At 34.6% G+C, this 283,280-nt stretch overlaps 28 protein-coding genes and 1 long non-coding RNA gene across 58 annotated transcripts; 15 read left to right on the plus strand and 14 right to left on the minus strand.

Annotated features, from left to right (window-relative positions):
• Positions 1 to 4,041: 4,041 nt before the first annotated feature.
• On the plus strand, positions 4,042 to 12,797 carry LOC121259703 (serine/threonine-protein kinase CTR1). Its single transcript, XM_041161418.1, has 15 exons — positions 4,042 to 5,355; positions 5,640 to 5,938; positions 6,100 to 6,244; positions 7,138 to 7,253; positions 7,698 to 7,906; positions 8,856 to 9,296; positions 9,408 to 9,448; positions 9,825 to 9,893; positions 10,832 to 10,932; positions 11,020 to 11,104; positions 11,188 to 11,286; positions 11,379 to 11,447; positions 11,841 to 11,972; positions 12,129 to 12,223; positions 12,669 to 12,797. Exons 1-15 carry the CDS (start codon positions 4,597 to 4,599, stop codon positions 12,769 to 12,771), a joined length of 2,763 nt encoding a protein of 920 aa, XP_041017352.1. The 5' UTR covers positions 4,042 to 4,596; the 3' UTR covers positions 12,772 to 12,797.
• An 812-nt stretch (positions 12,798 to 13,609) lies between these two features.
• Positions 13,610 to 18,670, minus strand: LOC121259704 (probable leucine-rich repeat receptor-like protein kinase At1g35710). Its single transcript, XM_041161419.1, has 2 exons — positions 15,932 to 18,670; positions 13,610 to 14,099 (listed from the first exon to the last, which is right to left on the minus strand). Exons 1-2 carry the CDS (start codon positions 17,664 to 17,666, stop codon positions 13,744 to 13,746), a joined length of 2,091 nt encoding a protein of 696 aa, XP_041017353.1. The 5' UTR covers positions 17,667 to 18,670; the 3' UTR covers positions 13,610 to 13,743.
• Positions 18,671 to 25,158: 6,488 nt separating this feature from the next.
• On the plus strand, positions 25,159 to 26,727 carry LOC121259705. The gene is made up of 3 exons (XR_005939622.1): positions 25,159 to 25,208; positions 26,085 to 26,177; positions 26,469 to 26,727. It is a non-coding gene; the product is annotated as an uncharacterized LOC121259705 (long non-coding RNA).
• A 311-nt stretch (positions 26,728 to 27,038) lies between these two features.
• Positions 27,039 to 29,643, plus strand: LOC121260273 (serine/threonine-protein kinase CTR1-like). Its single transcript, XM_041162098.1, has 6 exons — positions 27,039 to 27,098; positions 27,197 to 27,296; positions 27,486 to 27,596; positions 27,954 to 28,032; positions 29,024 to 29,119; positions 29,541 to 29,643. Exons 1-6 carry the CDS (start codon positions 27,039 to 27,041, stop codon positions 29,641 to 29,643), a joined length of 549 nt encoding a protein of 182 aa, XP_041018032.1.
• Positions 29,644 to 30,649: 1,006 nt separating this feature from the next.
• LOC121259702 (MDIS1-interacting receptor like kinase 2-like) lies at positions 30,650 to 34,030 on the minus strand. Its single transcript, XM_041161417.1, has 2 exons — positions 31,506 to 34,030; positions 30,650 to 31,169 (listed from the first exon to the last, which is right to left on the minus strand). Exons 1-2 carry the CDS (start codon positions 33,913 to 33,915, stop codon positions 30,805 to 30,807), a joined length of 2,775 nt encoding a protein of 924 aa, XP_041017351.1. The 5' UTR covers positions 33,916 to 34,030; the 3' UTR covers positions 30,650 to 30,804.
• Positions 34,031 to 36,575: 2,545 nt separating this feature from the next.
• LOC121260645 (MDIS1-interacting receptor like kinase 2-like) lies at positions 36,576 to 38,988 on the minus strand. The gene is made up of 2 exons (XM_041162590.1): positions 38,112 to 38,988; positions 36,576 to 37,030 (listed from the first exon to the last, which is right to left on the minus strand). Exons 1-2 carry the CDS (start codon positions 38,845 to 38,847, stop codon positions 36,654 to 36,656), a joined length of 1,113 nt encoding a protein of 370 aa, XP_041018524.1. The 5' UTR covers positions 38,848 to 38,988; the 3' UTR covers positions 36,576 to 36,653.
• Positions 38,989 to 46,500: 7,512 nt separating this feature from the next.
• LOC121260905 (protein SICKLE-like) lies at positions 46,501 to 50,026 on the plus strand. 2 transcript variants are annotated; one of them, XM_041162981.1, is made up of 3 exons: positions 46,501 to 46,703; positions 48,176 to 48,487; positions 49,197 to 50,026. In XM_041162981.1, the coding sequence occupies exons 2-3, from the start codon at positions 48,181 to 48,183 to the stop codon at positions 49,901 to 49,903; spliced, it is 1,014 nt and encodes a 337-aa protein (XP_041018915.1). In that variant the 5' UTR covers positions 46,501 to 46,703; positions 48,176 to 48,180; the 3' UTR covers positions 49,904 to 50,026. The 2 variants fall into 2 exon arrangements, with proteins under 2 accessions (XP_041018915.1, XP_041018916.1); XM_041162982.1 differs by having other exon boundaries at positions 49,200 to 50,026.
• An 809-nt stretch (positions 50,027 to 50,835) lies between these two features.
• LOC121261697 (VIN3-like protein 1) lies at positions 50,836 to 56,514 on the minus strand. Of its 3 annotated transcripts, none has more exons than XM_041164182.1 (4): positions 55,932 to 56,514; positions 53,037 to 53,639; positions 52,190 to 52,500; positions 50,836 to 51,866 (listed from the first exon to the last, which is right to left on the minus strand). In XM_041164182.1, exons 2-4 carry the CDS (start codon positions 53,516 to 53,518, stop codon positions 51,049 to 51,051), a joined length of 1,611 nt encoding a protein of 536 aa, XP_041020116.1. In that variant the 5' UTR covers positions 53,519 to 53,639; positions 55,932 to 56,514; the 3' UTR covers positions 50,836 to 51,048. The 3 variants fall into 3 exon arrangements, with proteins under 3 accessions (XP_041020116.1, XP_041020115.1, XP_041020114.1); XM_041164181.1 differs by having other exon boundaries at positions 50,836 to 51,863; positions 53,037 to 53,667; XM_041164180.1 differs by having other exon boundaries at positions 53,037 to 53,667.
• A 5,936-nt stretch (positions 56,515 to 62,450) lies between these two features.
• On the plus strand, positions 62,451 to 65,917 carry LOC121260878 (protein ECERIFERUM 2-like). Its single transcript, XM_041162940.1, has 2 exons — positions 62,451 to 62,952; positions 64,826 to 65,917. The coding sequence occupies exons 1-2, from the start codon at positions 62,518 to 62,520 to the stop codon at positions 65,699 to 65,701; spliced, it is 1,311 nt and encodes a 436-aa protein (XP_041018874.1). The 5' UTR covers positions 62,451 to 62,517; the 3' UTR covers positions 65,702 to 65,917.
• A 3,372-nt stretch (positions 65,918 to 69,289) lies between these two features.
• LOC121260362 (NADPH--cytochrome P450 reductase-like) lies at positions 69,290 to 76,779 on the plus strand. The gene is given in 19 exon segments (XM_041162203.1): positions 69,290 to 69,927; positions 70,743 to 70,802; positions 70,911 to 70,987; positions 71,091 to 71,148; positions 71,262 to 71,345; positions 71,422 to 71,458; positions 73,124 to 73,193; positions 73,331 to 73,525; positions 73,608 to 73,700; positions 74,371 to 74,596; positions 74,697 to 74,780; positions 74,882 to 75,033; positions 75,128 to 75,224; positions 75,366 to 75,515; positions 75,598 to 75,675; positions 75,768 to 75,890; positions 75,979 to 76,006; positions 76,009 to 76,091; positions 76,280 to 76,779. Coding segments are annotated over 19 exon segments (2,082 nt in total). The 5' UTR covers positions 69,290 to 69,621; the 3' UTR covers positions 76,361 to 76,779.
• Positions 76,780 to 78,552: 1,773 nt separating this feature from the next.
• LOC121260812 lies at positions 78,553 to 91,699 on the plus strand. 2 transcript variants are annotated; one of them, XM_041162843.1, is made up of 6 exons: positions 78,553 to 78,782; positions 78,988 to 79,180; positions 81,348 to 81,434; positions 88,387 to 88,773; positions 89,698 to 89,848; positions 90,580 to 91,699. In XM_041162843.1, the coding sequence occupies exons 1-6, from the start codon at positions 78,712 to 78,714 to the stop codon at positions 91,617 to 91,619; spliced, it is 1,929 nt and encodes a 642-aa protein (XP_041018777.1). In that variant the 5' UTR covers positions 78,553 to 78,711; the 3' UTR covers positions 91,620 to 91,699. The 2 variants fall into 2 exon arrangements, with proteins under 2 accessions (XP_041018777.1, XP_041018778.1); XM_041162844.1 differs by having other exon boundaries at positions 78,694 to 78,855.
• Positions 91,700 to 92,299: 600 nt separating this feature from the next.
• On the minus strand, positions 92,300 to 96,242 carry LOC121260274 (protein NETWORKED 2A-like). Its single transcript, XM_041162099.1, has 2 exons — positions 95,953 to 96,242; positions 92,300 to 95,538 (listed from the first exon to the last, which is right to left on the minus strand). The coding sequence occupies exons 1-2, from the start codon at positions 96,044 to 96,046 to the stop codon at positions 92,612 to 92,614; spliced, it is 3,021 nt and encodes a 1,006-aa protein (XP_041018033.1). The 5' UTR covers positions 96,047 to 96,242; the 3' UTR covers positions 92,300 to 92,611.
• Positions 96,243 to 102,409: 6,167 nt separating this feature from the next.
• LOC121261355 lies at positions 102,410 to 105,920 on the minus strand. 4 transcript variants are annotated; one of them, XM_041163683.1, is made up of 3 exons: positions 105,613 to 105,920; positions 104,228 to 104,804; positions 102,410 to 103,073 (listed from the first exon to the last, which is right to left on the minus strand). In XM_041163683.1, exons 2-3 carry the CDS (start codon positions 104,685 to 104,687, stop codon positions 103,024 to 103,026), a joined length of 510 nt encoding a protein of 169 aa, XP_041019617.1. In that variant the 5' UTR covers positions 104,688 to 104,804; positions 105,613 to 105,920; the 3' UTR covers positions 102,410 to 103,023. The 4 variants fall into 4 exon arrangements, with proteins under 4 accessions (XP_041019617.1, XP_041019618.1, XP_041019619.1 ...); XM_041163684.1 differs by lacking the exon at positions 105,613 to 105,920 and adding an exon at positions 105,335 to 105,588; XM_041163685.1 differs by lacking the exon at positions 105,613 to 105,920 and adding an exon at positions 105,014 to 105,327.
• Positions 105,921 to 109,759: 3,839 nt separating this feature from the next.
• On the plus strand, positions 109,760 to 116,934 carry LOC121261353 (argininosuccinate lyase, chloroplastic). The gene is made up of 6 exons (XM_041163682.1): positions 109,760 to 110,188; positions 111,347 to 111,727; positions 114,033 to 114,181; positions 114,610 to 114,901; positions 115,417 to 115,581; positions 116,407 to 116,934. Exons 1-6 carry the CDS (start codon positions 109,865 to 109,867, stop codon positions 116,653 to 116,655), a joined length of 1,560 nt encoding a protein of 519 aa, XP_041019616.1. The 5' UTR covers positions 109,760 to 109,864; the 3' UTR covers positions 116,656 to 116,934.
• Positions 116,935 to 117,378: 444 nt separating this feature from the next.
• LOC121261352 (kinesin-like protein KIN-4C) lies at positions 117,379 to 124,511 on the minus strand. 2 transcript variants are annotated; one of them, XM_041163680.1, is made up of 13 exons: positions 124,151 to 124,508; positions 123,509 to 123,622; positions 123,320 to 123,436; positions 123,156 to 123,236; positions 122,277 to 122,348; positions 122,057 to 122,150; positions 121,928 to 121,959; positions 120,435 to 120,508; positions 119,400 to 119,462; positions 119,136 to 119,280; positions 118,492 to 118,941; positions 117,615 to 118,279; positions 117,379 to 117,438 (listed from the first exon to the last, which is right to left on the minus strand). In XM_041163680.1, exons 1-12 carry the CDS (start codon positions 124,280 to 124,282, stop codon positions 117,959 to 117,961), a joined length of 1,695 nt encoding a protein of 564 aa, XP_041019614.1. In that variant the 5' UTR covers positions 124,283 to 124,508; the 3' UTR covers positions 117,379 to 117,438; positions 117,615 to 117,958. The 2 variants fall into 2 exon arrangements, with proteins under 2 accessions (XP_041019614.1, XP_041019615.1); XM_041163681.1 differs by lacking the exon at positions 117,379 to 117,438 and having other exon boundaries at positions 118,173 to 118,298; positions 124,151 to 124,511.
• Positions 124,512 to 125,476: 965 nt separating this feature from the next.
• On the minus strand, positions 125,477 to 135,852 carry LOC121261351 (kinesin-like protein KIN-4C). 7 transcript variants are annotated; one of them, XM_041163678.1, is made up of 28 exons: positions 135,677 to 135,851; positions 135,166 to 135,357; positions 134,792 to 134,938; positions 134,490 to 134,642; positions 134,151 to 134,404; positions 133,791 to 133,969; positions 133,479 to 133,603; positions 132,949 to 132,985; positions 132,719 to 132,810; positions 132,520 to 132,636; positions 132,328 to 132,441; positions 132,129 to 132,212; positions 131,825 to 132,032; positions 131,404 to 131,504; positions 130,900 to 130,998; positions 130,703 to 130,816; positions 130,503 to 130,619; positions 130,337 to 130,417; positions 129,481 to 129,552; positions 129,307 to 129,400; positions 129,171 to 129,202; positions 128,955 to 129,040; positions 128,066 to 128,137; positions 127,712 to 127,939; positions 127,453 to 127,597; positions 126,883 to 126,978; positions 126,715 to 126,759; positions 125,477 to 125,824 (listed from the first exon to the last, which is right to left on the minus strand). In XM_041163678.1, the coding sequence occupies exons 2-28, from the start codon at positions 135,298 to 135,300 to the stop codon at positions 125,753 to 125,755; spliced, it is 3,099 nt and encodes a 1,032-aa protein (XP_041019612.1). In that variant the 5' UTR covers positions 135,301 to 135,357; positions 135,677 to 135,851; the 3' UTR covers positions 125,477 to 125,752. The 7 variants fall into 7 exon arrangements, with proteins under 7 accessions (XP_041019612.1, XP_041019610.1, XP_041019606.1 ...); XM_041163676.1 differs by having other exon boundaries at positions 125,477 to 126,076; positions 126,178 to 126,759; positions 135,166 to 135,317; positions 135,677 to 135,848; XM_041163672.1 differs by having other exon boundaries at positions 125,477 to 126,076; positions 126,178 to 126,759; positions 135,677 to 135,848.
• Positions 135,853 to 141,304: 5,452 nt separating this feature from the next.
• LOC121260328 (4-coumarate--CoA ligase-like 5) lies at positions 141,305 to 145,078 on the minus strand. Of its 8 annotated transcripts, none has more exons than XR_005939686.1 (5): positions 143,765 to 145,078; positions 142,697 to 142,863; positions 142,244 to 142,311; positions 141,618 to 141,743; positions 141,305 to 141,481 (listed from the first exon to the last, which is right to left on the minus strand). XR_005939686.1 is itself a non-coding variant. In XM_041162154.1 (5 exons), exons 1-5 carry the CDS (start codon positions 144,993 to 144,995, stop codon positions 141,365 to 141,367), a joined length of 1,665 nt encoding a protein of 554 aa, XP_041018088.1. In that variant the 5' UTR covers positions 144,996 to 145,078; the 3' UTR covers positions 141,305 to 141,364. The 8 variants fall into 8 exon arrangements, 5 of the variants coding, with proteins under 5 accessions (XP_041018088.1, XP_041018087.1, XP_041018086.1 ...); XR_005939684.1 differs by having other exon boundaries at positions 142,679 to 142,863; XR_005939685.1 differs by having other exon boundaries at positions 141,618 to 141,720; positions 142,674 to 142,863.
• Positions 145,079 to 145,978: 900 nt separating this feature from the next.
• On the minus strand, positions 145,979 to 150,036 carry LOC121260329 (O-fucosyltransferase 31-like). Of its 2 annotated transcripts, none has more exons than XM_041162156.1 (10): positions 149,687 to 150,036; positions 149,349 to 149,411; positions 149,174 to 149,255; positions 148,955 to 149,025; positions 148,713 to 148,801; positions 148,379 to 148,582; positions 147,731 to 147,992; positions 146,930 to 147,157; positions 146,575 to 146,772; positions 145,979 to 146,245 (listed from the first exon to the last, which is right to left on the minus strand). In XM_041162156.1, the coding sequence occupies exons 1-10, from the start codon at positions 149,807 to 149,809 to the stop codon at positions 146,036 to 146,038; spliced, it is 1,530 nt and encodes a 509-aa protein (XP_041018090.1). In that variant the 5' UTR covers positions 149,810 to 150,036; the 3' UTR covers positions 145,979 to 146,035. The 2 variants fall into 2 exon arrangements, with proteins under 2 accessions (XP_041018090.1, XP_041018091.1); XM_041162157.1 differs by having other exon boundaries at positions 149,174 to 149,251; positions 149,345 to 149,411.
• A 615-nt stretch (positions 150,037 to 150,651) lies between these two features.
• LOC121259708 (probable ubiquitin-like-specific protease 2B) lies at positions 150,652 to 165,587 on the minus strand. Its single transcript, XM_041161426.1, has 16 exons — positions 165,253 to 165,587; positions 163,449 to 163,789; positions 163,267 to 163,357; positions 163,115 to 163,164; positions 162,566 to 162,763; positions 162,401 to 162,476; positions 156,426 to 156,534; positions 155,975 to 156,031; positions 155,241 to 155,372; positions 154,538 to 154,738; positions 154,394 to 154,449; positions 154,226 to 154,319; positions 153,550 to 153,640; positions 152,806 to 152,925; positions 151,969 to 152,391; positions 150,652 to 151,605 (listed from the first exon to the last, which is right to left on the minus strand). Exons 1-16 carry the CDS (start codon positions 165,404 to 165,406, stop codon positions 150,949 to 150,951), a joined length of 2,850 nt encoding a protein of 949 aa, XP_041017360.1. The 5' UTR covers positions 165,407 to 165,587; the 3' UTR covers positions 150,652 to 150,948.
• An 8,584-nt stretch (positions 165,588 to 174,171) lies between these two features.
• Positions 174,172 to 181,756, minus strand: LOC121260634 (MADS-box protein SVP-like). Of its 2 annotated transcripts, none has more exons than XM_041162574.1 (9): positions 181,559 to 181,756; positions 181,069 to 181,251; positions 176,529 to 176,607; positions 176,255 to 176,316; positions 176,083 to 176,182; positions 175,950 to 175,991; positions 174,999 to 175,040; positions 174,757 to 174,917; positions 174,172 to 174,557 (listed from the first exon to the last, which is right to left on the minus strand). In XM_041162574.1, the coding sequence occupies exons 2-9, from the start codon at positions 181,248 to 181,250 to the stop codon at positions 174,542 to 174,544; spliced, it is 684 nt and encodes a 227-aa protein (XP_041018508.1). In that variant the 5' UTR covers position 181,251; positions 181,559 to 181,756; the 3' UTR covers positions 174,172 to 174,541. The 2 variants fall into 2 exon arrangements, with proteins under 2 accessions (XP_041018508.1, XP_041018509.1); XM_041162575.1 differs by having other exon boundaries at positions 181,069 to 181,259; positions 181,559 to 181,735.
• Positions 181,757 to 191,366: 9,610 nt separating this feature from the next.
• Positions 191,367 to 216,358, plus strand: LOC121259105 (transcription factor bHLH106-like). 5 transcript variants are annotated; one of them, XM_041160599.1, is made up of 4 exons: positions 191,367 to 191,378; positions 213,317 to 213,321; positions 215,151 to 215,413; positions 215,575 to 216,358. In XM_041160599.1, the coding sequence occupies exons 3-4, from the start codon at positions 215,168 to 215,170 to the stop codon at positions 216,082 to 216,084; spliced, it is 756 nt and encodes a 251-aa protein (XP_041016533.1). In that variant the 5' UTR covers positions 191,367 to 191,378; positions 213,317 to 213,321; positions 215,151 to 215,167; the 3' UTR covers positions 216,085 to 216,358. The 5 variants fall into 5 exon arrangements, with proteins under 5 accessions (XP_041016533.1, XP_041016534.1, XP_041016530.1 ...); XM_041160600.1 differs by lacking the exons at positions 191,367 to 191,378; positions 213,317 to 213,321 and adding exons at positions 194,581 to 194,586; positions 204,221 to 204,226; XM_041160596.1 differs by lacking the exons at positions 191,367 to 191,378; positions 213,317 to 213,321 and adding exons at positions 213,822 to 213,911; positions 214,832 to 214,941 and having other exon boundaries at positions 215,146 to 215,413.
• Positions 198,167 to 199,576, plus strand: LOC121259106. The gene has a single exon (XM_041160601.1). The coding sequence runs from the start codon at positions 198,364 to 198,366 to the stop codon at positions 199,285 to 199,287; it is 924 nt and encodes a 307-aa protein (XP_041016535.1). The 5' UTR covers positions 198,167 to 198,363; the 3' UTR covers positions 199,288 to 199,576.
• Positions 216,359 to 218,517: 2,159 nt separating the features above from the next.
• On the plus strand, positions 218,518 to 225,567 carry LOC121259104 (AP-4 complex subunit mu). Of its 2 annotated transcripts, XM_041160593.1 has the most exons (13): positions 218,518 to 218,767; positions 219,268 to 219,362; positions 219,979 to 220,182; positions 220,714 to 220,830; positions 220,946 to 221,074; positions 222,262 to 222,388; positions 222,786 to 222,889; positions 222,979 to 223,083; positions 223,358 to 223,452; positions 224,269 to 224,356; positions 224,476 to 224,536; positions 224,679 to 224,752; positions 225,363 to 225,567. In XM_041160593.1, the coding sequence occupies exons 1-13, from the start codon at positions 218,710 to 218,712 to the stop codon at positions 225,459 to 225,461; spliced, it is 1,356 nt and encodes a 451-aa protein (XP_041016527.1). In that variant the 5' UTR covers positions 218,518 to 218,709; the 3' UTR covers positions 225,462 to 225,567. The 2 variants fall into 2 exon arrangements, with proteins under 2 accessions (XP_041016527.1, XP_041016528.1); XM_041160594.1 differs by lacking the exon at positions 224,476 to 224,536 and having other exon boundaries at positions 218,521 to 218,767.
• Positions 225,568 to 226,309: 742 nt separating this feature from the next.
• On the plus strand, positions 226,310 to 226,741 carry LOC121260275 (protein PELPK1-like). Its single transcript, XM_041162100.1, has one exon. The coding sequence runs from the start codon at positions 226,310 to 226,312 to the stop codon at positions 226,739 to 226,741; it is 432 nt and encodes a 143-aa protein (XP_041018034.1).
• A 9,396-nt stretch (positions 226,742 to 236,137) lies between these two features.
• LOC121260049 (AT-hook motif nuclear-localized protein 17-like) lies at positions 236,138 to 238,083 on the plus strand. The gene has a single exon (XM_041161902.1). It carries the CDS (start codon positions 236,839 to 236,841, stop codon positions 237,817 to 237,819), a length of 981 nt encoding a protein of 326 aa, XP_041017836.1. The 5' UTR covers positions 236,138 to 236,838; the 3' UTR covers positions 237,820 to 238,083.
• A 14,808-nt stretch (positions 238,084 to 252,891) lies between these two features.
• LOC121259199 (ubiquitin carboxyl-terminal hydrolase 17-like) lies at positions 252,892 to 261,589 on the minus strand. Its single transcript, XM_041160705.1, is given in 12 exon segments — positions 252,892 to 253,652; positions 253,765 to 253,826; positions 254,030 to 254,242; positions 254,323 to 254,407; positions 255,327 to 255,484; positions 255,670 to 255,790; positions 255,902 to 256,064; positions 256,182 to 256,267; positions 258,336 to 258,424; positions 258,507 to 259,282; positions 259,285 to 259,961; positions 260,819 to 261,589. Coding segments are annotated over 12 exon segments (3,372 nt in total). The 5' UTR covers positions 261,121 to 261,589; the 3' UTR covers positions 252,892 to 253,012.
• A 2,415-nt stretch (positions 261,590 to 264,004) lies between these two features.
• On the plus strand, positions 264,005 to 272,815 carry LOC121259198 (universal stress protein PHOS34). 2 transcript variants are annotated; one of them, XM_041160704.1, is made up of 5 exons: positions 264,005 to 264,408; positions 264,522 to 264,625; positions 264,996 to 265,114; positions 271,481 to 271,569; positions 272,490 to 272,815. In XM_041160704.1, the coding sequence occupies exons 1-4, from the start codon at positions 264,198 to 264,200 to the stop codon at positions 271,563 to 271,565; spliced, it is 519 nt and encodes a 172-aa protein (XP_041016638.1). In that variant the 5' UTR covers positions 264,005 to 264,197; the 3' UTR covers positions 271,566 to 271,569; positions 272,490 to 272,815. The 2 variants fall into 2 exon arrangements, with proteins under 2 accessions (XP_041016638.1, XP_041016637.1); XM_041160703.1 differs by lacking the exon at positions 272,490 to 272,815 and adding an exon at positions 272,194 to 272,433 and having other exon boundaries at positions 264,006 to 264,408.
• A 2,674-nt stretch (positions 272,816 to 275,489) lies between these two features.
• LOC121259911 (aspartyl protease AED3) lies at positions 275,490 to 277,215 on the plus strand. The gene has a single exon (XM_041161718.1). The coding sequence runs from the start codon at positions 275,719 to 275,721 to the stop codon at positions 277,030 to 277,032; it is 1,314 nt and encodes a 437-aa protein (XP_041017652.1). The 5' UTR covers positions 275,490 to 275,718; the 3' UTR covers positions 277,033 to 277,215.
• Positions 277,216 to 279,111: 1,896 nt separating this feature from the next.
• On the minus strand, positions 279,112 to 280,350 carry LOC121260277. Its single transcript, XM_041162101.1, has one exon. The coding sequence runs from the start codon at positions 280,348 to 280,350 to the stop codon at positions 279,112 to 279,114; it is 1,239 nt and encodes a 412-aa protein (XP_041018035.1).
• Positions 280,351 to 283,280: the final 2,930 nt, after the last annotated feature.

Here is a 283,280-nt window from a genome sequence, read left to right on the forward strand (position 1 = left end):
AGTAGATTTTTCCTATTAACAAGTGTTCATCACTTCATAACTAATCCATGATTCCATATATAATAGATGGTTTTTATTTTTTATTTTAAAAGTAAAATGTTAATATAACTAATGGTAGTTTCTAACAGTAGTTGGGAATAGTGACTGCAGAGCCATATTTTTAAAAAATATAATTTCATTTAAAAAGTTTAATTTACGTATTATTTATATGATATAATTTAATTTAAAAATAAATTTAAATATTACAAATTAAATTATATAACAGCAATTATATGTGATTACTGACCCACACAACAATTGAATGAGCATACATCTTCGATTTCGAGGATGGAGAAATAAAAATAAAAACCATCATCCTCATGTATCTAACCAACTTATTATAGCAGTACTAATTATGTTCACACATTAATTTTATTTATTTATTTTTCATCATTTTTTATTATATAATGATGTTTATTATGAAATAAATAATCTATACATTAGCCGATTTAAAATCTATACACCTCACACTCTACATGCAAACTGAATTTACTAACAAGTAAACCGGTTTTGCCCTCACCCGCCCACCCCACGCCCACGCCCACGCCGAAGTCTCTCCTCTATCTTCATTGATCTTCACGCCGAATCTCGCCTCTCTACCTATTGTCAATCTCGAGCGACTTTTCGAGCTTCAGATTCAAGTAACCCATAATGTTTGAAAATTCGCTTTTTTAATGACAACTAGAAGCACTTGCTCGAGCTCTAGAGCAGTAAAAGAGAAACAAACGGAAAACATTTCTTAAATAATTTTCTACATTATAAAATTGTAAAACTTTATAATTGCAAACGCAAAATTATGGAACCTATAAATTTTTGAATACCTGAGTGAATGCAAAGAACAAAGAACAACAGGAAAAAAAAAAAAGGAGTTGTTCTTTTCCTTTCCTTAAAAATCCCCATTACATTTTACATACGAATAAATCAAATCACCAACACTTTCTAAAGAATTTGGAATCCAAAAAAATGGAAATCGAGAAATAAATCAAAGTAGAACTTAAAAAAAGAAAACCCATCGAATAGAATCCCATCAATCTGTACAGTATACATAACTACCAAAGAATTAAACTGATCAATGTATCAAAGAATCGTGTTAGTATTTTTTTTAATAATATTTATTTCTTATCGTTGCTCGTCTTCACTTATTTGTCTTCTACGTTATCTTTAACGGGCTTGTAATGAAGTTATCGTTACTTTGGATATTAACTTGGCTTGAAGACTTATTAAAGTTGTTAACGTTGGCTCATTTAATTCTGAGTCCGTTAATTGTTTAATATCTCGGTTGCTCTATTTTTAATGAGCTATTTTACGCATGAGCAGATTCGCGAATCAATTTATGTATTAATATTGACGTGAGTTATTTTGATTGTAATTAAAAAAAATAAAACTCAAAAAAATAAAAAAAAGTTCATAACACGTGTCTTTCATGTTCAGGTGACATTGCTTTATCGACAGAATTGATTCATCCATTATGAAAAATTTTCAATTCAATATTGTAATATCTTAGGTCGAGTATTATAAGAGAATAAATGAAATCTAGTCGTTGCGCTCTTTATAGTAATTTCAAGAGATTTTAAAACTATAATATTGGCTAATTTTTTTGAAGTATATGGCAATAAAATAATAGAATATGCATAATCAACAAAGTAAATGTTAATAATTAAAAAGACTAGCCATTCACGCCAGAACGAGGAGAGAATTCCCAATTATATATGCAAGTGATTCAAGGAAGACTGTAGATTAATGCTGTTTGTTTGGATTCCAAGAAAGTGGCTGAGATTTTTATGTTTATAAAATGTATTGCTTTCCCCTTTAAAGTAAGATACGTTGTTGGATTCATTTCTTGAAATAGAAATAGCCTCCCTTTCTGTAGCAACTAGCAAATGTCCCCCCATCACGCTGCTTTTGTCTCCAAAAACCAATCAATTCACGTGCAAATGGACCTTAATTTTAAACTAGGAAATCCACCAATCAAGAAGTAACAAAATGTCCTCCAACTTGTAGGGTCACTAACCCACATTAGCATATAATGGCCAATAAAATTAAAGTCTTTCTAATATTAAAATAGTGATTAATTAACAAGGGCATAATCGGCAGTTTAATTTTATTAATCTTTATTTGTACGATTGAGGACCGCATTCGATTCTTTTTTAATTTTTAATGCCGAAAATGGGAAACTGATAACTGATAACTGGCACTGAATTAAGTCCATAACGTGAAGATTCTTTGTTGTAGACTGAATAATGCTCCAGAAACCACCGTCCTTTACTCCTTTATTTTATTTTGGTTATATTAATTATTATTTATTGGGCTCATACAGCCTTACGACATGTTTATGATAGGCTGTAAACAAATTGTACTATGCCACGTTGATATTTATTGTAGAATATATTAATATTTTATTATTTTATGTGTACTTTCACGAGCTCTCTCTCTGTTTTTTTAGAGCACAATTTGCTCTAAATATCAATTCTCATTATATGCTCCAAAAGATCGAATACCCCCGGGTAGGGTGTAAATAATTTAGTCCGGGCCAACAAAACCACGTAATTTTCATCATAAATCATAAATGATGGAGATCCATCACCGGCCAGACCGGACCGATTTACAATCCTATCCACAGGTTTGTTTACGGTGATCATCTCTATTAAATTTTATTTCAAACAAAATATGTTACAGTAAAATTGTTATGATACAATATAAATAATAATTTTTTTATCAACTTAATTTTTTAAAAAAATATTAATTTCATATAATATTAGAGTACAAGTCATGGATTTAAACTCTTACTTTACACTCTATTCTATTTAATTAAATACTAATATATTAGACTCACTCATTAAGAGAGAATTTGGGCCACACATAAAAGGAATATAAAAACATAATTTTATATGGTACTAGACTAGAAGTCCAGAGCTTGCACTATATTTCAATACGTTTAATTAAAATATTTCATACGCTATATAGTTATTAATAAATATACTTACAAATAGATTTATGTCATCGTTCTTATTAGTAAATGAAATGAAATGCCCTACTCAAATTCCATTTCAATCAAGCCCATCAATATTGACCGATATGCAAACATTACCACTAAAATCACAGGACAAACCCAAACCCAAACCCAAACCCAACATCAACATGTGTAAATTTGATGATTTTTAGACTCCACGAGACATGCATAAAGCAAAGCAGCCATGGGAATTAGTTTTTAGATCAAAGAGAGATGAAAAGAACTGTTCCTTTCAGTATTCCTCACGATCAAAACGAGCATGGTCTAAACCAAACTAGCCATGGTCAAATTATGTACATAAAAAAAAAAAAAAAATCTTAATTTATACGAACAAAGACGTTAGAAAAAAGAAAAAGAAGTGGATGATGTCCAAAGACGACGTCACAAACACCGAAAAGCACAGGGGATATATAGACAGAACCGAGGGAGGGAGGGACATGTAGTTTACGAAGCCAAAGGTGTTATTATTAGCCAAACTGCCTTTACAGCATGGACTACAAACTGTACATCAACCCCCATCAACCGTCACATGCCGTCGTATTAAAAAATAAACTCAACAAAAAGACGAAGAAGACTCCAGACTGATAAATATATATTTATTTGACGGCTGAGATCTGCCCGATCCAACCATAATTAATTTTCGATTTTCGACGCTGAAAGTCCTCAACTTCCCACCAATAAAACCAATACCGGTACTCCCGTTTCCTTTTTTTCATCACGAGTAACGTTATATATTTGTATTTTTATTTATAAGATTCATTTTATTTTTATTTTTTAAATTTAAATTTTAAATTTTATGATTTTCAGGCATATAATCAAATGTGAAAAAATAAGTTTTTTTTTTTTTTTAACATTTTTACGTACAAGCATTTTTCTTTCTAAGTTCGATTCTAGCTCATCTAGCCTACTCACGATGCGCATTGCGCACATCCTGTGCCTTAATACTACGTGTCGCAAGTCCCTCGTCCTAAAGTTAACGTGTGCTCTCGCTACAAAAGGTGCGCATCCACACTCCCTGCGCCCGTTAGTTCCTCTTTCTTATTTTTTTGTTAATTCGATTTCCCACCGATTCGATTCGTTCTCTTCGGTCCCCCTGCTTAAAATACACACCCAACGTCACAGTGCGCTTCCTTCTCTTCCTCTTCCAAACCACCGCCTTTTGCTATCCAATAGGCAGCGTTTCTACTCTCTCTTCTTCCAGTCTCAAGCTGTTGGCTCCGAGATCGCGTTTGAAGTCGGGCTCAGAAAGAGAAGAAAAAAATTCGTTGTTTTTGAAAGTGGAGTTTAGTTTTTGTTTCTTTGTAGTGAAGCAAAGTTCTGGAGGATTTGGTGGTTCTGTTGATGGTCCGTTTGGATTTTGGAGGAGGAACGCGTGCTTACTTCCGTACGTTCGTACGTACCTGTGACTTGAAACTTGAAGACTGCGAAAGAGATTCACAGGGATTGCCGTTCAGTCGGGTTTCCATTTCCTTTGATACGCAAGGTAGAGAGAGAGAGCCAACGAAGTGTGCGCGTGAGTAGGTGCGAGTTTGTGAACACGTGAAAGAATGCCTCACAAAACGACTTACTTCTTCCCCAGGCAATTCCCGGACCGGAGTTTCGAGCCGTTTTCGTCCGAGCAACTATTGGATCACGAGCAGAAGAAGAAAGTCACCGGCTCCGCATGTACAAGCAAAGAAACCTTTAACATCGAAAGCGACCCAAAGTCATCTAAGGGCGGGTCGTTCACGATCGCCAAGAAGGACATCTCAGCTGTATCCGATCTTTTCACGCGCGGCGAAAGGTTCCAAACCAAGAAGCAGCAATTTGCGGCCTTTTGTGACTGGTTGGTTGAGAGAAAGGAGGAGCAGTACTCTCATGTGAAGTCGTCGTCGAGGGCTTTGAGGTTGTCACGTGACGAGGAGGACCGAGAGCTTTTGCTTCCCCATGACACGGAGCCCGTGAAGGATCGGGCTATTGACAGGAATTTCGATCGCCAGGTCTCACTGCCGAGGCTCTCCAGTGTGGGTAGCAGCTATGCAGGGAGTTTGTTTTCCGGGACGACGACGTTGGATGGCAATTTTTCCAGCAATAACGTTAAGGACTCGACCACGACTACGAGGCAAGAGGAGGAGGAGGAGGTGGTGGTGGTGGTGGAGACACGTGGGGATAGCTTGGCGAGGAGGGTGAGGGAGAGTCACTATCTGCAGCTTACTCTTGCTAGGAGGCTTGCTTCTCAAGCCAGTCTCACTTGTGAGCCCTTGCTTATGGTTGAGGGTGGACCGGTGCTGGCTTCGGATGCGGAAACTGTTTCATATCGTCTCTGGGTACTCTCTCTAGGCCTCGCATGCATGCAAACCCGTTATTAATTTTCACATTGAGCTCCTATCTAGAATTTATATACTGCTTCATTCCATCTACTTAGCCATGGAGCCTTACAAATATATTGCTATATATACTATAAAGTTAATTACCTGTGATCATTGTGAGTTACTTAATAACGCTTTTAACTTTTATTCAATTAGCTAGCTCTACCGCTATTTGGAATGTTTTAAGCGTTTAACTTCCTCTAAATCATCTTTCAACGAATGTGAGTTTGCCTGTTGTTCAGGTTAGTGGTTGCTTGTCTTACACTGACAAGATATCAGACGGTTTCTATAACATATTGGGAATGAATCCGTATCTGTGGCTGATGTGTAATGATGTGGAGGAAGGTAGGCGGCTGCCACCATTGATGTCGCTTAAAGCAATTGACCCCAGTGAAACTTCTATGGAGGTGGTGCTTGTTGATAGACGTGGAGACTCTCGCCTTAAGGAACTTGAAGATAAAGCTCAAGAATTGTATTGTGCTTCAGAGAATACCTTAATGTTGGTGGAGAAGCTAGGCAAACTTGTTGCTATCTACATGGGGTAGGTTTCGCCCTTTTTTTTTTTGTTGGGGGGGGGGGGGGGGGGGGGGGGGGGGGGGGGGGGGGGGGTTGGGTGGGGGGGAGGCGCTGGTAAATTTGAACAATGAAGATGGTTTATTGGCTTATGTATTTTAAGTGATTCAAATTTTCCCAATTTTTAAGGGGCACTTTTCCAGTGGAGCAAGGAGATATCCACATGCGCTGGAAATTAGTTAGCGAGAGATTGAGGGAATTTCAGCAATGCATTGTGCTCCCTATTGGCAGTCTTTCTATCGGACTTTGCAGGCATCGTGCCATTCTTTTCAAGGTGATGGAATGCACCATGCAGTTAGGTTCACTAATTTGACTTCTTTTTTATTTATTTTTTTAATAAAGTCGCAAGTTCACTTAACTGGTTTTGAGAAGTCTCTCCCACACTAAATATAGATGGGTTCATTGTTGTAATTCTCTTTTGGACGTGGTATTCAGAAGAAGTTACCAGTTGGCAGGTTTGAAGGTTAAAGTTATGCAAGCTTAATCATTGTTCTGAGTCCTTGTGCCTGGGATCCATGCATAACTTTAATCATTGTTCTGAGTCCTTGTGCCTGGGATCCTTGAGATTTTGAACTTCGCTTGGATAGTGAGACCAATGGTGTCTGATTGCCTAGTAATTCTGTAGTTTTGTTACACAGTGCATGTTTCTGGTCAAATAGTGTAACATACCAGTTTCTTCACATTATGTGTTTAGAGTGGCATTGAACAGCTGAGTCCAATATGTTGTATTATCAGAAAGGCAGAGCCAGTTAACTCCTGTGGCGTGCAGATAAGGTTGTATTTTATGCTAAACACTATGCATTGAATATGGTATCTGTTATTCAGTGTCGTTGAGGTTTCTGTGATCACATTTATTTCTATTGTATGTGTTCAGATGACAGCTTCTTTGATCACATATGTTTCTAATGGATATTTTCAGATTAAAATTTTGCTCTCTTTAAAACTATTTTTTATCAGCAAAATGTATAAAGTACAATACAAAATTACTTTTGGCCACGTACGTTTTTTGTTCTCTTTCTCAGTTTTGGTGGGGACATGAGTGTAATGATGGCTGGATCATTCTTCAAGTTCAAATTAGGAGACATAATTAATCTGTGTCTTGTTTTTTTTTGGAGTGGGGGGTAATAATACAGATTACTGAATGGGTGGTATATTTTTCCCCTACAGAAATTGGCAGACTACATAGGTTTGCCATGCCGCATAGCTCGAGGTTGCAAGTACTGTGCAGCTGATCATCGCTCTTCTTGCCTTGTCAAAGTAGAGGACAACAAACAGTCCTCAAGGTTTGACACATTATCTGCTCTTCCATGTCTCATTTCTTGCGAATAAAATTTGAAGGTTCATTAAAATCCAAAATGGCCACAAGATGATTAGGCATATTAATTTCTTCCAAATATGGCAATTAGAAATTCAATTCGTTCCTTGAGCCATATCGTTTTGTTTGGCTAAACAATTCTGACCTCAACATTGGTCATTCTCAAGTTTGTGCACTTATGTTTGCTATCTTCAACCCAATGATGGTGTATCATGTTTGATAGATGCGTACTCATTATTAAGGTGTATCATGTTTGATGCTCTACCAGCTTGAACTTTGTTATTTGGCTATTATTTTTGTATTAGGTTGCATTACGTTTGGACTCCAATAAATGCTTGATATGAGGGTAGTTTGTATGGCATTTTCCTATACCATTCCATGCCTTATTGTTTTATGTTGTATTTTTTGACAGGGAGTATGTAGTTGATCTAGTTGGGCAACCAGGAAATGTTCATGGTCCAGATTCCTCAATCAATGGAGGATCACTTTGTTCAATGCCTTCACCATTTCAAAGTTCTCATCTAAAAGAATCCCATCAACCTTACATGGATAGTGCATCATCTTGTCAAATTATGAATTCAGATCACATGCGTGCTCCTCCCATAAATCCTCTGTTTTCAGGTGTGATACATTTTGCGTACCTTGGACCCTTTTTTTGCTATTGGTTTTTGTTCTTTTTACATTAAGGGCCAAAGGATAACTCATTGAATTGAGGTGAAGGCGTCAATGTAACTATATCGATACATTGAGATGTCTTGGTCCAGATAACTTCAACCGGGGAAAGATTTAAGGATTTGCAATACAATACAAATCCTGTAGACAAAACCTTCATTAAAATGATTATGAAATGTAACTTAAAATAACGAGATTGTGACGCATGCAAACAACATGTATAATATGTGTGCATGTACCTTGAACTCTATCCTTCTCAGGTTAAATCCTATGCTAAAAACTTGCTGTTTTGAAGTCTGGATCTGATGTTGTTTCTCTTGTTTGTTTATTTTTAAATCGGATTTTGATGTTTTGCCCTCTGAAAGTGGTGCGGCTGAAATGGTTTCAAACATCTGAACATTGTGCACAACCTGTGTGCATGTACCTTGAACTATATATTCTTCTCTGGTTAAACCCTCGGCTAAAAACTTTCTGCTGTGTTCACCATGAAAATCTGGATTTGTTGTTGTTCCCGTTGCTTTCTACTTGACCATTAAACTTTTGAGTTTTTACACTCTGAAAGAGGTGGCTGAAATGGTTCCAATTTTCTTTTTGTTGGTGTTAGAACCTGTCTGTGGTATGAAATCTCCTCCAGTTGTCTTTTGGCTGGACTAATGTATTATATCCTTAAATTTTCATCGCTCCGTTCTTAGTTAGGTATAAATGGCTGTATTGCAATCATGAAATAACTGAAAGCATGGATTCTTTGTGCATTACTCTTGAGATTTTTCTACTACGTCGAAACAAGACAGCCCGTTTCATTATTTTCTAATATGAGATGTCTGAGTATGTATCCAATAATATGGCAAGCCTACATAGCAAATGTTGTCTGTCGAGATCGATGATCAATTCCTTGCAGGTTTTGGGGAAGAAGGCCCACAAATGATGGAATCATCTCTAACACCTGTTGAGTTGGAAGGGAATGCTGCTGAAGGTTGCATACTTCGGAGTCCCATTTTACCATTTTGCCAGGGAAATGTTTCAAAATCTCAGGATTCTGTTCCTGAGGCATTGCTACACGAATATTCCAGGCTTGGTGAAGACAAAGTGGTCCTACAATCAATTTGCAAAGAAGATATTTTTGAATCTGGAAATCCAGTCATAGGGAACAGCACCAACCAACCTATGATTAGCTTATCAAACCAGTTGGTTATGAAGGAGGTCGATAGTAGACTTGAAAGTCGAGGGAGATTCCCTGCTGTAACCATCCCAGAATACTTGAATCTCGAACCGTCTCTTGCAATGGACTGGCTTGAGATATCATGGGATGAGTTGCATATTAAGGAGCGTGTTGGCGCTGGTACTTCCTCTACTTCTTGATCAGACATATTTTGCATTTCTCTAGCATTTTAAAAATGACATTTCTTCAAGTATGAAATTCTCAAGTATTATAATCCTGTTCTCCTTGCAGGGTCATTCGGGACCGTGCATCGTGCTGAATGGCATGGATCGGTGAGTATTTTGTACCATGTGATTTGGTAATCGATATATAACTTTGTGGAGTATCAATTAAGGTTTGATTCTGATGGAGAGTGCGCTGATGCATTGACTCTTTATGTTTTATCTATGGACGCATAAATTAGTGTTATTATATAGCATTTTGCTGTCATTCTGTTTTATTAATTTTGAAGCGTGTCCAATCTATGATGTTTTCAAATCCTTGAAATATTTTATTTTGAATCTTAATTTTCTTTACCGCCCCCCCCCCCCCCCCCCACCAAAAAAAAAAAAAAAAAAAAAAAGAAGAAAAGAAAATGTTCTTTTTGTATATTGTAATGCCATTTTTTGTCTCCATTAAGTAATATACATATCGCCTGCACAACTGCAGGATGTAGCAGTCAAGGTTCTTACCATGCAGGATTTTGAAGATGATCAATTGAAGGAGTTTCTAAGAGAGGTATGTACGTGGTAACCAAAGAGTTTCAGATACCATAAACCTATACTGGGTGATGAGGTTGTTTGAGTCAAAATTTAAGGCTTTTTTTTTTGGGGGGGGGGTTCTATCTTTTTATTAACTATTTATTGTGTCTTGGACTCTTGAATGTGTTGTTCACCATTCGGTGTCTTTACATCGCTGCTTTGACATAAGGTCATTATTTGAAGCGAGTGATAGCTGTTCATGTGATCCAAAATTGCAATCTTTTATCTTGACACATTTGATAATCCTGGGATTTTTTGTTGATTTTGCTCCAATACATTCAACATGTGGATGCCATTGGGGATTTTATGTTTCAAATACCAGCAAGACTAATGTCTACTTATACCTTTCACCTTTGATATGTTCTCGCTAAATGCATTCCAGGTTTACTGGCTATTGTATTGATATGAGAATATAGAAAAATGATAAAGAAACAACTCTTTCACAACTTTTATACAACTCAATAATAAAGTAGTCTACTTATACCTTTCACCTTTGATATGTTCTCGCTAAATGCATTCCAGGTTTACTGGCTATTGTATTGATACGAGAATATAGAAAAATGATAAAGAAACAACTCTTTCACAACTTTTATACAACTCAATAATAAAGTAGTAATTTTTTGGGAATTACTTTTGACTTTTGCTTTAATTTGATGTGTTTAAACTTTGAAAAAATTAATTTTTTTATAAAGTTGTGAATTGATTGTGAATGGATTGTGGTTGTATCAGTTCTCAAGAGTACAATATTTTGATAGATTTTAGCCTCTCAAGATAGGTATATTCGATTTGTTAGGTGTAAAATCTGCATGCATTTTCTTGTGTGTCCACGACTTATAAAATGAGCAGATGATAACTGGATAAACAAGTAAGTTATATTATAAATGGTAAAGATTTAATTTTTCAGATTGTTTTCAGGTGGCAATAATGAAACGTGTAAGGCATCCAAATGTGGTTCTCTTCATGGGTGCAGTGACAAAGCGTCCACATCTGTCAATAGTAACAGAATATCTGCCTAGGTTTTAATTCTCTCTCTCTCCCCTTTTTTTTGAAGCAAGTTGCATAATTGATGTTCATTGACGATTCCTCATTCTGTTTTGGAACAGGGGTAGTCTATACCGCCTCATACACAGGCCAGCTTCTGGTGAACTAACCGATAAAAGGAGGAGGTTGCGCATGGCATTGGATGTGGTCTGTACTAGTTATTATTTACCATTTTAGCTGCTAATAGTGCTTGCTGTTAACAAGAATTTATGTCTCTATACTGGATGCAGGCCAAGGGGGTCAATTATCTCCATTGTCTTAGCCCTCCTATCGTGCATTGGGATCTTAAATCTCCAAATTTATTGGTGGATAAAAATTGGACAGTAAAGGTATAATGACAAATGAATGGATGCTTTCTTTTTTCAGAATTCTAATTTCTCTAGGTGTGGTTACATAACTAAGTTCTTGCATTTTTGCTCAGGTATGCGATTTTGGTTTGTCCAGATTCAAAGCGAACACTTTCATCTCATCGAAGTCTGTTGCTGGAACTGTAAGCCTCTCTCTCACTAGCAATATTAACTGTTTGAAAATCTCTCATACCTTTACAAATAACCCTGGCGTGCTCTATTCAGTTCCTTACTTTTGGGGAACAGATTTTGCCTCATATACTTGGAATATGGGGAAGCAAATTCTCAACCCCAGAAGTATAAAAAAAAAAAAAGGTAGAAATGTTGGCATTATTTCCTTGTAAAGAATCAGCAAATTTATTCACAATGCTTAGCCTTTAGAATCTTCATCCCAGTCGTTATGAATTTTCACCCTCATCAACTCTATTGCTCATTATCTTCTCTGTTGAAAGTCGGATAATTTGGTCAAAATTTTGCAGGTTGAAATTTTTTGCAGTGCATCAGTCAACATGTAACACTCTTGCTTTTATTTTCAGCCTGAGTGGATGGCTCCAGAGTTCCTTCGTGGAGAGCCCTCGAATGAGAAGTCTGATGTTTACAGTTTTGGAGTGATCCTGTGGGAGCTTGTAACCATGCAACAACCTTGGAGTGGACTTAGCCCTGCACAGGTAATCTATGAGGATCAAGATCAGCTATAGAGTTTACTTTTGAACGTTTGTTTCTGCTTTTGACCCGTTAATCTTCGGTATCAGTAATCATTTTTGTGGTTATCAACATCAACACAACACCTGCCACACATTGAATTTGATCGTGCACACTTTCAGGTTGTTGGAGCTGTTGCTTTCCAAAACAGAAGGCCAGCTATCCCTCAGAATGTCTCCCCAGTGTTGGCTTCCCTAATTGAATCATGCTGGGCTGAGTAAGTGTGCCTGAAGCCACTAGCCAATTTCTAGTATTTCAATCATATTTTAAATTTTTAAAAGGGAAGTGCCTTGTCTTGTTGAAATTTCCGGATTTGAGTTTTTAATTAATTTCTTAGGAATACACAAGAACATCACTGCATGGCATCATGCCAAACATGCAGCTTATCCTACAAAGCATGCCTAGCTTGCACTCTTAACCTTGTACACAACGTGGGAGTCTTGTATGCCATCATATCGACATGTCATTGGCTTCCGAGTAGCGAATATAACACGAAACAAAATTTAATATTCATATAAGAATTTGGCCAATATAATGCTTGACATAATTTTGCATGCATTTACACTTAATCTTTTGGAAGTTCGGGAATGCATTTTGTCCAGTGAATTGTTAATTTGAAAATCTTGGTTGAATTCTAACGGGTTTCTTACTTTGCTTGGCAGTGATTCTGTTCAGCGCCCATCTTTTGCTACTATAGTTCAATCCCTGAAGAAGTTGCTTAAGTCTCCAGTGCAGTTAATACAGATGGGTGGGAACGTAACCTAGCCAGGGGGTACTCCACCCAATGTCACTCCATAATATATATATCAATATGAAACATTCTCCAATACCCCAAGCTGCTTTGGAGTCGAATAACCAAATAGATTCAACCTTTTTGGTGGTTGACAACTATATCTAGCTGCGTTGCTAGTCTAACCCATTCCAAAAAAAAGAGAGGCAATTATACCCACCAAGCTGAAACCTTTACATAAGATGCAGAGAAGTGTCTTCTGCATTTACAATGGGTTTTTGAGTGGGGACAGCCTTTATCTTATTAATCTCACTTCTCATTCGAATTCGGGAATTAACTAAATAGGTATGCAGTAATCTCTTTGTTGTGGCATGCTAGCTGCGTCTGGAATCAGTATGTTCTCGCATCATGCTCTTTGCTGTGTTTTGACGTTGTAATAATGCAATCGAGTACTTCCTTCCTTCCTAACTACCTACCAAGATTGAAGGCAATGGAATCTGCTAAAATTTACTTTTTCTTTGTAAGTTGTGCTTCTGATGCTGTTTGGTTTGCCATCTAACAGTACCTAGTTTTGCAGAGCATATTTTCCATATTTTCACTACAAAACACTGTACGTGGAAGCAATTGATTAGCTGTTACAATCGTAGAAATGATCGATATCCGTCTCTCTCTCTCTCTCTCTCTCTCTTCTAACAACAGCTAAACAATATTCGTGCAATACCGCCATTCTCTCTTTTGTTCTTTTATGCATTCAATAGGAATAATATTGCATAACATACATGACTAAAACCACTGGAAGTATACTGTGTGAATTGTGGAAATTTCTCAATAAACATTAACCAGATGAAATAAATGCGCACCAGATGATATTGCATAATTTCTCATAACTTATGTTATGTGAATATTGCATAACATACACTAAAAAACAGAGACAGACTGTCACACACACACACCAACATGTAAGTTCATGGAACAAGAAGATCACACTCAACCTTACAACAAGCATTTCATGATTGAGTTTCACTGTCTTCAATCAGATGCAAGAGTGAAACAGCATGTAGGGGCTTATCTGAAGGCTTCCTGCCGGAAACAAAATCTTGGGACACACGTTTCATTGTAGGCCGAGAATTTGGTTTGGTGCGTAGGCATGCAAGTACTATTGAAGCAACAAAGCAAATATCTTGTGCAACTCGATGATTTGGAGCTGGTAGCCGTTGGTCCAATATTTCATGTAACATCACATTTTGAGATGATAATAAAGTCAAGAGTTCTCCTGGATGTCTTCCCATTAATATTTCCAGGGCCACTACTCCAAAGCTATAAACATCGCATTTTTCAGTAACCACCATGGTATAAGCAAGTTCTGCATAGAAAGAATATAAAAATGAAACTAATAAAACTGCATTGCATTTCATTTTCTTCTTTCTTTCATTTTTTCTCTCTCTTTTTTTTTTTTTTTTTTCTAAAGTTATGAAGAAATTATCAAAACATTTTATTACATTAAATTTTCATAGAGGCCCGAAGTGATTGCTTACTACAGTGCATGATTCCATTCATTTAAGAATTAAGAGCAATGCTACTTGTAACACCATGGCTGTAACATGACCCACATAACACCACCAATGTCATATATATATATATATATATTAGTCATAATAAATTTGAAACTCAAAAATTGAACCATAACCTCAAAATCATGCCTACCACATTAGCGGTACGTAATACGTGGGTGTTAATCCTATGTTCTTACGAGGGGTTAAGTCTTTCATATAAGAAACAACAGGGTCAGCCAACTAGCATGAGCATGTGCAAATCTATTTGTGTCACATGTAGAGTAATAGGAAGGAATGAAATAAATATTTGATTAAAGACATAATTAGTTACTGCCAGGGCCGGGTCAATGCCAAATGAGGTCTTAGGCAAACATTCAAAAAAGGCTTTTTTTTTTTTATAATATATATATTTTATTATTATGGTAGTTAAATATTCTGTATTTCTGTTTAATACAAATGTTTGGAATCTTATTTAAAATTAATGGTTCAAACCTTCTTAGACAAAAGAATTATTTATCAACTTTTTGTGTTGGCTTAATTTTAAAAGAGTAGTCTAATCATTTTCCATAAAAAAAACTCCCTCAGAATAAATATTTTCAGAATATTTTATTTTCATGTGTCTTTTAATTGTCCCAAATTATATATATATATATATATATATATATATGTATGTATATATATTACATGTATGCAATAGGCAGAGAGCTAATTCCATAACATTCTTTACGTGCCTTTTAGTTTTGGGACTTCTTTTCTTTATTATTTTATAATAAAAGAATAAAATATTTTTTGAGAGGCCTTACTTAGGGCAGGGGCCTTAGAGCATCCCATCCGCCTCCCTATAATTAATTCTTAGCCAAATCTTAGTAAAATAATATGAAAAGTGAAGAAAAGTCATCTACATCGATTCCCAAAATTAACTTTTGATTTTAGGCTTCTTACAGTTGCTCCCCAAACTATAAACCATATCATAAAAATCAAATGTTCTTATCTTTGTTAATGTGAGATAGATAATATTTTTATATCATTCAATAATATTAAATAGAGTAATTTTTACTAAAAAATTAACTAATTTTCATTAACAAACATATATTTCCATTGTGCTATATATGATTTCAATTTCCTAATAATTATATATTTCTAGATTTTTATTTCTAATTTAATTATATATTTCAATTTCCTACTAATTTCTTAAACTTAATCGTTACAAAATATTATTGCTGGAAAAGGCAAATTTTGACAAAAAATTATATTATTCTTAAAAAGGTAATAATTTTGAAAATATTCTCATACCCGCAAAAAAACAATTGAAATTTTTGTTTAAAATATTTGTCAGATAGTGATAGTTCAAAACATAAGAAAAAAGATAAAATAGTTGAGTAGTAAAGATTGTAAAGGGAAGCGAGATACAAAAAATAATAAAGAAAGAATAAAGAAAGATTATAAAAAAATTATTTTAATAGAGTAGAAAAATAATAGGGAGTATGATGTATGGGGTTTTGAAAAGATGAATAAAGTTTAGAGAAAAATGAGTGAACTAAAATTTAGAAAAAAATTTGCTCATACTGGTAAGGATGCTCTTCAACTAGCTGCATGCCCTATTGAGCATCCCCTAGCCACTATATGAAAAAGAGCGATTTACCTGGAGCAATATAGCCATAAGTGCCGGCAACTAATGTTCGATTGGAGGAATCAGGATCAAGGAGTTTAGCAGTGCCAAAGTCTGAAATAGAAGCCTCCAACTTAGAGTCCAATAAGATATTGCTGCTTGATATATCTCGATGAACAATGATTGGTATGCATTCATGATGCAAGTAAGATAAGGCATGTGCTGTGCATTTGATGATGTTCACCCTCTTGTCCCAATTCAATTCCACAGCTTCGACATCGTTTCTTAGGACACAAAATAGGCTTCCCCTTTCCATGTATTCATAAACCAAAAACATACTTAACTTATGGAAACAAAATCCATGAAGTTTTACAATGTTTCGATGTCGGATATTTGTCAACACCTTAACTTCATTTTTGAAACTTTCTATAAAACTTTGGTTCTCCGCCTCTAACCGATGTAGTTTTTTTAAAGCAACCACTTTACCACTAGGTAGTTTGACTTCGTAAACGCTACCAAAACCACCTGTTCCAATGCAATATTTAATATCAAAATCTTCGGTTGCTTCAACGATGTCATCATATGCAATGTGTCCATCGTAATTCCATATCGAGAATAGATCACCATTCCTTGTTTCCCTTGAATTAGATTCGGTTTTCTTAACCTTGAGTCGACAAAGGATTGAAACCCCAATAAATAAGAAAACAAGGAAGATGGAGATGGGGACAAAAATTTTAATTTTGGCCAGAAATGATTGATTTTTGGAATCAATAGAATAATTGTGGCTGGCTGGAGGAGCTGAAAAGCAAGGAGGGAAATCCATGAAGTCACCGCATAGATCCTTGTTGCCAATAAGAATATCAGGCCTACGATTCCGGTAACTGTCTGGAATTGGACCCTCCAAAGAATTGTAGGACAAGTTGACATCTCTAGTACTACTGATAGATTGGGGAATTTTGCCAGTAAGATTATTGTAGCTGAGATCCAAAAACTTTAATGCTAGACTCCCAAGCTCAAGAGGGATATTTCCGCTAAGATAGTTATGACTAAGATTAATAGTATGTAGCGCATAAAGGTGACTGATGTGATCGGGAATGCTTCCAGTTAAGTAGTTGTTGCTCAATAACAGTTCCTCCAAGACAAGGAATCTTTCTACAACTGTGGGAATTGAACCCATAAGATTGTTATCTTCAAGAGCAAGATGTGTGAGCTTGTTCAGATTCCCTATTTCTACTGGGATAGAACCATTGATTTGATTCTCACCAAGTGACAAGATGTACAAATTAGTTAAATCGCCGATAGCCGAAGGGATTTGACCATGAAGTCTGTTGTTCTGGAGGGTCAAACCTTGCAAAAGAGTTAAACGACACAGATTGGAAGGGATTGGACCATTAAGCATGTTATTACCAAGGTCTAAACTCATCAGGTTCTCCAGAAGCCCCATTTCTGACGGTATATAACCGCTGATTTGATTAGAAGACATATTCAGGTACGCGAGATTGGTTAAAAGCGAAAGAGAAGGGATTGGTCCAGAGAGCTTGTTTCCATCTAGATATAATTTGAAGAGACTGCTCAGATTTCCTAGTTCTTCGGGTATGGAGCCATTGAGCTGGTTTTCAGACAAAACCAGAAGGGTGAGACTGGTCAAAAGTGAAAGAGAAGAAGGGATTGGTCCGGTGAAATTGTTTTCCCTCAGATCTAATTCAACGAGCTTCCTCAGATTTCCCAATTCTTCTGGTATGGAGCCATTCAGCTGGTTTCCAGACATGTGTAGATGGGTGAGATTGGTTAAAAGGACAAGAGATGAGGGGATTGGTCCAGTGAAAAAGTTTTCGGTCAAAAGTAATACATAGAGATTCGTCAGATTTCCTAAGCTTTTGGGGACAAAACCAGTGATTTGATTTGAAGAAATATCCAATGTTCCTAATCGAGTGAGGTTTGTAATTGAAAGAGGAAACTCGCCAATGAGTTTATTGGAGGATAGACCAAGGTGGGTGAGCTTAGATAGAGTAGTACCTAACACAGGTGGGATGAAACCAGCAATTCTGTTTGAAGAAATATCCAGCCATTCTAAATGTGTGAGGTTTCCGAGTGAAAGGGGCAACTCATCGCTGAGATAATTACCGGATAGATCAAGGTAGGTGAGTTTCAAAAGATCGCCTAACAAGGGTGGGATGCAACCACTGATTCGATTCTTAGAAATATCCAACGATTCTAAATGAGTGAGGTTTCTGAGTGAATGAGGAAACTCACCCGTGAGATTATTGTAGGACAGATCAAGGTATTCGAGTTTGGATAAATTACCAATCTCCGGTGGGATCCTCCCTGAAGATTAGCTTCTCTCAGAACAAGACGGACTAAATTTTTCAAGGAAGAAAAGTTGAATTTCAACGTACTTCCCAAACTGGCACCGCCTAAGTCGATCTCTGTGACACTTCCACCAAGATTGCAAGTGATGCCAGACCACTCGCAAGGACTCGAGGAATGAATACTGGCGTTGTCACTTTGCCACCATCTACTCTCCCGCAGAGTCTTGGCTTCGAGTTCTAGTGCTGAAGATGATGATCCAGATGATGTTGCTGCCACAAAGTCGATCGTCGTATCTAAATAGGTTCCATAGAACATGAGAGAGAGAGCCCATGCGAGAACCGCAGTGGAAATGGAAGGGGAGGGAGCCATGATTAAAGTGATGAGTGCTGCAACGTCCAAGGGATTGATGAACGTTATGCAATATATCATCATGTTCATGGCTGGGTCAGTTTCAATGATAACGACAGACTGCCAGAAAGATAAATTTTTATATATAGAGAGAGAAATGTTTGGGTCCCGAATTAGTTCACCGAATAGGATTTTTTTTTTTTTTTTTTTTTTTTACCGAATGATTAAAAAAATATTTTTTAATTATGTTGTGAATTTTTTATTTTTTTTTAAATATTTATGATGATTAAAAAATACATAAAAAAAAGAAAAAAATTTATACTATTCAGTGAACTTTTTGGGTCCCGCATAGCAGTACTCATAGAGAAATATTTCACTAATTTTTTTTCCTATAGTTTTTTTTTTAATAATTTCTATATATCATCTACTTTCTAGGATAGGGTCCATCCAAAATTAAATTAAAACTAAATTTATGAGAAATAATGAACTTATAAATATGGAATACAAAGATATTTATTATATAATATAAGGCTTCTTAATATGAAATTTAAAGTGAAAATACAAGAAAAAATAATCAAGGTTGATGATCTATATAAAAATTAGTTGAGAAGTTTTATCCTCTAGACTTCATTGAGTAAGAAAAAACTTATTTAAAGTCTCAATTGTAATATTATATGCTTATTTAAGATTGTCGTATTGAAAATGAGTGAGATATTTCATTATTGGAAAGACTTGTGGTTTATCATAAAACTTCTAATCTATACCAGATTTTGGCTAGGAGAAAAGAGGGGCAAAATGTTTTAATTTGGATGAAAGATAATGATAAGAATGTTAATATCAAAAGTGTGTGCGATTGTATTAGGGTTAGGGATCCTCCATTACATTGGGCTTAGTGGATTTGACATACTAACTTTTCTAAGAATATTTTCATTATGATGTGGAAGGTTGTTAATAACTATTTGAGCGTTGATGAGAAGATTAAAAGGATTGACATCCCTATGGTCTCTAAATGTAATTGTTGTACTAGGGGAAATACGGAAGACTTGAATCATGTGCTTTGTACTGAAGATTTTGCCAGACGTATTTGGAGGTTGACTGTGACTCAACTAGGAGTGCATATGGGTGTTTTTCATACTTGGCAGAAACAAATTAATTTTTGGTTCTGTCGGGCGGGTAACTCTTCCTAAGTGCGAATCATTTTTGGCCTTCTCTCGTCTATTGTCTCATGGAAGCTTTGGGATAGACGTATGGACTGTTTGGCGATCATTTGCTTATGGATTGTTTGGTGATCATTTGCTGCCCAGTAGTCTTAGAGGTCTTATTTGTCTAGACCAAATTGGTCTTCCTTATTTGCGGATCTCGTAATGAGTTTCCTGATTCGTATTTTTTCTGATCTATTTGCTCCTCTAATCCTTACTTGCATGTGTATTTGTTTGCAGGTTTTATTATTTTGTCTAGAGTTGGCGTTACAAATTCTAGTTTTGGTCTATTCTTTTTTCTTTTTTTTATTAAACCTTTGTAGGGATGCTACCTGCATGGTGCGGGGTGGGGGCACCCCCTCCCCGCCCCTTGCCCCGCACCATGCGGGGGGTGCGGTTTTGCACCTCGCCCCGGTAGCGGGGGGTGGGGTTGAAATCGCACCCCGCCCCGCCCCCCGCTCAATCCAGTGATTCACTGGATCTATAATTTTTTTTAGACCCTAATTATAATAAATATAATTATAAATTTTATTCAAAAAATATAAACTCATTAGAATTGTATTTTAGATTGTCTTGACCTCCTAAGCTAACCTTTATATAGAAGACTAAGACAATACAATAGTCATTCTTAAGCAATGTGTGACTTTCTGTCAAGTTCCACATTACTTAAGAATGACTATTGTATTGTCTTGGCTTCCTATATAAAGGTTGGTCTAGGATGCCAAGGCAATCTATTAACTTAAATTCAAGTTTTTAACAAATTGTATATATTTATATACAATATATATTTATATAAATATAAAAAATAATTTTTTTATTATTTTTTAGACTGTGCGGAGCGGGGTGAGGGCCGGGCCCCATTGGGGTCAGCCCGTCCCCCGCCCCCGCTATGGCTCCTTCATGCGGGGCGGGGCAGGGTAGCGGGGGGCGAGCCCCCGCTGCCCACCCCTAAACCTTTGTTATGTAATCAGGATGTCTTAATAACTTTGGTGCCTGGGTTTGGTTTTTTTATTATAATGTATCTCCATGTATTTTGTTGTAACAACAATTTTCTTTCGTCATAAGTGAGGGCTATCAATATAATTGGAGTATCGTCCTCTTATTTAAAAAAAATAGAAAGATACCAAAAAATTTATATTTTATATAAAATTTGATAAATTACTAGTTTATATATTAGAATAAAAGATGAGCTGCTATAAGATCACATGCTAGTTTTTTAGTAAGAATTTTCTGTTTTAAAATAATGGATGAATATTATTTTATAAATATTGTCATCAAAAGTTTAAAGACTATGTTAAGTTGTGTTTTTAAGATTTTATTTTTGTATATATATATATATATATAGAGTAAATTATCGATATCTAATTTTATAAATAATTATATTTTAATGATTTTTTTTTTATGAAATTAAGATTAAAATAGTTTGTCTGTCTAAAAATAATTCCTCGTTCCACTGCCGATAACCATGATTGTACTTTAGGATGACAGCTCTCTTTGCCTAAGTTTTGTTTTGTTCGGCGGGCTTAGCGATGAATATTCTTATTTGAATATTATGTATGGAAGTGGACGGAAGTGCACAAATACGCTGTAACTCTACTTTAAATGGAGTGTATATTTTATGAAAATGACCTCAGTTTACAACAAAATCCCATCTTTATCATTTCACTTCAAAAGAGAAAATAATGCAATCTATACCCCTACCTTGGTAAAGATTAGGCCACGTGGGCCTGACATGTATGAAAGGTGACAACATCACTTGGAATGATATGGTGTGAAAGGTATGTTGTAAAATATGCGGTGAAATGTGATGTGTAGATATTATTATTCTTATAATAATGTGTATCTTTTAACGTGTTAAAAAGAAAATAAAAAATAGATGATTAATTTTTACAATATATTATATAATTATATTTTAAAATAAAAAATATATTTTTTTTTATAAAAATAAGATCTTATAAAAATAATTAGAGTCTATTTGAAAAAGGAAAATGAATGATTGATGAGTTTAACTTCGATGGGGTTGATCGATCGTTATCTAATTGAGCACGGCATTCACAATCGTGGACTCCAGGTCAACGGAGACTATCATGAGTCTCTCTGCCGGACTATCATGAGACTATCATTGAATTCACTTGGAATCTTCAATTGCGCAAAACTTTGTCACGTATGTTAATTTGGATCTTAAATTCTCCCAAAAAGTAAGGGTGTGCATTTGGATCGAATTTATTTTTAGTCCGATTAAAAATCCAAAAATGTGGATGATCCGATAGATACAAAATTATCAGAACTTCTACGTACAGTTGCCCCGTGCAAACGGAGCGTAAACGACAGATATAATAATGCCACGTCAGTTTTTATTTATTATTTAAAAAAAAACACAAAAATGAAAAACATAACATCTGTTTTGGTTTGGTGCTCTGGTTTTTGAGATAGCTTCTATCGAGCTTGCGTGGTGCGTCTACTCTCTCTATAAAGCTCTTGGAATTACACATCGTTGTGGTCTTCAAGTGGATGTGTGCTCCCTTATCTGCGTGGGTCATCTTCCTTGTGTGGGTCTTTGACTTCGTATCAGTGCAAAGTTCCATGAAATGTTTCGAATGAGTGCAGCTATTTGTTCCCTAAGTTTATTACCGTAGTCTTCAATTCATTTCGTGGCCTTCAAATCTTCAAGTGGAGCTATGCGGGTGTTTTCTTCAAATACTCACAGCAATTCTTAGTATCCATACCTCTAACAACCCATTATCAAAGAGTTCCAAGAGATTATATCTAACTCCTCCATTGTCAAAAACACACCAAAAGCATAATCAATATCCGAATAGTAACACAAATTCAAAAAAAAAAAAAAAAATTGCAAGAGTTCTCAGAAGTGCTTGCCTTCAGGTTAAAGGGGAAGGGGCTAGGGTTAGAAGGTTTCAGAACGGGATTGGGGGAGGGCTAGGGTTAGGGTCGATTCGGGATTGGCATCGTTCCGTGCTCCCTCCCTCGCTGAAGACGATGGCACACTGTTGCAAAGAGAAACTAAGGTGCGACGAAACTTAGGGCTTACTAGTGTGGGTCTCAGAGAACCATCAAGACACTGAGGGAGAGAGGGCGGCTGCTTTGAGGGGAGGGACGTGCCATCTTCGACAGAGACGCTTCGAGGGATGGAATCATTGTCTTCGACTTCAAGTGGAAACGCTCTGGGAGGAATGGGGAAGGAAAACATGCAGAGGGAGGAGCTTGATGTAAACGGTGTGTTTCGATGAGAACCAAAATTTTGAATCACATTCGGGAGATTAAGACGGTGCATTTTGAAACATTGATTCCACATCAGCAGCGGCTTGTGAGGTGTCTACCACGGGCGACTGTCTTCAGCATTTTTCCAAAATTATTATATCCGTCCAGATCATTTACAGATTTGGTATTTAACCGATATTATCCGTAATCGGCTTTTACAATAGGTTGATGCCGTAAGGTGATAACCCAAAAGTTAGTAACCCGTAGGTTTCCTCTTTCCCAAAACAAAAGTAAAAAGGTAGTCACTTTTTCATTTCCTCTCTCACAATCTCACTTCTCGATTTCCTCTCTCTCTCTTCTCTCTCATTCATTCTGCTTTGTTTCCTTTCTTTTAACTAGCTTGAAATTGCAACAGACACGCAATCTTTGTCTCTCTCTTAAGGTTTGTACGTGCTTCATCTGAAACCCATCTACATCTATTTCTCCGTGAGCTCTCTCTCTCTCTCTCTTTCTCTCTCTAAGTTTGTATATCTAAGTTTGTGTTTGTAGATCTGAGATTCTGTGTTTGTAGATCTGCTTTTTGGGTTTCTTTGTTTTTGAAATCTTATAGCGAAAACGTGTTTGTAGATCTACATGCTTGCAACACTATAAAAATTATAAAACTGTGTACTTTTTTGCTTCTAAAAAATAATGTTCAGATGCTTTCTCGGTTTGTATATTACTTTCTTCTCTCGTTAGTTGTTTACCCTAATTGAGCTGTCGTCATCCATTTTCATCACAAAAAAAATTGATGGTATGGCTCTCTCTCTCTCTCTCTCTCTCTCTCTCTCTAATCTTGAATCTGGATCTGGTTTTATTTTGTTTTTGTTTTTTTTTCCCTAATCTCTAGTCTATTTTCGATTTTTTCTTGCTTTTATTCTCTCTAGATGATGCGATTGTGTTCATTTTTATTTTTGTAATCTCTAGTCTATTTTTGTTTTTGTTTTTCTTGCTATTCATCTCTCTAGATGTTGTATGTCAAGAATATGAAGTTCTCTATTCGTTTTCCCTTCCTTTTGATTTGTATATGGGTCTCGGGTATTTTTCTATTTGTTTTGTTTTTTCCTGATTTATAGTTTATTTTCAAAATTTTTTCTTCCTAGTCATCTCTGGATGTTGTATGTCAAGAATTTAAAGTTATCTATTTCTTTTTCCCTTCCTTTTGGTTTGGATCTGGGTATGGGGTTTTTTTGTTTTTGTTTTTGTTTTTTGTTTTATTTCTAGCCTATTTTTGATATTTTTTTCTTGCTAGTCATCTCTCTGGATGTTGGGATTGTGTTCATTAAACTTTTGTCCCCTTCCTTTTTCCTTTTTGGTTTGGATTTGAGTTTTATTTTTTTTCCTAATTTCTAGTCTATTTTCAGTTTTTTTCATGCTATTCATTTCTCTGGATTTTGTATATCAAGAATCTGAAGTTCTCTATTTCTCCATTGAGTTCATTAAACTTTTTTTTCCCTTCCTTTTTGGTTTGGAACTGGTTTTGGTGTTTTGTTCTTTTCTCTAATCTCTAGTTTGTTTTTGATTTTTTCTTGCTATTAATCTCTATGGATGTTGTGACTAAAGCCATTTTTCTAACTTTTCATTCCTTATTGACACACTCCATATCATTCTCTATATATATGAATACCATTTGGGATATGATTTTTTTACTAATTTCTTGATATTCAGTTATTTGTTTCCTGCAGCTCACAATGAAGATGATAAGAGGGCTTGACTTCAAATGTTTTTCTACAGTTCTTTGCTGTTATTTTTGAACTTTTCACTACTTATTCCTTGTAAAGTAAATGACTTGCAGTGCGATGTAAACAATAATATAACGTATGTAATGTGTCGTGTATGTTGATGTCTATTATTATTTATTGAGTTCTTCTACAGCCTCTGTTCATCCGTAGCATAGCTTAGTTGGTTTTTTTATTTTTTATATTTTGTTTTACCCAAATACCGAATTCGAAATCCCCATGTCGAAGCAAATCCTACGTCGCCCAGCACCTGCCCCTCCTACCCAGCGCTACCCCGCGACGGCCATCACTCAGTTCAACGCCACCCAGCTCCGCCCATCCCTCCGTCTTGCACCGCCCCTCATTCCTCCTCTGTCGCCCCTCAAATTTACACATCCCGCGTCGCCCCAGCACCCGCATCGCGTCGCCTGCCTAGTGCCACCCACCGACGGCTCTCGAAACTTGTTGCGATCTCACAAGGTATAATTTTGTTTGGGCATTGTGTCCTTGCTGTCAATATTGGAGCTATGAGCGCACTGGGTTGATGGCTTTTCCTTTTGAGATAGTTTTGGTGCAAAAATGGTGGATCGGGGAGTTTTTGTATTGGAGCTATGAGCGCACTGGGTTCACATTAGGCTCACTCACAAACCACTCTCATATGGTACGCGTAATGCACAGTGCTCCAGAGGTATATATATATATATATACACTAGTCCTGGGTACTTGGATTTGTCTTTGATTTGTGTTTGTTGTTGGCTTTAGAGTTTATGAACATGAAGATATTTGGTTCCTGAGACAGATGTTGGAAAAGAAACAATTAACAAGCATTATTGGGATTCAGGAAAACATAATTTTCGCTAAGTTTTTCATTCCTCTTTAGGGTGTTCGGTTAAATTACGGGAAATCGTGTTTTGGAATCCAAAGAGATGATAAAGTCTTGGGAGTCTTTGTGATTCATATTGGTTTGATGTGTTCAGAATATGATTTGAACTGAGTCGATTTTATTTGGTAGATCAATTATCTTATCCATCCGGATTGAATTTCATGTGGTTGCAGACTTGGCCTTTCCTGGTTTTCCAAAGTTTGGGGTCTATATCGTTTGTTAGAACATGGTCAGTCCGAGATTATCGTTCTTGGAATTTGATAGTGGTGAGGGTTCTATAAATGGCATTGTATATTATCCAAGTTGTTATTCTGGTTTTTTGAAAGTTTTCTCCGACTCTGTAATTGCAATGATATGGAATGCTCGAACTGATTCATTTCCTCTGGAAATCATTACTAACTCAACATTTCGATTATCTTATGTACAATTCTTTATTTCATTATCTAGTCTTTCACTTCTCTTTCTTGTTGCAGAACGTTTGTCATGCCTTCTAGGATGTGTATCAACCCAATACATAACAAGAAAGGAATCCTGCATCACTCTGATAATGCAAGTTTAAAGGAAAGGTGAGTTCATTGAGTCTTTTCGTGTCAGTTGGTCTTTTAAGAATAAGGTGCCATGTTGTTATTGAAATGTCTATTTCAAAATTGTTATTTTATCCCTCTGCTTTGAATTTTGACCGTTCCGGAAAAGATGCCTTCTAGGTTAGGTTTTATGGATTCAGCTTAACTTTATTTTTTATTTTAATGTTATTTTATATCCTATGCATAAGGCGCACTTTAGCACTGTTCTCTTAAGCAGATTGGTGCTTGAGAGTGTGAATTCTTATTTCCCTGTGGTTTCTTGTTTCTAGAAAGATTCAATGGAAGATTCTGTTGAGATAGTGTGATTGAGAAGCTGCTTCATGTTACAAAGGAATTAAAACCAGGTAATACAAAATTGCTTGCATATGATGTGAATTCGGAACCAACTTAGCTATTTCAAGTCTGATATATCCTAAAGCAACCCTTTTCACCTAACCTTCTCTAGTTCCAAACCTCATAAAAACCCATTTTTGGTGTAATTCTTTAGTGCTATGGCTTTTCAGCAACCTTTTTCATTGCTGAATCTGCCGACCAAAATTAAATTACCATGACCATATGCACCTCACAGCTAATAATTTCTAAATCGCATGGATGGAACCATCCCTTGGCCTAGACGCAATCCCTCCACTTCACTTACTATTTCTAACCCTAGAATTCAGTCCACTACTATCCCAGAGGAGCCTCAATCTTATACTGAGGCTTCTAAGCACCAAGAATGGCATGATGCCATGCACACTGAATTTCGTGCACTGATGAATAATCATACATGAGACCTTGTCCCTGATTCCTCTTCATACAATGTCTTAGGCCCCAAATGGGTCCTCAAAACCAAGAGGAATGCTGATGGATCTCTTGAAAGGCGCAAAGCCCGCCTTGTTGCCAAGGGATTTCATCAGCAAAAAGGTATTGATTTTTTAGAAACTTTTTGTCCAGTAATTAAACTAGTGACCATTCGGGTTTTAGTGTCTTTGGTTGTGTTATATAATTGGTCCTTACATCAGCTTGACATACATAATGCATTTCTACATGGTGAACTGGAGGAGGCCATCTACATGAGACAACCCCCGGGCTTTGTCAATCCTGATTTTCCCACTCGTGTGTGTAAGTTGAAAAATGCCATTTATGGTCTTAAATAGGCTCTTAGGGCCTAGTTTTCCAAGTTAAGTACCAAGTTATTTGCTCTAGGATTTCATGAGTCAAAATCTGACTCTTCTTTGTTCATTTATCGAAATTCCTTGCATGTTCTTTTTGTACTGGTTTATGTTGATGATCTCATTGTTACTGGTTCAGATTCTACACTTATTTCTAATTTTATTGCTGCACTTGGTACTGCTTTTCCAGTCAAGGATTTGGGTAAACTTTATTACTTCTTGGGTATTGAAGTTTGCCGAAATCAACAAGGTTTATTCATGTGTCAATCTAAATATATTTCAGATTTGCTTCAGCGTACCAACATGCATAATGCCAAATCAGTTTCAACTCCCATGTCCACCTCCACTAAATTATCAGCACTAGATGGAGTGACCTTTGAAGACCCTCTCTTATACCGTCGTGTAGTTGGTAGCCTACAATATATTTCTTTTACTCGTCTCGACATTTCCTTTGCGGTTAATAAAGTTTGTCAATTCATGCATTCACCAAAAATTCCACATTGACAAACTGTGAAAAGAATTCTTCGCTACCTAAAACACACTTCTAATTTTGGTCTTCACTTCACTTCATCTTCATCTTTTACACTTTCTGATGCTGATTGAGCAGGTTGTCCGGATGAAAAGAAGTCCACGAGAGGTTTTTGTGTCTATTATGGTTCACATCTTGTATCATGGGGATCCAAAAAGTAACCCACCATTGCTAGATCATCAACCAAAGCCGAGTATAAGGTTGTTGCAAATACAGCCTGTGAGATCATTTGGATTCAATCTCTTTTAAAAGAGCTTGGAGTTTTTTTGTCTACACCACCCACATTATGGTGTGACAACTTGGGAGCTACATACCTTTCGGTAAATCCTGTCATGCATGCTCGTACTAAAAATATGTTGAGTTGGATTATCATTTTGTGAGAGAGAGTTGCAGCCAAAACTCTTCAAGTCTGTTTTGTTTCCAGCAGAGACCAAATTTCAGATATTCTGACTAAGCCGTTGTCTATTTCTCGGTTGCTCAACTTCGGTCAAGTCTCACCATTTGCCAGGTGTTACTTGGATCGAGGGGGGCTGTTAAGGAAAAGATTCAAGAGCATACAAGTGCTGCACCAGCAGACAATATTTCTGTACTAGCAGCAGAAGACAAGGCCAATGACTCTGCCATAGCCGCACCAGTCTGCCATAGCCGCAACAAATCATTCTCCTGTAAACAGCATACTCTAGAATAAAGTAGAATCAGATTGCTAGAATATTTTGTACAGCTGTCATCAGATATATGGAAGAGGTTGTTATTATACTGGTCTATAAAAAGGCTGTAAGCAGTGCAAGAAGTATTATTCGAACAAGTGAATGAAAAGGAGGTTTTTCAGAACTTTTCTCAAGCATCTTTTATGCACTGTGGTTTTGCTTGCTTAAACAGTCCTCCACGTGAAAACTGGCAGCACCATCCCCAAAGCTTTTTTCTTGCTCGTGATTTTTATTTTTGGAAGTCTGATGTTTACAGTTTTGGAGTGATCCCGTGGGAGCTTGTAACCATGCAACAACCTTGGAGTGGACTTAGCCCTGCACAGGTAATCTATGAGGATCAAGATCATCTATAGAGTTTACTTTTGAACGTTTGTTTCTGCTTTTGACCCGTTAATCTTCCATATCAGTAAACACATTGAATTTGATCGTGCACACTTTCAGGTTGTTGGGAGCTGTTGCTTTCCAAAACAGAAGGCCAGCTATCCCTCAGAATGTCTCCCCAGTCTTGGCTTCCCTAATTGAATTCAGCTGGGCTGAGTAAGTGTGCCTGAAGCCACTAGCCAATTTCTAGTATTTCAATCATATTTTAAATTTTTTGAGTTTCCAGATTTGAGTTTTTAATTAATTTCTTGGGGATACACAAGAACATCACTGCATGGCTTCATGCCGAACATGCAGCTTATCCAACAAAGCATGCCTAGCTTGCACTCTTAACCTTGTACACAACGTGGGAGTCTTGTATGCCATCATATCGACATGTCATTGGCTTCCGAGTAGCGAATATAACACGAAACAAAATTTAATATTCATATAAGAATTTGGCCAATATAATGCTTGACATAATTTTGCATGCATGTACACTTAATTTTTTGGAAGTTCGTGGATGCATTTTGTCCAGTGACTTGTTAATTTTAAAATCTTGGTTGAATTCTAACGGGTTTCTTACTTTGCTTGGCAGTGATTCTGTTCAGCGCCCATCTTTTGCTAGTATAGTTCAATCCCTGAAGAAGTTGCTTAAGTCTCCAGTGCAGTTAATACAGATGGGTGGGAACGTAACCTAGCTAGGGGGTACTCCACCCAATGTCACTCCATAATATATAATATATATATATATATATCAATATGAAACATTCTCCAATACCCCAAGCTGATTTGGAGTCGAATAACCAAATAGATTCAACCTTTTTGGTGGTTGACAACTATATCTAGCTGTGTTGCTTGTCTAACCCATTCCAAAAAAAAAAAAAAACAAAAGAGGCAATTATACCCACCAAGCTGAAACCTTTACGTAAGATGCAGAGAAGTGTCTTTTGCATTTACAATGGGTTTTTGAGTGGAGACAGCCTTGATCTTATTAAGCTATTCTCATTCAAATTCGGAATTAACTAAATAGGTATGCATTAATCTCTTTATTGTGGCATGCTAGCTGCGTCTGGAATCGGTATGTTCTCGCATCATGCTCTTTGCTGAGTTTTGACGTTGTAATAATGCAATCGAGTACTTCCTTCCTTCCTACCTACCAAGATTGAAGGCAGTGGAATCTGATAAAAATTACTTTTTCTTTGTAAGTTGTGCTTCTCATGCTGTCTGGTTTGCCATCTAACAGTACGTAGTTTTGCAGAGCATATTTTCACTACAAAACACTGTACGTGGAAGCAATTGACTAGCTGTTACAATCGTAGAAATGATCGATATTCGTATCTCTCTCGCTCTGTCTCCCTTCTAACAACAACTAGTTCTCCATCTCTCTCTTGTTCTTTTATGCATTCAATAGGAATAATATTGCATAACATACACTAAGGCCTCGTTCACTTTCACAAAATTTTTCATCTTATCTCATCTAATCATTACAATTTTTTCAAATTTCCATACAAAATATAATAAACAATTCAATTTTTTCAAATCTTGAAACAAAAATAATATTAAAAAAATATATTCTAATAATATTTTATTATAACTTTCAATTTTTATCTCATCTCATTTCTGAAAACAAATAAGGCCTAAAACAACTAGAAGTATACTGTATGTGAATAATGGGAATATGTCATAAACATAAACCAGATGAAATAGATGCGAACCAGATGATATTTCATAATTTCTCACAACTTATGTTATGTGAATATTGCATAACATACGCTAAAAAACAGAGACAGATTGACACACACACACACCAACATGGAAGTTCATCGAACAACAAGACGCTCAACCTTATAACAAGCATTTCATGATTGAGTTTCACTGTCTTCAATCAGATGCAAGAGTGAAACTGTATGTAGGGGCTTAGCTGAAGGCTTCCTGTCGGAAACAAAATCTTGGGACACACGTTTCATTGTAGGCCGAGATTTTGGTTTGGTGCGTAGGCATGCAAGTGCTATTGTAGCAACAAAGCAAATATCTTGTGCAACTCGATGATTTGGAGCTGGTAACCGTTGGTCTAACATTTCATGTAACATCACGTTTTGATATGGTAATGATGATAATAAAGTCAAGAGTTCTCCCGGATGTCTTCCCATTAATATTTCCAGGGCCACTACTCCAAAGCTATAAACATCGCATTTTTCAGTAACCACCATGGTATATGCCAGTTCTGCATAGAAAGAAAAGAAAATTGAAAACTACTGAAAAGTATAATGCATTTCTTTTTCTTCTTTCTGTCTTTTTATTTTTCAAGTTTTTCTTTAACAAACTTATCAAAACTTGTGATCACTAGAAATTTTCTAGCTAGAGGAAGTGATTAACACGGCTAATGTGGTAGTCTGTAGATATGCATTAAAATTAACAAATAGAACCATAACCTCAAAATCATGCATATCCCCAACTAGCATGAGTAGATGGAAACCCATTCGTGCCGAACAATTGGAATGAGTGAAATAAATAAACCATTAAAGACATCTAAGTTATTGCAAAAAAGGGAAGAATTTACCTGGAGCGATGTAACCGTAAGTTCCGACAAGTAATGTTTGATTGGAAGAATCAAGATGAAGAAGTTTAGCAGTACCAAAGTCAGAGACAAATGGTTCAAATTTAGAGTTCAAAAGGATATTGTTGCTTGATATATCTCGGTGAACAATTGCTGGTATGCATTCATGATGCATGTAAGATAAGGCATGTGCTGTGCATTTGATGATGTTCACCCTCTTATTCCAATCCAGTTCCAGAGCCTCAGTATCATCTCTTAGCACACAAAATAGGCTTCCCCTTTCCATATACTCATAGACTAAAAACATGCATTGTTTATGTAAACAAAAACCATGAAGTTTTATAATGTTTCGATGTCGAATCTCTGTCAGCACCTTTACCTCGTTCTGAAAACTCTTATCAAAAGTTGCGTTCTCAGCCTCTAATCGATGAAGTTTCTTCAAGGCAACCACTTTACCGCCAGGTAATTCGGCTTTGTAAACACTACCATAACCACCGGTTCCAATACAATATCTAATGTCAAAGTCCTCGGTTGCTTTAAGGATGTCTTCATATGCAATGTGTCCATCGTAATTCCATACCGAGAACAAGTTCCCATTCTTTGTTTCTATCGAATTTGGTTTAGTTTGCTTAAACATGCGTCGACAAAGGAGTAAAACCCCAATAGCAAAGAGAATAAGGAAGAAGATTGGGATGGGAACAAAAATTTTTATTCTGGTTGATTTTTCACTCGAAACAATTGCGGGAGAGGTACTTGCAAGGCAAGGAGGGATACCGTTGAAGTTACCACACAGATTCTTGTTGCCAATTAATGCGAAAGAGGTACGACTCTGATACCCGTCGGGAATTTTTCCGGTAAGATTATTGTAACTGAGATCCAAGAAATTTAAATACGGTAAACTCCAAAATTCAAAAGGGATTTCTCCGCTGAGAAAGTTATGACTAAGGCCAATAGATTTTATCGAACGTATATAACGAATTTGACCGGGAATGTTTCCAGTTAAGGAGTTGTTGCTCAATAATAAGTGCTCCAAGACTTGGAAATTGGCTAGATCAACTGAAATTGAACCAGTGAGATTATTACCTTCTAGATTCAGATGTGTCAACTTCTTCAAACTCCCTAATTGTACTGGAATAGAACCATTGATTTGATTCCTAGCAAGGAACAGAGTTTGCAAATTAGTTAAATTGCCAATAGTTGAAGGGATTTGACCAATAAGGATGTTATTACTCAGGTCCAAACCGACAAGACCCTTTAGAAGCCCTATTTTTGACGGTATAAGACCAGTGAATTGATTAGAAGACATGTCCAAAAAGGTGAGATTGGTTAAAAATGGAAGAGAAGAAGGGATTGCTCCTTTGAAGTTGTTTCCCTTCAGATCTAATTGAATGAGTTTGCTCAGATTACCTATTTCCTTGGGTATGGAGCCATTGAAGTTGTTTTCAGAGAGAATCAAATGGGTGAGATTGGTTAAAAGCAGAAGAGAAGAAGGGATTGCTCCGATGAAGTTGTTTCCCTTCAGATCTAATTGAATGAGTTTGTTCAGATTTCCTAATTCTTTGGTTACGGAGCCATTGAAGTTGTTTCCAGAGATAAGCAAATGCGTGAGATTGGTTAAAAGCAGAAGAGAAGAATGGATTGGTCCGATGAAGCTGTTTCCCTTCATATTTAATAGAATGAGTTTGCTCAGATTCCCTATTTCTTTGGGTACGAAGCCATTGAAGTTGTTTACAGAGAGAAGCAAATGGGTGATATTGGGTAAAAGACCAAGAGATGAGGGGATGGGTCCAGTGAAATTGTTATTGCTCAAATCCAATGCAACGAGCTTGCTCATATTACCGAAGCTGTTGGGTATGAAACCAGTGAGATGATTTGAAGAAACATCCAATACTTCTATTTCGGTGAGGTTTGTCAGCGAAGGAGGGAAGTTGCCAGTGAGATCATTGAAGGTTACATACATGCCGGTGAGTTTCGATAGCAGACCTATCTCAGGAGGGATAAAACCAACAAGATTATTGTAGGAGAGATCAAGGAATATGAGTTTGGATAAAAAGCCTATCTCAGATGGGATGCTTCCCTGAAGATTAGTTTGGCTCAGTCTAAGAGAGACTAGATTTGGCAAGTAAGAAAAGTTGAGTTTCAACTTACTTCCCAAAGTGACACTGTCTAAGTTGATAACTGTGACGCTTCTACCAGCATTGCAAGTGATACCATCCCACTCGCAAGGACCGGAGGAATCACTGGCATTGTGACTCGGCCACCATCCACTCTCCCGCAGAGTCTTGGCTTCGAGTTCTAGTGCTGACGATGATGACCCAGATGCTGCCACCAAGTCGATCATCGTATCGAAATAGGCTCCGTAGAACAAGATGCAGAGAGCCCATGCGGTGGAAATGGAAGGGGAGTGAGCCATGTTCAAGTGTATGATCGATGCATCGGTGCAGCTTCGAAGGACCGGTTGTTATATGTTCATGCAGATCAGAAACCATGACGGAACGAGATAGATGAGAAAATGACATGTGAATAGTAATAAAATAGTTTAAGTTATAATATTTTATAGAATTTTAGAAAAGAAAAAATAAATAAATAAATAAAATTATTATAAAGTTTAAATATTGTTATAATATAAATTTTTAATATAAATTTTGTTTTGAGATTTTCAAAAATTAAATTATTTTTTGTATTTTATTTAGAAGTTTAAAATAATTATAATGATTAATAGATAAAAAAAGTAAAAAATTAAAATTAAGTATATATATATTTAAATAATATTTAAAAAGTTAAAAAATAGAATGAGATGAGATAATAAAAAAGATCAACTTCTCCACGTCTCAATTAACAATTGAAATTAACAATTGAATTATTGTTCCAGTTTTCCAACACGCGAGGTCAGTTAAGACTAAACTAGAGTCAAATAAAGCAATCCTCATTATCAATTTCGGAATTTCCTTGACTTGGAATTTTCATTAATTCCGCAAGACTTTGCACGTCCGGATTTGAAAAGAGAAGTTGACAAGTTAGGTTAATTATTTCAGAAAAGAATTTTATTAGTCATTATTCATCATTCTATACTTCACACTTTATAAAAAATATCTATATATTTTATAAAAAATACATTTACACTTTATAAAAAAATTATAAATATGAGGTGTATGATGTGAACAGTTACTGATTTGTAGCAAAACTCATTATTTTAAAAGTAATCAATATGAACTACTTCGGATCTAGTCTGATGAACCTAAAAGTAAAAATTAAAGCAATTAAAATCTACCATCCAAATGAATTTACCAATCCTGAGTGTTAACATCAGGTTTCACATATTTTCGGGCCATATTTTAGTAATTTGAGTCTTCAAAATTAGGCCGGCGAAATTGAAAAAGAAAAAAACTGAGAGAGGGCTATGGTTGTTGGATGACTCATATTCTATTGTTGCAGTTTTCCAACACGGCAGCCATTTTGGTGTCTCTTTTGGTCAGTTAAGACTTTAAGCTTCGTTTGAAACTACAACTCATTTCAACTCATCATTACAACTTTTTCAAATTTCAATACAAAATATAATAAACAATTCAATTTTTTCAAAACTTAAAATAATAATAATATTAAAAAATAATATTCTAACAATATTTTATTAACTCAACTCACTTCAACATCCAAACACAACCTAAACTAGAGATCAAATAAAGCAATTTCTCCAAATTTTCGTTAATTCCGCAACACTTTGCACGTTCCGGATCCTAAATTTCTCCAAAGAATAGTCGACAAGGTAGGTTAATTATTTCAAAGTAATCAACAACCACTTCGGACTTTAGACTATAGAGCACTGCCAATGCCGGTCTAACTAAAGTCAAAGCCAAAATTTGCTTAAAACTACGTGTTTTACCTAAAGTCAAAGCCATTTAACATGTACTCCATATTGAATTATCATATATTAGTTAAAATATTAATATAATATTATTTTTAATAATAATATTTTATTTATTTTTTTCATATTTTGAAACTACACTAACCATGTTAATTAATAATTAGAGATAACAATATTAATAACCATGCACAAAATTAGTTAATTAGTATTATTATTGAAAATGTTAATTAATAATTAGAGATAGCAATATTTTGAAATAAAATATATGTTTTGGCTAGTCAAAGATGGAGAAAGGTTTGGATTTACCGTTACTCGAAGGACTTTAGCTAGTTCAATGCAGTTGATTTAATAAAAAACTAGCCATATTTTTTTTACTTCACTGGTATTTGACTAGTCCAATACTATTGCTCTTAGTCCGACCAACCTAAAGTAAAAATTAAAGCAATTAAAGTCTACTATCCAAACGAATTTACCAATCCTGAGTTTGTTAAGAATTTTGTGGCTTGAGTTGAAGGCTGCGCGCCGCGCACTTGATTTCATTTAGAAAACTAAGTGCATAATGGTAGGCCAACTTAAGAGTAGATCGTTCAACCAATTGAAGAGTCTGAGAATTAACTTCGCATTCTACTTGTTTCTTAAAATTTAATAAAAGTATTATGTTATTTTTTAGAATTTAAGAGTAATTTTTATTTATTTTTAAAAATCATGAGGGTATATTACAATTATTTGATAATTTTAAGGTAAACTAAGTATATATGTTGTTCTTTTGTACGTCTTTAATTCCATGGTTTGCTGGACAATGAATGACTATTAGCTTCAAATAAGTGTTATTTTATATGTAACTGTGAAGTACATAAACGTCATATAATCGCTTTGAATAAGAGAGAGATCTACTATAAAAAAATTAATTTTTTTTTCGCGTGGATCTCATGTTTTATTTACTTTTTTCAATACGATTATACGGTGATTACACAATTCATAATTACAAATATCTTTTATCTTCAAACAAATACATTCATTTTAACCTTGAGTTTAAACGTACCTGTTTATTGCACCATACCTGGTGTCTAAATAGAAATATTCAATTGTCCACAAGTCGGACAAAACGTACAAAAGAATAACATCACGTTCTCCTTCAATGTATATAAATATATTGAGAAATGATATTTATAGTTTTAAAATATGTAAATTCTGTATATTTATTTTGAAAAAAATATATAAATATAAGATCCAGGTGACGAAAAAAATAGAGAAACATCTGTGGAACACTAAAATTCAAGATTGAGTTTTCATTCTTTCCAATCATGTAGTACTTGGTTCCTCAGATGCCAGAGTGAAACTGAATGTAGGGGCTCAGCTGCTGGCTTCTTGCAGGAAAGAAAATCTTTGGACACACGTTTCATTGTAGGTCGAGAATTTGGTTCTGTGCTTAGGCAAGCAATTGCCAGTGTAGCAGCAAGGCAAATATCCTTTGCAACTTGATGATTTGGAGGCTGTAAGCGCTGGTCTAAAATTTCATGTAACATTACTGCATCCTGACACCATAACGATGATGATAAAGTCAAGAGTTGATCTCCTGGATGTCTTCCCATTAAAATCTCCAATACCACCACACCAAAGCTATAAACATCGCATTCTTTAGTGATCACCATGGTATAGGCTAGTTCTGCATTGAAAGAAAATAAAAAGAAAAATTACTAATAGTATAATGCATTTTTTTCTTCTTTCTTTCTTTTATTTTTTTATTTTATAAAATTGTCAACACTAGTAAATGCACGAAGCTTTCTAGAGGAAGTGATTGTTTGCTACATTCAGGTCTCGTTTGGATTCAGAAAATATTTCATGACCTTATCTCATCATTACAACTTTCTCAAATTTTTATACAAAATATAATAAACAATTCAATTTTCATCTTTCATCTAAAATCATCTTATCTTATCTCTGAATTCGAACTAACTCTCAGTTCATCACCAACATAACATGGCTAACGTGGCAAACAGTGACGATGCCACATGGAGACCAGATAGGGCCATTGCCCCTGGCCTAAAAAAGATAGAAAACTTCATTTAATTTGAAATAAAACTGAAAATAATGTATTTTTCCCCCCTCAAAGAATCAGAAAATCTCTTAAAATTCATCAAAAGTATATATGAAAAGTCTTCTTCTAATTCCACCTAAATTTTTCTCCATTAAAATACATTAAATAATGTTCTCAATTTTTAATGTGACCGGTTATTTAAGTTTGATAAAATTGTTTGTTATAGATCATTGTTTGAGCATGAAACAGAATATATATTGAGTTAGTCTATATACCGTCTCTAAATGGAGACTGCTCATGCAAGCTCATTCAGTTATATTGTAAAAAAATTAAAATTACAATAATATCCTTTTTAAAATGATGATTTTTTCATTTTTACCATCATTCATCAATAAAGACTGCACATGCAGTCTACTATTCAGGACTGCAAATAGAATTTATATATATATATATATATATGCATGTACACATATAATCATCATCTTATAAATTAACTTAACAAAAAATAACATTCAACATTAATTGAACCATACCTCAAAATCAAGCATATCCTATCAGCAGTGTTATATGGTTGTTATTGTAGATGATGAGTACATGGAAAACCATTCATATATGCTACAGGTAGAATAATTGTGAGGAGTGAAATAAATAACTAAATAAATGATTAAAGACATAAGATATTGCACTTACAAAAATAACAATTAATTACCTGGGGCAATATAACCGTAAGTTCCGGCAACTAACGTTCGGTTAGAGGAATCAGGATGAAGGAGTCTAGCCGTGCCAAAGTCAGAGATAAATGCCTCCAATTTAGAGTTCAATAGGATATTGTTGCTCGATATATCCCGATGAACAAGTGCAGGCATACATTCATGATGCATATAAGATAAGGCATGTGCTGTGCATTTGATGATGTTCACCCTCTTGTTCCAATCCAGTTCTACAGCTTCAGCATCATTTCGAAGTACACAAAATAGGCTTCCCCTTTCCATGTACTCATACACCAAAAACATGCATCTCTTATGTAAACAAAAACCGTGAAGCTTTATAATATTTCGATGTCGAATCTCTGTCAGCACCTTTACCTCGTTCTGAAAACTCTTATCAAAAGCTTTATTCTCCGCTTCTAATCGATGAAGTTTCTTCAAGGCAACCACTTTGCCGCCGGGTAATTCGGCTTTGTAAACACTACCATAACTACCAGTTCCAATACAATATCTAATATCAAAGTTCTCGGTTGCTTTAATGATCTCTTCATACGCAATGTGTCCATCATAATTCCATATTGAGAAAAAGTCCCCATTCTTTCTTTCTATCGACTTTGGTTTAGTTTTCTTAACCATGCGTCGACGAAAGAGAACTAAAGCCCCAGTAACTAAGAAAAAAAGAAACATGGAGATGCACCATGTGAGCAGCACAGCGGAAATGGAAAGAGAGAATGCCATGTATGTTTTAAGTCTATGTATGATTGATGAGTACTTTTAACTTCGAAGGGGCTGATCGATCGTGAATAACACAGTACTGAGTCATGCAGAGAGATTCATGACAGTCTCCGTTGACCTGGAGTCCACGATTGTGAATTTCGTGCTCACCCAATTTGCTGCTGTGTATGATTAATTATGATTGTGATCAGGTGCTGGCCATTGTGGTTGGTCGATCGGTCTATTATTCTTATTTTCCAACACGCCAACCATTAATTTTGGCGTGTCTTTTGGTCACTCGAGACTCTTCAACTAATTAAAGCAGTCCCTATATATCAATTTCGGAAGTTTCCTTGAATTGACTTGGAAGCTTCAATTCCGCAAGACTTTCTCACGTACGTGAATTCGGATCTTAAATTCCCCCAAAGAGTACTCAAAAAGTTAATTATTCCAATAGTAATCAGCAAGTAGTACTACCACCTCGAACTCAGTCCGATGAACCCAAACTAAATTAAAGCAAAAATCTATTATCCAAACGAATTTACCAATCCTGAGTTTGTTAATAATTGGGTGGCCGGGAAAGCTGGCCACACACTATAAGAAAAAGGGTTATTTCATGCCATCACTTTTTAATACTTTTAAATATTTTTTAAAAAAATAAAAAAGTTCATAATATTAGTAAACAACATTTTCTTAATTACTAAATAAATAAAAAAAATTAAAATAAAATGGGAGCGGGAGCATGAGTGGGATCCCTAGCATTACCCAATTTTATTTGTTTATTTTTTATAATTTAAGGTAAACTAATTAAGTAGTGAGGTGGGTTGCCTACAAAAAAAAAAAAAAAACGTAGTTAGTGAGGTGGGTCTGGTAATTTTCTGTGTCAACTACTTAATTAGCTTATCTTTTCATTTTGGTAAGTGTGTTAACTACTTAATTAACTTTCAAAAAATGCTATTTGATCATGCTTATATATATATATATATATATATATATATATATTTTTTTTTTTATGTTGGGAAACCTCTCCAAGGTAGGGCCCTTCGGACCCACTCTTGCAGAGTAAATTCCAGTCCCGTGCACCGCACCCTCGAAAGTTTCTCTACACGAAACTAGTTAATTAATCAATCGCTGGCTTTTCACTCGGAGATGTGACCTCGAATGATTGTTTGTACCTATTAGGTGTTGAACCTTGAACTTTGAAGAGAATGATACCCAAGACCAAGGCTTTCACCACTTGAGCCAACCCCTTGGAGTTAAATCATGGTTATATTGCTTATGTTCCAGCTAGAAAACGAAGGTCCGTCCTATGCACTACGCAAGGTGTTCCGTCTTTTGAATTCTATGACTATATATATGTATGTATATATGTATATGTATATGTATAAGAAGGAATTTAGTGTTAGCCCCTAATGTTATTCAAAGTCTATTGGCTGATGAGTAGTGTTAATTTGAAATGTCATAGGGTCATATATATGCAGAAAGTTTTCAAACTGTACGTACTCAACAAGAGTACTGATTCAGCATTAATTATAAAGTACGTAGAAACATTAATTTGCAAGATCAATATAAGACTATTTCTAGATGTATATTTGCATTCGATCGTTTGCTTCCCCCGGCTTGCAGCAACACTTTATAACTTATACATGCATATGTTTTAGCGAATTATTTTGTGTATACATTTATTTTTTATTGCTGTGATTTCAATTGAGGAGCAGCGCCCTGACCTTCATCCTGAAAGCTATTCGCATTATATCTATCATATTTCTTTATTCCGAGATATCATGAATGCAGAAAAATAGGTGCCCCGGCTGTAGCTCAAGTAGTACTGTCATTTGAGTCCCTACGCATTGTGTTTTATTAGTACTTCTACATGGTGCCTGATCAAGTTCTGATACACTTGTTTAATTAGATAATCACGACTTACTGTTTCTTTTTCCCCAATAATGCATATACCTGAATGGCTCCCATCAATGTTACATAGTACCTTCCCCATTCATAGCTTTTGAGGATTATTCATGATTTAAAATATGGTTCAGCAAGAGATATATTATTATATATACCTTTTGAGCATGACTGAGTTTTTAAGTGTATGTAGACTAGTAAGTTGAACGATATCAGAGGGAATGCGTCCAGTTAAGGAGTTGTTGCTCAATGACAAGTTCTCCAAGTTCTTGCAACTGCCTAGACCAATAGGAATTGAGCCTTTGATTTTATTACCATCAAGGAACAGAGTTTCCAATTTAGTTAAAGCAGCAATCGTGGAAGGGATACGACCATGAATCATGTTATCACGTAGGTTTAAAAAGACAAGACCCTGCAGAAGCCCTATTTCTGACGGTATAAAACCACTAATTTGATTAGAAGACATATCCAAACGTACAACTTTCCTAAGATTTCCTAACCTTTTGGGGATGAAACCATTGATTTGATTTGAAGAAATATCCAACCGTTCCAATGGGGCGAGATTTGTAAGTGAAGGAGGGAACTCGCCTATGATTTTATTGAAGGACAGATCAAGGGTGATGAGTTTCGACAGAACACCTATCTCGGGTGGGATGCTCCCCCGAATTCCGGCTCCTACGAGAACAAGACGGGTTAAATTCGTCAAGGAAGAAAAGTTGAGTTTCAACGTACTTCCCAAAAAAACATAATTCAAGTATATCCCTGTCACGCTTGCATTAGCATTGCAAATGATCCCATTCCACGTGCATGGATTGGAGGAATAATTGGTACTCGACCACCATCCACTCTCCAGCAGAGTCTGAGTTTCTAATTCAGATGCCGCCACAAAGTCAACCACCGTATCCAAAACAGAGATGAGCAGCTCAACGGAATTATTGGAAACAGAGGATCATGCCATGTATGTTTTAATTTAAGTGTATGATTGATGCAGAGTTCAACATGCAAGGGGCTGAGATCGTTATATAACAGTAAGTCATGCACAGAGACTGTTCCGGGAAATTCCATTAACCATAGTAGGTGGGCTAATCTTTTTTTTATTATTATTAGAGAAAAAATATTTGCAACCGTAAATTGTGTAACCGTCGCATAATTTTTTTAAAAAAAATAAATAAAACATAGGACTTACACTAAAAAAATTATTTTTTTAATAGTAGACTTCATTTATTTTCAAAACGATTATGCGATATTTACGTACTTTATGATTGTACGTGGATTTACTATAAAATGTTAGATGGTTAACCACTTAATTTGTCAAAATATGTTTTCTAATGGCAAACTCTGTTTGACATTCTTACTATATAATTACATGATTTAGAGTGAACTATACTCACTTAATTACATATAAATATTTTAGTCTTTGGTTTTCTTAAGATCAAACTATGTACCTACTCACCCAATTTGCTGCTCATCTGTATGATTGTGATTGTGATTACGAGGTGCTGGACATTGTGGTCGGTCGGTCTCATGTTATTCTTCTAAAAAATTTTAGACATAAGTTTCACACCCTGCACACCATTTAAAAATATATGATTTTACTTTTTTACCATCATATTTCATATTGAAATTTAAAAATATATGATTTTACTTTTTTACCATCATATTTCATATTGAAATTAGTTCCACACCCTGCACACCATTTAAAAATATATGATTTTACTTTTTTACCATCATATTTCATATTGAAATTTAAAAATATATGATTTTACTTTTTTACCATCATATTTCATATTGAAATTTCAATATGAAATATGATGGTAAAAAAGTAAAATTATATGTGTTTAAATTGTGTGAAGCTTATGTGTAGCACAACTCTATTCTTATTTTCAAAAATAAGCGCGGTTAACGTGTAATGGTAGGCCAACTCAAGATTGGATCATTCGAGTTCTCAACCAATTGATCAGGAGTCTGTATTAAACTTCTCATTCTGCTGTTTCTTCAAATTTAATACAAGTGTTATATTATTCTTTATAATATACGAGTTATTTTATTTATTTTATAATTTAAGATAAAGTACTAAGTAGTAAGCTGGGTTTGGTTGAATGTTCAGTAATATACCTAAAGTTTTTTCATCCTACCTCTTTAATTCCGTGGTTTGCTGGACAATTAATAACTATTAGCTTCAAACAAAATACGTTCATTTTACGTATTATTTAAAAATGGAAAAAGCTAGGGATCTCGTTGTCCAATTTCTTTTTTTTAGTTTTTTTTTTTTTTACATTAAGAAATTGTTGTTTAATAATATTGTTAATTTTTTTTTAAAAAATTAATATTTAAAAGTGTTGAAAAAATAATATAAAAAAAAATTAAAATAAACTAACGGGAGACCCAACCCTGGGTGTAGTAGACCCACCCTTTAAAAATACTTATTACCTAGTGTCTAAATATACAATCATTCCAACTTTCACATAACTTTTTCGTTGTCCACAAGTTGGACAAGATAATCAGCAAAATGTTGGCGCAAATGGGCTTTAAAATAATAAAATAGTGAGAGAAAAGAATTTGTTTCAAGACCCGTTACAATGTTATTTTCTTTAAAACAACATTCACTCCCACTAGTTATGATATGTATATGAGTTACAAGTAAATTTATCTCTAAGATACAATAAAACTCAGAATAAGTCTATTTATCTAACTGTCATGTTATGCACACATCAAATTAAACCCAAATATCCTTAAGTTTTACTATTCAACCAAGAGATTAAAAATATGTTTTTTATAGAATGAATAAATTCTAATAACAAGTTTTGAAAAAATGAAAACTTTTGTGAGAGAGAGATTCAAAATTTCCTTCCAGGACTGTTAAATTTGTAGGCCAATGAGCATATTTATAGATGGCTAAAAGATGCAACTTTTTAGTTTATTAAAACTGGTTCGAATAGGTACATATATTACTTTACTATACTTGTTGCCAAACAACACAACACTTGGACTTGGTCCACTGGTCATGTGGGCGTCTACCAACTAGTTTGTAATGATCAAAGGTGTAAAAATTAATCGAAAAATCGGACCGAATCGACCCAAACTGGTGGAACCAGTCCGGTCTGAGACCCGTTTCCTGAGTTTCAAAACCAGCCGGTACCGGACCGGTTTCGATTCTATGCTTTTTAGGACCGGACCTGTTCACTATAATAATAGTATTAGTATAGCTATCAGTGATATAGTTATATTGATAGTTATATTAATACTATTATACTAAATTAAAATCACTATAACAAATACTAATATTTAGTTATACTAATAAGTAATAACTATAACTTTAACTAATATTTATATTAATACTAATATAGGAATATTAAATCACTATAACTTATATTAATATAATTATACTAAATCAATATAACTAATATTAATATATTGTAATTTGTTAGACTTTTAGACTTGTAATTTAGACTTTTGGATTTATTTTATTTCATAGCATAATTTCCTTTTTATTGCAGATTTTTTATTTTTAGTTTTTGTAGCAGTTGTATTTATAGGCTTCTAGCATATTTTTGTTTTCAGTTTTTGTTTTATAACAGTTTTTTTATAGAAGATTTTTGTTATAAATCAGATTTTTGTAAATAGTAACAGATTTTTAATAAAACAGATTTTTTTTGTAAACGGATTTTTTTAATAAAATCGAAAAATCGAACCGAACCAGATCGAAACCGGTAAAATCGGTACCGCAGGATAACGGGTGCATAATCGATTTTCGAAAATATAAAACCAAAACATAGCGGTTCAGTCCTAAATGTCCTCTATACTCCATGAGGGTCAAACAAAGGTATCAATGTCATTAGGCTAGATTAATTTCTTTATAATTTCTCTCTTTCTAAACTAACTCATATCTTTCCCAAATAAATCTCAAAAATAATATTAATTTAACTTTTACATTACTTTCCTGGGGAGCCTTGGGCTCATGGGCCGCACGCCTAGGCCCGTGTGGGTTACCTCCATGCACAGCCCACCCGTGGAATAAAAATGTCCTCTATGTTTCTACGAGGATCAAACAAAGGCATCAATGTCTTCTTCTTCCTTTTTTTTTTTTTTTTTTTTTTTTCCCCAGCCAAAGGCATCAATGTCAATAGGCTAGATCAATTCTTTATAATCTCTCTCTTTCTAAACTAACTTATATATTTCCAAATAAATCTCAAAAATAATATTAATAAATATAATATTTTGAAAATATTTCCAACACAAAAGAATAACATCACATAATGTATACAAATACATCTTTATTTAGTTGATCATCGTTTGAGGCGAGCTACTTTCATTTAAGGATATATATACTACTTCCGATGAAAGTGATAATAAAAAATAATAATAATAAAAATTATTATCAATTCAGTGTGTAAACTGAAAATCACATTTAATAAAATACTTACATGATATAATTTGATTTAAAAGATAAATTTTAAATTTTACAAATCAAATCTTACCATTTAAGTGACGTGAATGATGTGTTCTACCTGCTAATTTGAAATTATAATAATTTCAATAAAATAGAAAAATGTTTGTATGCCTCCCATATATCATATATGCCTCCAAATGTGCCCCTCTAGTATTTTTTTTTTAATTTTTTTAATGATTAAGAAAATGACTATTAGTGAATTAGTTTATTTATTTTTAAATACTTAAAGATGTTTAAAAAAATGTAATTACACTGAAGCACGTTTGGAGGCATATTTGGGAGGCATTGGAGCATTGTTCATAAAAATAAGCCATGAAATCACTAAGGTCTCTTACATTTTGTTGTTTTATGGAACAAATTTCAACAATTATATTTTTCATTCTTTTATTGGGTTATCTACAACTATTTACAAAAATGATGCCATGACATGTGTTAGGATTGAAGTACAATTTATTTATATTTGAAAACTATCAATTATTGTTAAAAGTTACGGTAAAAAGATTTCATAAGAATAAATTTTTAATTAATATATTAAATATATTTTGTATTAAAAATAAATTTATAATATAACGTATTATATTAAATTATATTAATTTACAAATTTACTCTTATAAAATATTTTTATGATTAAATTTTTTTTTTATTATCATCTATAAATAAAAAGTAATAAGACGGTGCTTCTTGGAAAATAATACCTTCATTTTATTTAAAATCGATAGAGTTTGTATAAATTGAAAAATTAAAATACTTGTAAGATATTAATCATCTTAGAGCATTTTCATTGGCTTGGCCAAAGTTGAAAGATGGCTAAAATTTAGATAATTTGTATTAAAAAAACTTCACATTGGATTAGACATCTCTAAAATAATTTGAATTTTAGCTACAGTGCTTCACCAAATATAACTAACTACAATTACTTCATCAAACATTAAAATATTAGTTTCTCACTCCAAGCAAACAAATTAAATTAATTAGAATATAATTTACATTTAACATTTAGAATAATCAAATGATTATTATTAACATTTAATAATATTTTGTTAATATTAATTTAATTAGAATATTACTTATTATTAATTTAATATTTTTTAATATCAATTTAATTATAATATTAATTATTATTAACATTTAATTAGTAGAACTATAAAATGTGATAAAAATAAAAATAAAAATATTTTATTATTATATAAAGAGTAAATAAATAATTTAACGTAAAAATTAAATTTAAATAGAATAGATAAATATAAATTCATGTTATATTAATTAAAATTTGAAGATCCATTTTGTCCATCCAATGAAAATGCTCTTAAAGGAACGGGAGAATGCCGTTTCATTTGAACTTCGTCTCGAGGCTCAAAAATAAAATTCCGCGACCTTTCTTCAGCAACGGTTCCAGAAGGGGGCGACTCACTCCATTTATGCTACACGGATGCACGGGTGCTACCCATACGTGCTTCAGCTATAAACGGCGAGATCCAGCACAGCCGTAGCCAACTCAAGCTTAATATTATCTCTGAGCTTCAAGGTATGCTAATTGCTAAAAGAACCCCCATCTTCATCCGCGAATTTTCCAGCTTTCCGCCTCCAATTCCTTATTTCCTGTTTATATAGTTCGAATCCGTGCGAATTAATCGTGATTTCACCAATCCTTATGGTTTCACCTGTCGCTTAGCTGTTTAAAGCAGTGGTATTTTGTTTGAATTTCTCCTGGCGAGAAATTGGATCAGTCTTTAAGGTTTCTTCATGCAACCTGTGGTGGGTTTTTTTTTGTGTTTGAAATGTTCGAATTGGGTTTTCTTTAGGGTTCTTATAGGTAGCTTCGCTACCCATATGCAAGTATGTTGAAGTTTATGTTATTTTACTTCTGTGTCAACTACTCAGCTTATCATTTCCTTGTGACAAGTGCGTTAACTACTTAAACCTTCAAAAAATGTTTTTTTGATAATCGTTATATCGCTTATATTCCAGCTAGAAAACTAAGGTCCTATGCACTACGCAATGCGAATACATATAAGAAGGAATTTCATGTTAGCCCCTAATGTTATGATTTTTATCCAGTTCTTTGGAGGTCTGATATTGACGGTATTTACAAATATGATACCTCTATTGGCCGATATCCACAATGGATCAGTCTAGTGGTATTTGACAATCCGCAGTAGTTATGGAATCCATGGGTTTGGGTTTGGAACTATTCCACGGCAAAGACAGCCGTGGCTTCTGATGTAGCATTTGTTATGTATGACTCGTCACTCCGTGATACCAATAAGATGCTTTCATGAGTTCATCCCTTCTATTGTTGTATATGGAACATTTGTATTTAAGAACTGAGGGGTCGTAGCGCTAGCAAAACAAACTTACCACGCATGGACAACACCCACCTCCTACCTGCCCTTCTTCTTTCTTTATTTTGCTTGGCCAATTCCAAACTAAAGATCTCCCCCCAACCCCACCTCTATAGGTAGGCCCATAGGGCTTTAAGTGGAGCATGTGTTAAACCATGCTGTCTACGTCATAAACTTAGATATCAGTTTCTATTTTCGAGATTTATCCACTCCAATAAGTTTGAGTTTTTACAAGTGTGTCAGACAAGCAAGGGATTTGTTAGGAACAATGAGAGAGAGTAAAACAAAAAGTAGAATCAATCACACACGACACAAGGTTTACGTGGTTCAGCAACGTGCCTACATCCACGAAGCTGCAAAGGACTTTATTTAGATGAAAATCAAAGATACAATACAGTGGTTGTACAAGGATTTAATACAATATATAGTAAACCCTAATTAGTGGGTCGGGTTGGATTAAGAGCCAAAAAACAGGTCAAAATTTTTGCCAGGTACGACGGCCCAAGCCTCATTGAAAATCTACTAAAAAATCGCAAACGAATCTCTGTCAGGTTAGGTCATCAAACTGGGCTGCACATAAACAGAGCTAGGCTCAACACGAAGAAGCCCCACCAGATTAATAGGGATGAATTGTGACCATTATTTTGATTGCCAGGTTAAATGGAGGAATCAGCAAAGCGAAGAGAAAGACTAAAAGCAATGCGTACGCAAGCTGATCAGGCTGAAGTTCCTAATAATGCTCAAAGTTCTGGAATGCCTGGTTGCCTCTCCAATCCATTGGTTGAAACTGCAACTACAGCAGTGCGGGAGTCATATGCTCCAAGGTTTGATTTTTACACGGACCCAATGTCAGCATTCTCCGATAGCAGGAAGAGCAGCAAAGCTGGTAATCAGATCAGACCAGATTGTTTCTCTTCTCCAAGAAATAATGGTTCTCCTATGTCACGGTTCTCACCTTCTCTTCCGGGTAAATTATCTATGAACTATTTGTCCTCTCTTATGGTCGCAGAATGACATCAAATTACTCCACATGAATAGATGCATATTTTATAGGCACGCATGTCTTTCTTATAGTTTTTTTTCCCTGATCCATGAATGTTATCTTTTGTGTGAATTGACATGATGAGATGTGTTTGTATTAGGGGAGAATGAAACCATTTTCATTGTAAATATATATTTTTTTTTCCTGGTTCTTAGAGCATTTGATTATTAGGGGAAATGAACCATTTTCTTTCTAAATCTATGCTTTTTTTTTTTTTTTTTTTTTTTTTTTTTTTTTTTTTTTATGCTGGCGCTTTGAGTATTTGATGGCCTAGTTTAGAGCCACTTTTAGAGATGGAACATGGGTTATTAGAGCATACCATCAGTTGGGACGTAGGAATAGGAAAATATTTGAAAGCTGAAGCAACTTAACCCAATCACTGACCTAATGTATGTCGTGGTGCAAATATTGTATATACGTGCGTGCATATCTTATTTTGAAGTTCATTTGATATATGTATGCAGGTATGCATGTATTTAAGGATTATTCTTTAGTTGCAAATGAGAGTAATAGATTGGGATTCTTGTAGTGTAATCCAATTAGTGTTATTAGTCCAATAATGCCCAGAATTTTGTATGATTACAATGAGCTGCCTTTTCCTCTCCCCCCTCAGTTTTCATTTGCTTTGATATAGCAGGACCAAGGAATCCATCTCTTGCTCATCAAATTCAGAGTAATTGGTCACCGAACCAGATAGTGTATCAACCACAAGTTATGGCCAGTCCTCATCGAAGCCCAGTAGGAACGGCCAGTCCTGTTTCTATGCATCCACAAACTCCTGAATTCTGGAATGGATCCACCGGCCCAACTAGCTATAGTTCTTCATCTAATCCATCTAGAGGGGGCCATCTTCCAAGCCCTGGCTTTGGACCAAGAGGTAGCCCTTATTCAAACACCGGGCAAGGCAGGGGTTATTGGGCCAGCCACAGTCCAAGCCCTGGTTCAGGGCGTGGTGGTCCTCACCCTACTTCTGGAAGAGGTGGTAGTAGCTGGTATGGCAGCAGCAGGAGCCCTGGTTTGGGACAAAGTAGTGGACAAGGACGGGGTTCTCATGCTCGTTTCTTGGCACCAGGCCGATCGCTGGGTCCAGAGCAGTTTTACAACGAGTCCATGTTGGAAGACCCATGGAAGTTTTCGAAACCTGTTATGTGGCAGAGCATGCATGTTTCTGTGAATTACTTGAACACCCCTGACTCGTCCAAGAATTGGACTACAAAATCTCATAGCACAAAAAAAGCGAGAGTTTCAGAAGCTTTAAATAAGTCAAGTAATCAACCAAGCTTAGCGGAGTACTTGGCTGACTCGTTTAAAGAAGCTGTTGATGACGGAGCAAGTACATGACAGTTGCTTTGGCGAGCCTTTTGCTACGCTTAGGCCCTACTGTTAGGATGGCTAACCAGAAAGAGAAGCAGGAATGCAAAAAAGACGTCTATTAGATGTCTGGGCGCCTTCGCCCAAAAAAAAAAAAAAAAAAGTTTAATATACTCTTTCAGGAGGTTTAAAGAAATTGTATTATTTGCAATCGCATGTATTTATCACTAAAGTTCTGAGTAAATTATCTGATATTTTGCCAGCATGGAGAGTTGATTGTTGTTTTTTGTAAGTTCTTTTGGCCACCGTAAAGTTTCCCTTTGCAGTTAGTATACTAAAAGAAATATTTAAAATCTCTTTTTTTCTGTAAAACAGATATAATAAATATGAATTCTACTACATACAGTCACTTTTTGCATATTTTTTACACACTATTGATGTAATTAACCAAAACAGTTATTTTATATTAAAAAAAAAATGATACAGCCAATCATATTAGTGTAATACACAAAGAATATATAAAAGTGACTGCATGTAAAGTTTTTTAGTAAATATATCACGTTTAGATATATCAATTTCTTAGTTTTATTTTATGAATTTTTTTTATGTGAATATAGCACTTCCATTCAAGACAATTCGATCGAATTTTTGCGGTCTGGCCAATAAGGGTTTCCTTCTTGCATATTTACCGACTGCAAGTAAATGCAACTTCCAGGAAAAGTCAATACGCAATAGAGTTTCTCTATGGGGACCGATGATTTGCACTGAAAATGCACCATCGGTGCACATCATCGGTTCATTTAGCATTTCCCTACGCAATAAAATCGGTGCTATAAAGTCAGATTGTCACAGACGTTTCTGATCAAACGGTATTAGGAAAGAGGTCAGAATTGCCCACAAAAAGTCGGCGGTAAATAGCAGGTGAGGTTAGAAGTTGTGGTTATATACCAAACATCAAACTGCCATTCTATATGTACACAAATTTATTTTTTAACCTGTGGCTGTAATGCCCAAACATCAACTACTATGAGAAATATAAAATTATAAATCAAGGAGCTTCACGTTTTTTCTGGCTTGAAAATGTATCCAAATATATTTTCCTGTTTTGCCGGCAAAAGCCTACCCTGTCTCGGTTCCTCCTAAAATTTCATGCAGTCAAGATCCCTAATTCAGCATTAATGCCACAAACTAAAGCAAAAACCATGCCTAGAAACGGATTTTTGCTCGCAGCATATCTTGTCCATGAAGGTATCCATAAGCTGTCCAGCTAAGCTGGGAGGGTCATCAAGCAAAGCATCTACAAAAACATTAACCACCCTTCTCTCTTGCTCCGTAGCTTTGAGACTGAACCAAGTGAGAAATTTTACTCTAAAAGCTTCATCTATGTGCCCTTCATGCTCTAACCCTCTGACCACTTGCACAGAATGTTCATAATCACTAACCTGTGGTCGCTTTTTACAACCCATATCTGGAACTGCTCGCATTCCACTGCATTTACAAGGCGTTGAAGGAGATACGGCTTCAATGAAAGGAGGTGGGGAGTAAAACCCTTCATTCTTGCTCTTGTTAATCTCAACCAACGGTTGAAGCTTCGCAGGGGATGCTGATTTAACGTTACTAGACTTAGTTGACTCCGCCTGAGGATGATTTTGAGCTATAATTCTATGTTCTGCTTTTCCATGTTCTAAAGCTGTAAAAGAGCTCCCACCTGGAGCAGGTGTCTCCCATTTAGCTTCTGAAACACCCAAGACCCCAATGCTGCTAAACAGAGAAACTTTGCAGAGATACTCTGTTGAAGGATGGAGGTGACATATCTTGAATCTCTTCTCTGGCCTGAATACAATGAAAGTGGGTTGCTCTGGATAGTCCTTAATAACAGACTCCCGATGCCACAGTCTGCAGCCTGGGTTGTTATTTAACAGATGGTCTTCGTATTCTAGCACAACAATCACTGATGTAGGGGTGGACTCTTCAAACCGGATATGACAAGCTGCTATAAACATTTCAACCAAATGTCATCAGGAGAAAGATAAATGCAAATTCTAAAAGATTTCTTATGTATCAGCATTATGCATTGTAATTTCAGATTCAAAAACTCAAAAATTGACTGTACGTCTACTTTCAATAACTATGGTTATGATGCCACTTAATACCGTGACTGCCCAAAATAACAAAGATCAATATTGTATAAGTTTCATTTGAAGGCTAAATCAAAACGATTCATAAGAAAATTGAGAGCTCATTCTCTCATTCTCCAAAAAAAGAAAGAAACTTTTTTTTTTTTTTTTGATAAGCCAAAAAAAGAAAGAAACTTACCAAATGGATCTTTCTTTTCCATATAATTGGGGCAAACCAGCGAATCAAAAGATAGCACTGCAGAAGCACATAACTTCTGGACCTCAGCACCGCAGGAGAGTCTGTTGACAATGCAGCGTACCATACTAGTGCATACCTGATCTAGAGGCCCCACTTCATCATTCAGTATTTTCACTGCAGATTCCACTGTCCTCTGCACTTCTTTGTATAATGCCGTTCCCATGAGAATCTTATGAGCCAGAGATAATCGTAGACACAGTACATCCACTCTTCTAGCCTCCTTGGCAACAATTAATTGTTTTCTCCAGGTTCTGTAAAAAGACCAAATATCAGTTGGCCAATCCTTTTGCGTGGTATCTTGGCCAATCCTTCTTTTTTCTTTGTAGTGTTGGTTAACCCTATTTCTAATCCCTAACCCTTAAGTAAGTTAAGTTGGCAGGATGCCTGGAAACTAAAACCTACATAAAAGGGACAGAAAATGCCAGACCCCTGCGAGTATGCATGTTGGAGATCTAATTCAACTATGTTAATGCAGTTGAATTGGAAATGTATTGTTTAATACCAATGTGAACAAACCAGGTCACTTGCAAGAAATGTTTTTGTAAGTGGCTAGTCAGGTTCTTCAGCTGAGGAATTAACAAATATATCCGACAGCTTCATTGCCTATATATTTACTAGTTTCAACGTGCTATACATTAAAAAAAATGCCGATGTGCTATACAGCTGTGAACAATTAGTTAGGTTTTCTGGGTCTGGTTGCAACTGCATCTATCTGGTACTACATATTATTCAGCCCATTGGAAGAACAAATAATATTTATCTAGCAGTTCATAGGCATTGAATTTACCTCATTATCCCATTGATTTTTCCACAGGAAATGCAATAGAAGCGTCCATCCAACTTTTCACAACACCCATTCTTCAAAATACCAGCTCTTTCATGCTTCAAAGCACATTCCAGATGGCAAGACAAACCACACAAATCATTATCACAGGTCAACCAGAGACTGGGATCCTTGTTATCATCAAAACAATGACAAATACAGCAAGAACATCTTTTGCAAAAAGCATCCTCCAAAGTTAAAGTAGCTCTGCATGCAATATTCTGACACAGCAGAGTTTTAATATGTTCTTCATTGTTTTCCAGAGGGGCATGATTTAGGTCAGTCAATATTTGAGGTGGGCCTATGTTCCTTTTCCTTTTAAATTTAATATTAAATGGAGAAAAGGCAAAAGAATTGTGCCCCTCGGAATCCTGAAGCACTAACTTTAGAAGGTGTTCTATCATTTGAGATTTTGTATATCCTGTGTACTTTCTCTCTTTCCCCATTTCAGCACAGATGATTTCAAGAAGCTCTGGACGAGTAAAAGAACGAAGAACCTCCGGGGCATCTTTTGACCATTGGGCAATCCCATGGACCAGCTCTCTCTTCTCTCCCAAGCTTAGCCGGCTACATTTTACAGGATCAAGTGCACAACCTTCAAATAAAGAAAAGGAATATAATTTCATCTTCACATCTCCAATGTTACGTCTAGAAGAAGTTTAACATGACTGAAACATTCTCAACAAACCCATGAAGGAAAAAGTAGTCATTCACACACTTTTTTTATTATTATTGGCACTGAGTGTCCGGGAACATTGTCCCAACTAGTCCCGGAGGTGCACAGACTCTCAGCAAGGAGTTTCCCGTAAGTACGCCTCGGATAATTCAAGAGAAAACTCTCACAGTCAGATGGCCCCTAGAGATTGTTTGTACTAAGGGGATTTGAACCTTAGACCTGGGGGGAGCATACCCCCAAGCCCAAGGCCTTTACCACTTGAGACAACCCCTAATGTTTTCATTCACACTCTCCAATCAAGTGTGTGTGTGTGTACAATTATTCTCTTAAATGTGGTATTCAATTAAGAAGAAAGGACCAACAGATCCCAAAAGTACCATCACATGCTTGAACATGATCTTGAGTAATATATACAGCTGTATTTAACTATTTCTTCCTATTGTTGCATTGTTTTGTCTTTGAAATTTAAGATACAAATAATGTGTCGGGAGATTATGGGACATGAGCTCATTCAGGTTGAGTCCTCATTTTAATTGCCTAAATATCCTGACCTGGTTACACTTAATTCATAAATCAATTTTCTTAATAACCGAAACCTTTTCGTTTTTTGTTCATGTCTGTGTTAGCAAATCATTTTTCTTAAGATCAATTGGCATAAAGCGCTCACATGAAACTCGCCTTAATTCATAAATCATTTTTCTTAATAACCAAATTCACCAACCCTTTTTCATTCTGGTAAACAAGATAAGTCAACTGCAAACATTTAAAAACAAGATCAAGTGTTGTCATTGATTTTAGAGGCAGGCTTCAGCTACATATAGAATTAGTCATACTAAAACCTAGGTTAAGAATGCGGATCGGTTGACTATTTATGTAGAGTATGACTGGATTCCTGCTATTTGCAAACCCTACAAGATATTTGAGCATTCAACCACAACATGTTCAAAGGTGAATAACAAAGTCTTGGCCTACTTCCTATACACCATGCCAAAATCTCTGATTAGCAAGTACTTCTTCAATGAAATCCTCCCATAGAAATATTTCACTGACTTCCCACCAATAATGTAGCTGAAACAATTAAATATGACCTTAAAATGTGCCAATGCTGATGAAAAAACCACATTCACATCAGAACTTAGATACATCTATTAGATGCCAAAACTCATTTATTTTCTCTTTGGGAGGAGTGAACTGTGTAAGATAGTTCCAACACCCTGATTAAAAACATCGCTTAGATAGCAACTAAATAGAAACTTCAACATAATCGAATCGATCTCTCATTCAATATGCAGCTTAGAATTTACGATTCAAAATTTTAAATGCGTCTATTTTTTATGTGTGCTCCATGAATTTGTGTTCTTGTAAGAATTACCGTGGGAAGGAACATATAACATTGCCAGGATCTTAAATTTCCATATGGACTCCTAAGAAAATTACGCTATTCACTTAAATTGAATTATTCGGTACTTTTAAAACTAGCCTCAAGAAGCAAACGGTTACCTGATGGTGATGTTTTTGGCTATTAGTACTCCCGTATAAGAAATTCCTTGCTTGAGTCCTTCCCTTTTTCTATAAAACCTAATCTTACCTTTTACAACTTATCAGCTATCCGTGCATAAATGCCGTATGTGTTTCTTCCCACGTATACAACACACACTTAAACAAACATAAAACTTTGATAGCGCAATTGATATTAATACCCATGCACGGTTATTTCCATCAAGGCTTTTATTAAGATGTACCAAAGCCCCACTTTTGTCCATCCATTTGCAAATAACCATAGGAGTATAAGATTGATAATTGATGTGGGAAGCCAGAAGCAAAGAACCCAAACCACCACCAAAATATTTTTTATTTTTGTTAAAACACCAAAATAAATACGTTATGAAGAATCCAAAAATGACTATACGGCTGTGAAAGAGAGAACCCAGAAGATTTCAAACACTGCCCAACAAACATTCTCAACCATACAGTAAGTATACCACTAATGATAAAGTTTACAATACCCCAAAAGGCAAAAGAAAAAAAGTTTAATAATATCATAGGCATTGTCCAAGAGAACGTTAAAAGGCATAAAACTCAGCATTATCAATTGGAAGAGCGTAAAGCCACAAACATATATCAGAAACTCTAAAAAATACCCAAAAAAAGGAAAAACAGGAAAAGCCGAAAAGGGAACCGACCTGAGAACACCGAGTCCATGCCTGAAAACCTTTCTTCTGGTTTGCTCATAATGCTCGAAAAAGAAAAGGAAGGGGGGGAAAACCCTATATTTAAATGGTATATTTTTTGACAAAAAAGGGGCTTAAAGTCCAAAAGAGAGAGAATAAATGCAAGAAACGAAATTCATGAAGCAGATAACTCGAAGCGAAGGAGAGAGTCAGAGGCAAAAGTGGCGTATAAGTAATAAAAAATAATAATGGACACGAATGTGAGATAGGGTACGAATATATTGCAGACGCGGATCAGAAAGCAAGCCATGAAAACTGAGCTAATGAATCGATTTGAGTCCTACGAGGGGTTGGTGTCTTCTCTTTTCGAGCTATTCATTTTGCATGATTTCATATCATCATCATTCGTAGGGTAAAAGGCCACCCACGCGCACAGCGTTGCTCTCACTTTGATAGAGTCGATGATTTCGGTTTCGGGTTTTCACCTCTCCGAAAGCCACGAGCGAGTGAGACAAAAACGTCTTTCGTCTCGTGGGTAGTGGTACGGCGCGGGGATCCTCTCGTGCTATTTGCGTGAGTCCTTCCTTCACTGCCGTAGAACTTATTTACGTCTCCACACCTGTGATATATGCTTTGCCAATATCTCACGTGGCCTTATCCACTCCACACTTCCTTTTCCTCTTTAAAATTATAAAAAAAAAAAATTATAGAATATTTCTAGGATGGTGTGTAAAATATACTATTTGAAACGTAAGAAAAAATTATAAAAAATTTACTTCTCTACGTATTAATTATTGATATATTAAAAATCATAAATTTTAAAATAATTTTAAAAGAAAACTAATAAAATTAGTTTTATAAGTAAAAATATAAATATATATAGCATTACTCGTATCATTGATTGATAAAATTTAAATTTTAAAATTTATATTATAAATCAAATTATGTCACAAAAGTAATATGTAGTATAAAAATATTAAAATAACAGTATTATAAAAAAAATAATAAAACTATAGACATAATTGTCATGAGTTACCATTAGCGCGTGTGCTATATCCGTATTTGTAGAACCACGCTTGAATTAATGTTAAATGTATTACACAATAATATTTTAAAATGAAGAATATTTTTATAAACTATCTTATAAAAATAATATTACTTTATAAAAATACATTTATCTTGCGACATGTATTTTATAAAATATATTATATGGTATCATTACTAAAAAAATATAGTAGAAACATGTGTTGGCGTGGCTACATTCACCAGCTCAAGCTGCTAAAACGTGATGCAGTGGAATGTTCTGCAGTGAAATGTTTTATTGAATTTCGAATAAAATATTATTATAATATATTTTTTTAAAAAATTTAAAAAAAATTAAATTTTTTATTATATTTTATCTGATAATTTAATAAAATTATAATAATTATATAAAATAATTTGAAATAATTTAAATTTATGTAATCAAATCAATCCTAAACTAATACGACAATATGAACTAATTTAATAGCCTCAGCTTTTCTATCAAAATATAAATAAAAAATAACCTCAGCTTTGAAAGTAAGGTCGGATTCAACTTTTATTTCCCCCTTTGCTGGGCTTGAGCCCGTTTACATATCGGATGGGATGGAAGTCTATAGAGTGTTTCGAATATATCAAAAGACACGGATAGAATAGTGATGACTTGCCAGTGAGAGGATCCTATCCCCGTAATAATGGTTTCTAAATTCTGATAATTTTATTATTATTATTATTATTATTATAATATATGTATGCATTTTTGGTGGAGATCGATTTTCTTCAAGTTGAAATCCCAACAAGAAAGGCAAGTTGGGTTTATGCTCTTCTTTTCTTTTCTAAAAGTGAGCCCGTGCATATCAATACAACGGGAGTAATGTTAGATTTATAAAGAAATTTTATAAAAATAAATTTATAAATAGATGTATTTTTATATAGTATGTTAAATTTATTTTACGATAAAAAAAAATCGCGTATTGAAATCAATTCCCTATGTTTCGTCATCGTATGAATATTCTTTATCTTTTGAAATTGTGTTATTTTCAATTATATTTATTTTGTAACATATTTTAGTGACTACCATTTAAGTAATTATATGAGAAAACATTTAAACCGTATCTCATGGACGAATATAATTAAGTATGATATGATATAGAGTAAATATTTGTCATTATTTCACATCCCATACGATCATAAATTTGGTATGGTAGGTCTTACTAATTAGCGCATAAAAACTTACTTAATAGTCAAGAGTTTGATTGACTGATGACATATGATCCAATTCTTCAAATAAAAAATTTGGGTTCAAAATACCTCACCCCTTATATTAAAAAAAACAAAAAAACATACTTAATAGGCATGTTAATTAGTGAGAAATGATGTATATACACAATTCATTTTGTCATTATTTTAATTTGACATTAAATGATTATAAAATTATTTATTATTTATTACTTATCATCTAATTATTAAGTCAATGAACCAATGTTTTGAATACCGTACCGGACGCCGTACCGGTCAAGATACTAGAACGAAATATTTCGATACTGGTACCGTTTCAGGATAACGTTTCGGGATAGTCGATATATGAATAAATTATATATATAAATATATATATAAATTATATTCTAAAATAATAGTCTATATATAAATAAATTATATATAAATACATATATATAAATTATAAATAGTCTAATCTGAATTGGGGGTTAAAAAATATGCTTGTAGTTTGAAAAAATGAAAAAAAAAACATAGGCCGAAATATCGGCCGGTACCGGCCGAAATATAGGCCGGTACAGGCCGAAATTCAAGCTAATATTTTAGCCGGTACGGAATAGATATAGTACCTGTACCAGCCGGTATGGTACGAAATTTAAAACACTGCAATGGACACCAACTAAGAGGAAGGTGAAAGAATAATAATTAATAGACGTTGGATATATTTTTTCTTAAGTAATTAATTAATGATTTGTAATTATAAGATGTGCAAATGTCGTAATTTTTTTGAAAAAATTGAGTAAATATGAGATTCGTATAAAAATAATAATTTTTTAATAATAAATCATATTTTTTTCAAAATAAATACGACTTATACGACTTATACAAATTATTATTATATTTAGCATCACTCTTAAATAATTGCATGAAGAAAATATATATATAATTCTGAGTGCTTTAAAAAGAGCCAGCCAGCTGGCTAACGCCACTTCCATCGAGATTCGAGGCTCAACGGATCAAAAAGTCGTGATAAAAGGATTTAAGTTGTGATGCATACACATGAAACTGGCAACTTCAACTTGATCAAGACTCTAACTCCCAACAACTTTGGTTTCTTTTTTCCTGATATCCCAACAACCGTAATGAATATCTAGTGGAAAATGCACGTCCCAATTCCTTGGATTTTTTCCATACCTTTTCCAAATAAAAGATTAGTCAGATTATTTAAAAGTTAAAGGCCAAAAGAACACACAATTTTGGAATTCATGACTCAAGAGCGGCTTATCATACATTGTGGCCCAATGCCATAACAAAGATGAGGCCTTAATTTAATTTTATAATTTACCGTATTATATTAAACTACATCAATTTTTAAATTTATTTTTATACAATTTTATTTTAGTTAAAGTATTTTTCTTAGAATGTGTTTGGGTAATTAGATTATATGAAAATTTTGTAAATACTAGTGAAATGATTTGAGTTAAAAAAATCATTTGTGTCTCGATAATAGATTTCAATTATTTTTTTTACTTATTGATTAAGTAAGTTTTTTTACCGATATTTTGAAATTTTTTACTTAAAAGGCCATATAGCCTTCTCAGTGACTTTTCTTGTGCCACACTCTTAGTGGGTGTAGCAGTGTTTTTAAGGGCTCGTTTGTTTTTAGAGATGAGATGAGATGAGATTAAAGTTAAAAAGTTGAATAAAATATTATTAGAATATATTTTGTAATATTATTTTTGTTTTGAGATTTGAAAAAGTTGAATTGTTTATTTTATTTTGTGTGGAGATTTGAAAAAGTTGTAATGATGAAGTGAGATGAGATGAGATATTTCCTGAAAACAAAAGTTAATATGTTTTATTAAGTTTTGAGAAATAAAAGAGAAAATTTGAATAAAAATTATTATAAAATTAAAATGTTGATAGAATATATTTTTTTAATATAATTTTTATTTTGAAATTTGAAAAAGTAATATTATTTTTTGTGTTTTGTTTGAACGTTTGAAAAAATTGTAACGATTAGATGAAAAAATCAAAATTTTGAAATTAAAAATATTTGTATTTGAATATTGATGATAATAAATAAAATTATAAAAGAATTTACTAAACAAACGCTTAATGTATATATTTGCATATAACGTGAGAAATACTCTAGTCATAAATTGTTTACGTAAAAGTAATCCTACAAATTGATGTAATTTGATATGATTTGTTAAATTATAAAGTTATTTTTATTATAAAATAAATCTAACGGATCACATAAAATTATATTTATTTATAAGATTATTTTTATATAATTCTTTGTAATTATATCAATCAAGTATCTACATCAAGTGGTGTGAGAGAGACGGGGATGGGTTTTGGGTTTGGAAGCTTGACAATCGCATCACGATGCGACGCTTTCAATCTACTTCTATCATATTAAATTTTGGTGGTTACCGTTCAATTTTTTGGTTTTAAGTTAATTAAATTTAATAATAAGCAACGTTAGTTACACGTTTTAAATAAATAAGATTTACATAAATCTATTGTATATAATCCGTCTATTTAAAACTTGTCCAAATCATTTATCTTTAAAACTTGTTTGGATTGCGATAGAAGCCTTAAAAATTGTTTAAATAGCTTTAAAAATCATTTAATGGAAAAACTAGATTGTTTGTGAGTTACATATTAAAACACATTTAATCTCAAATAAACTAAAAAGTATATCATTTTTCTCAAATTTATTTTTTCAGATAACGCAGAACGTAATTCGAATTAAAAAAAAAATTGTCAATGAATGAAAACACCTATACAACTTTAAAATAATTATAGTTTTTAAACTTTTAAGGATATGATCATAATAATTAAAAATTATAATAATTATCATTTATACCTCATAAAATATATATTTTTAATTTATTTTCAAACAAACATAACATGTTTAAAAGTACTTTAAACATATGATTACCAAACAATAAATAATTTTTTAATAGTAGAACTTATTACTTAAATTATATAAATTATAAGTTATATTTCTCCCCAATCTCAAACATGAACTTAATAATTAGCTGATGCTTTACCAAAATAAAAAATTAGTCGATGAAGATTAGTTTCAGCACCATTCCAAATACCGTATTTAACCGAGTTTACCGTTTATAAAGCTGTCACTAGAAAATGGAAAAGTAGTGATATTTCATGGAAAATATTTTGTTTAAAATGATATTGTCCAAAATAAGTATTTTTCTTGCAATAATTAAAAATAATGTACGACAAAAAGGGCATATGTCATATGAGCATCAAATACAAATACAGAAAAAGAAAAAGAAAAAGTTCCCTTCATTAGTACCCACTCGATCCGAACCCCATTTCATTGAGACGTCCATATTGAAAAGAAAAAGATGTATAGAGTGTAGAGTCTCTGTACAAAATGACTCGATTGAAAATGACCTTACGGGAGGAATACGTTCTTTCCATTAATTCTTGGTTCATGTTTGTTTTGTTACATTTAGTAATCCCGTCATTTATGAGTACGAACTGATATGACAATGTAAGAAGAAAAGTGCGCGGCTATGGATCATGCACCATTTAATTTAGGAGTTGGGTTGGTTACATATATGCCATAAGATTAAAAAAGAAGAAGAAGAAGATGATAATGATAGGCTATTCTCTTACCATTCATTTGTTACTTCTTTTATTTTTATTTAATAATTAAGAAATTGTTATTAGTGAAGTTGTATGATTTTTTTAAATTTTTTTACTAATTAAGAATGTTAAGAAGAATACTTAAAAGAAAAAAAAATTAAATACACTATAAAGTAGTAAGCCTATCATTATTCTAAACAAAATCTGAATGGTAATGAAATAATTAAATTAAATAAAAGAATTATAAGGTTAAATAAGGGTTAAAATATAATTTATTAAGATTATTTTTATTTTGGTATTTGAAAAAGTTAAATTATTTTTTGTATTTTGTTTAGAAGTTTTGGAAAGTTGTAATGATTAGAAGAAAAAATTAAAAAATATTTATATTTGAATGATGTTTAGATGTTGAAATGAGATGAGATGAAATATGATGGTTTGAAAGTTTTGTAAAAGCAGAATAGGGCAGTCTATAAAATACATGAAAAATTATATTTGTAGTCGTGAAGTATGCTAGTACCATATAATTTCTTTTAAAAAAAATATGAAATACACATAAAAAGGAATTATTTTTTTAATAATATATCTCATTATTTTTAAAAACGACGTTTGCACAATCAACATCTGCAAATATCGTTTGTCAAATAATAAATATACCCAATAAAAGACACAAAAACACTCGTATCTATTATCTCGTCTTTTTATCTCCTGAATGGTCTAAAACTAAGCAACTTCCACAAACATGAAAACGGGTTCTGCAAACAACGAAAGCCTTCTGCTTTATAACGTTAAGCTGTCGTCTGTGGTGCCAGCGACGGTGACGAGCGAGATTAACAATGTTCATGAGCTGACAGACATGGACTTGGCCATGAAGCTCCATTACATTCAAGGGGTTTACTTCTTTACGCGCGAAGCAGTCGAGGGGCTCACGATAGATAAGCTAAAGGAACCCATGTTCAAATGTCTGGACCTCTACACCACCGTTTCAGGGAGGATTCGGAGGTCGGAAACCGGCAGGCCATTCATCAAGTGCAACGACAGTGGCGTGCGGATAGTCGAAGCGGAGTGCGACACGACCATCGAGGAATTCTTGGACATGAAGAAGGATCAGAGTTTTCTTGTTTATAATCAAGTTCTTGGTCCTGATCTCGCTTTCTCCCCTCTCGTCATCATGCAGGTACGTACTACATACATAGCAATTTCTTCCATCTCGGCGGATACACACACACACATATATGTGTGTTTGTCAATAATATCATGAGTTCATTATAAGGTAGAACTCTATATGGTATCAGCCAGCTATTGATCGCGTACGTCAACGCGATCTCGTCAGCTACGACCTCCGCTCCCTCCAACCCACAACACTTCTCGATCCTTACCATTCTTACTCCTTATTCCTTCATCACCGTTAAGCTTATTCGGGATAAGTACTACTCGTTTTAAAAAACACATGATGTTATTCCCTACTTCAAAGGCACTCACTAGGCTTTGGTCGTTGAGACTCCGTTTTTGGATAGTAAAAATATCTTAGATGACGTGTAAATAGTAATAAAAATAATAAAAATAATTTTTAAATTAATAATAAAATAGTCTGAAAATATTTGAGTGTAAAGTATTCATGCATGTATTTATAGATAATCTGGTAGGTAAAATTGTTACAGGCAATTATCTATACACGAGTTTGAAGTACACGCGGATAGAATAATTTGAAGTACGTAATGATAAGATAAAGAAAGAAAAATTCTATTCCTAAGTTTCATACACCACACACCATCTATTTTATGATTTTTTTAATTTTATTCTCTTATCAAATATGTGGTATATAGATTATAAGTAAAATAATTCAATTATTTTAAGTATTCTTAAGCCTCATACACCACACACCATCTATTTTATAATTTTTTTTAATTTTATTCTCTTATCAAATATGTGGTATATAGATTATAAGTAAAATAATTCAATTATTTTAAGAATAATAAAACCAAAAAAAAAAATTTCAAAAAATTTTAAAAAAATAAAAAAAATTATAGTGTGTGGTGTATGAGCTTATGAATAGTAATGCTCTAAGATAAATGAATATAAATGTTATCTTGAGTTGCAGTATGTTATATATGGTTTCAATTGAAGATGAGGTTACTGAGTCATAGAGTTACGTGACATTTCTGATCTCTACTCCCTAGCCACCCTTGTGTTGGCGTTAACGTTGGGTTTGTATAAACCGTTTGAAATGAGATATTTTGAATAGTAATTAAATAAAATATTATTATATATAATTTTTTAGTATTATTTTTATTTTTAAATTTGATTAAAAAGTTAAATTATTTATTATATTTTTATATAAAAATTTAAAAAAATTATAATTATAAGAAGATATGAATAACAAGATTTTGTATACAAAATTCCGCATAAGAGATCCCGGCCCGTTCGTGATGATTTCTTTTGGGGTGGCCAGCTCTAGTCAATATTCCGCCGTGGTTGACTCGATCTACCCTTGGGTGGTCGTGCACCTCAAAGGAGGCTGACTTTTTTTATTATCGTTTATTTTTTAATTATTTTTTGTTAGTTATAATAATTGCTTGATGGAGAGGGACCGCAGATTAATTAATAAGCCACCAAAATTAGCTCCAGAGTTATAAATACCGACACGCGGTACGTTACCGTCCATCATACCCGGGATCGAGTACTAGGTGCATAACATAACACCTACTTTTGATCATGTCCTTTAATGTTTCAACCTTTCCATCTATCCATCTGGTCCACATGCAGAGATGATTCCTTCTGATGGAATCTTCAATGATTAATAATATGCACGTAATATATTTTTACAACACATCTTACAATAATATTATAAAATAAAAATATTTTTATAAAATAATGTTATCTTTATAAGATATTTTATAAAAATACTCTCCATTTAAAATATAATTGTGTAAAGTGTATAAATCATTTTCCATCTTCAATTTCCATATTCCTTTGTTATTTCCTCCCAGTTCTTTTTGCAAAAACTAGAAAGTTAGCAAGTGTTGAGTGTGTTCATGGCTTTCAAACAGTTCACTTGGTTCAAATGTGGAGGAATCTCATTGGGACTCAGTTGGGCCCATGTTCTTGGAGATGCATTCTCAGCCACATCCTTCGTCAACATGTGGACCAAGATCTTGTCTGGTCAAATGCGACCCAAGTGTCTGCAACCAGTAAATCTCGGGAAATCCAAATCCCCACCTTCAGTTCTGGAGAATTTGGTTTCCACGAAAAGGGTGGACCCGCTGGGAGATCACTGGCTAATTGCCAACAACAGCAAAATGGAGACAAACTATTTCCAAATCACTGCAAAACAGCTTGAGCACTTGCTAGCAAATGTCTGTGCCGTGGATCAAGCAGCCAAAATCTCGCATTTCGAAGTTCTGTCTGCAATCATATGGAGATGTTTATCTGAAATCAGGGAAGATTGCGGCCCAAGAATTATTGCAGTTTGTACAAGTAGTTCTCGCAACAGGGAGAATGAATATCCAACTAATGGCATGGTGCTACGCACAGTTGAAGCAGATTTCTCAGTGGCAAAAGCTGATATATCAGCAGTGGTAGAATTAATAGCTGAGAAAAGAGTGGAATATGGCATGGGAATGACTGAAGAAATTGTGGAGAAAGAAAATGGGGAGGCAGATTATATAGCCTATGGAGCAAACTTAACGTTTGTAAATTTGGAAGAAGCTGAAATTTATGGATTGGAATTGAAGGGACGGAAACCTGTTTTTGTAAACTATGCCATCAATGGGGTTGGTGATGAAGGGGTTGTCTTGGTGCTTCCAGGAGCAGCAAAAGGCAAAGCTGAGAGTGGTGGCAGAGATGGAGTGACAGTGACCATGGTTTTGCCTGAAAATCAATTTCAGCTGCTAAGAAACAAGCTTGAGAGGGATTGGATGCAGTAAACAGGACTCACCAGATTTCTGTGAGCAGAGAAATGTCAATCTTTGGTGGTGTTCTGCTTCTGCTGTCTGCTTAATGATTCTATACCTGAATTGTTTCTAAGCTATATTTTCAATAAATTAAACAGATAGGTCTTGTATTTGGTACAAAGAACTCATGTGATGAGACTGGCACAGCCTTCCAATCCGAGGAGGTTGGTTTATATGTGATTTTAATCCTGCAAGCTCTGTAGTGTGTTCGGATTTAATGAACAGTGAATACTTAATTCTTCTGTTTCATTTCTCAAATAAAAAGAAAACACAAAAGGATGATGCTCAAAGGCTTCTCCAATATCTTCACCTTATCTTTCCAGTTTCCTTTTTTGCTGTATTCAAATTTAAATCGTGTTTCCTGGTATACACATCTACTCATCAGCTTAAAGTTTTGGAATAAATAGTGATTTTACACGACGTAGAATAGAGATTCTAAGTTCGAATCCTACTCTATGATTTATTCTATCTAATTAAATATTACTTATGTTAAGACTATTAAGTCTACAAGCGGTGATTTCAGGTAAGGCTATCAACTTTTTATTTTTGTTTGTTTGTTTGTTTCTTGTATTTATTTCCAATCTCTTGATACGAGAAGGGAATTTTTTTCAAAAGAAAACAAAAGAACAGAGGTGGACGCCGAAATCAGAGCAATGCAAAGCGTGGAAGCTTTTATGAGAAGTACTGCATGCAGCGCAGGCATGTTCCACGTATGGGCTGTGAGGTTGATCTAATTACTCAAGGCCCAAATCTGAAGGAATACTAGCCCAGTTCGATATAAATTAGTGAATACGATGGAGCCCGATTCAATATGAGAACACTGACGATGGCACTACCCAATCTGATTAGAATTGAAATTGGAAAACATTCAATGCAATTGAACTTTGAACAAATAATGGGACAACCAATATTTGAAAAAGAGCCAAACATTGAAAGGAAGAATGTTCAATGCCATTGCTATTGGCAACATCTTGACCAAGAGTGAGTTGGATATATGATTATGGGTAATGCTACGAATCCCGTTTGAGCATCCCGCTCCATTTAAAAGTGTTAAAAAATAATGTGAAAAAAATAACACTTTTAAATATTTTTTAAAAAATAAGAAAATTTACAATATTATTAAACAATATTTTATTAATCACTTAGTAAAAGAAAAAACAAAAATGGAGCGGGATCCACCAGCGGGATTCCTATCCTTTTCCTATAATTATAGGCTAAGAAAGAGTTTAGATATTGAGATAAAATAGTTTTAGATTAGTTGAATAAAATATTGATAGATTTTTTTTACTATTATTATTATTATTATTGAATTTAAAAAAATTAAATTATTTTTTATATTTTATATAAAAATTATAATTTTATAATAATAAAATAAAATGAGATTAAACTATCTCTATATCCAAACAGGACTAAAGATCTTTGATAGACTACTGAAAGCGCTCAACATACAAATCCAAAGCTGCCATACCCTTCCTTGTAGATTAAACACTCGATTACAATACAATGAATGGGACTTCACTGCTTTTGTCATCTTTGCCCTTATATATAATCGATATGTTTAGATATTAAAATGGGTTGAGTTGAGTTAAATTATGAATAGTAATATTTTATAGATCTATTAAGATGAATTTAACTTTTTAATTTGGATTAAATAATTTTTTAAGTTAAAATATATGAAATAGATTGAGATAAGTTTAATATTTTATTAAAAATTAAAAAAAATCTTATTAATAATTAATTTAAAATAAATTTAATTTAATTGAACAACAAAACATAGAACTGACCTTTGGCGTACAAAGACTGGAGAGAAGTAGTTGAAACTTGAACGCGATATGATAAAATATGACGAAACCTGTGCTAATGAGCTCTGGCCGGCCTTATTTTTCCATTTCGGAGCTTTTGTATCGTATTATAATTTTTTTCCTCTCTTTATCGAGTCTTATCAGGAATCGCACCAACAGCATTGCAAAAGTAGAAAGGAAATAATCTCTTGTCAAGAATCCATCCAAAATACCCCTATCCGAATCCTTCCGAAAATGTCAACCTCGGAAAGCCCAACAGAAATAAAAAACATTGTACGAAAAAGTGGGGACAACAAAAGCAACGCAGTGCTCATTAAAAAAATAAAATAAGATAAAATGATTTTAAATAAATTATAATAAAATATTATTATTATTTAAAAATTTAAAAAGTTTAAATTATTTATTATATTTTTATGTGATAGTTTAAAAAAATTATAATAGTAAGATGATATAAGATAATTTCTGAATCCAAATAAGCTATCACCAATTGGACGCAAAGTTAATGATATTTGAAAACTAGGGCTAAAAACCAATTCTATCAGCACCTACACCTATAGTTTTTGAAGATGATGGGCCAAGTGAAATCGGCCGATAGGGAGAGAGAGAACCGACCAGAATTTTATGGTCAATACCAATCAGTTCAACGATTGGTCCATCAGTAACCCATATCTAAATTCACAACATAAATTCATAAATTCAAAACGAATAAATCAAAATTCATAACAAATTCAAAAATTCACAACAAATCAACTCGAAATTCATAACAAAACCTCAGTAGTAGAGGTGAACAAGAGAGATGAGAGGACAACGAAAGAGATGACTTGTCAACTGTGAACGACATAGAGCTCGAAAAGACGTTTCAAAGGGGAGAGATGAGATAGCTCGGATAGGTGAGGGACAGGCTGAGCGGCGTGAAAGAAAAGGGGAGGGGAGGACTGCACTGCGGGGTGAGAGAGGAGAGAGAAGAAAGAAAGATGATTGGGATAAAGAATGAGGGGAGGGATTATTAAACCCTAGATCTAAACGACGACATTTAGTGTATTAAACCAAATGACATCATTTTACCTGTATTTTTTCTATACATTACGAGTAAAATGACGCCATTTAAATCACTTAAGTGAAATGATATTGTTTTACTTAAGTGATTATATATATATATATATATATATATTATATCGACCGATTTGACGATTTGAACCTGGTTCAGTTCGGGACCCAACCGGCTGACGTCGATTTCTTGTAATTCCTACCGCCGGTTGATCAGTTCTCCATCGGTTCCGACCGATTCTTGACTCCAATAGCTGGTTCCCCAGTGACGATTGGTCTTGTCGATTCCTGTAAATCCCTAATATTTGTTATTTATTTTTTTATTTTTCTATAGAATGGGGGTAAGGGGTTTCAAACCCAAGTCTTCTATTTGAAAAATCGGGTCATATGCTATTAGGTCATCATGCTCTTGGAGAACCTGATATATTTTTAGTATTTGATATTATCTCTAAAATATTATTACCCATCATATTTGTAAGAGTTTTACTCTTCATCATTTCCACATATCACACACTATATTTATTTTTATTTATTTTATTTATTTTTTAATTTTATTATTCTTAAACTAATTAAATTATTCTATTCATAATCTATATAACACAAACTAAATAAGAGAAAAAAATATAATACATACTTAATAAGAAAAAAAAAAAAAATTGTAGCTTGTGGGATGAATTCTTGTATTTGTAAACGACACGCGTCTCGAACTTCGCGCAGAAGAGAAGGAACCTTGCCAACACAAAACAGGATCGTCCGGCGAAGATACCCAAAAAACATAAAAAGTGACCAGAATATTTGGTCAAGACTCAGGGACCCACCTTTCCACCTCCACGCCGTTTCCAGACCCAGATTGCGTATTCGTCAGTCCCGCTTGATTACCGACCTACAGCAGCTTCTAGGGCTACCCTTTCTCTCTGTAAAAGAACATCGTTTATAAAAAAAAAAGGAAATTTACACCTTCTTTCTCCCCGGCCGGAGAAAAAGCGTACCAGTGTACAGCATTTTTTTTTTGGGGGGGGGGGGGGTTCGAGATTTCGGTTGAAGATGGCGGATTCGGATTCGGTATTGTTACGGATGCTGGAGTCGGCGCTGGGGATTTCCCTGGGCGGCTCGGTATCGGACTCGGTGGTGGTCATCCTGACTACGTCTGTGGCGGTGATAATCGGGCTGTTGGTGTTGATGTGGAGGAGATCGTGGGATCGGAGTGGTACCAGGGAGGTGAAGCCGGTGGTGGTGCCCAAGTTTTCGGCCAAGGACGACGAGGACGACGAGGTCGAGGCAGACTCCGGGAACACTAAGGTTGCCGTTTTCTTCGGTACTCAGACTGGCACTGCGGAGGGCTTCGCTAAGGTCAACTTGTTCTCCTTTTGGCAAATTGAAGTTTGTTTATCGTGTGTTTTTATGTATTTGAGTGCTTTAGGGTGGTTGTGGTGTTAAAGCTGATGATTTGGACTGAGAATCATTCTTTAGTTTTCTTTAATCTGTTAATTAGTTTCACGTATATATAATTAATTTGGCTTACGTGGCTGATGCTAATTCATTATCGTTGGGATTGTCAATTTGTCAAATGGTTGCCTCCGCGAAGTTCCACTATGTTTAGAATACGGATCAATGGAGGGTCCCAAGACTACGGGTTAACTAGGCATTCTTGCATTTAGGAGAAAAATGTGCCATCGTGTATGCTCCCAACTCCGAAGCTGAGTGCGGAACTAGTTGGTCTTTTATTGGTTTGAACCCTCTTGAGGAATATCGGGATTGTAGATGAGCTTAGCTTCTATCAACCTCTTTTTTACTTTTCAGACGACTTGATTGAGCTGTGACCTTGCCAATAGTTTCTGTAGAATTGGAGCGGCTTGTCGTGCCAAGTTTCAGGTGTGGTTGCCTGACTAGTGGTATTCCGACTTCCCATCACAAGGACGTGAAAGGATTAATGTTCATTCTAGAACTGACAACCAGTATTTGTGGCATTCACTATGACATATTGTTTGGCTTACTAATAGTTACACACTTATGTTCATACGTCTTGAACTCTCAGAGTTGGTATAAAATAAGTTAATTTTGATCTCTTTTTGCACCATGAGCAGTTTCCTTGATTTTTATCCATGGTTTTGGACTTCGTTTCCCCCCTTCATTTTAGGATTTAATGTGAGCATTTTTAATTATAGGCTTTAGCTGAAGAAATCAAGGCAAGATATGATAAAGCAGCCGTCAAAGTTGTTGACCTGGTATGTTGGACTCGAATTGTTGCATGGCATGCATCATGGCCAGGGTAATTGCTTCTTTGACAGGAGGAATTTACTATTCACGATGCTTATAGATTATGGTTAACATAGGACGATTATGCTGCTGATGATGATCAGTATGAAGAAAAGCTGAAGAAAGAGACTTTGGCCTTTTTCATGCTGGCCACGTAAGATAGACTTTAACTTGTACTGTCATTATGTTAAATTTGAAATGCATATTGCTTTTCGGGAAGTGTGGTGTATCCAATATATTTGAGGCTGACATTGTAGTTATGGAGATGGGGAGCCAACTGATAATGCTGCTAGATTTTGCAAATGGTTAACTGAGGTTGGTAGCTTTACTACAAATCCACAATGAATCCAAATTCTGAAGTCACATTGTTGTGGAATTTCCAATTTCATTTTTGGCTGTTGTACTGAAATGTCTTGGTTTTATCTCAGTGTAAAGATAGGGCCCCATGGCTTCAACAACTCAGATACGGTGTTTTTGGCTTGGGTAACCGGCAATATGAACATTTCAATAAGGTAAATTAGTAAGCTTTGCATGATCATCCTTATCATAACACAGTCGTGACATTTGATGACACCCTTTGTGGAACAGATTGGGAAGGTGGTTGATGAACAACTTAGCGAACAAGGTAGATATTTTCAGCATATGTGTGTTGTCATGGCCTTACTGAATGAAAAGAATTTTCATAGTGTTCCCTGTGCATCTTTGTATCTATATTGGCACTTGGAAGTGTGACTGAATTCTTCAATACTGACATTCACTTTCATGAGAAGCATCTTTTGCTCATCCCCTTATCCTGTAAATGTTTATGACTTCCTCTCTCCCTCTCAAACTAACACTTTCTATCCTGCTATTCTGGGCTACAATAAAATTACCAAGAATTTTGTAGTACTTAAACTGAGTGAAAACTTGCATACTTGTTGTAGGTTTCTACGATAAGCAGTTACAGTACATGTTTTTGGAATATTACATTATTTAATTCTGTTAGCAGGTCTATATTTGATATTGACTTGTTTATGTGACATGTTGTGAACCTTCAGCTGGGATGCATTGTGAATGCTTATAGTGATGTAGAGGTTATGCTTTTTTTCTTCTTCTTTTTTTCTTTTTAAATTAATTTTCAGATGGACTGTTACTTTAATTCTGGGTTGATGAATTCATGGAGTGAAGGGAGACACTGTCTGCCTGTTTGAACCTGCACCGCTGCCAAATTGTCTTGCACGATGTTTTAGATTTATTAAACCCCATTCAACAATTCTATTTTATTTTATTTTATTTTTAATGTTGGGGAACCTCTCCAAGGTAGGCCTCTTCGGACCCACCCCTGCAGAATAAACCTGGTCCCGTACACCACACCCTCGGAAGTTTCCGTACATGGAACTGGTTAAATTGCTAGCTTTTCACTAGGGGGTGGCCCCAAAGAATTGTTTGCACCCATGAGGTGTTGAACCTTGGACCTTGAAGTGAGTGATACCTCAAGACCAAGGCCTTCACCACTTGGGCCAGCCCCTTGGGGTTCATTCAACCAAATTTGTGATGCCAACATTGTAGCTTCAGAGTTTGGAGGTTTCTTCTGGCCAGACAATATAGGGCCAGCCTATCTTTTTTTTTTTTTTTTTTTTTTTTTTTAAAGAGTCGAAGGTCACATGTCCAGAGTGACCCCCTCCCCATTTTATTAAAAATCCTCACTTTTGGCAGAGGAATACCTTATACACAACTGAAACTTCCAAAAAAATTAAATAAAGAAATAAACTCGAAGCAGCAAAACCCAACTCAATAAACCTCACCCAACTTTCTTAGACTTACACAAATAAGGTAAGCCGTTGCGATCAGTCCGAAGGATGCCCTTAAGCAAAATTGGAATGTCCTCTTGTGAAAACCATTCTTCATTACATCCACTACTTCGAGTTTACATTACATATCGATTTGGGTTGCTGGATAACTGTCATTGATTTATTATCATCTCTATAAGTTCTGGCTGAACTCTATAACCAAAATTGATATCCAAGTCTTTCTGTCATTGGTCTCCTTAACTTCTGAGATTGTGCATTTAATTGAATCAGTGGTAGTAGTTGTATATTCACAGCATGAACCTTGATTTCTTCTGGTTTCATATTTAAACTTCTTTTAAAATGTGGCTTTGGTGTATGCCAAATATATAAACTAGTAACTCTTTATTGTGTAAAAGCATAGTTGTACACTTTTTGGTTTGCCCTCATGCTGTCATGCCTGCAAGTTTGTTTTTGCTGTCTATCTAAATTTTGTTGAACACGTATCTATGTTGTTGATGCAGGTGCTAAGCGTCTTATTGCAGTTGGTTTGGGTGACGATGATCAATGTATTGAGGATGATTTTACTGCTTGGTATACTTTGTAGTCTTTCTAAATCGCTTGCTTCATCTATTTTAACTGATTTCTACTGATAGTTTTGGGAAGATGGGGCTTTATCATGCATTATGACTTCAGTTTTCTGCTTTAATGAGTTGGTGGTTCTTTTCTAGGAGGGAACAATTATGGCCTGAGTTAGATCAGTTGCTCCGAGATGTAGATGATGCAAATACTGTATCTACTCCATACACAGCTGTTATTCCTGAATATAGAGTAGTGATTCATGATCCTATTGTTACATCCTGTGTTGATAGTTACTTAAACATGGCAAATGGGACTGCGTCATTTGATATACACCATCCTTGCAGGTGCTTAGCGATGTGTGTGTGCTTGGTTATGTCACTGTTATTGTTGTTTACTTAACTTGGTTTTGATTTCTTTTGCCTGAAGAGTCAATGTTGCTGTTCAAAAAGAGCTTCACAAACCTGAATCCGATCGATCCTGCATACATCTGGAGTTTGATATTTCGGGGACTGGTATTATGTAAGTTCATGTGCATATAGTACTTCTATTTACAGATTTGGATCCTTGGTGATAGGTTTAAGTTGATGATTTCATTGTCAAGTATAAATTATGCATTCATTCATCAGTTTATGCCTGAAATTTACCCCTTCTCCCTGCCAAAAAAAATTGATTCGAGCGTCTTAAGTATTTTACTTTTTTTATCATCCCACCAATGATACAATTTGACAAGCAATAAATTTATCACTCAGCCAATCGGAATCATAAGATATTTTACTTGTTATATATTGCTCTCATAATTCTGCTAATGCTTTATTCAAGTGTCATTGAAAATATAGGTAAGAAATGAAAACCTAGAATCTTATACCATACCTTAGAATTGGAGTGGTAATGTCCTGGCCTTTCCCTTTCATACCATAATTTATAAGACAATAGCCCTTTTGTTGGAGAAGCCTTAGCCAGAAAAGTGCGTAGTTATGGAGGCAAGGATTTGACTGTTGGCTTAGTTGATTCAAATGTTTGTCTTAGGTTTCTTGGCTAAGGTAGCATTGTTTTTTCCCCCCAAAATGCCTTCTGAATATAGTCTTCCACGAAGTCTTATTTTAGATGTGCTCCTCTCCCTTCTCTTACCCCCTAATGTTAAATGATTTGTGGATACTGGTGGATTATCACTTTGATTTTTTTTCCTCAGGTATGAAACTGGCGACCATGTAGGTGTTTATGCCGATAATTGTGATGAAGCTGTTGAAGAAGCTGGAAAATTGTTGGGTCAACCTCTAGATTTGCTGTTCTCTATTTATGCTGATAATGATGATGGCACACCCCTTGGAAGCACATTGCCGCCTCCTTTCCCTGGTCCTTGCACACTCCGGACTGCATTGGCACGTTACACAGATCTATTAAGTCCTCCTCGGAAGGTTACAATTTCACATTTGCCTTGTTATGCCCCTTCTTTCCATTCTTGTTTTGTTACTTAAATTGTTGGTTTTACTGGTTCCTAATTGTTTGTACTTCCAGGCTGCTCTAATTGCTTTGGCTGCCCATGCTGTTGACCCTAGTGAAGCAGAGAGGCTTAAGTTTTTGTCATCCCCTCAGGGGAAGGTTATCAAATAAGTTTTTTTCCTATTGTCCTTTTTGTTCTTGTATCCTATCTTTCTTATGTTGTATTCTTGTCAATGCTTAACATGCTTTTTAATTTCCAGGATGACTATTCCAAATGGGTTGTTGGAAGTCAGAGAAGTCTCCTGGAGGTAATGGCTGAGTTCCCATCAGCAAAGCCTCCTCTTGGTGTTTTTTTTGCAGCAATAGCGCCTCACTTGCAGCCCCGTTACTATTCAATCTCATCCTCTCCTAGGTATATTAGTCTTCCCACTTATGATACTCCAAGGCTGGTTTATAACTTAACATGGAGCTTCAATTAACAATACTGCTTCCCATTATTGGTCCAGATTTATGTCCCATCGAGTTCATGTGACCTGTGCTTTAGTTTACGGTCCAACTCCCACTGGCAGAATTCATAAAGGAGTGTGTTCAACCTGGATGAAGGTGATAATTAGCTGTGTATACCCGTCATATGGCTCTTTCTTCTGTGCTCCCTGATACTGTGCTAATTGGATAACATGCATCATGTCTAGTAGCACAACTTAGGTTTAAATATTTAACATCTATCATCTTGGATGAGAACAGAATGCAATACCTCTGGAGAAGAGCCATGGCTGTAGCTGGGCTCCTATTTTTATTCGACAATCTAATTTCAAGTTACCAGCTGATCATTCACTTCCTGTTATCATGGTGGGACCTGGTACTGGCTTGGCACCTTTCAGAGGATTTCTACAGGTCTGGAATAACTTTATGAATTGTAGGGTTTCTTTTGTGGTGCATGCAAAGAGGTAGTTTAAATAGAAGATTGTTTGCCCAGGAAAGAGCAGCCCTTAAAGAGGCGGGTGTGCAACTTGGCCCTGGATTACTCTTCTTTGGATGCAGAAACCGCCGGATGGTAATGATTGCTGCTATGTGAACCCTCGAGTCCTTTAATGTTTGTGAAAAAGAGGAGCCTTGTATGATTTCCTAATCAATCAATGTTAGCAGGATTTCATTTACGAGGATGAGCTAAATAATTTTGTGGAACAAGGTGTGCTGTCAGAGCTGATTGTTGCATTTTCAAGGGAGGGGCCAGAGAAGGAGTATGTTCAACATAAGTTGATGGACAAAGTAAGTAGTGTACGGGAGCAAGCTGAGGTTACTGTTTGTTAGATAAGCATACTATTACCGATGGCATCAACAATTCTTTTCATTACAGGCTGCGTTCTTATGGAGCTTGATTTCTGAGGGGGGTATTTCTATGTTTGTGGTGATGCCAAGGGTATGGCCCGCGATGTTCATCGGACTTTGCATACAATTGTCCAACAGCAAGTAAGTGCTCTCTCTCTCTCTCTCTCACACACACACACACACACACACACAAGGTTTACACTTACCCGTAAACTCTCAAAAACAAGTCACACCAATCTCACTTATGTTTATAAGTGATATTAATGTCATGGCTCGTATTCTGTTGGAGGAATCATGTTACAAAATCTTTTTTCTGATGGATGTTTCAGGAAAATGTGGATTCATCGAAGGCAGAGGCTATAGTGAAGAAACTCCAAATGGATGGACGATACCTCAGAGATGTATGGTGACAGTTCCACTTTGGTGCCAAATGTAGAAGTCAATTTATTCATCTCCAAGTCCAAGTCTCTTTGATTGGCAAGTTCCTGCCCTCCTGGAGTTTGTATGTAGCAGCAGATTGGTACAAAGGTGATGGAAACTAGAACCTGGTTTCCTACATCCCCATCAAAGAAAATGGGGGCCACATTTATTGTTAGGAACAGCAGCATAGTAGCTCAGTGACAAAGATTCCAGGAACAGAATACTCCACAGGTGATTATTAGGTGGTGTTGGGATTGTGTTGCATGAATAATTGTAATAGTTAATGCTGGTATAGCATATAATACAGCAGAACTCTGAACATTTGATTCAGACAGATCGATTCACTCTAAATGTGTGGGGTTGCGATCTGTATGATTTAGTAGTGAAATGGTTCTGCTGGTTGAAGTTATAGACAGAATATTTGTGTTTCTTACCATTGCTGCTGTTTGGCTTAACCTAAAAGCAATCTTTCTACAACTGTAAGGACCAAAAACAAGGGCAAGAAATTTAAAGAATGTTACATAATACATTGTTCCGTACTTTGGTATTTTGAGAGAAGGTAAGATCATGTTGTTTGGCGTTGCAAGGACTTTCCAAAGGGGAGATGGAAACCGAAACAAACATACATGCATATACTCATGTTCTTAACGAGCCATAAACCATTGGAAAAAGAATTTCCAAAGCATCCAAGTTTTTCACCCAGGAAATACTTGGGGATGCAAACCACCAAGCAAATAAAAACGACTTCTTGTTTGTCGTCGTATAGTGTACTCTTTCTTTTTGAAGTGTTACAACTTACAATCGTAAAAAAATTTTACAAAAATAAGTATACCAGTTGATATACGATAGATCATATTGTTTTATAAATTTATTTTTGTAAGATTTTTTTATTGCTATCAGTTTTGTCGTGCCTGTACTTTTTTTTTTTAATTTTTTTTTTTTAAGAACGATGCCCTTATTCCTATACGACTTACTGTATAAATTGACTTGATTAATTATAAGAAATCGCATGAAATACCGCTAGGGGGCACTACCGTCATTTACTCCTCCAGATTCTTTGTAGTTTGTGCCCCCGAGGGGCTCAACAGCGGCTGCAGTATCCGCGGGTTTTCTTCTTGACTGGGAACCCCTCCCACCTATTTTTGTCCAAATTCCCTAAGTAGCGCGTGTTCTCCACGCTCCTCAACGGTTACTCTTACGCTCTCCTTCTCTTCGACTCTTCTCTTGCGATTAAGGGTGCGTTTGGGCGGTGAGAATATTTGAGAAGTTTTGAGAATATTTATAAATAATTATGAGTAGAGATTGAAGTGAATTTATAAGTTTCATTGAGAGTATTTTGAGTTATTTAGATATGTGAAGTATATTGAATTGTTGACTTTTAGATATATAGTTAAAAAAGATATATGACCTATAAATATTATAGTGATTTTATTTTTAGCAATAAATATTATAGTGATTTTATTATCTTAATAAATATTGTAGTGATTTTATTTTATTTTTATATATAATAATGATAAATATTATAATGATTTTATTTTTAATTTATTTATAATAGTGATGAATATTATAATGATTTTATTTATATATATATATATAATAGTGATAAATTTAGTTTTTATTTATATATTATAGTGATTTTATTTTTTATTTATATATTATAGTGATTTTATTTTTTATTTATATTTAATAGTGATAAATATTATAATGATCTTATTTTTAATTTATATATAATAGTGATAAATATTATAGTAATTTTATTTTTTATTTATATTTAATAGTGATAAATATTATAGTGGTTTTTGGAAAGATTTTGATATGGAGATGGTTCATTGCGTTTGGCATGTGGAGTATTTCTAATAGTACGAGAATACTTAGAAAGTGTTGAGGTATGTTGGCTACCCAAACGTAGCCTAAGACTTCCCTCCCTCCTCCGTGCGATCTCTTTCTCTCTCTGAAACCCATTGTAGTATCTATATAAGGTTTTAGGGTGTGTTTGGATAGTGAGAGTACTTGATTCTTTATTTTATTATTACTTTTCACCTACTTTTTTACTATTCATTACTTTTCACTTATTTTTTATTATTATTTAATATTTTATTATTATTTTATTATTATTTTTTACTATTATTTATAAATATTTTTAACACTTCTTAAATATTTTCATTACTCAAATCAAGCTTAGTGTTTAGGATTTAGAGTTTTGGCTAATTTTTCAATTATTTCCCTTTAATAGGAAGATTTTTCTTCTGGGTTCGGCGATTTTCGTGCCATTGCTTTACTATTACGCCAGTTTTCGCTGCTCGTAACATGTCATTGTTTTACCACAACAAGAAGAAGAAGAATGTTTGAAAAAACCAAGAAGGTCATGAAGGGCTCCGTCAGTGAAGAAGACATCTCCACTCTCCTACAAAGGTCGTCACCATCTTTTTTCTCTCGTCTATTCTTTCTCTATTTTATCTACAATTCTGAGATCGTGTATGTATATGTATGTTCGATTCTTTTCGGTGATAAGTTGTCGTGGGAATTTGTTTTCTATTTTGTGTCCCTGTAATTTGGGGGTATTTTGAGGGGATAGGACTTTAAAATTGACATGGTTGAAGGTTTTGGGGCTTTTCAGGTATACGGCGACGACAGTGCTTGCACTGCTTCAGGAAGTGGCGCATTGCCCTGATGTTAAGATCGATTGGAACACGTTGGTGAAGAATACTTCAACTGGGATTTCTGATGCTAGGGAATATCAGATGCTATGGCACCATTTAGCCTATCGCCACGCTTTGCTCGGTAAATTGGAATATGGGGCATCTCCTCTGGTAAGTATGTAAATGGGCCTTTGTCCTCAATAAAATTTTGTTTATCAATAAAAAAAAATTATGCTGCTTTGATAATGCATATCTTTTCATGACTTGTATCGCTAAACTAGCATGCAGAGGCCACGCTCTTGTATATGTCCCCTATACTCGGGCCTTTGTCTATTTTATGCTCAATAGAATTTTGTTTATCGATAAAAAAAAATAAGCATGATGCTTTTCCTCGAATTTCATATTCATTTACTAACTACATTTTTATGCATCTGTATTTCAGTATTTGAATGCTGAAAACAACTTGGTTGGTGTAGTGGTTTGTTGTGATGAATATATGACGGCTAATAATAGTCAAGTTACATGCAAAAATATTATTGCATACTAGCTATTTGGCACATGCTACACGGCTAGATGATGCTTTAAATATGCCTTAAAACAAATTGGTTGATGTAGTGGTTGGCTGTGATAGATTTATGAGAAAACAGATATATATGACAGCTAATTGTAGGCAAGCTATATGCAAAAGTCAAAACTGTTATTGCATGCTAGCTGTATTGGCACGTGCTACACACCTAGAAGATGCTTTAAATTTGTTATGTGTTCCAAGGATTGTGGAAATCCTTGGAACACGTGTTTTTGGGGGTATCATGTTTTTGGGTATTGACATTTGTTTTACTGGCACCGGGTGTCCGGAAACAAAGTCCCCACTAATCCTAAGGGTGCACGGTCCCTAGTCAAAGGAGTTTCCTGCAAGTGAATTTTGGGTAATTTAGGGAAATCCTCCTTGTCCGATGGTCCCTAGAAATTGTTTGTCCCAAAAGGTTCAAACCTTAGACTTGGAGAGAGCATACCACTAAGACCAAGGCTCTTACCACTCGAGCCAACCCCTAGGGGTTCAGCTTTTGGATCCATTATTTTTTTTATAAGTAATAAGAGATTTTATTAGAAACGAATGTATAGGCAAAGCCCATGTACACAGGAAATATACAAAAGAAAACATCTAAATACATTTTAGAATACAGAAATTGACATCAGAAAATCATGAACGGAGGATCCATTATTCCCTAAAGCTGAAAACCAAAACAACAAGGAATGCACAAAAAAGTTCCAGATTTGGTAAAGAGAGCACTCTTTGTCATTAAAACACCACTCATTCCTTTCCATCTAAATGCACCACATAAGACACAAAGGAGTCATCTTCCAAGCCGCACCCGCTCGAGGACAACCATGAAGCCCGTTCCAACACGCAAGAAGGTCAACCACTCTCAACGACATCACCCAAGCCAAGCTGATTCTGTGAAAAATGCCATTCCACAAAGCCCTTGCCACCTCACAATGCAAGAAAAGATGATCCACGGTTTCCCCATTCTTTTTGCACATGAAGCACCATTCCATAACTATAATACCTCACTTCCTTAAATTATCCAGTGTCAAGATTTTCCCAAGGGATGCAGTCCAAATGAAAAAAGCCACTTTGGAAGGCACATGGGAAAATATATGCAATTCCAAATGAAAAAATCTATTCTTTCTCTATTTTCAAAAGTGGCTTACAAAAAGCAAGATAGTAATATATTTAGCGTATGAATTAATTTGTTAGAGTATCATGCAACATGACAATCAATTGATCAATCAGTTACATAAAATTTAAGAATAGCATTTTATTTAATTCTCTTGTACTTCAAAAAATATAACCATGATATATGATAGCTATGATCAAAATAAAGTACTTGGCCAAATTAAAATATGCCCGAAAGAAAGAAAGCACAAAGAATGAAGGTATTGACTTCCATTCTAACGTATTCAATACAGTGCAATCCTAAATAATATAATCATCCGCATCATTAAGCATATGACCATCATCATTATCATTAAAAATATGTAACCCTCATCATCTTTCGAATCTATATCATCTAAATTAATTGTCCAGACTTGGGCTTTACTTATCAAAAAATTAATTGTCTAGACAAATATTAAGAGTTAAAACTGATATTTTATAATTTTTTTATAAAATAAAAAGTGTGCCTCTTGCACTTCAAGCTCTCTGAAAAAAGCACACACAAACAAACAAGTTGTATTATCATTGTTACACTTATCTTAAATGCTTCTCACATGCTTGGCGTATGCTTAAGATACATGTATATTATCATTGTTACACTTATCTTAAATTTGATTGCAGGATGATGATAGTGATTTAGAATATGAAGTTCAAGCTTTTCCCACAGTTAGTAGTGAAGACTTGACAGAGGCTGCAGCATGTGTGAAGGTGTGTTGACTAAATTGCATACTAAATGACTAATTTCCTTCTTATTTTGTATTTTCTGGGTTAACTCCTTAGTTGGAGTGGATTGGAAAGATGAATTGACTATTTGTATTTTGAAGAAATTGCGTTTTGCGCATATAAATTACCATTGGCTTTTCAATTTGCACCCAATGGTTGTAATGGTTAGATTGTCTTGAAGTGAAGATGTGTACCTCAAAAAAATTGTATGATTATTTGGCATTTTCTCTCCGTACATCTTCTTTCGATGATGGAAAACAAATACTTGTTCCCTCCACTGAGTTTGGGTGGTCTGTGACTGCATTATACGACTGAGCTCGGGGGTGTGGTGTGCTTAGGATGGGTTTTTCAAAGGACATTGCGATAGAATAAAAAAAAAAATTCATTTGTGAAGGAGGGGGTCTCTTGGTTATTATAGAGAGAAGTTGGAGGGTGGTGACAAAGTTGGTGCTAGGACTTTCAACGGTGCAATGGCTGGCAAAGGCCTTGGAGGTTTGCGTGAAGGAAGAAAAGAGAGATTTCTTCACCACAATCAGGGAAGGCAGTCGTAGCTTTATTGCGCAGCACTGTTCGAATGGTCGCGCTGCTATATCATGGTGGTGGAATATGGTGGTGGTGGTGGTAGGAGGAACTTTATTTTCGTTCTTGAAGAGGAGGGCAGGGATGGAAAAGGATGGGGGAAGCATTGTGGGGGTTTATTCATGAATTGAGGGCCACTTATAGTGTCGGAGCACTGAAGAGACCACTGGTGGTGAAGGTCCAACTGCAACCTCACTCCTACAGGGAGGCGCTGATGGTGGAGCAACCGCGTGAATCTCGAAAAGGGGATGGCGGCATGGAAGGGAAAAGAGGTGCTGCTACTACGTTGTGTAACGGACATGACTCTGACAGAGATTTCCGTCCAGTATAGTGGCAAGGTGGCGGTGGCAGACCTGCAAGTGGCATGGCAGAGGGGGGAGTCCTTAGTACTCTGATTGATGTGAAGGCTCAACCAAGTATTTTACAGAATAAGGTGGATTGGCTTATAAGGGAGAAGGTGGGCTTGGAAAGAAGCAGGCCTTGTGTGGGCTTGAGTGTGGGAACAGGTAACAAGTGCTTGGCTTGTTAGCTCAAGGCCCAAGTTAGTTGGGCGCTGTAAGGGAAGCTCCCTTGTCTGGGCCTCAACCCATGGGGAAAAAAGGGGAGGGCCTCAGACTTAGCCCATCGGGCCCCTTCTCATATGGAGGATTTGCAAGGGAGGTGACTATCGGCCCACCACCAACAACAACCTCATAATCCTGCCTGAGAAACCATTGGGTGCACTGCGACCAGCTGTGGGACCATCGATGGTGACCCAGAAAGCCCCAACGATGGTGGTGGAGTTGTTGGCAACAATGCATAATGGGGAAACAGAGGAGATCCCACCATCGTCTGTCGTATTCCCGTTTCATTGTGGCCAGAAAATGCTGATAAACACCCTGGAAGCACCACTTTCTCAGGCAAAGACCCCACATCAACTTGAGGAGCACCTCGAGATGCTGTTGGAAGGAGATGGCGAGGAGGGGATGGATTTCTCTGAGGATGTTGTAGAAGGGCTATCTCAGATGCTAAATCCTATCAGTGGTGGTGACGTGGGGATGGTTCCTGAAACACAAATAATAACTCAAATCTCTGGCAACAACGAGGAGTTCAACGTGGTACTGTGGTCGAATGGAAGGGCAGAAATCTGTTTAGGGGGGAGGAGAATGGGATGTCATCGAATTCACAATGGGTTCCTAGAGAAAGGGAGCTCATTCATCTGAATTGTATGCTACCAAGTGAGTCTAGTGTGTCTGACTGGGTGCTCCAAAAGGTAAAGGAAATTCAACACTGTGTGGGAATGGAGTGTGTGGGTTTCGAGGAGCAGTTTATGGCTCTTCTCAATGCCATAGAGGTGGGTCACTCTCAGTCTAAGAAATCTTGGACCAAGAAACAGAGGGAACTTAAGAGACTTAAATGGTCGTTGAACTATGAGGGTAGCTCTAGTCGTGATAGATCCAAAGGGAAGGGGATTGTATCTCCTTTATGAAGCCGAAAATTATGTCTTGGAATGTCCGCGGGTTGAATGAGGCAAATAAGCGTCTTCGCATAAAAAACTTGCTTCGGGATTGGAGGGTGGACATATTACGTTTACAAGAAACTAAGCTGAAACTGGTTTCCATGAGAGTAGTGAGAAGTGTTTGGAGCTGTCTCTATGCAAATTGGGTCTATCTTTCATCGAATGGGGCTTCGGGTGGAATTTTAATGATGTGGGATAGAAGGGTGGTAGAGAAAATGGAGGATTTTGTTGGGGAATACATCGTGGCCTGCTCCTTTAAAACTGTGGAAGATAATTTTTTGTGGGCTTTTGCAGGTATATATGAGCCTAATGTTGACAGTATCAGAAGACTATTATGGGAAGAAATGGCTGGAATACATAGCTAGTGGGACCTCCCCTGGTGCATAGGTGAAGATTTTAACATCATAAGGTTCCCTAGTGAAAGATCCGGAGACAGCCGGATATGCCTAGCCATGACAGAATTTTCAGCATGTATTTTTTACTTGAATTTAGTGGATCTTCCTCTCATAGGGGGCTCCTTTACTTGGTCCAATAATCATACGTGGTCTCGGCTGGATAGATTCCTAATCTCCCCGGATTGAGAAATGCATTACCCGGAGGTGTGTCAAAAGAGATTGCCTCGCCTTTGCTCGGATTATTTTCCCATCATGTTGGATGGTGGTGGTATCCAAGGCGAGAGTCGTTATTTTATGTTAAAAAACATGTGGCTTAAAAGTGAAGGTTTTGTGGACAGGGTAAGACAGTGGTGGTCATCTTATCAATTTTATGGTATCCCCTCCTACATACTTGCAGGCAAACTAAAAGCTCCAAAGAATGATTTAAAGTTTCGGAACTCTCAATCTCTTAGAGACATAGGGGAGCGAAAGAAGACCATGGTGGAGGAGCTACAGGAGTTAGAGAAGATACTTGAGGATAGAGTCCTTCCCCCAGAGGAATTATCGCGAAAGACAGAGCTGGCTTCAGAGTTGGAGAGAGTAATTTCTCTAGAGGAGATCTCTTGGTATCAGAAATCAAGTGCATTATGGTTGAGAAGGGGACCGAAGTACAAAGTTCTTCCACAGAGTAGTTAATTCTCATAGGAGAAATAATACCATTGAAATGTTGAATATCAATGGCATAGACTGCATGGAGGCTCCTGTGATTAGGGATCATTGGTGGACTTCTTTGAACAACTGTTTACAGAACGAGAGGGGTGGAGGCCAAAGCTTGATGGACTTGATTTTGACTCTATTGAGCCATAGACACTGTCGTGGTTGGAGAGACCTTTTGAGGAAGTGCAGGTCTATGATGTAGTAAGAAAAATGGTTAAAGACAAAGTACTAAGTCCAAATGGCTTTTCAATGGGATTTTTCCAAACTTGTTGGGAGGTAGTGAAAGAGGACATTAGAAATGTGTTTCAGGAATTGTTCTCGGCTGGGAAGTTTGAGAAAAGCTTAAATGCTATTTTTATTGTGTTGACCCCGAAAAAGATTGAAGCATTAGAGGTGAAAAGATTATAGGCCCATTAGCCTTATTAATGGGGTGTACAAAATTATCTCCAAGGTGCTCGCAAACAGGTTAGGGGAGGCTTTGGGTAAGATAATCACGAAGCCACAAAATGCATTTGTAAAGGGTTGACAAATCCTGGACTCATTCTTTATAAGCAATGAATATTTGGATACAGATTAAAGGTTGGTATTGTAGGGATTTTATGTAAGCTAGATATGAAAAAGGCATATGATCATGTTAACTGGGAGTTCCTTCTTTATTTGCTAGAGAGATGTGGTTTTGGGGAGAGATGGTGCATCTGAACGGTAAGGTTCTCAGTTTTGATTAATGACAGCTCAATTGATTTTTTCAGCAGTTCTCCTGACCTAAGACAAGGAGATCCATTGTCCCCACTTCTCTTTGTTATCATCATGGAGGCCCTTAGTAGGATGCTATCGGCTGTGGTTATGAATGGTTTTGTGGCTGGTTTTTTGGTAGGTGATCCCAATTGGGGTCTTATTACTGTATCTCATTTATTATTTGTAGATGACACACTAATATTCTGCGAGGCAGATCAAAACCAGCTAAGGGCATTGAAGACACTTTTACTATGCTCCAAAGCAGCATCAGGCTTGAGAGTGAACTTCAATAAATCAGAGTTAGTGCCAGTTGGGAACGTCAGCAATACTTGGCAATTGGCCAGCACACTTGGGTGTAAGGTCGCTTCTCTTCCCATGAAATATTTGGGATTGCCGTTGGGTGCTGCCTCACGGGCTTTATTAATTTGGGATACAGTTATCGAGAAGATAGAATGAAGATTGGCAGGATAGAAGACATTGTACTTGTCGAAAGGAGTTCGGACGACTCTAATCAAAAGTACTCTCTCTAACTTACCAACATATTTTCTGTCTTTATTTCTAATTCCAGCTTGTGTGGCGGCACGGATTGAAAAACTCCATGATTTCTTATGGAGCAGGATGGGGGACAAGTTCAAATTCCATCTTGTCAGTTGGGACAAGGTGTGCATGCCAATCTCTTCAGGTGGGTTGGGGATAAAAAATATGAGAACTTTCAATCGGGCCCTACTTGGGAAATGGCTATGGCAATATAATATGGAACTGGAAGCCCTATGGAAATTGGTGGTTGATTGCAAATACGGAAGCTTGTGGGGTGGTTGGTATACTAGAGAGGTGAATGGGGCATATGGAGTGGGGGTTTGGAAACACATTAGACGAGGATAGGGGATGTTTACTCTCCATACTAAATTTGTGCTGGGTGCAGGTACTCGGATATAATTTTGGAGGGACATATGGTGTGGGGAGGAAGCTCAAAAGGATTCTTTTCCATCCATTTTCCGAGTGGCATGTGATCAGGAAGCTTCAGTGGCAAACCTCATGGTTCGATCGGGGGACCAAGTCCAGTGGAACGTCACCTTCAATAGAGCGGCCCAAGATTGGGAAGTAGACAGCTTTGAGGCTTTTTTCAGCCTAGTGTATTCCGTGAAGCTGAATAGACAACAAGTCGATAAGCTGTGGTGAACATCCGTAGGTAAGGGTACATGCAGTTCGATCCTTCTATAAGTCTCTTACACATTTACCGAATACTCAATTCCCATGAGAAGACTTTGGAAGAATAAGGTGCCCCCAAAGTGCTATTCTTCACTTGGACAGCTGCCCTGGGCAAGATTCTGGCAACGGATAATCTAAGAAAGCGTCGGGTTGTTTTTCTAGATTGGTGTTGTATGTGTAAGAAATCAGGCGAGACAGTGGATCATCTCTTGCTACATTGCGAGACAGCTAGAGCCTTGTGGATTGAAGTGCTAAGCCGAGTATAGTTAAATTGGGTAATGCCTACCACAGTGATTGAGTTATTGGCCAGCTGGACACTCCCGGGAGGTGCTCCACGAATCAAAGCCGTGTGGAAGATGGTCCCTATCTACATTATGTGGTGCATATGGCGAGAGCGTAACGATCGAACATTTGAAGATAAGGAGCGAACACTAGAGGAGTTTCGATCTTTATTTCCGTGCTTTATTTCTTTGGGCCATAGCTACAGACTTTAATGGCCTAAATCTACACGATTTTCTAGTTTCCACTACTGCGACCTAGATAGGTCTTATCTCTTGTGTACTTGGGCTATGCCTATCCTTTTTAATAATATCGTTTACTTATATAAAAAAATAAAAAAATAAAAATTGTAGTTGTTGTAGTTTAAGGTGCAAATCAAATATAACAGTGGTAGTTTGGGGTGCAAAATATAGTTTACCCTTGTATTTTTCACTCTTGGATGGCCAATAGCTCTGCCATTCTTTATAAGCAAGATAAAAAAATTTAGTCAGCTGAAAATATAGTGTCACCCTAGCATACAAGAAGTATACAAGAGATCCATGTAACTAAGAAAAGAGAAAAAGTGCTAGAAGTTCTTGGAGAGAAGAAACTGAACAAGCTACATTGTTTTGGACCACTATCCAATGAAAGAGGGTATTGGTCAAGAGCCGTGCTTGTTCTTTATTTAGAATATGCTTTCTTGACACTAAAACCTAGCATATAAACTAGATAGACATGAGTAGGTTTCTTCGGGTAATTAGAAAACTGAATTCGGTAAATACTACTGTTAAGAAGAGGCTTTCCTAAGGTACGCTTAGGTGTTGCTCTTGTATATGTCCTGTATACTTGGACTCTTGTGTACTCTTTTGATCAATAATAATTTGTTTACCAATCAAAAAAAAAAAAAAAAAGAGAGAAAAAAGAAGAGGCTTTCCTAAGATATATGCACTATCTCAAGTAGGTTGAATAACTACCATTAAGTTGCTGATTCTGCTCTGCATAATTCTGCAAAAAGTGTTTTAATATTCACATAAAGTTTCAAGCTTCAAGAATAAAGATTGTGGCAAAAAACTGGTATGCACATCAATTGAGGATTAAGAAGCATGCTGCAAAAGCTGTTCCTATCTCGACCTAAACCAAATTTCCCACCAAGTGTACGAGGTAAAATATGCCAGTTTGTAGATTGTAGGATTTCTGAATGTCATTATGCTGTAAATGGGTGCGGCTACAGTTGCAGTTTTGCACCAAGATGTACAGATCAGATATTTGTGATAATTTCGTTGTTTTTGTTGTATTGAGCATGTTTATCGTGGCTGTATGTGTTCAGCTTCCATCCATTTTGGTTAACTTCTGGAGTATTGTTTTTGATAGGCAATTTCTGGATGATTCCAAGAAGGCAGGACATTGAATCCTTTAGAATATGTACTTCATTTTGCTTATCATGTTTTTTTACACATCTTCTGGGGATTCAAATTTTTTGTCCATCACGGTGCTTGAATTATTTGTTTATTTAACTGATTCATGGAATTTAAGTCCCTTGGTTTCTGAGAATGGTTGCTTCGTTCAGGTACTGGTTGCCTCTGGTTTACCAAGTGAGTCTAGTCTCCCAGCTAGCTCAATAGTTGAGGCTCCATTAATTATAAATATTCCTAATGGTCCGTCATCTAGGGCTTCTTCCGAAAATTTAGAAGCCACTTGTTCAATGCAAGGAAGGAACATTACTGTTCCTGTTTCTATTCAGAAACTGCCCCTTCCTGCAGCCACACCTGCTGAAGGATTGGATGCGAATGGATCAGCCAGTGGCAGCATGCCTACTCGTAGGAAAAGAAAGCCTTGGTCAGAGGCAGAGGATATGGAATTGATTGCTGCCGTGCAAAAATGTGGTGAAGGAAATTGGGCTAATATTTTAAGGGGAGACTTCAAGGGTGATAGGACTGCTTCACAGCTATCTCAGGTTCTTTACCATATGTCAATTAGCCGTTTTGTAACTTTATGTTCTCCTTCTCTATGTGCTTTATTTCCCATCAATGCCATTTCTCCTGTCATGTAATCAATGGAATATATAGACTTAAATGCTCCATGTGTAACTATTTGATTAATGGTTCAGAGGAATTTTCTGGGATATAACCATTTCCTTGTGCATAACTATCATAAAGACAGGTGTTTGGAATCACCTGACCCCATCTGTGATTGATCAAGGAGTTTAATATTCCGTCCTATTTAACTGCTGGATTTTACCCATTTTACAATTCACATGCTCCATGTGGTCTAGCTGAACCACGTGGCTGTGGATCAGATGATGGCTAGCTCATTTATTAGATAATTATTGGGATGTGCCATCTTTAGACAGGCTACTAAGGACTCTACTGCAACAAGATGTGATTACTAAGGACTACCTAGGTGGTTTTGTCAATTGCCTTGATTGCACTTAGCTACTACCATATTAAAATCCGTTGTCATCTAGTCCGGTCAGGATGCCTGGGTTTCACCCAGTTTTCCCGGGTTCAAATCCCGGCAACGGAACTTTTACGCTTATTATTAGTTTTGATTACATTTGTGGATAATGTGGATTGTCTGAAGGGTGGATCACAAGATAAAACTTAATCCTTGCATTTATCTCTTGGTGTTAGTTTTGTGATTATTTTTTTCCCTCGACTTTTTGGGTCTTTTTTTTACCTTTTCCCTTACCTTTATCCTACTAATAATCGGGGTAGTTTTCTGAACACGTAGGATGTAGTTTAATCTGGTGAAACTATACTTGTCAATTCTTAGAGCTTGTCATTTGCACCTCTCTCTCTCTCTCTCTCTCTCTCTCTCTCCTTTGTGTGTTTTTCCCCTTCATATTCTACTAAAAATTATATTTTTGCGACATATGCAGAGGTGGGCTATTATCAGGAAGCGACGTGGCAACTTGAGTGTGGGACCCAACTACTCTGGGTCACAACTTTCTGAAGCTCGGCGGGCAGCTCATCATGCAATGTCCCTAGCCCTTGATATGCCAGTTAAAAACTTAGCAGCAGCACGCCCTGGTAATCCTTTACTCCGTTTTATTCTACTTTTAGTTTATTGAAGTGACTGGGGAACAATATAACAAATAATCCTGGAGGACCTACTTGATTTATATGTCTGTTTCACTTTTATTGGATTTATTTGCGAGACTAAGATATTTATTTTTTCACCCACAATTATGAATCTAGACACTTGATGGGTGCATTACTTCTTTTGTGGAGGACACACCTGTTTGAAAACCTACATTAGCTGTTTATCTGTTATCCCATAGGTTGTGGTGGGGGATCAACGACAGCTGTGGTTTTCAAATATTAGCCATCTATGTCTAGATAAGGCCAACATTTCGAAGCTTCTTTGGTGGTTGATCGAACCCTTAACTATGCTTGAATTGCGTGGGGATCTTATATTTCTTTTTCATTTGGAGAATTTTTTTTATGGATAAGATGTTATATGTCAATCTAAATATGGATCAAATTAATTTTTCTGGTAGACTGTTGGGATATGATTCTGACAAGGTGAGCAGATGATGTGTTCTGAGAGGACAAGACAAATGATGCGGTTCTTATAATCTATAAACTAGTACTACTTTACCTGGCTTGCAAGTCTACTAAGTTCTGCTGAACTTGACGGGATGATTATTACCATTTTCATGATTAGTTGCTTTCTATCTTTTGGTTTCAGATGTTTCAGATGCAGTTAATTTTACCTATTTTGTTTAAAATTTGAACGTCTCTTCTTGAATTTGCACCAGCTGGCACAAATACACCCAGTAATTCTGTGCTTCCTCCTATAAGTACTGCCAGTGGCGTTATACAAGCCCAAGACCAGACTCAAGAAGGCTGTGACCCTACAAAATCCTCTCCGATTGGATCATTGGGTTCCATAGCAAAATCTCGAGTATCCTCTATAAAACCCTCAACAAAGCCTACCATGGGTTTAGATTCTGCGTTGAGAGCAACTGCAGTTGCTGCTGGGGCCCGCATTATCTCTCCATCAGATGCTGCATCATTTATTAAGGCTGCTCAAGCGAAGAGTGTTGTCCATCTCAAACCCACAGGTAATTCTTCAGCCAAATTGCCGATGCCTAGCGGCATTTCACTTCAGCCAGAGACTCGAAGTAATGTACACTCTGTTTGTGCTGGCCCTGAAGCCAAACCATGTTCCCCTCATGCGGGCACCGTCACAAATATTGCTTCACATCCTGGTTCAGTACAGGTTGCCTTGCCCATAGTTCAGCATAGTCCATCCACTTTTGCCACATCATCGAATATGTCATCTGAACAGACTAATGCTCTTATCTCTAGTCTGCCCTCTGAAGTCCTGCCAACGCAAGAGGTTAAGACCACAGAAGAGATCAAAGTTTCTAGGCCAGTTTATTCACCCAAAAAAGAAGTTCTAGAAGATGGATCTATTGTTTATCAAAATGTAGAGAGAGAGCAAGTTAAAGAAGATAGAGCGCTTTCACTGGGCATGAAGGCAGAATTCAAGAAACAAAGGACTGATGTTAAAAATCCTGATGGTTCTTTGAACACGAAGACAGCGGAAAGTGATCTCATAGTCGTTGACAACCAGGCTGAGGCTAGACAAGTCGAAAATGATAACTTTATGATGGGTTCGCCAGTTAGAGGTAACAGTCATTCTACTCTTGAGGTGAACTGTGAGAATCAAGGCATACATGAGAAATGCGCAGATTCATTAACAACAATATCAGATGGATGCGTTGAAAAGCTGGAAGTCTTGTGCAAAAATGAGGCTGGCAATGAGATTGAGGGGGAGAATAATGTCAAGTAATTTGTACAATTTGTAAATTTAGATATTAAAAAATAGTGGAAATTAAATGGTGAAATGAATATCTTTGTCAATGGTGTAAATTTTTTTCATAAATTACTTTGGAGATAATGGTATTGCTTGGAATGCAATGCGTTTGAGCATTCAAATACAAATACAAATACACACGTCCGTGCACATGTGCACTACCGTGTGTATTAAGGTTATGGAAGGAAAAGAAAAGGGAAAACATATTGCATGCCAGACGTAAGACCTTCTTGCCATAAGCTGCTCGTGAAACTATTTACTTCAGATAAGTCAGTCATAATAACCTTTAAAGTTCTTGCGACTCAAAAGTCAGAGATACATACATGAGGTGGGATTATACGACATTTTTTTACATTTTTTGGGTAGCATTAAAATATGAGTTTTACTATCTATAATCACTTTTGCGTACTACTTGCACACTTTACTGATGTGATTGACCAAACAGTTATTTTATAGTAAAAAAAATGACATAGTCAAGAAGTACGTAAAATGACTGTATATAAAATTTTTGTTAAAATATTACATCAGTTTTGTAAAGTTTATTTGACATATTTATCTCTTTCTAGCTTTTAGACCTTAAAATTAACTTGAGGCAATATGAAGGAAGCTCTTTCAAAAAAAAAGGAAATCTGAAATTGAGGCGCCCAAAAAAACATTCAACCAAATAATTACAGGAGGCAGGAGTTATAACTGCAAGTCTCCAATTAGAAATGTTCAATGAATCAATCAAACATAAGTTATAACATCTGGACCTTTGATGGCCTTTAAAAAAATAAAAATTGTTTAGTGCAGAGGCGACTTTTTTATTTTCTAATTTTCGATGAACGCAATACAAAAAATCCAAACGGGATTAAACTTGTGATCTCCCTCTCGTTTATGAGATGTCTTGGAGAATTTAGCTTACAAATCTCGTCTTTCCCTTCTTTTTTGGATTTTTTGATATGTACAACTTCTGAAAGGCTAATAATCTACGTGGGCAGCCCAGCAGCTAGATCACTGTACTGTTTCTGCAGTGCTGGATTCACACACGAGAAGATTGATGGCCTTTGCTTCTTCAACTTGACCCCAAATAAGAAAGATCGCAAGGGAATTCTAGCCCCAGTTGTGTAATATTTCTTTGACGCTGAAATCCCAAGTTCATCATCCAGTTGCGCCACTGTTTTCTCAACATCAACATTCATTGCTCTTACACGGTTGAGGCCTGCTTGCAGTTCATCTGAAACCTTGTTGTTCTCCTGTTTCATGTTGAGAACCTCGCCTTGAAACTTTGCAGCTTTATATTGACTAAGCTCTGTCTTTTCTGCTCTGGAATCTGCGTTGGATATTCTTGATATCTCATCTTGAATGTTGCACAAGGATGAGAATCTACTCTGAAGTTCTTCTTTCAGCAATGCATTGTGCTCCATCCATAATGACAGTTCAGTTTGTATCTCTCTCAGGTGTCTGTATATTGGTCGAATATCTGATTTTCCTGTTTGGTGTTTACCACCTCCTTCTTGCTTCTTATGCTTTAGTTCCATTAACTCTGCATGCAAATCCTGGATTGATGACTGGAACTTCTGTATCTGATGAACTGATGTGCTAAACCTCAACCAGAACTCTAGATTTTCCTCCAGCAGTCCATCAATATCTGAGCGGACTCTCTCTTCAACAGGCGAAGTAGCATGCTTGTCATTATCCAGATTTACCTCGAACTTATTATTTTCTTCCTCCTTTGTGAGAGTTGTTTCCAAGTTTGCGGGCGATTCCTTGCTTGTTCCTGTGGGTTCAAATGGTTGTTCACTAAATAAATCAGAAAGTGACTTTTGATTCGTGTTTGAAGATACGGTATCAGAGTTCTGGGAGCTAGCTGCTTGAGGTTTGCTTTCCTGCTGTATGTATTTATACTCCGGCGTAGTGTATGGACTTGTTTGTGGGTTGCTTAATTTCTGAAGTAAAGTTTGGATCACCTCATCTTTTGAGACAATAGCACTCTTCAGTTCTCTTATCTGCATCCCCAGTTCGAAGATGCTATCCCGGTTTTTATTCTCCACCTCACTCAGCTTCTTCCTTACTGACTTGAAATTGTGAAGAACTGAAGTGTACTCCTCTAGCAGAATCTTTTCCCTGTCCTCTAACCCCTTTACAAACAGTTTCTTCCAGATTGGTTGATCTTCTTCCTCCTCTACCTCTAATTCCCGGGTCTCAATATCAAGATCACCATCTACTATTGGAGAAGAATCTTGCTTCTCATCTTTCTCCCCTACCTCCAATTCCCGGGTCTCAATATCAAGATCACCATCTACTATTGGAGGAGAATCTTGCTTCTCATCTTTCTCCTGCTGCATTGGTTCCTTGGGTTTTTCGGGCATCAAACCAAGGTCATTGCTCAAGTCTGGCTGGTTTTCGTCTTCAACTGTGTTGGTATTGTTGAGAGCCAAAATCTCATCATCCTTCTTCTCTTCCTCTTCTGCCATCACCTCCTCTGAGATCACTGGCTCGTCACTAGGAATCATCTTATCACTATTTTCAACCGACTTATTCTCTGGTTCTGCATCAGGAACAGCTTTCACTTCCTGGAGCAATTCTGTATCCTCGACCTTCTCATCCTGCTTCACAATCTTCAGTTTCCCAGAAAGATTATCAAGGCCACTGCTAGCTTCTGTGAAATGTGTCTGGAGTTTGTTGCTTTGGTGCTCCACACTTTGGTTAAGATTTTTGACTCTCCTCAACTCCTCCTCCATCTCTTTTAACTTTTTGCTCATAACATCTGAACTTTCCACCAGACTCTCCTTTTCCTCTTCCAAGCTTCGAATGTGTGCCTGAAGCTCATCTATTTCAGACCTTAGTCTCTTCACCATAGCAGTCTGAGTAGAGACACAAGTTTCCAGAGTAGCAACCTTATTTACAAGTTCATCAATCTTATCTGCTAGTTCCATTACAGTGAGTGAGGTTTTTGAATTCAAGTCAATCTGTTCCTCAATCGTCTGCCGTGGCAATTCCATGGCATGTCCTTCTTGTTCCTCATCCATATTAATCCCTTGGTCTATATTCTTCAACTCTGGACTATTGCTCTCTAGGCAATCTGCTCGTTTGGAAAGGAACTCATCTTTGAGAGTCCCAAACTTCTTATGGGCTTCCTCAATCCTTTGCCGCTCTACTCTTGCCTCTTCCTCTGCTTGCTCTTGTTTCTCTCGTAACTTAACCATGGTCTGTTTGCATGAATTTAGAGCCGTAGCAACCATCAAAGTTCGAGCTTCATCATCTTCAATAACAGTGCCTACGCCAAACTCATCTTGCAAATCGCAAACTCTTTTATGCATTTGAGTGATTTGGCATTCAATTTCCCAGAACTTTTCATACTTGCGTTTATACAAGCTGTGTACAAACTCCTTTTCAGTTTGAAGTGCCAAGATTTCTTTGTGAAGCTTATCGATCTCTTCTAATGCTTCCGTTTTGCTCAGTCCTGAACTCGGAACTGCAGCAGCTTTAGCAGTAGTACTAGCAGTTCTTTTAATGGGTTTTTTCCTTGAGACTAACATAGATTGGCTCCTGAAATCCTTCTTTGGAATGTCTGGGACTTTCGGAATGCTTAGTTTAGGGACAGCGGCAACATCCCGGTCCTGTTTGTTTGGATCATCCGAAGGAGAGGATGTTCCCGGGAAATTTTCTTCATCGTCATCCATTGCATACTGAGCCCTTTCGGGGAAAACTGTGGCAATGGTGCGGTTGGCACTTTGCAGTTCTTTCGAGAGGTGATCGTATCTCTCTGCTAGAGCTCTGTATGCCCGGAACGCTTCTTCCACGAAGTTTATTAGCTCCGGCCTCCTCCTGTAGTACATCTCTGCCCTCTGTGCAAAGGAGTCCCCATCGTTGTCGATGATTTTGAGCGTTTCTTTCACCTTCTCCTCCAAATCTGTAAATTTTTTTTTTTCAAAAAAAAAGAAGCATTTTAACAGCTTCGATACTCTCAAAATACAAATGCATCGATGTTCTTACAAAAGAAAAATCTGCATTACCCAACTGGGAATATCAGACACAAATTCTCAATGTTCTTACGATAGCACATTGATCATTTTAATTTATGCACTCAGATCTATGAGTTATATATAGATAGAAAATGGTAAGGAAAAATGAATTCGATGGAATGGAGGAAAGCTTAAGCATGTAGAAAAGAGATTTTTAAGCATTCGAAAGCAGAGACTTGAAAATAAAGAGGTAGAACCAAACATGAGTCGATGCAAACCAACAGAAAATTGCAGCAGTCTAAGATTGATTGAACAAGTCGATGAGATTGGCATTACGTATGAAAAGAATTCAAGCGGCATACCTTGGAGGTTTTGTTCCAGCCATCTCGACTGCTTTGTCCTTACGTGGCTTGCCCACCACCATGAATATGCATTACTTGCTGCTCTCTGCAACATTCTCTCTCTCTCTCTCTCTCTCTCTCTCTCTCTCTAGAGGAGAGCCAAAGAGATGCTACCCACGAGAAAAGAAACCCTGACCATGGCGGTGAAAGTGATGTTAATGTCGTGAACAAAGGAGAAGATGGGCCTGGCAAAAGAGAAACAAAGCTTGGTAAAATGCCTGATCATGGACACGGACATGGAGGGGAGGATACTTCGCCCCGACTATAGAAGCTTCATCCTTGAATAGCTCTAATTTTGTTGAGGCCTTTAGAGGGATGTCCACGTGTCACATCTTGGCTTTGCCACTCTGGCTACCTAGAATTAGAAGGTCTTTTTTTTTAATATTTCGGACCCTTTCCATAAATTTCGTTAAAAAAAACACCACTTTTGGTACGAAGATACCATCATACCAACATACCAGGAGTTGCTTAAATACACCACAATTTCTTAAACTCTTCGAACTTGAAATCAGAGGTTATGTTTTTTCCAGGTAGGCATTTATCATTCTAGAATATTTTACGAACTCCATGGTCAATGAATTATATAATAATTATATAAGATTAATCCTCTAAATGTTAATGTGGCAGAATATAAATGATTTAATTTAAATATAATAATTAAAACTCGGAATAATTCGTTGTAAAATCTCACGATATAATTAAATGATTTTTTTTTTGTAAGTAAAAGAGAAAGGATTTAAATGATGTTGATCTTTGGTGACATTTTTGCCTAAATTTACATGACTTGCCAACAATCACTTAGTTGGCTCTCTAACAAATATAATTTATATTTTTGAAGTAGAGATTTTGTTTTTGTTGGGCTACAACTCACACATTAAATTAAAATGATAAACATAATAAGTTAAGTGTGATAAGATATAATAAAATATAAAATAAATAAAAATATTACTATATTATATAGGGTCAAGGAAACAGTACCGAAATGTCTACTGAATAGTGTATTTGTTTTTTTAAAGAGTAGTGGTAGTGTGCTGCCTAGCTTTAACCGCTAGGTGTGCTCATTAGTAAAAATTTTACTTTTTATTTTTTTCTTTATATTTTTTTAACATATTTAAATATTTTTAAAAATAAAAAAATATGTCAATACATTGATAATCACTTCCTTAATCAGTAAGTAATAGAAAAAAAATTAAAAAAAAATTAAATATATGAGAGGACAAAATGAGGCAGCATGGTAATATTATTCTTTTTTAAAAGCATGTGTTAGTATTTTTTTAAAATATTACACACATTTTTTAAAGAGAAAAGGCATTTGTAACTATGAATTATGCAATCGTCGCGTAATCATTTTGAAAAAAGTGAATAAAATATGAGATCTATATGAAAAAAATTAATTTTTTAATAATAAATCTTAATTTTTTCAAAATAATTACACAACAATTATACACTTCACAATTATATATAAAATTACTTCTTTCCAAAATATAAAGAGAAATGCTTTTGGGACCCAAAAAATGTCCCGAATGGGATTTTTTTTTTTTAACCGAATGATTAAAAAAATATTTTTTAATGATGTTGTGAATTTTTTATTTTTTTAAAAATGTTTATGATAATTAAAAAAATACATGAAAAAAAAAAGAAAAAAGAAGAAAAAAATTACCCTATTCGAGATACTTTTTAGATTCCGAATTCGGGACCCGTAGCAGTACTCAAATATAAAATGTATAGACAATACTGGGGAGCACAACATATAGGGATGGGCCTACGAACAAAACCTAGGGTCCTATGAGATAAAAGAGGCTCTTAAGAGTACTGGCATTGGACTCATCAAATGAGTCCAATGTTTATAATTTGATGAATTTCACTTAAAATACACGGCATTGGATTCACCTTTCACTTAAATCTGAAGCTTTCAGCTACCGTAAAGTCTCCTTTATCTTCAAACTTGGTGATCTACTATTCAACATCTATCTGGTTATTTTATTACGAAAAAACTCTTTCGCATGTAAAGCAGTTCTTTCTTCCCTCTCTATTTTGCTTTCTTCCTCTATCCCGAAATCCCCGAATCCCCAATCCCTTTCGATTCCTCCCCTTTCTTTCTTCCTCTCCTCTCCCTTTCTTTCTTCCGGAATCTAGCAAACCAGTTCTTTCTTCCCTTTCTTCTCTTCTTTCTTCCTCTACCCCGAAATCCCGAAATCCTCAAATCCATTTTTGATTCTTCCTCTCCTTTTCTTTCTTCTCGAATCTGAGATTTCATTCTTTCTTCCCTCTCTTCTCTGCTTTCTTCTCCACCCCAAAACCCCCAAATCCCGACTTCCCGTTTCGATTCTTCCTCTCCCTTTCTTTCTTCCGCTCCATTTCTTCCTCTTCGTCTCTTCCCTCCATTTCCTCCTGTTTTTCTCAAAGTGTATCATAAACTTTGCCGAAAAAGTGACCTGTTCATCTTCGTGAAGCAGATGTTGAAGTTCGTACGAGGTGTTTCAGGTGAAAGAGGACCTCCATCACCTCCATAGGCCCACCGTTGCCGATCCTTTCTCCCTCTGCTCCAAACGTTCTTCATCTCCGTGAGTTCATTCTCTCATATATATATTAATCATATATGCATGAATGAAAAATTTTGCACTACATTTATATGATTTTATATGACCTTTTTCTTGGGGACAAAATGATTTTATATGATCTTCATGTCGTCAAAGATGGTGGAAGGAGGGGATTCGGCCCCATTTTCTTGGGGGCTGTCAATGTTCTCTTCTTGTCCAGAACTACTGATAAAAGGGCTGGTGATGAACCTGCCGTCCATGCCTAAGTATTCACGATATATGCTGGATATAGAGCTCTCTGTATTTTACCGTTTGGTACTAGTACTGCTGATGATAGTTTTAAAGTACCATCTCTTTGGGGACTTATGTAAGTGTTGTTTTCATAGAGGGGGGAATGAGAACAGAGTCTCTACTAAAAATGAGTCATGCCCTACATGTATGCCATGCATCTTTGTACTATATAGTGTTGTCATGAATTTTGATTTGGTTCAAGCAGGAATTAACCAGTAAGGTCTACTATATGCTTCTTTGTGTATGGAGTTTAATTTTTTGTTTTAAGATAATTGGAGTGGCTCTCTTATTTGAAGATAAGGGAGCAATGGCTTTTTGTTGGCTTTCGTTTTATTTAGTGCATTGAAGTACCTGATCTCTTCTTTGTGCTGTAATCTCCAGATCACGTGGTTGGTAGACGTCTTCAGGGCAAAAATTGTTGATACCTCCGAAGATGACTATTGAGGTGAATTCTATCATATCCTTGGCCTTTTCTTGTGTTTTAGTCATTATAATTATCTATGAATTTAGTTTTAGAGATGAATACTAACACTGATGATAGAACAAATTCACAAAGGCATGATTACGAAGAGAGTAAATTCACCTCACCAGATCTGTGTATCATTGGATGGCTGCAAACACATGTTTCTCGGCTTCAGTTTTTGTGATTTTCTTGATCTTTTTGGCTTGGTGTTTTAAGTTTATACTCTCTGCATACTTGGGTAACGCCTTTATGCTCGCTAATAATCTATTTATTATTACGCTGCTACTGCTGTTGTTATCATTATTAGTTGTAGTGTTATAATTACTTTGACATGGGAAAGCTCTAATTTGAAGAAACACTCATGGTTAAAACTATGTTAAACTTCGCACCATCAATGATAAAGAACATAGCCCAAACTTGCGAGAAGCCAAGGTCACCTACCACTCTATATGAGCCTTGTATAGTTCTTTGTTAAAAATTTCTGAATTTTTTCCTATCTTTTTTCCTCTTGATCCCCCATCTCTCTCTCTCTCCGTCATCCACTGTGTATTGGAGAAGGTTATGAACAAATTTGATATGCAACTTTAATGATTTTTGGGATAAACCTCAAGTTTTATTAGTCTTTAGGAAATCAAATTACATGAAGTTTTGATTCATTCTATCAAGCCTAGAATATCATAACAAAATCTGCATAAAAAAATATTTATGAAAATAAAGATTAACAGAGCTATTAATATGACACAAATTTAAATTTCATTTTCGGTTTGATGAAACCTGAAATAGCTTCGATTTTAGTTGAATTCCAATCATATAGGTTTGGTTTAATTTGAACTTCTTAGATATTTTGTAGGCTTTTTTTCTTTTTAGTTCTTTATAATACCATCGAATCAATGGTTTTGAACTACATTTATATAATTGTCTACTTGCTTATAGTCAGCAAAATGATTTTGAATACCACTGGTTTACAGTTACGAATAACAACAATAATATTAAAGGAAGATTTAATTCAATTTCTTTATAACAAAATTTGAGACTTGAATCAATTTGGGGATACCACACAAGGAACCTCTGATAATATCCTGCAATGCTGCCTGTTAATGTTATGGGACCCTTGTGTTGTGTGATTGAAGTCCAAACTGTTTTCAAGAATTGTTATTCTTGATTTTAAAATTCCAACCTATTTGGTAGTACTTATAATTGTGATCGATCGATTTTTTATTTGATTGCTTTTTAGTTCTTATTTTCTATTCTGTTATTATATTTGCCTTGAATAATCATAAGATGTTTAAAATTTAATTAATAAATTTGCTTATAACAAGTAAATGTTCTTGCTCTGACAGATCATGACACAATCTCGTGCATCCCCAAGTCTCTAGAAGCTGCTCGAAAATTTGGAATCAAGATAATTTCAGGTGTTGAAATCAGTACAATATTCTCTCCAAGGTAAATTTCTGAAGTTTTGGCTTTGTAAGGCTTATACATGCAGACAAGTGTGTATAAGCCTTGTTGCTTGGAGTGTTTAATTTTAGTTTCCCCTTACATTAGAGAGTGCAGTTGCCTAAAACCATGATTGTGACTGGAAATGGCAAGAATTGTGAGAACCTAGTTTTCACAATTTGTTCTCATCCATTCCTTATATATGTCTCTGATGTTTGGACACTGATATCAGTGCTAAGTCTGATAATGTAATATTAATTCTGACTTTTTGTGGGCTGTTGTAGTTGAAACATATTCAAAGTATTATCCCATTGTCATGAAGTTGCTTTGGACATTTTTTTTGATAATGTATACTGCTCTATTCAATGCTGGATTTTTTTTCGGGTACTGCTAATTGTAATGATGTGTGATTGAACTTGCTGTGTAACTAGTAGCACTTAATAGAAGAAATATTGATAATATGTTTGTAGATGAAAGAATTGTAAATGTGTTTGTTATTTTCATAAATTCAATATATGATTATTGGGTAGAAGAATGGTTGACAAAATGTGTTTGTTGGATAATTAGGTTGAGGAAAAAAATTAATTGAAAAATAATAATTTAAGTATCAAATTAAATTATTAATTAATATATGATTAGTGTAATTGTAAAATATGAAAGAAAAAAGAAAAAATAATATTATTAAAAAAATAATATTATATTATTATTTTGATGAATCTAATGGCTAATATAATGTGGAGTTATAGATAATGAGATTTTAGATATATAAAAAATATGTATTTTTTATTAAAATTTAAAAATAAATTTGATAAATCTAATATTAATGCTCTTAAAATGATACTGTTCTCTCACCCCATGTATAAATGACAGACGCTGATTGAAGACTTTGTCCACTTTGTCCTTTTGCTCTTTTAGTTTTCCTATGTTGACCGACTTTGTCCTGATTCACTGCATGCAAGTCGAGGAAACCATTGGTCACCCACCACCGCCACCAGACGCCGACTTAAACGACCCAACACTCTCACCTCAACTCATGTTTATTGCTGAGAATGTTCTCTACGCTTTCCCTTTGCAAATACGAATGTTGTCGGCTCTGCTAAACTCCATTTTCTTCCTTATAGCAGCCATGTGAATTTGGATAGAGAAACGGAATGAAGTTGTTCACTTTCGAGTTATTATTATTATTATTAAATTATGATACACAACATAAACTAAAAGAAAATCATACTTTGCCTTTGATTTCGTCTCCTTAAAGTTATCGCTTTATATATATATATATTTTTTAATGGTTAAAGAAGTGACTATTAGTAAAGTGTATTTTTTTATTTTAAAAAAAAATAAAAAATAAAAAATAAAAAATACAATTTAAACTAATGGTGAATTTGAGAAGACAAACTCATTGAGCTGAGCAGCATCCTAAACTAAATGGAAAAAAAAAAATTGTAAATATTGTAGCTTTTTAATACTTTGGAATATTCATTTGAACCCTTTATATAGTTTGGAATCAGCATTGCAAAATGGTGTTTTTAAGTAGAGGGTACATAATATATTTTACCCCAAAAATATAGTTATCTTTGACAAACTTCATGCTCTGACTCTGAGGGATAGCATTGAAACAAGAAAGACATGAAACGACACCCCCCCCCCCCCCCCCCCCCCCCGGGTATTTAGAGAGAGAGAGACTCCATTTTATTTACAATCATCTTAATATTAACATAATATTTACAATCATCATACAATCAACATTCAACAGTCACATTAACATCTAACAAATGCCTCCTTCCTATATATACATCAAACAATTATGGGCACGCACTCCTACTACACGCTTTTTCCTTCACCACCTTAACTTTCTATCCAACACACACCATTTTTTTTTCTGGTTGCTTTTCTTTTTTCTTTTTTTCCTCTTTTTTTCTGTCTAAGAATTCATTACATCACACTTTTATATACATGCTAAACTCGGATGGCAAAGCAGCAGGTAAGAAGGCGGCAGCTCAGTCCTTCGCGGTCAAACCGGATAGAAGCTGTGAGAAAGGAAGTTCTCTCCCAGCACTGAGAGCTACACCCATCCCTCATCCTTCGCCATTGCTGCTCTTTGGAATTATATCAGGTTGGACCTGACATCAGCAAATCCTTGTTCTACTAGTAACATCATCAAACTATGCACATATCTCTTTCCTTTTTTTTAACTTCTTTTCCTCTTAATTTTTTGCATCTTCAACTGTACATAAAATTTACAACTCATGACAGAAGCAGCATCATAAGCACCAATAGTTTATCACCAACAGTCCTTGGAAGTTAGTGGCTTTGAAGAGAAGAGAGCCACTGTTCCATATATTTCTCGATCTCTGCACATTGAAGCAAATTGCAAAAAAGAAGTGAGTATGAGTAATCAGTACATTGGAAATGTCTGCAGAGAATGCCCAATTGTCAAAACAAAACATAGTATGATGCATGAAGACTTCACTTGGTAGGATATATAGAGTTGGAGAGCATATCTTTAGAATTTGCATGCCCTAGGTAGGTATTCCTTAAATCCCATACTATATATAATCTAATTATCCTATTGATTTGGCTGTGTGCTAATATTAACAATGATACTCGTACAGATCCAGGAAGCCCTGGATCTTGACTTCACTCCTCTTACATTATTAGCAACTGTGTCATGTACCAGCAGACTTTACCATTATGTATATCAGTCAAATTAATTAAAAAAACTTCATACCCTGTATGTTTATATCACAAGCATCTTAATAGAAAGTGATAACATCCATAGTGCTTTCTTCTATATCAAGCCAATTAAAAGAACAAGTTATATAAGCCACATTTGATGATAAGCATTTTCCCAGCTCACTGAAAGATGCAAACATTCAACATCCAATTGAAAAGTTGAAAGACAGCAACTTCTTTAAAAGACTTTAACAGATTTCTTTTTTCTTTCATTGACGAGTTTCGCAAATTTCCATTTTCCTCTGCCGCATTTGTATGGGTACAGGAAGTACTAAATTAAGCTATAGCTCATGGAATCCACATAACCTATATCAGAGCCTAGGGACACCAATCACTCTACAGCCTATTGCATGTTTGCATTCGGGTCTCAACATATGTGGCTAGCTCAAGGTCAGTGCCAGGGCTTGGCAGAACTTATTTGAATGGTGTTGCTTCCTACATGAATTTCTCCAACTTTCTATTATTAATTTATGTGATCCAGATATGGAAAGTTTTTTTATGCACATTGAACACCAAGTAAATTGACAGGCTCTATTAGGCAATCAAATTCTCTATTTGAATCAACAATTCGAAGCAAATACAAGATTCTCCTTTTTTAAGTCACAAGAAATTACAAATCAGTAACAAATGTTAACCATAAAATATTTTCTAAAAAGAACCTCGCCCATTTCAAAAAACATAGAGGAAAACCATCTCAACCCCAGGAATAGAAATTCTAGTCCGCAGGTAAACAATAAAAACAAGAACATGACGAAGAAGAAGAATCTCTTACCATCTGAATAATTATAAGGGATGTTGCCAACAGTGCTCAAAATATTGTTCTTTGAATGCTCCACCAGATCATTGTAACCGTGCCCATAGCATGGAACCAGCACAGCAAAACTGTCGTCAGGATCATCATCACTCTGGAACCCAGGGCCATGAGGCTCCAACCATCCGATTGACCAATCTGAATCATCAGACTCTGTAACTGAAACACACCCCCCATCAGATGGGACAAGAACAACATCATATTCCCTATCGATCTTCCGCTCTTCCCGACTATGCCATTTCCGCTTCACCCTCCTCGATGAGGCTATATTGTCTCGTTTAACCAAAGGAAATTTCAGAGCATCGGATTCCCACATAGTCGACTCAGATGAAGAATTTATAGAAGATTTATTGGAGATACTAGGCTCTTGATGCTTCCCACTCCACAGCCACCATGAAAGATTGGTAAAAGCCACGGCCATTAATTCACCTAAAAATCCTACGCAATGCGATTAATCGCTTTATCTCCAACGCCCGGTGCTTGGAAGTCGAAAAAAGATAATATGAGAAATGGTTTCCGCCTCGTGCCCGAATCTTCACTGAAAACAATATGATCGATGAACGTACGTCAATATCCGAACTTTATATGGAAGCTCAGTCAGGAGTTAACAATAGAAAATAACTGGAAATATAAAAAGTTACTCACTTACATAAGCCCTATGCAGCAAAACTATAGCTTTTCGTAAAAAACTTTAAAAAGTTTTGTTGCAGAGAAATCAGAGAAAAAGACAGAAACATTGAGACCTACAAAATCGTCTTGTTTGATCGACTGCAAAGTGCTGACAAGTCTTTGGCTTAGTCAATACGTATTGGATTGGCTTTTTGGATTAACTAACTACAAAAAATTTACAAAACTCAAATTTTCCCTATCCCATCTTTCCTCCAGATTTTCTGGGAACCAAACATAGGCATATGGGTATCATATAATTTAGAAACATAGTTGCATAAACATCTACTAAATCTCGTTCCTAGAGAAGAAAACAAGCATTTACCGAATTTGGCTCTCAAAATGCAATGAACAACGCAGAGTTGGATATGCGGAGAAAAAAAAAAATCTCAAAGAACCCACCTGCCTTACGAAACTTATTCACACGGCCAAATCTTTTTCATATTATTGTCATTTTTCAAAGATCAATCTCTCTCATTAGCTAAATCATCAAAAGAATCAAAACCCATGTTTTTATTTCGGATTTACAATCAAAATATCACCGAAATCACCACGGATGGGTTGAAGTAAAAAACGAAATCAAACACATACCAACTAAATTATATTCGAAAACATCGAGACTTCATATATATTATTCGATTCTACGGGACCTGCGAAACAAGAACGATAGCGAAAGCTACCTTTTGCTCGTAGGAATCCAAGTATCCCAACGTACGAAATGAAAAAAAGCCTAAATTCTTGCCGTGTCGCTCAGACTTCGAATATTTGACGAAGATTCAATGCAGCCATAAAAAGGAAAACAGAGAGACAAATAAATCAAAAAGATTTTAATTCAGATATATTGAGCCAAGATTTATATTTGGCAATGGAATCTCAGGCTTTTATCCCTCGCCGTTTAAGGTAAAGAAAAAGATTAAGGGCAGAGCAGAAGAGAGTTCCGGGAAGGTGGGGGAGCGGGGGGGAGCGGGGGGCCGGGCGGTTCTATAATATATACATGGCGTGTCGTATTGCTCCCAGCTCCTCCAATAGTTTGCAAGCAAAATATAATTTATGAAGTGGGTGGGCCATTCCTGTGCTATTACGTGGCGCAAATGGAGTGAGCCACGTCTTGCGTGGAACAATTATGGCTTTTTGATTGGAAGATGAAAAAGGAAGACGTGGATTTGAGTACAGACTCTGATCTTGTAACAAAATTTATAGTAAATTTAATAATTTTTTATTATTATTCTTCCATTGTTTTTTTTTTAAAACATAGCATTAATGATTGAAGATTTATTTTTATTATTTATTTTTTAAAATATTTAATATTGAGCATTAAAAGTGAAAATTTTGATTTATTTTTAAGTCGGTCTATTGAACACACTTTAATATAATTTAATTTTAAATATAAATTTTAAAAATTAAATTTTATCATTTAATTAATGTAGATGGCATATTCTATACATCGACTTAATAATATAATAATTTATTTATTAATTATATAGTAATACTATATATATTTTTAGCATGTGCAAACTTTATGCATTGATTTTGAAAAAAAATGAGTTCATTATTAAAAAATAATTTTTTATATGGATATTAGATTTGAAATTTGTCAACTTTTTTTAAAATAAATGTACGAGATTTGTATACTTTAAAATTGTAAATATTATTATTTTTAATTATAAAAAAATAATTTTAAAGTTTGCAACTTTGTAAAAAATAGAGTCACCATTAAAAAAAATTAAAAAATTATATTTGTGAGCCTCATTATCCCAACACGCCACATACTATACATTTTATTTATTTTTATTATTAAATATGTGGTGTATAGATAATTATTAGAATAATTTAATTAGATTAGTAAAAATAAAAAAATTAAAATAAATATGATCCGTAAAGATGAAAAATAGCAAAGCTACTTCTCAATCATAAAAACGTTTAAAATATATATATTTTTTTAAATCAAACATAAATACGCAATTATCATTTTAGTTGATATTGCGTTAAGTTGGAATTCTCCACGTGAAAAGGTGGGAGTTAAAATTTGGGTCCATCTGGTTGACGCGGGCGTGGTTTTTGCGCCCGCGTGTGGTTCAAGTAACCTTTGGTTTTTAACTTTTTAGCATACAAATCATATTTATAGTTTTACTGTTTTAGAATGTAAATTTTATTTACTCATTTTAAACAAAATAAATAAATAAAAAATTTACATAAAATTTAATTTTTAATAATAAAATCTACTTTATTTAAAAAATAAAGTGCGTTGAACTTACACATTCTAATACAATATTTAGCCTTATTCGTGATTTTCTATGCTAAATTATTGATATTCTTTAGGACGGCCCAATTTGTTTTGGTACCCTTTAATATCAATTATCATATCACCTTAATTTAAATGGAAATTCCACGACCTAGTCAACACGTCACGTGTGAACTTTGTGTTATATGGTAATTACTAAATAATTCAAACTAAGTCCCAAAAAAAAAGAAAAAATGGCACATGGTAAAAGCAAAGTCGAAGTTGAATACAACTTTGTTGTGGGGACCAGACCAGATCAATTCATTAGTGGAAGGGGACGACCACGACCATTTGTATTTTATTTTGGTTATTTCCTGGAATGTAGGCAAATTGGGCATTAATTTAATAATTTACGTCCGAGGACTAATTAGTAATTAAGATGCGGACAAAAGACCAGTGTTTGGTACAATCCCAATCCCATTCCCATCCACCTGACCTAATTAAGTACTCCCTATCTCATACACCATCTATTTATTCGTCGGTGACGATCTGTGCTTAATAATCCAGCAGCCCACATGCCACGTGGCATGGGCACGTGATTGTACTGCCAAGGCTGGCCACGAGATTTTTTCACATGGCTATATATCAACTTGTGTTTTTAGTCTTGATCCTCCGGAGGTTTGAGGTTATCACCTTACCAGCCATATTAACATAGAAACTTATATTATATATATATTAATATGCCTATCTCCGGATTGGACTTATCTAATTTACATAGAGTTTTAGATGATCTGTCTGTCTCTCTCTCTCTCTCTCTCGAGGTTGTCTTAGTTGAATATTATTGTCTTTTCTAAATATTCTTCAACTACCTAAACCTCTAAATACAATACTTTAAAATGTTATAAATATGCCGTCAATGAGTGATGAAATCAGCGACTCATGATCGAGAAAGTTATGAGAAAATCATTAAAAACGTTTGATGAAGAAGTCTTTTAGATGGGCTAATGTCAATATTTGTTTTATATTTTATCATCTTGGTTCATACTTATGGATGTAACATGTTGAAGATGTCTTTCACACTACCAATTGCACAAATGACTACAATAGATGAGATGACAGCATTGGGTACCCAATGGAACTCCGATGTCTAAGTTAAAGAAAAGTGATCTCAATATAAATATATGAACGAATGATCAATACATTGCCTTTGTGTGTTATTTGTAAGAGTATGAATGTGTTGATAACAGCTAGTTCTAGAGTTTATCTTGGATAACTCTCGAATAAATTGGTAGGATAGCTTTCTTGATCTATCGGAGGCATTATCTATTTTTTGTATTATCCATCGCATGTCCATAGGTTCAATCTCCGGACTTGCGGATCAGACCCGATTCTTGAGGCCTCAAACTTGGACTATCCAACACCTAGGCCTATTCCTCTAAGACCCTAAATATCCATTCCATAACATATTTTAAGTGATTTCATATATTGAATACTTAAATAAAATTCAATTTAAATGTACCACATCGCACATGTCATTTGGAAGAATAAGATCAGGGATAAACATTTCTCTCCTAAACATAGAAAGATTACGAATTAACGTTTAGTTAGGGGTGGCAATACGTGACACGATTCGTGAACCCAACACGAACACAATATGAAATTAGCAAGTTTATGTTTGATCTTAACGAATTGACCCTTTAAGATATTATTTATAAACGAGTCAATAACGGGTCAACTTGTTTAACATAAAATGAACTCATTTTGACCCGTTTATAATTTATTTCAAAATTAAAGTTTTATTATTGTTAAGTTGTAATATTAGTATTTCTCAGTATGCACATGTTTTTATTGTTAGGATTGTAATTTTAGACCTATGCCGTATTTTTTATTGTATGATTCGTAATATTAATTTTATTACATGTTAAAATTCTAAAAATATTAATATATAGTTTTTAAGATATTATGGTTATTAATAAGTATAGATTTTAACTTTTATGTGAAATTATGTTAATCAAATCAAAAGACTTATGCGTTTTAGTTCAACCCATTTACATGAAACAAACATGTTTAAATGAGTCATATCGTATTAACATATTTCTAATTAATTATTAAACGGATGATATAATACGACCCGTTATTTAAATGAGCTGGGTTAGAGTTTGGAAGTTTGACATGTTTAACTTGACAGGTTTGGTTTGGATTGACCTATATAGTCGAATATTTATGACTTGACACGACACGACACGACATAAAAATAACCTAAAAATACGATTTGCCACCCCTACGTTAACCAAACATACTTTTTACAAAATTGGTACAAGATTCTCGTCTTATTCTTATCTTAACGTGTTGACACGATATTAGAACTGTAATAAAAATAAAATAAAATAAAAGTATAATATATATTGTAACTATTCTTGAGAAAGAAATAAATAAAGAGTCGATTTCAAAAAATAAAAATGAATACTCAACAAAGGCCGAGCTTTACTTATCTCCAGAGGTTGGGCCTGTCAGCCCAAGTCTGTAACTCGAATCCGGATCTGCATTTACCCGACAACAAAACCTTAAAAATAATAAAACAAAAAACAAAACAAAAACCAAAAGAAAAACCTCGTGAATTACTCTCATCGCACCTGTCTGCCTCAAAACCCACTGACAAAACCCACTTCTCTTTGAACCCTCCCATCGCCCCTCTCAGCTTCAATTTTTTAATGGAATCGCTTGCCATTTCTTTTACAACCGCATTCTCCTTGCCCTCACTCCAGATTTCTAGTCCCGTTGGGCACAAGCCTCGATCGGTCTCGTTCGCTTTAACTCGCCGGCTGCAGGTACGGTGCGCCGCGGAGACCATGAGCGCATCGCACGCCGATGGAGTGGCGGAGAAGGCGAAGGAGACCAAGCTCTGGGGCGGTCGGTTCGAGGAGAGCGTAACCGATGCAGTGGAGCGATTCACCGAGTCGATCTCATTCGACAAGGAGCTGTACAAGCAGGATATCATGGGGAGTAGGGCCCACGCGTCGATGCTAGCCAAACAGGTATTTTCTTTCCTTTGATCGAGCATTAGCATTGGATTATGTATATGCAAATGTAAAATTTGCATAATATGACGTGATTTTGCATGTGGCTATTCCATTCAAAACTTATTCCAACATTGAATTATCCATCTATTAATTAAAATAATAATAAAATATTCTAAATTTAATAATATTTTTTTCTCAATTTTTTTTGTTCTATTAATTTTTTTTTTCTAAATTAAGAACTACATGAAAATATTAATTTTTGACAATATTAATTTTTTTGTTCTGTGTCAATACTTGTTCATTTACTGGGTTTGATGCACTTTGTATAGAGGCTGGACTGGAAAAGCAACTAATTCACATTGGAAAAATGAGGGAAGAGAGAGGAAGAAAATAATAAACAAACATTTGGTTGAGCTACAGTATCAAGTCAAATATGACCAAAGGAGTTGAAACACTGTAGCTAAAAGCCATTTAATTTTACACTTGCATAATCCAATGCAGCCGCTTTTCATGTTTTATTAGTCATTTGAGCTTTTGCATTTGCATTTGGATATTCTAATGTGAATGCTCGTCTGTTTGCTTCCGGAGAAAATGTAGGGGAAATGAGTAACTTCGATTGAGTGTTCTGCTCTTCCGTGTTGTATAGTGCTCCGGTTTAGCTGCTGGGAAAATGTGAGAAATTTTTTAATTGAGCTAGGTGATTGCATGTTTTATGGACACGTGGCTGAGTCAAGTCGAGTTTTTATTTTTCTTTCGAGGATTTGAACCGCACAGATATATTGCTTTACTTTCGTCGGTCTTCTTGGCAACTTAACAGATTCTTCGGGGCACTGATTTCACAAAATGAAAAACTCTCGGGACTAATCCTTTTGATCCAATTACAATTGATAATAGCAAAGATGTAGCCCTCTATCTCCCTCCTTCTCCGTCTTCTTTTCTATTATATTATATTTTCTATCAATACTAGACTCTATTGCTAAGTTTTTCTTTCCTTCATGTTTTTTTGGGCGGGGTGTGTGTGCTGAATCAACTAGAATTCATGAAGTGTAAACTGCTTGCATTACAGTTATGGAATTTCAGGAAAAAAATAAGTTTACTACTTATGCTACATACTTATCTAGTTCTTACAGGAGGCAATTCAATGACACTGGATGATATGTCATTCTGTTTCAGGGATTGATGAGTACCAGTGATAGGGATAGTATTCTTCAAGGTCTCGATGAAATTGAAGGGAAGATTAAAAGTGGGGACTTTGTTTGGAGAACTGATAGGGAGGATGTGCATATGAACATTGAAGCAGCACTTACTGATTTGATTGGGGAACCTGCCAAGAAACTCCACACAGCTCGGAGCCGAAACGATCAAGTTTTGACAGACTTTCGTCTGTGGTGTCGTGATGCCATTGATAAGATTGTTGCATGCATCAAACATCTTCAGGCTGCACTGGTGATCTTGGCTTTGAAAAATGATGGCCTTATTGTTCCTGGTTATACGCATTTGCAAAGGGCTCAACCAATTTTACTGCAACATCTTCTCATAGCATACATTGAGCAGGTTTGAATTGATTCATTTGTGCTCTAAGCCTGCGGTGGAAGGCTTCTGTTTCTGTTCATTTAATAAACCCAAAACTTAGAGGCCCGATTAGTGGTTCGACTGATCTTGGACTTTGAAATCACAAGTATTTTACACTTATTATGCAAAAATTTAATGCTAAACTTAAATGATTAAAATGATGACACTTTTATGAAGTGAAGTATAGCCTAGCAATCAGTGTTGTACTAAAATGATCACAAGGCTTGAGTTTAAATCGTAGGATTTGCGAACACATATATTTTTGAAGTTTTTTTAACAATCTGTACAAGGGTGAAATGCATACATATATAATTCATAAAAAGTAAAGTTAGCCACGTGGCTATATATATATATATATATATTTTTTTTTCCTTTGATAGGCAAGCAAGTGTTTTGCTGATGAAAGCAATAGGCATAGCCCATGTACATGGGACTATAAATATCTCTCTCTTGTAATTATTATATAAGTTTATTGAATTTAAGGGATGGAATTGATATAAGAACTAATAGAAGAGCTTAAATCTGACGGTTCAGGTGTTAGTAGACAACTACTTGATTATTTTTTCCATTAGGTGTCTTAATGATGGGTTGTTCCTTAGATGACTCCTGTATGCTTGGAGCTATGATTTACATTTGGAATGGAATTTGTGAATTCTAGGGTCTCGAGTAGGGGTGTAAATCAGTCCAGTCCGGTGATGGACCGAACTTTTTGGTCCATCATTTTCCTTGGACCGGACCGAACATCCATAGGGACCAGTAGCTATCAGTCCGTTCTGTCCAGCCTAATTATTTTATTAGTTTTTTCATCTTTTTTTTTTCAAATAAATTAATAAAAAAATATTTAAATTACTAAATTAAAATTAAATAAATTATTAATGTGGATTATGTAACTAATTCATTAAAAAATATTTTACTATAATTATATTTATGATGCTGATAGTTACTACTTGCTAACGTAGGCTTTACTTTTTAGTATGCATAATTATTACTTGTTCGGGTGGAGATTGATTTTGGAGCTGAAAATTTGAGAAACAGTGAGTTCGCTAGACTGTCACTCGACCTAGTGCTCAAGCAAAGATCAACCCGTGAGTTCGCTCGAGGTGCACTCTACAGTGGGCTCGAGCAAAGCTCAACCCGTGAGTTCGCTCGAGCCTGACACAAACCCTAGTGTTCGCTTGACAACCCGCTTGAGCCAATGTTAATGAATATTAAATAATTTCATTGTACACAGATTATTCATGCTTACTTGCAACTTAAGTATTTAAAAAAAAAATTACATAATTATTTTAATTAAGTGTAAATAGTAGAGTATGTATGATTTTATGAATGTATGATGTATTAACTATTTACATATAATGACATAAATTATCACATGATTTATGATTTATTATTAATTGATAACATATATTATTATATATTTTATATTGTTAATGATAATAAATTAGATGAAAATTACATCATTAACTTATATAATTACTATATAAAAATAATATATTAAAAAAATACATATAGGGGTTCAGTCCGATTCGGTCTGGTCTGGTCCAAAATTTGTAGACCCCGGGACCGGACCGAATTTCTTCGGTCCACATATTTTGGGACTAAGACTGACTAGCAATGTTTTGAATACCGTACCGGAAGCCGTACCGGTCAAGGCACTGAAACGAAATATTTCGGTACCGGTACCGTTTCGTGTACCATTTCGGAATAGTTGATATATGAATAAATTATATATATAAATATATATCAATTATATTCCAAAATAATAGTCTATATATGAATAAATTATATATAAATACATATATATATAAATTATAAATAGCCTAGTTTGAATTGGGGGTTAAAAAATAAGCTTGTAGTTTGAAAAAATGAAAAAAAAAAATTTTTGAAGGCCGAAATATAGGCCGGTACAGGCCGAAATTGAGACTGGTACCGGCCGGTATTTGGGCCAATACGAAACGTATAGGGTACTTGTACCGGCCCAGAGGCCGGTAAGGTACGAAATTCAAAACAGTGCTGACTGGTCCAAAATTTAGTCCAGTCTGGTTGGTTTTGCCGGTCCGGACCGAATTCTTTACAGCCCTAGTCTCGAGTGAAAATTTCATTTAGACCATTCAAAATCGCAAATTTGACTGCTAATTATCTTTTTGCCCTGCTACTTACATAAGTAGATAAAAAAAGGGCAGGTGATCCTGTGATAGTTTAAAGAACATCACCCTTTTCCTCTTGCTAACTTTTGAACTGGCTTGCGTCTGCTAATCATAAGTCTGGCCACAATGTTGTCTTGTAGCTTGAACGTGATGCTGGCCGTTTACTAGATTGCAGAGCTAGGCTGAATTTCTGTCCTTTAGGTGCATGTGCACTGGCTGGCACTGGCCTTCCCATTGATCGATTCATGACTTCAGATGCTTTGGGATTCACTGCTCCCATGAGGAACAGGTATGCCCTTGATAATTTACTCCTTGGGGTGTCAAAGGCATGAACTTAGCGGTAACATTAATGAATGCTTTGTACTTGGACTACGCCTTTTATTAATGAATATGCTTTTATAGTTTTTGGTTATTTGTCTCCCTCACAGTCATTCTTTAATTCCCATCGCACATCATGCATATACGTGGCGATTCTATGGTTGAATTTCATCTTTAGAGATCTTTCTATCAGTTTTAAGGATTATTTTTTATGGTTAGACACCACAGAAGAAAGCGAGAACATGATTCTGCCCCCACAAGATCAATTTCATGAGAACCTGAAAGTGATGCTTTGTTGTCCATTTGCATTAATCTACTGCTATTATTTGTTGTATTTCACCTACTTCTTAATCCCTGGCATCAACAAATAACCGTTTAGATTTTTATCTTTTTGAATAGTATTGATGCAGTTTCAGACCGAGATTTTGTTTTGGAGTTTCTTTCTGCTAATTCCATCACGGCCGTTCATCTTTCTCGGCTTGGTGAAGAATGGGTACTGTGGGCTTCAGAGGAGTTTGGGTTTATCATCCCAAGTGATGCCGTTTCCACAGGAAGTAGTATAATGCCCCAGAAGAAAAATCCAGATCCAATGGAACTTGTTCGTGGAAAGTCTGCCAGAGTCATAGGAGATCTGGTTACTCTTCTCACATTGTGCAAAGGGCTTCCCCTTGCCTACAATAGGGATTTGCAGGTAGAACACTTCCATTTGTTATTTCGTGGTGGCAAAATCTACTCATGGCCACCCCCAGGGGGAGGTGGAGGGGGTGAGGTTGGTAGGGTCTGTTTCACCTTTAGGCTATTAAAACCTGACACCCCCACTTCTACCCATAGAAAAAAAAAAAAAAAAAAAAAAAAAAAGACTGACACCCACTTCTTGGCTTTCTTGCATACTAACGCACATGCTTGCTCATTACAATCATCCAGTAAAAAATGTGCATGTGCTTGCATCTACAATGAGTTTATCTATAAATCTTTTGGCAGTTGCCAAAGATGGCATAGATGCTCTTTCTGCGACGGTTGTGGATTTGCTTTACTTCTTTCTGCGTATCCAGCTGTCTTGCTAAAGTTATGGATTTCATATGGGACAAGTTTCAAAAGCTAGCTTACATTTATATATTTATTCATCCAAGAGGAAGTCCTCATCTTTTCAGTCAGTGACTCAGATATTTTTTATGTTTGATTATGAAAGTCATTTCCATGACGCAGGAAGATAAGGAACCTGCATTTGACAGTGTAAAGACAATTTTGGGGATGCTTGAAGTGTCAGCAGAGTTTGCACAGAACATTACCTTCAATCAGGAGAGAATACAAAAGGCTTTACCTGCTGGTCATCTTGATGCCACAACACTTGCTGATTATCTTGTGAAAAAGGTAAGCCATATATTGTAATACCCCATATGATAAGAATAAGGGTAGGTGATAAATGAGATCCCACATTGCTTGGGAATGTGAAGTTCTAGCTCTTTATAATGTTCCAATGGGCAAACTTTTTCACTAATTAGAAAAGTTCCAAGTTCTTTGATTTTCAAATACCAATATGATTGGAAATGCAGCACTGGAACTGCCAAATAAGAAGTTCCAAAAAAAAAAAGTGATTAATCGGGCTGGGCCAAAATATATTTCAACATCAGGTAAGTTGATGTCTTGACATTCCAATGCTGCAAAATGAGAGAAAGGATGATGGTGATGAATCCTAGTGTACATAAACTCACACAGAGAGAGGAAGAGAAGAATGGGGATGGATCTTTCTATTTATAAGTTCTCTTGGTTAGAGAGATAATGCAAGGTACCTATCAAAAGGAAAAAAAGGAGAGATAATGCAAGGTAAGTGGGATGTGTCAAGCGCATGCCAACTTTCCTTGGATTGTCTATAAAAACAAAGATTGCTGCAGTTGGGAAGTAATGTTAGGCAAAACTTGGAATATGCGGGCCAAAAGAAGTCCAAGACATGGGCATAACATTTCTGCATCTTGGATGCTGTACTACACACTAGTTATCAGTTGCAAACGACCAATCTAGTTCTGGATTTTTATATTCCTAATTTAACATAAATCCCCCATTATGTGAGGAATGTCTTATGCTAAAAGAATGGAGGTTCACACTGAAGTGCTAGGTTTTCTAAGTACCATCCCTTCCATCTCTCTCTGGTTTCTCAAAGTTGTTCTCCTAATCTTCTTTTTGTTTTTCTTTTCGCAGGGAGTACCTTTCAGAACTTCTCATGATATAGTTGGAAGGTCTGTCGCCTTTTGTGTCTCAAAAGGCTGTCAGCTTCAGGACCTGCAACTTGATGAGCTGAGAAGTATAAGCTCGGTGTTTGACGAGGATGTATATGAGTACCTTGGAGTAGAAAATGCAGTTAAGAAATTCAGCTCGTATGGATCCACGGGATCAGAGTGTGTATCCAGCCAACTTGGCTACTGGGTTACTAAGCTTGGAATCAACTGAGTCTGAATCTAGGAATAAATGGCATAGGAGAGATTAATCATGTAGTTGGAAAGCCATATCTGGGGTCTTGGAAATGGTGCTGCAGCGGGAATAAAAGACTGGGTTTATGTTATGAGCCAAGATGCGAACATTATTGGTAGGGGGATATGCTATGGTGTTGGTGATGCAAGAGCAATGCTTGTTGTAAGGAAAAGTATTTAATGACCCCTTGATAAGATTCTGTCTTCCATTTCATAGTTGTTATTAGGCAAAATGTGATGAAATTGGTTTTCAAGATCATATTTTGCCTGCTATGATTTGTCTTCTTCAGGTTGAGTTTTAAACTAATCGAAATGTTGATGCCCAGCGGTCGTCATTTTCAACATCTATCTTCTTCTGTCATTTTTGGAAACGACAGCTTTCATCGATGATGTTTTTTTTTTTTTTTTGTTTATCTAATAAACTGTCGTTTGCCCATGCTGGGCTTGAGCACCTTCGGCTTTAACGAACCGTGTGTTACAGAGTCTGCAATCTAGGGATTCTGTAGGGTTCTGCTAATCTACTCGATTCCATGGGAGCCCCTCTCAATGGCACCAAGCTCTCTGGGCAGTGCCCGAGTTTAAAGCTTATATACACGCATGATCACTTCAAATGTCAAGGCCTGTTTCAATGTCACATGCATTTTGGCGCTTGAATCTATGTTTCTGTATGTAAAAGCATGGAAATTTCTGGAAGTATTAAATCTGGCTTTAAAGGATGATACATATATTTGTACTCAATGCATACATACTAGCTTAAATAATGCTAAGGGCCCAGTTTGTATTCGCAAGTCATCTCAACTCATTTCAACTCATCTCATTACTATTTATTATTATTCATCAACTTTAATTCACAAATCTCACTACTATTCACAACTCATCTCACTACTATTCACAACCCATTTTAACTCATCTCAACTCATCTTCGAATCCAAACGATACCTAAGTATTTCCCTCTAAAGTCGCCAACAATAGTTTGAATTGCAATTTCTTATTTACTGAATCCAATAACTATAGTTGACTTTGATGACAGAGATAGAGAAGATGAAACCCATACTTTCCATATAAAAGCACAATTTCAACAGCATTCATGCAACATAAGTTGACTGAATTTCAGTAGCATCCGACCGTTCACTATATCAAACAGACAAACCAATTATGTAAAAGATTTATCCATTCTCTTGAAACTCCAAGAATTTCACTTCAAGCACAGCAGTCTTAATTCTCATACTTGCGTGTTGGGGTGAATTTCTTTATATGCTGGGGGTTAAGGAAAATTTGTCAATTCAAAGGCTGTGGTTTTCTTTTTGATTAAATGCTCTACCCCGTCGAATTGGATATCTAGGAGCAGGAACACCAGTTGCCTTACCAATAACAAATTCATCAGCATGACCAGAATCTTTCTCTGTCAGTACACTGTTATTTGGGACTGCCGGTAACACTGGCCCTGGTAATTTCCCGAGAATGTCTACCCGCACTCCGCATTTATCTGCTCTTTTCGGGCCTTCGGTATTTTCTGGGAGTGAGGGAGGGTCATCAGCAACAAGCTGAATTGCTGACTTTTGCCCTTTCTTTGTGTCGCCAGGTTTTATAGCATCCAATTCAATCTGACGAGGTTCAAATTCTCTGTTAGAAAGGAGAAAATCTTACCCCAATATGGATGGATCCAAGGTTTTAGTGCCAAAATGAGAAAAACCAAAGCAAGCACTATATTACTAATATCAGTTGCAATGAAGGGATTGGAATGATTGAGATTTCCATGAATTTTTAAGACAATCTATAGCTTGGGTAAAAGACAAATTAGTCAGGAGAATCTTACCAATATATTACCAATGTCACATAAAGGCTCCTTTCTTGGTCTAAGATTTTCGTTCATGTCAGCAGGCTTCTCATCTAGTGCCTTCTGAAGCAGCATTGCACCTTCAGAAGCAGCCATGCCAATCTTTTCTGCCTCGACATTGCCGGAACAGTTCAGACTGCTTTCAGCCATCTCTAACTCCAGGGAGCAACTCAACTTGACTGGAGCCACTTCTCTATTGGTGCACTTAGAAAGTGCACAACCGCATGATTTTCCACAGCTACCTCCATTAGATCTGCATCTACATTTGGTTGTCTTGCACAACGACTTCTTACCGCAGGAGCAGCACACCCCAGCTTCTTTTTTCTCCCTTACAATGTTAGCTTCCCCAAAATGTTTAGATTTAGGGGCCTCCCGGCCCTCCAACTCATCACTACTCCCAAGAGTAAAAGAGGGTTGACCCAAAACATCCTGATCATCACATATCAGTACAGATATTTTAATTTTACATACTACAAAAAAATATTTTTTAATTTCAAATGTTAAATTGATGCACCATTTGATTTTGAACCAAGAAGCTTTACATAGGTTCATAGCTCAGTCAAAATGTAACTGCCTATTCCAAGATAAACAAAAAGAATCACACCACAGCCAAATGCATGAACCTGTGATTTGCCCCGATGAGAAAGTTCAGCCTTTTGAATATGTAGTTGTCTAACCAAACCACTTAGGTAGAACACTTGTTCCTTTAGGTCTTCCATATCTACATCCTTCTCGAAGCAGTCGACTTCTTTCTCCTGTAATTGGCACCTTAAAGGTTGAAGAAAAGGTTCATTAAGATTTTTATAAGCATAGAATGGCCATATAAACTGCCAGGGAAACAAAAACAGAAACTTACAGGAATAAAATTCAGCAACAAAGTCTCTCACCTAATATTTTCTTGCTTCATCATTTCCGCTTCCTCCCTGAGCTTTGCAACCTCATCAGCCATCCTATCCATCACATGATAAAATGAATACATTAATGGAAAGAAACAGACATTCCAGAAAATTGGTTCCCCATGCATCTTGAAATTGTAAAAACTGGAAGCTTAATTTTTCGGCAGATTAACCGCAAGAGAAGTATGAGTAATACAAAAAAATCAGGGAATATGAATCTGGTTAAAAGTTAAGAGACATGAAGAAGATAAATTAAAATTTTGATAAAGAACATAACAAGATTACAAAAATAAAAAGATCATTTCTAACTCTAGCATCACTAACCCAATACTCTAAAAACCTTTTCCTGCCGCAACTTGAATACCTATTATCCATTCCAACTAGAACACATGGAAAATGCAGGCGCCCTGAACCCAAGCATGCATTCGAGCATCTGGTGCTTGAAAACTAGAGACTTGAGAGCTCTTAGAGAAAGATATATTCTAACACATCATATCATATTGATCTGAAATGAATCTAGGCACACATGTTTGCAATCCAAGAGGATTCAAACCTTAGACCGGGAAGGAGCATACCACCAAGACCAAGGCATTTACCACTTAAGCCAACCCCTAGGGATTTGCTGGAGGGAGATATGATTCACAAACATACCTCAAATAAACTGCTGAAAGCATATGCTGCTAGATGTACTTGATACTAACAAAGGACACGCATGAATCCCCATTAAAGATGTTTTAGAGATATATAAGCAGCATTTTCCAGGAAGGCAACCAGAAATGATCTATACAATGCTTACCAGAAAATAATTAATGCTCAATAATACATTTAGTGTCAGGCTGTCAGCTACTCTGATCTACTCATAATATTACAACTAAACAGAAACTTGAGCTTTACGAGATAAAACTACTACACTAAAAAAGTTCTGAACTGATTTATACCAATGATCTAACCTTTAAAATAAAATAAATGGAACAAAAGAACTAAAATAGTGTTAATTCAAAATGGGTTAAAGATACAAGAACCCACTCTTCCATTTGACGTTCATATTCAGAACATATTCCTTGTAACCGTGCCGTGACTTCAAGCTCATGTTCGACATCCTGCATCGACCGTCGTAAATGAGGTGTACCGTACCAAAAATATAAAGATTCTTATCAAAGAAATTATAGGCCAAAAAGGCCAACGAACCAATCTAGGCATGGATCAAACCCAAATACAGATTATTGCATCTGGTACATGCAGAAAATTACACACGCTGCAGGAGTGAAACATTTGTGGGACCGAAAATGTTTGTGGGACCGGACCCGACGTGATCGGTTTCTGTCCACCATTTGTGAGACCCAAGGGGTTCAGTCCGGGTCCAAAGATTTAAGTTTTGGAGCGGACCGATTGAAACCGACAGATTGAAATATAAATTTTTTAATAATATAATATATTATTTTAATATAATAATTATATAAGTTAATTATATAATTTTCATTTAATCTATTATCATTGACCATATAAAATGTTAAATAATATATGTTATTAATTAATAATGTATGATAAATTATATGATAATATATGTAGATACATAATACATTCATATATACTCTACTATTTACACTTAATTAAAGTAATTAAGTAATTTTTTTTTTAAATACCTAAGTTACAAGCAAGTATGAATAATCTATGTACAATGAAATTATTTGATATTCAAAAATCATATATAAAATGTAAGACATTATTAATAATTAATATGTATACTAAAGAGTAAACTCTAAGTTAGTAAGCATAAACTATCAACATCATAAATATAATTATAGTTAAATATTTTTTTAATGAGTTAGTTACATAATTAAATTACAAAAAAAGATGAAACAAAATAATTGAGCCGGACTGACCGGATCAATAGCTAACGGTCCACTAGGGGTGATCTGCCCGGTCCGGGGGATGTTGGACCAAACCCCCCGAATCGGGTTTAAATTCTCTGCTTGAATTTCAAGAGGATAAGAAGTTTCCAGTGTTATTGAGGCACCAGTTCACCCTTAATTTGCAAGGGAGACTGTCAAAAATTAAATATACAGTCTCAGGTCCAAAGATTCCAATATGAGGGGGAAGATAATATTTGAGTAACAAGTAAAAATGTTATCAAAGTTTCAATAATTTAGCCTTTCCAATCAAAATATAGTTCCAATGGCAACTTCCAACAAATATGCAAACATTTTCAGCATTATACCCATGAACTTTGTGGCCATGAACAAGTATTGCATGGGTTTCTATGCTTATATACGAAAGCGTATTAAGGTATAGGTTTCTATGCTTATATACGAAAGCGTATTAAGGTATAGATACTTTGCAAATGATATAAACCAAATCCAATTGCAAACATCCCTGAAATGAATCTAGGCACACATGCCATCCCATCAAAAGCAAATCCGAAGTGAACATTATATATATATATATATATATCAAATGGCCAATGTAAAAGCACGTGCATGAATATAGAGCTTAAGCCTTCCAGTTTGGTTTTGAAGTACCTGAATTCCAGGAATGCTCCCAACTCTTGCACCTACATGATGTTTAACCAAAAAGAAGAAAAGAAAATGTCAATATATTGTAGTTTTTCAAAACCAAATGAACTGAATGGGAGCAGTAGATCTCCTAACCAGCTGATCTATGAGACAAAGCTTTTCGAGATTCTAACAGCTCTTTCAGCCGTTTTGTAGCCATGGAAGCTTCTTCTGTCTTCCGCTGTAAAACCTGGCATAAAAGGACTGAAGGTAAGAAAAAAAAATTCCCAGAAATTATAGATTGAAAAAAACCAGAAAATAGGACGTTTCAGCAAGTGGTAAGCTACTGGAATCCTAAACAAAAACACTGCTTTACCATCTTTAGTCTCTGGTTTGCAGCGAATAGCTTTTGCACCTCATACCCATTCCTCCTTCCCTCTTTCCTAACCTGTTGATGTAGATATATTACAGGAAAAATGCATTCACATAATAAAAAATTCAAGATAAAAACGGCCAGAAATTATCCACGTGTACCAACAGAAACATCAACAAATCAAAGCAAATTACTAGCTTAAATCAGTATTGTTCCAAACAATGATAAAAAAATATTTAGAGCACAGGGTTATCAAAATATTCTACAGTTTGATCCGGCTTCAAAATTTCAATTGCCATGCCTCTAATACGCCCCAAGTAACCACTTAATACCGAAACAAGTTGAGCGATACATCCTTTTGTCAACTCCATCCAATGCATTCTCAGATGGACAAGGCAATATAATACAATGCCTCAAATTCACTACGTAAAGTGTCAGACAATACTAAATTGTTCTGATACACTGATACATAGTCAAAGCATGATCAAACAATGCATGCAAGCCACCTTTTTTTTATCAATACTAAGATCCTATCATGTAATTTTTACATGCCCATTACAGACATTTTGTATTTGCATGGTCTCTGAGATTCCTTGTTAACCAAAAAAAAAAAAAAAAATGTTTGGTATCAAAATTCTCCCAAATATAATTATTATAAACAATAAAACTTAAAACAAAAATTCTTAACCATTCTGAGATGAGAGGTCAAATTTAAAGCATTCAAGTCTAATACATGAAAAACAATTAATTAATCCAACTTAATCCTCCCCAAACATTGTATACCTACACTTCATATTATTAAGGGTGCCAAGCTTTAATTTCCAATCTCCAAAGGAATAAAAAAGATGGAATGATGTCAAGTCCCTTCAATAATGCATATACCTGAAGAACTTCTTTTTCCAGTGAAGCCTTGCATATCCTAAACTGCACGGACTCTAGCTTGATCTTACATTGCAGTTGAACCTAAATAATATGAGAATGGTTCATAGTTGAAACATAGAAATAAGCAATTTGTATAGACGTGCTCATCTACAACAATATGGCACCTTCTGAGCCCTCAAACTTTGAATCTCAAACTGCAACCTTTTTGTTGCTTCGTCACCTTTTGGTCTTTGTATTGAGAATTGCGACTGAACATTCTGTTTCTTCTTCAACGTTGTTACCTGCAACGGAATCTGGTTTCAGAAAATGTAACAGTGTTATCAACCATATTATCACGACGCAAATATATTCACCTGTTCTTCAAGGACATTCAGCTTTTGCAGATAGTCCGCTTTGAGCTTTTCAACACCACCACCAGAAGAAGATGAAACATTTGCAAGTCTTTCCCTTAGTTCCGCAATCTCCTTCTGCCAATTTTAGGTTTAAGGCATTGTTAAAATAACTGGTTTTCCTTCAAGAAAGAGAAGGAAGAGGGGAGGGGGGATGCGGTGCCTAATTTGCTTCCTAGTGTTATTCAAAAGTTTTCTCCAAAGCAGAAGTTGCATCGGGAACAGATCCTTTTCAAAGCGCCTTTCGATGCTTTCATTTTTCATATCCGGACTGGAAAGAAGCCATATTCAGGGGGAAAATCTCATGATATCCATAAGCTTTTGCAAGTGTAAACTTTGAAACAAGGATGCATGCTTTAAAAGCAATACCAAACAAACCGCTTTAATTTCTACCTATCTTAAAGACTCGGAAATAATTAGCGCCGACTCTGGCTTTTCCGACGTTTTCTCACCGACCAAACAGACTCTAAAAGAATGATAGCAGATAGTTGTATAAAATTCTTCCTACCGAAGCACCTTGTTCCTCAAGTTCTCAGTAACAAGAAAACCTAGCAATCGATCAAACTGCCATCAATTCATCTTGAAACATTGAAAGGAAGCACTGACCTGAAACGCTTTGTTCTCTTGTTCGAGCTGACGAATCTTCTCCTCGTAATGTAGGTTTTGCTTATCTTCAGGAGCTGACAACGAGGCGTCCACTGGGCTCGCTTCCTTTGAGCGACGATTCGTCTTCTTCATCTTCTGGAATGCAGCAACGGCGGCGGAGGCGGAGGAGGAGAGAAACTGCAAAGCGAAATTCAAAAGAAAACCCTAACCAGTTTTCGCGATTCGGTGTAGATCGGATCCCGAAGCCCTTCCTACTGATGAAGAAAGAACTAATAAGTTTGTTAATTATATATATAGGGATCCATGGTTTGTCTGCTTGACTGCACCTTTCTTCCTTTAATTATTACATCCAGACCACCCTTTCGCAACGGCATCATAGATTCATACTACCCGATTGGAGCCAAAAGCATTTGCATTTCAAATTTGCCACATCAGACTCTGAAAAGGGTAAAATACTAAAAGTTGTCCTTATATTACGGTACTACCCCTAAATAGATATATATAGATAGTCGTGCGCATAAAACTTAGACGACGAGTCGTTTTATTGCCGAACGTTCCATACGTTTCGTGTTTGGGCCAAAACGTCCTCTTAAAACAACTAGGCGGAGGGGTATAGCAAGATTGAAAAATTCTAATCACTATTTTCAGACCATACACTATATATAATTTTTTTTAATAAAAATATAGTGTATGAATGACGAGTAGAAAAATTAATTAGTTTAGAAAGAATAAAACCAAAATAAAAATAAAAATAAATATGATATGTGAGAATAATAAGTAACAAAGCTCAGCAAGAAAAGCATAAAAATTATTATATTCTCAAGTCGGTATGTAAAGCATACCATCCAATTCGTTTAAATTATAATATGTTATAATATTTAAATTAAATTTATTTTTTAAATCAAATTACATTATCTAATCACTTTATTGAGTTTGCTTTACTCAACGGCTTAATAAAAAAAAAAATTTATTAAAATTTTTCTAAGCCATAAAGCTATTGAATTATGATACATCCACAGATAGGAATCTGGGATCATTTCTATTTTCTACGATTTTCTCTATAATTTTTGCTCACCTTCTAAAAGCAACTCTATTATCATCATTATAATATAAGATGTCAATGGCAATAACATCAAGTGTCATTGTGACAGTTTAAGATGAATTCTCTCGAATCTAATTCCTAAATTTAAATTTTACCAATATAATGCCAATTGCCACCGCTATTTATTTACACTTACTAATATACATTTTGAATGATTATTCATCTAAATAAATAAATATATATATATATATATTATGAGAAACTACTAAAAGCCTACCACCAAGAAGAATAAGGTTGCTCTTTGTTTCAACTTCTCAAATGTTCAACTGAACAAGTCACTTCATAATCATACGCCACAACAGGTGGCTCGAAGTGATGAAAGCTGACTAGCCACACAATATTTGTGGATTGTTTAATGTCAAAATCCGTTCCTCAACGAATACAGCTAAAAACGTAGTCCATGGAATCAAGGCAATTTCATACATCTAAAAAGACAAAAAAAAAGTTCACAATGTTGGTATAAATATCACCAATAAGGAACAGAGATATAACGATCCAAGTCAAAGGCCATTGTTCTCTTTCTCTTCCGATGTTCTTTTCTGAGGGCTTGGTGGAGCAAGAACAGCAGACTCCTTATTCGCAAACACATCTGATTTGCCGGCATTCCTCTCTCTCAATGGGTTGCCACTATTCGATGCAACCGATCGCATAGCCCTGGGTAACTTGAGAGGGATGTCCGCATCGCTAGTATTGTTATTGTTATCCGACTTGTGTGGGGCACCAGCGCTTTCTGGCTGGGAGGATGGTGGAGGATTGGAAACAAGCAGGATGGTAGATTTTCGCCATTTCTTTCTCCGATTAGGCTTTGGTGCATTTGACTTGGCCTGTAATTTACAAATATAAATAAGCGAAGAAGTTTATATTGCGCAAAGCAAAGATTGATACTTGTAAGCTTTCAGAAAGACTGGGTGAGAACGAGACATACCAATGTGTTTCCGATATCAGATAAAGGCTTCCTTTTGGACCCATTATCATCATTTGTCTCAGCAGGCTTCTCGACCAGAGCGCTCTGAAGTAACATTGCACCTTGCGAAACAAGAATGCGACTCTTCTCTGTTTCATCTGACCCTGAACCACTACCATTCCTTTCAGCAATCTCTAATTGTGGTGTCTCGTCAGAGTCCTTGTTCAAGACGGATTCCCTGTTGGCGCATTTCATGGGCACACAACTGCAAGAACTCCCACAACTACCCCCAGCAGCTCGGCATGGGCATTTCGTTGTTTTACATGAGGAGTTTTTACTACAAGAGCAGCATGCACCTGATGGGGTATTAGCAGTTCCATCAGTAATTCCCTCACCTGAACGGCCTAATTTCAAGCTTTCTGAATCATTGGGATCAGACTGATCGGATGCTACGCTTGAACGACCTCCGTTTTTAGAGTTCCGTTTCCTACCAAGGCGCTTATTACCTGGCGCTACCCATTCGTCATCAGTTCTTTCTCCATCCGAATGTTCTGACTCAGACGTATCCATGTCTTCCAATAAGAAAATGGAGCTCCTGTGATCCTAGAATCATACAGAGAAAAAATCAACCAATAAATATTAGCTAATGGTCAAAACAAGAAATAGCAACCAATTCGTGGGGGGCAAATGCTCAATGGAAGAGACCCACAGAAGGAGGGCACCTACCTGCTTGCGCAAGTCATACTTATGTCCTCCATTATTTAGGTCCTGCATACTGTAGTCTGCCGCATTTCTCGTGGAATATTTCTTCAACGCTGAATTCTGTTACAATGTTCCCAAAAAAAAAAAACTCAAGTTGCGAGTGGAATCATCACAAAGAAGTTTCAGAATAATCCAAAACCGTCAAACATGTCAACAAAGTCGAAAGATTTGCAGATAGCAATAGTAGGTATCCTTTCAAACACAATATACCACTCATGCCATCTATTGACCCTGGATCCCCACTTAAAAGAGTCACGATTCAAGGTTGAACTAAATTTGATTTCTCAGAATATAAAATTTGGTCAAATTACCTGTATGCATGTTTGTGCCAAATGCACCATTATAACTCTTTCCCGCTCTTAGATGAAATATAATTTAGATAATTAAATCTATATCTTCCTATTAATTTAAATTTTTGGACACTGACTCTGTTCATTTATTTATCCACCCATTAGTTTGCCAAAAATAAACTATCCAATTAATTACTACAAACCGATAAAGGCACGGATCGCATTAAAGGCCAAATTTACTTACCTGGGACTTCACCTGTTGTATAAGTTCTGTTTTTTGCATCTCCAACTGTCTGCCGTAGCTACTGAGCTTCACTATCTTTTCCTTCAAATCTCTTATTTCTGAATCCTTCTCTCTGCAGGCAACTACTTTATCTCGTACCAAGCACCTTGGAAAGGGAGGGAAAGAAAAGGCTCAGCTAAAATAAGAAGTTTTATTGTAAAAAAATAACAACCTTTAACTAAGAAATGGAAAACTTTTGACTTGAGAAAAGAGTTGCTACCTAGAGGAGGATGCTAAATTGAACAAATAATTCATTATATTTTTGGCATCAGCTAGCGACCGGACTTGGTTCCAACGACCCCTGCCGCTAAAACCTCGTTCACGCTCTTCAGCTTCTGACAATTGTGATGCCATCGAAACCAGGGTGCTAGATGAAGTAGCAAGCATGTTTTCAAGTGCAAAAATCCTTGAATTTCTTGCACCCGGAGACAGTGTCTCAGTGCCCTCTCTACATTAAAACCAATGAAAGGTAAATAAAAATAAAAATATTAATTATATTCAAGCATTTCATGCCATCTAAGAAGAATAAAAAACCTATTACAAAGAACACTCAATAATATGAGAACAAAGCCACCTCATATTTGATTGCTTGAACAAATATGATTCTTCCTTCAGTCTTGCAACCTCCTTGGCCATACTAGCCCTCCTATAACATCAAGAAACATCAATTGGATAAAATCAGATAGGAACAAAAAAAAAAAAAAAAGAACTGAAAGAAAGAAAAATTAAACAAATTAAACGTGAAAGCCAGCTCCTAAATTAACATGGCTACGAGAGTGCGATGAATAAATTTCAAGCATTTCAGATTATTGAATCTATATGATTTAACCAATGCGGGATAGAAATTTAATATCTCATTATTCTCATCAATTGAAACATAGCACCAGAATTAATATCTGTTACTAATTTATAGAATACTAAAGTTCTATTTTCACCTTACGAGAACCCGGATTTAATTGTCAAATTAACCTATCGCCCCAGTTCTCACATTACTTGGTCTTGCAACAATTGTGTCTTGCCGAAACGTGTTACTACAAACTCTACCTCCCATCAAAGTCCTGGGTTCATTGGCCTAGTTCTCAAGATTTGGTCTCGCAATAACCATCTCCACATTCCTCATGCTCTAGCAACCATTTTCCATGAAAAAATTTCCCTAATTAAAGTATTTTTACCTTTTTTTGTTGACCCACTATTTTATAGATGTCAATGACACCTCAAAAGCATAACAGACACTAAGAGACTTGTTTAGGCTTTGGACAGAAACTCCAAGATACGAAAAATAAGAAACTGTTTGAAGTGTTTTTTGAAATAGACGTAGCCTGCAAAAATATTGGTTGCCGACAATCTCTAATCCAGCTAATAAAGAAAACAAAACCATTTTATCTCCACAACGACAAACTCGAAAACGCACAAAACCTCTAAATGGATTCATGAGGTGGAAGAATGAAATAAATAAGACTTACTCTTCCATTTGACGCTCATACTCAGCACGTACTTCATGTACCCGCACGGTGACTTCAAGCTCATGTTCAATTGCCTGCATCAGGGCCTTCTCAATAACAAGAATGTGTTAGTCATCATTATATAACACCAGATCATTTAGTCATCACTGCGTTCACAAACCAATCCTTCAAATATAGTTTCTTTCTAAGAAGTCCTTTTACGGGTATTATAAATACCTGAATTCCAGGACCATTGCCATTTCCAGCACCTGCATATAAAAGATATCTCGTCAACAAGTTATAAACGCTGGAAAAAAAAAAATGAACTGCATGATGCAGTTCGAGAACTACAAAAAAAGAAGCTTCTCCTAACCGGAAGTTTCGCGTGAGGAAGCCTTTCGAGATTCTAGAAGTTCCTTTAGCCTTTTTGTAGCCAAAGAAGCTTCTTCTGTTTTTCGATGCAAAACCTGGCATGAAATACAAGAAGTAAGAAGAGTTCCTCTTAAACTTGGGCGGCCACTAATATTCTAGACAAACATCAGCTCACCATTTTTTGCCTTTGATTCAGAGCCATTAGCTTATGCATCTCATACTCATTCCTTCTCCCCTCTTTCTTAAGCTGGTGATTGAAAAAAAAATGAAGTCCAAAAAACTTATTTCCGTATTATACATCTTATGACTTGGGATAAGGAGCAATGTTAATAAAACACAACAGTCAAGATGCTCTATGATAGCATCTTAAAACTCTCAAATCAAAACAATATACATTATCTATGCATCTAGCAACAGCAGATTTCTGCTACTTCATATCATTTCAAAATGCCAAAATGTTTCACGATTCGTAATCAAGAAAATTCTCCCATGTTTAGAATGAAGTCATACATCTCACCAAATTATTAATAAAACGTAACTTTTGAAGATAAAGTGGAAGATAATTTTACTATCAACGAGAGGATTCCGATTTATAGATGGCTTTCTTACAGCATCCTAAAATCTGTGACAACAACCTTGTTCAGTGATTTTTATAGATGGCTTTATGTCATAAAAAATATATATCACAAGTTGACTGTCATCTAATGCACAAGCGCATACACCCACACTCCGAGAGAGAGAGAGAGAGAGATGGCTGACCACACTTGGAGAGATGGGTTCTAACTTCTAAAAGGCCCTCAAGTGCCCGCAAAAATAGGCAAGTAAACACAACAAATCAAAGGTGGTGAGCATTAGCCGCTTGCTTTTGAGTCATCCTAATCAGCTATTAGCTTTATATCTTTCATCCAGTTACCATTACATCACATTATATGCACAGAAATAAATGTCTACAAAATGTTTAACAAGTCAACATTCATTGCCACTTTCAAGTTTTAGCAGATACAGTTTTAACAAGTCAACATTCTACATACCTGAAGAACTTCTTTCTCTCGTGATGCTTTCCATAACCTAAACTGCTCGGACTCTTGCTTAATCTTATGTTGCAGTTGAACCTAAAAAACAAAATATACAACTGATATTAAGAAAAGATTATTTTGTCTACTCGAGTAACAAATGCCTTCTATAACCAAGTTGAACCTTTTGAGACTTTATTCTCTGGATCTCATCTTGTAATCGTTTTGCTGCCTCATCGCTTTTTTGTTTTTGTCTCAAAAGTTGAGCTTGAGCATCTTGTTTCTTCTTCAAATTTGAAACCTGCAACCCAAAGCATGAGTCTTAGTCTCTCAGAACTATGAACGCCATTGAAACTTGAGAGGGCAGGGTGAGTCAATATTCACCTGTGACTCTAGGATATTCAACTTTTGAAGATAATCTTCCTTCAATTTTTGAGCACCATCATCAGAAGTCGATGAAATATTTGCAAGATTGTGTCTCAGTTCCTCAATCTCTTTCTGTCAATTAACAACGGAGTAGAAAATGGCTTAGTAGAATGACCTATCAATCACAGCCTAACTTCCACTGAAACAACACTGACCAGCAAAGATTTCTTCTCATGTTCTAGCTCCTGAACCTTCTTTTCGTAATGTTGTTTAAGAACAGAAGTATCGACATTTGCAAACCGCTTCATTTCAGCCTTCAACAAGTAAAATATGAAAAATGGAAATGACGTCAGAAACGAAGCAAAAAGATGCAAATCCAAGGGCATAAGAGATACAGAGTTTTGAAACAAAATCCCATAAACAAATATGTAGATGGCCAAGAAGAAATATATATAGTTTTTTCTTCTTCTATCTTGACAAGGAAAAGATTCTCACATTTAATCAAGTGATTTATTAGATGATTTTCACAAAATCAAGTAGGTGATCCATGAAGATTTTGGAAAAAACAAAAGGCACATTCCATTATGAATCAACACAGATAATGGGGAAGCAACAAAAGGGAAAACACGCTGCCAATAAAAAAAACATCACCTTAAATTTGAGCATACAACCAAACTAGGAAGCAAAGGTTGTATAAATACAAAGATGATAAGGTTTACCTCTTTCTGCTCAAGTTTTTTGTCTAATTCTTTGAGTTCCATGTCCAGTTTTTCTTGAATAGAGGAATGTTCTAGCTCCTTGTCATCGTCCTCAATCTCATCTGCATATGAATTTGAGATTTCATTTCATTTGTGCTGTCGCATAGCCACCTCTAAAGCTTAAATATAAATTCTAGACATCACTACACTACAAGAAATTACGGGCAACAATATCCCATCAAATGCATAATATTCCTAACAACTGTTGTACCCTAACCACTAAAAATGAAAAATATCATAGGGTGGATTCTACTATGTGGAAACCAACTAAAAGCATTGATATCGATTGCAATAAAGAGCAGCAAAGCTTCTATGCTCAATAAAATCAAGGGCAAGTAAGCAACATAAATCAAAATAATGAATAGAGCATATTTCAAGTTACCTGAAAGATCCACAGCTTTTGTGTCAAAATCTGATGCATACTCATTAGTGCATGGAAATAATGCTTTTTTTGAGCAAAATCCATCATCATCTAAGTCAATACAATCAACAAATCGGCTGCTTTTTGAGTCGTTTGAGCTTTTGAAGCGCAATAGCTCTCCCTCTAAATCTTGAATTTTTGTCACATAATTTTTTATCAAGTCAAAATCCTGAGAAGGTTAGGATTTTGTAAAAAAAATCAGCAAAATGTTTTGTTCCATCAAAAAGCTGCAAAAACTTGAGCAAAGAAATCAGTGCACTCAAACCTGATTTGAACTGGAATCAATCTCATCCCAAGTTTTACCATTTCGAGCTGATTCAATTTTGACAATCAGCTTGTCTTTTTCAACCTGAAGTAGTAAATGCAGGTAAGATCTCAAGGCTGGATTTTTTCTAGCATCGGGAAGATATTGCAAGCAAATGATGACATCTTAATACTTCTGAAAAGGAGAAATTAGATCATACCTGAGCATCAAGAGCACGTTGTGTTAAATGCTCACAAGTAACTCGACGTGCTTGAAGCTCCCGCTGTAGCTCTGCATTGCTTGCTTCAAGTAAAGATATTTTGTGTTTGAGAATCTGGAAAACCAAAGGTTAATAAACATCTGAAACTAGCAAATAAGGATCACATACAACTTTTCTTATACAATAATATACCTGGAGTTCCTCGAATGGTGAACTGGCATCCCCACGATAAAATAGAAGCTCAGCCTGCAACTGCTCAATTTGGCTCCTCATTCTCTGCACCTGAGCTGCCATTGGATCGCGGTTGATCTACATCAAGAAAGAAGGCAAGTTCGTCAGGAAGAGAAGCACGACATGACATGTCAAAAAAGCAATATAAAAGAAAACTTACAACTGCCTTGTTCTGAATGTTACGAGCACGATTTGCATACTTCAAAGTGTTTAGGGTTTCCTCAGCATTTGTATCAGCAGGACTGACACAAGCTTAGATCGTAGACAAAATAAACATAAAAAATTTGTTTAAAATTTTGTAAAATAGTTTGAAAAAAAAATACAAGAAAGCAATATCTTAAATGCTTAAAGAAGCATTACAAATCCTTAGCACACACAAATGACACATACCAATCATGACTGTTTTGCTGTTCCCTCCAAGAGAATCCTGCATATTCAAATTCCAATGACGAGGCATGAGTATTTTTTTAGAGCTTAGTGAATAATTTTCCCATGAACATCAAAATGTGTCAATAAGTGAATGAGCTCTAGCTCAATGCAACTTCTTCAATAAGAATGAAATGGAAAAAATGAAATTTCACTGAGTGCATGTGTTGTTTACCAATAAGAAATGCGTTATTTAAAAAAAAAAAAATAGGTTCTTACTAAGATTCACCACAGCTCTTAATTATTGTGTGCTTCCTATGTAATATAAAATATAATGTAGAGGTCCATTTTTCACAAGATATGCATATCCTCTAGAGGTGCCTTTTTTATAAGTATATCCTCCAGAACTAATTTTATAAGTAATTAAAAATATAGATTCAACAAACAAGAAGTACCCCGAGTCATCAAACCATAAGAAATAGAGTAAGTGAAGCAATTTGCAAGAAGTTCTCACTAAAAAATTAAGTGGGAAAGTAGAAAGATTGTTCCCTTACCTGTAACAATCGTGTTAACTTGCTATCACGATATGGAACATGACCTCCTTCTTTCCTCTTTTTCTCATCTCCCAAAGCACTTATCACATTGCCAAGAGCCAGTAGACCTTTATTGATATGTATGCCTAAACCACATGAATGAGTAAATCAAACACAAGCTCCAATTAAAATGATTTAACAAATTTATTATTCTACATATCAAATTCCCAACAGATGGCTACCCAAAAAAGCCAACAACCCCTTAAACCTAATGTAACAAGATGAAATCCCTTGACCAATAAAAGTCTCCAATGTGATAAATGTTAGATATACCTTCTTTGAAACGCATTCCATCTGCACCTGTTCTTTTTGCACGTTCGGAACCAGCAAGATCGACTAAATGTAATTTTGCACATAAGATATCATCACCAAGGTCATCATTTATAGCTCCAGCCAGGCATTGAGAAATTTTTTTTTGTTCCATTGTAATTGTAAAGATAGCATGTGAACGACTGAAAAAGGGTAAAATGAATAATATATGGCTCAATGTTAGAAACTATATAAAATCCAATTACATAAGAAATAGCATGTTCTAAAAAGAAGACGTGAAAGCCATATAGGCTATGCAAAATAACAAAGAGGAAAAAAAAAAATGAATAGTTTTAAATTGATTTAGAATAATGAAATGTGCACCTTGATTGACTATTCATATTTGTACTCCCAGTGGCACGAGAATGAGAACCACGAGATAGATGTGTCGCCATCTCTTCTTTTGTCATAACTTCCGCCTCAGTCACACCAGCAAGAGTTATTCCTCCATTCACCGTTTCTCTTATCTGTATGGGAACTCTTGCGAGCATTGTAGGCTTCACAAAAGATGCCCCTTCGGCTTTAGAGAAAACCGATGAATTAGGGTCAAGCAAATCAAACACTTCTTCCTTGAATATCTGTCATCAACATACCACATCCAGCAAATGAATTCAAATACTAGGACAAAGAAAAATTAATAAGCTGACCAAAAGCATCTGCTACCTCAATGAATGATACTCTGATCAAAAATTCTGAGGAATCTTTCATCGCCTCAACCCTTCTGAATATACTTTCCATTACATTAGGTATAATTCCACCATTACTTCCTTCTCCCGTATAGTTAGTCCCCATCGTGTACGTTTTCCCAGACCCCGTCTTAAATAACAAACAAAATAAAGTCAATATGTATATCAATATGTATATCAAGGTTTAACGAAAAACGAATGAGTGATGTGACTCTTTAACCCCAAAAAGGGGGGGAGGGGGTGGGGGAAAGGCCAAAAATTCTAGATATATAGAAGTACCTGGCCATATGCAAGAACTGTGGCATTGTATCCATGGAATAGCGCATCAACAAGAGGAGCAACACAATCATCGTAGAGAGCAGAACAAGGCGAGCCCATGCCACCATAAACATAATCATAGGTGAATGAATGGGACCCGATTTGCACCTATTTGAACACCCAACGACGTTTGCAAATCAAAACGACATTTCAACATTCTAATAAACTGATGCGTTATATAATGAGCCATATGGTAACTCAATATTAAATTAAGGTACAAAACTTCTGATTATAGAAAGAAAGAAAAAAGTTCAATCATACACATTTCATGCAGCCGAAAAATGAAACCGAAAGTTTATAGGCCATACAACTAACTAAAACGAAAATTTAGGTACCTGAGGTTCGCCGGGAACGACGGAAATGCAATCTGTACAGCCAAGAAGGAGCTCAGACGTAATCAAAGGCCGAATGTTAACTGCAACTCGCACGCATTGCGAAGTATCTGCATTCTTCACTTCCGAAATCTCCATCTCTAATTCGATACCTCCTAAACCAAATCACAAACCCAGAAACACTCACGATATAATCTACAAACGAAACAATAACAAGATTACGCTTCTATACACCGTCTTTTTCATCTAAACAGGAAAAAAAATCAAAAAACTTGAGCCCCGGTGTATTTCAATCAAATGCCAATTAAAGAAAAACTAAGTATAAATAAAATGCGATGATATGCTGCATCTAAATCAAATCAAATTAGGTTTCGACACAAATGCTCCGTTTGAATCATGGATCAGATAAAAATTATGAGATGTTGATGAAAATTTTGAAATAATAAGAAAACCTCGACAGATGAGCTACGAAACCTTGATGTAAACCAAAGCCAAAGGGAAGAAATCGCCGGACCGGATTGTTCCTGTAGGAGATGGAGGCAGCGAACGAGTGCGAGAACCGGATGGTGGAAATCGAAGAAAGGGTTTTTTTTGTTTTTTACTAGTTTTTGAATAAAATCAAATGGGAATGGCAAAACAGGCCAATGGATCTGCGAATTTGAAAGCGGGCGATTGGCATTGAATTAAAGTGAATCGAAGAAAAGGCGCTGAGGTCCGAATTCAAATATAGCACAGATCACGTGCGAGTCATGTGGACTTGCAAACGGTAATTTCTCGCGGGTCCGGATAGGCTGGCCCGATTGTAATTGTTATCTTTTTTTCGCCTAAGCGGCGGCGTGTTGACTTTAAAGATGTCAAATCGTGTAAATAGGTCGTGTTCGTGTTATGTCAAAATGTGTATATTATATTATATACGTCAACTCTAACCCGACCCGTTAAACTTATCGTGTCAAAATCTCAAACCTAATACGACCTATTAACATAAAGGGTCGTGTTGTGTCAACCCGTTTTGACCCGTTTATGTAAATGGATTGAACAGACCCAAAATTAATCCGTTTGATCTAGTTAAGTTTAGTATATTTTTATATAAATGTTAAAATCACAATATCTATAAAAAATATAAAACTAACTGCTAGTCTAAAATTACAATCTAAACAATAAAAATATCGAAATTAAAATCCTAACAATTTTATTTTTTAGGTATAAAGGTATAATTGTAATTTTAAATTTCATAACGGGTCAAAACGGATTGACTCGTTATTAACCCGTTAAGCAATCGTGTCTTAATGGGTCAACTCGTTTTGACCCGAACTCGTTAAGGCTAAACCCTAACCCGCTTTTATCGTATCGTGTTCGTATTAGGTTAATTGGTCGTGTCACATATTACCACCCCTAGTTGACCTATATAAAATTAGACCTAATTTGCTTTCAAGATTAAAACTCAAAATTTTAAAAATTTATCATCTCATCATTACAATTTTCTTAAATTTTCACACAAAATAAAATAAATAATTCAATTTTTTCAAATTCCAAAACAAAAATAATATTACAAAATATATTCTAACAATATTTTATTGAAATTTTTTTAATTTTAACATCAATTTATCTCATTTCATCTCTAAAAATAAACGAGGTCTAGATTCTTTGACCGACTTCCAAAGTACTCCTTTGCATGAGGGTATTAGAAATTGAATTATCGCACTTCAATATAAACTTCATGTGATCATCAAGAAAAACAAATTGTGAGATCACTTGTATCGCTGGATACAAGGCTCTTACGTGCTGTTTGGATAGTGAGTTAAAATTAAAATTAAAAATTGAATAAAAGTTGAATATTATTATTATTTTGAGATTTAAAAAAAATAAATTATTTATTGTATTTTATGTAATAATTTAAAAAAAATATAATAATAATATAAGATAAAACACTTCTTATATCCAAACGGAACCTTAATTTTATTTTTTTCTAGCTAATTCACGTTTATCTCCTCAAGACTTTGAGAGGTACCACTCACCTAATAATTATAATTTGTATATATATGTTAGATATAATTTTAAAATAGGTAAGTTATGCATACTCTCTTTACAAAAAAGTAAGGTTTATAATTAAAAAATAATTTTTTTTGTGTGAGACTAAAATTTATCCACTTCTTTCAAAAGAGTGCATAAGACTTACAAATTTTATAACAATAAATATCATTTTTCCCCTATTATTTATATAAATTTTTCTATTTTGACTTTGACCTCTCAATTTCATCGATTGGGGTGTTTAAACTTTTACCACTTTCTTTTACTTGCGTTAATTTACAAAAATTAGTCCGCAAGCTTTGTCCCTCGCCCATTTGACTTAACAAATATTATTTTTTTTTTATAATTCATAATAATATTATAAGATGACAATATTTTTATAAAAACAAATTATATAAAAAATATTATTAACTCAAAATATTTAAATCAAATTTTTATAAAATCTTGAGTTAGTAATAAAAAATTAATATTTTTATTTAATTTCAATTTAATTTTACATCAATTTTTTATTTAACGAAATAGGCACTATGATCATGCAATGAGCCTTTCTATTTCATCTGCAAAATTAAAATTAGACTAAAAAGTGAAAAGCATAGCACCCCTCTTGCCGTTTGTGAACCCATGTGAAAACATCTATGAAAATGAAATAATTGTTGTTTTGATTGAAGATGACTTTACCGTACGAGATGAATCGAGATGCATTTCTCAATCCAAACCCGGGTTAAATTATTATTATTATTTAAATGTTTTCATCCCACATTAAAGATGACAACTGGGAAAAGGAAAATGACAATTACAAAGATTTTGCCTAAAGTTATAATTCCTTGCATATTTATTAAAATAAAAAATCTATTCATCATCTCAATTTTCATCATCCTTATATCATCTCATAATGTGACATTAGATGATAAGTTTATAAGTGAAATGTAATAAATAATTTACAATTACCTAATACTATATTATAGAATGATAGAAGTTAGAATGATGAATAGTATTACTCAATTCTAAACCGGGCTTATGGTTGTGATGGGCTCATTCACCCCGTTTACAAGAACAGAACCGACCGCATCGTATTCGTTGCCAAGGTAGTTAGATAGATGGAACCATGCAATCTACAATAACGCCCCTTTTTAACCACCACATTGAAACAGAACAAGCGGCTTATATTTTCAAAATCGATCTCTCATCTTTAGTAGATTTTCACCTTTATTTTCAACAAAATTGGAAAAAAACCAGCATCCTTCCTACTCGCAACAACCAGGCCCATTGGATTACCGTTAACACTTTCCACGTACTCATAATATCTTCTTCTTTGTTCTTTTTAAATCCCAAGCCATCATTACCCATGCGCATTTAATACATCTTCAAAACAAAAAAGAACACACACAAAGAGCAGAGTGATGCATACGATTATTGCGTGGAGAATCCGACCAATCTTCGCGTCACCTGATCACACGACATAATAAAATCAATGAAGAAAAATAATAAACACAAATCAATTGTCAGGATAGCTCTTCTGCTCTACTCTCATCGCTTGGAGCTCCCGTTACATTCTTAGTAGTTAATTTTTAATTTTAATTTTAATTTTTTTATATGTATTTTTTAAAAACTTTTAAATATTTTATTTTTTAAAAAATTTACAATATTATTAAAAAATACTCACTTAATCATTACGTAAAAAAAGTTAAAACAAAACAAAAAAATATTTTCCTTTTCACAATATTTTAAGCAAAAATATTTTTAAAAAATATATATTTTTGTAAACTATCTTGTAAAAATAATATCATTTTACAAAAATATCATTATTTTACAACATATTGTGAAATATGAGATGTCTTATATGGATATCATTACTCATGAAGAACTATCTCCTCTATCGAAATATCATATTCCACTTCATTGACTTCTCTTCTTCCTGCCTAGATTTGACTAACTTTTCTTCTTCATAAAATATATATGTTATATTTATGCGTGTAAAAAAATATTTATACAAATATCAAGTAGATAAATTTCACACATTCACTCACTTTTTTATAACCAATTTTGAACAAAATTAATCTATATAACACTTTTACCTAGCATTATATATATATATATATAGTTATGCTACATACAATTACTTTTGTATATTTCTTAAGCACTTCATTAATTTGATTGACCAAAATAACTATTTTATTTTTAAAAAATTTGACGCAGCCAATCACATTAATAGAATGTATAAGGAGTACGTAAAAATAACTGTATATAAAATTATATATATATGAAAAATGACTATATATATAGTCATGCAATTCACGTGGAGTGATTTAGGTGTGGTTTGGATAATAAGATGAAATGAGATGATTTTAGATGAAAGTTGAATGAAATATTATTTTTTAATATTATTATTGTTTTTAGATTTGAAAAAGTTAAATTATTTATTGTATTTTATGTGAAATTTAAAAAAAATTATAATAATAAAATTAAATGAGACGAAATATCTTCACTATCCAAACGGGACCTTATTCTAAAAAATCAAGGGTGACCACGTAACAAAACCGCTCTAAGCGGTCGAGCTGTAAATCGCCTAAAAGCAGCCCGCTATTCAGCTGTTGCCACGTAAGGAAATACACTGTAATTTAAATAGGCTTCACCATAGAGAATCAAAAGGCGTATGTGATTTTGTAGAGCCTTCTCTTTTGTCTTTCTCTTCCTTGTTGCCCCTCTATTCCGTCTCTTCGCATTGCCCCATTCTTAGTCCGATGCCGAATCAATTTTCTTAATATGACCATAGAATGTTGGCAAGCCATCCTCATCACTGTATAGAGCCCAAATCTAACCAATCTGAAACTTTCCCTCAGATTTTTGAGCATCAAAGTTGTAGAATTCAGGTTTTGAAATTTCAATAGTTTATGGGGTGGCAGCAAGATAACTACTATGATCATCTACAACATTACCAAAACTGATGTCCCTAGGCCCCTTGACATCCGCCTGGCACATGGATGCATTTCCATCAGACTTCACCACGAGTCTCAACACGGACCATTGTGATGCATAATTCCAGCTTCCTCGCTATCGATAAAAAATAAATAAAAATCCAGCTTCCTCGCATCGGCATCGGCATCGGCCCCCCCTCTACCTCAAACACAGACCATTGCAATGCATATGCCCAAACCTCACCTTTCCTGGGAAAGATGGCACATTCATTCCTCCTTCTGAAGGGATTGCAAGGGTGTACGAAGAGACTGAGTTTTGAGAGGGGTAAGGGGTTGCGTGAGGTTGAAAACGCGAAGTGGCTTATTATTTTCTGATGTAGTGCTAGTTCAAGATAACTGTAGTGAAAGTAATAGGTGTCACTTAACTATTTATAGACTGTTATTTGGGTAATATTAGCCCGACTGGTCCCAAATATTTCTTGACCACATAATTAATATGCGGGTACGGAGTAAGTTGGGCTTCCTAGGGATGGGCCAATCACTTTGCCGTGAGATGTGGCCTTCACGGAGTAAATAGGTTGTCTTGGTGGTCCAAAGAAATTGACTTCAATGAAAATTACGTTATTTGTTATTTAACAACTTTAGATTTAATTACATATATTATTTAGTTTTTATTCAATAACATATATAATGAGAATGGATGGTGAAACTAATTAATAAGAGCAAAACTCTCTTTAAGAGTTTTTATTTATTATTATTGGGCATGGAACCAAGGAGTTAAAACTTAAAAGGTATATGAATATTTAAGATTCAGTTTGTATTCGTAACTCATCTTAATTTATCTTACTACTATTCATTACAATTCATTAATTTTAATTCACAAATCTCACTACTATTTACAATTCATCTCAACTCATATTCGAATCTAAACGACACCGTACGTCACTGTTATAACATGCACTTAATTAAAATATATATATATATATATATATATATATATTATTTTAAAAAGGGGCGAACATAAAAGTAGGTAAATATTAATTATTTTTAAAGAGTGTAGTAGGTAGGTACGCTGTCTAGGTCGATTGGTGGTCCAAAATAACAGAGGAAAAAACGAAAATTAAATGACAATCTAAAAATGGGAATTATTAAGCCATGACCCACAAGCTGCATGCCTACATGCATGCAAATCAAGATTAAATTAGATGGGTATATAATTAAATTATTATATATTTAGCAAAGATAAATAATAAAATAAATCAAAGTTTGGAGGTGGTAGCAAGTTGCATTAGATTCTTCCTAAGAATCTTGCCGGACGCATTCTTGGGTATAGAAGCTACAAATGCCACTCTCCTGATTCTCTTATATGGAGCCACCTGCGAATTATAAAAAACACGACCATTTAATTAAGATTTATTTATAATACAAAACAATTAATTTTGTGCTTAATTAATTAATTAATTAGAGATTCAAATATTAATATATGAAATAACTCAAATTATATCTAAGTACCTGTGCTGTTACGAAGTCCATGACGGCACTGTCAGACAAATTACTTCCAGCTTTTTTTACCACGTAAGCCATGGGATACTGTCCAACCTCCTTATCAGGAATTCTGAAACTCGTACGTACAATACACTATGTGAAAATTAAAAGAATTAAGGTTGTTTTATCTTATTATATTATTATAATTTTTGTAAATTTTTATATAAAATATAATAAATATTTTAATTTTTGTAAATTTTAAAATAATAATAATAACATTAAAAAATAATATTTTAACAATACATTTTTAACTTTAATTTAAAATTATCTCGATTTTTATTTTATCTCTGAATTCAAATCAGCCCTAAATCAAGACTCTATATTTGTGTATGAAAATTCTCCGCACCATACTATTATGTCACATTTTATAATGATAAAAAATTATTAAATTAATAATAAATATGTCATATCTTATACAATGGCATAAAAATAAAATATGAGTATGATATATAAAATTATCTATTCTATATAATATATATATATATATATATATATATATATATATTAAATGAAAAAAGAAAAAGACATGCAGATCGATTTCTGAACTCTTTCAATGACAATGTATAGATCCGAATGAGAAGAGTACGACTTACGGTACAACAGCAGCGTCAGAAATTTCTGGATGAGCAACCAGCAATGCCTCGAGTTCTGCTGGGGGAACCTAATGAATTAAGAAGATATCACGACAATAAACGATCAGCCTATATATATTTTTCGACATTATTAATATGATAACAAACATGTATATTAATGTTAATTGCATGCATCGATCGACATCCTTATTAATTAATTTCCGACGTATTACGTAGGTAGGTAGGTACTTGTATATATGTGTACATAGAACAGCATGATCGATATTTCTTAAATAAAAAATAATATTTATAGTCATAGAATGAATAAATAATATATATTTTTTTTAAAACAAATAAATAAATATAAAAATATTAATTTTTTAATAATAAACTTCATTCAATTTTAAAAAGAATGCATTGCACTTACACATAAACACATGCTATATCCAACATTACTCTTTCTAAATATCTGACCTGGTAGCCCTTGTATTTAATCAGTTCCTTCAACCTATCAACCACGAAAATGAAGCCATCATCATCAATGTAGCAGAGATCTCCAGTTTTCAACCATCCTTCTGAATCCAGAGTTGATGCCGTGGCTTCAGCGTTGCGGAAATAACCTACATGCAACACCAACCAGCCTAGCTGGTATATCATATTAAAATACTTAAAACGATCATATTAGGTACATGAGTTCTTATGAATGTATAAGATGTGAGAACTATAATGAAAAGTGTGTTTTTTTTTAAGGTGGTCTCAAGTATGACCCACCTTTTTTTTTCCTAGAAAAGACTGTACAAATTTATATACCAGCATTAAAATAACAAATCATTTTCCAAAATGAAAGGCAAACAGTTTTTTCCTAACGTGCCCAAGTGATCTTACCATTACAATTATGCATTTGAGGAGAGAAAAATGACAACTGATGTTACTTTGTTTTAATATTTTTTTTAGCATAATACACAATCCAATGATACAATAAATTCATGATAATAAGACTTTTAATGATCACGAGTAAAGCCAACCTTGTTTACTTTTACAAAATTTTTCATCTTATCTCATATAATTATTACAATTTTTTTAAATTTTTATATAAAATAAAATAAACAATTCAATTTTTTTAAATCTCAAAATAAAAATAATATTAAAAAATAATTTTATTTAATTTTTAACTTTTATTTTATATTATTTGTGAAAACAAACAAGATCACAATTCTCGTATAATCTAAAGAAATTCACAATATTAAGACTTCTAATGATCACGAGTAAAGAGAAATGTTTTAAATAAAAAAAAAAAGAAAATTATAATATAAATATATTTATAATTTAACATAATATATCAAATCAACTGACTTTGTGATATTATTTTTACGAAATATAATTAAAATATTTGTTCTACCAGGACCATAAATTGAAAAATGCTTTTTTGATTAAACAAAATATTATTTTTAATCCTTTTTTTTGCATCAATCATTATCTATCTACGTGACGTTAATTAATAGACGATCAACGACATTTTTTTCTTTCTTATTGTACGTGTACCTTTCATGACGGGCAGACCTCTCATCCAAAGCTCACCGGTCCGATTCACGGGCAGAGCATCCTGGGTTTCCGGGTTTACAATCTTGGCTTCCATGCCTGGAGATAACAACCCCACCGTACCGTACCGCTTACTCTCCTCCAACGAGTTCGTGTAAGCCCCAATCGCCGTCGATTCTGTCAACCCATACGCCTGAAGAATCGTCACAGCCGGATACCTCTCCATGAACTTCTCTATCACCTTCTTGCTCGTCGGGGCCCCACCATTTGAAACCAGCTGCAGCGAGCTCAAATCATACTTGGACAGTATCCGATCCGCGCCGCTCACCATAGCCGCCAGTATCGGCGGCACGACTGGGATGGAGGTGATCCGGTACTTCTCGATCGCTGAGAGCATATCGTGCATGTCGTATTTCGGGAGGATCACCACCGTTGTTCCCGACGCGAGTAGGGCCAACACGAACGTTGCTAGACCGTAGACGTGAAACATGGGGACGGTGCAGAGGAACCTATGCTCTCCTTCGTTTCCTTTGGACCGAACTAACCTAATCTGAACCATCGCAATGAGGCTTCTGTGCGAAGTCACCACGCCTTTACTAGCGCCGGTGGTACCCGACGAATAGAGCAGAGTCGCCATGTCGTCCTGGTTGACACGGTCCCTAACTCGGACGTCCCCTCTTGGCTGCTTGTTTAGCATTTCCTCCAACGTGGCCACGATTCTAGCGTTTCGAACGGCGGGGATGGACTGATGCTCATCGAGGATTACAATTCGGAGACTCGATTCGGCGAGTTTGGGGACGAGTTGGTGAGTCGTGAAGGCGATGATCGGTTTCGAATCGGCAATCTGCTTGGCGATTTCTTGGGCGGTGTTGATGGGATTGGTGGTGGATATTACGGCGCCGAGGGACATGACGGCAAGGCTCACCACGGGGAAGAAGATGGAGTTGGGAGAGAGGAGGAGGATGACGTCACCTTTCCTGACGCCCATATCGGAGAGAGAGGAGGCGACAGAATCGACGGCGAGCCAGACATCTGAGAAGGTGAGATGGCGGCCGGTGGAAGCATCGAGAAAGGCTATATCGCCGTGGTGGGCATGGGAAGAGATGAAAGTGGTCACGTCAAGGTAAGGGTTGGGTGGGTGAGGAGTGAGCTCGCGTTTGCTGTAGAAGATGGAGTCGGAGTTGCAGAAACCGCTTCTGGGGTCGATACTCGATGGCTTGCTTTCGATTGCCATGTTTGACGATTTGCTCTGCCTCTGCTTCTATTGCTTTGATTTTTGTTCGCTCTCCGTACGTGTCATACAAAGAACATGTACTAAATTTAGGGAAAATATTCTCATTAGCCGATTCACATATTCTACACCTAAAACCTAGCAAACCTGATTCATGAATTAAATATAAAAGACTAATGCTAGAGCTCATGTATTTGTTTAGTTCTTTTTTTATATAAAATTTTTTAACAATTATAAATATTTTAAAAAAATAAAAAAATTACAATATTATTAAAAAATATTTTCTTAATTACGAAAATTATAAAAAATAATTTTTCATTTTACTTCGTGATTGAGGAAGTATTTTTTAATGACTTTTTTTTTTTTTTACTTTCTAATTAAGTAAGTATTTTTAATAATTCTAAATTTATTTTATTTTTTAAAAATATTTAAAAGTGTTAAAAAAATCTAAATAAAAAATAAGTTAAAAAAACACATGAAAACAAGCTCAGCGGGAGCTCTAACATTGTCCAATATAAAAACACTGAAAACGGCCCCAGATTCTCTCCTCTCGTTCACGTGTGTCTCTTTCCGTGTAAAACACTTGATGAAAAAAGTGAAGTCAAAATCAATCAACCCAAAGCTTGATTTCAGGGCAGCAAATAATTGAATAATTCACGGTGGAAGAGAGAGGACTCGGTGAGAGAGAGTGAGCTCATTGAGAGAGAGAAAAAGGGGGGATTTGGTGAGAGAGATCGAGGAGAGAGAGACGTGTATGGGGGAGAATGAAGAAATGACAGAAGGATAAAAAATAAAAAATAAAACCTGAAATGTGGTGCAGAGGCTGCTGAATAGCAGTCCTCTCTAATTTATGGACTGGCAGAAGAGAGGCCAAAACTTATCAGTGGAACCCACCAAATGAAAACCCACATCCATACACTAATGAGCAACCAGATACAACCAATATTTACTTGGCAAATTAAAAAAAAAAAAAGAAAAAAAACACAGGCCACAAACAAATAATAGTGCTTGCTATCACGTACAAAGAGTTAATTTGGATTCAATTAAGGTTGACACATGCAATCAGGAGCGGGATATGTATATATGGATTGCTTCGCCTTTCTCAACCTGATCTGCCCTTGTCTACTTTTGTGTCCTTCCAGAACTGCTCGTTGGAACTCTGACCACTCCATGCTTTTATTCAGAAAGAGCTGGCCCAACAGTGCCATGTTTGGTCTTATTATCTTCATGTTCAGGTAAGCTCGATGTCCCACCTGAATGATACAAGTAAAATTTCATTTGCTCCAGATTTTGATATATATGGATAGGATAATTACACAACAATCTATATTTTTCTAGTTATTGAGTATCTATCATATAGATCACTATTTTATATCATATACTTAGGCTTGCTGCCATGCACTTACTATAACATGTAGACCACTATATAGCATATTTCAAACTTTCGCAGCCTAACACAACCATCTGGACTCGCTAGTACATACTATCGGTCCAACCAGCGGGTAAGGAACAGATGATTCTAAACAATTTGACTTCACTAGAGTCTTTCTGAAGACAGAAAAGTTATTTGAATAATACTTACCAAAGCATTGTGCATATTGCCCGGAGAAGCAGAAATAAAAATGTCACTCTGCATGCTCACATAATAATCAACTGCAGCTGACAAAGAAGCCTTGCCTTCAACCTTAGTCCGTTCCTCTGCTGAGGAAAGGCTCTTCTTATCTTCCATTAATGGAAATAATTGGCGCAAAGTTGAGATCCTTGCCTCTCCACCATAAACCTGAAAAATAAAAAAATAAAAAACATTGATCCAAATCTCAATCCCTAACACAAGACAATGGAATCCACTATTAACTGAGAACATATCTGACCAACCATATGCTTGGTTGTCAAGTCATAGAAAGTCATTAATACTCCAATGAAAATGTCATCAAAACCTTGTGGGAAGCAAGATAAAGACGAGTATTATTGTCAAAGCCCAAAGCTGCCAGCAGCAACCCAATCTCTTCTGGAGTCAATGGGCAACGTCCCTGATTTCGCAGCTCCTCATCAGTGAACTGAGAGTTCAGGACCCTTCCTTGCCAAATCACCTGCCGGTATTTTGCAAGAGCCAGTTTCTCAGCTTTACCCCCACCAAAATCACACGCTGAATGAGCAGCCATATCCTGCATGGGGATTTTTATTTTTATTTTTTTTTGTGGGGATGAGTTGCATAAACAATATCAGCAGATACATATATTTAATTGATTAGACTCATTTAAGTAAATTCAGTGTTTCTTTTACCCTTCACAAGACGCTCAGCAAGATAGTTTGTGTAGATAAAATTAGATTTAAAATAAGGCATGTGAGATGGTCTAGAAATATGGCTCCTGTGAGTTGTCCATTCTGGGGCTTATAATGTGCATTGGATCAACTACCTGCTACTGGGACCCCTAAATACCAATCTCAGAAACTTCCATTTGTACACATGGTTCAACACCAGCATTAGATCAAATGTATTGTTCGTGGTCAAAAAGGAAACTGTCAAGATTTTTAAGAAACAAAACAGCACAAGCCCCATGCCACCTTAAGATTTTTTGATAAGTAAAAATTTTATTCATCATAATAGTAATAGGCGAAGCCCATGTACACAGGAAGTATACCCCATGCCACCTTAAGATACTAGTCCAAAGAACAAAAATATAAAAAAATGAAATTAACTCTCAGTAATTATTGCATAAAAGAAAATGAGAGCATACCTTATCAAAACGAAGATGTAATACAACAAATTTCCTGGCTTTCCCTTTTCCAATTTGATCTCGTTCCTCCAGTAGGTATGCAGTCTGGTTTTTGTTGGGAGGGTTAAGGAGGCGATTGACAAGGGTGTCTCCCAATGCCCTGATATGAGGAACAAAGGCTAGTGCATGAAAGTTGACTTTACAACGTAGTCGCTGAATGTTTGTGGGCAAGTTGTCAAAAGTGAGTCGGTGAGAGAATGGGGCAATAGCAGCAATTCCATAACTGCGTCAATTGAGAAGCCTTCGAGGTAAGTAACACAAATTTGTAAATGTAATTCCCAATCATAAACCTAGAGTACTTGCAGGCAGTAGTATTAAAAAGATCCAAGAAATATTTGGGTAATGCTGCATGCACTACTTTCAGGTTGTCTACTGACTCTACAAATCTTAACCGAGTATTACATTTCCTGGAATGATATTCTCAGGAACTTAAATCTTTCATAGGGGATGAAAACTTCTTTGAATCCAAAATGCTTTCCGTGGTTCTGGCAAGAGCAATATAAACTTTTTGGATAATTGATATCGTAAGTCGATAAAAGAGCAGACATTTGCAGCATTAAGTTAAACTGGAGCAATTTTAAATCTAAAGAATAAGATCAAGTTACAGACCTCTGCAATATGGGCAAGACATTATCCAGATACCAGTTAGCGGAAGCATGAACAGGTGCTGTTTTAATTCTGGTAGCTCGAATGCCTGTAGCATAATACTCCCTCGTGCTCCAAGAAAATTCACTGGGCAGCTCTTTCGCTATAGAAACTTCATCGCGCAAGACATCAATAAAGTGGTCAACATCAAATATTTCTGTGAATGAACTGCAACAAGCATACACAACTTGCATAAAATATAAATACCTTCGTCTTTTTTTTTTTTTTTTTTGGGGGGGGGGGGGGGGGGGTGCAATCACTGCAACTATGTTTGCAAAGATAGGTTACTTATAAATACCTTGAATCTTGCCATACAGGATTCACTTCGAGATGTGGAATCACTAGGGTTGCATTCAAGATTTTAGCAACAGCAACTGCATCACAGATCTTTAAGAAACAGGAAACAAAATAAAGTTCTACAGAATGTTCTACAAGGGCAACAATTAGCTGCATAGTTGCTACAAGAAATAGCATTTATCATATAAACTTTCTCATTTTATCTCCAAAATACATCGTTACAGTACATAAATGGTTACTTACCCCCATTTTCTGCTGGTTCAATCCTCCATCAAGAAATACCTGAATATACCCTCGAGTTTTTTCCGGCACAGCTGCAAGACATTAATAAATGCAAGTACATAAAGACACCATTCTCGTCACCAAAATATTGAAAATCCATTCTCTCCAAAAACTTCCTCACAGCACTTCATCTCGTGCATAAAACCTATATAGTATATATGATGTACTTTCAGCCCTTACATGGTATATTTGTAGTCTCAGCACAAGGCTTCCATCCTTGGTTGGGCAAGGGCGACCAAAGTTTATTCTGTTGTCGAACTGACTAAAAGAATCAAACATTTTTTACCATTTACCAAAAGAATACCAAAAATGTATATGCATATACATAGCAAGCACTTAGTTGAAACCTACTCACAGTTTGGCCTATTAAAGCGCCCTCTAGTAGATCGAAGTGCCTAGGTTTTGGAGCATTCCACTCCTGCCATGCAATGCACCAATTTCGTCATGCATTTTTAACTAACTGTATAGAATTAATCATGGTTTGATTATGCTTAACACCAAATAATCATATTTAAGAATATATTTCCTAAGCAAATAAAGTAAATTATTAACTGAAAAAAAGAAATGATTCAAAGCTAATTGGAGAATTAATTACATTCAAGTTTATTCAATATACACTTTAATCTTGATAGCAATGATACATTAATTAGAGAAACACAGATTGAAGTGAAACAAATAATCTGGGAGACGTACGGAGAACATGGAAGGCGAGGCACGGCCCAGTGGGCGGAACAGATTGGGCAGGAAAACTGGCAAAAGGACCATGAAAAGCCCAGCAATAGCAGCTCTCTGAGATCCGCTGAAGTAGAGGTCCATTGGGAGTACTTTCGGGCGAGAAGAAAAGTAATCGGTTCGTCGATGGCAGAAACCCTAACCCTAGACTTCCAGTCTGAACTTGGAAGCCATTTTAGCGTCGGGAGGTGGCAAAAAATGTGGATTGACTCGGGAGGTGTCCCCTTCGATGGAAATGGCACGTGTCGCGGGGGGGAGAGGGGGGGGGGGGGGGGCGCTTCTCTTATGCGAATAGTGGACATTTCTTTTTTGGCAATTGTATTTTTTTTAAATATTTTTAATTATTAATATAAAAAGTACATAAATTTGTTAATAGTCAATTTCTTTGTCACGTAAAAAGAATTAAAATACAAGAAGATCACATTTGATTTGGGGGCATATTCAAGTATTTTCCTTCTTTTTTTACCATCAAGATTCATCTCAATCCACCACCACACAAGTGGACATTTTCTTTACCTCTTCATGTTATTGTTATTTTTTAATCAGTGAAAAAGTTGAGCAAAAGGCATCGACACTCGAGAGGTTGATACCGTCAACCTTTTTCAGCGTCAACAGAAGTTATAACTCAACTCATAAATAAATTATAAAGCTTACGAATCCTGTCTCTCCTTTATTTACTTATTTGAAGCCAATTCAGCAACTTTTTGCTCAATTTCTCGTGGAGATTTGAAACGCAAAAGGACTGTTAAAAGAGAATATATATATTTTTTCCCTCATATGGGTATTATGTAAATGAATTAAGCCACTTTGTGCAGAAGGGGTCATTATATGCTCACGTTTTAATGTATCCATAATTCATATTAGTTTCGTTTATTTAAATTAAAAAAAGAAAAAAAACAGAGAGAGAGAGAGAGAGAGAGAACTTGTTCCTTCAAAAGTTAAGAGATCGTCGCTTAATTACCGATTTTCCAATCAAAAGACTACCTGAGCATTTTTCTATCGGTCCGTCCATCCATACACCAGCAACATTCAATAACCACAACACTATTTCACAGTGTCATATTTCATTCCTCGAGCAAGAAAGAAGAAAGAGGATAAAAGGAACGAACCATTAATCTCCAGTCCTAATTACAAGGGGAAAGGTTTTGATGGGATCTTCCCACAAAAGAGTGCAAGATATCATGGCCTTTAAGTGGTGGTGCAAGTCAGACCCATTTTGTCGCTTACTGCCCACATGATTCTGCAACCTGATCATCACCAGTCATCGGTGCATTTTCACAAGCATCCTCAGGTGGTGTCAGCCGCGGCCTTTTTGCAGCTCTTTGCCCACATGACTCTGCAACCTGATCATCAGCATTCTTCGGCACATTATCACAAGCAACCTCCCTATTATCTATAATATCAGAATCTTGAAGCACAGAGACGGGGTTTTCTTGATTGGTGGGCACCTGATCACTATCCCCATCACCGTCACACATCTTATCAGGGTGGTCTTGGAAACCTTCAACAGCAGAGGCGTCCAGCAACATGCTAGCTGCAGAAACAAGGCTTTCTGTCAAACACTCCATGTTATCTGTTGATGGAGGTCTTCCTTCATTTGTTTCTTCTCTCTGACTGGTACCCACATCTTCTCCAACTGGGAGATTTTCAATGATCCCTACGTCTGAATCATCAGAGCCACAGTTTGATGTTTCCGGGGATGATTCAAGATTGTCGCGCTCTTCTTGCACAGAGATCCCCAAGCTATAAGAAGTTTCACCTCTAAAAGCTCTCGATGAATATGGAACACTATGTGCTTGGGGTGTCATGCCAACTATTTGCTGAAAGCCACCATCACCGGAAGGCAAAAACACAAAGCGGTCACTGTTTTCTGCATCATCCTAGGATGTTAAAAAAAAAAAAAAAAAACAAGGCATTAGAAGTGCAATTACTGCAGTTGGTTTCAAAAGAACTTAGAATCACAGTATTTATTAGCTTCATTCCGTGGCTTAATATAACACAAAATAGGCACAAATAGAAATTATTCCAAAGTATGGCATAGCATAAGAGTGGGAAAATTCTAAATCAGTTTACGTGTTATCAACAGACACTGCTGTTTCCAAACTAAACAACTCCACATAACACGCTCAGAAAAGACATACAAATACACATGATGAAGCAACATCTAGAAACACTGGATCTGTAAGAAGTGGAATGACCAACATTTAGTAAAATAAAAAGAAACAAAGAATAAACCTTAATACCTCTGATGGTGATATAGCACCGTTGAGTCGGTAATAAGATGATGGATGGTCAAAAGATGAATATTGTCCGAGTAAGGATCCTGCAGTGGCTCCTGACTCAAGGAACTCTTTGAGTACCAAGCCTGAGTTGTTAACACACTGGGAACTCATAGAAGATGCTGATAGTAGAGTCATTTCAAGACCTGGTTGAGCTTGACAACTAGAAATATTGTCTTGGTGATCAATTGAAGGACTGCCTCTCCCAGAAAGAAACTCCAGACAAGTTTCATTCTTATTGTTCACTGGAAATTCAGGGGGCGCTTCTTCATCACTACAAGCAGCTGAAGAGACTTCGGGAGAACTTTTAAGGAGTCCAAATATTAACCTCTGGATAAGAGTTCGCTTGAGGGAAGCCTCAGCAGGTGAAAACCAATTCACATTAAGCTGGGAAAAGAAATATAATTTTGCATTATTTTTATTTTTTGATTGGCACCAGGTGTCTGAGAATAGTGTCCCAACTAATCCCGAGCAATGTTACAGTATCAATTTTCAAATTAAAGGAAATTCAGGAAAGAGGGTTCAGGACTTCAGGGTGCTTAGGTTTCAAAGAAAAGTCAATTTAAACAAAAGTTCAAAAACTCGAAACTTCTCTTTGACGAAAGTTAACTCCAAAATTTTTTTTTTTTTTATAAGTAGTTAACTCCAAAAAATTATAAAGCTTACACAATTAAAAAAATGCAATATGTCAGCATTTTGTTCAATATCTTTTCAGAAGTCACTCACCAAGATCTTATTCAAGAAACTAAAAACCGGGGAAAAAAAAAAAGATTTAAGTTGTTCATGAGGAACCAGACTTACAAACTTGGAGGGATTTATTATTTTGAATGGACTGAAATTATCAGGAGCTTCAGCCAAAAAGAGCTCCAGATAGTGGAGCAAAAACAGACCACAATCAAATGAATTCTCCTGCTGTGGCAGCTGACATGGAATGAAATGGAAAAATGTCAGAAGATTACGAGAATATGCACCAGGGGGGGAGAGAGAGAGAGAGATTTTTAATAAGTATAGTGAGAAAAAGAGAAAATAAGTTGAAGCAAATTACATGCTAGGAAAGTGAAAATAACTGGTAGTCGTTACAAACAGAGACCAACATGAAGTTCAATAATCAACACAACATGAGTTGACCCAATTACATTCTCACATCACAATGTAATGCACATCATCACAATATGCATGTGCATTACACGATGTCTTTGCACTTATGAGAAACTCTAGAGATTGAGACTCAACTAACAGGGACACCTACTGTACATTAATTTGTTTATTATTATAGTTCAGCATCTTGTTCTTCATTTCTAACTACGTTTTCCATATAGATCCAAAGCTATGATAACAAGATCCAGGACGACCAAGAATAGATGACATTTGCATACACTCCCAAAAGCCCCAAAATCAACAAGCAAGGATTTGATGACAATAACATTTTACTCAACCTCCACATCTTGCCTATTGTGGGTGGGCTGATAAAAGCAGCTTTCAAGTTCTTTTTTCCATAATTCCCACTTAAGTAGCTAAAGTTGTTAACTTTACTAGAGGCAATACCTCAAGTGAGACAAACCGCAGGTTGAGGAATTTGGATGAGATATCTTCCCGTGTCTCTTTTTGCCTCTCTTTCCACTCTTCCCACAAATAACTGTCATTTAAAGGTTGTAATGAGAATGCCAGCGTTTTGCAAGATGTAACTTCCGAAAAGCTATAACCAAACAAGTTTAGAATGACAAAGAAAATATAATTGTGTAGGTAAGAAACATTAGAGTCATTAGTGAAAAAGAGAGGGAATGAATTGATGAAAAGCACAATTTGAATTTTGAGCCATAAACAATGTTGTTCTTACATTTTTTTTTTTTTTTTATAAGTACACATGTAGGGCCATGCTCCAGATATTCTGGTACAATTCCTTGGGATATGAAAGGGAGAGAGAGTCTATCTTGATGGCATCTCCAGATATTATTTGATGGCATGTAATTTATTTGGGGTTTTGAATGTAAGAACTACATTGTTTAACATAGGGATATCATCTCCAAAAACACTTTGTATCTCCTCTCTCTCTCTCTCTCTCCCACTCTCTCTCTCTCACACACACACATACAATGAGATAAACATATGGAAAGACAAAAATAAACTAATATTTGCATATAATGCTGCATATTCTTCCAAATAACACGGTAAATAATGTCAGTAAACAGAAAAATATGGACTTCCAAAACTTCAAGGATACCTTTGAATAAGATTTTTTATACCCGTATGACTTCCTTTGATAGAATCCATATGCAATATACATGATATTTTAGGCGACTTCTCCAAATCTTCATCTGAAAACATTACAAAATAATGCATGACAGGAATATTAAGAAAAAGAGGTAATTCATTCCAGAAGAGGGCATACCCTCTAATCTAGCCACTTCACCAGGATGACATATGACTATTAGGCTCCAATGCAGACTGTCATCAGCATGAAAATATAGTTCACATGAGTGCCCAAATTTAATAGAAGCTACCCTATAAGAAGATTTTGAGTTCAAAATCTTACTTGAAGTTTATAGGAATGAATATGTAATCTTTCTCAAATATATCAACTTTCCTCGTCCATTTACGAACACGTAGAAAAGCAGCCCTACCGTCAGAAGCACTAGTTGGGTCTTTGTCCATGTCAGCCAGCTTCCGAAAGAAAAAACTATTAAAAAAGTGGAAACGGTGTTTATCCTCAGGTTGAATCTGATTCTTCAAATACCTGCCAACCAAATACAATTCTAAATAGTCAATAGCCTTTTTAAGTCCAATGGTGCGTCCACCCTCCCAATGAGAGGTGTGCACGGGGGGGCGGGGGTGGGTGAGGTAATTGGTTCAACCCCAATTAGAGTGCAAGTTACTTACTAGTACAAAAAGAGATATTTTAAGAGGAATACTTAAGTATAGGAGCAAACCTATAACCAGAATAGATTCAATATTGATTACAGCTCCATTAGTAACTTAGATATGCTTAATTCAAGTTTTGAAAATAAGTCAGCGGAGACTAATCATAACTGCAACCTGCAAATGGCTGGAAGAAACAGTTTTTTAAAGGAAGGAGGTAAAAGAGATTTTTTTTTTTTTGGTAGACTTGAGCTTCAAAAATGACTGTCCAATTATGCAGTAAGGACTAAGGAAAATTAGTCCAGCAAAGACGCAAACTCCAACTAAAAATATGATAGGTCATATTTAAATGAAAACAATAATTAATGAATAGGACGTACTTGATGTAAAAATCAATGATCGTATCATTTATGAATGTTTCCGGTTGTAATAGATCAACATCTCTCTTACTGATGGAAACAGCATCAGGGTCCCCTTTTGGATAGACAACATCTTCAAAAGGCTGATCAAAACTGTATATAAACATGTCACAGTTATTCAGTGCACAATACAGTACTAAACCACAAAAATAGCACCAGTGCATATTGTGCTCTACAGCAAAAAGTTAAACAAGAGCTACCATTAAGAAGTATGACAAGATGAATAGTCTGAAAAAGACAGCATTTCTCTTCAAAAAGTGGGGGAATGAAAATTTATTCAACAAATGTTCTCAAAATGCCGCCATTATCCGATGCAAAGAAAATTCAAAATCTTCTGCTGAGGTTAAGTTGACACAAAATGGGCTTTAATTTTAACAACCAAACAAGTCTCTTTCCGTCTGCTATACTTTTTACAAAAAACCATTCTGACAGTTTTATCGGGTTCTTATAATCTCATTTATCGATCATTTAAGCCATCAAAAAGGCGTACATGGGTGTTTCATGCAAATGCATGAAAGGATCTCAGCCTATTCATGCATCAAAAGAGAAAAATAACACATGAAAGAATATAAATAGAAAAGATGAACACAAAAGAAAAAACTGCAGGAATACAGAAGAACACTGTAACAAAGCCAGTCAAGTGCATCAAAATTTACATATACATTAGACTGAGTTATAGGTAAATTTTCACTCACTTTGGAAAATAATGCCTCTGTCCATGTAATTCATCCCCATCCATTCCCAGGTCCGTACTACAACAAAAAAGAATTAAGTTTTGACTGTCACAAAACAATGCCCAGGTCATAATTTCCAGAATACTAGCAAGTTATCATGTCATTGTTGCGAATCAACCAATGGTACACTGGAAGTGCAAAAGAATAGGAGAAGAATATCACTCTAAAGTAACAACTAATATGAAATTTCATTGTGGGATGGAAGACAACATACGTTTAGGGAATAGCATCATTCAATTTTTATTCTTTATATTTAGTAAGTTAGCAAAATCCAATATAGAATGATAGTTATCAAACCCTATAGCTTATAAGACTACTCGGTTTTCACTTGAAACAAGAAACATTATTGAGTTGTGAAAAAACATATATAAGAATAATAAAATACATAATTAAGGAAAACTAAAAAACTTACTCATCCATGACATTCCATACAGCCATGTACTTTACATTCATCGAGGTGATCACTTCCTGTTTGTGGGACCAATTAGGGTCAACAACTGCAATCTTTAATTCCTCAATGCCTGGAAATTGACACGTGAAGGTTCTTAGCAAACCACGAAACTAAACTACTATGAGCTTGACTCTTATGTCCTAACAAACGTGAAAGCATAAATCTAAACTAATAAAGTTTCAAAAAATAAAATTAAACCACATCCTATTCAAGACAAAGGGTTCATGCATATATTAAAAACCTAAATGATCCAAAGATTATGTCTCATATATTTTTATATGTAAATACTAAAAATGGTATTTATATACATATAGATTGAATTGTAATAAGAGCCTCACTGAAATTAATGATATAGACTACCTATAAGTATTCACTTGCACTTATTTACTTATAAAAAAAAAAAAAAAAAAAAAAAAAAAGAGTATTCACTTGCAACCATTTTTAATAACTGGTATTACTTTCTTTTTATTAGCACCGGGTGTCCGTGACAAAGTCCAGACTAATCCCAAGGGTGCACAAGCTATCGGCAAGGAGTTTCCCGTCAGTGCACCTCAGGTAATTTAGAGGGAAAATTCCTTGAGTTCAATGGCCCCTATAAATTGTTTGCACCCAAGGGTTTGAACCTTAGACTTAGAAGAAGCATACAACCAAGACCAAGACTCCTATCCCTTAAGCCAACACCTAGGTATTCTAGTATTACTTACAACCATAACCTTCCATCTTAATTAATCTAATAAAAGAATGCTTTTGTTAAAAGACTAAATGATAATGTGCCCCCTTTATCCACCACATATTCTAAACTATTAAATTTTAATCTCACTGTGTACGTACGACACTGAGTTGATATCGTTTAATTACCCATAGTTAAAGGTCATTGAAAGGGAAGTGAGTATTTGTACAATAACTGGAGAGAAAGTGAGCAAAGTGCTAGTCTGTAGCATACAGATCGGGAAATAATAATAATAATAATAAATACATAAATAAAATAATAAAATAATTTGATTTTAGTGTAGTTATTATTTAATTATTAAACATTTTTATTTTCGAATAGTATTATTATTAATTGATAAATGTAGTCAAATTCGGGTTGGAATTGTCCTCATTTAAATTATCAGTTTATTTCTCTTACTAAGTTTCGAATCCTAATACATGGACCGAGTCCCTCTTGAAGTAAACTACCGATCTTTGTATAGAACTATTCTGGTTATTAGAACCTTAGCCACTGACCGAGTTTCATCCTATGGAAGCCAGTGATCAACTTCGAGTTGAACTCGTCCATCCATTCATCCCGTCTATATATATCCCTTCCCCCTTGCAAAATTGAAAACACAACAAGACAACATAACACCGTAGTCTTTCATTTCCTCAACCCAGGTTGCACCCTAAGCCATTCTCCTTACGGCAAGCCACGTCCATCTCTTTGGACCTCTCAAAGCTTTTTGCCGCCGTAGCCCTCGGCTCAGTCACTAGTTCTGTAGCATCCCCCTTTCCCCCAGTCCATCGCGCGATTTTCTTTCTCGGCAAGTTCTCTGTCGATTTTTCCCCGCTGTCGAATGCCTTGTTTCTTCTGTGTTATTTTCTTCTAGCATCAGACACCTTAAAATAGATGTGTTAATGGTTGCTGTACTTCCCAAGGAGATTCTCGGTAGCTATTTCGTATAGCATTAAAAAAAACGAAAGCTCAATTACCTTGCTGCTCTCTCTCCCCTCCTTTCTAATGTAATTGCTATATGTCTCTCTTTCAATGGCTTTTATTCATCCATTTGTTTAACATCAGATCACACTGGAAGCTACTACATAGGTAGGTAGTATTAATCATGCTATTGTTAGCCAAGTCAAAAGTGTTGGGTAACTTTCCATATAGTATAGAATTTTAATTTGGAAGCTCAATTACAATCCTACCCTTTATTCATAGTTACACTCTACTCTACAGCATGTGGTTTCGATGTTTCTCCAGACCTCTTCCACTATTTTCACGTAACTCTCCCCACCCACATAAATATTCGCAGTCCGTGCCCTCTGTCCCTCTCTATCCCTCCTTGAGACGTTTAAATTACAGAAATACCCATACCTAATTAGTATTAATTGCTGGAAATATTTTCACAGTTAAAATAAGAATTTTAGATTATAGGAAAAATAGATTAATTTAGTATTTCAGGATTTAATTACAAAGTAAGTGTTTAATTAGAATTTATGCAAATTATATGTCTATTTTATAGGTGACCGATTTCATACCGGAAATATTGGATTAGCTTTGCGAGATATATAACTTGATCATAAATTAGGATTAGCATACGTTAACTAATTATATATATTATTATTAAGTCCAATTCTTTGGAAGCCAGTGTTTATGTACCACGCATGTCATGATATTTGCAAGCACGTCATTCATCATGTTTTATTCCGCATATTATAGTAATGTATATATTATGCATCTCACATTACATAAGACACGTAAGCTTTCATAAGATCAAGTGTAAGATAAGCTCAGAACGGTTAATAAGATGGCCAATAGATGCATGGTACCAATGCGATTTATGGGTGGACAACCAAGCCACGGACGTAAGCGTGGTCCACCATAGTATGCAAGAATACTATTAGTGACTCCCCTTGCGGCCGTGGGACGTGGGGCCGGTGCATAACCTTACACACATAGTTAAGTGTGTGGACTAGTATGATAAGTAAGATAAGCTAAGATAAGTCATGCATGACATAACATACGTATGAACATTCATGATTTTAAGTTCTTAGCATGAAATGTTTTATGAAAAACCTTATGTTAAGTATGTTTACATTATGATGAGTTTCTGACTAAGTCATCAACTCATTTTAGTTTGTTTTATGTTTTTAAACCATCCCAGTTAAGCACGATGATGAGTACGAGTAGGCAGGTCAGGCTTAGATGGAGCAATTGATTAAATTCCAGACTTCTTAGAACAAACTATATTTTTTATTACATAAATTATATTCAGCTTATTTTATTAATTTTATTTGGAGACATGTTTTTATTAAATATGAGATCTCTTGCCAGGTCACTTTTATGAAAACACATGACATCTCCAGCCAACTGAAAGGGGTGTTATATAGTCTAAGGGTGGGCAGCAGGGTGCAGGGCCCCGCTGCCCCGCCCCGTTCACCCTGCCCTCGCCCATGCGGGGCGGGGGTTCCTTCCAGCTCTAGCAGGCCCCGCCTACACCCCTGGAGGCCAGCAGAGGCAGGGTACGGAGGGGGCTAAGCCCCACTCCGCTTTTCCCCCTCCCCGCATTATATATATAATTTAAATTTAAATTATATATATATATATATATTAAAAAAAAAAACCCATAAGTAAGTGAAACGACGTTGTTTTGTTCATGATACTACGGTGCCGTTTCAACTTAAGATCCCCCTTCGCCGTTTCAACTTAAGTTCCCTGCCCCCTTCCCCCCCCCCTCTCTCCCCTCCCCCGGCCCCTTCTCGTCTTGACTCTTCTTGAACTCTCCTCACTCTCAGTCTCTCACTCTCAGACTCACTCTCTCGCGCTCTCTCAGTCTCTCTCTCTTGATCTCTTCTCTCTCACGCACGACTGCACAAGCACCACCAGTCCACCGTCATTTGAACTTTGAATTTCGCTGCACCAAACTCCAAAGGTAAGACTCCCGGACCTAGATTTTTTTTTTTTTTTTTTTTTTTGAATTTTGGATTGGAGATTGGAGGAAGGATGGGTTGAATCGGAGATGGAGGATGGGAATGATTGTGAATTTGTGCTGTGGATACTAATTTGTGCATGTGTTTGAAATTGATGTCACCTCTGTCACTGTGTTTATTCTTATTTATTTTTTGTAGTTTGTAGTTTCTGCCTTTTGGGTGTTCGGATTTGGAACCCTAAATCGATTTAGGGTTCCAATCCAAAACCTTAAATTGATTTAGGGGTTTCAATTAAAACCCCTGAAATTTCAATTTAAGGGTTTCGATTGAAACCCCTAAGGTTGCGTTTGGATGTTGAAGTGAGTTGAATTGAGTTGAGATGATAAAATATTGTTAGAATATTATTTTTTTATATTATTATTATTTTGGGATTTGAAAAAGTTGAATTGTTTATTATATTTGTATTGGAATTTGAAAAAGTTGTAATGATGAATTGAGATGAGTTGAGAAGAGTTAAGGAACCAAACGAAACCTAAATCAATTGATTTAGGGGTTTCGGATTGAAGCCCTAAATTGTCAAATAACTAATTACAAGGGTGAAACGATTGGGAAGACCTTGGAGGGCTCAATAAAGGAGTGAGGGTTGGCACGGATTTTGACCGTTTTGGTTGATAATGTCTCGTCTAATGATGTTGCCTTTGAATATCTGAATACTTATCTTAGAGAGACAAATAAGACATTCTTGGGTGGTGAATATTTGCATGTTAGATGTTCTCACATATCCTGAATTTAATTGTGATTGAGGGGTTGAAAGATGTTGATGACTCGGTTGCACGAGTTAAAATGACTGTGAAATTTGTGAGGTCTTCTCCTTCTAGATTGGAGAAATTCAAGATTGTTGCGAAGACTGTGGGCATAACATCGAAGAAGGGTCTTTGTACTGATGTTCCTACCAGATGGAACTCAACCTTCTCGATGTTGGAGGCGGCCCAAAAATATAAGGCAGCCTTTCAAATATTGGGTAATGAAGACATTCAATATGTCAAATACTTTGATGAGCACGGGGGATTAGGAAAGCCTAATGATGATGATTGGGAGGTAGTTTCTATTTTTGTTGATTTTATTGGACTTTTTTATGTCGTCACATTGAAGTTATCTGGTTCTTTATACCCTACATCCCATGAATTTTGTCAACAAATATGCAAGGTGAAAAAAGAATTAGACATGTGTAGGGGTTCCAATCTAAAGATGAGGGGGATAACATTGACCATAAGGGTCAAATATGACAAGTATTGGGGAGATTTGACTATACTAAATATTTTGTTATATGTGGCTGTTATTCTTGATCCCCGTCTGAAAATTTCAGGCATGTTATATGGTTTGGAATGACCCGTTGTTATCTTATTCTTTCTGAGATGGCCCGCAGTATGTTGGTCATCCTTATTAGCACCATTGTCTCGGAATCAGCCTTTAGTACCGGAGGGCGCATATTGGATCATTTCCGTAGTTAATTGTCTCTTACAATTGTGGAGGCATTGATATGCACACAGAGTTGAACGATGGGAAAGAATATTTATGTTCCGGATGTTTTAGATTTTAAGGAGACCGACGAAGAGGGTGGTGATCAGTCTGGATCTGGACCATCTAGTAATTGTTTTTATTTTATTATTTTGATTTATTTATATTCATTTCGATTTCATCGGTATTAATTTTAATATTCATTGTTGTAGCAACACATGAGACGACTCAGACAATGTCTACCTCCACTGCAATATGAATATGTGCTCAATCCTCAAAAGACTACCCATCTGGGCCGCCCCAAATGTCACAGTCAAAGACCCAAATAGCTCTATGCCTCTATCTTTAGATTCTTAATTTCTTAGTAATTAGTAGTACTTCATTAGAGTCTAAATTAGTAAATTTGTATCATGTATATATTATTTTTTTTCATGTAACTTCTTTTTTTTTAAATCAGGTTTTTTAACTCTTTTTTTTTTTTTTAAACTTCTAATTTTCTGGGCAAAAATGAACAGGAATTTTTTTTTATTGGCACCGGCTGTCCAAGAACAACGTCCCGACTAATCTCGGGGTGCACAAGCCGTCAGCAATGAGTTTCCCGCAAGTGCACCTCGGGTAATTCAAGGAGAAAATCTCCCAGTTCGATGGCCCCCTAGAGATTGTTTGCACCCAAGAAGATCAAGGCCTTTACCCCCAAGCCCAAGGCCTTTGCCACTTGAGCCAACCCCTAGGGGTTGCAAAAATGAACAGGAATAAAGATCAATTTATGTAAGTTGTTGAACTGTACTAACCTGAAGTGCTACAAACATTGTTAGTTTGAGCTACATCCTTTGCTATTACACGGAGCTTTATAGTGACAGTTTCAACCTGAAGGAAGCCAACATGAGAAGGTATATAACTTCAAAATCAAACATATAAAAACATCTAAACAGATACGTAAGAACTCAAGAACTCACTCTTCGCATCCACTGGCACCCAATATCAATAAGATCATCAACTCCACATTCAAATTCAAAGGTTCCTTCATTTTCGTGCGGAGTTGAACCACTGATTTTGATGCAACTGCGTGAAAAAGTTAACAGGGGGGCTGTACAATAAATATCTCGATATATAACATAATCAGGACAAAGCACGACCTCCATATATATGTCATCCTGTGAATTTCATAAGAGGATAAGCCACAAGTCAAAAGGGCTTCTCAACACTACAATAGAGATAATAGAGCTAAATGTACCACAGAGTAGGTATTAATCCTATTTGCAAATAATTTACACCCTCAAAAGAATTCACTTATTAATGAAATTCTAATACAAGCAACAATAATGCCACTATACATGTTCTGAGTCCAAACAGAGAAGACAATATAACCCAGTAACACTGAATAGCTTGTCTTTCATATCTAAACAGTATCAATTTGGACCTCAAAAAAGTTAAGAAATATTCAGCTCAATCTCTGTTTCAGTAATCCCAATCTTTTTCAATCTATCAAAAGAAAAGATACTGACCATTTCCATACTGCCAAAGCAATGATCTGATGCATAGCCATTTAATGAAACTGAAATTATAACAAAATACAGTAAGAAGATGGAGGTGATCCACATAAATGCAAAGCACACGATGGGGTTAATAAGTATTTAAGAGTCCTCTAAGAAAATACCACTATCATCTGCAATTTCAGAGGTAGGACTTGATGGAGAATTCCCATTCATGCTCTCATCAGCATCCGAGACTACATCAACTGGCTCATTCTGCAAAAATTCTAAGAAAAGTAAATCATAAATTTGAATATTCATGTCTTGCCTTCATAATTAGTTAGTACAGATATAAAAGCCAAAGTACACTGGACGACGGAGACTTCAAAAGGTCATAATTTATCTGGCCTTTCCCTGGTGGAGGAGCTTCAGGGCATGAATCTTTTCTCTCCAGTTCAGAAGGGAAATTTCTGGATTTGTTAGTTTCTAATATAAAATCAGGTTGTTCTTGACTAACAGAACTGGAATGCAGACCAGTATCCAGCACAGACAACTCTTCCTTTTGGGCAAAGTTCTCTTCCATTGGGTCCAGAGGGGTATATGATTCAGCATTGTCACAACTACGGTCACAACCAATTGCATCAACATCTACACAATGTACACGGCCGTCCTCCTTTCTTTCGATGTTGGCTTCCTCTCCCTGGGCAGCTACAAACAAATGCAGTGCATGAACGATAGTGTTCAATCAAGTCAGTTTGGAGCAAGCTTAGAAAAAAGAACAAAAAGTTAAACATATCCTAAACAGGTACATCAAATGTAATAAGAATGGGAATTTAAGAGGCATGGAAAACCAATTCAAACAGAAAAAAATGTTTAGCGCAAATGTAGCCTGACAGCATGAGACTGAAAGTGGGTAAACTGAAACAAACTTATTATATGATTGTCAGTCTGTACTTATCAAAAACAAATTGATTACCAGTCTGACCTAAATCAAAATAAACTGCCTCCACATTAGTTTTCCAGGCCATATTAGAATAGCTAGTGAAGTCCAGCCAACTGTCAACTTAACAGTAAAATCCTAAACTTATAAATTTTTGTTGTATTGAAAATAAAGTAAATTCTAAAAAATTAACTCGGTTTTATATCCCTATACCCCCCAAAAAAAGTGTGAAAACCATCAATTGACAGTGACATCCTAGACTTTGAATCCTCCTTTGGGCAAGACAAACTCCAGAATTCAGAATGAACATAAAACTACAGGCCTCCGCTTGAAATTCAACTCAGTATCCGTTAATACCAACTAATCATAATCAGTCATGTGAATCCCTTTTCCCAGCTGAGATGGAAGAACTCAACAAATTTAAATAATTTTTTTTGGCAATTATTAAAATAGAAAATTCAATGGCATAGACTAGACCAAGCCTTGTTGGAACTACTCCTCAATGTTTATTTGCAAATTATACTGACAATTCTTCCTACATCTCCTCAAGAAAATAAGGCAGTGTAGGGTGCAATACATAGCATATCCCTTGACCAAATGCGACATTGCACACATTCTAGTCAAGATGTCCATTGAATACACTAGCACAAGTAGAAAGCAGAAGAAAGCGTAACGGGATAAACCATTTTCACACCTACCAGAAGTGAAACCCTAAGAACAAACTTCAGACTCGGTCTTCAATAAATCTTGTCAAAGGGTAACACAACAGAACCTTCTCTCGTACAAGGACAATTTGGTGAAATAGATAATCACCATCGATGGAAACATGCCTAGTTACCATTCTGACGAGAAATTAATAGCGCAACATAGTTCTAAATTTAATAGCGCGACAGAGTTCTAAATAAGAGATTCAGAATCACGACATATGCCAAAATTGAACACGTTCACTTCTTGTTTCTCGAGCTCCAAAAGTTTAAATAACAGATAAATGCACATCGGCACTGTTTCACCTGATATAGCATTCATTCCCGAAAAATACCGCGTAAATTCATGGCCAAAAGATGTAGCGAAAATGAAAGTTGCTACACGAACACGAAGAACTGTTTTCCGCGTCCTCGAATTACCAAATAGATCACAAAGTTTTTGTGGAGAAAATCAAGATAAAAAGTTCCATTTTGGTTCCCCGGAAACTGCAGAAAGAAAAGAAAAGACAGAATTGAAGGAACGTTACCGCATTCGAGAAACTCGTACTTCAACACGACATGATCATCGAGATTGGGGTTTTTTAATTTCTCGAGGAATTTTCTTCCGGCCTCCAATTCAGGGAGCTCATCCTCTTCCTTGAAATCGAACACGTCGAAAGCTCTACGCGGCGAGCTCTTCATTACCAGCTTGACAAATTAGGTTCCGAACTAGCGAGCGGGTATTTAGGGTTTGTGAAACTCCGGCGAAATTGAGAGATGAAAATCTCGAGCAGACGGATGCGTGCCCTAATTTGCGCATGAAACTAACCAATCAGTGGGTGTTCGGATAAAAACTCAGATTTGCAGGGACTTGGTAGTAAGTTCACGCGCATTTGAAAGATGGCGTATCACATTGTAATTTAAAAAAAAAACATATATATATATATACAAAAATACAAAATTCTATATGTAATACTCTTTTATACATTGTGATTGATTGTATATTTTTTTAATATAAAATAATTATTGTGATTAATCATATTAATAGAATGTATAAAGAATATATAAAATTAATTGTATATAGCAGAGTTCTACAAAAATACTTAATAATATGTCATTATATTTAAAAATAAATCGATTTACTTGTGATCTAACTCAATAATTCGTAAGAGATCTAAAATTTATAATTTTTTCACTGTTAATAAATCCAATGCAATATAAAAAGAAGGAAAAAGTTGCTCTTCCCACTAGTATCTCCTGAGGGCTACAGTAATTAAGTAAATATTTTTTAATAATATTTTAAATTTTTTAAAAATATTAAAAAAATATATGTAAAAAATTAAAATCAAAATAAACGAGCGAGAGCCCTAGAGCATAAAGAAATAGGATGTCTCATCTATTTAATTAATCACAATAAGATTAATATAATGTGCTTCATACGCGTTTGAGAAGAGCGTACAATTTTGAGATCGTTGACGCCATGGTTTGAGCTCCTTTGACACGGTGCCATTCACTATTCAGACTAAAAATGTAAATACGGAGTCAACAAATTGGCAAATTCGACCTTTTCCGCTAGAAAGTTTTTCACTATTTCTTTCTGTAAACAGAAATGCTAAACCCACAAAAAATTGGCTCCCGAAACTTTTTTTTTTTTTTTTTAACTTAGTAATTAAGTTAGTGTTTTTTAATGATGTTGTGAGTTTTTTATTTTTTTTTTAAATATTTATGATGATTAAAAAAATACATAAAAAATAAAAAAATAAAAAAATAAAATACACTGTTCGGGACACATTTCGGGAGATTTATTCGGTGACTGTAGAATGACTCTTCTGGAAAATGTTCGGTACAGACACTTTGGCTCACCCATCCCGCGAATGAAGCACACATGGCATCAGCTTTAACTTTTTTATATTAAAAAAAAATACAAAAGAAGAAGAACTTGGCATCGAAAATAAATAGCTGGGAAGAACGACAAGGAACATCGCACACATTTATTACATTGACAAACTGGAAGAAAAAACCATAAACTGGATCAGCCCTTGTTCTCTCCCCCTCTCCCCCCAACCCATTCTTCCATGGCTGGTTGTGCTTTGCTGGTAATCGATGAAGTCGAATCTGTGGTTTTTAAAAAAAATAAAAAAAAATCCAAAAGAACATATGGGTTTTGGACAAAAGAAAATAATAATAATAATGAATCTAGTAAATCATGAGAAAGGTGAAGCTGAATCTCCTGCTTTGGAAAAAAATCAAAAATGGGTGTAAGTTAATCTTACAAGTTCTCAGCTTAGAATCTCAGGCATATAGTTCAAGTTTTGTTTTGTTCGCTTTCAAGGATTAGTAAGTCATCCTTGTAAAGATCATTTCAGTTTCTATAATTTCTATAAGTGTGAGCATCTTGTTACCTAATCTTAATATTTAGATGATATTCTTACAAAAACATTCATGGTTCTAGAATCTAAATTTTGTTGTTGCTGGAGACCAGATCGAACAACCAATAAACCAACACTTAAACAAAGCATTTCATAGAGAGAGAGAGAGATATATATATATATATATATATTTGGGCCTTTTTTTATTTTTGCGGGAGAATTTTGCAAGAGCTTCGTCTTCCTCTTTAATGGGGAAGAAAATGACTTTTGGTTCACAACATCTACGAGGAGGGAGGGGTAAATGGGGAAGAATAAAATGGTGAACAGGAACTCTAATTAATGATTAAATACAGCCTCATTCCACGTCATTGTCGGTGCACACGGGTGCGTGATTTCGCCTTCAACAAGAATTTTCCCTTCTTTGTATTTACCTCTATACTTTAATAATAGAGAAATTATATTTGCAATCCCCACTTGGTGTGCTGACCTATTGACGTGTTTCATTAAATGGAAAAAAGTATAATTTTGAAAATGACATTATTGTAATTTTAAAAAGTTTTTAAAGATAAAATTGTTCAAGTTTGCATGAGCAGACCCTATTGGAGATTGTACGTAGACTAACTCTTAATAATATTAGGACGGTGTGGAATGTTTGGATAATCAAATGAGATTATAATTTTATGAATAATAGTGTTACAATTCAGAGAAAAAGAAAAGCTCTTTTTTTTTATGAATATATTATGTACAACTTGAAAACAGAGAAGGCAATGAACTCTTTTATTTATAGAGTTCCAGACTTTACAAAAAAAATAAAATCAGAACTAACTAACTAATCTTGCACATGTGTGTGCTGAAATGTGTTTATTTCTTATAGTCCCCTTCAAGATGGAGTATATACATTATATATACCCATCTTAGAAAGCAAATAAGTAAACAAGGACGAGCCTAAAGATTTAGTGAGAATGTCAGCAATTTGATTTTGTGAAGATACATGTAAAGTGCACAATAAACCAGCTTGAATATTTTCCCAAATCAAATGACAATCCAACTTGATGTGTTTAGTACGCTCATGAAACACCTAATTAGCTGCAATGTGTAGGGCAAGTTGATTATCACATAATAATAGGGCAGCATTAGAATGATCCTGATGTAACTCTTTAATCAAAGCCAAAATTCAAGTAACTTCACATACAACAGCAGTCATTAATCTATACTCTGCCTCTGCTTATGAGTAATAAATTGTTTGTTACTTTTTGGACTTCCATGAGATTAAAGAATCACCAACGAATACACAATACCCATAAATTGATCTTCTGGAATATGGACAACTTGCCCAATTTGAATCAGCAAATGCTTTGATGTGTAATGAAGAACCATCTGAAAGAAAGATGCCTTGACCAGGAGCCTTTTTTATATACCTCAAAATTTGATGTGTTGCTTGCATATGAGGAACTTGAGGAGATGCCAAAAATTGACTAAGATAATGAACTGAAAAGACAATGTCAGGCCTAGTATGGGTTAAGTACAACAAACGACCTATCAACCTTCTATATAAAGTAGGATCTGATAATAACTCTCCATCAATTCTAGAAAGTTTAGAATGATGATCCATGAGAAAATTTACTGATTTGGCAGCCAATAACCCAACATCTGAAAGTAATTCCAATGCGTATTTCCTTTGACACGGGCAAATGCCTTTTTTAGATCTAGTTATTTATAGCCTCATAAAATATCTGACAACACCCAAATCTTTCAACTTAAATTGCTCATGCATAAACTCTTTAAGAGCAGCAATAGATGACTCATCATTACTTGCAATTAAAATGTCATCAACATAAACAAGTAATGCTATGAAAGAAGAACCTTACTTCCTTGTAAACAAGGAATAATCACATTTTGACTGCATAAACCTGTAATCAAGAAGTGCATTAGTGAATTTAAAATTCATTTGACGTGAAGCTTGCTTCAAGTCATATAATGACTTTTGCAACTTACAAACTCTTTTATCTCTCTTTGCAAGATAATCAGGAGGTGCTGACATGTACACTTCTTCTTCTAGATCTCCATTTAAAAATGCATTATTGACATCTAGTTAGGACAATAACCAACCATGCATAGTAGCCAAAGAAATAACACATCTAACAGTAACTATCTTGGCTACAGGAGAAAATATTTCAAAGTAATCTAAATCTTTTTGCTGAGTATAACCCTTAGCAACTAATCTAGCCTTATACCTTTCTAAACAACCATTAACTTTATATTTTATCTTGTAAACTCACTTGCAACCTATGAGAACTTTGTTTGGTGGAAGGTTAAAAAGAGATCAAGTGTGGTTTTCTTCTAAGGCAAATAATTTAGCATTCATAGCATCTTTCCAATGAGAATGCTTGATTTCTCGATGATAAAATTATGGTTCTGTTTGAGAAGATATGGCTAAGCTGAAAACACGATAAAGAGCTGAAAGCTTTGAATAAGAAAGAAAATTAGAAAGATTATGTCTTATACCTGGTTGTGGTTGAGTGGAACTTGCAGATGGAATGTTGGTGGCAGTCGATGCAACAAGATTACAATGATATGATTGTAAATAGTCATGAGTTTTGTGTAGTCTAGTGGACTTTTGAAGTGCTGGAAATTGTTTAGGATCATTTAGAAGAATTGAATATGAATCTGAAGCATTGGGAACTAAAACTGAAGCACTAATTTGTGAATTGGAAGGTGTATTGATTGTAGGAATTTCAGGAATGGATAGAGGAAGAACAATATCATTTTCAAAATGTATAGCAGAAGATTTTTGTTGATATGGAAAAACAAACTCGTGGAAAACAACATCTCTAGATATGAAAACATATTGGAGTCAAGATCAAAGATTTTATAACCTTTGATGCCAAGGGGATAACCATGAAATATACACTTCTTAGCTCAAGCATCAAATTTTGATCTATTATGATTAAGGGTTGAGACAAAACATAACCAACCAAATACTCTTAGATGACTATATGATGGAATAGAACCATATAAGGTTTCATGAGGAGATTTGTTACCAAGTAAAGGAGTAGGTATTCTATTTATGAGATATGCTGCAGTTAACACACAATTACCCCAAAAATGTAGAGTAACATTAGATTGAAACCTAAGTGCCATAGTTACATTTAAAAGATGTTGATGTTTCCTTTCAGCTACATTAATTTGTTGTGGTGTATTGACACAATAAGTTTGATGAAGAATACCATTTGAAGACAGGAAATCAATCATAAAAAAGTCTGATCCATTGTCACTTCTAATAGATTGAATTTTGGTTTTAAATTGTGCTTTTATCATGTTGTAAAATGATGCAAAAAGATGCTTAACATCAGCTTTTGACTTTATCAAATAAACCCATGCGCATCTTGAATGATCATCAACAAGAGTTAAAAAATATTTGAAACAATTAGAAGGTTGAGATATTAAAAGGACCTCAAACATCACAATGAACTAATTGAAAAGGTAAATTTGAAACACTAGAACTATGAGAAAATGATTGTCTTTTCTATTTTGCCATAGGACAAATATTACAAGGAAATGTATGAAAATTTGAAAAGGAATCTACTGGAAATGTTTGAGAAATAAGAGACATTCTTGGTAAAGAAGGATGACCTAGGTGATAATGCCAAATGTCAAATCTAGAAAATTTTACAGTATTTGCAGAAATGAAATTGATAATACTCTTGGATGGCTTTGATGGTGCACAAACAACTGGCTGTTGCAAAATGTATAACCCTTCACATTTTTTACCCGTCCCAATCATCTTTCATAGCACAAGGTCCTGCATAAAATATAAATCAGGTAAAAAGACAAATGCACATTTATGATTAGAGGTAAGCTTGCTAACAGATAATAAATTGTAGAAAAAAAAAGGTACGCAAAGTGCATCTGTCAATATCAAAGAATCTGATAATCTAATATTACCAAGATGAGTGACAACAACAACTGTACCATTTGGAAGTTTTACTGTAGTGTGAAGAATAGAAGTAATAGTAGTAAAGAAATCTAAAGAATGCACTATATGATCAGCAGCTCATGTATCAATGATCCAGGAGCGAGATAAATCTTCAATAGAAAGACTATTGCAAGAAAAAACTGAATGAGGAAAACCTGATGCATAAGGCATATTATTGTCAATAGGCATACTAGCAAGCTGGTCAGACACTTGCTTTGTAGCCGAAGAAAACTTCTCTTTCTAATAGTCCCCTTCAAGATGGAGTATATACATCATATATACCCATCTTGGAAAGCAAAGAAGTAAACAAGGATGAGCCTAAAAGTTTAGTGTGAATGTCAGCAATCTAATTTTGTGAAGATACATGTAAAGTGCGCAATAAACCAATTTTTCCGAATCAAATGACAATTCAACTCGATGTGTTTAGTACGCTCATGAAATACCGGATTAGCTACAATGTGTAGGGTAGCTTGATTATCACATAATAATAGGGCAGCATTAGAATGATCATGTTGTAACTCTTTAATCAAAGCCAAAATCCAAGTAACTTCACATACAACAGCAGTCATTGATCTATACTCTGCCTCTGCTGATGAGCGAGAAATTGTTTGTTGCTTTTTGGACTTCCATGAGATTAAAGAATTACCAATAAATACATAATACCCAGACATTGATCTTCTAGAATCTGGACAACTTTCCTAATCTAAATTAGCAAATGCTTTGATGTGTAATGAAGAACCATCTCAAAGAAAGATGCCTTGACCATGAGCCTTTTTTATATACCTCAAAATTCGATGTGCTGCTTGCATATGAGGAACTTGAGGAGATGTCAAAAACTGACTAAGATATTGAACTAAAAAAGCAATGTCAATCCCGATATGGGTTAAATACAACAAACGACCTATCAGCCTTCTATACGAAGTAGGATCTGATAATAACTCTCCATCATTTCTAGAAAGTTTGGAATGATTATCCATGAGAAAATTTACTAGTTTGGCAGCCAATAACCCAGCATCTGAAAGTAATTCTAGTGCATATTTCCTTTGACACAAGCAAATGTCTTTCTTAGATCTAGCTATTTCCAACCCCATAAAATATTTGATAGCACCCAAATCTTTAAACTTAAATTGGCGATGCAGAAACTCTTTAAGAGCAACGACAGATGACTCATCATTACTTGCAATTAAAATGTCATCAGCATACACAAATAATGCTATGAAAGAAGAATCTTGCTTCCTTGTAAGAAAAATCATTCCAGGAGAATCTCCATTCTGTAAGAAAAATGGACTAGTTGAGTCGTCAACCGTGGAGGATGATAAAGAAAATGCTATTTCGTAATCTAATCTGATACCATGTTACAATTCAGATAAGAAGAAAAGCTCTTTATTTCAGATAAATATATTTTGTACAACTTGAAAACAAAGAAGGCAATGAGCTATTCTATTTATAGAGTTTCAGACTTTACAAAGAAAATAAAATCATAACTAACTAATCTTGCTAACCTATCATGTATTAACATGTGTGTGTAGTGACGTGTTTATTTCTAATAAGTAGTAAAATTATTTGAGATAAGATGTTTTATTATGTTTTGAAAAATGAGAGAGAGAAAATTAAATAAAAGTATTATAAAGTTCAAAAATTATTAAAATATAATTTTATAATATAATTCTTTTGTTTTGAAATTAGATCAAGTTGTATAATTCTATAAATAGTAAAATCAAGTCATTTTATATATTTATTTATATGTAATTCTTTTATATTCTTCTTTAAAAGATAGCTTGGCCAGTCAGTCAGCACTTCGACAAACAAATTATAGAAGAGAGAGAGAGAGAGAGAGAGAGAGAGGAAACGCCACTCCTAGCTGTTGTCCCGCCAGTCAAATTCTTCAATGATTTGATTAGACTTTTGGTGTGCCAAGTACTAAATTACATTCCCAACATTTAACCCCAAGTTTATTATAAATGTTGTCTATTTAAAAATATAAAGAAAAATAATAATATGTGTATTATTTGTAACTTTATAAACAAATTTAAAAAACGCACGTGCTAATGTTTCATATTTCATTATTTAAGATGGTTTGCATAAACTTGATCTGTCAACCTTCTACTACTGCAATATCGGTTCCGTTAAAACTATATGTATGTACATGTGCGACATTTACGTCCGGATGGTTTTTGTCTTCGATCTATGTGAGCATTAGACATGATCGACAAACTGATCAGTAGGGATAGCATGCACGCATCATTTCCAATTTCCCTTCGCGGTTATAAAGACAGAGATATAGATCATCGAGCTGCTGCTTTAATTTGAAACTCTAAAATAAGAAAAACACATAAATTTAATTTTTAACAATTTTTATTTATAAGTAATCGAGTGAATTTATCAAATACCATTAAATATTCAACAAATATTATTAAAACCATTTTATTTGCCTATGTCCCTTTAATCTAAATAATAGAACTCATACATAAATTCTACGGAATCCGCTCAAACAACACCGGAACTTGTTTTCCAACATATATATTAACACCATCTAAGTGCAGGAGAGATTGCATGGTGTTAATTACAGGATCCACACAAATTATCTAACCTCCAAAGGAAGAAAGTTTGCATGCAAACTAATTGATTGGTTGGACTACAGGTCTCCAGTAGTACTGCTGTATGGTTAATTGCTTGGACCACATCTCCACTGTAATTAATGTGTTTGGATAATTAATATTAATATATTGTAAGAAAGTACAACAGAAAAATTCCTCAACCTCAACTTATACAATTGTTCCACAAATTTTTCCAAATTGACAAATTCCCAAGATTTACTGTTAGTGGTGAAGTATACTATATAGTACAAAATTAGAGTAACACTTGACAAATCCACAACTTAAATATCTTATCAAAAGAGAACAAGAAGAAAACTTCTGTGTATTTCAGACAGTTTCAAAAAACCAAATGAGGACTATATACAGCCTATACCGGAGAGCTTTTGTATATAGACCTTCTACACAGGACTAGCCTTTAATTGCCAAAATGAATGGCAGTAACGCAAGCCATACGTTACAAACAAATAACGCATGGCTTACACTGCAGTAAAGGAGGGGTCAGCCCCAGGATCATCCGCCGAGGCATTACAAGAAAGTCGTACGTAGTCTTAATCTTGTTATCATACAAAGATCACAATAATAGGCCGTTCGATATCGCCTAAAGTTAGGAATAGCCTAGCATGCAGGAACGCACCTAGCTTGGAGGTCAGGATCTCAAATAGTAAAAAGGATTTTAGAGATCGAATTCCCATGCATACAGATACGAATAAATAGGAGTAGCCACAACACATTAATTTACGTACAAACGGGAAAACAACATGACATACTGAAGGACCGGAACAAGTTCTGTTCTAGTTCCTCGTACAATTTGATTAAACTCGGTGACATCTTGAAATGACCAGACTCCAAGGGCTTATTTCTTGCATGAGTCTTCTCCATCTTACCACAATTTCAGCTACAGAAGAGAGAGCCTACAGGAAATTCAAGGAAAGACGTAAGCGACAATATGGTAATATGTCATCGAAGAGGCCAGCATGCAAGCTGGGAAATGCATTTGAAAATTATGTCTCGACGCCAGCTCGTCTTACACTAGGACTTACTGTTAAGAACTATGGTGGAAAAAAGAATCAGAAGAAATCAATATTTTTCTGGGTGTCGTTACTGCTTTACCCTAATTTGAGAGATGTATCGGAACTGTCGTCTTCTAGAGAAGGGGGGCCACCGCTGCTGCTGCAGACATTGGTGACAGATTCCGACGACATGCCTTCTTCCTGGACGAGGATGTCCGACTCCACAAGAACAGGTCTTTTTCCCTTGCAAGACATCATCATCTGAAATCCAAAAATATCATCCACCATTTTGTGCAGAATGTAAAAACAAACAAACAAAGCAAATCAAATAAATATTCTTACCTTCTGCTTCAATTGCCTGTTCTCCTCTAACAACTGAGCTCCCTGCATTTGGCAGCCAGTCCAAGAACACAAGTGAACAAAGGAAACATTAAAACTTGAACTTCGTTGGTAAGGAGATTACAACATCTCAGAAAAATAAAACCAAACTGACACCAAGACTAGCTAGGTCTCCAAAGCATGTTAAGAACGAAATAATTCTCTTATCAATTCATGATGTCTCTTTCTAGCTAGACATCTCTCTCTAATGAAACACAACGTAGGTTTCCCCAGTTGCCAGTCTGACTAAAACCACTTTCACTTGAGGGACTGCGACACATATGGAATCAGAACACAGCCAAGAAGCATATAATTACCACCTGGTTTCATGAAAACCCCATACTTTTCCTTGTTTTTTCTTGATGAATGTCCATAAAGGTACACCTACTACCATTCTGTTTCAACAACTTCATTCTAATATTTTATTATTTCCTTTACTTTCCTTTTCCTTCCCTCTGGTTCAATTTCATCCCAATAACTTCATCTCTAGAATTACAATGCACTTTCTTATTATTAATTATATTTATATCAAATAATATTAATCATCTTTCTTTTAATATTTTTTAAAATATAAGAAATTATTTTTTGCATCTATCTATAACCATGCAAAAATGATAAGAATATGAGAAAATATGAATAAATTTTTTATTAATTATTTATAAAGTACAAAATAATGCAATAATCTTATAACAAATTATAATACAAGTAATGTTCATCTATCTAATTTAATTAAAGAAATAATAATAATAAAAATAATAATATTTTATTATTATAGAGAGTGATGGCTAATTCAATGTAGATTCAAGTCTTGAGTGATTGGCTGGAAGTAAAAATATTTCTTGAGCAAAATTTTGAAGAATAGGATCGCCAGATGACTAATCCAATGCAAATGCTCCAAGGAGTCTGTTTACTAACCTTTCTTTCAAGTGTAGTAATCTCAGTCAGCAACCGATCTTCCTGAAAGAAAGAGGAAGGCCCACACGATTCTTTATATAATATTCTTACGTAGTTTGATATGTATATACTACAGAAAGGAACCAGCAAAAACCTTAGTCTCAAGCACACGGCTAAGTCCAGCTTCAAGCATTTTCTCCAATTGCTGCAATTCCTCTAAATTTAATCCTTCAAGATCCTCTCCTCTTGTCTGCCTGCAGGCAAAAGTGTCTAAATTTAGCATCAGCAAATACTGGGAAAGATTATCCTTTAGCAACTATTAATACCTTAGCTGGTGGGTCTTATCTGCCACTTCCTTACTCAATCTGACGTGATTATTATTCTCTAGCTGAAAATAACGAAAAAAGTGGTCAGATGACCTCCTTTAAGCATAAAGCCTAAAACAAAAGGCAACATTCCCGTGTCTGACTTGGATCTACAATTTATATGAAATGCCATTTCCTCCATGTCAATTAGCACGGCGGAGCATTACAGGAGTCCTTGCAAACGTTTAATCAGAGCTTTTCGGTAATTCTTGAAATATGATTAGCAATATATTACCTGTAGTTCAAGGGATGGCTGATCCATTTGTTTAATGCCATTAGATTGCATATTATACCTTCCAAGTATATCCTTCATACTTCAGAAGAAGAAGGACAACACAGTTAGAAGATGATCGATCCATGCACTGAAAGAAGTGAACTTCTAAAACATAAGATAGAAAAATTAATGGTTGCCATGAATCTGTACCCCAGGTTGATCTGTACCTTAAAAACTTGTCAATCCACCTGTTTTAGTATGCACGCATCTATATATTGGAGAAAGTTCATCTCCATTTAATAACTCCATGCTTTAAATTCTTAACAATTTGTGATCAGAATTGTAACCGACAAACAAAAAAATCATTTCAAAATTCTAATTCAAGCTTGAGCACCTAATTAGGTGGAATAGAAATAAACACATTATATAGTGGACTTTACTACCGTATATTACATTCCTTATGAATTCCTTTTAAAAATATTAAATATTTAATAAACAAAGTTTAGTTCAATATCTCATTGAAGGTCTTCAAATTTGAATAAAAACTCGAAGAGATCTCGAACCAAAATTGCCATACCAATTTCAACATTACCAATTGACACCATATATAAATTAAGATGTGTTGGACAATCATGTCAACCAACTTTGTCAAGAAAAATTTTATTCATTATTCAGCTTCCTTGAAATTAGCTGTGGGAAATTAATTATGGATGACATGAAATTGATCAGCTTTCAGCTTGAAATTATCCAAGCTGAACAATGAAAAATTAGCTGGGTAGGAAAGTTTATTAAGACCTCTTTTGGTTATGCAATACAGATGAGATAAGATGTTTACTGAAAGTTGAATAAAATATTATTATAATATAATTTGAAAAAATAGAATTGTTTATTAAATTTTATGTGAAAGTTTAAAAAAAAATATATTGATTATATAAGATGAGATAATCTTGTTTTGTGTAACCAAACCAGCCTAAGTATCTTCATTGTTCCGCATTGAGAATATATAAAAAATATATAGCTTTTCAATAAATTAGCTATGGTAGAAGAAAGGCATATAGTCATATGATATGAGAAATTAATATAATGCGAGAATTACAATGGACGACAAAAAATTGATAAATGGGAATTAAAAAGAACTAGAGTTAATATATTTTAGCATATTGGAAGATGTTAAATTCTTTAACATACCATACCATACCATACCTTATGCTTAACAAATGATATTGATATGATATTGTCCATAAGCCATTAGATCGGCATATATCGCCTAATTTATAACAAAAAATTCTTAATAAAGTAAATCATGAATTAAAATCATCTTTATAAATTGCTCAAGGAAAAACAATAAAAGGTTCCCGATGACTATCATTTAAATTGTGGCTCATCGGAGTGAACTTTCGTATTTTTGTGTCTTTCCTAGTTATTTATAAAGAGATGAAATCAGCTTCAAGGCAGCTGATCATCAATTTTCAATAGCAAGAGATCGATCAGGAAATTCCTTCGAGTGATGATCTATGCCGAGCCGGATGAAGGCCTGGCCTCGGTACCTCTTACTAAAGTTGAGACCTTATCTATGTCTTTCTAATAAGATAATCCATGAGTTTATACATGTGATAACAGTACACCAAACATTATCAATAGTTTTTATGTTGTATTTCTCTAGAAATTTTAGACAATTATCTTAATTTGTTGACTAGCTATACTATAACCAACCCGAGCACAAACTCCTAAGTTTGTATCTAAGATCGTTCAACAATGTAAATTGCTGATCTTATGTAAGTAAACATTGATCAATTTACCAATCATCCTTAATGCAATTATATATTTTCTTCCAAACAAAACCACCCAAACTATACCAAATTAAAACATCAAGAGAAATTCTATTTGTAGTCCCCACTTAAAGACTGTATGTGCAAACCCTTTATTAAATGAGAAAAAAAAATCATTTTAAGAGGGATGGTTTTATAATTTTAAAAATTTTTAAAGATAAAATTGCTTAGACTTGTATTACAATCCACAAATAGGGACTGTACCTAGCATTGCTTTAGGAATAATTTGGCATCAAACGGACCACTATTTTCAAATGGAAAATAGGGAATCTTAATATATACTACATATAGAAACTTTTGTTTTGCTGGATTTGGATTATTCCATTACTAAAATGGGATTTTGTAACTTTTGTTGTCGATCTGTCATGAGAATTGTGAAACATACTAATTAATTAACCAAATGATGCAGGTCAGTGGAGAATAAGTTCTAAGAAGGATATGAAGAAGCAGAGAAGCGACACCTGATCCATTGATATATTGTTGTTAGGAAATTTAATCCTATTTAGTAACTTAACTATGGATCTGGCACAGTATCTATAAATATTAGCTCATGTCTTGGTAACATTATTAATATAACTACTTCACATGATGCTCCCTGACAATCAAAGCCACAACATTTAAAGTTCTTTTCAAACGTCGACGTTGCTGTTATTTTTAAATGTTCTTAATTGCTGCCTCATCATTTATGTCAACCAATTAGAAGTAAGTGATACACATAATCATGCAAAGAACATTTTTTCCCAGCAAATACGAATGCCAATATCAACATCATGCATCTAAAAAATCATGTTTTTCCAAACCAGAATGTCACCAATGTGTAAAGATCGATGCAGCTTGATTGAATTATAGATAGCTTTAGATTAATGAAGGTAAATACCATAAGCCATACTATGTAGAAGACTGGGAGCCCAGGACTTTTTAAAGTATAAAGCATTAGCTGAATCACTTAGTCAGTATGACTGCTATGTACCTAATCACAGAGCTGATGAGACGTGATAACGACATAATTACATCATCTGTTTAAGAAATAATTTTCTGTAGCACTTGGTCTCATCTTCATCAACGATAAATTTATTGAGTCCTCCTTTCTCCTGCCAATTGCTCTAGATCTACCTAAAAGCATACATTAATGATTGGCAATTATACATGTCTCCAGTACCCTCTTGAACAAGTGTCTTCCTTATCCTATCCAAACCATCATTTTATTACATAAAACTGAACCATCTTAGATCACTTTGTCTTCTCTACTAAAAATATCGATCGAGATGGTTTGGCTACTTTCTAATGATTGGACTCGATCCGAAACTATTCTTCCTCAATTTTCCAACTCATTCAGCAAATTCCCGTTTTGATCAAACTCATTTTCCTGAGAATATAGATCGCCTCTTCCAACACTAACCGTTTCCTCAATTGATTTTCTAACACAATTTACCTACCATTAGTAATTACTACATGATTGCAAAAGAAGCTTCTTAATTAGTAGTTCACTTGAAAATTGGCACCACCATCAAACCAAAATAGATCAAAACCACGGCTAGACCACGTTAATTTTGGCTAAACAATCTTGCATCAGTTTAATAAAGCTTGATATGTGGTGTCGCTTACACGATTTATTTGCAAATCATAAGGCGAAACTATAATATATGTCTCTAGGCGTCTATATATAGTCCTCAAACACAGATGTCTTCCTTTCTAATCAATTGCTGTAAAAATACTTCAGAGATCAATATTCTATGGGCATAGCTCACGACGGTTACCTTACTTGAAGTATATTCCAACAGAAACAAATTCAGACTTCTGTTAAACCAACAAGAAGAACTCAGGAGTGATCTAACCATGATCAAGTAACCTTCAGATAACATGATCAATTAACATTTACATAGTTCTTCCGAGCTATCTAAAATATAACTAAGATTATTACACCCACTACGCACACTAAACTATGTAAAGATGGGAAGATGATCATGAAAAGGCAACACGAAGCGCAAACTTTTCGGTACACCACGAAGATACACTTAGCTATCTAATCGGTCGGAAGGACCACAAAGTCACCCGAAGATTAGATCATCGAGAAAGGAAATAACTTGAGGGAACGTGTCTCAAGACATTTTTATATGGGATGAGAGAATTTCATGTAAAAAAAATGAACATCAATAACTAAAGATCCTGAAATCGTATGGCATGATCATGAAGGGCATCTCGAACGGTAAAAGCCCAAAACGCATAAAACTGAAACACCCAGAAGTTTTTTGATCGAAACTTTCGCCTTTTTCTTACGACGTGGCTGAACAACACCTTTGGCTGCAACTACCAAAAAAGTTAGAACTGTTATTGCATGAAGACGGAGGCTAAATCTAAAAGATCAGGGAAGATCCTTGCTGGCTTCTGATTTCTCGATCGCTTAAACACCTACATAAAACCCTTAAAAGTTCATAACATTGAATATGGATACGATACGAGGCTTTCTGTTCACAGAAAGCACGAGATTTCGGCAAAGATCTCGCTTTTCTTGTTATGAAGGTAGTGTTGAACCTCCTAACCTGACCTCGACTGTATAGTACCCCAACCCCCCCCCCCCCCCCTTTTTTCTCTCAATCACACGCACGCACACACAAAAACACATAAACACGAACCAAAAGAGCTGGGAATGCTAGAAGATAAGTCAAATATTGATCAAAATGTAGGGTGATATCTTACAAACAAAAGTACAATAAGAAGTAAAAATGCAATACCTTGAGCTGCAAAACTCAAAGAGCTTTCCGGTAGCTGAGAAGATGATGAGCGCAACCTCAGCATCGCACAGAACAGAAAGCTCTTCAGCTTTCTTTAAAAGCCCTCGTCTTCTCTTGGAAAAGGTAACCTGCCTCGCCGTAACGTTGTCAATCTTCTTGATCTTGATCTTCTCTCTCGCCATCCTTTCTCCCTCAAAAAATAAAACCAAGCCATTCACGTTCTCATATATACTAATCAAAAAAAGGCACATAAAATCGCACAGCATGGCACGGAAAAAAAACAGGTTTCTGCAAAATTCCTCGTTTCTACTAAATTTGGAGAAATTTATAAGCAGAAACCCTAGAACAGCACCTGTCACAGATCTAGGTTAAGGAGAAAAAAATAAAAAATAAAATAAAAACCCCATAAAAGCCCACCAGCCTTAGCTTATGAACATGCAGACCTGCAGAAGAGGAGAGAACTGGAATTGGTGGGATTTTTGTTCTTTACCTTGCTGTATACTGGTCAGGAACACCGTTGGGTCTGAGAGCTTTAACCAAAAGTCACCAATTATGAGTCAAGAAGAGCTAAAAATAATTTGAGAGAGATAAAGAGAGACCAGTTTGTGTTCAAGAAAGGAAAGGGCGCTTTCCCATTTATAGCTAAACAGGACCTAAAAGAGTTCAGAAAAATACCCTAGCGTGTGCGCGACTGGGGGAGGAAGTAGGATATTTTATTTTTTATTTTTCCTCATTAGTTTCTCGATAAATTAAATTATTTTTTATTTTTTCTATTTTTAACATGTGGACGATCTGCTTTCCGTACATCCATAGCCATGCCGTCATCGCATAATTACTCCCTACCTGAGCACTTTCCACTTCATAGTTTCATAGGGTTTTCTGTGTACTCACCGAAAGATAAATTTGGGTACCATTCGTAATACCATGATCTTTTCTTTTTTCTGATAAATCTTATTATTTCTCCTTTTTCCTTGCATTTAAAGAGATGTCAGAATACAGATTCGAACTGTCCATATAAAAATAGAAAAAATCTATCCAACTTTGGTATTATTCACACAATCTCTCCGCATCAAAATTTTTTTAATTTTTATTTTTTTTTATCAAATATTTAATATATAAATAAGGAATAGAATAATTGAATTAATTTAAAAAAATTAACTCAAAATAAAAATAAAAAAATTTTTACAAATTAAAATTTTTTTTAAAATATAGTATATAGAAATTGGAGAGATTATGTATCAAAACTCATAAAAATATGCCAGTTATTTCAATCAACTCTTGCTAAAGACTGATCATGGTTGTTAAAAGTGATTTGAACTCATTTTAAATTAATTATTTTGAGATTTTCGTATAAAATTTAAATTAATTTTAATCTATTTTATATATTTAAATAATTTATTTATATTTAAATACATTTCAATTCAATTTATAAAATACTAAAATTATATATTGATGGGACATACTATTTTTCAACTTATCGTACAAAATTTAAATTTATATCAACTTATTTCATATATTCAAACACTTTTGTTAATTCTTATTTATATTTAAACATATCTCAATTAGATTTATAAAATATTATTATTTATATGCATATTTGGAATTATAGTTAAAAATATAATTTATAGATTTGGAGCTTGTATCTTATAACTTAATAAGTAATAAGTTGTACTATTAAAAAATTATTTACTATTTTATAACCATTTGTTCAAAACACTTTCACTTTGACATCCAATCAAGCAATAAAAATTTATATTTTTCCTTCTCTTCACTTCTCTTATCTTTTCTTTCCTTATAATCATCTAGAACAAAAAAGATTAATCACTTGTTCTCTTTTCTTTTCTTATAAATTTAGGCCAAATTGTAGGATCGCTAGTTCTGGTTTTTAACATATAGGTAGGTCCCAATTTTATTGTTAAAATATTTTTAACATTTTTTTTTTATAGACCAATGGTAGATACAATTTTAAATATGTAAGTCTAATGCATTATTTTAAAAAAAATAGTATTTTTCATTAAAAAATAATTTTTTCTTGTAAATTCGAGATTTATCATTTTTTTTAAAAAAAATACAAAAATTTACACATCTTAAAATTATAAATATCATTTCTTTTTTTGTAAACATAAGCCTTATATTATACTCAAATTTAATGGGCAAAACAATAGTTGGGAATATTTATGTACTCTAGACATGAATAATTAAGCACTTGATTTGCTCATAGGCAACGCAAATAAAATCTTCGTAGTTTTTAATGTTATTAATTTCTTCGATAAAGTACTAAGATTATGTTAGGCCTTGTTTGTTTTTGAAAAACATCTCATCTCATTTTATCTCACCTCATCATTACAATTTTCTCAAATCTCTACTCAAAATAAAATAAATAATTCAAATTTTTTAAATCTAAAAATAAAAATAATATTAAAAAATATATTCTAATATTAATTTATTTAATTTTTTAACTTTAATCTCATCTTATCTCTTCTTATTTATAAGATGTTAATGCATGAAACACTTCCATAATTGATAGGGGAGACGATACGTACAAAACCTAATCCTTTCAACTTTCAATCACCACATATTTGCAAATGTTAATGAAATTATCCACGAAATGTGAAAAACACATTTTATTTTTTTCGTGTTTCAATGCAACATAAATGTTTTACGCTTTTTATGGGTAATTAATTTTTTTTTTAAAAAGTTCTGAATCAAAATAAAATCAATGAAAACAAACATCAAAAGTTATGTATCGAGGAAACATTTATCGAAATCTAATTAAGGGCCTGCCAAAGTTCCCAGATCGATCCCCTGCTCGACTAGATCACAGTACGTAGTCTATTTAGGTTCCATTTAGATGTTAATAATAGTTCAATCCTATTTAAATAATAATAAAATATTTTATAAATAATAATAAATTATTTATAAATAATAACAGCAAAATAATTTAAAAGAGATATAAGAACAATTGTGTTTCCAGTGCATAAAGTCTACTTGTAATAAATGGCTTAGGTTCCTCTCAAATATGTTTGAGAATGAAATGAGATACAAAATTTGTAAATAATATTAAAATAATTTGTAAATAATAATAAAATAATTTGTAAATAATAGTGAAATTATTTGAATTATGATGTTTTATTGAATTTTGAAAAGAGAGAGATAAAAAATTAAATAAAAATATTATAAAATTAAAATATTGTTATAATAACATTTTTTAATATTATATTGGTTTTAGAATTTGAAAAAATAAAAAAATATATAATGATTAGGTACTATAAATAAAATTGAGTATTTAAAATTAAAAGATATTTATATTTATATTTAAATATTGTTTAAAAATGAGATGTGCCGAAAATTATTCTAAACAATTATTATAACTTTCTCAAATTTTTATGTAAAATATAATAAACAATATCATTACAAGAAAATTGTTTATTTGTGATCAGTTAATTCTAGCAAAATGACTATTTATAGTAAAAATGAGTCTGTTTTAATCATAAATAATCTTTTCATCGCAATTAAATGGCTACAAAAATTTATTTTTTTGTAGTAAATTTAATTTTTTAAAATCATGAAATAATAATAATAATATAAAAAAATAATATTTTATTCAACTCTTAACTTTTATCACAATTCATCTATTTTATCACTTTATCAAACCTCCCGTTAAATTCTGTCCAGGCTGCTAACGAACAAATCAGGAGAAATATTATGAACATTTGGGGAGGTGCTTGAAGATTACCAAAAAGAAGGAAAAAAAAATTCGAAAGAAAAGGTACGAAAGAGATGTTACGTGAGTCTTACGCCTAATGCATTATTCAAGTACTCGTTGTAGATCACACCACAATCGAATTAAAAGCATTGATATTAGCTTCAATAAAATTATCTTTAAAATTTAATAAAAGATATATAATTTTTATAAATTCAAAACTTCTATAGCCATAACTCCATATTAAATTAGCTATTGAATTCATCAAAATAATAATATAATATTATTTTTTTAATAAAAATATTTTTATTTTTTTATATTTTATAATCATACTAATCATATGTTAATTAATAATTTAATTTGATTCTTACATTATTATTACAAGACGATTAAAAATTAAATGTAAAAAAAAAAATTTTAAGAGATTAAAAGTAAATAAAAAATAGATTTGATGAATGAATATTATATCTTTAAATTTAAAGAAATATATACATTTATTGTAACTCAAAGTTTTATATCTATCTATTTGACTAATCTAATGTAATTTTATTTTGATAAAATTCATTAAATTTTATATTTGATTAGACTTTTGATGAAACCAATTATAATGCTCTAAAGATTGTATCATAAAATCACAAACCACGAGCCGATTTTTTTTGATTGATAAATTGTTACACGAATACGTGAAAGTAGAAGAAAATTAAAATATTTTAATCATAATATATTATATAAAAATAAATTTATAAAGTGATTGATTTGATATATTAGGTTAAATTATAAAATTATTTTATTAAATCTAATAAATTATATGAAATTATATTATTTTATAATTTTATTTTTATAATATTTTTTTATGTTTATATTTAGAATACGTCTTATGTATTTCATATATCTATATCTATATATATATAGTAATGTTATAAAGCACATTCTAATGTTATTTTTATTTTATTATGTAAAATATAATATATTTATCATTATTAAATGATAGAGAATAATTTAATAAATAACTATTTAATGATGATAAATATATTACCTCTTATACAATAGAATGAAAATAAAATAATAACGTAGTGTATAGAATTTTCATTTATATATATATATTATTCATATATCAATTCAGAACTTATGATTTAGACTACAAGAGATACGATTTTTTAATTAATATAAGTTTAGGTTGATTAATTGACCTTGAAATATAGTAAGGGTAAGATAGTTTCGAGATATAGACATGTAGTTCTCTAATTTTATTATTGAATGTCACGTCAATTAAAATCGATAATTCTATAAGAATTTTAATTATAGTATTGTAACAGGCTATCAATGTATGTACCAATATATAGTTATCTATACTTAGTATCTATTAATGGTGTTTTGAATTTTCTTGAATATGGTGAGATGTTGTACATTCTTTCTAAAATATATATATTTTTAGGAACTTCACAGAATAATAAAATTATTGAATGTCCTGTAAATTAAAATTGATAATCCTATCAAAAATTTAATTATGGTATTGTAATAGGCGATGTACGTACCAATATATCATTATCAATACTTAGACAGTATCTAATAATGATTTGAATTTTTTTGAATATAGTGAGATATTGTACATTTTTTCTAAAATATATATATTTTTAGGAACTTCACAGAATAATAAAAGATGATTTTTTTTTCCAAAAACACGTTCTCTAATTTTTTCTCATTTTGCAATTTACAGCCAATCAAGGTGTCATTTTCAAAAGAATCCTGTTACTATGCAGTGATCGTTGGGTGTATCCCTAGTGTAAATTCTATTTTTTTAAATATTTATAAAAAAATAAAATAAAAAATATATCAATACACTAATAATTATTTTTTTAATTTTTAAATAAAATTAAATATATAAACAATCAAAATAAAAATACAAAACCATAACACATGCTATCATTCTCCATTTAGAAAGTGTATACATATCTCAACTATCAAGCAGCGACAAATGACGCAAGATTAGAGATTCAAGTTGCTTTGGGCCTTTTTGGATAAGGGGCATTGATATTGGCTTCATCAAAAATCTAATTAAATGTAAAATTTGATAAATTTTATCAAAATAGAGCTATATTAAATTAGTTAAAGATATAAATATGAAACTTTGAGTTACAGTAAATAAATAGGTTTTTTCAAATTTAAAAAGTTACTATTCACTCATCAAATCTATTTTTTATTCACTTTTAATCTCTAAAAGTTTTTTTTATTCACTTTTAATATCCAACCGTCTTGTAATAATAATGTAAGAATCAAATTAAATTATTAAACTAATATAATTGTAAAATATGAAAAAAAATAAAAATATTTTTATTAAACAAATAATATTATATTATTATTTTAATGAATTCAATAGTTAATTCAATGTGGAGTTATGGTTAGGAAAATTTTGAATTTATGGAAATTATGTACTTTTCATCAAATTTTAGAGATAATTTTAATGAAGTCAATGCTAAGACTGTAACGATATACAAGTAATATATTATACATAATAATATTATAAAATGAGAGTATTTTTATAAAATAATATTATTTTTATAAGATATTTTATAAAAATATTTTTTATTTAAAATATAATTGTGTAAAGTTATTTTTAAATATTGAATTGAGTTGAGATGAAAATTAAAAATTAAATAAAATATTATTAAAATATTATTTTTTAATATTATTATTATTTTAAAATTTAATAAATTAAATTATTTAATATATTTTATGTTATAATTTAAAAAAATTATAATAATTAAATAAAATAAATTAAAATATATTTGACATCCAAAATGATCCGGAAAATATTGCTTATAATTCATTTTTATTTGATTGGATGGGGAGCTGGGGGAGCATTTTTTCACGAGAAAAGGCCTCGGTACACGTGAAAATTCTGAACACAGCATAAACACCTTTTAACAGTTCTCTTGCTTGCTGAAGTGATCTGCCCCATTACTCGACACTTGTACGACATAAGAGCCAGCTGTGTTTCTTTACTCTTCTCTACTTTTCTTTTATTTTCTTACCACCTCTTTTATTTTATTATTTTATTTTGTTAAAAATAAATATTTTAACCACATAATTAAATTCACAAATACACACACATTAATTTAGCATGTTAATTTATAAAATTAATCTAAGGTATTTTAAAATAAATATTTTAACTATAAAGAAGTGTCACAAAAATAAATTTACAAATTACTTATTGACGTGTTTTAATTTAATAAATTAAATTGTAAAATTACTCTTATTTAATATTATTCTTATTATAAAATAAATATAACATATTATATGAAATTATAAAAATTTATAAATTTATTTTTATGAAATATCTTTACAACTGTATTAACATTTCTCTTTTTTGAAACATCTTATTTTCTATTTATGTCTGTAATTAAACAATACAAATGAAGTATTTTTAAATTTTATGGTTATATATTTTTTTGGGTTTGCTTTTTTATGGTTTTAAATTTTTTTATAACTCTTTCATTTTTATTTATTGGATTATATATATATATATATATTTTTTAACTTTCTATATTGTTTACTTGCCAAACGAATTTCTGAAATTTTAAATACTTCGTAACTGTAGTGTACACTTATCGTATTAAATGACCCGTTTTGAGTAGTCATTAGTACTGGTGTAACATTTTACCTATTTGTTAATAGAAATTTGACAGAAAACTAATTTGGTCGTTTTTAAAATTACAAAGAGTAAAAAATTCAAATAAAAAGCACATTGACTAGCTTGAATTTAAAACAAACAGTAGGAATTAATTTTATATTTATCATTCTCTTTGTCATATGGTTATTACCATCTTACAATCCATTTATTACTTATAGTGTATTTGAAGTTTTTTATTTTTTTATTATTTTCTTTTAAATATTTTATTAACATATTTAATCATTAAGAAAAAATTAAAAAAATATATAATTTTACTAATAATCACTTTCTTAACCATTTAATAAAATTATTAAAAAAAATCAAATACAAAAAAAGTAATAAATTAGTAGTATAAGAATAGTAACCATACCATTTTCTTAAAAAGAATCATAATTCTAAAACGGAAAGTATAATTTGCATCCATCTCATAAAAAAATTAGACTACGCAAAAAACCAAAACGAGGGCATATATATATCAACAAGAGATTTGATACAAGCTTAAGTCTCAACTTTTTAGTAATTCTCATACAAAATAAAATAATATTAAAAATATATATTCTAATAATATTTTATTTAATTTTTAACTGTAATTTTATCTCATCTATAAAAACAAACGAAGTCTTACAAATGATACTTCTATCTCTATATTTTATTTTATTTAATTAAATGTTTCACCTATGTTAACACATTTTATGGACGCGACTTTTGCATGCCAATTTGACTTATGGCATATATGTGAGTTTATAATTTCTTGGTTTGTTATTACAAGATCAATCCTATTAATTAATTTAAGATATCTCTGTCTCGTCTATTTTGTTTAGCATGAGTAAAGCATAGATGCATATATCCACGATTCTCAAGATATATGTATGCATGTCTTCCTATATCTTAAAAGAATGTATAACGTGAACAGTAATAAACAGTAATTATTATTCACGTTAAAAGTTAACAATGATGAACAGTTATATTCATGTTAAAAGTCAAAAGTATTAAACAGTAATTACTATTCACGTTAGAAGCCAACAGTAATGAACAGTGATTGAAAAAATTAAGATTTTAGACTTTAAATCTCAATCATTCATCTTGAATCTCTAAAATTGATCTAACAGTAGAGGTTAAAACATTAAAAATAAAAAAATTTAAAATATATAATTAAAATAGAAATTTAACTTTAATTTATAACATATTAATCTTTTATCATTAAATAAAAAATAGAATTTTGTTAAATATTTTTAAGAGAATAAAATCATATAAATAATTAGATTTTTTTAATATAATTTAAATCTCATAATATTTCTAATTAACTAAAATTATTTAAATAAAATAATTTTTTTAGTACTCTTTAAGTCATTGAGTAGTATGATTAAATTCTATAATTCATATATTTTGTTAAGAAAACAATTGCTAGAATATTTAAAATCTTTTAATTTTCATATTACTCATATTAGTGTAAAATTTTGTTATTATTATAATGCTTACTAAAATTTAATTTTCTACTCCTGTACATTAAATTATTGACTAATTAATTTTATTTTAAAAAATATATTATTTTTACATTTTATAGATATTAGTTATTAAGAAAATATGTATTGTACGTTATTCACTGCTAGTGTGTATATATATATATATATATATATATATATATAATAAATATTTGTAATTAATAAATATTTATTTTTATATATTTATATACGTCGATGTCATGGAAAAATAAATGGTTCATAAATAGTAAATACATAGACCACGTGATTCTGAATAGAGTACCACAAAAATAAAAATAAAAATTTATGTGGTCCCAAAAGGGCAATAAGTCTCGTTTATTTTATCTTTAGATATTTTGCCACAATAGTAAACAATATTAGTGGTGTGTGTTCGTTTGGACTTGGAGAATTGCGTTTCTCTGTTCCCAATTTCGTTGAAAGTGCGCTTTATTGGATAATGAGATCATGGGTTGAAGCATCCAAGAGCCTCATCATCCAAGAACTTCCTCACAAGTACTCCAACTCCTATGCATATCATAAATACCACATTATCGTTAAGTTGTAAATAGTAATAAAATGAATTAAAATAAATTATAAATAATAATAAGATGAATTGTAAATAATAATAAAATTTATGAGTTAAAATTGATAAATAATAGTGAATAATAGTGAGATGAGTTGAGATGAATTGTAAATCCAAACGAGATCTTAAGTTTTAGGAGTGGTTTATATTCAGAAATGAGTTGAAATAGTTTGTAAATAGTAAAATAAAAGTTAAATTATTTATTATATTTTATATGAAAATTAAAAAAAATTTGAAATTTGAAAAAGTTAAATTATTTATTATATTTTGTTTAAAAATTTTAAAAAGTTATAATGATGAGATGAGATGAGTTGAGGTGGGTTTTGAATTCAAACGAGACCTAATAATTTATTTATAACAGATTTGCTTTCTATTTTGGTAATTTTTTTTCCAAAAATTGGAATAATATTTTCCTCTATTTATTTTCATTTATTTTGGAAAAAATAAAAACAACACACAAACGATGAATTACAAGACATAATTCAAACTTTTGATCATGTCTTCAATGATATATATTGATATATGTTGATTTTGACGATCATGTGTTGCAAAATGATCTATAAGAATATATTAAGATCAGCACAATTCATGACGTGCTTGCTTAATTCTCTCGGATCCTCACATGATCCTCCAAAAGCAATATTTCAATCCCTTTTATTTTCGTCCACAATTCATTCCATGTGCACAAGAAGTAATTGGAATACTTCTAAGCTTCGTCCCTCCAAGATTTAGCTTTTTCTTTTGTTTGTCATGATTTTCAATAGAAAGAAATATATGTGCGTAACCTATTTATAATTAACAAGGCTTTGTTGAATTCAAGTTTCGCATCTGATTTGGAGACCGAAATCGGGAATACTCTCTCTCTCTCTCTCTGTATATATATATATAAACAGTATATATATTCTCATCTTATCACAACATATCATCTGATAAAAATTTATTATATAAGCACGATCGAACTTATAATAACACGACATCTTGTGATGGAATAAGAGTATTACGTACGTGTTAGATCTATTTAGTATAAATTAGAGTTCGTAAATTAATTTTGAAATGAAAAATAAAATAAAAAGTGTGAAGTTGTTAATTTTTTTCAAAAGTGACCTTTTAAGTGGAAGTCTTTCTGTCTAGGGGCCTCGATCATCTCTCGTTACCTTTCCTGCTTCTACATCATGATATGTCCATAAAAGCTTTGAAAGGTGGGAATAAAAAAAGTCCATCGAGTAGGTTTTCAACTTACCTGAGATATAGATCGAGCTGCAGATACTGCCTATATATATATATATATATGCACATGAGTTCATAAGTTGTATATATTGTAGCAGTACCGCTCCAAATTGTTATAAAAATGTGTACTTTATATCACGAAATATATATAATCAACATGCAATATATGTCTTTTTTGATCTCTTCCTTTTTCGGATTCCCTTTTCCTTTTTTTTTTTTTTTTTTTTTTAAATTTTTAAATTTGTAATTTTAGAATCCTATTCAAAGCTTTTTAGCCCATTCACAGGCCACTTGCACATACGTACAGATGCATGTTGGTCTATATATATATACACACACGAGTACGTACTTTAACAGGTGCTTCCCTTACTATATTTATAAACAAGACATTAAAAAATGACATGCATTCACGTACTCTGATAGCTAGTGTTGCAATAAAGTAATTAAACGTAGATGCCCCGGAAAACAAAACAATGTGATCAGCTGTAAATATTCTTAAAAAAAGTGGCGTTTTGATCATGAGCACTCGTAAGCTAGCGTTTGTTTCTCGCCTTTGCTTTTAGTTATGGCAAGCGCTCGATCGGTACCTTAATTTTATTTTTTTCCTCATTTGCGCATCTGCTTCCAAGGAATTTGTTTAAAAGCGGGAGTCAATATAAGAAAGTGGGCTACTGGGTTAGTGTGCAAGTATCAATATTAAAGTGGGTTACTAGGTTACTGTACAAGTTTCAATATTAGTGGATCGGTGGGACCTCTCTCTCTCTATAATCACGAATATGGGGTCAATTATTTGAATCTATCATTCTTCTTTACTCACGCTCATTTGTTGAAAAAAAATAATAATTGCTATTAATTATGTCGGCTCAGTTATATCGCTGCTCATTTTGTTTCATTCGCATTGGTGTCACATGGTTTATTAACATATATATATTCAAAATAAAATGGCATGAAAATACAAACAAAAAGTGTAATATTAGGTTTCTCTTACTCTTTTTATGTTTGTATTTTTTATTTTTTTATTTTAAAATAAAATACGATGATGTAAAAACAAAGTGAACAGTATAATTAAAGTAACATAGTAGGATTTCTCAATATGGATTTTGTTTTTTTTTTTTTTTTTTTTTTGAAATTTAGTCGCTTCAAGAATTTTAATATGGATTCTTAATTTCTATTGGAATTTAGTCGCTTCAAGAATGGGATCAATTAGTTGGGTACGTCAAATATTGATTCGATAGGCCATATATATTTAATTAGTTTGAAATGGAGGATGGTTGGTGATCTTAAAACTTGTGACTATTCGTTTACATAATTAAGTATTTGTGCAACTTTAATTCTTAAAGCTTCGTTTAGTTACGTAGTTTAGATGATATGATATTAGATATTTTAAACAATAATGAAATTTTTGAGTTAAGGTGGGATTATATATTTTATAAAAAAGTGTGTATTTGGATAGTGAGATAAAATGAGATAGTTTACTTTTTAAGGATTTAATAAAGTGATGGGTCCTACCAATTATTGAAAATTATTTTTAATTATTGGGTAAAAAATATTATGAATATATTAAAAATAAGAAGTATCTATTATTAATTTAAAAACTCATAAATATTTTGATTTGTTCAAAATATATTTTTTGTGGTTGGTCATGATTACTTCAATATTCTCAAATATGAACACATTTAATTGTTAAACGAAATTATTCTAATTATGACCTATTTATTATACTATATTTTACAAAATTTGAAATATAATTTTCTAACTATATATTACAATAAAATAGAAAAATCTAATATATAATTATATATATTAAAAATGTAGTAATTAGTGTTACTGTATTGGTCTTGTAGTGAAACTGTAAATGCATATGAAACTTTATAGCAGATCAACTATAACGATATTATATTGCTATTGTAGTGTTACTGTAGCAATAGTTGAAAATTCAAAGATGAGATAAAATTTTATATTCTGTTGTTTGGATAGGTAAATAAAAGATGAAGTATAGCTCATCTCATTTGGACAACCAAACCGGGATTTATATATTTGTGCTAAATCTCTATGAATATGTTGGTTTGTTAATTTGTTAATTTTGGGTTTTTGTCGTTTCTCTTGTTTTGGTATGTATGCAGCGTTTTGTAAAAATTAAATCTCGTTTATTTTTACAAATAAAATAAAATGAGATGAGATGAGTTAAGATAAAAATTAAAAATTAAATAAAATATTGTTATCATATATTTTTTAATATTATTTTTATTTTATTATTTAAAAAAATCTAATTAATTATTATTTTTTATGTAAATTTTTAAAAAAATTATAATAATTAAATAAAATAAAAATGATGGTAAAAACAAACATTACTTTCTGCAAAGCGAGTGGACTTGTATTGTGCGGTGCAACATGTTAGCTGGTGCCGGCAGCTTGCTGCAGCTTTGTATCTGTCTATTGGATGTGATTGCTCTCGATATCATCGTGTGTAGTGTGTACGTTGTTTCTACTATTCTACGAAAAATGATAATCACCTGTACTTTTTAGTAAGGGAAAAGATAGTCTGTCATTTCATTTTTTTCGCTTTATTTAACTGCTTGGATAATTTTTTTTTAGTAATTAAGAAAATGATTTTAAATATATTGATATATATTTTTTTATTTTTTGAAAATATTTAAATATATTAAAAAATATAAAAAAAAATACTAGACAGTACGCGTAACGATAAAAGTGGGACGGCATAATAACCTCACTATTTCAGTAACTATGTTTTAAAATTATAAATATTTATATAAAATATAATATAAAATATGTTGTGAAATGGATTGTATGATATCATTACTTTTGGGTTAATCATCATCTATTTATCTCTCTCGTAAAAAATTAAGGGTATGAATCTGATTTTCGCTAGTTAATCATCATCTCTCTCTCATTCTTCCATTCACCCATATTATCTATCAATATTTATTTTGTTTAATTTTATTTTGATTTCTTCAATGTTGAAAAAGACAAATTTAAAACTTTTAGACAACTCTCAAGAGACACGCGTGGCACAAATAGATTTACAAGTCGAAATCATTAGGAGGAAAGTAGTGTTTTTGCGAAAATCACCATAACCATTCCCACATCTGCGCATGCTCATCACGTGTCATCCCTTCTAGTAACTCTCATTGGCACATGCGCCAGATCACCGACCTCGCCACCACTAGATTTTTTTAAATTTTACTTTTATGGCTGAAAAGAAACAAATGTTGCCTTTATGAGCTGTCACAGATTTCAAAATCTAACAGAATTGGTCCAAACTGTAATCCATAATTTTTCACACATGTCTTACTGCTTTTCTTTTTAATTTCCTTAGTGTTAATTAAAATAAAAAAGAGTTATTCTCTAAGACGTTTTCCTGTAGAGGTTGAATTATCTATTTCTATAAAGAGTGATGTTAAATCTCTTTTTAGACAGAGAGTGTTGTCTCTTTATATGTAAAGAATATCAGCAATAATAAAGATCATACTGGTCACAAAAGGAAATAATGTATTGATAGAGTTTCAAATACATTATTTTAGTTTATGATATCATATTTAATATGGATACATTCTAAAATATATCTGATCATAAATATAAATTTTTCAAATGGATGAATGATGAAAATTACTCTTGGCTAAACATCGTAGAATCGAACGCTGTTTTCGCCCAAATATCTCGCGAGGATTGATCATAGAGCATGCGTGTGCTAGTTTGTCTCCTCTGTAATGCAAAATTGTAACAAGGGTGGTGTAAGGGCCACAAAAACTTCTAAACACTTTTTCAATGGAATAGTGTAATTTTTTTTTCGTTATTTTTCCAAACATTTTTTTAATCCATTTAAACATATTTAAAAAAAATCACAAATTTATTAAAAAATATTTCCTTAAATATTAAGCAAAAATAAAATATAAAAGAACAATAAAAAGAGAATTCGTTACAAAATTTATGTAGAAATCCTCGATAGATCTATCATTTCTCTTGTAACAATTACAACTTTTTGCCCACAGGTATCCAAATTAGAATCAGTAAGGTTGTATCTAAATGTTAAATTGATCCCAGATTATATGAGTTAATATAGATTAATAGTTTCTTCTGGATCTCATTAAGACGTGTTTTAATATAAATAAAGTGAGATATGTATTTAAATTTATAAAATAAATTGATACGAGTTTAACATTTAATAAAAAGTTGAAAAAATAGCAAGTTCGTTAAAATAAATTAAGGTGCTATTAACATAAAAGAAAAAAACCCAAATCATAATAAAATAATAGTTTTTTTTTAAGAAATTAATTTGACTTTTATTGTTAATTAATGTGTTTAAATTTAAAAATAAATAATATTATATTATAAAAGTGTGAACGATCAGCTGTGAAGAAGAAGAAGAAGAAGAAGAAGAAGAAGAATAGTACTACTTCTTGTATCACATCTCATCCAATTAAGTAAACCTTGTAAAGTTAACTCCCAAAGCAACCTAGTAATAGAAATCCGGGGCCCAAAAAAAAAGCTAAAAATATTGACTCAGCAAAGGCTTTTGCAAAGCACGATGCAGTGAAAACAGCGCACGAGGGGTTAACTATTGCAACATTTAAGTTCTGATTTCAATCTTTGGCAACCCCTAAATTCTCCAAATCCCAAGATTACTATTTCTCTAATGTTGGATTTGTATAGTGAGTTATTTTTAGATATTTTATAAATAATAAAAAAATTAATAATAAATATTAAATAATAATAAATAATAATAAAAAGTGATAAAAATTAATAATAAAATAATAAATAATAGTGAGGTATTATGAATTTATGAGAACATGCTTTCAGCCATACATACGCATGCGGCATGCCACCATTTTATTATTATTATTATTTTTTTTGCAGGTTAAAAAAAAAAGAGAGAGAAAAAAAAATATTCGATTTGATCCAATTCCAATGATAACTCCAACCCCGTTTTGGGAAAAAAATCTGCCTCCTACTTGACTGTCTCTTTGCTATTTGAGTCGAGCAAAGATTGTTTATAAACTATAAACAACCTGCTTTCACCATCGCACTCCCAAACTCAATAAAATATTGCCTAATTATCTATGTTCTCAAAAAGACTATCTATTGTATTATTATAGACCCTTATTTTTTTTTAATTTCTGTGCGGTAATTTTTTTAAAGAAAAACCCTTTTAAGGAGAGATGACGTGCCCAAATGATAACATGAGGCAAACTAGGAAACTCCACCATAAGGCATTGGACAGCTGTCGACTAGGCCCAAACCAAAAGAAACATACACACTTTAAAAATTGAACTGGTAATTTGGTAACGATGAATCCTAAATTCTTTAGAGCTAACGAATTTTGTGGGTGAGCCCATGGACCTCTGGTGGCAGCCCACATGTCTTGCTTACTAGGCCCAATAAGCAGCTCATCTAGGAAAGGGTTTTTAAACTTTTTAAGACGTAATCGTCTGTTTTTGAGTAAGCTCGATTTAGATTAAAAATTCACTTCAACTCATTATTTTAATTTTTTTAAATTTTTATATAAAAAATAATAAATAATTTAATTTTTTTAAATTTTAAATTAATAATAATATTAAAAATAATATTTTATTATACTATTTAAAAACTATCTAATTCATACGGCGTTAGACTGTATTCTTGTCGTGATTATTAGAAGTAGCTTTACAAGGAGAATAAGCTTCGTTTAGATTTTTAATTCCTCTCAATTCATCTCAATTCATCATTATAACTTTTTAAAATTTCAATACAAAATATAATAAATATTTCAACTTTTTTCAAATTCTAAAATAATAATAATATTAAAAAATAATATTCTAATAATATTTTATCATCTCAACTTAATTAACTCACTTCAACATCCAAACACAACCTAAATATCGTGTTCTCCGTCCCAATATTGACAATATTACCCTCATGTTTCAAGATGATTAATATTTTATTATAGCGTTACTAAACTCAAAGTGCATAAGAATACGTGATACAAAATATGTAAGAATTAATAAAAATACACAAAATATTTGTCCATTTAGATGGTGAGATGAGATAAAATAAGTTAAGATAAAAGTTAAATAAAATATTGTTAGAATATTATTTTTTAATATTATTATTATTATTTTGAGATTTTAAAAAAATAAAATTGTTTACTATATTTTGTATAAAAATTTTAAAAAATGATGAGATGAGATAAGATGAAATCAAACCGTTTCTTCTATATCCAAACGAGACGTTACGATTGTAATTATTCGTGTATTTATTTGAGCAGAAAATATGAATCTACAAAGTAAAGTCAAGTCAAAATAGAAGACATCATGAACAACATTCGTAATCTTTACTATTCGTATAAATATTATTTATGGAATTAAAAAACTCATCAGTATTTTTATTTGATTCAAAATAAAATATTACTAAAATAATGAAACTATGGATTCCTATTTGCTACCCGTCTGCAAAGGAAAAACGTCGAAAGATTTCTTTAGCCCATAGAATAGAATCATAGATAGATGTATCTAAAAAGATTTTATTTTTTATTTTTGTTATGCCTCCAAACACCCCAGTTTTGTAACCCAAGCAATCGGCCTCAGCCCAAACCCAACCCATCAAATTCCCGGAGTGAGCGCCTTAACACGGCAAAATGAGAGAGAATCCCAGAGCCGAAGCCGAACGATTACTGGGAATCGCCGAGAAGCTCCTGCGCAACCGAGATCTAGGTGGGTCCAGAGACTTCGCCATCTTGGCTCAGGAGACGGAGCCCCTTCTTGATGGGTCCGATCAGATCTTGGCCGTGGTGGACGTCCTTCTCGCGGCGGAGAAGCACATAAACAATCACCACGACTGGTACGCTATCCTCCAGGTTGATCGCCGGTCTGACGACCAGGATCGCATCAAGAAACAGTACCGCAGGCTCGCGCTGCTCCTCCATCCGGACAAGAACAAGTTCCCGTTCGCCGATCAGGCTTTCAAGCTCGTCGCCGATGCCTGGGCAGTCTTCAACGACCACGCCAAGAAGTCTCTATATGACAACGAGCTCAGCCTCTTCGCCAAGGTCGATCTGAGCTTGGGCGGTAGGAGAGACCATCACGGGGAGAGCAACAGTAATTACACTAGCGGCGGGAACGAGGGTCCGGATGATCATCGACTGAGACTGTCGAGCTTCTGGACCATGTGCCCCTACTGTTACCACCTGTACGAATACCCTAGAGTTTACGAGGGGTGTTGCTTGCGGTGCCAGAATTGCCGGAGGGCGTTCCATGCGGTGCTGATCCCATCGCTGCCACCGCTGGCACCGGGCCAGACGGCCTACTACTGTTCCTGGGGCGTCTTTCCGATGTGCTTCGTGATGACGGACAGCGCAGGGAAGGATGCCTTGGCGGATGGCGCGGCGGTTCGAAATTGGATGCCCAACGCACCGTCGCAAGAGAGTGGTGGGAATGATGGGACACCGTTGATGGCGGCCGGAAGGGAGGGTTCAGCGGTGCGTGGTTTGGGTGGGAACTCTTCGGAACCCAGCAAAAGGAAGAGAGGAAGGCCCCGGAAGTCTACCGTGCAAACCCGATAAGCAATGGGACTAATATTTATGACCGAAGGATATTGCTCTTTGGTGAAGGCTGAAGAGGAGTTTGGTTGGGGGGATTCAAAGAGCGCCAATGGCGACTGATGGAGGATGTTGGAATCAAATGTGAGACGGGGTTGGGTCTAGGGGGCGATGGTTTTCATGTTTTGCGGGAGAAAATGGGTTGGGTCTGTCTTTGTACTATATAAGTGTACTTGTGTTGTCGTCTGTAGATTTCAGGTGCTCTTCCTTAAATTGAGTGGCCCATTATCAAACCGTACATTTTATTAGCAAAGCTACAATCTGATGTCAGCTAGGCTTCTACTTGGACCATTTTTTGAAGAGAAAATCTATTTTATCTTTTTAATTTGATACTTTTATTTGACATCTAGTTAAAATTTATTTTTTATTTTATTTTATTTTTATTTAATAGTTAAGAAAGTGATTTTAAGTATATTGATGTATTCTTTTTATTTTTTAAATATATTTAAATATGTTAAAAAAATATAAAAAAAAAAAATTTACACTGAACAGTATGCCCTACTGTCAAAATGGGACAGTTACCTTTTTTGAAGTATCTTGATTCTGTCCTTCGGGTATATATATATATATATATATATATATATATATATATATATATATATAATTTGTTTGTTTGTCCCATTTAAAGCTCGTTTTGGATTCTTCCGAGCTAGTGCACCTCATAATTGAGGCTTCCAAAAAAGGATATCTGGAAATGACTGTTAGGATTGACATTAGAGTTAGTAAGCAATCTTGTTGACGTGTTAAAACTTAGTATAAAAAGATATTAATGTTTTTTTTTTTGTTATTTTAGATATAATGACGTCTATAGTAGTAAGTGTGTTTACGCATGTCTTGTAAGCAATGGAGAGGGATGTTAAAGCTGTGGTTGATAATTCATGTTCACGAATTGTATTCGTATCGTATCAAGTCATAAATATTAGACTATATAGATTAGGTTTTAAAATTTTAACACGACTTGTATATATAACGAGTGACACAACACGATGCTTAACCTTTTAGTAATTAACTTTTATTTATTTAACATAGACATGATACATTTAACTCACTTCAACATGTTTTAAACCATTTCATATAAATGGTTGAACTGATCCGTATATTTATTCTTTAATCCAATTAATATAATTTTATATATAATATGAGAATAATTATATAAATCATTCGCAATTATACCTGGATCCAAAATAAAATATTTTATTATTAATATTTAAACTAATAATACATAAGAAAAATAATATTTTCATAAAATAAAATTATTTATTAACAACAAAATAGTCTAATAATTTAAGATATTAACTAGTCAAATATTACAAAAGATGATGGTTTTTTCCATGTTATTCAATAGAGAGAAAAATAAAACTGAGGAAATAGAGAGCAAGGCACCTTAGAAGAAAGTTGGGCAGCTTTTAATCCAAGATGAAGATGAATTAGGATCCCCTTATTGTAACTCTTTCTGTAAATAATAATGATACATATAGTCGTAGAGTGTGTAAATACTGTGTAATCATTTTAGAAAATAGTGAGGTTTACTATTAAAAAAATTAATTTATTTTTATATGAGTTCTATATTTATTCACATTTTTAAAATGATTACACAATATTTACACACTCACAATTATAACTATTATTTATTTTATTAGAAAATAAGCTTTGGATAAGGATGCAAAGATCACCATATCACCAATGTACAATATTCATCTACAAGAAACACTGTATAGATCAACTCGTGTCTCTCAAGAATTACGACTTTAGAGAGTGGGTGGGGAGAATGCAACGGATGGCTACTGGGATAGAAAATTTGAAATGAATTGGGGTAGGAGACAGAACGCGCGTTTTACGCTGTCGAGAGGAGAAAAAAAAAATTACACTAGAAGGGAATGTACGGTATAGAATTGTTGAGCGGAAGAAAGAGAGAAAATATTAGGTAGTATACTGCCTACTCATTACCACGGTGTACATTCCGGCCATATAATTGACACAGCTATATTGGACGTCCAAGAAGTCGAGGTCCAGTAGTTTTCTAGGCCACTATCCGTTTGATTTGGGGCCGTTGAGGCCACTATATTTACTTTAGAAGTCTAACTTATTGTTTGGTTATAGATAAACTGAAATGAGATAAAAATTAAGAGTTGAATAAAATATTATTAAAATTATTTTTATTTTAAAATTTAAAAAAATTAAATTATTTATTATATTTTGTGTGATAATTTTAAAAAATTTTAATGATTAAAATGCCTTAAATGTTATGAGAGGTTTGGATAGTGAGTTAAGATGAGATGAAAGTTAAAAATATAATAAAATATTATTAAAATATTATTTTTTTTATTTTATAATTTGAAAAAATTAAATTATTTATTATATTTTGTATAAAAATTTGTAACAATTATAATAATTAAATAAAATAAAATAAGATAAGATAAATTGGAATGAGGTGAATCCAAATCTCCTTTTAAGCTGCATTTGGTTGCAAGACTCAGCTGAGCTCAATCTAATTTTAAGCTGAGTTTAATATCCAAACACCCAATTCTCAAATTACTAAATCTATATCAACTAAAAAACACCTTACACGTGAGACTCATAATTTTTTTTTAACTTAACACATCTTTATATGCGGGACCCACAACCTTTTTCAACTTCTCATCAAAAGTATTAAACTCATATTAACATCAAAATACACTCTAAATTCAGTTGATATGGGCACTACATAACTCATTCAATTACTCAACTCATTACTATTCATAAAGAACTTAACTCAACTGAGCCATTCTTTGCAGGCAAGACGTCGAAAAAGCCCTAGTTGTGTCTTCGATGAAATCTACTAATCTAGTACAGGTTTTGGAACATGAGTTAGTCTATATACAGTTTCCAAATAGAGACTGTTTATACAAGCATATACAGTTGTGTTTTTAAAAAATTAAAATTACAATAATATTCTTGTTAAAATGATTTTTGTTCTCTTTTATCCCTGTTCATCAATGAGAATGTACACGTAGTCTCCCACTCAAGACTACAAATTGAATTTCTCTTTGAGACAAAGGCTCATCTTTCCATTTTCTCACTTTTTTTTTTTTAAAGTTGTGAACAGTTATATTCGATTGGATCTTATTTAATTACACGAATTATCTTATTTCACCTTATATAATTATTATAATTTTTCTAAACTCTCATATAAAATATAATAAATAATTTAATTTTTTCAAATTTTAAAATAAAAATAATATTAAAAAAATTATATACTAACAATATTTTATTTAATTTTCATCTTATTTCATATCATATGTGTAGCTAAATGAGTGGATAACACATCTACATCCGTTAATATATATATATATATATAAACATGACAATTTTATTTGAAAGATAAATTTTAAAATTTGAATTTTATATCAAATATTACGCGCTTTACATGCCGACTTAAAAATAAAATAACTAATTTTAAATTTTTTTCTTTTATAATAATTGATATAATATTATTAGAATAATGTTAGGTACAAGTTTTATATAGACTCTTTATAAAAAAAAAAAGTAAGTTACACTAAAAAAATAATAGATTATTTTGTACTTTTTCAGTTAAGACCTATCTTTATAATAATATCATTTTTTTTCCATTTACCATAATCATTAATACATTATAATCACATAAAAAAAACGTGAATACATTATAAAATTACTGGATAAAATTAAAAAATCTTACCAATTTAATTAACTGGAAAGAACAGTGATTCAATTTCATTTATATATGATACAAAAAAAATTTTCTATCAAAAAAAAAAATACATCATACAAATTTGAATTAGACACGATTTTAGCTCGACTGTAAGTCCCACTGACACGCACGGGAACCCGTAAATGCTGCTGGCTGAGTTTCTTTACTTCCAGACCCGTAAACACTCCGTTCTGTGTGATCGAAGAGAAAACATTCCACTCTGCTAATTGCTTCTCGGTTGTGGCTTTGACGTGCGCCTGAGATTTTTTGGGTCTTTCGTCCCTGGTTTCTTCTTGGTAGATTGTAAGTACTTCCAGACCCTGCGTTCCTTGTTTGAGTTTTGATTTTGTGCCCGTTTCCCGACTGTTAGAAACCCGATTTAATTTTTGGGTCCGCATCGCATCTGCACTGTTTGGTTGCCGAGATAACGTGGGAAGATAACAGAAAGATGATAGATGCTTTCAATTGCATGCCTTTCGTCGTTGTCCGGGACTTAGAAGACGAAAAGACAATTTTTTTTTTTAAAAAAAAAAGCGTAATACCTCTCTTTTGCTTCGATATGAAAGAGAAGAATGATCCATTTGCATGCATTAATAGATGCACGGTACATTACTAAGTTTTAATGTTTTCCCCCCTTTTTTCCTGGTAACCAAACCGGGGAAATTCGGCTTCCATTTCTTAGGAGATTAGCACGTTTCTTGCGTAAGTGGGTGCATGCCATTTAGGTGAAACTAGGATGTTGGTTTTTATTGGTTGGTGAAAGCACCGAAAGGTTTCATAATCTTCCTTTCTGCGAACATTTTCGTTTATTTGGGTTATTCAGGGTTTAGATATTAGCAGTAGCCAGTCATTGACTCATTGTTCGAGACTCGAGACAGTTAATGTCCTTATTGAGGCAATATTTTGCTCTGTGATAACGAGTAGTGTGCTTGGACCATGAAAGTGTCTAGCGAGGTTTAATTTTATGCGAATTGGTGTAGCGAGGCTTTAATTTTAGTAAAGTACTTCAAGAAAAGGTAACCATGATGTATTACCTTATTTCCTATAACTGGTTTCTGCCATTCTATTTTGTGTGAGTGTGTTTGTGTGTTGGGATGAGTGGGGGGAGTTGATTTAAGGCCTTTGGTAGAGTGCTCCGAGTTTTTACTAGCTAAGTTAGCTGCTACTTTTTTGCCACAGTTAACATGAAAGTAAGAAGTGCGTTCATCAAACTCCCCTGTGAGTATGCATAACTTAGTATTGGATCTTTGGTTCTAGTAATAGAAGGAGTCTACTCAAAACTGGAAACGTTGCATATAAATAATCTAAAATCTATAGGTACCAGCACAATATAAATTTAAGGTTAGAGCCAAAAAACAAAAATTTCTATTTTAGATTTTTAAGGTGCTATTTCTATTATTGGTAACGTATTGGATCCCCATTTGATGCACTTGTTGATATCCAGTCTATATCGCAAAGGCAAACCATGAAAGGCAAATGTCTTAATAGTGGAAAAGGCCAGTTTAGGCAGCAGAGAGGTGCAGAGAAGGTTGTGGCTGATCAGGTCACATGGGGGTATTTGATATGGGTCAGGCTCAATGGTGGTTCCTGGTGGCCTGCACAGGTATTTGAAATGCTATTCTCTTTGGCTTCATCTGGTCTTCGGAACTGGTACACACTGAGATCACCTGTCTATAGAAGTTCATTTTATTTGTACCAAATATTTGGTAGGTTATTGATGAGAACTCTATCGGTGAGAGCATTAAACCTGGAAATAAATCAGCAGGGAAGTTCTGGTTAGGCTCTATGGAAGCTATAAATAGTTAGTGGTTTGACATTGCTTGACTTTTTTAGTTTTAGTTTTTGCTTTTTTTGGTTCTCTCATTAAAAAGACTAACATGTCTTGCATCTATGTTGCAGCTTGTATGTTGATCCTGTAAAATCTCAATCTGAGTTTAAACGAGTAAGTGTTTAATGCTGGTTACCCAAATTATGATGCGACCTCCTAGGTTGATTGAGTATTTTAGTTTTGTCCACCTTTTCAAGCATTTTTCTTCATATGTGATCACACTGATTCTTTGAGCTCTTCAGATACTCGAGCAGAATAATGGGTGTTATTGGAAAATTTTCAAGGAAGCCCTGGAGCAGGTGACCATTTCTTTTACCCTTTTTTGGCAACCTATGACAAGGAGTTATTAGTTTGGTAAAGCTGCTCATCTTAGGTGGTGGATGATCTTAGATGCTTGTCATTGATGTTTTTTTCTACCATTTGGGTATGGCTGTAGGATTGTCCTCGCTCAAAATCTGGAAGATCAAAGAGACAAGTATCCAAATCTAAGGGTGAGCTAATCTTTTGGTCATATTCATTGAATCCCCGCCTAACACTGTGCACTTTATAAGGCATAATATTTATGAGTCGGACATGAGTCATTTGGAACTTGGGCATTGTATAAAAAACCATGAGTTTATAGTTGCCATAAATTGAAAAACTGCATTATTTTCTGAGAGCAAGGTCTTCAGGTATCTATCTTAGTGGATGTGTGGAGATCCTATAGTAAATTAATAATTAGTGTCCAAGTTTTTGTGTGCATGTCAATATCTGGTAAACATATTTAAATAAGTGGACATTTTGAGTGGAAAGTAGCTTACCTAGAAATCAGAATTTCTTGACCTCTCAAAATGGTAGGGATACTACTTACCTACAAATCGTGAGTACATTAAACTAGTATATCAAGTCAGCGTGCAGTATTCTTTATATATTGCCAAAGCCATTGTGTTACTTTGCATCTTGAAAGAAAAAGTGAACAATAATAGCTCATAGTAATGAATGCATGTGAAGTTTGCCTTACGGAGAAAGAATCTCAAGTGGAGAAGTTATGGATATACTTATCAGTCTTATCTGTTAGTTTAAAGGTGGGTATGAAGTTCAGGCCATGGTTTCGTGTGTCACAGCAGTCAGAGGGACTTGAAAAAGTAGGGTTAAAGACACCCTAAGCATTTTCCGTGAGTGTGGAGTTGCTGAATAATAATCAGTTGGTTGGTTTGATGTAGAGCAGTTTGTTTGATGCTAACCGATACCCAACTCAAACATTTTGGTTTTAACTACAGGTTTGGGGGGATAGATGAGAATTTTGTGTTTTGTTTGAGAGTTTAAAATATTGTGTTTTAATATTATTATTGTATTGGGATTTGAAAAAGGTGAATTGAGATTTGAAAAAGTTGAATTGTTTATTATATTTTGTATGGGGATTTGAAAAAGGTGTAATGATGAGATGAGATGAGAATTTTGTGTCTCATCCCATCCCCCAAACCTGCCCGCGGCTGGAATCTGGAAACTGGTTGGTTTGAACCACTTTGATATCCTGAACACTCAATTCTTTACCTTCTCAACATGTACAAACTTGAACAAAGATCAATCGCATGCATGCATGCATTAATTGGATACTGTGTCTACATTTTTTACTTTTTGGAAGATGATACTTGTATCCATGTACATCTTTAATAGGTATAGCCTACGTTCTTTCTGTCAAAGAAGTATAAAATGTGTCCTCTTCATTCCAATTATAGATTCTTATACTGGCCAAAATATTTTATATTTGGCAGCAAAGGTAATAATTGATGCTTCTAGAGACAAGTTCAATCAAAATGAAGTAAACGATCAGGACATAGAAGCCTCAAATCATGTAAGTTTAGTTTTGTTCTCTAAGCATCCTATATCTTAAACTGCAACTTTGAAGATTATATCCCTTGGTTGTGGAGAAGTCGTGCCTGAGGGAGATATCAGGCCTGAAGTGTTAGGAATCTAGAGCACTGAAGGCTTATACTGGTGCCAAAGCTCCAAAACAGTTTTTCAGAAAAGGAAGGGAAAATGCAACATAGTGCTAAGGAGATTAACTTATTGAGTAATGGAACTTCTGTGAGTTGGTAGCTGCTTTATATGCCTGCCTTCTTTCCTTGTCTTGTGTTTTGGACTTCCATTTACTTATGAATGGATAATTGAATGACAATTTGGTGTCAGGTAATTGTTTCTACAGGAAGGCAGCTTCCAACAATTACACCAAAAATGAAGGAGAAGATTGGAAATTCTGAAAAAGCTGAGAAAGAAAAAAAATGAGTCCTCTAAGCAGGATGGGATAAGAATGAATCTCAAAGCAAATAGCTCAAGCTCTGCAGAGGAAGAAGCAGAAAGTATAGCCCCTAATCGGGATAGGTTGCAAAGGAAACTCAAAAGAGTTAGGTCAAGTGGTGAGGGTAAAAAATCTAATCAAAATGTGGTGCAGAAGAAACTCAAGCTAGATAGTCCTAACCTTGAGCCTCCCAGTCAAAGGGCCAAGGAGGTAGCAAGAATGAAAATCCCTAAGCAGGATGGAGTAGGAAAGAGGAAGGAAGAAGCAAAAAACAAATCCTCAATGCAAGGCGTATTGCATAAGAAACTCAAGCCAAAGCATATAGGCACTGAGGAAGGAAGAAGCAAGACTCCTGAGCAAGATGAGATGCAGAAAGAAGTCAAGCCAAATAACAGAAGCACTGAGGAGGAATCAAAACTTGGAACCACGGAGCAAGATGAGTTGCTGAAGAAAAACAAGCTAAACAACCCGAGCTTTGTGAGTACACCTAATAATCATTTTCCCCATTTTTGGGAGAATCTTATACTTTTTCTCATACATTAAATTTGCCAATGAATTTAGCTTAAACGGCGCCTCTCTTGGTAAGATCAGGGTGGAGAGTAAGATTGTGGACTCTAGACCTATGAGGTGCATTGCACATTACCATTCAAAGATACTAATTTATATAAATTTGGGTTATTGTTCTTAGGAAACACCCTTATTCGGAAAGTCTCCAGAACTTAGTGCGCGGAGGGTGAAAGTGATGCAAGGTCTCGGTCTGATTGCTCCTTCTGGGTCACCCTTCCACAAAAGTGGACATGTTTATTTGCAGTTGTGCTAATTGTTGGTATTGATACATTATTCATGTGCAAAGTCATTTATCTTGTAATGTACAGTTCAAACCTTGACAAGGTTGTCTGCACTTCATTTCCTTTGCTTAATTTGCATGGGCGATACAAGAACCGATAAACTTACAAAAAGGTAATTTCTCTGGTGGATGGTTCTGGATTCTTTTAACTTAAGACATGTGCTTGGTTTACATTTTTACGCTAGAAGATTTAGATGAACATTCTATTGGCAAAGGATTCCTCAATACAGTTTAAAAAAAAAAGGTGGGTCTTGACCAGTCTATAATAAAAAAAAAATTTGAGGTTCTTATATTTTACACAGGAATCAACATTAAAACCTGGCATCCATACTAGAAAGTGAGAAATTCCTGAGCCGTATCTTTGGTTTATAACTTTATACCACTAGCTTCTCTCTCCCGTCTCTGTGCTGTGATCTTAAAATAATAAAGAAACAAAACTTAAGAGAGCCGGATCTACAGCATTATGAGTTGGTTTACCGGAGATGGAACCAATTATGAAAAAGTCTTCTCCCCAATGCTTGAAAAAACATTGACACTGAGGCAGCTTTTAGGGGCATGCAATCAGATCATCCATGACTTTTGACACTACTGCAACAAGATTGTCTTTAAAGTGCCCTTCATTTCTGCTTTTTACTTAACCCTTTGTCTCAATCTTTTTGCCCCTTCTGTCTCTTCCTCTTCTGTTGCTGTCTAATCTAACTTCGAAATTTCACTTGGGAATAAAAGACGTTGGGGTCATCTTCTTGAAATGGTCCCGTGCCGTGCCAGAAGTGAGTGGAATATAACAGGTACATCAGAATCTCACTGCCAAAAGGCATGGCCTTCCCTCTCCTTTTAGCGAAGGTAATATATATAGCAAGCTGAGGAGAGCAGGGTTTTGTAAAATTTATTTTTAGGTAAAATTTGAAGAAAGGTAGCTCAAAACTGCCTTCAACGGATCATCTATTTTCAAATTTATTTTCTATTTTGCTATATTGTTCAGCTACATGTAGTGTGAACTGTACACAAATGTAAAAAATATTTTATTTATTTTTCTCTTTTCATGTACTCTATCTCCCACAATAGTTTCTCTCTCATTGTAATTTTTTTCTAACAAACTATTAAATAATATAACATTTAAATGATGTAAAGAAAAAATAAATAAACTGATGTATAAAATATTGTAAATTCAATATATAAAATAGAAAAAAATAATTTTGATGATATATTTTAAAAGATAAGATACATAAACTATTGGGAGTGCTCAATTAATTTTGGAGATAACAGTTCATGATTTCAACCCATGTTTAGAATACCTTATCCAACAACTGAAATGCAATTTGATAGTACTAAAGTGAGGGGGCTTTTAAACTAATAGAGAGTTTATTTTTAGAAAAATATTAATTTGGATACCAGAAACCTAGAAATAGAGGTTGAGAAGAGCATTCTCAATAGGTTATGCTAAACTCAAGTTTTTATAAAATTTGAAGGAAATAACTCAATATTGCCTATCCAATGGATTATATATTTTATAACTAATATCCAATTTGCTACAGTACCATATCTATATTTTTCAAATACGATTTACACTTGTATAAATATTTAATTTATTTCTCTTTTTATTTTTTACTTTTTATTCATTTTTTTATCTATTTTTTACTTTACTTGAAATAAATAAAATATATTACAAAATATAATATTTAAATAATAAAAAAAAATAGATAAACTAATGTATAATATATCATCTTCATAGCTTATAGGCATGGACTAGCTCATAGGCATAAGCCACAAGTACGAAAACAAAAACAAAAAAATGTCCATTGCTACTGCTTCAACTTTGAGGTCCCCTACTCTGTACCAATCTGAACTCATATCTGCTGCTGTTGTCTGGTATGCAATGCTATCAGATGTTGATCTCTCTTCCTACAGTATTCTAGATTTGTAATTGCTTCCAACATACTCACATGCACATTCTACAGTTTTGTTTTTGGTCTTTGTGGGCATTTCTCTGAATTTTTGTTGCAATGTAGTGGCATATATATACACATTCTTTGATTCCATACTTCAGGATTGGAGCAGTGTAGTTTTAGACATTTGCTTGCTTTTATGGGTTGAGCTTTTAGGAAACTACAAGATAAGGAACAAAAGAATCAGATAAAGACTCGTGTCCAGATCAGACTTTGCCTCTCCTTTACGAGTTTGCTAGATTGAAAGAAGGGAATTCGATTGGCTTTACTGGCAGAGAGGATGAGAAAGGATAAATGATGTTTAATACTAAAATAGAGAGGTGCACTTAGTTTCATTTGGATATATAAATTATTTCACCTCACCTTATTTTATCATTATAATTTTTTTTAAATTTTTACACAAAATATAATAGACAATTCAATTTTTTAAAATTTTAAAACATTAATAATATTAAAAATAATATTTTATTTAATTTATTTAAAATCATTTCATCCCACTATCCAAACGAACCTTTAGAAGTAAATTTGTTGTCTAGGCCTGTGCACTCTCGAAACTAGTGAGAATTTTGTTCTTGAACACCCATGCCAAAAAAATAAAAATACTGTCCGGTTTGTATTTAGAACTCATCTCAACTCATCTGATTATTATTCATCAATTTTAACTCACAAATCTTACTACTATTTACAACTTATCTCACTACTATTCACAATCCATCTCAATTCATTTTCAAATCTAAATGATATGATTCTCATATTCTAATCTTTATTATTATTATTTTTTTAATTTTTAGAAACATGAATTAATAAATGTTTCATCAAAGTAAGTTGAAACAATGAAAGTGAAAAAAAAAATGCAGAAACTGGGAAAAAAAAAAAAAAGAATAAAACTACTCTACCCTTCACTTTTGACCGTTTTACTAGACTGCTGGTTAAATTTTTTTTTTTTTACTTAATAATTAAGAAATTGATTTTCAGTGTATTGATATATTTTTTTATTTTTTAAAAATATTAAAAAATATTAAAATAAGTGAAAAAAAAAAAAAAAAAAAAAAAAAAAAAAAAAGGCCGCTGGCTAACCGCCCCACTCAAAAAAAAAAAAAAAAAAGGGGCACAAGAGTGAGAGAACGGGGTCTTCAACTTCTAAAGAGGAAAAAAGAGGTTGTCGTTCGTGATCGCTGCTGTCGCTTTGGAAAATTTGATTCCCTGAAAACAAAAGCTGTCTGCGCCGCCGTAACAAATAATTCTATGCCTTTGGAAAACAACCCAGCCACGTTTCGCATTAATGTCAAACCATAGTTTCTCGATGTAACATCCACTCACGTCCCACTTACGGATCCCTCCCACCACTACTGTTGTTGTAATAATAGTCTTTGACACTAATGGTCGTTTGACTGACTTATCACCTCAACACCTGCTTTCCGTCACTCCACCAATTCCCATGACTAACCCATTCCTGTCGAATCCACATCTTTATCACATTAAGGTTGTGTTTAAATATCGAAGAAAAATGAATTAAATTGAGATAATAAAATATTATTAAAATATTATTTTTTAATTTTATTATTATTTTAAAATTTAAAAAAACTAAATTATTTATTATATTTTATATTAAAATTTAAAAAAAATTATACTGATGAATTGAGATAAATTGAGAGGAATGAAGTATGAAGTCTTAAAGTCTTCACATTTTTATCCTCTTTAATTAACTTATCTATTTATTATTAATAATACACGCAGAATCTTTTTTATAACCTTTTTATTATTATTAGTAATAATGAAGATATTTTTATAAAATAATATCATTAATTTAAAATATAATTATATAAATGATTGTAAAAATAATTAGTTCATTTGCTCGGCTGATTTTCTGGGATATATTAGATTAAAAAATATTTTATATTATAAAATAGATTTGAGATATCGGGTCATATCAAACAATAATTGTCTTTTTTTATATATTTGTTACTTCTTCCTTAAATAATTGTTGTGCTATGTCACTTTTTACAATATTTTATATAATAATATTTAAAAAAAGATTATTTTTATAAATTAACTTGTAAAAATAATATCATTTTACTAAAATATCTTATTGTATAATATATATTATAAAATATATTATGAAATGTATTATGTGGATATCATTACTCTTAAATCTTAATATATTTGTTAACGACTTTGTAGGATAATGAATATTTTAGTTAATTTTATAATATCAAAAAATTCATTTTCCTCGTAATTTATTTACCCATAGAATGTAAATAATCGATGTTAATCGAATCAAAGTCAAATATCATTGTGTAATAGGCGGACTCCAATAACTTTTATGGAAGCATATGCCTCATTGGCAATGTTTGTTAGATTTCCATATTGGAAATGATGTTTCCACTAGTTTTGATCTTTTGTAATATGTAACTAGAAAAAAAAAAAAGAAAGTCAAATATCTGTACGATCTAACTCAACAAGATGTCATTATGAAGCGCGAGGTTAGAAATAAGTTATATATCCAACGTGATTTATTTTACAGTTTTAATGAGGGGAAATGACCCTTGTAGTTATAAGTGTGTAAGCGATGTATAATTATTTTAAAAAAAGTAAATAGATATAAGATCCGTATGAAAAGAAATTAATTTTTTAATAATAAATCTCACTCTTTTTCAAAATTATTGTATGACATTTATACATTTCACGACTGTATATAACATTACTCTTTAACGAGATCTTGATAATTTCTCCACAAACTTGCCATCTGGCCAATTTAGAACTGACCTAGAATGCTTACGTTTAATTGAATAAAATTACATTTCTTTTAAGGACTTTGTGAATAATGAATAGGCTGAGAAAACTTGATTGTATTGAAAGCTTGATGAGTTTTGTTAACAACAATTACTACTATGCATCTTACGTATTAAGTAGTACTTCAGGAAAACTTAGGCCTTGTTTATTTTCAGAAAATATCTCATCTTATCTCATTTTATCATTACAATTTTTTTAAAATCTTTATATAAAATAAAATAAATAATTTAACTTTTTCAAATCTCAAAATAAAAATAATATTAAAAAATATATTCTAACAATATTTTATTGAACTTTTTAATTTTAATCTCAACACATCTCATCTCATCTCTGAAAACAAATGAGCCCTTAAGTTGCATGTATCAAGATTCCTTAAATTTTTTAGAGTAATTTTATATATAATCGTGAAGTGCGTAAATGATCCGTAATCGTTTTGAAAAAGAGTGAGGTCTACTATTAAAAATTAATTTTTTTTATATAAATCTTATGTTTTATTCATTTTTTTAAAACAATATGTGAAGGTTGCACAATTTACAATTGTAAATATATTTTCTCATTTTTTTACTAGATTTTAGAAATCATATATAGATAAAAGAAGAAGTACCGTTTTAGTTATAAGAAATTTTATAAAAATAAATTTATAAACTGATATAACTTAACGGCTTATGTCAAATTATAAATAAATGATATTTGACTCGTAACATTTATACGAAAGCTGGTAATTAATGACACATAGGCAACGTACGTACCATTAATATAGAAGTTTTATAATTAAACAGTGTCGGTGAGTACGTTGCAAGAGACTTGTATTAGATTGGTATTGTTTAACAACGTACCTGGGAAGTTAGCAGGGAAAGGCAACGAAACATACAGGAAGAAAGGTCCATGCCATCTACTACCATCAATGAATACTAGTACTACCGGAACCCCTGTCCCATTTTTTGAAGATGAGAGACGCTTTCTGAGAAATCAAGATAAGCGGATATGCCTCGAAAGTCTGTATACATCTGCAGACTGCAGTTCTCACCTCCAGGTTAAAAGAACAGATAGAAACACATCTAAATTACTGATAATTAAGATCGATCAAAATAAACTTCTTTATATTTTCCTATCAAATGCTATATATAAACAGGTGTCTGTATGGTGTGGATGTCCTCAGACATGGATCGAGTAGTTTGTCTCCCCTTGTCCGTTTAGATTACGTTTAGATGTTAAATTGAGTTGAGTTGAAATGATAAAATATTATTTTTAATAATAATATTATTTTTAAATTTAAAAAAATTAAATTATTTATTATATTTTATATTTAAATTTAAAAAAATTATAATGATAAGTTAAGATGAATTAATAAGAGTATTCTCATTAGATTAATTAAAAGCTAAATCCAATGAGTATTTAGCTATTAGAGAGTAAAATATATTCATATTGGATTAATTAAATTCTAAATATTTGAAATTTGGCTACAGTGACTTTTAAAAGTTTTTTCAAATATGAAGGTTACTATACATACATCAAATATATATTTTATTAATTATTTATCTTTTCATTTCTTTTGTCATATATTTTATTATAATTGATATATTAATTTAAGTTAGTGATATATTAAATTAATAAGAATATAATTATTAATTAATATATAATAGATATAATAGTAAAACATGATAAAATAAAATAAATTAATAATTAAAAAAATTAAATATTTTTAAAATTATTAGTTATTCATTATTATATAATAAATAAATATATAATCTAATGTGAAGATTTGATGTGAATAATTAAAACTAAATTTATTTTATATTATATTATTATATAATAAAAAATAATTATTTTAATATAAAAATTTATGTGAATGAAATAGTTAAAAATTAATTTTTTTTTTATATTTATAAAAAATATCTTTTAATTTTGACTCGAGTGTGATCAAAACCAAACAACGTTCAGGTTTTATTAATTGAAAAATATTTTATAAAAATAATATAATTTTATAAAAATATTATTCATTTAATATATTATTATATAGTATATATTGTATAAAGTATATCATTACCCTTATTAACTCTTCTGCCTGACTCGAAGTACCCTCCTCGTTTAACGTTCCACTTTTTTTTTTAACAGTCAACACTGGTTAGGGATAAAAAGGGGTACCGCTACTCCACCCTTTTATACCCTTCCACGGCCTTATTTACCACTACAGTTAAACCTCAAAACCTGCATTTTCAGGTTTCCTCCACGACTCTCTCTCTCTCTCTCTGTATATGGTTTCTCTTCCTTTTCTTTATTTATTCCTCTCGCTGTCTCTCCGCCTGCTACTCCTACACTTAGTTTACTTTGAATAACACCATCTCGGTTCTAGCTAGGTCTTTGTTTGTTATCATTCATAAAGTTGTTTTTCTTGCTCCAGGGTTTTTTTCTTATTTCGCCTAGCCTAGAAGAACAGAACAGAGATATGCTTCCTTTCCAGAGCTACTATGGATCGAGGAGCTTGTTGGAGCAAAAGAGTGAACGCGGTCGAGAACCAAACTCGGCGGTCAATACGATGGACGGCGGGGATTCGATGATGAGCTCTGCTTCGAAGGGGGAAAGGAGATCGGAGGAAGCATGTAAGAGTCACAAGGACGCAGAAAGGAGACGCAGGCAGCGAATCAACGCCCACCTCTCCACCCTACGCTCTCTCCTACCCAACACCACCAAGGTTTTTCTTTTGTTTTTGTTTTTCAATATTCATTCTCAAGTTTCCAACTTTCTTTTCCTTTTCCTTTCACGTTCTCTTTGCGTCTATTAACCGTTATTTGGATCAGAGCGCTAGGGGTATTGACGTTATACTTTGGTGAATGCTTTGTGTTTGCGATACAGACGGATAAGGCCTCGTTGCTAGCACAGGTGGTCCATCACGTGAAAGAGCTGAGGAAGCAAGCGGCTGACGTGGGGCGTCAGAGCGGTGACGCGTGTGGGAGTGGATCGGACTCCGATCCCGAGGTTTGGCCGTTCCCGGGCGAGTACGACGAGGTGACCCTGAGCTACTGTGACGGTGGAAAGAAGGTGATGAAAGCGACACTTTGTTGCGAGGACCGGCCCGGTTTAAACCTCGAGTTGGCCCGGGTGATTCGGTCGGTCCGGGCCAGGGCGGTGCGGGCAGAGATGATGACGGTTGGCGGGCGGACCAAGAGCGTCGTGGTGGTGCAATGGGCCGGGAGTGGTGCAGGTGGAGAGGAGGAAATTGGGGCCTTGAAACGGGCTTTGAAGGCCGTTGTGGAGAATCGAGCTTCGGGTCCTGGGCTGGGTCAAGGGGTCTCACGGAGCAAACGGGCTCGGGTTTATGGTTCGCTTAAGGGTGACGACGAGCTTTTGTTGAGAGGTCTTTGATCAATGTCTTAGATTTGAAAAATGCTCGATTCAATTGTAAATTACTAATCTGGGGTGGCAGTGTGGGTAAAAGAAAGCTGGAAAGAGCATTAGATCATGATGGATTTTTGTTAATGTATGGACTGTTTCTTACCTAGGATGATGGATCTTGAAAGTATATTCACTGGGGACTAGTTTAATGAAAGGAGAGATGTATTTTTTCGACAACCTTGTAAGGCTAGGTAATAGTTTTGTAACGCGTACTCTTTGCTAATGCTAGGAAAAATTAGGTCTATTATTATTATTATTTTTTTTTTCATGTGTCCTACATTTTATGCGGACTTGTAGGCGTAGTGTGTTTTCATTATTTTTTTTAATTTATCTCATCTAATAATTACAATTTTATTAAATTTTTATATAAAATAAAATAAATAATTTAATTTTTTTAAATTTTAAAATAAAAATAATATTAAAAAAATATATTTTATTTAAATTTTAATTTTAATCTCGACTCATTTTATTTGAACGAGACCGAAATTACATTTCTTTTAACTATATTTCTAGATTTGCAGATCTTAAAATCTACTACATTTATGAACGAGGATAACAAAATTAAAAAAGCATCTGCCAAATCCAACTGGGACAATGTCGACATGGCGGCCAAGATAAAAAGGCAACGCTAATTGAGGCGTTTGCTCGTCCAAGAATCTTCTTTAGTAACTATCGTGACGTCAGAAGAAGGACCCAACAACGGACAACGACGAAGATCGATCGAAGAAGGGATAATTATGAGTGTAATTGGATAAGTTTGTCTTTGCTTTGCATGCGCGCCTTATCTCTCATCGCTCAGCATTAAATTATTGTTGTTAGCGTTGGCTACTGCGCCACTACGTAACGTCCGTACCTGCCTTTCTGGTTTCATGGCCTCTTCCTTTCGAGAGAGGTTCTTTAATTAATAGTACTCAAGTCTGATGCTGGTCTTGAGTTTGTAGTAAAACACTCTTGAAGTGAAGACTAATTTTTTACTCCCGCAAGGAAAAATGTTTCGATCCAGTGCATGATGCCATATTATATGCATTTCTGATATCTTCTTGACAAGCTTTCTTAAGAAATGGGTGCTCATTGATGCCACTTTAGGTTTGACCAGCAGTGCAGTCGATAGTACTGTGAGAAGGTTTACTTCATTTAACAATACAATCTGATGATCCCTAGACTTTGATGACCAGATAGATTCTACTTGGCAGAATATTATTACTTACAATTGAAGTGCATGCAGAAATTCTAAACCCAGCGAAGATAATGCGTGTGAGCTAGCTAGCGAGTTCATATAGAAGAATCATAAAACTGGTGAGAGCTTCTGAGTGTGTTAAGGCTAGCTTCGATCATCCAATTAATTCATGTTGTTCAATGTTCTATATATATATATATATATCAGGAAGATGGTTCGTTAATATACTGTCGTCGATAGAAGATCAGATCAGCCAGGAAATATTTGATCTCTCTATTCATGGAGGATATATATTTTGACATACTGAGTTGTAAGTTTGAGGAGTGGACTCTTGAAGTGAAACGGAAACATGAGCAATATTGAAGATCAAGGGGACAGTGACAGATATTGATCTGTAAAAGATCATCAAGCGTATTGGTGTTGACCTGTTTGGCACAACCTGTCGCGTGCATGGTTGTTATTTGGTACGAAATCATCGCCTCGTTTAAAAGTTAGAACTCTTCTTAAATTTTATTATTTATATTTATGTCTTTAACCCTCATTTTCATACGTGGATAGACTCTCATAATTAATAAATAATCAATTACTTAGAATTTTTAACTAATTGAATAAAGCGTGGAGTTAAGGTTCAAGACATCTGTTGTGATATTATATAAAAGGGTTTTACTATATATAAGTCACTATTCACCCACACACTTTATATTTAGATAATATTTTTTTTATAACGTGTAGAGTATGTAGTAGTGAATAGTAACTGATGAGAATAATTATTCTATATAAAATCATCACTTATTTTGAAAATTAAAACTAACGAAAAGATATATTTTATTATTTATATTTATATATTAACAGTTTCGTTTGTTTCTGCAGATGAAATGAGATGAGTTGAGATTAAAGTTAAAAAGTTGAATAAAGTATTGTTAGAATATATTTTTTAATATTATTTTTATTTTGAGATTTGAAAAAGTTAAATTGTTTATTTTATTTTGCATTGAAAATTAGAAAAATTATAATGGGTGATCGATGTTGCCATTTCATAAAATAAACGTTAAATTCTTGTCCCTTTCTCAAATTTTACATAACGTGATGTGATTTGTTGTTATATGGCAAGGTTTTCTTTTTCTTTTCCGAAAGTAGAACGGAAAAATCAAAATTCTTATTTTTGAGGAAAAGGAAAAGAAAAAAAAAAAAGAAGAAGAAAATTTACATTCGAAACGTTGTCGTTCCAGATAATCAGAAACGAGCACACACCGAGAGGCGGAGGCGAGGGCAATATCATAAGATTTCAAGAACTGCCAATCTATATAGGGAGATCGTGAGAACAAAAATAACCAAAAGCGAAAACAATCTTTATCTCCGCTTGGCTCGACATAGGGGTTCTCGAGTTCGCACTCAGGGAACGAGCGGTTTGAGTCGTCATGATCTCGCAGTTCTTCGTGCTCTCGCAGCGTGGCGACAACATTGTCTTCCGCGACTGTGAGTCCTCTCTCTATCTCTGCGTATGAATTCCTCAATTTGATTTTCTTTTCTGTGGTTACGCTGCATTATTTTTTTTTTCTTTCGTCATGGAATTTCCATCGAACTTAATCTTACCTGTATAAATGAAAGTATCCCTTAGACTGTGCTGAATTTTTCCTACAAAAAATGGACACCTGCATTGGCATTGGGGAGTCGTGCAATCCTTGCTCAACGAGATGAGAGACCTTGGTACATCACGACTACAAGAGCTGATCAGCAATAGCTGTTTCGGTTATGTCTGATTAATTTGGGTTTTCTTTTTAGTTAAGCTCGCGGATCCAAGGTTTTTTTTTTTAACATCATATATTGAACCAATCAAAACGAAAAATACTCTCAGGTCGGCTTCGATCTCGTAGATCCATGCCGAGATGAGAAAGAGAAGAGTTTATTAGACTTTGTTATTTATGGAAGTATTAATGAAACCTAAAGTTTAAGAATATGTGATCTCCGTCTTGCAGATCGCGGTGAAGTACAAAAGGGAAGTGCGGAGATATTTTTTCGGAAAGTAAAGTTTTGGAAAGAGGATGGGCAAGAGGAGGCACCGCCTGTCTTTGTAGGTATTATCTTACTGAAGAATGTCAGGCAATGTACTCCTTAGGTGCTGAGCTGTTAATTAATTCGAAGTGGAAGAGTCTTTACAATTGCTTTACTTAGCTGTATATATTTATTTTTGCATTTGAGGCTCTAGGATAATTGTCTCTCTTTCTTTCCACCTCGTTTTTGTTTTGAGTCTAGAGAGGATGGCATGATGTGTTTTGGAGTATTTTAGGGGGATGCAATCATTCAACGATAAAAAAAGGGGAATGCAAATGCATTAATTAAGATTTAAGGTTCATAAGCTTCTTGAGCTATTTATTTTTTTCCTCTTTTTTTATTGGTTTTTGTCGTCTCTGTTCTATTATTGGGTCAGATTATTAAGATTAACTTCTAACTTTTTTTGGAAAGAACTTAACGAATTACAGGAGAGAACATATAGCATATATATTCATCATGATTGTGTTGGCAATAGTTCCTTAACTATGAAATGCTGCTTACAAAGTTATCATTTTGGTAAACTTGCTTGTATGTTATCTGTATGATCTGAGTTTATTTCAATTATATTATGTTAGCTATTAAGTTCTCTGGTGCAGTGTGCTGATTTTTCTTTTTCATGTCTTTTCCATTGATAGAATGTGGATGGTGTAAACTACTTTCACGTGAAGGTCGTTGGATTGTTGTTTGTTGCAACTACAAGAGTTAACGTGTCACCTTCTCTTGTCTTGGAGCTTTTGCAAAGGATTGCCCGTGTCATTAAAGACTACCTTGGAATTCTTAATGAAGATTCATTGCGGAAAAATTTTGTGCTTGTTTACGAGTTGCTTGATGAAGTAATTGTAAGCGTCTCGTCCTACTGTGTTAATTTCTTGTTCTTTATATTTATTGAAAGTATATACAAAGCCCTTAAATTTTTTTCGTGGCTCTACCAATGTGGTAACTTAATCTTGCTCGTAAATTGTCATCTACTATGCTTGGTGTTGAAGTACTGTTATCTCTTTCTCTTTGTGTACGAGTTCAGTAACTTCTAATGCTTCATTTGATATTCAAATTATACTTGAAGTTGTATGTTTTTACATAATTGTTATTCCTAATAGTTTTAAGCAGTGGTTCTTATAGCGACTTATTCAAGTAGTCATCGTGAGAAAATGATTCATCTTGGTATTTTGCATCAAAGCATGGCAAATATATCGACCTGAGTTCTGGTGGAACACCTGTGTGTTTTTCTTTCTGTTCAAGAAGTATTAGGTTTCCCATTCCACAGTGGATAGATTTTGCCATTGCATCGAACCTAAATTACTGTTTTAGGGATTGACAGCACTTTCTGATACATATTGGCTTGCTTGTGTTTGATTGTCTTTTACTTCTAGGACTTTGGTTATGTACAAACAACATCCACCGAAATGTTGAAGTCTTATGTATTTAACGAGCCAATTGTGATTGATGCTGTACGTTTACAATCTCTTGGCCCTGCTTCCATTTTTATGGTATGATGTCATCTGACTAATAATATTCTCCAACAAAAGAGGCTTAAGTGGTGTCATTTTGATTGTTTTCGTGTACATCTTATCTTATTGATTACTGAAATTTGGACATGTGCAGCAAGGGGGCAAACGAATGCCAGGAACAGCTGTGACAAAATCTGTTGTGGCAACTGAGCCAGGGGGTAGGATGAGGGAGGAAATCTTTGTCGATATAATTGAGAAAATCAGCATCACCTTTAGCTCGAGTGTGTGTACATCTGTCTTGATCTGACTCTGCATTTGTGATTACTCTAGTCTCAGTTTTGTCATACATGGTATAAATTTTAAATAATTGACCTATGAATGGATAATGAAGTTAGCAATGTTTATTCGCACTTAAACCATAATATAAAATCAAGTTGCTGTGTATTTTCTTTATGGCAATGAGACAAAAACTAAACCCTTCCCGCAGTCCCAATATTAAAACCAGATACTAACTCTTAAGTGAGCATTTAAAAAACTGCAGTACCAAACAAGTGCCACTGAATTCCAAGAAACTTTATTTATGTTTTCAAAGAGCTTGGCCCCTATGATTGACCATTTCCATCCTCTAGATGCTCATGGTGTGTTTGGTATTTGCCCTTTATGAATACTTGTTATTTAAACATACTAGAGTTAAAGCTGTCTCTCAATAGTGGTTCCCCAAAATGCCCTAATTTGTACAAGGGATTACTAAAAATTCTACCCAAAAAAAAGTTTGGAATAGATTAACTCAACATGAAATTCAAGTACCACCACTACTGCAACCAAACAGGCTACCACTACCCCAAATATTCAGGAAAGAAACACTCCTGGAGTTCCAATCTATCCCTCCTCAACACATCCAAGCACCTCTCTCGTTTAGGGAGTAACTGCAAACCTCATCTGTCTCTGTCTCTGTCTCTCAAATATCACCCCTCCTCTATTTCTAAATTGCATTACAGTTACTTCAACTTTCTCTATGGGTAAGCATCATTATTGCATCTTCGATATTTCTATTATTCTTCTTCCATTTATCCATTTATTTTCCCTACACTTGCACGGTTTTACTATATTGTATATTCTGTTACTCATTAAACTGATTTAGGCTCAATTTAAAATTTTTTCACTAAAGAAATATGCACGTTACAGACATGCATTGCGTGCTTCATTTCCAGTTATTGTCTATGCAAACATAACTCTGGTGGCTATCTGCTTCACAATTCACAATAACTTAGCTATTTGTTGTGAGCACACACTTTCAGTTCTGTGACTTCACATGGATTTTATTTACCAACTTGCTGGATGTATTCATGTGTATCTGAACTAAAGCTGGATCTCCCTCTTATATATTTCTTTGTTGTACACAAAATTTCTTATAATCTACATTTTCCACCACTTGAGCCATTGCTAATCAATTTAAAGTCATTTAAACAGGGATATATACTGACTTCTGAGATAGATGGGACCATTCAAATGAAGAGCTATCTCACTGGAAATCCAGAAATCCGCGTAGCTCTTAATGATGACCTGGGCATTGGAAAAGATGGGAGACCAACATATGGTATATCTCTTGGTGCCACCTGTTACATACAGCACCATTATATTTATTAAAAAATGTTCAAAAAATTGACCGACCTTCATGCTTGTGATGCTCTCAAGTTGTTCATATGTGTGGATAAGTAAAATTATCATGTTAAAATGCCATATTCCATGTAGCTCATGTAACTTTTGATTAATAAATATTTAGGTATAATGTTTTTGTGTGCATGTGCGCGCATGCATGCATGCTTGCTTGCTGTGTTTTCCTTGGTGAACTATGTTTTTTAAATATGTTTTGGACGCCCACCATGGGGCTTAAAAATGAATTTATGTTTTTAAAAATGGTCTTCATGATTCTTGTCGTACTTTTTACATCTAATTTTCTCTATTGTATTCTGTTTGACTGGTTCCTGTTATAGATTACCGGAGTTCGTCTGGGTCTGGAGCAGTGATATTGGATGATTGTAATTTCCATGAATCGGTACATCTAGATAGTTTCGACACAGAGAAAACTTTGAGCCTGGTGAGTAAATTTGAGCTTGGAGATGTTTATTGGTTAAATATACATGTCAACACTGTCTAAACTTGTGGTTCATGATGCTAATCTATTAGGTACCACCAGATGGTGAATTTACTGTGATGAACTACCGCATGACTCAGGAGTTCAAGCCTCCTTTTCGTATTAACACTTTGATTGAAGAAGCAGGAGCCCTCAAGGTTAGCATTGTTCTTGATTACTATGAGTATCATTGAAAATGTCGAAAGAACTATTTGTATGTCATCAAACTGGGTGCTTTTGTTATGTCAAAATAACCATTATATCCCTCCTGTCTTTTTATGAGTTTTATTACTAGTGATTGACTAATATGAAATCAGTACGTCCAGTTATATAAAATCGTTACCTAGAAAATGCTGTTATTAATGTCTTACCCTCACTTATTTTCTCCCTACAATGCTGGTCTGAAACAAAGTTTTAAAATTGCAATTTTAGGCTGAAGTGATTATTAAAGTACGTGCTGAGTTCTCCTCAAGCATCACTGCAAACACAATAATGGTTCTGATGCCGCTACCAAAATATACTTCCAGGTATGGAATCATCTCTCTATCATTTGTTAAGCTAAATGGACAACATCTTTTTTGACGTATATAATAGCTTGCGATTGTTGGCTAGATGGAGTAAACAAAACTATTTGATCGTATTTGATGCTTCTGGTACCAATTTTTTAGTAACTCAATTTATAATTTTTCTTGCGTGATCTGTGTATTGACCATGTACGGGTTTGTGGATTGCAGAATAGAAGCACACTTACAATAATTTTTTTTTTTTAAAAAAAAAAAGACAAGCAAACTCTCTATGGATGGATTAAGGATGCTTTAATAGCTTAGGCCTCGTTTGTTTTCACAGATGAGATAAGATGAATTGAGATAAAAGTTGAAATTTGAATAAAATATTGTTAGAATATATATTTTTTAATATTATTTTTGTTTTGGGATTTGAAAAAGTTGAATTGTTTATTTTATTTTGTGTGGAAATTTGGAAAAGTTGTAATAATTAGAAGAGATGAGATGAGAATGGTTGTGAAAACAAACGAGGCCTTAGTCTTTGGTCTTTGTTCCACAGAGAAATAGAATATCTAGATTTTTTTGGACAGGCTGTGCAGGAAATAGAAATTGCTACAGTATTTCTGCCAAATATTTTAGCGCTGATGAAAGCTATATAAGAGAGGCAGACCAATCTAATTGCTCACTTGGTTGCATAAGTTGAGAGAATGTATAGTTTTGAGACGGTGGTTCATCGTTTACTACATCAAGAGTCAATATAAACCACATTGGTTGGGCAGAAGACATTGTATTATGGTGTTATATGGGTACTGATTAAATTCTCAATTGATGTTGTTTCAGAGCTAGTTTTGAGTTGGAACCTGGAGCAGTTGGACAAACAATGGATTTCAAGGAAGCAAATAAGAGACTTGAATGGGGTTTAAAGAAGGCAATACTTTCTTATCCATTCTTTCTATTAAATTTAATAGTAGTTCACTCTCTCCATTTTAATAAAACTTTATGCTTCCTTGTGCAAACAAATTTGCTAATAAGTGCAATACGCAGCAGATTGTTGGTGGATCTGAACATACTCTGCGTGCAAAGCTAACATTTTCTCAGGAATCACATGGTATGATTTACAAACATAATTAGTCTTAATTTAAATATCTTATTTTCTGGCCCCGGTTACTCTATTTTTTATGATATAATTTCTTATTAAATCAATGTTAATAACTTATTTCCATGTTTATAACATTTACCGCTTACAATAGGAAATATCACGAAAGAATCCGGTCCCGTTAGCATGACTTTCACAATACCAATGTACAATGCTTCAAGGCTTCAGGTAAGCTTATTGGACTTTCTGAGTTGACTATATAATACTCACTGCTATCAGTATAATGTCTTTGCACCTGCATATTGAACTCCATGAGTGGGTTGTGTGCAGCAAGATTGCTTGTGTTGTTCTACTGTCATTAGTTTGAAGGTGCCATTGAATCCTTTGCCGTTATACTTGTGTACTGTGATTTGGACCTGCTTGCTCTTCAGAGCATGCATTCTGTGGATCAGAAGGGCTCCTTGTGATGAGTACAAACTTGATCCGAACTGGTTTCGCATCATATAACGAACACTCGCATTTTTTATATCTTAGTGGCTCCCTACTCCAAACACCACACCCCCCCCCCCCCCCCCCCCCCGGGGGGTTAAGTAGTCAGGTGACTATCAAGAGTGTCTACTTTTACGAATGTTTTGGTCCTATTTCAAAGCACGTGTGGTGAGCAGGGAGGGTTTATACCCTACCACCATTAAATGTCGCTGCAATTATTGTTTGAAAACTGGATAATAGTTTTATTGTACAGGAGATATATTTTGTGGTTAAGTAAGCTAGCATCTATATCCTTGGGTGCATTTTGTAGATGCTCATTACCTGGTATGTTTCTAATTCTTCCATGCAGGTGAAATACTTACAGATAGCAAAGAAATCTGGAACTTACAATCCATATAGGTGGGTGAGATATGTTACTCAGGCCAATTCCTATGTTGCCCGTATATGATGGAGCTAAAGCTTTCCCTTGCCCGCAGTTTCCTTTCTGTTTTTGATTTCTTTTTTCCTTCTATGGTGATATTTTTTCCAACTTGTCATTCTAGTTGAATTATTTGCCGATTGTATTGGTTGTTGCATTTGATCTTGGTGGTAGTTGCTTTCATTCAAAAAAAAAAAAAAAACCCTTGCCTCTGAACGTAGCCGTGTAGTATCATTTGAAGTGCTCTTCTGGAGATTCATAAAGGGATTAGGTTGTAGCCATAACGTTAAACTCTTTTACAATGTTAAACTGAACTTCGCATAGGATCAAATATTGTGCCAAATACACCACTGGATTATGAGACCTCACGTGACTACCATGTTTCTCGAATATCATGTTATCTTTGGTTAATAATTACCTTAAAACTCCTAGGGGTTGATAAGAGTCATATAATTTACGTTAGGTGTAATTTGAACTCAAAACCTTTTATGGAGAATGAAATGAGATACAATGAAATATGTTGAATTTGAGTCCTTCATTGGCCATAGAAGTTGTTGTAACAATGCAGAGACTAGGTTCAATCAACGGCTTTATCTACTGCCAGCCTAGTTATCTTGTAAAGACACTAAGATAAAACAGATGAACTTCCGTTGACCCCGATGCTCATATGTGGCACGGTCTTCTACCAAACAGTTTGATATGTGTTTTACAGATGAGCAGATCAACCAACACTAGACAGCCATGCCAACAAGCCAGCCCTGCTTATACCCCTTTATCTCTTCTATAAAACAACATTAAGGTGAACCTTGGCATGCAAACACTTCTTTGAAGAAGCTGAACCTTCTTTGAAACTGTCAATCCTGTGTAGTTTTCCAGACATGAACTGTCTCAAGAACATGTGCATTCTGATCTTTGTAATGCTGCTAATAAGCGGCAATGAGGTTATGGCCGCACGCCTTCTTGTAGACACAGTGCTGCCGGAGGTTCCTGAGCTTCCGAAGCCAGAAGCACTGCCTCTTCCAACAGTCCCAAACTTGCCTAAACCTGAACTGACACTACCTAAGGTCGAACTTCCTCCTCTTCCTCACCTCCCAAGCGTACCAAAGCCTGAGTTACCTCTTTTGTCTAAACCCGAGTTTCCAAGTGTGCCCCACTTGGCGAAGCCCGAATTGCCAACTCTGCCAAAGCCGGAGCTGCCAAAACTGCCCGAATTGCCAACTCTGCCCCATCTCCCAGATCTGCCAAAGCCAACATTGCCTACCATCCCAAGCTTCCCAAAGGACATACCCCACTCAACTACTACACCTTAAGTTTCCATGCTTAGCACTCAAAAGCACATCATATACTATACATCTCGGGTTATGGCATCCATTCGGGTGATTCGTTTGTGTAACTTTCTTTGTGTTTGTTGAAATACTTCGGGTTTGTCTTGTACTATTGTTTACCTTAGCAAAAAGATGTGTAATATCTATTATGTCTCGAAGTTACATACCCATCTTCATACTAAAGTTCGCTCGTGAGTTAATCTACTTCGTTTCATAGTTGACTGGCTTCGAATATTTAAAAATAAATTATCTGTTGTTTGGGGTGGCCTCTGAGAACTAAAAACATAAGAAGTTAGCATTTAGAACATTTCTGAGCATTTCAAAATTAGATCATTTACTTGTGTTTCACCGTTGAGCATTTACGTAGAATGGAGTAATAATCACCAAAATGATTGCAATGTTCTCTTTTTCTATTTTTGTGCCAAAGATGGAAGAATCTCTCTAATGTTTATGAATTCCACCCTCCCAATAAATAAACTATTTTTTTTTTCTCTAATTGAAAGAAGAAACAGCACCAACATGATAAGCCATAAAAGCTTGATTGTTTTGGTCCACCATGGATATTATAAACTAACCAAATGTCAAGAAAATAAAATGATTGGTGCCTTTCTCCTTTTATTATTATTATTAATTTATTTATTTTATATTTTCTGGGTGTCTGATACTGGGTCATGGCCACACGGTGGCACGCAAAATTTCAAACTTTCAGGAGGCTTTCATCATTGTCCAGGAAATCTTTCATCATTTAAAAAATAAAAAAAAAATGGAAACACGGGCTTATGACTGTTAAAATTAATATGTAAAAAACCTTCGATTTGATAGAATGAAATTTTATTTTGGACATCATGTCAACCCTTGATTTTCATAGTCTGCATAAAATGGATAAAAGAGTGTATTACCACATTTTCCTACTCAGTGATCATTAATGGAAACCCTTATGGTTTTTTTCACCCTTCTTGTGGTCACAGGCAATGGGATCCTCTATCCCATTTCTTATTTATCATAGTAATAGAAGTGCTAACAGACTTATCTTCAGAGAAGAAAACCTTGGCAATCTTAAAGGTATTAAGATCGGTAGAACCGGCTCTACCATTTCACATTTATTGTTTGCTGATGATCTTATTCTCTTTGGAAAAGCTTCACATCAAAATGCTCAAATTTTCATGAATTGCTTGGATACTTATTCCTCTTGGTCTGGTCAAAAAGTTCATACCAGCAAATCTTCCATCCAATTTAGTAGAAATACTCTTCCTCACAAAAAGAGAGAGGTAAAGGAGATTTTAGGTTTCAAAATTGCTTCATCCAACATTAAATATTTAGGACTTCCCATCTCTTTTAAGTCTTTAAAAAAAATACACTTTGAATAACTATAAGAAAAAATCTTTGATAAATTGGCTGGTTGGAAAGCAAAGGTACTCTCTCATGCTAGGAGAATCACTTTAATTCGTTCTGTGGCTAGTTCCATCCCCTCTTATGTTATGTCTTCTCTTGTGATACCAAAGTCAATCATAAAAAAACTTGACCAGGCATTTTTCAAAATCTGGTGAAGATTTCCTCCTAAAAAATCTAAAAATTTCACACCAAAATCATGGAGCTCCATTTGCAGACCAAAACCCATAGGGGGCCTAGGCCTTAGATCAATCTCAGATTTTAAAAAAGCTTTAATGTCAAAAGTTGGTAGGAACATTACAAATGGTTATAAGGCTATCTGGAAGAATATTATGTCATCCAAGTACTTGAAAAAATCCACTTTCTTTTAACACTTTTCCAAAAACTGCTGACTCTTGGACATGAAAATGTATTACAAAGCAAAAAGATTTCTTAAAACAAAGTGTGTGCTATCAGATTAATAATGGAAAAAGCACAAAAGTATGGACAGATCCATGGATACCAACTCAACCAAATTTTCAGCCAATCCTAAAGAATTCATCCATTGAAATGGACTTGTCCCTAATTGTTTCTGAACTCACCATGGAAAAACCTAGAAGATGAAATATCATTCTTTTACAAGCTTTGCAACCATTGCAAGAGACTCTGGAAATTTTTTTGTCAAATCTGCTTATGTAGCCATTACAAGAGACTCTCACCATTCTCAAAAACAATCAAATGTTTGGAAAAAATTGTGAAAATTAAAGATTCAAGATAGTCTAAAGCTACTAAGTTGGAAAATTTTAAATGGCATTACCCCACAAAATCTTTAATAAAAAGAGTCATCCCACTTACTGTTGAAGAAGCTAGCTGTCCTATCTACAAATATGAGAAAGAGTCACAAACTCATCTATTCTTATCATGCCCATTCACCATAATTCTTTGGAGAAATTCCTCGTGGCCTTTAAATATATCATGCTTTGCAAATGAAGAGAAAAGCAAATGGATGGAATGCATAATCTCCCCTGCTGAAAAACTGAACATACCCCTTAGTGAGGAACAAAACTTCCAAATTTTTGCCATTAATGCTATGGATAGTATCTGGATGCTGAGGAACAAGGTTGTTCATGAGACTCTAATTCCAAATGTTAATAACTTCATTTCTGGAACTCTCAAAACTTATAATGATTATTGAAAGGCGTGGGCCAACAAACAAGTTAATGAAAGCCATAAGTGGAAATCAACACCTACAAGTCATTACACTTTATTTTTTGATGTAGCTATAAGGAGAGAAGGTAGTACAGTAGTAGCAATATGCAGGTCAGAAGATGGTACCCAAATGTTTGTTACCACTAAGCATATTGGAAGTTAAAATGCAAACTAGGGAGAGGCTACTGAAATGTATATTGGAATTGAAGAAGCACAAAACAACCAAGTCAAAAAATTTGTCATTGCAGGTGACTCACTTGTAGTAATGCAAGCAGTACGTGATCCTGAAAAATGCTCAAACTGGATCATACAACCCATCATCAAAGACATAAGAAGTACTTTGAAACATTTTGACAGCTAAGAAACAAGGAAATACATCGAGATCTAAATCGATACGCGCATTTCATTGCACAGTGGATAACGTTTAATAATTTGATAGGATGTATACCTCTCAATCTCATTCCACCATGCCTTTTAGATTTCTATAGTGTGAATGACTCTCCCATAACTTTGTAATCATTGTAATTAGTTTAATATTTTATGTTTTGTGCTAGTTTTATCCATGACAGCGTAATTTGGTGGTTTTTAAATGAAGTGTATCTTGTTAAAAAAAAAAAATCAATGGATCATTACCGAACTATGTGATGATGTATTAGTTCTTTTAAGAACAAACAATTTATTTATTTATTTGATAGGTAATACAAACAAATTTTGTACACGACCATGCCGGTATTTTTGGTCTGATTGGGGGAAAAGAAAAATAACAAACAAAATAGACCCCAACATCATGTCAATTGTATCAAGTATGATAGATTCTTTACATTCTTCTTTCACACGAAAGATGATGGATCATTGATGTCCTGTCTATTGCAGATAATATGAGAATTTTGTAATTAATGATAAAGATAATTTATAAATAATAATAAGATAGTTTGAGTTAAGTATTTATTGAGTTTTAAGAAATGAATAAAAAATATTATAAAATTAAAATATTATTGAAATATAATTTTTATTTTAAGATTTAAAAATGTTGAATTATTTTTTATTTTTTTTATTTAAAAATTTGAAAAAATTATAATGATCAACTTGAAAAAATTAAAATGATTAGTTTAAAAATTTTTATGTTTAAATAATATTTATAAAAAAAATGAAATAAAAAAAATAAAATGAGATGAAATGAAAATTTTTTTCTAACATCTCTAAACATAACATCATAGATACAAACTACTCTATAGACTAGGATAGCTTAGGGAAGAAACTTCCTATATTCACATAGTACGTGTCATTTTAAACCAAATGACCCATTTACACACGACATTCACATTCGTAGAGTTCCCAAATAGCTCGAGGAAAAAAAGAGAGGTTACCCTATAGACCCACAAGAAGTAAAAAACCAACTCCTCAACATTTGCTATTTCAACTTCCTAGTCATTTTAATTTGTCTTTTGACATCTATAATTTCGTTTCAATAGCTCTCCTATTTCGACTTCTCGAAACCTCCAGTAGTACAGTCGAGATAGCGATAGATTCTTTATCGAGATTATATATAAGAAAATACTAGTTAGCTCTCTCAAATATACTGCTTAAAATTACCATTAGTATATTTTATTTTATTTATATATTTAATACAGTTATTAAATTTGTGTTTTAAAAAAATATTAAAAAATAATTTTTTTATAAAAAAAAATGAACTACCAATTATGCTTAGCAGTAAGAGCTGGATGTCCCACTAGCATTACCTTTATATATTTATATATATATATATATATATATATATTTTTTTTTTGGTGCATTAACTTATTGAATATTCATATAATTTCTCTCGATCACTGGATCGGATTCCATTTTCATTTTCGGCAAATTGATGTTTTTGAAGGACGAAAATCACGGACCCAATGCAAGGAAAGGTAGCACAAATTTGCGGAAGAAATTAGAGTTGAAGTGGGACTGTTAAATTCCCCTCTAACAGTACCAATAATAGAAAGAAAAGCAGTGGCTAAAATTTTACTTTTGCCTTTCCATCTGAAAGGACCCTTGGCCACGTTAAAATCCCACAAAGTGATTCGTTCTGTTTGAAGAATTCTTCAACCTTTTCATACTTTTAAGTTTCTAACCCCAACCAATCCTTTTTAGAAAGGGTTTTGCTAGGGCAAAATTTTATTTTTTAATTCATATTTTTTAGTATTTTTAAATATTTTAAAAAAATATAAAAATATATTAATATACTAATAGTTACTTATTTAATCAGTAAGTAAAAGAAAAAAAATAAAATAAATACATGAACGATTAAAATGAGTCACAAATTAGGATAGTATAGTAGCATTATTCTTTCAGAATAGTGCTGCTAGGCCGGTGCCACCTAGCAATGACCTTTGGGCCATTTTTTAATTTTATTTATTTTTTTTATTCATATCTTTTAATATTTTTAAAATATATAAAAAAAAATATAAATACACTAATAGTCACTTTCTTAATCAGTAAGTAAAAAAAAATTTAAAAAAATTAAATATATGAGCGGTCAAAATGAGAAAGCAACGTAGAGCAACATAGTAACATTATTCTTTCAGAAATACATAACCCTATTTGGCATCTACTAAGCAAACCCTTTTTTATTTTATTTATTTTTTATTTATTTATTTTTTACTTTGTCAAGAAACTCAGTGCTGGGGATATAAAACATTCATGAATGTGATGAGAGCTCGATCAAATCATAAGACACCCAACATTTTAATCAAAGGTTAAATTCATCTTGGTAGAACATTCAATGCAACGAGATTCAAGATCTATGTGACATCCCAAAAGAGATTAATCAAGACTCAAACTAAGTGTTCAAAGTATGAAATAAATCTATCAATTTCATATTTGATATTTTCTTCACCGCTTACAAACTGAATATACAATCCTCAAACTGTTTTTTTACAAGTAAAATTTTTTATTCATAATATAAAAGTCGGCATGGCCCAAGTTCATAAGAATCTTAGAATAAATAAGTCATTTTACAAGTCAATGTAAATAAGTCATTTTAAACAAGAATCTTGTGTTAGGTGAAGGCTTCACCATTAGAAACTCAAAGATTTTAACCCCATTTGCGAATGTACAATCCGAGCATGTTTTTTCAACAAGGTGAAACTACTTTCACTGGCCTTCAAGTAGGGGTGGAAATGTCCTCTGAAAGTCTACCTCAAACAGTTCTTGATGTGGCTACCTAAAATCAAAGTTTAGGTTCGGGCTCCATATTTTTTCAATGTTTTTTAATATATATTTTCTTTAAGTTTTCAACTTCATTCGAAAAATATTTTAAATCCAAAAATTTAAAAATTATTATGTGCTTTAAAGTTTGTTTAAATATATTGATTCTTTTAATTCGAATGACCCACACTGATTAGAAGTCTGGGTCAAGCAACAACACAACAAACTATCATAAATATATATGGACTAGATACATGTACTAAACTAGGCAATGAAGGACTACAAATTTAGTATCCAGTCAAGAAAACCCTAATCTCAAGAAAATGTAGAAAATAAGATGTAGAGAAGAAAATACCTAAGTTTGCTTGTGTCCAACGTGAGTCGTGGAGGGAACAAGGACGACGTTCCTTTTGTTCGTTGTCAGCGTTCCTTTTATTCGTTGTCATGGGATTGGGAGGGAGATGGAAAGAAAGAGGGTTCTCTCTTTTGGACTTGAGTGCAGATGATGGGGGAGGGAGAGAGATTCGGAGGAAACAGAGGAGGATCGAATGGATGCGGATTCATACCGTGTTTTTGTAGAGTGCTTATGTGGCACATTAGCATTGGTTGGTGCGAAAACTGATTTTAAACCCATCCATCCCAAGCTTTTCCCTTTTGGAAAGAGTTTTATTAGGGTGTCGCCCAGGGCATGCCCCTAGGCAAAATTTTCTTTTTTAATTTTTTCTATTTTTATTCATATTTTTTTAATATTTTTAAACATTTTAAAAAAATATAAAAAAATACTAATATACTAATAATTATTTCCTTAATCAGTAAGTTAAAGAAAAAACGTAAAAATAATTAAATGCATGAGCGGTCAAAATGAGAGGCAAAATAGGGCGGTATACTAGCATTATTCTTTCAGGAGAGTACTGCTAGGCCGGTGCCTCACAGCAGTGACTGCTGGGTTTGCTTCCTAGGCAAAATTTCATTTTTTCTATTTTTTTATTCATATTATTTTAATATTTTTAAAATATATAAAAAAATGAATACACTAATAGTCACTTTCTTAATCAGTAAGTAAAAAAAAAAATTAAATACATAAGCGGTCAAAATGAGAAGGCAATATAGAGCAGCATGGTGACACTATTTTTTTCGAAACACATAACCCTATTTGGCATCTACTAAGCAAACCCTTTTTTATTTTATTTATTTTATTTTTTTACTTTGTCAAAAAACTCAGTGCTGGGGGATGTAAAACATTCATGAATGTGATGAGAGCTCGATCAAATCATAAGACACCCAACATTTTAATCAAAGGTTAAATTCATCCTGATAGAACATTCAATGCAACGGGATTCGAGACCTATGTGACATTCCGAAAGAGATCAATCAAGACTCGAATTAAGGGATCTCACAGCCAAAAAAGTCAATAAAAAACAGTAAAAATGTAAGAGTAGATGATCTTCCATATGCATTAAACGGGCTTTGCTAGATATAAGCGAGTTCGTGTACTATATCGTGTACCAATGATTTTTTTTATTTAAAAAAAAGTGAAAAAAAAATTTTTAAGAGAAGAAGAAAATATCTTATATCATAAAAATTATTTTCATCTTTAATTCATATCGTTTCGTTAAACATATATATTACATATCAATATTGGTGCACGAATTGGTGCACAAACTTGCTTGCAATAAGATTTTTCCGCATTAAATAACTTAAGCATCAAAGCTATCCCTTCTTGAAGATCTCCCAACAACTTCATTTTTTGTTAATTTGTAAGAAATCTCCCAAAGAAAAAAAAAAAAAAAAAAAAAAGGGTTGTGGCATTTGAAAAACTCATGCACTAATCATAAAATTTTTAGAGCTAACAATATATTTTATTAAGACAATACCAATTTCTAGATTCACTCTCTTTACTCGATCTATAATTCCCTCATTTTAAAAGAAAAAAAAAATACAATATTCGTTGAAGATTGTTATCATTCTATCTAAACACAACTCAATGATTCATTAATATTTTGTAACTCATTATGAGAAGTTTTTACTATGACTAATGCCAAGTATTCAACTAAAAAATATCAAAACGTGTTTGGACTTGGAGCCTACCTACAAGTAATTTTTGGGGAGAGGGAGAGAGAGAGAGCGCTCACGAGAATACATCAATCTCATTGCATCCATAACTTTCGTTCGTTTTTCCTTCAATTCACTTAAAGCTGGTAGTAACGATCTTCTGCATTAATTCTTTATGTACAAGTTAATATATAGATCTTCTTCTAGATTCTTATATGCAAATGGGGTGAAAAAGAAAAAAAAAAAAAAAAAAACAATTCTAAAGTGTGTGACTGGGCACCAAACAATTTGTCAAATCAATGATGATCACCTGGTTCATATTATTTTGGTTTTAAAAGGAAAGAAAACACTGAATTATTTGGAAAAACATGTGAAAAAGATTTCATAATGGTTAAAAATATAATATTCCACGTAATAACAGGCCAGATCACTAGGAGATCATTGGAAATATTTTTCTGTCTTTATTTTCTTTACAAGCTGCTTCCGTCCATCAATTCCTGCTGTCTGCTGAGCTTCTCTCTTCAAGATTTAAATGGAAGTGTTTCCTACTGTTTATAACAAAGTAATATCAACATGATCAGTCTGAAGTGTCCTTTAAGTTTGACGTTACACTTTTTTGTTTTCTCTCCATCCCTTCGTACCAACTAATTCTAATTTTCCAGAAGGGGTTTTCTCTTTCGGCTCCCATGCCACGTGAAAACCATTAATCCCATGCTTGCGAGCAAAGCGTTACTAAAAAAGAAGAAACAACGCAAGGCACCGCCCCCCATCTAAATCTTCTCATGCTTCAAGCATTTTCTATATGATTATTGCCACTATGTTATCACTACGAATCTTGATACAGCGATAAAAGTGTGCCGAAGTTGTATATACGATAGTTTGATTATTTTGCATTAATTTATGTATAATGATAGCAACACTTTTTCTAAATTGTTGTAAGTTTTACTCCTACGAAAAGGCACTATTTCTTAATTTCAGATCAGCTCTAACACGAGGCATTATTTATATATCTGTCTTCTTCTTCTTCTTCTTTTTTAAAAAAATAAAAATAAAAATATACATGTGCATATTCAAATTGTTATTTTTTTTAGAGTAAGAGGAGGAAGATTTTGAACTACCTTCATTTTAAAAGTAAGAGATTATGTCAATCAGATCATGTACTTTTAATTATTTAAATCGTTATAGATGGTTGTTTTTTGTGGGGGTGGGTTATCTTTCAAAGAATTGCCTAGAAAAGAAGTGTAAGGAATACCAAGAATATGAAAATGAGAGTAATTATACGAAATGAATACCCCTAATTATGTGCCATTTATAAGATGCGTTGGAGGGGTCCACTTTGATATTCACTTTAAACATTTTGATTGGTGTAGAATAGGTAAAAGTACACCAATCTTTCTGACCTTATAAGCACAAATCAAAATGTGTTACCTACGCAAGCTAAATGATTACAAAGTTAGAAGTTTTTTGCCAAAATGCATCCGGGGGGGTCTTGGGAAAAAAAAAGTCTTCCTTCCAAAACCAAATTTTAGCCGAGTGTTATGTACCTTCTTGTCAAAGTAAGCGAGCTAAATGTTTTGAAATCTATCGAGGCAGCCCACTAGGGAGTAGAGAGAGAGATGAAGCTTGTTCATGACGGGGAGAAACAGCAGCCACAAAGGACATCCCCCTTGACCCCAAAACAGAACATCAAGGGAGTCATTTTCAATCCATTCGGTCGGGGAGGCCCTCACGCTCATACCCTGCTCTCCATCTGTCCCTCTCCCTCTAATCTCTCTCTCTCTCTCTCAATAAACCGTAAACAAAGGCGGTGTTGCAGTAAGGTGGAGCTAACCCTTACCCAATTTCCTCACCTTCATTGACATCTCTCTCTCTGTCTGTGACTATTCTGTATCGTGTGTGATGTGTCACGTGTGTGGACCCTTCTCTTACCTCCAACCAGCGGCGCAATTAGTCTTTACTTGGTTTCGAAGCTCACCCACCCCCCTCTCTCTCCCTCTCTCTCACGAGCTTTCTCTCTCCTCATAAAATGCTCTCTCATCCCCCATTTATTATAAACAAATCCAAACCCTCTACCATCTTCTTTGCTCTCCCTCTCTCTCACTAGCCCATCTCCCCCTTTATCTCTCTCTCTATCGCTGCTCCAAAGTCCAACTAGCTACTTGTTTTCCTTATTTTATTACTGACCAACGAATATCCTGCCAATCATAGAGCTCTAGCTCAGATAAAGAAAATATACAAAGGAGCAGCAGGGGAAAACTCGCAGCATGAAAGGTGAATATGTAGAGCCGAAGAGTGAAACTTCCAACATGATGTTCGCAAAACTTCACCACCAACACCAAAACCCACATCCACATGCTCACCCTCACCATCAGCAGCAACAACAGCAACAGCACATCCACCCATTTTCCCATCCCTTCCACCAAGTCTCCGCCACCGCCGAATGCCAACAACAGACCTCCGAAGACGACGAAAGCCGCAGCAGCGGTGGCCCTACCGCCACTACTACCCCCACTCATCAACAAGCTCAAGTTCATGCCCAAAAGCCTAAAACTTCCTCTGAACACAATTCCGGCGACGGAGCCACCATAGAAGTGGTCAGGCGGCCTAGGGGCCGCCCACCGGGCTCCAAAAACAGGCCTAAGCCTCCTGTATTCATTACCCGCGAGCCTGATCCTGCCATGACGCCCTACATTCTCGAAGTCCCGGGCGGAAACGACGTCGTCGAAGCCATATCCCGCTTTTGTCGCCGCAAGAACATGGGGCTTTGCGTCCTCACTGGCTCCGGAACGGTCGCTAACGTTACCTTGCGTCAGCCGTCCGCGACCCCCGGAGCGACCGTGACCTTCCACGGTCGCTTCGACATCCTCTCGATCTCCGCCACGTTCCTACACGGTACGACGTCACTTCCGGTCCCCAACGGCTTTACCATCTCGCTGGCGGGTCCGCAGGGCCAGGTCGTTGGCGGACTGGTGGCCGGGTCCTTAGTCGCAGCAGGCACCGTCTTCGTCATCGCCGCGTCATTCAACAGTCCTTCGTACCACCGGCTTCCGGCTGAGGACGAAGTCCGAAACTCAGTGTCAGGAGGCGGTGGCGATGGGCACTCACCGCCCATGTCCGGTGGTGGAGACAGTGGTCACGCGCCGGGGGAGTCGTGTGGGATGCCTATGTACAGCGGTCACTTGCAATCCGACGTCATCTGGGCTCCCACTGCTAGACAGCCACCACCTCCGCCACCGCCTTACTAATCTGTTCTATGAAGAATTAATCTGGTGCTGTATTTTTTGTTAATCTGAGTCTATCGATTTAGGGGATGTATTGTTTATTTTCTTGTTCTGATAACTTGTTATTATGGTTTGTGGCCTTAGATTAACTTTTGTTTAATTATGATGTTTAATGTTATATTGTAGCGTTTAGTTTGAAGAGAGCGAAGGAGGGGCAGTTTTAGTTTGGTGTATTTCTGTTTCGGGAAAGGAGTAAATGTGTTCAAATTTACATCTTTGAAAAGAAAACTCATGGACTGGTATTATCTTTTTGCGAAGGTGGGAGGGAATGGCTGTCATAGGTCAAAATCAACCATCTCTTCTGGCATTCATCCCTCTCTCTCTCTAAACGTCTTTCTTCTCGCATTCACATGTTAGATTCTTAATTACATCTGTGGATACTGTCTGGTCTTGTGGGGGTTGGATTAAAGGGTTGCGTTGGAGTGTGAGACTGAGCATGTCTGCAACGCTCTGCTTGCTGCCGCTACTGCTGCACTACTGCTTGAAGATAATGCTGTTGATTCGATTGATTTCTCCTTACGTCTCCAGCTTCTTGTTTCGGAGAAAGTGTTGGCAGGAGAGAACGTGGCTTTGCTAGGGTTATGCTTGCAGTCTCTTTTCAGTGCAGCAGCAGACCGCAGAGAGAAGATAGAGATGGGGGGGCCTCTGTGTGATTAATTGCTTTATCCCAAGACCATTCCGTGTTCCCAACTTTACATTTCTACATGCTGCTTTCGCTTAGATATAGTGATTGTACTTTGGTTTGTCTCTTCTTCTTTATTTTCTGCTTAGGGTAAAAGAGAAAAAGAAAGCCAAAGCTGATGAAAGCCTAAGCAAGAATTCTCCTCGTGACATCTTCGTCCTGGTTTTTGTTGAGATGTTGGACTGTACCCGTTCTTATATTTTAGCTAAAAATGGTCTTTTTTTTGTAAAGAGCAAAGATAGACGTCGTTGTTAAGAGTACAAACTCTGATATATTATTGTAGTGGAATGGTTCGAAAAGGATCCCAGTTTGTTGTGTAGCTCTTTGGTTGGATTGGTCTGGCTTAAAAAAAAATAACAAGAAACAAACGAATATGGGAGTTTTTCTTTTCAGCAATTAAAGGAAAAGAGTAATCTCTTTGTGAAAAAGAGTGCAAGCGCTTTTTGTGAAAAAGAGTTATGTTTATTATTAAAAATTTAACTTTTTTTTATATATATTTACATTTTATTAAAAGAATTACATAATATTTACACTATAAATATCATGTTTTTAAATAAAATCAATTTGTAATTGTTAGCCATTGGATCGGTTGTGTATCCACTTTCCAGTAGATTCTTGGATACGAAGATAAAGTATTTACACCTTCTAAAAATCTTTTTTTTTTTAAAAAAAATTTTATTTTTATAGAGTTTTTAAATGCTCATGTTACTACAACGCATTTTTCTTCCTTTTTTTTTTTTTTTTTTTTAATAAAAACTATCAGTATATTGCAGAAACAAACCAACTATTCAGTCATTACAAATTTGTTCCTTCCTGACAGTATACATAATCTGCATAGGCCCCTCTTCTAATCAAATTCTTTCATTTGTTTGCATAAGAGCCAGCTTTGCCAGTGGATGAGCCACTTCATTTGTTTCTTAAAGTTGAATACAACCTTCCATCCAGGCCAGTCCTTCATCATTGACTGAGTATCATGTATCAAGGACCCATAATCTGTGTTGACATTTGTTTAACTATTTGTTGAATTCACTATAAGCTGAGAGTCTCTCTCAAATTCTACTCTAGCAAGACCCAAATCAGCACATATTTCCATTGCCTTTTTTTTTTTGAATCATTTCCATTGCCTTTCTTAAAGCCATACCTTCAGCTATAATTGGTTTCAAATTATATAATGTTCAGACATTGTATTTTTAAGTATTCCCGCATCCCTATCTGCAATATTTTCAAAATTTAAATTATTGTCAATGACCAGATTTATAAATATACGTTTTTATTTTCAGCAATAATCTTAATGGTGATATTTTTAAAATTTCAATTATTGTTAATGGAGTAATGCTACACTCTCATATCACTTTCATCCTACTATGTAAGATATGACACATTTATCATAATTAGATGATAAAAAATCATTCAATAAGGGATCATCCAATGCTGATAAATGTACTAGAGATGATAGTGTGGTGCATAAAATTTTCCTTATTAATAATAATATTTTGTGAACATACGATAGTTTTAATGGTAATATTTTCATAATTTAAATTATTGTCAATGACTGTATTTGCAAAATATACGTTTTTATTTTCAACATTCCTAACGGCGATATTTTCAAAATTTTAATCATCGTCTATATTGATAATATATGTGAACATACGTTTTTTTTAACAGTCGTATTTGAAAAAATCTATTTCATATTATGTTTTTAAAGAATTTATTAATGTTATACTTGAGTTTATAAAAGAAGGTAATTATAAATGATACGCAACGACTTCATTTGAGAGAAAAGTCTATCCATGCTAGATTCTAAGTTCTAAAACCTTAGAGCTAATATCGAATTCATTGTCAATATTGGTGTCCAAGATAAATATATCAAATATTTATATGAGAGTTTCGTTAATCATATTGTATTGCAAGGGTCATAATTATTATAAACCGCGGTTTTGATCCTTGTTCTATGAAAAAGAGGTCAAACACAATCAACTTGAATTTGGGTTTGCAACTACTATTCGAAATTTAGTAAATTATCGAATATGTTTTGTTTTCGTGAAAGAAGAAACACCAATTAAAATTGAGAATTTCCTCAAACAGCAACTGGCTAGGTCAACTATTCAATTAATCATCATGAGCATAGTTTCAATCTTTTCTTGAAAAATGATTGAGCTATTTTTATGGTCTTACACAAGAAAGGTGGAGGGAGCTGAAGTTCACGTACGGTAAATTACAATATATTGTATAAAACAAAAATAATCACTCAAGGACAAATCTGTAAGAAAGAGAAGGGAGAATGGTGTGGAAAGGGTTTGGGATTTTTTTTTTGTAAAGTATATATGAAAAGGAAAATGATAGAGCTACCTAGAGTTAGGTCTCGATTTTTTTTTTAATTTAGTAATTAAATATGTGTTTTTTAATAATATTATGAATTTTGTTTTAAATATTTAAAAATATAAAAGAATTTATGAAAAAATAAAGAAGATTAGACGTTCTCGAAACTCATCCTCCGACTACACCCTCGATATGTGTAACACTAGCCATATGAAAAACAGGTGTGTTGGATATCTCATACTGATACTTCAAAGGTAAGGACAAATTAAGTAGGGTGATGGATAAAGAGGCCTCCCAATTATTAAGAGAGAATGTAGAGGTGCTTTCTAGTTTCCTTCGTTATTTTAACAAATACTTGCAAGATATCGAAATATTACCAATTCAGTATTTATTTTTAATATATATAGTTTTTCTTTACTTCATTATCATGATTACGCTTTGATAAGATATTTGAGTTGAAAAAAGCAAAACAAAGTTAAAAACTACTAGATTTGAAGATAATGGGTGGGATATGTATGTGTTTAGTAGGCAGACTTTTCAAAAAGTCTAGAGAACTCGATCGGCCGAATCGCTTCAATTATCTTACCTCCCAAGTTGGAAGAAATTCATCATAAAAGGCACCTCATCTAGTTGCATGCCGGACAAAAACTTTCAAAACCCGGCGGCTCTTTCCTTTACCATGCATGCATGTCTTTTAGCCTCCATTTTCAAAATTCCTTTGCCCACTTGCCCCACACACACACACATTTATATATAATCAGGAAAGTGATCTTGTTTTTAAGTTAGTGTTGAGCTGAATTATATGGGAAGTTTAAAAATTTTAATTTGGGTTTATTTTTTCCGATATGACATATCAGTGCAATATGCGTGCAAGCTGTATTCTCTATATTGACTTATAAATATAATCTTTTGTGATAATTATGATCGAAACGTTTTGATTAGATCAATGATCTTTATTATTGTTGTCTATGGGACTTTGATTGAGCCACCATTATATACTATCTCAGCTTTACAGAAATATCGTATCCCATCCCTCTCTTTGCGCGTGGGTGCTAAACCTAAAAACAATAATACGGTGACAACCTATTTACAATTTATCTACTACTTCCTCATAAAATATAATTTTTTTCAAATTTTACATACATCAAATCAAAATCAAAATCAAATTTTAAAAAAATATTATTTTATTTAATACTAGCTCAAGAGTAGTAAATTAGTTGGTAGTTTATCATTTCTTCTGAATCTAATGATATCTCTAGATGTTCATTCACTTGACAAAGTTGGCGTTGTGTCGGGGTTTTGCTGAATGTGTATTTGGAAGTTGTCAAAATAAGATTTGTCCATTTGATTTGAGACATTTTTGGAAAATTTGTAAACCCATTACTTCTTTCAATTACTGGACTACCTATTTATAAAAGCTTTGCCCTCAGTAAATAACTACTTATTATCTCGAGATTGAGCAATTCTAAAGTCTTGTTTGTGTTTGCTATAAAATTATCGAGTATGAACAAAAAGGGGCATGTTCATGTTGTTGTAAACGAAAAGGCTGTAGGTATTTTACAGAGATCGAGGCCGCCGCCCTTCATCGGATTCAAGTTTTTTTTTTTTTTTTTTTTTTTTTGTTTAAGCAATTCATCGGATTCAAGTTAATTGCACGTGCTTATAACACGAGTAATTAACCATATTAATCAGGCACCACTTTCTAAAATACTCGTAACTTTTGACTCAGGAAATTAATATTCTATTCGCATACTTACCCATTGATCAACATCGATGATCTGCAGACATCAATGTTGATTTCGGAGAGCAAATCCTATTGTTTAATATTCATATATAGATTTCTTTTCAATAAAAAGTCCCATATTCTATTATTCATTCTCGAAGTTGGGACAGGTAAGATATTTGCTAAAAAATTACATAAATAACATTTGTTTATTTATAATTTTGATCTAATTCCTTTGGTAGTCATGATATATAATATAGATATGTAGAGAAATTTTATGTATTAATTATTATTTCTTTTCACACTCCACACTTATAATTTCTTTTTTCATAAGGTTTAGATGTATTTTTTATAAGATGTGAGATAATAAATAGTAAATGATGAGAATAATTTTTCTATATATATAAGAATTTTCTGACCTGCGCGTGGATTATTAATCTATTTGACCTGTAGATTTGTGATAAAATTAAACAAGAAAATAATGTTGTCGACTAATTAATTAGAGGTACTTAAATGACAATAGATAATTTTAGTTAACCACATAAAATATTGGGTTTGGCTGATCATGTCCTCCCAGTTTAAAACCTATTATTAATTCTAGTGTTGGGTATATATACTTTTATTTATGGCTCAAACGACTTATAAAGTCGATCCATCCAATAAATATTAATTGGTTTTCTCCAAAACAAGGCATGTAATCTAAGTACTTACCTCTTGATCTGGCCCACGTAAATGATGAATTTTGACCAAGTTTCAAATTAAGGAAAAATACAGCACGGAATTAATATTATTATATATATATATATATAAAGGGTTTTGGTAAAATATATATGACACGTACATAGGGTTTTGGTATATAGTGTTTCTCCAAACTTTTGATGGGACATGAATCTGCAAATTAATATAATTAAGATTGCCATTCGATAATGAATGGTCATCAGTTCTCGAATGGCAATCAGAACGAACAAGCTGCTAGCTAGCGTTAGGTTAGATCCGGTAGCTAGATCAAGATCATACAGTACTAGAACATTAATTATTCAAGCATTCGATCGAGTTGTACTAGTGTTCTTTAAACCCCCATTATTGACTAAAATGGCACGTACATGATAAAATAGCAAATTAGCCCAAGTTATTTATATTAAATGCTACAATATATATATATATAAATATATATATATAGTACGAATTCTAGGAAATATATATATATATATATATATTTATGCTACACTAGTACGAATACTAGTGTTCTATCGCAATTAATGATAGGATAATCTGATGTTTTACAATCTTTTTAGGTCTTGGAATTAAGCTTATGTTAGTAAATGAGCAGTGACGTTCATGAATTAGACGGTGGATTAATTCCCAGTTTTAAATTTGATAAATCTGCAATGGTTGACCCATTGCAAATTAGAAGTAAAACAGATTTAGAGTCTCATTTTAAAAAAGAAAAATTTTAAATATTAGTTTCACACTCTTGTACACTACTTAAAAATATATAATTTTTTTTTTTTATCATTGTATTTCATGAAATATGAAATATAAAATACAAGGATAAAAAAATAAAATTACATATTTTTAAATAATGTAACAAATATAAAACTTTTGTATAACACATTTCTTTGAAAAAAGTGAGACTAATCTAAAGAAATCTATATTTTATAATGAATTTCATTTTTCTTTTTAAAAAAAAAAAAAAAAAACTTACACGGAAATAATTGTATTTGTTTCCATATACATGTGTTTGTGGGGGATTATCAAGCGGAGCAATCGCTTAGCTCCCTAGCAGCTTCCCGCGTGCACGAAGGTAGCTTTAATTGTGCTTCTTTTTGACTTGCAATACCGTGTTTGTGGACCTTGGGACGTATGGGTCAAATGGCAGCTGCAACGGGAATTTTCGTCGTAAGAATAGTTATTCTTCATTTTATCTCTTTATTTTGATTGTTTATATTTTTAATTTTTTTCTTATTGATTAAAAAAATAATTATTAGTATATTGATATTTTTATTTTATTTTTAAAAATATTTAAACACGTTTAAAAATTATTTAAAAAAAAAAGCCAAAAAAAAAAATGTAATTTACACTGGGGCACACCGAGTAGACAAATTAAAGGAGTATAGTAGCACTATCCTTGATCGTAACATGTCCGTCCGATGGATTATTGCTGCGAAACCACCAAGAATACGCCCACAAGTTTGTGGATGTCCCGGAAGTATTTCAACGCGTATTACCAATCCCTACACAAAGTGGCGCATCCACTTGGCCGGGCCACATATAATTCTAACAATAATATTCATTGTTTTTTTTTTTTTTAATCTCTTCCCATTTATTTTTCTTGTTTTATAGAATTGGCTTATAATTGTGTGCTAATTAATTCTGTCATCTCTATTTGGTGTTATGTCCGTTTAAGAAAAGGACGTCCTGCAATTAAAGGCCGGGAGATCAAAGGGGGAAGAAGATCAATCGGTTCAAATCATTGAATCTTCTTCATTTTCTAAGCAATATTTGGCATATATGTTAGGGGATCATGATCAGGCAGATCAACCATATGTACTAGATATATATACATTAATGCACTTTGTTTTTGAAAAATTGATGCATGCTGCTAATTTATTAATGGTGTTGCCAATAACTTCATCGGCCATATAGGAGGCATACAGGCTAACATGAACTGCCACTTTTCAATCGTTCATCAAGAAGTAAACTCAATATTACTTTCTTTGCACGAAAAGGTTAAGGTTAATCATAGATTTTGTAGACACAAAATTAGTTCAAAATCCTTACTAATTGGTTATAATCATCAACGATAACAAGCACTATATATATATATATATATATATATATTATAACCATAAATTAGAGATCTCATAAAAGTAAATTACGTACACACAAACTGACATGCATGCTTCATATGGTACAATATTATATCTACTTTATAATAAAAATAGTTTTCCAATCTAACGTCGTATCCCACGTCAGTTTGTAAATTTATTTTTGTAAAGTCTCTTTATAGTTAAAATAAGTTGACAATTATATAAATTAGTGCTATGTATATATAGTTCTTGTGAAATTTAATAGTGGGCACTGGTTATAATTAATTTGCAAGAGTTTTCAGTTTTATGCATTTTAGTCAAGTACGCCTAAAAACCATGCAGCAAGCATGTCATGGTGCACTGCGCACAGAATTATAATTTTTTTTTCCCACCCTCGTTTGGCAGCCACATGTGCTTCGTACTGTTACATGAAATCCACAAAACAAGACAAGCATTATTGTTGAATGAGATTTTCTTCAGAGCATAATGATCACGCAGAGATCGATAATAATAACATGATCGTGTGAATATATACAAATATATAATGCATGCTTGCAAAAGTGCCTCGAAACAGATGGCAGATATCATAGGTATTTTTTTTTTTTTTTTTCTAAATACATCGAAACATATAATGTCGATCACTTGCCTTTATAGCCGAAAAGATGATCAGGACAACAGATCACGAGGAATATGGATTATAAAGATTTGGATCTTGTACGTCCCTTTTGCTGCTGCTTTGTTCAACATCTCCGAGACACGAGGGCGGTGTGGCGGTTTGACATTTTTTTTTTTTTTTTTTTCATGCTTGTTAGTTGTATATGATAAATGGGAAAAGCTACTTATATATATGCGTGCTTGTTATGAATGCATGAGTATATAAGAAAAAGCAATCGTAATTCTTTTAGAAGTTGATACTAAGCAAAGAATCTCAAAGAGAGTACTAAAAAGTTGCATGGGATTCGATTAGCTAACAATATAGGCTCTTGTTTACCGCCTTGGCATCCGGTGTAAGCTGGAGTACCAGAACTTCTCAATTGGTTGATGATGATCCGTCTCTATACGGCAATAACTCAGAAGATGAGGTCGGGTCCCATGCATAATGTCGTAAGGCCCATATGCCCCGTGCATGCATATATATCATGTATGAGACATCTGACTTTGCTCCAAAGTTTGAATTGAATTAATGGGGTAGGCTAGGGAGGAGATCAATTATGATGGCAGCAGGCTGGTGCTGAATTCGTCTCAGAATTTGCATGCGGCTGAGAACCCAAGTGGAATTTTGACAGGGGGGCCAGTTTTCTTCCCATTTGGCTTAACTGTCTGCTAGCCGGCAGTCTTTCCAGGACATTCTAGTCATATAGCTCATCGCGCTTTTATTAAAGCAGCTTGCATGTTTTGGTCAATCCAAGAGAAAGCTAAGCCCGCATTTACTATATATATATATATATATATATATATATGATCATGCTTATATTCATTTACAGTTAGATCAAATAAAATGTGTCTAAAGCATTGCTTTTTGTGTTGTATCTACCATTTTGATAAGATATTTACTGGCCAGGGACCCTCACCCATTCTTTTTGTATTTTTTTCTAGTATTAATAAGATTATCTTGCTAAAAAAAATTGACAACCCTTAGACTGATCATGATTTATTTTCCTTAATTTTCTTAAGGAAGGGCTAATCCATTTGTTATGAGCAATATCACATCAATATATTGAAATGAGTGTAATACATGACATTTTTGTTTAGAGATTGGTGTCAAAACATTAAGAATAATGCTAAATACAGTCTTAAGGTATGCAAATTATACACATTCCCTTAAAAAAATAAAGTTGGCACACCATTAAAAAAATTGTTTTTTTATGCAGATCCGAGATTTACTAATTTTTTTTACAAAGATTACTCAAAACTTGCATACCCTATTACTGTAAATAACATTTTTCTTCGTGTTAATGATTAATTAAGTGACAACTCTAATAATTAGAAATTAGATATTTGATTATATCGAGGGTGAAGTATAATTTGCCTTCTGAATATATATATATATATATACTAATCTCGTTATAGTTTGCCATGATCTTTCTCAACAGCAAATACCAAGAGTGCCCAAATTAAGGAGTATGGACGTTGACACTTGAATTCAAACTAAAAATGGCATAATGGGTCTAAATTCTGGAGAAGAAAAATCTAAAAACGGTGGATGAGGGGTAGCTAGTGAGGTCAAGGATCAGGAAGAGAGAGTAACGTGTACGTCGCTAATTGTCCATTGGTTTGAAGTTGCAAAAGCTTTTGAATAAGGAAAGTCCAAACCCTCTGTCTGTGTGGGCCCCTTTGGGTATTGTAGTTTCGTAGTGGGTGGACCTGTTCTCCTTGCCCTAATTCCCACCCCACGTGGTCCTCCTCTTCTGCTCCTGGCTTGTTTCACTGTTCCATCCCTGTCTTTCTTATTACACGACCGCCAAGTACAGGAGACAAAACATCTTTGTTATGACCCACCAGAAGATACAGCAGGAGTCTGCATGCTAGTAAGATATAGTCCGACTCCCTGCACGGTATCAGAAAAAATGAGAGAGAAAGAAGTAGTAGTGTAGTCCGTTTCGAACATATTATTACGAAAGTAAAGTTATTATTCATTCTAAAAGAGAATAATGTTCCGTCCTGCAGGGGATGGCCAAGGATATATTAAACTCAAGTAATTCCCAGCAGCCACCCAACCAAGAGTCTTAAGTGGGCTTAGTTGAGAAAAAAACACCAAAAATTCTAGCCAACTAGAGAAATACACAAATTCTTGGAGCTAGGCGGCAAATTTGCTGCATCTTCATGGCCGCACTCAATGATATTTTGTCAAACATGATTTCATCATGAATTTGCCCACTTAATTAATGCTTTCTGAGTTGGGCTTTTATTCTTATTATCCTCCCCATGAAGAAGCAACCAGTGTAACACTCAGGCTCGACACTGAAGTCAGGACAAGCTCGCGTATTATAAAATTTTATTTTTATTTTTATTTTATGTTCTTTTTTTTAGGAAGACCGAGTTAGATTAGTTGGGTAATTTTTGGAAAGATTCTGATAAATTATAAAGTGTTATTGGGCTTAATATTTGGACAAAAGGCCTTTTAATATTTATGGACTAAGTGAGCTCTAAATAATTAACAATTGACGAAAGAAATTTTTCTAATTGTCTGGAGATATTATTGGACGATGAATTTATTTTAGATATGAGGAGGATTAAGGCCCAGTTTATTTATGAGGATCCAGCCAATGATTTGTATTTGAAATGTTTGTTAATATTTGTATTTGTATTTGTATTTGTATTTCACGGCTGATACATACATATATACATGCATACATACATATTCAGCTTCATGCATTGTGGTGGATCTTATTTGTTTTCAAACCTAGTTAGTTTCGGGTTGCCCTTCACCACCCATATATGTGATGTGTTACAAAAATATCCTTTCCAAGTTAGTGTTGATCGTAGAATAATTTAGTATTTATGGTTTATTATTTCCTTTTATAAATCAGGAGATTAGATGGTTGGAGTGGATAATATTTTAGAGTTTAAATGATTAATAGGAGAAAGTACGTGAAAATCAAAGTATTTGGAGTCGTGATGTTTTTGGGCTATGATTATAGGCTAATTAAGTTTAGGTTAAGTATTTTGGGTTTAATTAGAACACTGTGCTTAATTAAATAGATATGTAATATTGAAAATTTACACAAATTACGTGATTATTTTATAAGAGACGATTGAATTTCTTTCTAACACGGTTGTGAAAAAATTCAGAAAAATTAAAAGTCGAGGTAAGCGAGTTTAAAAGTCGAGGTAAGCGAGTTTCTTATGCTAGACTTTGCATAAAAGAAATGAACAGAGGTTGATTTTGGAAAATATGCATGTTTTGTTATGAAAAGAAATTTGAAACAATATCAGTTATTTGTCCTGCATTACTCATAAAATCTGCATGAAAGAGAAAAGTATTTTTGTCATGACTAGTGCAGACATGAGTAAATTTTTGGCATTCTGTTTATGAATTTGCAAAAAGAGTGAATAAGAAATTTGAAAATTTGTGCATGTAATGTGAAAATGTTCTAAATCTGTTTTTGGAATGTGTGAAATGATCTAAGTCTGTTCAGTACTCTATTTGGATATGATGTGGTATTTGAAAACCTTTGGCATGACTTTCTCATTCTGTATTTGTATCTGATTTTGTTATGTTTCTGATCTGTTCCATTTAGGCTTTGCCACGGGTATAATAGTGGTATACGACCTAGCCACAAGTATAATAGTGGTATACGGCCCAGCCACGGGTGACAATAATGGTATACGGTCCTGCCACTGGTATAATAGTGGTATACGGCCATGCCACTGGTAAAATAGTGGTATATGGCCTCGCCACGAGTATAATGGCGGTTTATAACTCTATCATGAGGGTTGAACATGGTCACTATTCCAAAATGATGCCCTGATATGATATGGAGATGATGTCTCAAATTATGATATGCCAAAGGATTTTTTAATAAGAATGTTTCTGAAAGTTTCACTCTGATATTTTGATAACATGTTTTGGTTTTGCATTCTAAAAGCAAATGTTCTGATTCTGCAATCTGAAAGTAAATGTTTTGTTCTACATTTTGATATCTATAAATGCTCATGTTTATATACTAGTATATGTTCTTTGCTTACTGAGTTGTTGATAACGCATCCCTTATTTCTACAATATTTTTCAGATAATTTGAATATTTCAACTAAAGATCAAGATTATAGAGCATGGGTGAGATAATTTAAGCATAATGGATTAAACATAGAAGGTTTCTATGAGTATTAGTGAATTTTATTAAATAATTTTGTCATGTTATGATTAGGGGTGGGCAGCGGGGCCTCGCACCCAGCTGACCCGTCCCGTTCTCCCCGCCCGCACCCCTAGACTCCTGTGGAGGCAGGGGACGGAAGGGGCAAAGCCCCGCTCCACTTTTCCCCCACCCCGCTTAATATATATATATATATATATATATAAATATAAATACAATTATATATATATATAAACCCCCATAGTAAGTGAAACGGCCTGTTTCACTTTTAGATTTTAGTTAAGGTCCCCCACCCCGCTTTCCCCCCGCGTCCTTTCTCCTTCTCGAACTCTCTTCTCTCTCTCTCTCTCTCGCGCGCTCTCTCAGTCTCTTTGTCTTTCTTGCTTGATTTATTCTCTATCTCGCACGACTGCACAAGCAGCACGCCCGGGACTCCAGTCACTCCACCGTCATTTGAACTTATTTTGAAACTTCGCATTCACTACTACTCAAAGGTAAGAAATCCGAAACCTTAGATTTTATTTTTTTAGTTTTCGATTGGAGATTGGAGGAAGGATGGGTTGAATCAGAGACGGAGGATGGGAATAATTATGAATTTGTATGCTGTGGAGAAATTTGTGCATGTGTTTGATTCTCTGTGTGTTTGGTTTTTTTTTTTTTTTTTTTTTTTTTTGTGTGTGTAGTTTGTATTTCACTATTTCTAGCCTCTGGGTGTTCGAATTTGGAACTTAAACCCTAAATTGATTTAGGGGTTCAATTCGAACACTCTAAATTGATTTAGGGTTTCAATTGAAACCCCTAAAATTTCAATTTAGGGGTTTCAATTGAAACCTCTAAAATTTCGGATTGATGAAGACATTCAATATATCAAATACTTTGATGAGCACGGGGGTTTAGGAAAGCCTAATGATGATGATTGAGAGGTAGTTTCTACTTTTGTTATTTTCTCGGGCTTTTTTACGATGTCACATTGAAGTTATCTGCTTCTTTGCACCCTATATCTCATGAATTTTGTCAACAAATATATAGGGTGAAAGAATAATTAGACGACATGTGTAGGGATTTCAATCTAAGGATGAGGGGGATGACATTGACCATGAGGGTCAAATATGATAAGTATTGGGGAGATTTGATTAGACTAAATATTTAATTATATGCGGCTGTTATTCTTGATCCCCGTTTGAAAATTCCAGGCATGTTATATGGTTTGGATCTTGCGCATGATCAAGCATGGACTGATCTTATTGATGAGATGGCCCGAGATACCCTTTATAAATTATATGATGAGTTTAATGCAATTAAGGGTGGTACTGCATCTACTACACCTACACCTACCCCCAACACCTCCTCCAGACACCGGGGCAACAAAAAAGCGTAGATTGACATGGACTAAAACCCTTGCACATAATCTCACACTAGTTCGTCAATCTACGGAGGTGGTTTCAGAGTTAAGACAATTATTTGTCAGGAAATCTTATTCAAGATGATGATTTCGACATATTAGGATGGTGGAAGGTAGCATCAAAGAAATATCACATCCTTTTTTAGATTGCCTGTTATATGTTGGTCATCCCTATTAGCACCGTTGCCTCGAAGTCTGCCTTTAGTACCGGATGGCGCATATTGGATCCTTTCCGTAGTTCATTGTCTCTTACAATTGTAGAGGCACTGATATGCACACAGAGTTAGACGATAGGAAATGATATTTATGTTCCGGATATTTTAGATTTTAAAGAGATCGACGAAGAGGGTGATGATCAGTCTAGATCTGGACCATCAAGTAATTGTTGCTTTTATTTTATTATTTTGATTTATTTATATTTATTTCAATTTCATCAGTATTAATTTTAGTATTGATTGTTGTAGCAACACATGAGACGACTCAGACGATATCTATCTCCACTGCAATATGAATATGTGCTTAAGCCTCAAAAGACTACCCATCCGGCCGCCCCAAATGTCACAGTCAAAGACCCAAACAGCTCGCCTTTTTTTTATTTTATTAATTTCTTAGAATATTGAAATTTGAATCAATTGTACGTATTATGTATTTGATTTGTAATTTTGTAACGTTGATACAATATCCATTGGACACTTTTTTCTTTGTAATTGTTTAGATTTTCCATTTGATTTTTGTAATAGCTTAGTTATTATTATTAACTATTAGTTTATTAGGTAGTAGACTTGTAGTCTATAGTAGTACTTCATTAGTTCATTAGAGTCTTAATTATATAAATTTGTGTATGTATATATTATTTTTATTCATGTAACTTTTTTTCTTTTTAAAAAAAAAAAAATTACTTTTATGGGCCTGTTCTGGGCCATTTTAGGCCCATTTCAACAATTTCTGGGCCATTTTTGGTCCAGAAACCGCTTCTGGGCCTTTGGCTCAGTAGGGAGGGGCAGACGGATGACCCCCTACACCCGCACCCCGTTATTCAGGACGGGATCGAATTTTGCCTCCCCACCCATGAGGAGACGGGGTGATTTTGATGACTTGGTATTTTAAGAGGTTGATTGTATTGAGGTAGTTGATTTGAAATAATAATTTTTATATGGCATTGAGAATTTGGAACCTATAAATATATTATTAGAATTTGAGTTCAAGTAACATGGAGTAACTCTTCAACCCATTCAGGACCGGGACGTTACAATTAGCTAGCTGCTTCAGTAGTTAGATGAGGCAAGTCATAAAAAAATGGTTATTTCTGATTCCTTTAAATAGAGCAAGGTACAAGAGTAAATTACATGCAGTACCTTCTAAACTGTTATTTACCACTCATTAACTAGATGTATTATAACCAGATGTTTAATCTGTTCTTTCCCTCGTTGATTTTCTAAAAGATATGCCTGAGTTTACATCGTGGAATGGGTTAGATCCTAATCTCTCTGAGTCGGTCTTCCTACAACTACTACTACTACTAGTCACTACCTTTCTACAATTTCTAGTCGTATCCGAATGCAAAAACTTAACATTTCCCTCAGCTTGAGACCCATGGGTGGCATACTGCTCCGAATAAGAAGGGGGTGAATGCCTCCAGGGAGAGGGAGAGGGAGAGGGAGGGGAAGAAGTAGATGAAGTATCAGAATCCGAAGGACTGTTCCATCTCTGACCTGAATCACCAAATATGAAGTCAGATAATTCGTCGGTGCTGGTAGAATCGCGGGTGCTATCAGTGCTGCAGGAACCTTCATCGGAGTTGCTGCTGATAAGGGAAGAATTATCACTTGATGAGTCCTCTTCTAGTATTCTTTGCAGCCGGAGGAACCTCGAGTAAAAAGATCCAAAGCTGGTGGAACTGTCTGGAGGAATCGAACCGGGAAAAATCTGGGCAGCCCTTGATTTGGATATAGTGTTCTTCCCATTGATCCAGGAAGGGATGGCCTTATGTCTGGGGTCAGAAGATGTTATTCTGTTCCTTATTAACCGTGGAGCCCTTGGTGAGCACCTGTGAGGCAGTTGAATTAGTTCAAACAACAATTCAATGGCTACAGATATCTTATATTTTAAACTTACCAAAAAAATAAAAATAAAAATTCAGCTCCTTAGATATCTATTACCTGGCATATAGAAGCATGTATGCCCCTTTTGTCAAGACCCTTTCAAGTTCTACAGGCGTTACCTACAAGCCCACATGATGGTTACAAGTACTGGAATTGGTGTAAAATATAATTCAATGTTTCTATAGCGCATAATATCCATAAAACAAGCAATTGCGAATATATAAAGTATTAGATAAACCCAATTCAAAGAACCCAATCCTTAAATGCCGTAAAATGTTTGAAACTTGTTGAAATGCAGTTTAATAGAATTTGAGTGGCTTACAGTGCTGTCATCAATCTTGAACCACTTGTTTTGGACATTCTTAACATAGCACACATAATGACCAGAAAAGGATGCATTCATGATGTCCAGGTGGACCACCACTCCATAAAGCCTATATATCGGTGATTTATCACTTGTCCCACTAATAAATGGTGCCAAGTCCAGGATCTCAGGATATCGAATTGGCTTATTGAGCTTCCCAAATTTACCTGACTGTAAAAGCATATCATTGGTAAATAAAACAAAACCGTAAAGCAAAATGTCATCCTTAATGAGAGTACCATAAAAATTACCTGAAAGCGCTTCAGAGCAATTGTAAGGATATTCGGAGCCTCCATTATTGTTAGTTTCTTCTTTGCCCTCTCATAAGATTTGCATCTGAGTAAATAAGATAATAAATAATTAAAAAAAAGTGGCCATCATTTATAAAGCCAAGGTTTTCAACACAATTATTTATTTATTTTTTATAAGTGAACGAAAACTTTATTGCTGAATAGGCCTAGCCAAAGTACAAGGTTTGTATACAAACTAAATACAAGCCAAAGAATAGATCAACGAGAGACTATCCGAAGGCAGGTAACAGATGATACTAAAAAACAAAAACAAACTACAAAAAGAGAAGATACTACTTCAACATAAGCCAATATGAGAGGATCCAATATTTTACAGTTTTAAAAACAACAATTAAATTTCATAGGTCAGCTCACCTGCACCCCTACCCAACTACCTTCTCCAAAAAAAAAAAAAAAAGGTTAAACATGTTAACAAATAAATTAAATAACTAATAATATAGAACTTTTTGTCCACTACAGGGCTTCCCAAACGCATCAAAGTAAAAGCTGATCCTTGGAATGCACATAATCATCCAGGAACTATCAACTTCCGTCAAGCAGATATACCAATTCCATGTAATTGTTTTACACGTGGTCGAACAGATCTCTTTTGTACAAACAGTTATAGTTTCAGTGCAGATTTTTTGTCAAATTCAATCATTTGCCATAAAGAGACGCAAAAGTGAATATGCAAAAAAAGCTAATTTGTTCTGACTATACGCATTGAACATCCTTGTACCAGACCACAAGAGAAAATTATAATAAAAAGATTTCTCTCATATTTTACAGCAGAGATGGCAGAAAAGGAAAAATGAAAAAATTGAAGTCATGTATCCAATGTCCACCAAGTTGTAAAAATTTAGGTCAACAAAAAAATCAATTAACAACTTCGTTTTAGCAACAGAATTACGAGATGAATAGAGCTTATTGCAAGAGATTCAAAAAACTAAGTAATGCAAACCAACCTGCTACATTGGTACTTGTTTTCACCATCCAAAACCTCAGTACCCGTGAATTGATGAAGGGCCTCTTCCAGGGTTCCTATATCTCCTTCTATCTCGACGGTGAGATCCATCATCCTTTCCTGCCGCTCGGACTTGCCTTGGCACTTCGTGCATTTAATCTGCAGGCAACAGTATCAAATTTATATGCATCACTTACATTTCAGAGGAAAAATCTTATCTCAGCATGCCGGAAGAACCGGAACTGGAAAAATTATAAATTTTCCAATTGCAGGACATGTAAACGTGCATGGGTTGGACATATAGGATTTTACTTTAAAATAACAATTTAAAGGCCATGCAAAACCTTGGATCGGAGGTAGCCTCCAAATGCAAGGCCCATAAGAGTGGTTTCTTCTTCCTGAGAGCCTGATGCATCTAGCCCAGCTTCCTTGAGGCAAACAGATTGCATTGTATCAATGGCATACCTGTTTTTTAAAAGTTGTAGTTAACTAATCATTACTCTTTAAAACTTGATCCATTGACACTTGGCTAAAGCATAAACTTATTTATTTAATTCAAAAAATTTGAAAGCACACCTCAGGAATTCATGGGCGTCTTCTTCTCTCCCATGACCAAGCTGACTTCCGATATTTTGTAGTTGTGAAAGTATCCCAATAGGAGAGAGTGGAGAATTCCCCTCCTTTGCCTTTAATATTAAACTTTCAAACTCACAGGTGAAACACCCTTCTTTCTTCGCACCTGATATATAAAAGAATTAATAAATAGCAAATAAACTTAGATCCTATACAAGAGTCACCGTGGATAATTACACAAGTAGTCAAATGAGTCCATGATGGAGACTGATAATAAACATACATGCTTTTGAATGAAGCCCCTGAAGAAAATAAGCAGTTAGAGGAGGGGTAAATGCCAAGCACTGGAGCACAGCATTAGCATAACAGCTGCAAGGGGGAAAAGGGATAAAGCTAAATGAGAAAATTCCTTCTAAGAAAGACAATACAAACAAAAAGATAAGACAGATGGCAATCTTTCAGAATCTGCAAATTTTAGTTAATACTCAGCTATGGAAATGGAGAAATAAAATATCTCTATTCCTGCAATAGTAAGATCTCATCACACCACATGGAAACGAACCACTAACAAATGTAAGCCATCTAGCAAGTTGCAACTCACAAGCCAACATACCAAATTTATAAAATGCCAAGACACAGGTGTATGCCCAACTGCTGATCCTAGAAAACATAGGGATGCCTGTGCATGGACAATCACAAGCAAATCTAGCAAAAGGTAGGGTATCTGTTTGTCCATATGTGAAGATTTATGCACAGAGCAATAGCAAATTAGCAAATAATATGAAAGTTACCTCATACTCACATTCACTAACAAAATGAAATTAACATGCTTTCATAACATTCCCCAAGGAAAGAACTCAGTTTTTGTCAACTTTCAAAACATCCATGTTTAAAACCACAGAATAATTTTTCATCTTCCCAAGAAAAAATTCATCAGACATTAGTGACATGAACTTTCATGAATTTAATAGCATACTTTTTAATTGATTTTAATGGCATGAACTTTCAAGAGTTTCTTGTATATTGATCAATAAAATATTTTTTACCAATAAATAAAATTAGTGGACCCCATAAATTTTACAAAAAACCCAAAAATAGCAAAACCATTTTGTGCTAAAACCACTCACACTTAATTATTAGGTACTCCCGAGGTACGGAAGCGTGGTACTCCCATCCAATCATAGGTTGCCATGTCAATTGAAATTGATGCATACATAAACAATTTTAATTAGATGGCATGTTGTGATAGGATGGGAATACCACGTCATCTGTACGTTGGGAGTACCTAATAATTTTCCAAACAGAAAACATCTCAGAAATCTTTCTCAAAATTCACAATTTCTGATGCAAACATGCCCTTTATGTCTTGGGGGAGCATTTCTGCAATACAATGAAGGGTAGAATGTGCAATTGCAATGTCACCTATCGTGCATGTCATATTGGCAGAAGCTCTCAAAATTACAAAGTGCAACAATTATAGCACATTCATATATTACAAAAATTATGTCATCAGCATATAAAATAAAAATTATTTGGATTCACCTTATTTCAAATGTCATTTACATCAATGTGATTTTATATACAAATACATAGAAATATATAAACATATATATATATTATAAGTAAAAATATTATATATATATATCAATAGGAGTAACCAAGTACACTGGACGTATACAAGAAAACACATAGCCCAAATATATATATATATATATATATATATTTTATAAGTAATATATAAACATATATTGATACAAGAACATAGAGCATAAAAATAAATGATGGCCATACTGAATTGTTGACCAAGACAAGATACAAGTGCATAAATTTAAATCAATCAGCAATGTGCTGCTGCTATATCCTGCTATGAAGGAAGCTAAAGCAGACAGATACAATACTGCATGAAGAAATTAACTACCAGGTACATTGGCCAGACTGTTAAAATCCGCCTGAGGATAAGCAGATTTTTCACCATTACAGTGGGAAGACAGATTCTTTAAAAATCCATTCATATATGGGTGACTCACCCAGGGTGAGGGGCCTGTCTCCATTCTCAGCTCATCGTCTAAATCATTGGGTAATCCTCACTTATATTTCAATGAAATTTAATCTAATGGGTATATGAAATTTCTTGATTTAATCTGATCTCCGTGCAAGTGTCTTATGGATTGCTGGGGTTTTCTTGAATTACTACTTTTTAAATATTGTTTAGAAACTGATTTTGCAGTGGCCCGAGGCTTGGAGTAAATTTGTGCCATATTTACTCATCCTTAGGGCAGGTGTAGGTGAAATCCCCTCCTTGAGCGGGCAGGTGGGGGTTGACAATGACCACCAGCTAGGTGAGGGGGTGGGTGGGGTGGTAGCATACAACTCCTCATAACTGAACACAAATTCGTTTCAAGTAACACTTCCCATAAACAACAACCATTTACATTACCTGTTCCCACAATTTATAAGACCACAGGGACGCAACTCCAACTTGTTCCAATTATAGAGCTTGACAAACAGTTCGTATGGAAAGATTCCCTGCAAAACAAGCACATAATCAACAAGAAAACTACATTGCATCCAAAAGTTAAATTTAGGCAACAAAATCATATCAGCAAACCTTGTCGGTGTATCTTCCAGAAACCCCACCCCCATTGCCCACTGTTACATCTTTTGACAATTTAGATACTCTGAACTGATCAACAACCTTCCGTACAGACGTTTTTAAGCCACTACTAGCATTTGGAGAAGAACTCCTAACCTGAGAGGATACAGCAGCACTAGTGTGAACACCATCAACCTTTCCAGGTTTAATCACAGGAACTGAAGACCCTTGAGCACTAGAGGCTAAATGAGCATCAAAAGCACTAGATGATAAATGTCCCACGTCTCGGGACTTCAAGAGATGGGAAGTACTGGCAGGGTCATCAGCACCGTGCTTCAAACTTTCAGATCTCAAAGATGGCAAGTTACTGACATTCAAAGCATCTGTACTTCTTGAATTCCCAATAATGCTTGAAGAAAGATGAATATGTGAAGAGGAAGATGGCATAGATTTAACTTCAAAGCTAGTTTCATTATCTGTACAACCAGATCCTCCATGGTTCAATGATGCAGAGTGCTTGACCACCTTTGGAGCATCAGCACTAATATTTTCTGATGAAGCTGCTCCATGAACAAACTTAGTGATCTGTGAAGCACATGGAAGAGCATCATCTGCTAGAATGCCTTTTACCCCAGCACCTTGTTCATGTAAAGGAGTAGTTTCAGACAAGTTGAATGAAAAACGTAAGACAGATCCAGAATGAGATAATTTGGCATCACCGAATCCATGGGAATTTGACAGAGCAGATTTGTCAGATGCATCAATTGTGGACCCAATGGGGTCGAGAGATGTCCCCAGAAACCAGAAGACACTTTACCGTGCTCAACATTTGAATCCTCACACAAGCGAATACTTCCCAAACCTAAAGAACTGGCTGATGTGCACTCATTTTCTCCATCACTACAATCGGATTTAGTCTGATTTAAGTTACTTACTTTGGTAAGACGATCAACAGAATAAACTAAACTAGCAAACTTAGGAGACAATGGCTGGCTTTGATTCATGTTCTTAGTAATAAAAGAGGTATCGGGCCTGTCAATGGGATTATCAACAGAGAGATGTACATCTGATCCCCCAGACTCATTTGAATCTGTGCTCTCACCCACAGAAACGTCATCAGATTCGCCATTGGTAGTTGAAGCAGAAAATCCAGAAAATGACACACTAGAAGTTTCAGAATCAGAATTAGTTCCTTTACTATCTTGTAGAAACTCAGCTTTTGTATCATCAACCTTCTCATGTGGAGATTCGGGAGAGCCGCCACGCTTAGAAAAAACAGGTTCCACAGGAAATGTTTCTATTGGGTTTGGGCGACACCTGCCTTCAGTCTCAAAACTGTCACAATTGATTTCATGGCCGTCTTGATCTGTCAGCTTGCTTCCCACATCATTTATCTGTTGAGTGATATTGGGAGGATGACATTCCTCCTTGTGACCTTGTCGCCAGTGGATTATCTGGCATTTTCCAGAGCTACAAAATCCAAATTTCTCTGTCACTAACTTGAATAAACAGAAATGGAAAGCAATTTTTTTTTTTTTGATAAGTTTATTCTTTCAAGGGACAGATCGAAAAGGAAGCGTCGAGGCAGAGATGAGATCTAGACTAGGCGGAGACGAGATCGAAAAGGAAGCTTCACGGAAGAGAGAAAACGAATATGCTGTCGAGATGAAAAAAAAAATTTAATTTCTCTTGATCAAGGCTTTCCCTTGATCTCGTCTCTTGAAAGGCTTTGTTGAAACAAAGCTGCTGTCGAGGGTGTCCTTGAAGACAGAAACAGTGAGACTCAGATGATTGGTAGAAGAAGAAGAAAGAAGAGGAAGAGACTGAGGTTTGAGTAGAACGAAATCAAAGCTTTCTCAGCCTCCACTTGAACAAAATGTGGCGTGGGGGGATTGTGTTAATAAATGTTGTTTTTTTTCCACCAGCAAAATAGCACATAGTTTCACAAAATGGAAGCAAAGTTCAATTTCATATTGATTGATATAGCTCAATGTACTGAACTCTTCCAATAAAAAATAACACATTCCGTATCCTGTCAAAGATTGGAAACCGGTAGCCCTAATATTCAACATGGATTGAAATGAGTACAATGTGATTCGTGGAGCTCATAAAAAATCACCTGCCTAGTCTTCCTAACATGTATAGTTCCCAAATCCGTGTTCGTGCCATATACGTAATTTCATAAGATGACAAACAAGTACTCTAAAGTTTGAGTGTACGGTAACATAATAATGTGAGAATATCCCAAAAATTGAGGAATTATACAAATCTGAAACCAAATTATCATGCACACGAATAAAAATGATCACAAATAAATAAAATCCTACCAATATCGGACGGCCTTGCACTGGGCACACCGGGTAGTGGTAGGGGAATAACACACGGCGCAATGATAATAACTCGTTGAAATCGGAACGGCACAGTCGGCACCGAAACCATAGCCAGCGGTCGCCTCAAGCTCGGCTCTTGCTGCCTCATCGGCGGCCAGCACCAATAGCCGCTTGATCTCCTCCTTTCTGGCCAAGGCGTGCCGCCATTTTCTCCTAATTATGAACCCGATCACCGGGGCGACCAGGCAAGCAACAAGCACCAGGCTTGAAAACCCTAAAAAATACCCGGAATCACGCATTTACCCCGCACGCAACACGCATCCAGAAACAGAAAAACCCGAAACCCTAAAATCTCCACGGCGCATAAAGATTCGCCGGTCGCGCTGGTTATGGCACCGTTGGTTACGCATGCAGAATCTGAACCGATCGGAAGCGACTGACGGTGACAATTTCTGAAATTCAACAAATAAAAAGAAAGAGGGAGGGAGAGAGAAATAGAGATAGAGTGTTGCTGGGTAAATACTTGGACTATGACAGGGAATTTCAGAGAAGGTAGTGAGCCGAGAGTAATGAGAATTGAAAGGAGCCGTGGATTCGGAAATCGGATATTAGGAAAAAATAGATCGAGATTTTAGGAAAACAAACAAACTAATAAGAAAGTAAACAGTGTATAATGTTAAAAAGTCCTTTAAAATATCATTGTTCTGTTCGTACGATGGCGAAATAGGACATGTTCTGGTCGGGGGAAAGGAATTTTATTTTGTTTTTACGCTGTGGGGAAGCGTGAATTCCTCCACCATCAAATTATTCGGTCCAATATTGAATATGACCCTCGCCCTACTCCAAGCCGGTCCGGACCGGAATTAGCATCGTGATTGTGGGGACATGGAGATGGGATCAGACGGCTGAAGTTTGGTTGCAAGTGCTTGATTAGGTGGGAGAGGGACACGTGTGATAAGGATAGCTCACTTTCCATGTTCCAGAAAATTCGTAAGTGAGGTGTTCCTCGTAAGATAACTTCTTGGGAATTTAAAGTTTAACCTCGCCACAAGTAATAACCTTTTTTGATGAGTTCATCCCATAAATAATTAAAATGTGTCTTCCTATGTAAGATCTAGTCGGTGCTTGGCTGAAACCAATATTCAAGTGTTGCAAATCATAATCCTTGGAAAAAAATGGCCTTAAACTATATAGTATTTGCAAAACCTTAACTAATTTGGTTCTTTAATACGTTGGTGCGTTATCGTGACTTATGAGTAAAATTTTATTTTTAAGTATGGGTAGGATTGGACCAAGCATTAGCCAATGAAGCCATAGGTTTAAGTTTTCTCCTTCTATATTATGTCATGTTACGAATAGAAATAATATTTTTATCAAATTCAACTTGATTAAAATGAATTGATTTATACAGTCTTAATATGTGCAAGTTACACACTCATTTTTTTTTAAAAAAATAAGTAAATATGAAATATATGTTAAAAAAAAAAATCATTTTCTTACTGTGATTTTCACTTTTTTGTCAAAACAAGTACGTAAAATTTACACACTTCAAAACTGTATATAGTATTATTCTAATTAAAATTGAACCTATTGAATAAAAAACATATTCATGTAAAACAATAATTTTTTACTAATTATTCTCAATTTGAGAGAGATTTAAGTAAAATAAAGATATACATATGAAACGAGTCTTGTTCAGTATTTAATGCTGTCTAAAAATTCACATGACCAATAATAACATGCGAGCAATGATGAATATTGTAAAATCTATTAAACGTGTTATAATGCAGTTAACTCTGAGTTATTCCACAAAACTCAAAACTATAGTCAAGCCAAACCCATTTTTCGTTGACATTAGGTCTCCTTCGATACTGTTACGGCTGCTGCATTTCTGGGCAGCTTGTGAGAAGTTGAACCACTCGGGCAGGTTTCAATTGACTGTAAACTATTTTTGGAGAATTATTTTTGCATAGCATCATAGAGTACTCTTGCAAATTCAAATTTAAGAAATCGATAATTCCATCCTTATTCAATTAAAAGAAGGGTGTCATTACAGCCACAGCTGGTAGGGAGCTACCGCTAGTTATTTTAGTTAATTTTTTTTTATATGTATTTTTTTAATATTTTTAAATATATTTTTAAAATAAAAAAATCATAATATTATTAAAAAACAAGTAAAAAAAAATTGACAGCGGTAGAAGTTGGGAGCGGTGGAACCGTGGAACTAGCATTATTCTAACTAATAATATATTAAAAACAGGTCACATCAATACCTTTTGTGGACGGCTGCCCTGCCGGCATCCTCTTAAAATATAAAATGGGAAGGTAAAACGACTTTTATTTATTTATTTATTATACAAATGCAAATAAATAGGATAATCATATTTTCATTTCTTTCTATGGGGCAGATCTAATTAAACAAAAATAAAGTCTTTCATGATTGCGTAATTGCCGTTGAACAATCCCCAAAAAACAAAATTATCGTTGAACTAGTGGAGTCATCTGTTTTCTCAAGTTGTTTTAAAAAGAACAATTTAACAACAAAATCCTTGAAATTCCACGTAGACCATGTGTACCCAAGAAATGTCTTACTTGTAGATATACAGATAAATTTTTATAAATTGTTTTTAGATATAAATTTTAAAGATAAAAATTTGTACTAGCCTTTTATGAAAATGTATTTTCCATTAAAAAAAAGCAAGTTTTTTTTTATATATTTTTTACGATGGAGTTTACTTTTTATAAATAGATTGCCTATTTATTATTTAAGAAAAAGACTATTCATAATTTTTTTTAAAGAAATACATATTATAAAATTTATTTTATATGACTACGAGAAGTATTATTATTTTCTTTAAATTTATTATTTTCAATTAATTTAATTAACATATTTTAAATGATTATTTATTTGATTAACTTATATTTAAAACATATCAAATCTCGAAACTGCCATTAAAAATGATAAGATTTAAGGTAATAATAATATTATAATTTTTTAGATTTATTTTATAATAAAAAAATTTAAAATTTAAACTCTCACAAAAAGCATATTAGTTTATAATCTCACTTATGCGGAGCATAATAAGAACTAAGAGAGGAAAGGAAACACCACTGGGCCATTGGAATTTGGGCCGCGCGCTTACATAAGATGCGTGTGCAGTATTACTGCAGCAGTAATGCCACCCCTACTGAACTCTTCTGACAAAGGGTGTGCATTGGGGCGCCTGAAGGGTCGTCGACATCATCGTCAACCCTTCTGAAAAAAATACGGACTCTCGTACGCCCAGAGACGGACGAAAAAGACAAGTGACTGTGTGAGCCACCCGATCGATCGTACAATATCCTAGCCTAGCTTAGTTCACCTACAAGTCAAATCATGTCCGGCGGGAATCTGAGATGCGTGATCGTGGCCGTCGATGGCAGCCAGGAGAGCATGAACGCCTTGAGATGGGCGCTCGACAACATCAAGCTGCGATCCCCTACGGTAGAGTCCCCCGATGATGGTGCTTTCGTTGTCCTTCACGTCCAATCCCCTCCGTCCATCGCCGCCGGCCTCAGTCCCGGCGTCATCCCTTTTGGCGGGCCCAGTTACGTACCATTACAGACTCATTAAGCTCTCACTTCCCACTGTTTATCGAAAATAGGGAAAAAAAAAACACTTATATTGGTCACTGAAGGAATTGGAAAATGGAATGATTAGGTGATTTGGAGGTGCCTGCGTTCACTGCGGCTATCGAGGCGCACCAGAGACGGATCACCGAAGCGATACTGGATCACGCTTCCCGGATCTCCTCTGAATACAACGTTAGCCTTTATCACGTGTCTTTCTTTTTCCTCTCCGGCCGGAAGGCGGAAACACACACACGCGCTTTTATACATCGGTGTTGATATTTTGTAGTTAGCTTGATTACGAATATGAATGATCGTGTCAGTATATTTCATTACCACTGAGTATCATTTTTTTTTCTGTTTGCAAAATATTTTGTATGATGCGATGAATTCATCTCAATTTCGGATTTTGGTGGCCGAGAATATCTTTTGGGTTATAATTGTCCACCTTAACATTTGATTTGCAGGTAAGACAAGAGGTTGCAATATGGTAGTATACTGAAATTATGTCGTCATGGAATATGCTCTGCTCAATTGAATTAGATGATTTCTGTTTCACTGGCAGGTGAATGTCGATATGAAAGTAGTCGTCGGCGATTCAAAAGAGAAGATTTGTGAAGTTGTAGATACTTTGCATGCTGATTTGCTTGTGATGGGCTCCCGTGCTTTTGGCCCTCTTAAAAGGTATAATTTAGTTATGAAAAATTCTATTCATGATATTGACACTATATATATATTTTTTTCTTTTGTATAGGTAGTGAGTAAAAGAATTTAATTAATTTAAGTATAATAAAATAAAAAAATAAGTGGAAAAGAAACTTAGACAGACTTTTTAACACACATACGCAATGCACGCATACATATATATATCAAATTTATGTTCATCTGGAGTTGCATTTTAGTACTACAATTTGATCCTCCAACCAAAAATTTATGGTCCTTCCCAAAGAAGACATCTTTCCCTTTCCCTATTTTCCTCTACCATCTTTCTTTCCCCGTTTCCCTTTAATGAAACGGTGTGAAATCTTTATTTTCTCCCCTGAAATCAGAGTATAAAAAATCCTTATTTTCCCCCTTCCAACCAAACTGGGTGTAAAACTTTCTGCAATGTATGCTCATGCGTCTGACCGTTGAAAGCCTTTTTTTCAGCAATCATACCTACTACCACAATTCTCCAATCATACCACACTTCTGTTTGCCCTTGTTCATAATCTGATTGGAGCATTGGGCTACATTAGAATCTTATAGATTTATACCAATCCACACTCAAGCACCACACTTCTTGTAAAATGCTAGGGTGCTCGCATGCTTTGTTCCGAAAATGGGTATGTGGGTGCACATATATGAGGCGCGTCTAGCATGATGTCAGAGCATAGACATATGAGAAACATTTATATGTAATCTGTTTATTTCTACACTTCACACAATGAATCTTGTTCAAAACATAAATATGGCCCATAGTAGTTTTTTTCTCCTTTGGTAAGTAGCTACATGGCAGTCTCTAAAGTAGCCACATGGTTGTGCTGGTATTGGTCTTGTAGAGTTTTTATTTCTCTAATGTTGCTCAAATATCTCCGTGGATATGAACAATGACTGTACCGCTCATGTCTCTTTTTAGTACTCCAACTCTGAGTGCTAGATTTGCTAGGAACAAGATCTTGAAGCTTCCACTTGCCTCTTGCTTCACAATTCATCTTGTCCTTTAATATTATATTTGTTGTAAAAAATAGTGATTCGGCAAGAACACCAAATACAGCAACACGTACCAAGATTGATTCAAGAAATCATAAACAAAACACAACCAGATAGAACATAAGAGAATAGAATGAAAATACCAAGAACATGGAGATTTAACGTGGTTCAATCCTTTCGGATCTACGTCCACAGGGGGAACTGGTCAGAGATCATCTTATTCAAGCTTCAAATCGCAAGAATGTACAGATTACAAGATTGAAGTTATTAGAATGGCCTTAACTCTCTCAATCTCTCTGTGATTTACAAGTTTCTCTTTGAACCTTCCTCTCTCTCGGAGCCTCTCTCTCTAATGAATCCCCTTTTTCTCTCACGGCTACAGTAGCCATCGCATGCCTTTTATAAGGCTGAATCACTTCAGCAACCCTAATGACCCTGATTCAAACACGTGGGCATATGCTAACTGAGAGATTATAGAGTATGAATCAGAATAACAAAGAAGGAAACAAAGGCACGTGGTCACTTCTTTGACCATTTGATACAGAACAAATAAAAAAATTACAACTTTATCCTTCTAAATACAAATTGTTGACACATTAGTCATCAATCTCCATATTGTCATCAATTTGACTTCAAGGTTCCCCATCTTTGGCCAATTCCCACCTTTTATTCCCTGGTCAGCCCTGTTCCATTTTGATCAAGTCTAGGCAGTGCTTGAACTTTGATCTTAGCAATGGTTTGGTCATCATGTCTGTTGGGTTTTCTTCAGTTGGCACTTTCTCCACTTTGACAGTACCACCTGCAACCACATCTCTTACAAAATGAAGTCTAATGTCAATGTGTTTTTATCTTTCATGAAAAACTTGATTTTTAGTGAGATGTATAGTACTTTGATTATCATAGTAGACTGTGATATTACCCTTGAATAAACCTAATTCATTTGTTATACCTTTCAACCATAATGCCTCCTTTATAGCCTTTGTCATGGGTATGTATTCAGCCTCAGTTGTGGACAAAGTTACAACTGATTGTAAATTAGATTTCCAACTCACAGCACCTCCAAAGGTTGTGAATACATATCCAGTCAAGGACTTCCTGGTGTCCAAGTTTCCAGCAAAATCAGAATCTACAAACCCACAGATTTTTTGACCACTTAACACATTGCCACCAAAACTAAGCCCTAAACTTGAGGAGACTGTTAAGTACTGAAACACCCACTTCAGTGCTTGCCAGTGGGGTTTCCCATGAACCTACTAACTAAACTGACAGCATAGGTAAGGTCTGGCCATGAACAGACCATTGCATACATGATACTACCTACCATAATTGCATATGGTATTTCTATCATATATTCTCTTTCATCATCAGTTTTAGGGGACTGATTAACAGAAAGTTTAAAATGTTGTCCAATGGGAGTACTCACAGATTTTGCTAAGTTCATGCTAAATCTTTTAAGTACTCTTTGTAAATATGTTTTTTGTGACAAGTAGAGTAGTTTCCTTTTTCTGTCTCTAATTATCTCTATACTTAAGATTTTCTTAGCAGGTCCAAGATCTTTCATTTCAAAAACAGATTTTAGAATTTCTTTTACATGCTCAATTTGACATTTATCTTTACAAGCTATGAGCATATCATCCACATATAACAGAAGTTAAACAGTGACATCATCAGAAACTTTAAAATATACACAACTATCATAATTGCATCTTTTAAAACCATTCTCAACCATATGTGTGTCAAATCTTTTATACCACTGTCTTGGGGATTGTTTGAATCCATACAAAGATTTTTTCAACAAACACACATGGTTCTTATTGGATTCATTTACAAAACCTTCAGGAGGTTGCATGTACAGTGTTTCTTCTAATTCACCATGCAGAAAAGCAGTTTTAACATCCAACTGTTCTAAAAACAAATCATGATAAGCAGTGTAAGCTAACAACAATCTGATGGAACTGTGTTTTACTACAGGGGAGAAAATTTCATTGAAATTTATACCTTCCCTTTGTGTAAAACCCTTTGCCAGTAACCTAGCTTTGTACCTAGGTTTTTCTAGCCCAGTTATACCCTCCTTTTTCTTGAGTATCCATTTAGACCCTATGATTTTAACATTGTCAGGCTTTAACACCATTTCTCAAGTCTTATTCTTATAAAGAGATTCCATTTCTTCTTGCATTCCAAGAAACCAATTACTAGATTCTTTGTTACGTATTGCTTCTTTATAAGACCTCGGTTCAGGGTCTTCAATGTCTTGTGCTATAGAGAGGGCATAGGCTGTTATATCAGCCTGTGCAAATCTCAATAGAGGTCTTATAACCCTTCTTGGCCTATCCCTTACAAGGTTATATGAGTCAGTGATTTTCTCTTGGTCACTCTCTAAGTTAAACTCTGAATTATCTCCAAACTGTTAGTTTGTTTCTTGAGGCAATGAGTCCAAAGACTCCACCTCAACCTGGACTTTGTCTAGACAGTGACAGGTTGTGTCTCAACTGTATCTAGTTGAGATCTGGCCATTTGTGACTCATTAAAAGTCACATCCCAACTTATTATACACTTTTGTTTTCCAGGTTCCTTTATCCAAAGTTTATAACCTTTTACTCCTTCAGAATACCCAACAAAAATGCATTTTACTGTCCTAGGTTTCAGTTTGTCAATTTTATTGTGTGCATAAGCAACACAACCAAATACCCTCAAATTATTGTAGTCTGAGGGTAGTCCATAATTCCTAAGGAGTCTTACAATTTATTGCAGTAGATGGACTCCAATTTATCAAATACACAGTAGCACTAACTGCCTCTGTCCAAAAGTTTTTAGGTAATTTGGCATTGGACAATATGCACCTAACCCTCTCAAGAATTGTTCTATTCATTCTTTCAGCTAGGCCATTCTGTTGGGGTGTTTCCCTCACTGTCCTATGCCTTGCAATACCCTCCTTTTGGCAATAGTTATTAAACTCATTTGATAAGTACTCAAGTCCATTGTCTGTCCTATGTCTTTTAACCTTCCTCCCTACTTGATTTTCAACCAAGAATTTCCATTCCTTAAACTTGTTAGAATAGTCATCAATAAAGGATAGGAAGTAATTCCCCCCACCATGAGAACTAACCCTTGCAGACCTCCACAAATAAGAATGAACATAGTCCAAACTTTGTTTAGTAAGATGTGTACTTGGTTTGAAGCTAACTCTAGTGGACTTGCCAAGTATACAATCTTCACAAAAGGGAAGGTCTCCTATGTCTTTGTCACCAAGTAACCCCTGTTTTTGGAGTTCCTTTAAGCCTTTATGGCTGACATGCCCTAGTCTTTTGTGCTGGAGTACAGTATCATTTTCCAATGGTTTTTGGATAGGAGAAGCATGTCCTACAACAGTCTGACCTACAAGTGTATAAAGACCATTCTTTATTTCCCCTCTTATTACTATTAAGGACCCTTTAGCTACCTTTAAGACTCTTGACTCAGACTTAAAAGAGCAACCAGATTTATCAAGCATTCCAAAAGAGATTAAATTTCTCTTAAGATCAGATATGTATCTTACATCTTTTAGTATCCTTTCCACACCATCATGTAGTTTTAATCTGATTGTGCCAATTCCAAGAACTTTGCAAGATTTATTATTACCAAGCATAACATGTGCACCGTAAAAAACAGAGAAAGTTTCAAACTAAGGTTTATAAGGGCACATATGAAAAGCACATCCTGAATCTAAAATCTATTCATTACTAGATTCAATCTCTGAGATACAAAGTACATCAGCACTCTCATAGCCTTCAGATGCAACAGATACATTTCCCTCATGTTTGAACTTATCCCCATCTCTTGTTTTCTTTTCTGGACAATCTTTCTTGAAATGTCCCTCTTTGTGACAGAGGAAACACTTCAATTGTTTTCCTTTTGATTTTGATCTACCCTTAATTTTCTTTCCTTTATAACCAGGTTTCTCAGATCTTCCCCTAGCCACTAACCCCTCACCAATCTGAGTTTTAGCTTCAAAATTATTCTGAAGTTCCCTTGCATGCAATATGGATTGCACCTCATCTAATGACAAACTCTCTCTGCCATACATGATTGTTTCTTTTAGGTTAGCATATGAACTGTCAAGGGAACTCGATAACAGTATAGCTTGATCCTCATCATCTATTGTGATGTCTATGTTAGTAAGATCTAGGATGATTTTGTTGAACTCATCCAAATGGTCTTCAATAGACACTCCCGGGGTCATTTTAAAGGTATACAACTTTGTCTTCTTATGAAGACGATTAGCCAGGGACTTGGTCATGTAGAGAGTTTCTAGCTTTAACCAAATCCCTGCAGCTGAATCTTCATTGGCTACCTCCCGTAAGACTTTATCCCTTAAGGAAATCTCCTAAGGAAAGAATAATGACACTATGTGCCTTTTGTAATACCTCGGGTTTAACCCTATCAATAGTGGAGGAACTTGATTTTTCCTCTGAGGACCCCTTACACAACTTCTTGTCTCCAAGAAGTGCATCTTGGAGACCATGCTGCACTAACAGAGACCAAAATCATTTTTTCCTGTAAATTTCTCCACCTCAAACTTAGTAGAATCCATCTCAACCAAGGCTCTAGATACCACTTGTTGTAAAAAATAGTGATTCGGCAAGAACACCAAATACAGTAACACGTACCAAGATTGATTCAAGAAATCATAAACAAAACACAACCAGATAGAACATAAGAGAATAGAACAAAAATACCAAGAACATGAAGATTTAATGTGGTTCGATCCTTTCAGATCTACGTCCACAGGGGGAACTGGCCAGAGATCATCTTATTCAAGCTTCAAATCGCAAAGATGTAGAGGTTACAAGATTCAGGTCATCAGAATGACCTTAACTCTCTCAATCTCTCTATGATTTATAAGTTTCTATTTGAACCTTTCTCTCTCTCGGAGCCTCTCTCTCTGATGTATCCCCTTCTTCTCTCTTAAGGCTACAGTAGCCATCGCATGCCTTTTATAAGGCTGAATCACTTCAGCAACCCTAATGATCCTGATTCAAACACATGGGCATATGCTAACCGAGAGATTACAGAGTGTGAATCAGAATAACAAAGAAGAAAACAAAGGCACGTGGTCACTTCTTTGACCATTAGATACAGAACAAATAAAAAAATTACAACTTTATCCTTCTAAATACAAATTGTTGACACATTAGTCATCAATATCTAATTCAGAAGATTTTTGATAAGTTATGTATTTCATAAGATTTGAACAAATACCAGATGCTGTCTTTTGATACTTTGTTCGTGTCATATTGTGGGTTTGAGGGGTTTGAGGGGATTTTTGATAAGCTACTCACGAGTACACTAAACATAGTAACTCTCAATCTATGTCTACAGGATGTTTTTGGGAAGTGTAAGCAACTATTGCACAAACCATGCACAATGCCCAATCATCATAGTCAAGGGAAAGGACAATGCCTGATTAGGTAAGTATTGGTATAAATCTCAATACCACAATAAGAATATTCCAGTGGCATCTTGTATTGTCATTTCCTTGCCTACTTCTGTTGTTCTTATCTTCAATTTTGGTATTTATTTTTTCAAATGATTTGTGTCAATCTTTATAAAGTTGTGTTTGCCCTGATATGAGCACATGGTTATGTCCTTGAACTCTTTTAAGTCCAAAAGTTGGTTGTTGCTTTAAGGTCCAACAAAAATGTCTGAATTTTCAGTTCTGGCAACAGATTGTAATCATCTAGATTGCCGAATGGTGTTTCTACTTACCTGGATACATTTTAGAGCATTAATTTGAATGATTTATTGTTTGCTGGCTCAACAATCAACATGAATTAATTCTTTTACACGCTGCATGGTGCCTTCCCTAGCTAAGATTAGTTTTGATTGCTAAGTTACACTAAAGAGATAAGATCTCTCTGAGATCAATGTATTTCAGATGAAGGGGATTTGGAAAACACATGTTCTCATGTTAAATAGATTTTGGTTGTTAGACGATGGTTATAGGTTTATGTAGTTTAGAGCTTGGAATTTCAGATATTGAAGGCATCTGTTATGCATTGAACTCATTTGATATAAATGGATCTCTACTGCAGCTTCTTTCATCCACCTGTCCTCGTTTTGTGCTGATGGTAATAGAGCTCCAAGATATGTTGTACTTGGAGAAAACATTTGAGATCTGTGACCAGTTCTGTTTTGTGATGATTTGCAATCATCTATGCCGTGTTAGCACTCTTCACATCCTATGCAAGCTGTTTTGAGAAATTTGGTTATGTTTTGTGTTCTTGTTGTAAACTGATGTCATGCCAATAAGATGAACAAGGTGTTTTCATGGATATAGTACCTCAGAAATCTAATGTGTCGTGACAAAATATTCTAATGTATTATATAGAAAGCATTGGCGTTTGGGTTGGTCAAAGCATGCTGCTGTTGTCAGCTATAGTATTGGAGGTGGTGGTAAGGGTAACTCAAAGCAAGTTGCCTGTCCTTTTGTTGTTGGGAGCATGACGAATTTGTTTTACCTTGAAAGATTTGGCAAAAATTTCGCCTCCAACCACTTACCATCCCGAGCAATCGTGAAAGAACTCTCCTAGTCCCCTGTAAAAACCAAATTAATTTGTTAATGTCTTATGATTGGGCTCCTATGTGTTGGGCTTTTGGCCCAATATACACACAACACTTTACCGACTTGACCTCATCTGTCCCAAGTTGTGCCAAACATTTTGGGCTTTATGTCAATATTTTCATCCATAGCAATATTATATGAAAATTTCGGAGGAAAAAAGAAACAACTTTAGTTTGACTCAAGTTTGAGTAACATATTATATATATATATATATATATATATATATATATATTAAAAAACATATAATATTAATGGTTATCCGGCCCTGATGAACAATATTAGAAGTTTGAGTGAGAATAAATATTAATGATTAGAGAAAGTGCTATAGACATAAGAGGATTATCTAAAATTAAACTCACAAAATAACGTGACTTCGTATAATTCATTAGATCTACTTTATAATAAAAATAAATTTATAATTTAACGTATTAGATCAAGATACGTTACTTTATAATTTAATTTTATATAATTTTTTTTTAGGCCTAAAACATTTATCGGTTAGTTATTGAGTGGGTGGATTAGATTGGTTTGGCAATGTTGTGCCTCGGCAGATTAGCGACAGTTTGTATCCAAAAATCAAATGCAATTGAACAGTGAAATTAACTCGTGAGCGGTGGGGCATTCTCTCTTAAATCATTGAGCTGAGAGTGAGTGGATTCGTTTCAACTTCTGTCCATATGTATCTTTTTGTTTTAACTTACAAGTTCTGTCTTTTCACTCACGTGGAGAAGCATTTACCTTGGATTTATATGACTTGAGTGCCTTTTTCCCTAAAGTTCGACTAACAATCCCGCGTCGAGTTATTTTATCTCGATATGAACACTACGTACATTAATTAAATGGTAAGAATTAATTTATAATATTTAAAATTTATTTTTTAAATTAAATTATAACATGTAAGCATTTTAGTACGGTGTTCTACATGACACCGGCATACGGATATAATTTTTCTCCCTAATTTTCTTCCATCATCTCCTTATTTTACTGCATTGGTACGACATTACTGATTATGATCAGCTATTAGATCAGTTGTTATATTTTCAAATTAAAGTTTCATGAATAGATAACAACACGTGATCAAATAGAATAAAAATGGGATGATAAATTGTACTTCCTTGTAACATGCAAGCAAAAACTATGGGCTTTTTTAATTAAAAGGATAAAACGGGAATATTTTGTACGATCTCTAGATTGAACCCTAAGGTACCCTATTGATTTCTGGAGTTGTAGATTTTTTAATGCAGAAGGGCTCAAACCTCTGATCAATTCCTTCCAAACGTGGTAACACAGTGTCATCATTCTGCCAGTTAGCATATATATATATATATATATATATTAAAAAACAGAATATCATCTTAGAAACGTGCGGTGCAGATGGACCGCATTAGTATTGATATCGTGCTATTAGCTGGTGAAGCATATAATATTCAAATTAAGGATTGCAGTACTGCTGGAAGAGCAATCGGTGATAAACAGTAAGACAGATTGGTGAGCTGAACTCCAGGTGGGACGAAGGACCATGTGGGGATGACAATTAGTCTCTGTCAGCCCGTGACCGACCGTGTCTTGTGCATGCATGCATGGTTCCCACGTACATACAGACAAATATCTAGTTCATGCTTACAGTCTTACAGATATAATTTTGTTCTTAAAACAATGCAGTCACGAGCGGCTTCCCCTCTACCTCACGTTTTCAGAGTACCCTTCAATTATCCATTTATTTCGCTAGTCTTCGATCAGTTGAGTAAGGAGTAATGTTATACACTATATTCTCATCATATTTTTATCATATTAAGTAATATGTATCACATTCATCATTGATAAAGAAGCATACAATAAATGATCATTTAATGGTGATAAATATGTCACATCTTACTTAATGAGATAAAAATAAGATAGTAGTATGATGTATAGAATTTTCATTTATGTTATTATCATTTACCCATTAGTCTGTAATGCAGTACTAAATAATTGCATACTATTTATTATGTTCTATTTATGAGTTAATTATCTGATGCGAAATAAAAAAAATATCGCAAGAATGATAATAAAAAGGTGATAAATATATATATATATATATATATCTTTTTATCTATTTAAGATTTCTTTTTCTTATTTTTCAAAATATGAAAAATCTATTTATTGTCATGTCAAATACATTGAATATCTACCACAAAAAGTTGTATAAAAATAGATATTTTTGAAGGTTTGATGACAATAATAACCCTAGCTCTATTATTAATTTGTAAGATTCTATAAAGTACTAAAGCCCTAGCTCTACCGAAAATCTAAATGAACTCTATATTATCAGTAATATATATATATATATATATATATGTAATGAAAACTATCATTAATTTTCTTTCGGAGAGGGCCGTGATTCAACATGTGATCAAACGCTAATTAAATTACCTTATGGCCCTATGGGTTGTTGCATGCTTAGCAGAAAAGTTAATTTGATCACTTTGGCGGCATTTTCGTGGGAGGAAATATATAGTTTTGTTTTGGATGCATATTGTGAGAGATAACGACTTGCTTTGGAGCAGTCGTATTTTCAATTAAGGAATCGTGAATACTTCCTTTGGAGTATTAGAGCTAGCTTCGCTGTTTTTTTAACTCATGAACTAGCTTGATCACCAGTTGGCCAGCCTCTCATGATCTGCATGGTCGCAATAGAGGCAATATATATATATATATATATTGGCTGATCTCTCTTTTTGCCATCATCTTTGGGGGTCCAATATATATATATATATTGATCTTTTCATCTCAATTGGACCACCAACTTTATTCCCGGAAAATGTTGCGTGATTAGACCTCATAATGTTCCATAATTTTCCTACCCCGCCCACGTCCTATTTATTTAACATCTTATACTAATTATTACATTTACATGGGTATTTAGGTAATTATCCGCTCTTAACTTCACATTATATATATAAAGTACTGCCCCCTCTCCGATCCCCATGCACACACTACGATCGTTCTTACCATCATGGACTTGAGAATTGCCACATTGTTTATCTTTTCTCTTCTTATCTCCACCAACAGAGCCTTTGATCCCTGTGCCTCCCAATCGGACGGCTCAGACATCTCCGTCTTTCCCACCTATGGCAAATGCTCTCCGTTCGAACCACCCAAGGCCGACTCGTGGGTCAACACGGTCATGAAAATGGCCTCTAAGGACCCGGAAAGGGTCAAATACTTGGCGAGCCTTGGTTCCCAAAAGAAGGTCGTCTCTGCCCCGATAGCATCGGGTCAGCAACTTTTTAACCTCGCCAACTATGTCGTCCGAGTCCAACTCGGTACGCCGGGTCAAACCATGTTCATGGTCCTGGACACCAGCAACGACGCTGCGTGGGTCCCGTGCGCCGGTTGCACCGGGTGCTCCAACACAGCTTTTTCGACCAATACTTCGTCTACTTACGGGTCGTTGGATTGCTCCGTGCCTCAGTGCTCTCAGGTCAGAGGACTCTCGTGCCCGGAGACGGGATCCGTTCCGTGCCTCTTTAACCAATCCTACGGAGGAGATTCATCTTTCACGGCCACCCTAGTTCAGGATTCTCTCGGATTAGGCGCTGATGTAGTTCCGAACTACCATTTTGGGTGTATCAGCTCCGTCTCCGGAGGGTCAATACCACCGCAAGGGCTGTTGGGACTGGGTCGTGGACCCTTGTCCTTACTGTCACAGTCCGGGTCACTCTACTCCGGCGTGTTCTCGTACTGTCTACCCAGTTTCAAATCCTATTACTTCTCTGGGTCACTCAAACTCGGTCCCGCTAGCCAACCCAAGAACATCCGAACCACCCCACTTCTCCGGAACCCGCACCGTTCATCCTTGTACTATTTGAACCTCACCGGAATCAGCATTGGTCGTGTTCTCGTCCCCATCGCTCCCGAACATCTAGCATTCGATCCTATCACCGGCGCCGGAACTATCATAGACTCGGGCACGGTCGTGACCCGATTTGTCGAACCCATTTACACGGCTATCCGGGACGAGTTCAGGAAACAAGTGAAAGGTCCATTCTCGACGCTTGGTGTGTTCGATACGTGCTTCGCTGCCACCAGCGAAGCTGTGGCGCCCCGAGTGACGTTTCATTTCACGGGCTTGGACTTGGTGCTTCCAATGGAGAACAGCTTGATCCATAGCAGTTCTGGGAATCTGGCATGCTTGTCTATGGCGGCGGCGCCGAATAATGTGAACTCGGTGTTGAATGTTATAGCCAATCTGCAGCAGCAAAACCTTAGGGTTATGTTTGATGTTGCGAATTCTCGCTTGGGAATTGCACGTGAACTATGTAATTAGACTAGCTTTTTTTTTTTGGCTGTATCTCTAGCAACATGCGTGATTAAATTATGCCTTAATAATGCCATGCAAAAACAGGTGGAGAAAGGTATAGCGTACGATCGATGATAAGGTTGCCCTGATCATGTTTTGGACATTATTGTATGGTTGTAATATATAATATGTATTTTATGTTTTTGGGAAGTTTAGGACAAATTCGACCAACTCAAACTGCATGCCCGTGTGTGTCATCATATCGTGCATGTCATGTGTGTGTGTTTGGTTTGCGAGGGAAGTAGGCCCAACATGACACGGCACAGCTAGGGGCCGAGGGATCCATCCGCCAAGGAATTATAATTCGCAAGTAAAAGAACTCATGATGATTTGCAAGCGATGGCTCAACTACTCAAATTGATTTCTACTAGATATAGGGATATTTAATTTAAATTCAAGAAAAATATAATTGAATTAATAGTACAGAGTTAATCTATTGATTGTGTACCAAGTATAAGGGAATTTGTAATTAAGTTTCATTTGCAGTAGTAATATCTAATTAAATAGTGAACAAATTAATAAGGAAACTAAAATGGATTAAGGGACTCAAGTTCTTTAATTGGACCAGATGGCATGAGACCTGGTTTTCAAATAGAAGATTAACAAGGAAGTTCAAGACTGATCTCCAAATGGGAGAACAAGGTTCGAACCCCTTACAAAAAAAAAATGAAATAAAGAATTGTCGATCATAGCGCTGAGCAATAGCAAATAACATAAAAACCGTCCAATCTTTACTGGAAACAAATTAAATAAGGGTGAAGCTCCGAACCGGTCGGGTGTGTAATTTTCTTTTACACCCACCTATTAGAAATTGCTACATAGACATCTCAATAAAATACATTTTGTATCTGCATGTAGTTGATCCCCCTCTCTCTCCCCTCTCCCCTTCCCCATCGTTCTCTCTCTTTCTCCCCCTCTCTCTTCTCTCTTTTTCTATTTTTTTCTATGCCGACTGAGTTTTGGCATATGCATCCAATTTTTTGTGCTTTTCTTTATGAGTTTGCAAATGTTTATGGATAGACAACAAATACCCAAAAAGATTGAAGCACCAGCAAACGCCCAGACCCAGCATCACCGAACCATCTTCTTCTTCCTCCTCGAAGAAGCTATATGTAAATTTACTACCAGAAAATTTACGCTTCGAAAAAGCTTTAAAGCTGCTGTGTTCTACTCCCATCAAGAAGAGAAAAAAAACTAAGATCTAGAAGCACTTATGCAACCTTCTCTCTCTCCATTGGTCTTTCCTAGCGCTATTTTATTTTTTTCAAATGGGAATGAAGCTCGCACTGCTATGTTCTACTCCCAGCAAGAAGAGAAGAAAAAAAACTAAGAATTTACACTGTTGTGTTATGCTCGCAGTAAGAAGAGAGAAAAAAAATATTAGATGCTCCTAGGGAGCAATGGCAGAGTGAGGAGAGAGAGCACGACCAAGGAGAGAGATGAGAGAGAGAGAGAGTGTGCGCGCGAGTGTAGATATTTGTTCTTGCATCTCTTACGTGGCCAATTTTTATTGATGGGTGTAAAAATAACATGCTCACCCGACCGGCCTTGCGTTTTTCTCATTAAATAATCGTCTTGAGTGTTTATCATCACCATCTTGCATAAATATTCTACAAGTCAAACAAACGTGACTGGGTAAATTCAAGCCCCACAAAGAATAATAATTTATTAATTTAGATCGTAGCTATATATATATATATATATGGTTGGCATAAATCCAAGTGGCAAGCTGGCTAGCTAGGAACATTTGGAACTTTCTCACTTGTAAATAGGGAAGCGATCGAGGACATGATTAGCAATCAAATTGCATTGGCGCGATCGATAACCAAGCAACAGATCATCAACCAGTACCATGCACGTACACTCAACACAAACGGACTAAATACAAACACACAACGCAAAAAATATAAACCCGCACAACCAAATAATTCCCAGAAATATGACAAAGATATGTAAGAACTGCATGATCTTTGCTTGCTACGTTGATGATGATCACCTCTCTCTCTCTCTCTGAAATTAATCTTCGTTCTGCATGCAGCATGCATGTCAACCCCACCACTGGTGCACCGCAACACCTTCATCCCTCAGCCGTCCGTACAGTGCCAAGCATTCCCAGTAAGCCCTTCGGCTCCTATATTTGTTTTCATTCTTCCCACTAGTGTGACCTTGCGGCTTGCATTCCAAGAATAGCTCGTCCACCAACCTTATCGCCTTGCTCTTCACCATCTCTTCCACTACTTCCGCCTCTGACTTCATCACCACGTACTCCTCGTCTCTTACATTCTTCTTCAACCACTCCGACATCCCGATTTGCGGGACCTCCTTGCCTTCCGTCACTGTCTCGATCTTGTACATCTCGAAGTCCTTATTCCTCGTCGGATAATGCTTCGCGAACCAATTCGTTCCGCTTCCGCCTTCCTTCTCTGGTAATCCAACGTCTATGAACACACGCCGTGGGTAGCTCTCAAGGTTGTCGCCCATTAAATCAGGAAGGTACCTGGTTCGTTTCAAATAGCGGCTTGATTTCCCTGAAGCTGCCCGCGGCGGCTCAAGGAGAACGTCTTCGAGGTTCTTGAGCGCAGCCTTCTTCGCTTCCGATGTATCCCCACATAGCTTCCTTTTTGTGGCCAAATTGAGCTCGGCAAGATCGGTTTTCTTCATGGCCATGACGGTCGACTCGAAACGACGGCTGATGTAGACGATTTTATAGTTCGACGGCCCGTTGAATGCAACCGATGGATTTTCGCTGAGCTTAATGGCGACAATGCCGCCTATCTTGAGTGTCCGGTCAATGAAATCTGCTGCAGCTGGGAAGTTAGATGTCCACGCGAAGTCAAAAGTTTCGCTCTGAATCGAGCTCTGTCGCTCCAAATCCGTGATGGAGATGAGGTCCATTTCATGGTCCCTTAGAACCTGCAGCGGCCTGTATTTAGCTTCCCCGCCATTGCTTAGGAAAACAGCTTTCTCTCCCACTTTCAGGAAGCCTTCATTAGTCAAATCACGGAAGATCAACGGCAAACGTTCGAGATTTGTCAGATCGGCTCCAACTTCAGCCTCAGGAGTGACTTGTGAAGAGGCCGAGAATCCTCTAACAATCGACCCTATCCATGGGAAAGAAACAATGAGCAACGCCAAAACCAAGGAGCGCACGAGAAGTTTCAAAATCTTGGAACCGGAGAGCCTGCAGATGATTATATATCGAGCATCATGGTACGATCCAAGCCCACCTCCGGGAAAGTGTTTGTATTTCTTGCAGAAACCTTGAGCAATGACGTCGATGCCCATATTCGCAAACTCTTTATTGGATGGAGAAGTACGTAGATGAATACTAGAGTACTATGGTGGCCGGTGGTGTTCTTGTTTTCGTGAGAATGGTGAGCCGGAAATGGTGCATAGAAGCGGGGGGGACAGGAAAATATTTGAAACCAAGGAAAAAAGCAAAAAAAAAAAAAAAAAAAAAAAACAAAAAGATGGTTGCTACAAGCAGAAAGCTATATAGGAGAGGGAGGTTGAGCAGAGCCAAAGAACTTAGCGGGTGCAAAACCTGGCGGCGGTGTGATTTCCACCCACGAGGGCCACACGTGTACTTTGCACTCTAGACCACAACAACATCAATTGCCTCATCCGCTGCACCTCCATTTCTTGATGATCCCCAACGTTGTGCTTTTTAGCGGCACATTTGAGATTTAGCTTTAGAAATTCACACCACCATCGATCATAACATGCAGAAACAAGGAAACAAGGTAGACAGGAGAGAGAGGTTTTGAATTTTGGTTAATTTCCAGTGTTAGGGTTGCATGCGGAAGGGAGACAAAAATGGTGGGATCGATGGTGGTGCTGGGGATGAGACGTGGAAGAGGAAATATTATATATATATATATATATATATATATATATATATGGGACAGGAAGATCGAGAGCAGGGTATTATACAGGTGCATGCTAAATTCGTTTAGGGGAAACGTAAATTATGTATGGTTGGTTCCACGATAAATCAGTTTGGCCATTGGTGGATGTTTGTTATAAATTTACTCTGTAATCTATAATTGACTTCATGCATGCATGGAGTGGAATTCTCCTACGAAATCGCAGAGCGTTTGTTAGAACGTACGCGAGGTTGGGTTGGCATTGCTTGACTCAAGAGATAACTGGCCGAGTGGGTGTCTTCCAATATATAGGGATTAGAGGGTTTTCGATCCCACCCTCTCCTTAATATATATATCGTTATACTTAAAAAAAGGCTCTCGGTAAGTGAACAGGAATGAGCAGAGTAAATTTTGTTTGATATCTTTCGTTCCGTTTATACTCTTGTGTGAATATAACTTTACAGAAGAGATGGAGAAGTCGATTGGGCATCAACAGTAAGGGATAAAAATGTAATAATACTCAAATGGAAGAGGGTATTAGCGGAAGAAACAAAGCATATAAGTTTATAACAAATGAAGTAGGGATAAAGGTGTAATAACAGTGACTGACAGAAGTGCACATGGAATATAAAATGCAAAAGTAAGGACAAAATCGTAATCTAGCTACTTGAAATTTTAATTCGTGCATTTGTTGTCACGTTTCGAAAAAAAAAAAAAAAATGCATTCGTTGTCACACGGCAGCAAAACAAAACCTGCAGTTACGTTTGAATGACCAAATAATTTGTTAATGATAATTAGGCTTACTATTATTTTATCATCTATTTATTATTTTATTTATTTTATTTAAATTTTTTGTTTTATTTATTAGTTAAGAAAGTAACTATTAATATTTAAATTATTATATTTCGCTCTATCATTATTTTATTCTCTTTTATTTTATTGACCAAGAAATAAAATGTAGCCTACTTCATTATTTTCCTATGATATTTGATATGATGTTGTGGTCGCATGTGGCAGCCCAGTGTATATGATTTGGTTGCTTATTAGAAGTAGTTAATGATGTTTATGTGTTAGCCCATCAAATTAATTGTCTGTAAACTATCTGTCAATCTATTTTGATTTAGAAATATTTATCATCCGAGAAAATTCATATATATATATATATATATATATATATATATATATTTCTTTCAACTGAGCAAACGTGCCTCGCACGATGGCCTCACCGCTAGTATATATATATGTGCACATATACAGTAGTACTTGAATTGGTTAGGGATCTATTAATAATTGTCAAAAAAGGGTATCTTCAGTCAAGCTAGCTAGCATGCCTGCCTCTCGATCACCAGTACATTCTATGGTTTCTTAATGGACGGTGCTGCTCCCAGCTACTCGCACTGCTGGGAGCTTCCCCTGAGTTCCTTGCTAATGTTTTCTATATATTTTTTTTTAATTTTTTTTATGTATTTTTTAATATATTAAAATATTTTAAAAAAATTATAATATTATTAAAAAATATTTACTTAATCATTAGGTAAAAAATAATAATAAAAAAAAATAAAAAAGTCACAGCAGTGACTTTGAACGGAAAGAATGAATAGAAAGACTAGCATTTTCCTTTCTTAATATGTAAGAATATTAAATTGTCCGTACGTGTCTTATTCTTTTCTCTAAGGGTTGATTTGAAATATATATATAATAGGATTATGGTTGGTAGCAGCTTTTTAAAATTTTAAAATAGACATAATCTACATGTAATTATACCTTTTTTTTTTATTTTATTTTAAAGATTTGATTGTGGGTGTGAATTTTATCCGTGATTAATTAAAACATGACGTGGCAATTCTTTAAAGTCTCGTTTAGTTATATGAGATGAGCATAAATAAAATATTTTATTAAAAGTTGAATAAATATTATATAATATAATTTTTTAATATTAATTTTATTTTGAGATCATTTAAAAAATTAAATTATTTATTATATTTTATGTAAAAATTTAAAAAAAATTGTAATAATTATATTAGATGAAATAATTTAATTTTGTATAAACAAACCAGTCAAAACTTAATTATGGGATCATTAATTAGCAATTTGGGAGCAGAGAGACATGCACAAAGTTTGGGGAGTACATACACGTGTATATATATATAGAACAATGCTACGTACAGGGGATTGTATTGTAAATTTAGTTAATTTTATCTTTAAATATTTTTAAAATTATAATAATATCCTTATCAAAATAGTACTTTTTATATTTAATAAAAAACTTGCACATGCAATCCTCATTTAGAGACTGTATATAAAATTTCTCATATGTATATATACACACCAGGTCAGGAGCACGTGCT

The sequence above is a fragment of the Juglans microcarpa x Juglans regia genome, chromosome 4D (genome assembly GCF_004785595.1).
Source record: "Juglans microcarpa x Juglans regia isolate MS1-56 chromosome 4D, Jm3101_v1.0, whole genome shotgun sequence".
Classification (NCBI taxonomy): domain Eukaryota; kingdom Viridiplantae; phylum Streptophyta; class Magnoliopsida; order Fagales; family Juglandaceae; genus Juglans; species Juglans microcarpa x Juglans regia.

Excerpts from the sequence above, each read along its gene's own strand:
- LOC121259703 (XM_041161418.1), top strand. The coding sequence starts at position 4,597 with ATGCCTCACAAAACGACTTACTTCTTCCCCAGGCAATTCCCGGACCGG. Across the intron at positions 5,356-5,639 it reads CTGTTTCATATCGTCTCTGG|GTTAGTGGTTGCTTGTCTTA; the intron begins GTACTCTCTCTA and ends CCTGTTGTTCAG. Across the intron at positions 7,254-7,697 it reads GACAACAAACAGTCCTCAAG|GGAGTATGTAGTTGATCTAG; the intron begins GTTTGACACATT and ends ATTTTTTGACAG.
- LOC121259704 (XM_041161419.1), bottom strand. The coding sequence starts at position 17,666 with ATGTCTGGAAACCAGCTGAATGGCTCCATACCAGAAGAATTGGGAAAT. Across the intron at positions 14,100-15,931 it reads TTATGGCTATATTGCTCCAG|AACTTGCTTATACCATGGTG; the intron begins GTAAATCGCTCT and ends CTTTCTATGCAG.
- LOC121260273 (XM_041162098.1), top strand. The coding sequence starts at position 27,039 with ATGGATCTCTTGAAAGGCGCAAAGCCCGCCTTGTTGCCAAGGGATTTC. Across the intron at positions 27,297-27,485 it reads TGATTTTCCCACTCGTGTGT|ATTCTACACTTATTTCTAAT; the intron begins GTAAGTTGAAAA and ends TTACTGGTTCAG. Across the intron at positions 29,120-29,540 it reads ATTGAATTCAGCTGGGCTGA|TGATTCTGTTCAGCGCCCAT; the intron begins GTAAGTGTGCCT and ends TTTGCTTGGCAG.
- LOC121259702 (XM_041161417.1), bottom strand. The coding sequence starts at position 33,915 with ATGGCTCACTCCCCTTCCATTTCCACCGCATGGGCTCTCTGCATCTTG. Across the intron at positions 31,170-31,505 it reads TTACGGTTACATCGCTCCAG|AACTGGCATATACCATGGTG; the intron begins GTAAATTCTTCC and ends CTTTCTATGCAG.
- LOC121260645 (XM_041162590.1), bottom strand. The coding sequence starts at position 38,847 with ATGGCATTCTCTCTTTCCATTTCCGCTGTGCTGCTCACATGGTGCATC. Across the intron at positions 37,031-38,111 it reads TTACGGTTATATTGCCCCAG|AACTAGCCTATACCATGGTG; the intron begins GTAATTAATTGT and ends CTTTCAATGCAG.
- LOC121260905 (XM_041162981.1), top strand. The coding sequence starts at position 48,181 with ATGGAGGAATCAGCAAAGCGAAGAGAAAGACTAAAAGCAATGCGTACG. Across the intron at positions 48,488-49,196 it reads GTTCTCACCTTCTCTTCCGG|CAGGACCAAGGAATCCATCT; the intron begins GTAAATTATCTA and ends GCTTTGATATAG.
- LOC121261697 (XM_041164180.1), bottom strand. The coding sequence starts at position 55,980 with ATGAGCAAACCAGAAGAAAGGTTTTCAGGCATGGACTCGGTGTTCTCA. Across the intron at positions 53,668-55,931 it reads CATGGACTCGGTGTTCTCAG|GTTGTGCACTTGATCCTGTA; the intron begins GTCGGTTCCCTT and ends CTTTATTTGAAG. Across the intron at positions 52,501-53,036 it reads AAAATCAATGGGATAATGAG|AACCTGGAGAAAACAATTAA; the intron begins GTAAATTCAATG and ends GTCTTTTTACAG.
- LOC121260878 (XM_041162940.1), top strand. The coding sequence starts at position 62,518 with ATGAAAACGGGTTCTGCAAACAACGAAAGCCTTCTGCTTTATAACGTT. Across the intron at positions 62,953-64,825 it reads CCCCTCTCGTCATCATGCAG|TTCACTTGGTTCAAATGTGG; the intron begins GTACGTACTACA and ends GCTTTCAAACAG.
- LOC121260812 (XM_041162843.1), top strand. The coding sequence starts at position 78,712 with ATGTTTGAAAAAACCAAGAAGGTCATGAAGGGCTCCGTCAGTGAAGAA. Across the intron at positions 81,435-88,386 it reads AGGCTGCAGCATGTGTGAAG|GTACTGGTTGCCTCTGGTTT; the intron begins GTGTGTTGACTA and ends TGCTTCGTTCAG. Across the intron at positions 89,849-90,579 it reads CTTAGCAGCAGCACGCCCTG|CTGGCACAAATACACCCAGT; the intron begins GTAATCCTTTAC and ends AATTTGCACCAG.
- LOC121260274 (XM_041162099.1), bottom strand. The coding sequence starts at position 96,046 with ATGTTGCAGAGAGCAGCAAGTAATGCATATTCATGGTGGTGGGCAAGC. Across the intron at positions 95,539-95,952 it reads GCTGGAACAAAACCTCCAAG|ATTTGGAGGAGAAGGTGAAA; the intron begins GTATGCCGCTTG and ends AAAAATTTACAG.
- LOC121261355 (XM_041163683.1), bottom strand. The coding sequence starts at position 104,687 with ATGGCCGTGGCTTTTACCAATCTTTCATGGTGGCTGTGGAGTGGGAAG. Across the intron at positions 103,074-104,227 it reads CCCTTATAATTATTCAGATG|AGATCGAGAAATATATGGAA; the intron begins GTAAGAGATTCT and ends TTCAATGTGCAG.
- LOC121261353 (XM_041163682.1), top strand. The coding sequence starts at position 109,865 with ATGGAATCGCTTGCCATTTCTTTTACAACCGCATTCTCCTTGCCCTCA. Across the intron at positions 114,182-114,609 it reads ACTGCTCCCATGAGGAACAG|TATTGATGCAGTTTCAGACC; the intron begins GTATGCCCTTGA and ends CTTTTTGAATAG. Across the intron at positions 114,902-115,416 it reads CCTACAATAGGGATTTGCAG|GAAGATAAGGAACCTGCATT; the intron begins GTAGAACACTTC and ends TCCATGACGCAG.
- LOC121261352 (XM_041163680.1), bottom strand. The coding sequence starts at position 124,282 with ATGAAGAAGACGAATCGTCGCTCAAAGGAAGCGAGCCCAGTGGACGCC. Across the intron at positions 123,437-123,508 it reads TGAATGTCCTTGAAGAACAG|GTAACAACGTTGAAGAAGAA; the intron begins GTGAATATATTT and ends ATTCCGTTGCAG. Across the intron at positions 118,942-119,135 it reads CTCATCGGGGCAAATCACAG|GATGTTTTGGGTCAACCCTC; the intron begins GTTCATGCATTT and ends TGTGATGATCAG.
- LOC121261351 (XM_041163676.1), bottom strand. The coding sequence starts at position 135,300 with ATGGAGATTTCGGAAGTGAAGAATGCAGATACTTCGCAATGCGTGCGA. Across the intron at positions 132,637-132,718 it reads ACATTCAGAACAAGGCAGTT|ATCAACCGCGATCCAATGGC; the intron begins GTAAGTTTTCTT and ends TTCTTGATGTAG. Across the intron at positions 126,077-126,177 it reads CTGATATCGGAAACACATTG|GCCAAGTCAAATGCACCAAA; the intron begins GTATGTCTCGTT and ends TGTAAATTACAG.
- LOC121260328 (XM_041162150.1), bottom strand. The coding sequence starts at position 144,995 with ATGGCAATCGAAAGCAAGCCATCGAGTATCGACCCCAGAAGCGGTTTC. Across the intron at positions 141,721-142,243 it reads TCTGACGCTGCTGTTGTACC|AATTCCTGATAAGGAGGTTG; the intron begins GTAAGTCGTACT and ends TACGAGTTTCAG. Across the intron at positions 141,482-141,617 it reads TGGACTTCGTAACAGCACAG|GTGGCTCCATATAAGAGAAT; the intron begins GTACTTAGATAT and ends TATAATTCGCAG.
- LOC121260329 (XM_041162156.1), bottom strand. The coding sequence starts at position 149,809 with ATGGACCTCTACTTCAGCGGATCTCAGAGAGCTGCTATTGCTGGGCTT. Across the intron at positions 147,158-147,730 it reads TACATCTTCGTTTTGATAAG|GATATGGCTGCTCATTCAGC; the intron begins GTATGCTCTCAT and ends ATCCCCATGCAG. Across the intron at positions 146,246-146,574 it reads GCAATATGCACAATGCTTTG|GTGGGACATCGAGCTTACCT; the intron begins GTAAGTATTATT and ends TGTATCATTCAG.
- LOC121259708 (XM_041161426.1), bottom strand. The coding sequence starts at position 165,406 with ATGAAGAGCTCGCCGCGTAGAGCTTTCGACGTGTTCGATTTCAAGGAA. Across the intron at positions 156,032-156,425 it reads GTATGGAATGTCATGGATGA|TACGGACCTGGGAATGGATG; the intron begins GTAAGTTTTTTA and ends TTTTTGTTGTAG. Across the intron at positions 154,739-155,240 it reads ATCATTGATTTTTACATCAA|GTATTTGAAGAATCAGATTC; the intron begins GTACGTCCTATT and ends TTTGGTTGGCAG.
- LOC121260634 (XM_041162574.1), bottom strand. The coding sequence starts at position 181,250 with ATGGCGAGAGAGAAGATCAAGATCAAGAAGATTGACAACGTTACGGCG. Across the intron at positions 176,608-181,068 it reads TTTGAGTTTTGCAGCTCAAG|TATGAAGGATATACTTGGAA; the intron begins GTATTGCATTTT and ends CTTCTTCTGAAG. Across the intron at positions 176,317-176,528 it reads AGCCATCCCTTGAACTACAG|CTAGAGAATAATAATCACGT; the intron begins GTAATATATTGC and ends CGTTATTTTCAG.
- LOC121259106 (XM_041160601.1), top strand. The coding sequence starts at position 198,364 with ATGAGAGAGAATCCCAGAGCCGAAGCCGAACGATTACTGGGAATCGCC.
- LOC121259105 (XM_041160596.1), top strand. The coding sequence starts at position 213,837 with ATGCTATATATAAACAGGTGTCTGTATGGTGTGGATGTCCTCAGACAT. Across the intron at positions 213,912-214,831 it reads GTAGTTTGTCTCCCCTTGTC|AACAGTCAACACTGGTTAGG; the intron begins CGTTTAGATTAC and ends ACTTTTTTTTTT. Across the intron at positions 214,942-215,145 it reads CTCAAAACCTGCATTTTCAG|CCTAGAAGAACAGAACAGAG; the intron begins GTTTCCTCCACG and ends TATTTCGCCTAG.
- LOC121259104 (XM_041160593.1), top strand. The coding sequence starts at position 218,710 with ATGATCTCGCAGTTCTTCGTGCTCTCGCAGCGTGGCGACAACATTGTC. Across the intron at positions 219,363-219,978 it reads AGGAGGCACCGCCTGTCTTT|AATGTGGATGGTGTAAACTA; the intron begins GTAGGTATTATC and ends TTCCATTGATAG. Across the intron at positions 222,389-222,785 it reads AGATGGGAGACCAACATATG|ATTACCGGAGTTCGTCTGGG; the intron begins GTATATCTCTTG and ends TTCCTGTTATAG.
- LOC121260275 (XM_041162100.1), top strand. The coding sequence starts at position 226,310 with ATGAACTGTCTCAAGAACATGTGCATTCTGATCTTTGTAATGCTGCTA.
- LOC121260049 (XM_041161902.1), top strand. The coding sequence starts at position 236,839 with ATGAAAGGTGAATATGTAGAGCCGAAGAGTGAAACTTCCAACATGATG.
- LOC121259198 (XM_041160704.1), top strand. The coding sequence starts at position 264,198 with ATGTCCGGCGGGAATCTGAGATGCGTGATCGTGGCCGTCGATGGCAGC. Across the intron at positions 264,409-264,521 it reads CATCCCTTTTGGCGGGCCCA|GTGATTTGGAGGTGCCTGCG; the intron begins GTTACGTACCAT and ends TGGAATGATTAG. Across the intron at positions 264,626-264,995 it reads GGATCTCCTCTGAATACAAC|GTGAATGTCGATATGAAAGT; the intron begins GTTAGCCTTTAT and ends TTTCACTGGCAG.
- LOC121259911 (XM_041161718.1), top strand. The coding sequence starts at position 275,719 with ATGGACTTGAGAATTGCCACATTGTTTATCTTTTCTCTTCTTATCTCC.
- LOC121260277 (XM_041162101.1), bottom strand. The coding sequence starts at position 280,350 with ATGGGCATCGACGTCATTGCTCAAGGTTTCTGCAAGAAATACAAACAC.